Source organism: Talpa europaea, assembly GCF_964194135.1.
Source record: "Talpa europaea genome assembly, chromosome: 4".
Classification (NCBI taxonomy): Eukaryota; Metazoa; Chordata; class Mammalia; order Eulipotyphla; family Talpidae; genus Talpa; species Talpa europaea.
In genome coordinates this window covers 75090468-75378825 of record NC_140070.1, presented here as the reverse complement: position 1 = coordinate 75378825, position 288358 = coordinate 75090468, and positions in this window count along the sequence as shown.

The following is a 288358-nucleotide window of genomic DNA, read 5'->3' as shown; positions in this document are numbered from 1 at the left end:
GGCAACCAAATTGATTTTTTGTTTCAAATCTGCTAAGTAAAACATCTGGCACCCAGTGAAGTGCCAGTGTTTTGGGAAATTTCTGCTGCTGTAGAGGTCATTGTACTAGCTAACAAATTAAATCAAACTTACAGAGAATCTTTAAGTAGATTATATATTTTCCTCACATCTTCTTTTTGGCTAAAGCTTTCTTCAGTCTTATTTCACTTAGCCCCCTTCTCTCACAACCCCAAATGTCCTGTGCTTCAATCAAAATGCTCAAGCTCTGGACATGATCATCTTGCTTAGCTAATTATAGGGACATAGCAAGAAATAATGAAAACAAAGGGAAGTGACTAAAATATGGAAGAAGACAACATAATGGCTGCTTTGTGATGTTCCTTGTGCCTAATTATATGAGGCTATTAAAACTGGATAACAGGATTCACACCATCAACATCTGTAGGCACATTATATCCGTGACAATATAGAATGTCATACACCATAATGCCTCCAAGTCATCAGGAAAGCATTGAATGATGTTCCGCTTCCTCTGTTGAAGAAGCAGGATACATGGAGGGCAAGTTTTTTTTTAAGGCTGGCACTTTAATTCTCACTTCTGAGCCATAAGATGTAAATATTTTCTAACTGCGATGGATTGTTAAAGTTATATTAGGTTGTTAAGTCTTTATGCTTAAAAGTACTCGGAAGTCTTTTTGGTAAAATTTAGCAGATAATAGCATGTTGAAGGATATTCACAATTTGTGTACAATTTCTGTAATTGCCAGTGAAATTTCTAACATATCAAAGTTTTTAGAACTATTTATATACCCATAGCTACTATCTTGAAACAGTTCCCCTTGTAGATAATAGCATATGAAACTGGCTTTACACTTGAATTTAGTAAAGCTTTATTGAGCACTTTCTATATACCAGGAACTGAACATAAGTTTAAAGAAAAATAAGTCATAGACTTTATCTTACAGTAATGGTGCTGCAATCCCTGCAGAGGTGGTTGGGAAGGTGCTAGCAAAGAAACACATCGAAAATTACATCTGAAAGTGTTTAGGAAAATCCATTAGCATACATTAAAATGATAAATTATTAAGTTTCCATGCTATTTAAAAATCTTTTGCTCATGAATTAACCCTGAGTGGTAAGAAATTATTTTAGATAACCTTCAGAACAGTAAACATACCTCTATTACCAATTGAATATTCTTTTTTGGTTGTTAAAGATTTATTTATTTATGCATACAAGAGCTGGGGTACTGGCCAGAGATGCGGCAGGGATTCACCAGAGACAGAGACAGAGTGGGAATAGAACAGACAGACTGACTGAAACACACTGCTGAGGGAAGCAGTGGGTGAGACAGGAGAAGTCTGCTTCATCACGTGGGTTGCTCCCTGGTGGGCCAGGGATCAAACTCCTGTTGCAGAAGGTGCGGATTGCTTCATAGTGCAGTGTTTAACCCCTTGCGCCACCAGGGAGGCCCCCAGAACATTCTTTTCCTACATTGTGATTTTGCCTACTGACCTGTTTAGAGTTATCAAAAATAAATTGAAATATATTATATACTTCTTATTAAATACTTGTGAAGTTAAAATATTATATCATCATTAATATTTTATATATAACTGACAATAACATTTAAATATTTGTATGTACATTTTGTGGCTGAAATGGCAAATAGGTTTTCAAGAATATATTTTAATGTATGTTTTTTCATTATTTTGTCAATACCAAATATCATTATGTATTAATCATTATGTCACACCATCTCAGAGATAATTTCCTAGTTATGGAAAAACAAGTATGTGACTCAAAAATCTTTTAATCATTTAAAATTTGGCATCAAGGTAGGCAATGTTTTCATATAATTTTTTTTCTGGTTGTTTATTAAAACTTATTTATAAATAAGAATATTCATAATTGTGCTATATTCCACTATCTAGTTTGAATATATATTTTAGAATATTCTTTACTTAAAGGAGACTCACAAATATTTTCTTGGAAACATTTTTAATTGAAATAACATATCTCAAACTATTTTACATAATATTCTATCAGAGCATAATGAAGCTTAATCATAAGTCAAATAACTTTACTTTTAATTGCTAATTAAAACTTGGAAAGGAAGCTAAAAAGCTTCATTTTGTGCTACTTTCTAATAATTACCATTAATGTGATTATATTCATGTTTAAAGCTTAGCTAAATTAGCTCATTAGCCAGCATGTTTACTTATAAACCTCAAAGAATGAAAAAAATCAATTTTATCTCATTTTTATACTGATCTCAGGGACCATCACCAGTATATTCATTACCATCTGTGTCCTTAGCCCTGTACTGGATGTTGTATGTGTCAAACCAATTACTATGCAAATCCCAAGATCATGCCTGAATTAATTCCCCTGTGACACTGAAATTGTAACTGGCTTAAATAATCATAAGGAAAAATTTTAGCTTGAAATGAATAATAGATTTTGCTGAATTTGATATTGATATTTAATAGAATATAGTTTTAAAGTAGATACATTTTAAGTATGACAGTTAATTTTAACTTTCTCACAATTAAGCAGTGCAGAATTATAGAAATGTTCTCAGTGACTTAGTATATTAAATATACAAAAAGGTTGAAAAATATTAAGCTATAGAGCTAGTTGGAACAGTGAACTAAGAAATGGCATAAAAATAATTCTGTCAATATTTTCTCAAAATAAGCTAGAATATCACTATTAGAATTCAATAGTGACAATGGCATTAGTAAAATAATTTTAAAACAATTTGATATTGTCCTTTTTTTTTAAGATACCCATTTCATTGCCTCTTTTATATTCACATCACTCCTCTTGATTTTTGACTTCATCCATTCAATCAATTTCCCAGTCTGTTCTGCAGCATGTTTCTTGGACTTGTTATTTCTCAATATCTTTTGTCTTTAAAACATAATTATTATTTTTGGGCCTCCCTGGTGGCGCAGGCGGTTGAGTGCAGGGTTGTGAAGCTGTCCGCAGCTTCCAGAGTGTCAGTTCGATTCCCACCAGCCTCGGAGCAACCCACATGGAGAGCAGACCTCTCCTGTCTCACCCGCTGCTCCCCTCAGCAGTGTATTACGTCAGTCTGACCCACTCTTTGTCTCTGGTGAATCCTCTCACCCTCCTGCACATCTGGACTGTACCCCGGCTCTTGTATAAATAAAACAAATCTTAATATATATATATATTATTTTTTGAGTATAAAACATAATTAAAGTTAATTTGTGGCATTTTCTTACTAATTTTTCATTATATTATCTGTAGCAAGTAAATATCTTTGTTTATATAGTTCTGTTTGGAGCTTTTTTATATAAATAAGAAACATAGATGTAGTCAATCCTTCAGACCTGTAATCTTGTATTGCAAATAGACAAATACTCAATATTTGACAGTTTCTATTTATGTGTGACATTCTTCTCATCATCTTTACCAATTGCTTTCAATTGCTGAGATCCTTTACTATAGCCGTTTAACATTTAACATTTAACACCAGTCTAGCCATTTAAAATATAATGCTGGCGAGACAGAATCTCTTCCCTTAAGTTTATATTCAGTGGCAAAACAGATAAAGCTGATCAGCAAAGAAATGACTATACAGATTCCAGAATATCCTTTTGTGGGGTAACAATATGTGTCATTAAGAAAAGTTAAACAGGGCCTCCCCATTGGCGCAGCGGTTCAGCGCTGGGTTGCGAAGCTGCCCGAAGACTCTGAAGCGCCGGTTCGATCCCCGGCCGCAGGGCAAGGGTCCCACATGGCGTGCAGACCTCTCCTGCCGCCCGCTGCTCCCCTCAGCAGTGTACTTCGGTCCTTCTGCCTGCTCTGCTCCCCGCTCTGGCTCTGGTGAATTCTCTCACCCTCCCGCGCTTCTGACTGTACCCAGTCAGAAATAAATAAATGGATAAATAAATAATGAATAAATAAATAAATAAATCTTAAAAAAAAAGAAAGAAAAGTTAAACAGTGTAAGATTTTTTGCATAGTCGCTCTTTTAGAACAAATAATTGGAGAAAAGTCCATTCACCACATGCAAATGTCGGATTACATTAAAGGGTGAAAATATGTTCCCTTTACTTATCTGAATGCAATCATCATTAATAAAAATCAGGATCGGCAGGATCCGCCGCGGAGGTGAGCTCCACACGCCATTAAAGAGAGCCCCGCCCACCAGGAGGAGACCAGCACCAGCACACAGCCCCGGCTGCCCGGTAAGCTTGCGCGAAAGCGGCGCTCGGATTGCAGCTGCCCAGGTCCCCGCGCCTGCGACCTAGGCTTGCGGGGAGACGGCGGAGGCCCTCCCTGAGTGAGCAGGAACAAGGTGCCCAGGCAGGGGAGCGGGATTCAAAAGGCGCCATTCCCGCGCCACTGATCTGGGCTACAGCCCGCGTCCTGGAACTGAGGGCTTTGGAACTGAGACCCGGGCGGAGGCCCTCCCTGAGTGAGCAGGAACAAGGCGCCCAGGCAGGGGAGCGGGATTCAAAAGGCGCCATTCCCGCGCCACTGATCTGGGCTACAGCCCGCGTCCTGGAACTGAGGGCTTTGGAACTGAGACCCGGCGGAGGCCCTCCCTGAGTGAGCAGGAACAAGGCGCCCAGGCAGGGGAGCGGGATTCAAAAGGCGCCATTCCCGCGCCACTGATCTGGGCTACAGCCCGCGTCCTGGAACTGAGGGCTTTGGAACTGAGACCCGGGGCACGAAATTAGGGGCGTGGGTTCCCCACGACGGTGGGGCACAAGGCAGACACAGCACCCCAAAGCCGTTGAGGTGTACCCTACCATCCTCGCTCTGCTCCCTGTCCCACGGGGTGGAAAATCAGCTCCCCAAGGGCTCTAGGAGAGATCTCTGGTGCCACCTAGCGACTTGACCCCAGCACAGGCTACTGAAGGAGCTAGTGGCCAGCTGGGGAGTTAGCCCACACCGGTCCCCTTCTGAACAAGTAGTCTGAGCCCACAGGGAGAGCGAGCACCCACAGCCGGGGCAGACCAGGCGCGCAGAAGAGTGTGCCTGAGACCAGAAGCGCAGGGAGTGTGTCCCACATCACCATTTTAGAACAGGGACATTTCTTCAGTAAAGACTACCTGCAGAAGGCTTCCTCAGGAGCCAGAGGTGAGCGGGGGAAGTTCGCCCACGCCAGACCCCCTCTGGCCTGCAGTCCAAGCCCAGAGGGGAGCAGGAACCCACCGCCGGGGCAGACCAGGCGCACAGGGGAGTGTGTCCCCACATCGGCATTTTAGAACAGGGACCTTTCTCCAGTAAAGGCTGCTTGAAACTGAGAGATGACTCCTGGAAGAACCAGAGGGGAACAGAGAAGCCCACCCAAGATGCCGGCAAGTCCCAACAACACAGTGTCCCAACGCATACGGCAAATTAGAAAACAGACAGTAGGGAGGAGAAGAACCACACGCAACCTAGCAACTCTCCAGAGAAAAAGCACACCAAAAAAAAAAGAAAGCCAGCCCCCAGATTGCAACGACAATAACTTGGAAGAATTTCTGAGCCTTCCAGAAAGAGAATTTAAAATTGCCGTGATTAAAAAACTGACAGAAGTCATAAAGGAAAACAATGATAAGGGAAAAATAATCAATGATCAGAAGAATGCAATTGAGTCCCTAGAGAGGGAAAACAATGGTCAGAAGAAAGAAATTGAGTCCCTAAAGAGGGAAGTAAAAGAAATGCAGGAGATCAAAGAATTAATGGAAGAACTAAAGAATTCTGGGAAAAGCAATGAAAGCAGAATAGATGAAATGGAAGAACGAATAAGTAATCTTGAAGACACAGAAATAAAAAGAACCAAAACAGAAAAGGAAAGAGAAGTACGAAGGAAAAAGAACGAAGAAAGACTTCGGGAACTATCTGACTCCATGAGGAAAGGAAATATAAGAGTTATAGGAATACCAGAAGGAGAGGAGAGAGATGTAGGAACAGAGAAAATATTCAAAGAGATAATTGAAGAGAACTTCCCAAATGTGAAGAAGGAGCTGAAAATTGATATACAAGAAGCAAGAAGAACACCAAACTTCCACGACGAAAGGAAAAATACAGCAAGACACATAATAGTAAAGCTCCCAAGAATCCAGGACAAGGAAAAAATAATGAAGCTGGCAAGAGGGAAGAAACAGATAACATTCAAAGGAAAACCAATCAGGCTGACATCAGACTTCTCCGAAGAAACACTACGGGCAAGGAGAGAGTGGAGGGACATAGTCAACAGACTCCAAGAAAACAGATGCCAACCAAGAATACTCTATCCCGCAAAGCTCTCCTTCCTCTTTGAAGAAAGAATATGGACCTTCCCAGACAAACAGAAACTCCGGAATTTCATTGCAACTAAACCCCCACTCCAAAAAATACTACAAGGAGTCCTAAAGCCAGAACCTCAGAGCGACGAATAACAATGAAAGAAGGCCAAAAAAAAAAAAGTTATTAAAAGAATAAATAAATAAAATCAAAGGAAAGACAAACACAATTGCAAATACAGATGTTAACATATCAATATTAACTCTAAATGTAAATGGACTAAACTCTTCAATAAAAAGACACAGAGTTGCAGCCTGGATTAAGAAACAAAACCCAACCTTTTGCTGTCTCCAGGAAACACATTTAGCTACAAAAGATAAAAATAGGCTCAAAGTTAAAGGATGGAAAACAATCCTACAAGCAAATGGACCAAAAAAGAAAGCAGGAACAGCTATACTTATATCAGATAAAACAGACTTCAAACTCAAAAAGATAAAAAGAGACCCCAATGGTCACTACATTATGATCAAGGGGACAATACTTCAAGAAGAAATAACACTCATTAACATATACTCACCAAACGAAGGAGCACCAAAATATATCAGACAACTGTTGTCCTCTCTGAAAACAGACATCAGAGAAAACACATACGTAGTGGGAGACTTCAACACACCACTATCAACAATGGATAGATCAACAAGACAAAAAATAAGTAAAGAAACCAAAGCTCTAAATAAAGACCTAGAGCAATTGGGCTTAACAGACATCTATAGAACACTAAACCCCAAAAAAACGGAGTACACATTTTTCTCAAGCGCACACGGATCATTCTCCAGGATCGATCACATACTGGGGCACAAGACAAACATCAACAGATACACCAAGATTGAAATCATATCAACCATCTTTTCTGACCATGAAGGCATCAAACTAGAAATAAACCATAAAAAGAAGGCAAGGAACTTTCCTACCTCATGGAGATTAAAAACCACACTACTGGAAGACCATTGGACTAATGAGGAGATCAAAGAAGAAATTAAAAAATTTTTTGAATTGAACGACAAGGAGGACACCAATATCCTAAATGTATGGGATGCAGCAAAAGCAGTAATAAGAGGAAAATATATAGCAATAGAAGCTCACATCAAGAAACAAGAAAGAACGCAAAGAAACAACCTAATCTCGAAGCTCAAAGATCTAGAAAAAGAACAACAAAAAAACCCCAAAACCAGTAGAAGAAAAGAAATAATAAAAACCAAAGCAGAAATAAATGAAATTGAAACTAAAAAAACAATCCAAAAGATCAATGAAACCAAGAGCTGGTTCTTTGAAAAAATCAATAAAATAGACAAACCCCTAGCCAGGCTCACAAAGGAAAAAAGGGAGAAAGCACAAATAAACAGGATCATCAATGAAAGAGGAGAAATCACAACGGACACAGCAGAAATCAAAAGAATAATCAGTAACTACTATGAACAGTTATATGGAAACAAGTTTAACAATCTAGAGGAGATGGACAAATTCCTACAACTCTACAATCACCCAAAGCTAGATAAAGAAGAAATAGAACACCTAAACAGACCAATTACAATTAGCGAAATTGAAATGGTAATCAAAAACCTCCCCAAAAACAAAAGCCCAGGACCTGATGGATTTACAAATGAATTCTACCAAACATTCAGAGAAGAATTAGTGCCTATCCTTCACAAACTCTTCCAAAAAATTGAGAAGGAAGGGACAATACCAAACACGTTCTATGAAGCCAACATTACACTAATACCAAAACCGAACAAGGACAACACAAAAAAGGAAAACTACAGGCCAATCTCCCTAATGAACACTGATGCAAAAATCCTCAATAAAATTTTAGCTATCAGAATCCAACAATGTATCCATAAGATAATTCACCACGACCAAGTTGGATTCATTCCAGGGGCACAAGGATGGTTTAACATCCGAAAATCAATCAACGTTATCCAACACATCAACAAAAAGAAATATAAAAACCATATGATAATATCAATAGATGCTGAGAAAGCTTTCGACAAAGTGCAACACCCATTCATGATAAAAGCCCTTGAAATTCTTGGGATACAAGGAACATACCTCAACATCATAAAGGCCATCTATGACAAGCCAACAGCCAGTATCATTCTCAATGGTGAAAAGCTGGAAGCAATTCCATTAAGATCTGGAACAAGACAAGGATGTCCACTCTCACCATTGCTTTTCAATATAATACTGGAAGTCCTAGCCAGGGCAATAAGACAAGAGAAAGACATCCAAGGAATCCAAATAGGAAAAGAAGAAGTCAAACTATCACTATTTGCAGACGATATGATATTATACATAGAGAACCCCAAAAACTCCACAGAAAAGCTAATTCAACTCATCAATCAGTTCAGTAAAGTGGCAGGATACAAAATCAACACGCAAAAGTCAGTAGCCTTCCTATACACAAACAATAAATCTGAAGAAGAAGAAATCAAAAAGACCATCCCTTTTGTTATTGAAACAAAAAAAATCAAATATTTGGGAATAAATCTAACAAAAGAGGTAAAGGACCTATACAAAGAAAACTATAAAACACTGTTAAAAGAAATAGAAGAAGACACAAAGAAATGGAGAGACATCCCCTGCTCATGGATTGGAAGAATAAACATTATTAAAATGGCCATCCTTCCAAAAGCAATATACAGATTCAATGCTATTCCAATCAAAATTTCAATGTCATTCTTCAAAGAAATAGAACAATTATTGATGAAATTCATATGGAATCACAAAAAACCCCGAATAGCCAAAGCTCTCCTGAAAAAAAAAGAAGGGAATGGAGGCATCAGACTCCCAGACTTCAAACTATACTACAAAGCCATAATCATCAAAACTGCATGGTATTGGAACAAGAACAGACATACAGACCAATGGAATCGAATAGAAAATCCAGAAATAAACCCACAGATTTATGGTCAACTAATCTTTGACAAAGGAGCAAAGACTATGCATTGGAGCAAAGAAAGTTTGTTCAATAAATGGTGCTGGGAAAACTGGGTCGCTACATGCAAAAGAATGAAGCTTGACCACCACCTCACACCATACACAAAAATCAACTCAAAATGGATTAAAGAACTAGACATAAGACCTGAAACCATAAAATATATAGAAGGAAATATAGGCGAAACACTACGTGATTTGCACATCAAAGACATCTTTACAGACACATCACCCAAAGCAGTGATAGTGAAGGCAAAGATAAACAGATGGGACTATATCAAATTAAAGAGCTTTTGCACAGCAAAAGAGACAATAACAAAAACAAAGAGAAACCCCACCAACTGGGAGAACATTTTTGCACCCAACACTAATGATAAAGGACTGATCACAAAAATCTGCAAAGAGCTGATGAGACTCAACAACAACAAAGAAAATAATCCAGTCAAAAAATGGGCAGAAGAGCTTAAAAGAAACTTCTCTGAAGAGGAAATGCAAATGGCCAACAGGCATATGAAAAAATGTTCAACATCACTTGTCATCAGGGAAATGCAAATCAAAACTACCATGAGATACCATCTTACTCCAGTGAGAATGGCACATATTAAAAAAACTAGCAACAACAAATGTTGGCGAGGGTGTGGAGAAAAAGGAACTCTTCTGCACTGTTGGTGGGAGTGCAAACTGGTCCAACCACTGTGGAAAGCTGTGTGGAGATTTCTGGACCTACTAAACATAGAGCTTCCATATGACCCAGCAATTCCACTCCTAGGTATTTACCCAAAGGACACAGAAACATCAATTCCAAAGAACACCTGCACCCCTATGTTTATAGCAGCACTGTTTACAATAGCTAAGCTTTGGAAACAACCCAAATGCCCAAAAATAGATGACTGGATCAAGAAGATGTGGTACATATATACCATGGAATATTACTCAGCATTCAAAAAAGATAAACACATGCAATTTGCTGCAACATGGATGGCGCTGGAAGGGATCATGCTCAGCGAAATAAGCCAAAAAGAAAAAGAAAAATACCGGATGGTCTCACTCATAGCAGGAATCTAGAAAACTTAAATAAGGGACCAGGAAAATGAATAACTATAAGAAAGTGAAAATCAAAATCAACAAAAAACTATGAACCAGAGACACTTTTAGGGGGGCGGGGGCGGGAGGGGAGGGATTGGGGTCAGAATGGGGGCCTGCAATTGTATGGGGAATATAACAATAAAATTTATAAAAAAAAAAAAAAATAAAAAAATAAAAATAAAAATCAGGATCTTTTAATAAACTACACATTCTATGGTTTCTTTGTAAATACTCTAGGGCCACATTTTATTTATTTAATATTTATTTTTAAAGATTTATTTATTTATTTATTTATACAAGCACTGTGTACAGGCAAAAGTGCGGGGGTGAGAGAATTCATGAGAGCCAGTGCAAAGAGAGCAGAACAGGCAGACTGACGAAATACACTGCTGAGGGGAGCAGTGGGCGAGAGAGGAGAGGTCTGCTGCACCATGTGGGACCCTCACCTGTGGTCGGGGATGGAACCGGAGCTTCAGAGGCTGCCGGCAGCTTTGCAGCCCAGCGCTCAACCGCTGGTCCACCAGGGGAGGCCCTCTAGGGCCACATTTTAAAGTGTGTATTCAGTTTTAATTAATAAACCAAAACTTTTAGAATAAATTACAAAGTACATGATCTTCAGGGTCCAACATGAATTTAATTCTTCCCAATTCTTACTTCCTCCATTGCTCTGCTCCACCACATACACATACTAGCTCATGCAGAACAACTCCCTGATGTTTACAGAGATATACTATGAGTGCTACACTCCCATCTTAAGATTTTACACATTTTTTTTTTTTCTGGAATGCTTTTCTTCCAAATATTTGTATGACACTCCTCCAACATCTATCCATCCTCCCTGATTTCTTTCAGGTCTCTCTGATTGTTATGTCATTATATCTAAAATAGCAGTCCTGTGTACTCTATGACCAGACAGTGCCATGTCTATGAAATATAAATGTACAGATATGTACACATCTACATTACATGACCCTGACAATTGCCTGCTATTATGTATCTATCATTACCCTTTCCATTAAATGTGCTCTGCTGCCCCAGGAGCAGTCTTATTTATTGCTGCTTGTTCACTGCCTAGCACATAGTAGGCATATAATGAGTATTTGTGGACTAAAGGAATTAGTGAAAGGAAATTAGGTGACGTTTGCAGCCATACTTAATTATTTCTTCTACATTCTTCTCCGGTCTTAGGTATCCATTTTAAACCTTCTTTTGTAAATGTCAGCTTGGAGTGCCACAGAATTGTGATCCTTACAGTTCAGTCAGTATGCTAGGGTTTGGGTGAGGACTTTCTGTATAGCGTGTGGACAGCCACCATGTCCTCACCCTCATGTAGTAGGAAAAATCAGTCTCTTGGGTCTCTTCAGCTTTAAGGACCCGAATCTTAAAAGAGCCCCACCTTTGTGATTCCTCTTAACCTTAATTATATTCTTATAGGCCCTAACTCCAAAAACTATCACTTGGGGATTAAGGCATCAATCAATATGAATTGGAGCTGGAGGGAAGTATTGGCACACTCAGTCCATAGCACTCCTCAATCTATTTCTTAGGCTGAAAATGAAAGCATCTTATCATCATTAGCAATTTAAAGAACTTCCTCTCAAATGGTAATTAAATAGTATTATATTGAAACACAATTTTTGTGCTTTTTTAAACCAAATAGTGGAAAATTTAATGGAAAATAACATCAGAATTTCCTATGGGGAAATAAGGAAGTTTTTTTTTCTTTTCATACAGTCTAGTTAAAGAACGCATGTTACATTTTGGCACAATAAAACTGTGTTATTAAGGGGAAAGATAAATTCAGGTAACTGTCCTTTTGTAAATAGCAGATTTTATAGGTTGCCAGTCCTGCAATAATGTAACAGTATTATTTAAAAAGGGAGGGTCCATGTTCCCTGCCCCACTAATGAAGGGTGGAGATGTTAGGGGAAGCTGAAAAGGACTTGGGAGAGAAGACTTAAAAGAGTTGAAGGAGGCACATGGAGCAGCAGAGAGACATGGGAAGAAGCAGCTTTGTTTGCTTCTCAGCCTTGGACTTACACCAGGGCTTTGGAGGCAAGGAAGGAGACACCTGGAAGGGATGAGAGTGGGGGGACTGACAATGGCAGCCTTTATGTGACTTGTGCTTTGATTTTGCTCCTTTCCTTCCAGATCGACTGGCCCCTTCTGTCTCTTATCTAAGGTTCCCTGCCAGAGGTGTCTGGCCCAGCTTTGTGCCAGCGCTGCTTGCCTGGGCATGTACCACAAAGGGATGGGTAACTTTTGATGTTTCATTAGGAAACCAGTATCCATTTTTTCTCTTCTCTATACTATTCACACCAATTCTATTAAAGTACTTTTTCATTAAAGATCTTACATACTAAGACAATGCTTTGTCTTCATGCAGCAAATGGCAGGACCCATTTAGAATATAAAAGTTTGGGGAATCCTGGGATATTCTTCAGTCTGCATGCTAACTGTAGTATTTTCTTTAAAATGCTCAATTGCTGGAGAAATGCATTCTTTGTAAGTCCAATTTTTTTATAAATAAATTGCATGATTTTTTTTCTCTAAAAGAAAGTACAGCAGGACAATAGTTTACATATTTTAGTTTCTCTAAAAGAAAGCACAGCAGGACAATAGTTTACATTACATTTTGAAATATATCTAAAGTTTAACAGAATTGATGTCAATAAATATCTAATCAATAGTTAACCAATTATATTGAAATAATGCAAACTATTTGGAAATCCCTGACTCATAATGATCTATTTAGTTTTGTGAAAGAAAAATCAAGTTTTTGGGCAAAGAGAAAGACTTGTAGAAATAAAAAGTCAGCAGATTTCAAAGAACAGTGCTGTGAAGACACCTAGCTATCAACCCTGTCCACTAATACAGATCAACAGAAATTGTTGCCTAAAGCTCTGGATTCTCCAACACTCTACACTCCCTCCTCCCACATGCCTCTTGACCCCAGTCCAAGTGATTCAAAGACAACCAACCAAACAGGCATGTACTTAGAACAAATCTTTTATATCTTAAATTCTTGCCTTGGTCATATGTAAATTACCTCACAGAGATAATGAGTCCAAGATATGCTTGTTGCCCTATCTGTAAATTAATAAACGCTCTTGGGAAAAAAATGTAACCCAAGAAAACAAGTTATTTGTTCCTGACATGCCCTTGTCTTAAATGTAACTCCTTTTTTTCCCGGAAAAAATGCAACCTAATCTATAGACTTTATAAGACAAATCTTTCCAGAGAGCGGTAAGGGGAGGTTAGGAAAGAGCAGGGTGGGAAACCTCACTTTGACTATCTAATACTCCCTTGTCTTTCTATTATTAAGACTTTTATTCCAGTTAACAGTTCTAATCCAGCATAAAATAAAACAACATATTTAGTTTAAGCAAAGTAAATTATAGTATTAAAATGAAAAAAAAAATAAAACACGATGCTATTGGTTAAAATATATTTCCAACACCATATTACTTGCTTGTTTTGGAGGATTTCTTTTTTCTCTCCTAACCTGGTATTTATTTCTCTTCCTATTTAAAAAAATCAAATTCTCTTAAATTATTAATCATGTACAATTATGAATTTCATACATATGTATTCCTTCAGGCTCAGGTAATAGAAACTTGTATTTTTAGTTGTTGCACTTCAACCTTGAATTACCTAAGAAATGTAACTCTCTTGACACATAATCATGTCAAAATAATAGAATGTATGTCACATCTTTCTTGTAGCAAATGTTCCTACAAGAATAACATGATACCATTGTGACATTTTTCTAATTATTGATTGTTTCATGTCTATGTAGTTGAAGGGCATTTGTTAAACATGAGCAATTCATTTTCAAAGGGTTCATTTTTGGTATTCTAGATTGACTATGCTCTAGAAAAAGGTATGCCATATGCTTTTGCATTTATTTACTACCAATCTCTAAATTGTATTATCTATCAAATTATCTGTATTTAGAGTCATTAAAGACTGCATGTATGTGCAAAGAGAACTAAACCAGAAGCTCTGTGAGCCCAGCAATTTTGTTTATATGTGTTCAAATTTCTAGCCCCAGTGCAAGCACACAAATGCTTAGCAAGTATTACTGCATAAATGCATAAGTGTATATAACCCACCTTATTCTGATCTTTAAACTTTTCTGTATAGTTCATATCTTGAGTCTTCTAAAGGAATATGCTTTATACTATTTAATTTCAATAAAATTTAAATATAAATATGACTTTGGGGAGAGAAATAACTGATTTCCCTGTCAAGATAAATGAGTCACCAAGACTGTGGTTGGAGATTTTAGGGGAGATAATAAGATCTGCAATTATATCTACTATGCTCTTATCTGTACTATGGAGTTAATAAAACATGTTTACTCAACAGAGTCAGGTTGGAGATTTTTACCTTTAAATAAAAGAAACTTCAAACAGATTGCAGAAGATAAAGGAATTTTTTAGCATACATACCCAAATAACTCAAATAAAGGATGATTCTATAGCAGGGTTAACCAAAGTGTCTTTTTTTTGTTTTGTTTTGAAGATACAAAAGCTAGATTTTCCTCATGTAAACAAGATGACTTCCAACAACTTCAAAACATTGCATTCTTTCTTGCTTACTTTCAGGGGAAACTTATGTTGCTTCAGATGTTTTCTGCAAAAGAATGGAACACTTTTCTTACTTAGAAGATTTGTCCAATAGCTCCTTGTCTGGATTTGAGTGTCACTGTCAACTATAAACCATTCACAAGTCCAAGGAGGAAGGTGCTTCTGATCGCACTGGCATCATCTGGAACTGTAAGTAAGGGAATAAACAAGCTCCAAGCCAGGGCAGATATCTGCATTAAATTTAGGGTGCTGTATGGTAAAGAAGAAAAATGAAAGTGGTAGGGCCAAAAGCATATCATGTTCACCAATGCAATTTACATGACACTCATGTCACAGCATAATAAAAGTACAAATTTGGGAATCAAACATAAAATTGCTGATTTCTAAGTTTGTAAACAATGACAATTCATCTAACATCTTTTGCCTCATTTTTTACACCTGAGAATGAAGATAATAATGGTCATACAGCAAAGTTTCATTTTGACTTGTAACTGAGATAATAAATGCATGCTGTTTGGTAAATAGACTGACAGAGCAAATAATAAATGTTCACCATAATGCTGTAATAATAATAACAACAACTATAATACATATATTTTTACATTGAGTAAAAATTACCATTATAGTTAGCAAAATAAGTATAAAATATGTCTCGATAGTATTATTTTCAGAATTGACACAGCAATATGAGCTTATCGTCCATTACAGCAGTTGTTTTATGGGTCTGAAATTATTTGCTTGTTTGGCAGTAGACTGTTAATTATAGTTCATTAAAGACAATGTTTCTGTTATAGTCATTGGTATAACCCCAGTGGCAACTGAAGAGTTTTGTATATAGTAGCTACTAAATTGTTACTGAAAACAAGAAGAGAAGGAAGAAGAAGAAAAGAAGGGATATAGGGAGAGGCAAGGAATGAAAGAAAAAGTATTCCAAGACAAGGAGATGAAGATTGTTCTAGGAGAGCAGACTCCAAAGTCTGCCCTGTCTGTGTAAGCTTCCTGTGCTGTCACATCTTCCAAGTGTGGTAGAAAGACCAGATGACTGGGCAGAAATTGAAGGTAGGTTTCATGTCATAACAAGGAAAACAAAGAACAGCCGCCTCCACCGAAAGCAAATTACCAACGTAAGGGCTTTTTAACTGTATATTGCAGCTTGTAGCTAAACACTTAGAGATATGGGGATAGCTCGGATACATTTTTCCAATAGTGTTTGATTCATTAGAAAACCCTATTCTTTTTGGCCTCCCCTGGTGACGCACCGATTGAACGCTGGGCTGCGAAGCTGCCCCCAGTCTCTGCAGAGCCGGTTCAATCCCCGGCCACCTGCGAGGGTCCCACATGGCATGCAGACCTCTCCTGTCTTGCCCACTGCTCCCCTCAGAAGTGTATTTCGTCAGTCTGCCTGTTCTGTTCCCTGCTCTGGCTCGGGTAAATTCTCTCACCTTCCCATGCTTCTGACTGTACCCAGTGCTTGTATAAATAGATAGATAGATAGATAGATAGATAGATAGATAGATAGATAGATAGATAGATAGATAGATAGATAAAACTCTTCTTTTGATGAGATTTAAGGTGCTCTCAATTCTAAGATTATGTAAGATTATGTAAGACCTATAACTTGTCACCCTTGGAAATTAAATATTGAACTCTACTTTTCTTTAAGTGCTATACACTACAACTGATAGCTCTAGTGCTAGTTTTCTAGTATTTATACACAGCTTATCCACCACCCAGCATGCCCATTAGAGCTTAAGTGGAATTTAAAGTAGTTTTATGAATGTCAACACTGCATATTTGAATTTAATACAATTGCACCTTTGATATGTATTTAATCAAAAATACTTTTTGATTTAGAAAAGTATTTAACATAATAGTTAAAAATCAATGCCAAATTCATTTTCTTAAGACCAAATGTAGCTATTAGAATTTTTTTTTAATGCTAGAAGGGACTTATTTCAAAATAAAATGCCCAAATGTTGAACGGTTGCTTCCTCATTTTTTTTTTTTTCTAATAAAGGATTGCTGATGCAAGATATCTGCACACTCTTTCTACATTTGAGGAACAAAGACTACATTTCACATTTGCTCTACATGAGGCAATGAATAAAAGATTATAGATAAAAGAAAACCAGTAAATCATCATTTGCATTGTATTGATGTTTACTGAGGTATAAAATCCCCTGGAATTTAGATGTGCTATCACATTGTTATGTAGTAGGTGCTCTCTTCAAATAATTTGGGATTCAAAACACACAATTGTGTGTGAGGATTGTTCTGAGATGAGTGCTATGACAAATTCCTGGGAAAGGAGAAAAAGAAAAACATTACCGTCTTCCAACATAACATGAAAAACATAGAATTTTGTATATTTTCAATATTTATTTTCATATTTATTTTCATGTTTTTAGAAAACACACATTCCAACACATAATGACTGATTCCTAAGAACATTTTCTAAATAATAAAGTATGAACTAAAATAGAAAAAGTTTATTGATTATTAAGAAATCAATACATGGATTAGCATCAATAATTATTAATGCCATTTAAAAGCATACCTAGAAACACATTGTCATTTTTAAGAGTAATATCTTTTAATGCTTTCTTCCAGTCCAATGTAGAAAAACTGCTAGCAATTGATACAATACATTGCTATCTTGGTCTTTCTAACACATAATTATAAGCTATGTTGGAAGAAAAATAGAGCTAGGTCAAATGAAGTTGAGTGGTATAGTGGAAATTTAGAAGCCACAATTGTGAGTGAATTATTAATTTGAGTTTTAGGAAATTACTGGACATGAGAATAATTTCTATTAATTGAGAAGCAAATGAAGCAAGGGACAGTATATAGATAGACAAGGAAAATAATAAAAATTATAAAATTGTTTAGATTTCAAGAATCATAGAAATTTAGATTTTGGAAAGGTCATAGAAAAAGTTGCATTAATAATGTTGCTAATATTATGATATTTATTGACCTATTTATTGAAGTACAGTTTATTAAAAGTCACATATCTTAAGGGAAAGCTTAATATTTATAAGTATATTCAACTAGTAATGTCATTTGGATCAAAATAGAGATCATAAGCATTGATTATCCTTCCTGTACTCCCATCAGCCACTAATTTCCCCCTATTCTAATGAATTCTTTCACCTAAATTATTTTACCATTTTAAATATTTATAATTTTATTTTCCTCAATAATATCTTTGTGATTCAATTGTGTCATTTTACATTGCACAATTTAATCATTTTCATTGCTATATAATAACCCATATTGAAACAATAATGTCATTTATACATTCTTTGCTTTAAAATGGACATTTTAGCTGTTTAAAAATTTTAACTATTATATCTTGAACTGATACAAACATTTGTGCATCTTTTTTTGGTCATAAACACTCATATATCTTTGATATATAGTTAAGATTCAAGTTGTTGAGTCATAGCTTAGGTACATAATTAACTTTAATAGAGTTACTAGAAGCTTTTGTTAGTGTTTGTGTCAATTTTAATTCCCACAAACAAGCCCTCCCCTGGTGGTGTAGGCAGTTGAGCACAGCGCTGTGAATCTGTCTGCAGCCTCTTCAGCATCAGTTGGATCCTGGTCGGCCGTGAGGGTCCCGTATGGCAGCAGGAGAGGTCTCGCCATGTGGGACCCTCGCCAGTGGCCAGGGATCGAACCAGCACTGCAGAGGTTGCGGGCAGCTTTGCAGCCCAGCGCTCAACCGCTGCGCCACCAGGGGAGGCCCTTTCCCTTGCTGTTTGAATTGATTTTTAGAAATTATATGTTTTTTAACTGTTAACAAAGACTGACTATGATAAGTGACATTCATGCAATTATTGTTTAGTGTTAAAAATAAATAGGTTATTTTATACATACTACAAAATGTATAAATATTGAAGACGCTATGCTAGATGAAATTAGTAACAAAAAATAACTATTACATGATCCATTAATAAGAGATTTCTCAGTAATCCAGTTCAACTAGGCTAAAGGGAAAATGGAGATGCGGGAGGTGGGGAAGAAATGGAGATGTTTTGCAGGTACAGAATTTTAATTTAGGAAAGATAAAAATAATTTGGACACAGATCATAGTGATGGTTCATTATGAATGTCAGTGTGTCTAATGCCATAGAAATGTTCATAAAAATGGTTAATATTGTAAATTTTGTGTTATATATAATCAAAAAAATTAAAAGGGAAAAAATTGAACTTATGCCATAGGAAATTAAATTATCTACTTTTAATTTAATTATAACTAAACACTAAATAATTTATTATTTTAAAGATCTTTTAACTAAGAGTTGCCCATTATTCATATTAAGTGGAAGTTATTAAGTGTGAAAACCTATGCAAGAGTCACTCAAGTCTGAAAAATTAACATAAAGTATGTACTAAAAAAAATCTGGTTGTAGTAGTAGTATAATAGAAAGTATTTAGCAGTATTTCAGTTGAATAGTTAGGTATTACTTTTTTTCATTTCTCAAGATAGTTAATACAAACACATTTTCCTTTCTTTATCAATGAGAAAGATAGCCATCTAAAACTTCTACTAAGAACATGTCCATGAACATATCAAGCAGATGCCATGTCAACCTCTAATGAAATTATCTTGTCTTTCTTGTCTGCACAAATCAGGTATCTTTACAACATGTTTTCATGTGTATTGTGTTCTTGTTTAGGTAGTTGTTTAGTTTGGAGTTGTTTAGTTTGTTGGTTTTTGAGATTTGAATTAATTGATTGATTGAGAAATGAATAATTGAAAGAATAAACGTACCGAGAGAATTGTAATGATGGAAAATATTGCCTTGTAATTAAAATACAGAGAGGACTGGTGGAAACTCTAAGAAAATCTCTCGCTTGTTTAGTGACAGATTTTTAAATATCCATACCTATTATAGTCTCCTAAATATAGGTAAGGTTTCTGGAGTAGAGATCAGGATTAACTCTTATACTTATGGCAGTTGTAACATTGGTACTCCACATCCCAACCCCCTTTATTAGGTGATGTTATGAGAGACAGATCAACCCTGCATGTGCACAGATGGGGATTCATGCATCACAGGAAAGGAACCAAAAAAGAAAAAGAAAAGAATTTGGGAGCTTATATACATGCTGCCTCACTCTAAAGGATAGGGAAAGACACTGTCCTTAAAATAATATTCTTTTTTAGAAGAGGAAGAGAAGTCCTTTAGGTTCTATCTCTTTGCAATATAAGCACAGAGTGGGGAGGATTTCCAGATTTACAACCCCTTACCAGGGCTCGAGGTTTCATTCTATTTTAATATGAAAAACACACGTTTTATAAGTTCAGTCTTTCCAAAATTCTCAGTCTGTATTTAGTTATCAGTCACATTCCAAGCCAGTCCCTTAACACAAATTATATTGAAATTCGCTTGGAGAGCTCTAACCAGATGAAAATATTTTTTTCTCTAAAGTCTCAGAGCCCAGAAAGTATTTGTTTTGCTTTTATTTAATGACTTAATCTTTCTCTCCTACTTTTTTCACCGATACTTCCGTATTTTATTGTCCTACCCAAATACATGTGCACACTTTTGCCAACTACTAACTCTAATATTGAAGATTGAGGAAAGAAAATGCTTGCAAGAATTTATAAACTAATAACCTTCTCAATTTTATTAAACTTTACAAGGTTTGAGTACATGTAATTCTCCTTTCCTTATTAAAACTCTTCTCAGGCAAATGTGAATCCTTACTATTGCTGGGTATTTCTCTTTATTTTTTTTAAATTTATTTATTTATTTATGCATGTGAGAGCTGGGGTGCAGGCCAGAGATGTGGGGGTTGAGAGAATTCTCCAGATACAGAGTGAGGAGCAGAACAGACAGATCTACTGAAATACACTGCTGAGAGGAGCAGCAGGAGAGACAGGCAAGGTCTGCTACACTATATGGGTCACCTCCCTTCCATGTGGGTCACCTCCCTGTCCTGGGATTGAAATGGTGCTGCAGTGGCTATGAATATCTTTAGAATGCTGAGACTTAACCCCTTAGGCACTAGGGAGCCCCTGGATGTTTCTCTTTAAAAAACCATTCTATCATAAGCCATACATGACCTTTTTGGTTGAATTGTACATTGTTGCAGAAAGTGTAATTCTTCATCACTTTCAACAGGTATAAAGGGGAGAATATTTTTTATATTTACTTATAGATTTATTTTATTTTTAATTTTATATATATTTTTACATTATTTTTTCATTTTTGTAAAAGTTATGCACTTTCATCTTTGTTATAGTCCCCGCAAAATTCCCACCACCCTTGTATTTTATCCTACTCCCTTCTAAGGGGAAAATATATTTTAAAGATATTTTGTGGGAAGTAATTCTTCTATCAGAATACATAGTTTATAGATTTCTTTTTTTAAAATTTAAGCAATGCAAATTAAAATCTATTCATGCATTGAATATTTTTAGATTCCAAGTATGTATGGCACTGTGGTTGCCCATGAGATAATGTGAGAACACTCAGCTACCTGTAGTCATATATAATTAGGAATTACACAATTTGAGGATCTGGAGCCACTTGAGGGATTATCTTATCAAATACTCCTAGTTTGCTGATGTGAAACTGGATTTTCAGAGGATATAAATAATACAGTTTAAGAAATGAACTTATGATGATATTCTGAATATTACTTTCAAAATAAGGATTTTTTTCTGAGAATTGCTCAGGGATTTATGCTCCATTAAAGTTTTTCCATAATCTATAACATTTTTGCATGTGGTAGGTATATAAATTTAGAAAGCTTATATTCTATTAAATAGGATATCCTATAAAAAATCATTAAAAATGGGCCTCCTTGGTGGTGCAGGCAGTTGAGCACTGCACTGTGAAGCTGTCTGCAGCCTCTTCAGCGTAGGTTCGATCCCAGCCGGCCGGCAAGAATCCCACATGGCGAAGCAGACCTCTCCTGTCTCACCTGCTGCTCCCCTCAGCAGTGTATTTCGTCACTCTGCCTGTTTCTGTTCCCCACTCTGTCTCCAGTGAATCCTCTCACCCTCCCGCACATCTGGCCTGTACCCCAGTTCTTGTATAAAAATAAATCTTAAAAAAAAATAAAATTAAAAATGGCCCAAAATGGAGTCATTCATGGCAGGTCCCTACCCAGACTCAATGTCATTAAAGTTTCACCTTCTCTCAAAAATATAATCCCAAACCAATGAATCTAGAACTTTTTAAATCAGCACCAGTGAGGTAATCAGCATGTCAAGACCTTACCTAAATTCCTGTTAGGGAAGGTGACTTTGCCTAAAATACATTGTCCTGCTGTTAGTGGGCAAACTGAAGGGCATCCCAAGACTCGTGATCTTGCACACTCTAAATGATTTTTACCATCTGCTGCATAAAGACAAAGCATTCTCTTAGTGTGGAAGACATTCAATAGGAAAGATATTTAATAGAATTAGTGTGGGAGGAGAGGAGAGGCCAGGAGAGGAGAGAAGAGGGAAGGGGAGGGGAGGGGAGGGGAGGGGAGAAAGGATATATTTTCCCAATGAAACACCCAAAGCTACTCATCCCCTAAATGCCCAGCCAAACAGGGCTGCCAAAAGCAGGGTTTCTAAAGATTGCCACAAGTCCAAGGCACCTTCTGGCAGGCAACCACAGGGGCAGATGGGGCCAGGTAAGTCTGGAAGGAAAGGAGCAAAATCAAAGTATAAGCCAGGATAAAGATCACCATTGTCAGCCTCTCCATGGGTCTCTCACTCACACCACTTCAATAGGTCCCATTCCACATCCCCCAAGTTCCTGGTGCAAGTCCAAGGACAAGAAGCAAGCACCTTTCTTTTTAACATGTCTCTCTGTTCCACGTGCCTTCTCCAATTCTTCTCTCCCAAGTCCTTTTTAGCTTCTCCCACAGCTCAGCTCTACCCTTCATTATGTGAGGCAGGGAACCTGAGAACACCACCCTCACACACACATTTTAGATTACAGTTATACCACTAATTTTTCTGTCTGCAAATACCCCCATTTTGTGTGATCCTTTGGAGTATCTAGATGGGATGCTGCCCAATTCATGGATCATTTAATAAAACCAATTAGATCTTGAAATTGATGAATTTTCACTTTTTAACAATAGAAAAGACCCTGTTTGTTTTTTACCTTCCAGTATCTCTGTAGAAATATTTCCCATTGGTTCAGTTTTTGACTGCTATCAATAGGTCATGTTCATGTGTAGATCACATTGCTATTTGTGCCATCTTCAAGAATTTACCTTTTATGGATCACACTCTCAGGGTTAGATCTAATCACATCTTAGACCTCAGAAGTGCCCCTCTCTACCAGATAATTTTTCAGTTCTTTGTCAATAGTCCTTAGAGTAGGTAAAACCTCACCTTTCTCTTTCCCAAACCATGGGGTGAAATTCTTTCCAATATTGTCTTGGTTGTGCATATATACCTGTGTGCAGTGTATGCATGTGTCGGTATCTCCTCCCACCTTCCTGAAGCCCTCATCTCTTAATTAACTTCATTGCACTATTTGGCTCAGAATTTTTATGATCACCAGTATATATTGTCTTTATGTTAATCATAAAATCATAATGCTATGGATGTGCTGGATTATGAGAACCGCTAATGTCTTTCCTGTATCTCATTGATGGCCAAGTAATGCTATGTTGAGCAAGGAAATCTTACCTTACTATTCAGCCTGAACTTAAAACTTTGTGCTGCCAGAATATATTTGGAAAGCCAATTTATAAATGCCCTCAGAATATATAAAACTGCTCTCATTATCATACAATGCTCATTATCCTTCCTGAAACCTCTACCTCATGGCTTGCTTTGAAATTAACCAACCTGTCATTTGTTGCCCTTCAGTGGCTGGCACAAAGAATTATCTTCTATAATATGCCTTTCTCACCATCTTATCTTTGCCCCTCTTAATGTTTTTCTTGAATTCATAACTCTGCTGATTGCATAGTTAAAGGTTATTTAATGTATTTGCCCACATAGTTTTAAACCATTTCAAATCTGCTCTCACATGCAGCACTTCCACAGCTCTCTACCTGTATTCTATTCACTGACTCACTTATCCATTCATTCTCAATCATTTGCCAGTAAAAAAAGTAAATAAAGTGGCAATAGTTCAATAAAAGTAACAATACTCACAAAAAATAAATGAAAAAAATAAGTAGAGACAAAAATAAATTTAAACATAAGCTAATTTGGGGGACAAGATACCAAGAAAGCCTTTGATAATATTCAACAAACATTTATAACAAAAAGCCTCAAGAAACTGGGGATAGAGGGACATTCCTCAATGTAATTAAGGCCATATATGACAGACCCACAGCCAATATCTCAATAAATGATTAAATGCTGAAAGCCTTTGCTCTCAGTGCCCACTTTCACCACTGCTATTTAACATAGTATTGTTGTTCTTAGAGCAATTAGGCAAGAAAAAGATATAAAAGGAATGCATAATGGGAAAGAAGAATTAAAACTAACATTATTTGCAGATGATGTGATAATATACATGGAAAGCCTAAGACTCCACTAAAAAAAGTAATTGAAATAATAAATCAATTCAGTAAAGTGGCAGAACACAAAATCAATCTGCAAAACTCAGTTGCATTTCGATATACAAGCAAGTAAGAAAAGAAAAAAAAAAATCCAGAAAACAATCCCAAAACCAATCCCAACAAAACCAACTAAACACCTTGGAGAAAACTTAACAAAGGAGATGAAGGACCTATGCAATGAAAACTCAGGCTTTGATTAAAAAAAAAAAAAAAAAAAAAGACAGAAGAAAAAAAAAAAAAAAAAACAAGCAACTAGATCTCCCCTGCTCATGCATTAGAAAAACAAACATTATTAAAAATACCCACCCTACCCAAAGCTGTGTAAAGATTCAATGCAATTCCTATCAAGACCCCAATGGTATTCTTCAAAGAGAAGGTTCAAACTATGCTAAAATTCACATGGAATCACAAGTTACCCCAAAAAGCCAAAAGCAGTCCTGCTCCAAAAGTGACTTCATAATTATGTGATCCAAATTTTTGTGTAAGCTAATGCTTCATACAATATTTTATGAGGACAAAATTCATTTTCAGAGGACAAAAATTCTTTTTCTTCTCCAAACATCTCTTTTCTTAGATTAGACTATATTGCAAATTACTAAAATCATTTGGAGACTAGGATTAATTCTGTCATATTCTCTTACTATAACCTATTTCCTGGCACATCATGAATGGTAAATCAACATTTATTTAATTAGCATTTTATCTATTGACAAATCCTATAATTTTAATAATTTTATTTTTCTAATAATTTCAAATCAAATCAATTTCGTTTGGTGCATTTTGTGCATTTAATATAGACTATAGGGCCTCCCCAGTGGCGCAGCGGTTGAGCGCTGGGCTGCAAGGCTGCCCGCAGCCTCTGCAGTGCTGGTTCGATCCCTGGCCACCAGCGAGGGTCCCACAAGGTGCGCAGGCCTCTCCTGCCGCCCACTGCTCCCCTCATCAGTGTATTTTGTCAGTCTTTCTGTTCTGTTCTCCCTTGGATCTGGTGAATTCTCTCACCCTCCCGCGCTTCTCTCTGTTCCAGTGCTTGTATAAATAAATAAATAAACAAACAAACAAACTAATTAATTAATTAATTAATTAAAAATAAGTAAATAAATATTAAAAAAAAGAAGCACAGTATTTAAAAAAAATAATAACATAGACTATAGTGAAAGGACTGGTGAATATTTATGGTTAAACTGCCCATGTTAGAAACATACGATTTTTGTTTGCTTTTATTTCAGAAAGAAATGGGCTAAACTGTATTTATATATTTGTATTTATGCATTATTTAATTACTTCAACTTAATTAATCACACTGAGATGATATTTTTCCATGTTTTATTAACTTTTTATTGAAATGCCATTACATTATAACAGTATAGAAGTGGATATATGAATGCTCCTAGGCATACCTCATATGTGTATGACTCTTGATGCAGGTAAGTTTAAAGTGAAAAAGTGTTCTGAACAATGGCACCAATAACTAAAATCCTACTGCAACAAAATGATACACAATAACTAAAATCCTACTGTAACAAAATGATACACAAACATCCATGTCTAAAACTGTTTTTGGGGCCTCCCCAGTGGCGCAGTGGTTGAGAACTGGGTTGCGAAGCTGCCCGCGGCCTCTGCGGCACCGGTTCGATCCCCGGCTGCTCCCCGGCTGCTCCCCGGCTGCTCCCCGGCTGCTCCCCGGCTGCTCCCCGGCCACCGGCAGAGGGTCCCACATGGCGCGCAGACCTCTCCTGCCGCCCGCTGCTCCCCTCAGCAGTGTACTTCGGTCCTTCTGCCTGCTCTGCTCCCCGCTCTGGCTCTGGTGAATTCTCTCACCCTCCCGCGCTTCTGACTGTACCCAGTGCATGTATAAACAAAAAAACAAACAAACAAATAAATAAATAAAACATGCCTCTATTTAAAAAAATAAAAATTAAAAAAATAAATAAATAAAACTGTTTTTTACTTTAGTAGCTAATGTTTCTCATTGGCCAGATTGCCTAAAGCACTAAGTAGAGACAGAAAGAAGGGTTTGCAGCTCATGTGATCAGTCAATGCTGAGAGAGGTGTTCTTATCCTTTCATTTCAATGGTTAGTTCTATTTGACTTGAATTCTCTCCAGGATTTGCCAGCAATCTAGCCTTTTCTTGTTCCCTCTGAGAATAGACTGAAAGGCTCTTTCCTTCTCAATATGTTAGCCATAGTTGTGGAAAAGCTGCAAAGCCATGTCATTCTTAATACAGATGAGACACATCTCTTTTACAATTTTCTGCCTGATAAATTCTTAACATTTCCTATGGGTGAAAACCATAAGAAAGTATGTGAAGGGAAAAATGATTTCATATAGATGAAAATTCTTCTCCACCAGCCCATTTATAGTCAGATAATTTCAGGCCAGAATTCTCTGGGCTAATTATTTTGTTCCTGAGTGAACAATAGATATCGAAAGTTTTTAGTATGCAGTAAATAAAATGTCCCGCGGTTACAGAATATACACTTGACCCATGCTAATTGTTTAAATATGTGCTCCACTGCTTCCAAGAGATTGTGTGAAAAAGAATATGGAGCTACCCTTAGGGGAACATGACAATTCTGGCTTAATACATAGGTATCCAGTTTAGCCAATGGTCCAGGGACAAGACAGAAAAATGAATATTTTGGAGAGGAAAATTTATAATAAAATGATGGTGGCTGCCAGGTAGGTAATCATGTACCAACTGGTAGGATGAAGGAATGGTGATTATATGAACCTCAGGGTTTTTGTTATTATTTTGTTAACATGGGCTGACAGGAAACACAGCCTTCTCAATGAAACAGAGTAAGCCACAGGAGCATATGTGCTAGAGGCAACTCTGTTAAGAGTATGATATCATCTGCACAAATCCATCATTCCAGAAAACACAACTCCATGTGCCCCCTCTTTATGTTGGGTCACAAGTGACATCCTTTATGTATACAGCATTGTTTTTAGTTATAGAGTTCACAATAGTGAAGGAAATAAAACAATTTACCTGAAAAGGTTAATGGTTTTCTTAGACTTCTAATTTAAAACGTTCATCTTTCTGGTTGAAACCATGTCTGCTTAGAGTTCGAATAAAAGCTAAAGTTATAGCTGAAAAGTTCAATAGCTTCTAAGAGCACTTAACGCTCACACAGACTAAAAGTGTTTTTATGGAGATCAATGTGCAATTCATTCCTCAGTTGCATTTTATTTTTCCTATAAAGTGAAATGTGGTTTAGGTCCCCATAATATTTAAGATACATCAAAATTGAGTAAAACAAATTTTAACTCATTACTGAAAATTTTCAGAAACATCAAAGAGAGAAGGGAAGGGTGACTTTTCTGAAGCAGTCTTCACTTGACAGGAATTCCATTTCTAGGGCATGATATTCAGCTTTTAAGGCTCAGAAATGTGATTACTTGTGCACCCTGAATCAGTCAGTCTGCAGGGGATTAAGTCAGACTATCCAAGCCCACTAGAATCTAATTTATAAGACAACTAAGTAAGACCTAATTATTATTAAATAAAACATATAGCTATCGAGAGGACTGCATGCTTATATTTACTGATCAGCATATCCTTTCCCTACAGGCAAGTTAAATTATAATTATATGATTTCACAGTCAACATGGGAATAAAGCAAGAACAGTTAATTGGACGTTTTATTGCCTAACGTCATTAAGCCTTGAAAGCATGAAGTATTCATCTCCTTAGAGACATAGTAACAATGGTCAGTTCCTCTTCTGTGGAAGTTATCTTGATGGAAAATTCATAACTGTCTTCTAAAAGTAAAGAGACACATATGAATAAGTTGTTGTGTTTAGCACAAGATGCCTGAATTAAAGCTTTTAGAAATGTGTTAGATCTGAATATGTATCTGTTAAATTTAAGTGTGCAGCTATATATTTCTTTTGTAGAACTCCCCTACACCTAGCACGCTTCCTTGAGCAGATCTGTAGAAATATCTATTAGAACAGATCACCCTAGAAGTTTTTTGAGTCTCAGATATCCTTGATATCTGTCACTGCAAGGAATAGCGATCTCAACATTTTTTGGCATCAATATCTCTATATATGTCTAAAACTTATTTAAAATCCCGTTCTTGTTTATTTGGATAAAATCAAAGTCCATGGATTAAAATTTTTAAATGAAACATTTGAACTTACTTTTTCTAAGAATAGTAATAAATCCCTTTGCCAATATGCATATCACATTTTAAATAGCTCGAATTAAAAAATCAGTAAGCAGTATTTATTATTTATATTTTCATGATCATGGATAATGTTGGAAATCATAAATGACAGATGGATTCATCTTTCTACTTCTGCTTTCAAATTATTGACATCACAAATCATGTAACCTTTGGGGGAAAAAAAGCATTAGTAAAGTAGTGAGAGGAAAAAAGTAAAAAGATCAATGACCTTATGGAAGAATTATTTAAATAGTTTTGATCTTGGAGATACAATGAAGGGGTCTTTGAGGATCCCCTCAAAGATTCAGAGACCACACATTTTTTTTCACCCTTCATCTGAATTTCCAGTAATATTTCTTATGCCTGGCAGTACAGTAGAATCATGTAAAACTTTAAAAATGCCGAACTCTGATAATATGCAGATTCCTAATTGGGAACTGATACCAAGGAGGATTAAGGCTTCCCTAGTTGCTATAATTAGTGACAAGATTCTTTAGGCTGCCTTTTTCCTCATCTCCAAGTCATTTCTTTAAAGCTAAGTAAGTAATTACCCACAAGTGGGGAGCCCCATCACTTGCTGACATTAAGTGAACCAGTCACATGCACAATTATAATTTAGTTTCAATTACTGGTTGGTAAAGCAAAAAAGGTCAGTAATCCAAAGGAAAAACAAAGAAGAACTATCTGGGCATATGTCAAAAGGATTTAAAGTGTGGAGAAATCATATGAGAACAAGATGGGAGGGAATTCAATGGAGAAGGGCACCATGGACTCTGGTGGACAATTATGGGTGCGTTGGAGGAGGGCGTGGTGTGGGAATAGGCACCGTATGCCTTTGAATCACAAACCATGTAGTAAACCAATGTAAACTAAATTAAAAATAAATAAAATTCTAGGAGACAGATTAAAAGATGAGGAGAAATTCCTTCAATTATGGAGATTTAGGAGAGAAGAAAATCCATTCAACTTGTCACAGTTTTCGAATTTTATAATAGGATCGAGCATCAATCCCACAGTCTATGGTCCAGCACTGTTATATTCATGCTATTTGACACTGGTTTAGCTTAGTCCCGGTTTCTCAATTCCAGTTTAGAAAAATAAACCATCTGTTTTTTTCCCCCAACTCCAGTTTTCTCTATATCAAGTCATACACAGATTTCCTATCTGTGCCCACAGACTTTTTTTTTTTTTATTTTTTTCCTGTTTCCTTTTCATGGCTTTACATTTATTTTAATTTTCTTTTCAAAGTAGTAAGGCTAAAATCTTACCCTGAGCTAAGTAAATGATGGAGTTGTGGTGCCAACTAGTTGACCACCTGGTCCACCTGACATGCTGTCGCTTTCAGCATAAGTTGTTAACTTTTCAGGCATCTCCTTACCAGGTCTCAGCACAGTGCTACCCCCAGGTTTGGTGTTGACTACTGACAACTGATTAAAACGTGAAATTGAACTTTCTCAAAAGTATCCAAATTCACTGCTATTTCTTTTCAAGTCCAGCTCCTTCTGCTCCACTCTACGTAAGGAAAGCCTATTCAGCAGAGTCCCAAGATGAGCTCCAGATGGGTGACTGTGACACTTAGCATACTAATTCATGGAGAAAACATTAATTTCAGTATGACTGGATATACAGCCATTTGAAACATTCCATCTAGAAAAACTTGGCTTTAAATTTTCTGTTATATTACCGTGGGGTCCATCAGTGCCCTAACATAATATAATAGTGAAGTAATGATGGGAACTATATTTCTTTCCCTGGTCCTGATATTTCAGAAGAGGTTGTACTTCAATATTTGTGCTTCTACCATTTAAAGTCCCTATAGTAATATTGTGCTGTGAGCAAAGGCCTCTAATTTCCTATCAACCAATGTCACTACACTGAGTGTCACCCCAAAATGATTTGTATCAACTTATTCATTAAACTTGATTAACACTAGTACATCATAAGGAAAGGTTCCTGATTGATACAGCATACAGAAAAATTGTAAGAGTCTTTTTCACTTATAAATTACTGTAAAATTTCATGATGTTCAAAATGATACATCATTGGGGTCTAAACCATAAGTTCCCCAACAAATCTATACATTTTGGATTGTTTACTTTTAAGTGTAGGCATTTCTACTAAATTTTAAATTAAATTACCATTTTCATATTGAAGTCAAACTTGGCAGTAGAATCATAGTGTATGCTTTCTATTATAGATTTTTTCTTCTAAGTTACTTTTGATGTAAAAACATTTAATAGAGAGATTTTTCATCTATATTACTTGTGAGTAAAGTTAGTATAAATTGATTAGGTAGAATAATATCTAACAAAACGTACCATTTAACAGCATTTTTCTAGTGATGATTTCATTGGAATAATTGAAGAGATCAATATTTTCCCGTTTTAAGTTGGTGAAGAAAAAGGTCTCTGTGTGTTGCTGACTTTGGTTTCTAGCCTCCTTCCATGACCCATGCAAATCAGTACCTGATTTCATCCTGGGACATCATCTCTTCTACATCATGTAGCGGGTAGCGAAAGCAAGGTCACTTTCCACTATCAAGTCAAAGAAATGCCTGGAAGCTCTTGACATCAAATGCTTTCCATAAATCTCAATCTTTAGTTGAATTTGAAGCATTCTAGTGGTGACTTCTAGGTGAGTGACTTTCTGTATGATTTTTTTTCTTATCTATTCCAAATCTGATTTTTAATTTATTATTTTTATTTTAAGTTGTTATTGTTAACTTTACATGCAATCTTATCCTTCAAAAAATTTTCTGAGGACCTCCCTGGTGGTGCAACAGCACTGTGAAGCTATCCACAGCCATTGCAGCACGAGTTCAATCCCCACCGAGGGTGGTGGCTCACATGGCTCAGTAGACCTCTCTTTACTCACCTGCTGCTCCCCTCAGCAGTGTATTTCAGTCAATCTGCCAGTTCTGTTCCCCATTCTGTCTCTGGTGAATCTTTTAACTCCCCACCTCTCTGGCCTATACCCCAGTTCTTGTATGCATAAATAAATAAATCTTAAAAAAAAAAATCTCATAGTCAGGTAGGGTCACAGTTACTTGAAACCAAAGAATCTTAAATGGCAGTGAGGAAGCACAAATGAAGTTTTTAAATCCTAAGTATTACATTTTAGGAATTTTGAGACTTTCTCGGAGATAAAGGACATAATTAGATGCCGATGAGTCTGAGCTCCCTGCCAAAGTATTTTATTTTTTCATTCCCTTCCTAGTGTTTCAACAGAAGCTCAAAGTTGAAAATAATCCAGTAATACTCATTTTCATCTACATAGAGCAAGATGCTAAATCATGTAAGCAGTCAGAGCCAAACTACTATGGAGGTGATTCTCTCTTCTGCACTACCCACTACCCAATTTCATGCTGATTTTCACAGAGGGCACACCAAATTACATTCCAGTCAACAATGTGTTAAGGTCTCTTGGTCTTCTTGTCCTGCCCAACACTTTTTTTTTCTAGCCTTTGTGAATCCATTTTCCCAGTGGTGAGATGATATCTCACTATAGTTTTGATTTGAATTTCCTTTATAATAAGTGATGTTGAACATTTTTTTTTATAGAGGCATGCTTATTTATTTATTTATTTGTTTGTTTGTTTGTTTGTTTTTTGTTTGTTTGTTTGTTTATACATGCACTGTGTACAGTCAACGGGAGGGTGAGAGGATTCACCAGAGCCAGAGCGGGGAGCAGAACAGGCAGAAGGACCAAAGTACACTGCTGAGGGGAGCAGCGGGCGGCAGGAGAGGTCTGCGAGCCATGTGGAACCCTCCTCCGGTGGCCGGGGAGCAGCCGGGGATCGAACCGTCGCCGCAGACGCTGCGGGCAGCTTCGCAACCCAGCGCTCAACCGCTGCGCCACCGGGGAGGCCCGATGTTGAACATTTTTGATGTGCTTGTAGGCCATCTGAATTTCTTCTTTAGAGAAGTGGCTATTTTGCCCATTTTTTTAATTGAATTGTTTGTTTTGTTGTTTTTGAGTTGTATTAATTCTTTGTATATTTTTGAAATGAGCCCCTTGTCAGATGTGTGATGTGCAAAATCTTTTCCCAGTCCATAGCTGTCTTTTTGTTTTTGGCTTCATGTCTTCTAAGGATGTTTAAACACTTAAGTTAGGGAAGATGTGTCTCTGGATTGGGAAGACATTTTGAGTGTTTTAAAAGCTTATTTTGTCAGGAGACATCTGAAAGGAATATGGGAAGCGATAACCTAGGCTTTCACTTAAATGTTTAGAATTTTATTATTTACAAAGTATATTTCTGCTTTATTATTTATGACTACTAGTGCTAGAATTAGCATGATTCAGATATTGAGTGGTTTTAAAATATATTTGTAGTTAGCAAGGTAATGTTGAATTGAACAAGCTAACTTGTAATGAGGACCTGAGAAACCTAAGAGGGAAGATAAAAGGATGGAAATAGTTCATACAGAATCAATGTCTAGAAATGCCTTACATGAGTTAAATGATAAACCCAAGTAATCAGGTTATTTATTTCATTACAATGTTTGTTAAATACTTTTAAAGAAATGGTCCATTTTAATTTGTTAGTTGCTTAATACAACCTGCTTTTGAAAAGAAATGATTCAGCTAAAATTAAATAGACATGTTTTTGTGCCTCTCAACTTTCTCAACTTGAATATTTGTTTTTATGTCTTAATATTTATAGCTTACTAGGAAAAAAATATTATAAGTTACTCTTAATGAAAAATCCTAAAATTGTAAACTGAACCAAAAATTATATTTGGTTTAAATGTCTTAAATATATTGATATATTTTGCATTTCCTTAGAGATAAAAATCATCTTGGTAATGTTTTCTTTTCTTTTTTTTTTTAAGATTTTATTTATTTATTTATACAAGCACTGGGTACAGTCAGAAGCGCGGGAGGGTGAGAGAATCCACCAGAGCCAGAGTGGGGAGCAGAGCAGGCAGAAGGAGCGAAGCACACCGCTGAGGGGAGCAGCAGCGGGCGGCAGGAGAGGTCTGCGTGCCAAGTGGGACCCTCCTCTGGTGACCCGGGAGCAGGCGGGGATCGAACCGGCACTGTAGAAGCTGCGGGCGGCTTCGCAACCCAGCGTTCAACCGTCGCCCCACCGGGGAGGCCCTTGCTAATATTTTCTTTTTATTCTTGAGGATTAGTTGACATGCATTTAGTTTGTAGGTTTTCCCTAAATGAACGCACAAAGAGACTCCACTGGATTGGGTCTCTATCTCATTCAAAATTAAACTGAAATACTGTAACCACAGCCCCAAGTTAGCAGTTTTTAGCAGAAGATAGAAGTAATGTCATAGCTGTCTAACTAACTAAATAAGAAACAATTAGTGGATCAAGAAATACTTATATATGCCAGTCCCAGGCATATGATGAAAATAGTTCATGTCACCTTGCTATTCCTAAAGAATAAGACAGCAAGCTACTAACAGGAAACTAATGGTTTCCTTCAGAATGAATAGGCTGATTTTACAGGCCAGCATTGAAAAATCAGTGTCAGGCATTCTACGTATAAACGTTTCAAAAGTCATTATGTTCTTCATCTGCAAAGTAAAAATTTGAATATATATTTACCATTTTTTCCTAAGATTTTGGTCTTTTTTTCAGCCATTATATTATTGGATTCTAAACCTATTCTAATTGTATACAGAGATTTTAAATTCTACAGTTATCAAATATTAAAAGCATAGAATTATATAGAAAATGATATGATGGGCAGACACATGTTTACTTTCATATTTTATTAGAATTGTTCCATATATTCTTTAAATAAGCAAACAAAAATAATGACATAACAAGAGTTCAATACCAGTTTATTAGTTATATTTTCATGTATTATGCTTTTGGTGTTTTATCTAAAAAGACATCATCACAATAAAGATTGTCTAGATTTTCCCGTTACCTTCAAAAATTTTTATATTTTTTTACATTTGCACTTAGACCTATTAACTATTTCAAATTAATTTTTATAAAGGGTGTAAGATCTATGTTTAGGTTCATATTTTTACATGTGGATATCTATATTTATTAATGCTATTCTTGAAGATTAACTTTTCTACAGTGTATTGAATTTGCACCTTTGTCAAAGGCACAACTATATTTGTGTGGGCCTACTTCAGTTCCATTGATCTGTTTGTCTATTCTTTTGCCAATACCACCGTCTTGATTACTATAGCTTCACAGTAAATCTTGAAGTTGTGTAAGCATTTTTTAAAAAGTGAACGGTCAGTTAAATCTCCCTTGTGAGGTGACATTTGAACTAAAGAAAGGAGCAAACCATGCAAACCTTTGGGGACATTTATTTCAGAAAGGAAACTACAAGTGCAAATATTCTCAAGCAAAGCGTGCTTGACTTCTAAAAAAAGCAACATGACCTTGGCAACTGGAAAGTGATCCTCAGGAAAAGTGTAAAGGAATGAGGTAGGAGTGTTAGGGAGCCAAGTAAGGCAGTATCTGCCCTTTGAAGGGCCTTGGGTTATACCTTAATGGTACCAGAACTCATTTAAAAAAAAAAACAACAGACAATAATACTGTCTGATTTATATTCATACAGAACCATCTGGCTGCTTATGGAGGATCTACATTTTGTCTTGTGTGGGACCAGAATGGTAGAGACACCATCTAGGCTGCTCTTACAGTAACTGATTTTCACTCTGGATACATTTGGAAAATAATGTGGAAAAGATGGACTGGATATCAGAGATGCCACATGAAATAGGAAGCAAGAATGACATTGAGGTGCAGGGAAGGTGGGGGGAGATATGTGTGAGAGAATTCACCAGAGACAGAGTGGGGAAACAGAACAGGCAGATTGTTTGAAATACACTGCTGAGGGGAACAGGGGGTGAGTCAGAAAGGGTCTGCTGTGCCATGTGGGTTACCTCTACAACTCGTGCTGCAGGGCCTGCAAATAGCTTCATAGTGCTGCGCCTTAACCCCTTGAGCCATCAGGGAGGCCTGGCACTGAACATTTTGATGACTATAGATGTTATTGAATTAAATGGGAAATATTTCGATTAGAGCAGGTTTGGTGGAAAAAATATGAAAAAAATACCATTTTGCCTATACTATTTTTCATAGCTTATTAGAAATCCAAGTGGAAATTTCAAGTGAGCATTTGGATATTGAAATCAACATACAGGCAGATATTGCAGAGTCATCAGCATAGAGATTATATTTAATGCTAGTGTCTGGCTCTACCAATCTACAGTTTGAAAACAATGAACAGTGATCCTACTAATACGACTCTAAAATTGATAAATAGCACCACAATAGACCAATAACTTATTATCAACCTATAACTATACCATAGGGTACTTACATATGCTATGTAGATTTCAGATTTCTCATTAAAGGTGTCCTATGCCCATAGTCTAATCATTCCATTTTAGCCTCCTATCCTATCCTTATCTGTGATGTTTTTCTTACCTGTGTTTAATCATTTCTATGACCCTTAAGAAAGATCAGAAGAAGAAATATCATCTGGAAAGACAACAGGAATGGCAAATTAAATGCAATACTAGAAGTGGAAATGAGAATATAAATTCAAGAAATATTATAAATCCAAAATTGTAGAATTGCTTTGTATTAGTTTCCTGTGCCTGTTAGCACTAGGTATCTTAAACTGGGTAGCATTAAAACAGAAACTTATTCTCCTACATTTCTGGAGGCAAAAAGTCTGACATCAAGGAGTCTGTACAACCATGATATCTCTAAAACCTCTAGAAAGTATATTCCCTTTCCTCTTCCTAGTTTCTGTTGGATGCTGGAAATCCATGATGCTCCTTGTATCATAGTTCATCATTCCAATGTATGTTTCCCTGTTCACATGGCCTTCGTCTCCCTGTGTGTGTCTTCTGCATGTCTGTATTGTTTTCACTATTAAGTCATCAGCCATTGGATTTAAGGCCTGCTCTATCCCAGTATGATTTCGGTATAAATTGATGCATCTACAAAGATTCTATTTTCAAATAAGGTCACTTATAATTAATAGAAGTTTGGATTTCAACATACCTTTTAAGGGGCCATATCGTTTGAACCAGAGTGCAGTTGAATCTGAGATGTGGAGCTGAAAAGAACCAAGGGTAGATGTCTGGAAGAAGGAAGGAGTCATTTATTTTGTTCCCAGGATTATATTTAAGTGACAGGATAGTTCAAGGATGAGAGATAATATCAAGTTGGAATTCAAAGGTGAGAGATAATGTCAAGTTTGAGCATCTATTGGAAGGTCTGTCTTAGATATCTATAAAAATTTAGTTATGTATCTGAAGCCTGGTAGACTTCTGAAGAATCAATATAGTCATTAGCATAAAGGTAGTAACAGAAATCATGAAAGTAAATAAATAGAGGAGATAATCATAACTAACCTATATTTTAGTAGCTTGTAAATCAGTTATTTAGACAATTTAAAATAGTTTAAAAATATTTTTTACAGTAACAATGCAATATAACATATGTTTCAGATGTACATCATTATAAAACAACATCTCTATACCAACATTAAGCTCATTAAAAAAATCCCTTTTTTTTTTTTCCGGGCCTCCCCGCTGGCGCAGTGCTTGAGTGCTGGGTTGCGAAGCTGCCTACAGCCTCTGCAGCGCCAGTTCGATCCCCGGCTGCTCCCCGGCCACGGGAGGCGGGTCCCACATGGTGTGCAGACCTCTCCTGCAGCCTGCTGCTCCCCTCAGCAGTGTACTTCGTCAGTCTGCCTGCTCTGCTCCCCACTCTGGCTCTGATAAATCTCTCACCCTACTGCACTTTTGACTGTACCCAGTGCTTGTATAAATAAAATAAATAAACATCTTAAAAAAAAATTGCCTTTACCAATTAACACTCTTTACCCATTTTACCCACCCCTCTTCCCCCTTTCCTTTAGGTAACTATTGATTTGGTCTTATAGTATAAAATGCATTTTTGTTTTATTTAGTTAATATATTTGTTTTGTTTCTCTATGTAAGACATGAGTGAATTCATACAATGTTTTTTGTTTTCTGTGTGACTTATTTTGTTAAGCATAATATCCTCCAGTTCCATCCATATTGTTACATACATAACACAATTTTAGCTTTTTTAAATGGCTGAGTAGTATTCCATTGTGTATTTATTCCACATCTTCTTTATCCACTCATCTGCCAATGGGTACTAAGAATATTTCCAGCTCATAGCTGTGGTATATAATGCTGCAGTAAACATGGGGGTGGATATCTCTCTTCAAATTAGTGTTTTTTATTAGTGTTTTGTTCAATATATTACAAAACTTAATCATAGCTAATTTGTATTGAACAACTATTTCATGCCAGCACTACATCACTTACTATTTAATACTAATGTAATTCTTAAAACAACCTTACCACTTTGGCATAGTTACTATTTTCATTTACATATTTTGGAACTGAGTCACAAAAAGATTAAGTGGTATGCTTAAATTAGTAAGTTGTTCAGAGAGGATTCAATTCCAGGCTGTTTAAGTAGAAAGCTTATACCTTTTTAAAAAGATTTATTTTATTTATTTATGCACACAAGAGCTGGGGTATAGGCAAGAGGTGTAGGGCTGAGAGGATTCACCAGAGACACGAGGGGAGCAGAACAGGCAGATCTACTGAAATTCACTGCTGAGGGAAGAGGCAGGTGAGACAGGAGAGGTCTGCTGCACCATGTGGTTGAGCTCACTGGCCAGGGATCGAACTCATGCTGCAGTGGCTGCCAATAGCTTCATAGTGCTGAGACGCAACCCCTTTGCCACCAGGGAGACCTCTGAGGAACAACTTCTTGGGCATCCCCCGTGGCACAGCAGGTTGAGCACCTCACTGTGAAGCTGTCCGCAGACTCTGCAGTGCAGGTTCCATCCTGGCTGGCCTGAGGAGAATCCCACATGGTGCCGCAGACCTCTCCTGTCTTGCCCACTGCTCCCCTCATCAGTGTATTTCGGTCAGTCTAACTGTTTTGCTCCCCACCCTGTCTCTGGTGAATCCTCTCACCCTCCCACGTCTCTGGCCTGTACCCCAGCTCTTATATATATATATATATATATATATATATATATATATATATATATTTTTTTTTTTTTTTTTTTTTTAAAGAACAACTTCTTTAGAAGTGTCTTGATGTGTGCTGAAAGGGAGCAGCCAGATGCTGAGACACATGGCCATACATGGACGCATTGAATAAATGGTAGCCCTTTGCCTCAAGTTTTCTACTCTGAGGAAATTTTCCTGTTTTCCATAATTTTAATTTTAAAGGAAAGGATGATGACTGATTGGTGACAACGAAGTAAGTCTAACATAAAATTATAGCTATCTAAAATGGAATGTTAGGTATTAAGTCAATATGATCTCCTTAAGAAAGAGATGTGATACTCTGATGAATTTTAAGTGACGTCATGGTATTGAAGTAATGATAAGAAGACTTTTGAAGAATGCAGTAAAGGCATATACTCAATTTTTTTAAACATATGTTTATTCATACAAAAACGCCACAGTTATATGAAAATCCCAACAAGTTATTTTGCAATTGTGAAATAACATGATTGAAAATATTGTTTTTATTTCTTTTATTTAGGCTAATAGCTACATTTTGAAAAATTGATTTTAAGCATTCATACTTAAGAAGAATTTATTGCTAAGAATACAAGATCAAACAATTGTTGTAACATGAGAATAAAAGAAATTTGTATTTACATGATTGCATTTACAAAGCATTTTCATGGAGTCTGTTTATAGAGGATATTGAGAGCATGGTGTTTTTAGGCCTGGATCACAAGTACAACTACAGTTCTGCAGCTGATGAATGTGTTAGAAATATTTATCAGGGATATTATTTTTGAGGAAGAAGCAGAGACTTGCCCTTTTAAAAAATGCATTTTTGTAGTGGAAATTGCTTATTCAAATTTACATATTTCATTGAAGAACTGATGTTAAATCCCAGATTTCCAGACTGTAGCATATCATTAAGAAATGAAAAAGACTAGAAAATCTTTCAGAAACTATAATGCAGGTGCACAAAAATATCTTGAACTGTGGAATTGAATATAATCAGGTTTTATTAGTATGGATAAGATCTAACATTTGTAATAAGAGATCTTATCTGGGCATGGAGGTTTACTTTATGAAGAGAGCCTTTAATAACATTAATTTTATTTGATTGTCAGTTCTGAGGACTCTAAATTAGATGATGCTTGGTGGTTATCATATTAGTTATTGGAAACAAATAGTTCTAAATCATAGATGAAAGTACTTCTATCTGTAAAAAAAAAAAAAGTCAGGTATTTTTTCCTAAAAACAGTTTTCTAAAAAAAAAAAAAGAACAGTGGAATTGTGTATGTGTGTGTGGGTAATGAAATTATGAGGCAGATTGGGGACCTGTACTTTGTCCAGGATGAGAAGTTTTATCTTGTCTTTCAAAGCTACCTCATATTAAATTGCACTAGATCAGGCTTGTTTAGGCCCTCTGACCAGTGATCTCCTATAAGAAAGCATTTTAAATTAGGTGCATATTTTATATTTCTACAATTCAAATGCAGTAATCAGTAAAAAACCAGATCTGACAATATATGGTATATAGAATCATCATCCAGTAATGGTGTCTCAACTACATTTGCATACTATGAAGTACTATTATCTGTACTTACATGTTTCCTTCCCTTTAATATGAGGATCTGTATTTAAATATATTCAATTGAAATTATGAGACATAAAATTAGATGACAAATATGTTTCATTAAATTGCACAATAGCAATGGAAAAGTGGTCTTATGAAGTAAATAGCATTATCATTAAAAGTATATCTTTGATTTAAAAAGTTATATTTAAAGTAGATAACCAAGCTATGTACATTTTTTTCCTTAAAGTTTTCAATGGGTTGCATTTTGGCTAAGTTTATTTTAATTCTTATTTTGCATTATTATTCCATGGCAGTAAGTCCAGATAATTAAATTAACTGTGACTTTGCAACTAATTTTCAGATTTTAGAGAACATATGGTACTTTTCATCCTCTTAATTTATTCAAACTTTGGCCTGGCAAGTTTTTTCCCCATCCAAATTAACCTAAGGATCAGTTTCACAGAATAATAATATTTTAATAAAACTGAATAAAACAGTACGAATTATCATAAATGAAGTCCCACATTCTTTTGATTATGAATTTTCCTGAACACCTGGAGAGGCAGATTTGAAATAGCAAGACAGCAGCCAAACATTCCCTTCTCTTTAGTAAGTGAATTCACCATTAGGTTATGTCAGTCATCTGAGGAGTCAGGTGTCTGCTCCTAAAGGCATACATTTTCTCCAGCAACACCATGACAACTGTATCTTTTTCCAATTAGTGATCATGCTTGGCTGTCTGTTACAGAAATTTATCTATTGGGGCTTAATCACATAGGAGTTAATTTTGTCACACACTGAGAACATCCAGGGCTGGTGATAGTGATTTCTCTAAGCCATGAGATCCCAGATTCCTTTTAGACCTCTTCTGAGAATCTTTATCCCAAGGGCTCCATTTTGATGTTGAAAAGTTGCCTTCTATGCATCTAAGTAGTTTTGCCAGATAGTTATGTGTCAAAGAGAGGAAAAAAAAAAAAAAAAGATAAAGGAAAGACAATTTGCCCCTCCCCTCTTAAAAACATAAAAGAACAAGAAAATAAGCAGAAACATCAAAAATGTTTCCAAGAATTCTCAGCTGGCTATTTCCCCTTCTTTTCCAGTGAGAAGAAAAATATCCGATGGTAACTTCTAGCTGCAAAGCTGGCTTGGCTTGGCTGTGCATATGTATAACTGGGGTCATTGTCACACATACAAAAATCACAGTTATATTATGAAGGAAAAATCTGAAAGTGAGTATTATATGGTTACAGTGATACAAATACAGTAGGAAATACTTTATGAAATCTCAGCAATGCACAGGCTGTATTGCTCCAGACCACAATAGGAGAATCTGTTATAGAACCCAGGTCAGTTTTATTCAAGAGTTCTTCAACTTAAATTCTCCCTATGACAGGCATGACATTTTCTGCATTTAACCTACTTTAACAAAATTTCAGTTACTCACTGCTAAAAAAAAAAAAAAAAAAAAAAAAAAAGGTGTTTTGAAAAGTAGTTCCAGGATTTTTACATCCCTTTATTCATTTGACCTCTAAGTGTTGTGTTTCAGTGATCCAGCACTTGCCATGTTTGACTTCTCATTAGCATGGATTAGCATCTGTTACCAGGTAAAACTGGTTCACATCTAAGACATTGTGCTACAAGCACTTAACAAATCACCAGTTCCAGTCTCCTTATTTTTCTATCTTGTTATTGTCACTGAATCTGTGCTCTGTTTTCTTTATGATTTATAGGCTTTCAAACAGCTTTCAAGTCTTCCCAACAATCAGGTTCCTTCTAAATTCACTTACCAACCTTCCTCTCCTGTCTTTCATACCCATATCATTGACCTGGCAATTGACAATTTTATCATGACACTCAATTATCTCAATTATATTAAAATCTCTTCCCCTATGGGCTTTCTACAAGATGTTTATCACATGGCCTATATGAAATAAGATCATTATGTTTTTGTTTTTGTTTTTGTTTTTGTTTTTCTGTCCCAATGTATGACTTTTCTAGATGGTGCTGTACAACCACTGTTAACTATATCTCTCAAGTGACCAGGAATGTAAGGGAAGACATAATTTCAAGTCCCCACATTTCCTTTGATACTTTAAGGTATGAAGAGACACACATATTTGGTATATGGTGTGTGTTTGAGGTAGGATAGGGCTTATGGGATTCCAGCATGTGTGGTTCAAGCATGGTTTAGGACAACTTAATGGGGCAAGAGAAAAGAAAGTTTCTGCCTTGTGTTTTTCAAATATTTTCTCTAAATTGTTTATTCCTTACATTTTCTAAGAAACAAGAGAGAGTAAGACTCTGATTTTCACATCACCACAGCAATAACTTAATGATTCCCCGAAAGCTATGTGAATGGATAAAAATCAAATTGGTACAGGGAGGAAGTAAATTCTCTGAGAGGCAGTAATTAATACCTCAAAATAATATCCTTGGATCCTATATTAAGAAGTCATTTTATCATTAGGCTCTTATCCCACACGGTTAATGTTTATCGTTTGTTTTGATCCCAGAAGAAAATAATATTGGACACTACAGGTTCAACCTGTTTATTATATGGTTACAGTGATACAAATACAGTAGGAAATACTTTATGAAATCTCAGCAATGCCCAGGCTGTATTGCTCCAGACCACAAATTCTATATATTCCCCAAACCTGAACCTTCTAGTGCTATACAATATGAAACATTACAAGAACAATTCTTTAAATTCTGAGAATTGAGTAGTTCCCTTATACTTCTCAAAGGAAGAAAATTGATGAACTTCTCAACAAAACCACAAGAAGCAAAGAATTTACAATAAAAAATAAACTCTTTGCCAATTACAAATTACTATGACTTTGGAAGACAAAAACTTCTTGATATAGCTACTAGTTAGGGGATTCATTCTCCCTAAATTTACAGGACTGTTAACATAGGCAACCAGCCAGCACCTATATGGACATTTTGTTATGGTGAACTTTTTATTTCAATGGTGCATGTAGGAGGAATTTGACCTGTATATGCCCCAAGAATTCTTTTCCAGAATATAACTCACTTTGACAAGGCATTTAGAAAACACAGGTATAGTTTATTTTTTATAAGTTAAAATATACATCCTTTACTCACTATATATCAATTAGAGAATATATCTACTAACAATATTTAGAAAAACTATAAAATCTGAAGTAAAAATTTTTAACAAAAAGTTATAAAATATAAATGAAGAAAACATATTTCTAGATGGAAATACTCATTGCTAAGCTTTTTATTTTTTCTGAACTTATGACATATAAGGTATATTTTAAGTGAGCATTTTTCTAAGACTTCAGCATCATAGGCACTTTAAAATTACAACCACTCAAAGGAATAATTGACTTCAAAACAAAATAGCTTTAAGGATAGGTTTCTTGGGCCTCCCTGGTGGCGCAGCGGGTTGAGTGCAGTGCTGTGAAGCTGTTTGCAACCTCTGCAGCACGGGTTCGATTCTCGGCTAGCCAGGGAGATTCCTACATGGCATAGCAGACCTCTCCTGTCTCACCCACTGCTCCCCTCAGCAGTGCTTTCAGTCTGTCTGCCTGTTCTGCTCCCCACTCTGTCTCTGGTGAATCCTTTCACCCTCCTACGCCTCTGGCCTGTACCCCAGCTATTGCATAAATTAAAAAAAAAAATCTTTAAAAGGATAGGTTTCCTAATTTTATTAATAAAGTTAATAATTGATTTAATTAACATAGTGACAATTGGATATACCAACAAAACAACTAAATTTGAGACCTCCCTCTTGATACATTTATTGGGAAAATATTTATTTTTGTACCTTTTCTGTATATTTCCTTTTCAGATGCTTTGAAGTAAAATGGAGGGACTATTTAATTATATGATTTTATAGTCTTAAAGGTGGACATAACATGAACATATTGTCAAATAAAACTTAGTATTGTGTTTAGGATTCTAGTAAAATTTGGCAGCAATATGTGAAATTTGAATATATATTAGTTGTTAAGAGTGAGTGAAAACTTATTGATTACCACTAATTATGTACAAGATGCTATTCTAGATGATTCTATTTTCTTGGGCTTAAGGTGGCATGTTATATGTATGTATGTGTATAGGTACATGCATGAATATGTGTTTATTCCATTATAATTCAAAATATGCAAAGCATTACAAAACAATACAACTTGCTATATTTGTCATTTCTTAGGTTAGTCCTTATCTTATTATAGAACATATTGTACCTGTTATAAAATTGCCATTGGACTTTTTTGTGTAGGTTAAATCTCTTCCAACATTAAAGTTATTATCAGCATTCCTCACAAAAACATGTAACTCCCTTGCCTTCTCCCGCTGTATCCCCCTACACACATTCTTTTGACAATGTAAGAAACGGTGAAAGATCATTGTATTCTGTCTGAGTGCACTTTACAGGAGTACTAATTCAAGGGAATAGATGCACTCCTCTGCTCACTGAGGCACTATTGACAGTAGCCAAATTATCGAAACAACCTCTTGCCCAACAAAAGAGCAGTGGATTAGGAAGATGTGCTATATATTCATGAAGGAATACTAATCATCTATTAAAAATACATTGCATTTTGCAACAATAAGGATGGAATTAGAAACAATAGTGCTAGGTGAAATAACTCAGGTAGAGAAAGACAAGCATTAATGATTTCACTCGTGTGAAATATAGAGAAACAAAATAAAGGAACAGAAAAAAGTAAATCAGAGAAATTCTAGAAATATGACTACATAATTGAGGTATTAGAGGGGGAGAGAAGGTTGGAATGGGGCAAAGGGGAGTGGGGACACAATTGTATATGGTAGAGGACTAGGGGTGTTTTGGGGGGATTGTGGTGTAGTGTAGAGAATGTGAACCTATTCCCCTAAAGCAGACACAGTGTTGCAACGAGTTATGACAATAAAATTATTAAGAGAAAATCCAGACTAGATACTCAAAAATTTATCGATTCAGAAATAAATGTCTCTTGCAAATAAAACCTAGAAGGAAAAAATGCAGGAGAAAACTGTCCTTGGTTTTGTTTTATGAGAAGACACAGTTATTACTTCTACTTTTATAAAAGTGTAATTAGGAGGCCTCCCTGGTGGCACAAGGGGTTAAGCACCACATTATGAAAGAATCCACACCTCTGCAGTACGAGTTCAATCCCGGCTGGCCGTGGAGCAACACACGTGGTGTGGCAGACCTCTCCTGTCTCACCCGCTGTTCCCTTCAGCAGTGTGTTTCAGTCAGTCTGCCTGTTCTGTTCCCTGCTCTGTGTCTGGTGAATCCTCTCACCCCCCACATCTCTGGCCTGTACTCCAGCTCTTGTATGCATAAATAAATAAATGTTCCAAAAAAAAGTATAAATAGGGCCTCCCTAGTGACACAAGGGTTTAAGCCTCAGCATGATGAAGCTATCTGCAGCCACTGCAGTACGAGTTCAATCCCTGGCCAAGAAGCTAACCCACCTGGCCCAGCAGACCTCTCCTGTGTCACCCGCTGCCCCCCTCAGCAGTGTATTTCAGTAGATCCACCTGTTCTGCTCCCCACTCTGTCTCTGGTGAATCCTCTCAAACCCCACATCTCTGGCCTGTACCCCAGTTCTTGTATAGATAAGTAAATCTTTAAAAAGAGGTATAAATGAAGATCATGCGCATAAGAGCAGATGGGTTTTTAATTTAATAGAGGATATAAATCATCTGATGGTGTTTACTTCTAAGACAGTTCATCAGTTAAGGAAGAAGGAATGAAAATAAGTGTAGAAGAATGGAATGACTGTGTGCTGGTAAGTGCTAGTCAATATGCAAGTGACTAACCATCTTTTCTTAAAAAGAGTATCTTTTACAAATTGATATTCAAACTTGTGGAGTAGGTTTTATTCTCATATGGTAAGAAGTCTGGGTCAATATGTATTGTTTTCATATGGAAGCCTAAGTACCCTGCAACACATATTTAATTTATTACCCTTTCCACTAAACTGCAGAGTCACCTTGGCTTGCCAATTTTCATTTAATTTTATAGATGGGGGCCTTGTCCTGGACCCTGAATTCTATTGGTCATTGCATTCTATTGGTCTATGTAAGGAAGAACAAGTAAAACCTGTTGGTATATTCTAAAAACTACCAGTGATTCTGTTGAAATTCTGTATCAATATGTATATATGAAATAGATATACCCACCCACTTTCTCCAACAGGACATAAAGTGGGTAATCAAACTAATGTGGTATGATCCAATTAGTTTATATGGTATGACCCATATAAACCATTTAGGCTGAAAAGCAGTATGTGGAAATCTTCAATCGCAGAAATAACATTTGAACATGCACAAAAAGAAACACTAGATATAAGGGCTTTTAAACAAATATATCAACTAAGTAAATAATCCTTGAATTACCAAATTTCTGTGTTGTGGTCATCACAAATATAATTAAACTCTATTTAATGAATTAGTTAAATAACACATTTTTTTTTTTTTTTTTTTTTTTGGTGGGACACTCGCCTGTGGCCGGGGATCGAACTGGCGCTGCAGAGGCTGCGGGCAACCCAGCTCTCAACCGCTGTGCCACCAGGGGAGGCCCGACACAATTTTTTTTTACTGATGTTGTAAAAGTGATACCTCACCAGCTCCTTCTTTGTTTTTGACCCAAACCATAAAAATAACATTCCCTTTATTATAAACTTCTGTCTCAAACTATGTTAAATATTACTTGGATAATTCAAACTATGCTGCAGATGTACCAGCTTAATTAAATTAACATAGTGTCCAAAGGCCTGATGATTCCCAATATGATTTAATCATGGAAATGTTGACTATTTCCCTTCATACTCAAAAGTCTCACTTTGAGTCATATCTTCTTTTTTCACTCTGCAGAGTAATTTTGCATTAAAGAGTTGACCTGAAAAACCAAGAGGTAAAGTCCCATAAAATCATTTGAGACTACTGTCAGCAGTTTTGTTTTTCTTTATTTTAAATGTGCTTGGATAGGGCATCTTAACAGTTTCAACAAACTTTTAGTTCAAAAACACGATTGTATTAAATGGAACATTTATTTGTGAAAGAGATCAAATCTTTGACAAGATGAAGTATTGCTGTTTTCTATTTAGTCTGCCTTGCTAAAGAGTGGATTTAAAGGGCAATAGGACTTTACGAGAATTCATCTCCTCTTCAAAGATTCTGGCCCCAAAGCAAATGGAGTTCTCGTATATTCTCCAGTTCTATTACTATAAGCTCCATTTCAGTGCAATACTAGAAAATAGCCCTTCATATCATTGGTTTTGAAATATTACCTTCAATTTTTAGCATGTTCTTAATTTCACTTTAGGGAATTTTTTTTTCTTTTAGAGAGTATGAAATAAATACATAAATATATAAATATAAATAAATGAAACCTAAGTCTGTGAGTAAATCTGATAGTAAATTTATTTTTTTTTATTTTTTATCTCTGCTTTCTCTAAATACTAAATATATTCTAGCATCAGATATTTTAAAGCACAATCTAGTTTTGAATCTGTCTAACATGTAAATATTTTAGTAGTAAATTTGAAGTGTTTGTGGTCCATATGAAAGGCTGAAGAAAAGGACATAAGGATTTCTTTCTGTATTTCTTGTGAACACAGGACTTTATCTCCAATGCCTGCCTTGTAATGAGCAATCAAATCACTTCACCCAGAAGTGAAGTGAGGGTGTTATTAACAGTTTCCTTAACTTTCACAGGTGACCTGACTTCTGTTCTCATTAGTGGAGATCTGGCAGGAAGGATTGTCCTTGCCCAGACCACTTGCCCCTTTATTTTGAACAATACAATCAAACTCATTTGTTCACAAAAACTGTTTTTCTGGCTGCCTCGCTAATTTTTTGCGACACCCCCCCCCCCCCCGTGGCGCAGCGGTTGAGCCCTCAGCCCTCAGCCTCTGCAGCACTGGTTCAATCCCAGGCCTCCGGCGAGGGTCCCACATGGCCCGCAGACCTCTCCTGCCGCCCGCTGTTCCCCTCAGCAGTGTACTTTGGTCCTTCTGCCTGTTCTGCTCTCCACTCTGGCTCTGGTGAATTCTCTCACCTCCCGCGCTTCTGACTGTACCCAGTGCTTGTATAAATGAATAAACAAAATCTTTAAAAAAAAAAAAAAGGTAATTTAAAAAAGAAAAATTAAAAAATTAAAAAAATGAAAAGCTTATTTTTACTGGAATGGGAGTACAGCAAAACCCTAGATTCCTCCTTTGTTTCATAAGCAGGAAATACATTTAAATTTGGTCATCCAGATAAAACAACACAGTGATAGTTAATTTTATCTGTCAACTTGTATGCTCTATGGTGTCCAGATGTTACTTGAGAACATTTTTTTAAAATATACAGTTAAATTTAAACCAATAGCTCTTGAATGAAGCAGCTAAACTTCCAAAAGCAAAAAGTGAGGCTTCTAGAAGAAGAAGGAATTCTCCTCAAAACTGCAACATATAAAATCTTGCAGTTTCATGTAGTCCTGAAGAATTCTGACTGGAGTGCACCATCTTATAACTTCTTATAACTTCTTAAAACTCTTATAACTTCTAGCCTGCTGAGTTGCCCTACAAACTTCATACAACTTATTACTGATAAACTACTTATGTGATATAAATATTTCCTCTCTCTTGCTCTCTCAAATACACAGATAAAGGTCACATTAAATGCAATTATATTTTTGAACTGAAAGTTTATGATAACTTTTCTGAGATTTTCTATGTTTTCTATTCATCCCCAAACCCAAATAGAAGAGAGGGAAAGAGGTTAGAAAATATTAGATTTGGGAAATATATTTGTATATAGCATCAGGTTTTGGAGTTATGGGAGAGATTTTGAAACCATTAGAATCAGAGATGGTCCTTAGCATTGTTTTCTACAACTGGCCACAAACACCTCCTATGTATAAACCTCCATTTAGCTACAAAAATACAAATTCAAATTATTTTAGAAATATATATATATATACACATATGAAATATTTCTAAAATGGAGTTCTTAGATATATAAGCAACAGCAAAATAACCATGTTACAATTAAATGCATTTTTAGTGGCTTAGTTATTTTTTTAATAGTCATGCACTACTTGAATTTAAGGAGAAAAACAAACATACAATAGATTAGTTACAGCTGCTTCTTTCAAAGCACATGTTATCTTTGATCTCAAAAAATACCATAAGGAGCAAAATCATATTGGATAATAAGTAAGTTCACTCCCTTCTCTCAGAAATTACATATAAAACATGCCATTAATGGGCCTCCCCTGGTGGCGCAGCGGTTGAGCACTGGGCTGTGAAGCTGCCTGCAGCCCCTGCAGCGCCAGTCAGATCCCAGTGAGGGTCCCACATGGCACGCAGACCTCTCCTGCTGTGCCCACTGCTCCCCTCAGTAGTGTATTTCGTCAGTCTGTCTGCTCTGCTCCCCGCTCTGGCTCTGGTGAATTCTCTCACCCTCCCACGCTTCTGACTATATCCAGTGCTTGTATAAATAAATAAATAATTAAAGCTTAAAAAAAAAAAAAAAGCATGCCATTAAATTATTTCACTAAAATTCATTGAGTAATAACTATCTTTTATGTATTCTCTTATGTAATAGGTATAAAATCATGAATATAATATACATTGTTCAGGTTATTTTGCCACAGGTATAGTTCTCAAGGAAGAAAGCACCAAGAGAGAGTTGTGAGTGCAAAAGTTTTATAATGATGTAATGTTACAGGGCAGGGAGAGGGGGCACACCAGAATCCCCAAACCTACCTGCTCTAAATAGGCTCTGCCATTCCCTGCATCAAGACAAACATGTAAGACCATTAATGGAAAGGAACTTTAATACAATTAGTGTGCTACAAAGAAAAGAAAAGTTACCCAACCTGTTGTGGGCAAAAGTCCCAAACAAGATTGGCCCAAAGCAAGTCCCGAAAGCCTGTCACAAGTCTAAAGCACCTTCCAGCAGGGACCCATAGAAAAGGAACAGAAACAGTCAGACAAGTCTAGGAGGAAAAGAGCAAAATCAAAATCAAGATAAAAGCTGCTGTTGTTAACGTCCACGGGTCTCTCACCCACATCTCTTTCAACCAGTCCAGGACCAAGAAGCAAGTGCAACTTCTTCACATGTCTCTCTGCTCCATGTGCCTCCTCCAGGTCTCCTTCCTGCTCTCTATCCTGCTTCCTCCCTTCTTCAGTCTCCTCTCCAGCTTCTTCTCCTCTCTGCTCAGCTCCTACCTTCCTTGGGTGGGGCGGGGAACCTGGAACCTCCCCTTTTTCTGGGGACTACCCTGTTAGAGTAATCTCTGTGAGGAATGGGATGGAAGCAAAATTAGGCAAGGGAAGCCTAAGACCACAGCAAAGTCTCTGCCAGCCAATCAGAGAATTTCAGAGAAAAGTTGGCCCCTTAGAGGATTCCTTCAGTGTCAGAAATGGTGAGGCCACAGTCCCAACATCTTGCTCTGTCATCATCTAGGGCTTTCTGCAAGAAGAACCTGCTTTCAACTAATACTACTTTACTCAATCTTTCACTGGTGAGAACCAACAGAGCATGATCTCTGCTCATAGTCAGAGTGGAGCATGAAGAAGTTAACATCTGGAAGCTCTCAGTTATACATGCTACTCACACCCTTCCTTTCTTAAGGGGGATATGAAGTGCAACTCTCTACACCTGTCACCATCTACCCATTGTGAGGCACCAGCACACTTTTCTGTTGAGGTTTAGGGAGATGCTCCTTCATGGTTCCTGTGGGACGGAATCTCTTTCTGAGGGGAATATCAAAATAGGAAAAAGAAAGAAGACCCATATATACAATTGCTCCAGTAGTCTCAGGGTCAAATCAATACTCATTTCTTCCTCATTTACTATCCATTTTAAATGTTCTCCATCTTAAATTATCCCTCTTGCAGCTCACAGTGGTTTATCTGATGGGATGAACCAGTCATTCCTGAAATGTCTGAAGCTCTAGTAGCCACACCCTTCTTGGGTTAGAAATGCTGTACTTGCCTGTTTATAGTTACAGTTAGTCAAGAGAGTATTGTGAATCACCCAAATGTGTTGCCCAAATGAGGCAGCCAAGCTCCATACATATTCTTGCCTGTCCTCACTGTGAAACAGTAGTCGTACTTTCTCCTGATGATCTTGTTCAATTATCCCTAAAAAGATAGAGCCTTATGTTCTTTCTTGGTGATCCCTAAATGGTCCATGTATCATCTCTGACAACATTGAGACTATTGCTATATTCCAGATACAAATGCACTCTATCAGGGAGCAGAACCAGGACCTTTATTTTGGCATCATCCAAAAGATTTTTTTTAATTGTTGTTGTTCTTATCTTTATCTTTCTAGATTTTATTGAATTAACGTTGCATTATCTCATTACATGAGTTTCAACTGTGCATCATTATAATTCAATATATGTATATATTGCATTAAATGTTCAATTCCATCCTACACCATACATATGACTACTTTTAATCTTATTTGGCCACTCACATAACATTCCAGTAATACCAAATTTGGTCTTAGAGTCTGAAAAGTAAGTGTTACCTTATTGATTTTTTTTTCTTTCTCTACATATCATAATGAATGGAACTATATGGTGTTTATCTTTCTCCACCTGACTTATTAGACTAAGCAGAATATCCTCTAGTTTCATCCACGTTGCTGCAGATGGTAGAATTTCATCTTTTTATAGTTTCTAGTATTCCAATCTCTCTATATACCGCATCTTCTTTATTCAGTCATCTGTCACTGAACACTTGGGTTGTTTCCAGTTCTTGGGTATCAGGTATAATGTGCAGCATCCGAAGAGGAAGGTCTGGGAAGTGGAGTCTTCCATGGGACATGGGCCCATAATGGAAGTAAGACAGTCCTTTATGAGAATCAAAGCAAAACTACTGCATTATCAAATGTTTTGGAGAAGACTGGAAATTTCAAAACTTTGAGAAGATCTACTGAGATACCCTTTCCCACAGATCAAGAATCCAGGTCAATAAAATAGGATCATACCTTATTGAATAATTCTTAATCTAAATGTAATAGTTTTGGGGGGACCTCCATAGTGGTGCAGATAAAGTCTCAGCACTATCAAACTCTTGCCAGCCACTGTGGCCCAAGTTCGATCCCTGTCCAAGGACCTAACCCACATGGTTCAGCAGACCTCTCCTGTCTCACCTGCTGCTCCCCTCAGCAGTGTATTTCAGTAGATCTGCCTGTTCTGCTCCCCACTCTGTCTCTGGTGACTCTCTCACTGCCCCCACCCCCGCACCTCTGGCCTGGACCCCAGTTCTTGTATGCATAAATAAATATATCTTTAAAAATAAATAAATGTTACAATTTTTTAAAACAATTAGGACTTGAGGTGGAATATCAATAATAATATGTAAATGCTTATATTTACTTGCTTTGAAAGAAAACATTTTCTGAACTTTCAATTAAATAATATGTAGATTACCTTGATAATAACAGTAATTTATTTTTTCAAAATGACTCATGTATGAGTCATTTTGAAAAAATATCATATTTATATTGATACTCAATTCACATTACAAATGACTTATTGGCAGGCCTCCCCTGGTGGTGCAGTGGTTGAGCGCTGGCCTGCGAGGCTGCCCGCTGCATGCCCGCAACCTCGGCAGTGCTGATTCGTTGCCCGGCCGCTGGCAAGGGTCCCGCAAAAACAAACAAACAAACAAATGACTTATTTTCTTAGTAGTCTAGAAATTGAAAGGAAACTAAGTTTTATTTTGAATACATTTTAAGAAATAAACCAAGGGATAGATGAACAGTTAACCTCTGTCACTCAGAACTAAAACTCAAGATATGCATGGCTTTGAATTTTTAAAACTATGAGAATATAGTGAACTAACTCAATTAAATATAGAACAAAATAAAGGCATATTAATGAAATAGTTTCTAATATTTATCAAACGAAATAAAATTGGGATTGACAATGGAAGAAAAGAGTCATTGTATTAACCTAATCCACAAATAGACTAAGAGATTCAAATATATAAATTAAATATTATGGTAGGGGATATTGTGAAATTATTAGAAATGGAAAAGATTTTGTAATGTGTTACTATGAACAATCATTTAGAAAGTACATGTTGATTACAGGAATGCAGCATTACTAATGGATTATCATTTGCCTATATTGTCATCTGTTTTATAAACATTTATTCACTAACATTTGCTTATTGAGATAAGGAGCAGTCATAACAAAAGTTTTTCAAATACTTAGAAATACATACCTATTAGTCCTCAGTGTAGTAGTTTGAATATCAAAATGTGTATTGTAAGTAAAGAGAATCATAAAGAAGAATGTCCTGTATCATTTACTCAGAAATCCAAAAAATAATAATAGAACATTATTTAGAGGACAAAGAAAAAAATAACCAAAATATTAATTCATTTATTATATTTCAATGAAATTTATTTACGTTCTGAATAGGTTGTACTGATTTCTACTCAATTTATTTATTTTCTTTGAGCATACCTGAGCTTTGTAAGAATATATTTGGGATAGTGATGTTTAATTCTTAAGATATTTTATTTCTCCAGAATTCCAGATAAAACTATGTCATTCTTTTATATTTTATTACAATAGGTTTATAATACTATTAGTATGTTGCCAAGGTCATTAAAACCTTGACTTTCCTAGGGAAAAAAAAAGAGCTATTGCATAATTTAAAGTTGCCTGAGGGTAACTCATTTATGTATTATGTCTGCACTTACCTAATGTTCAGAATTAATAATTTGCCTGTTGGTTATTTTCTTTTCACAAAACTTTGTTTCTTCTTTTTTTAAAAGTTAATAGTTGAAGTTAGATGATAGAGTATATAAATTAGTTTTACAATAAATAATCCAGGGGCCTCCCTGGTGGCACAGGGGTTAAAGTCATAGCATATCAAGATTTCCCAGCCACTACAGCAGGTGTTTGATCCCTGGCTGGCCAGGGAGCTAACCCACATGGTGCTGCATACCTCTCCTGTCTCATCTACTGCTCCCCTTAACAGTGAATATCAGTAGATCTGCCTCTTCTGCTCCCCACTCCGTCCCTGGTGAATCCTCTCACCCCGCCCCTGCACCTCTGTCCAACACCCCAATTCTTGTATGCATAAATAAGTAAATCTTTAAAAAGTAATAAATGAATAAATAATCTAAGAAAATGTGTATTACATATCAATATAGTAGACATATAATACTAAATATAACATTTATATTTAGATTTAAACAGAGAATGCTTATCTTCTATTGTCAAAAGGCTCATCATTTAAAATTAGTGGTCCCTGAAAGTTTAACAAATTCCTCATTAAATTGACCTTCAGCATGCTATATATTATATAACAAGTTGAAATTTGTGATTCCATCTTAAACCTCATTTTATAGGAAAAATTTCATGCCCTAGCAATTTTAATATATTATTTTAATAATCTTTGAGGAAAATATCATGAACTATTTAAACATAATAGAAACCACTAAATGTCGTATGTCTCATTCTATAATCACATTTAAAAAACAGGAAAATTTTAATTGTTTCTTAGAGTTTTCTCCCAAGCCTTTAAATTTTTTATGGAAAAAATACAGTTGTTGCAAGTTCTGCTCTGTTGTTACATAGTTATTCAAGGCCTATAACTTGAACCACAAATTGAATAAGTAAATCATATTGCCTGAAGTTTATGTGATTAGTTCTATACATGTGAAAATTATCATAAGATTTTCTATTTTACCTCATAAATCTATTATTTAAAAGTCTTAGGTGAGATCTCACATTGAAATAACAATGCCTTCATGTATGCAATACTGAGAAATCACACACTTAGAAATAACATTCCTTCTTTTCAAATATGTGTATATAAGTCTATCTATCTATCTATCTATCTATCTATCTATCTATCTATCTATCTATCTATCAATTCCTTTTGAACACAGGCATAGTAATCACATCCTAGGAAACATTTTCTCTAATGGTACTTAACTAATCCATGGCTGAAGCCAAAGACTGTCATAAGTGGAGACCCCTAGAAGGAGGTGCTGGGAGGATAAATAGCCCCAGGTGAAATTGGAACAAAGTATCAGTGGGGGTGGAGACTCTGATAGGAAATACAAGGGACTGCAGAAACAGTCCCCAGGATTAAGCATCCCGGATTTTAGTGTTTCTGAATCTTCAGCAATTCCAGGGTCTGCCATCTCTGCCCTCACCCTGCCCATCTTCCAGAGGGCTGTTGTGGCCTCTAAAGGACACAGAGAGGCTTTGTAAGGTCAGGAATGGTCACGGAGCAGGTTTTCTATGATCCCATGCAGACAGGGTAAAGGAGGAGAGAGTCCTGGAGACCTTGGCGGCGGTTTTCAGCCTTTTATTGGGATTTACTGGGTACATGGCAGGTAGGGGTGCTGGGGGGCCCAGAGGCTGGCAGGCCTCCCAGCCCCCAGCAAGTCTTCACTCTTTCTGAGCTCTCCGGCTTTCTCTCTGCTTCTGCTGGTGTCCTGGTGTCACCGCCCTTAAAAGCCCAGTCTTGGCCCAGGTGAATCCCATCTACATATGCCCACACCCTATTCCAGGTGCCCGCCATCAGGCGTGTATTCAGGACCGCAGGATTCCATCATCTATCCTAATGGCGAGAGGGCAGAAAAACCTGAAACTTTTTAAAGATTTATTTATTTATTTATACAAGCGCTGGGTACAGTCAGAAGTGCGGGAGGGTGAGAGAATTCACCAGATCCAGAGCGGGGAGTAGAGCAGGCAGAAGGACCGTAGTACACTGCTGAGGGGAGCAGCGGGAATCTGTGCACCATGTGGGACCCTCCGGCCAGGGATCGAACCAGTGCTGCAGAGGCTGCGGGCAGCTTCGCAACGCAGCCCTCAACCGCTGTGCCACTGGGGAGGCCCAAACCTGATACTTTTTACCTTACCTTACAGGCTTCTAGCGGCCAACCTCAGAGAAGAAAGTTCAGATGCATTGCTCCTAGCCAAGCAACTGAAACTGTTCCCAGCTTTGCCGCTGTTACCTATGGCCTGGAAGGAAAAGGAAAAGACCAGGAGATGGGCGCCTCCCTGAGCTGCATGAGTGTGGGCCGCCTGTTGGCTGGTTAGGCCGCTGCAGCAGTTGTTTTGAGTATCAGTCTTCTGGTGCTGGGCTAGCACATTTCAGTAGCTCTGGGTGAGCATCTCCTCTTGTGTTATCTGCTATCTTAGTGAGTTGGGTCTAGGCCTCTAGACTGGCTGCAATTTGCTACAGGCCCTCAGTGTCAGGAAGACACCATTTTGGGAGCCTTTGTGTTTAGGAGTTTAAAACAATGGGTGAGGTAAATGGCCATTTGTGGCCTCAGTAATTTTTGTTTCCTTGGTTTGTTAAATAAATCCATTATTTTTGTTCTCTGAACCTGAGTAGTTTTGCAATTGTGCATGTGGGTGAAGAACTGAGAACCAATGAACTACTTGGACACTGTCCTTGGCGTTTTAGTGCCCCTTGCTGCCTTGTATCACTTATATATTAAATCTTGGGTAAAAATGTGTTTCAGATTCTCCATGTTATTTTCCCTGAACTATCTTTAATGTTCTGAGGCAGAATTTAACCAAAACCTGTATAAATTCAGAGCATAATTCAGGTTATACTCATTTGAGGAAAAAAAAGAACCCTTTTTTATCTGCTAATGTACTGTCATCTCAGTAGTATTTTGAATTAGTGAATGGAAGGAAATTATGAAGATAATTATGTGCTTCATTTCTATCCTCAAGGCAAGATCTCATCCAGAGAAAAACAAGAGAATTGCTTTCTCTAAAATTGAATCGGAAAACATACAAACCCCCTCCAAAACATCAGTGCTTATATTCAAGGGCATCCTCTATTATCTTGTATAAGTTTCCTACTCTATTTCTATACATATTTTGCTGGGCTTTGTGAAAAGCAAAACCATTTTGGATTTCATGAAAGAACTCCAAATGGTTTCTGAAATACTTCCCAAACTAAGTCACTTCCAGCTGCTACCTGTTATACATGAAAAGTATAATTGGGCTTTGCCTTCTTTCATAGCTAATGTTCTATCTCTAGTCTTGTCATCATCAAACATTTAAACTTCTCTAGCAAGCTGTTTTAGGTCAAACTCTTTTTTTCCCTATTTCTAGGAGCTTCTCATCTAATCTATGTTTTGTTCTTACCACTCCAGTATGATCGCTCTTGTTGAAGTCAAAAATGGTTTATGTATCTTATTTGACTTTTTTGTAGCATTTAATACTTTTAGCATGGCCTTTCTTTTGTCTTGTTTTCTATGACTTCGACTTTCCTGATGTTTTTCCTGCATCCCTGGCTATTGTTATTGGTTTGCTCCCTTTAACCTTCTCAAACTAGCAAATGTATATTCAAGTTCTTTTAGATTTGATCTGGAGCATGTGTCTTTGTTGCTATTTTTGCTCTCTGGACAATTTCAACCACATTCGGAGATTCAATGGGAATCTATTGCTCCACACTTATATATAACGTAGGCCTCTTTCTGAGCTTCAACTCATATTTATCTACTCTATATCCAACATGTCCATTGGATATTATATATGAACCTTAAGTGGAATATATTCAAAACAGAATGCATGATCTTAACTGTTTTGTAACTCTTCCAGTATTTTCTTTTTTTTTAAATAATATATATATATATATTTTTAAGATTTATTTATTTATACAAGCACTGGGTACAGTCAGAAGCCCGGGCAGGTGAGAGAATTCACCGAGCCCGCAGGGAGCAGAGCAGGCAGAAGGACCGAAGTACACTGTTGAGGGGAGCAGCGGGCGGCAGGAGAGGTTTGCGCACCATGTGGGACCCTCCTCTGGTGGCCGGGGAGAAGCCAGGGATCGAACCGGCACTGCAGATGCTACGAGCAGCTTCGCAACCCAGTGCTCAACCGCTGCACCACGGGGGAGGCCCTCTTCCAGTATTTTCAATATCAAAGAAATTTCATGGCCAGAAAAACAAGTGCCAAAGTAGAAATATGGAAGGGAAGGCATCTTTGACTTTACCTTTTTTATCTACATTCTCCCCAGAATATTTTATCAATAACATTTGCAGATTTTATTCATTAAATTATTTTCAATGTTTGTGGTTCTTCCATAATCTTTTTGACAACTCTTAATTATTTAATGATATCTAAACTGTATTCCAGAAAAGTCCATCAACTGGTCTTTTTCCTCTTTCAACTGAAATTCTTCCTTTCACAACAATTTCACTGTGATCTTTTGCAACTAAAATGCTAACCATGCCATTTGCTATTCAACCATACACTCATGCATGTAAAGTCTAAAATCCTTTATTGACTTTGCAGGATCCTTAAATACCAAAACCTTAACATGGTCTATAAGTTATCTCATGAGTTAAGTCCTTCAATTCATCTTTAGTTCCATATCTCCTTAATATTTCTTTATTTGCTGACTTCAACTGTATAAGGTCAGTTTCTCAAATGCTCACTGCTCCCTTGAGCTGTTTCGTTGTTACATGTTACATGTATTGTCAACTTTGCCTGGAATGTTCACTTTCTTTTCACTGAGTCAAATAAAATTCTTATTCACTCCAAAATCAGTACATATTTCCTCACAAAATATCTTCCTTTATCCCTCATAACACATAGATCATTATATGTTCCCAGATTTTTCTGAACATCATTTTTATACTTTGTGTCAAGTTGTTGTGAAATTGTTATATCCCTTCCACTAGGATGTGAACTCCATGGTGAAAAGGGGAAAGCTGTATTTTCTCTGCCTAGAACCATGTCCTGATCATAATGGATAGCCATCAAATTGAGAATTGATATTTTTACTCTGGAAAAAAACTTATGAACCTCTGAATAAGGGAATACCTAGAGCACAGCTGTAAAGTCACAAAACAAACCCTCAGATTGACTTGCAGCTGATGTTGTACAAGCACTCTAGAAATTATCAAATTGTTGGGATAGTTTCAAGTATACCCAGGATACTGATAATAAAATCCTTGGCATCTGGTTTATTAAAGATCAGCCTGGTCCTTCTAATCCAGTGAGAAAACTGCTGGAGAGAAAGATCCTCCAAGTGTAAACTACAGACAAATTGTCAAGCTCTGTGGATTTCACAATGAAACGTTACACTTATGCTAACCAGATGATGGTATATAAGGAGATTTATTCAGTTATTCCAGAGGTCATGGCGTACTTTCAAAAGACAATAGTCAGGCTTGGAATGCCATATCCAGAGTACTTAAGAGTTTGTCATCAGCTCCTAGTCCTAAGGAATTTTGAAAATGTACAGGTTAAGCAAGTGATTAAGAATAGGAAATGAGGTGATCCTTCTTATTCTATGCTAATTTTTCATTAAACATAAAACAATAGCAATTAAAAATTCTATATATGAAATATTGAAACATCTAAAGAAATAGTACTGTTGTTGAAAGACTTATATATTGTAGAATTCTTAGATATTCAGATTGACCAAGATCACTCTCCGCAGATCCAAGATACATAAACTTAGCTACATATATAGATGAAGGGGTTTCAAATTCTAATAATTTTATTGATATTTATTTGTTTAATTTTAGGTGTATAATTGTTTTCCTTTAAATTTCTAAGGCAATTTATTATTCTTTAAGGAATGTTTATTAAAAAAAATTCTCAGGAAATATCTGAAAGATATCTATTACAAAGAAATTGGTAGGACAGTCTGATGAAGGAGTATACTTTTTCAATGGAAAACATATCAGATATAAGTCGTTTCATTTTTTTTTTCCAGAGAGAGAGAGAATGTAATGAGGGCAGGTACCCTCTAGTATTTTTTTTTTAAAAGATTTATTTATTTATACAAGCACTGGGTTACAGGCCAGAGGCATGGGAGGCTGGGAGAATTCACCAGAGACAGAGCAGGGAGCAGAACAGGCAGAAGGACCGAAGACACTACTGAGGGGAGCAGCGGGCGAGGCAGGAGAGGTCTGCTGTGCCATGTGGGTATCTCCCTGGCTAGTCAGGAATTGAACAGGCACTGCAGAGGCTGTGGAAAGCTTCACATCACTGCGCTCAACCCACTGCACCACTGGGGAGACCCATCTCCAGTATTATTAGGTGATTAGTAAATGATAGAGAAACCAACACACCCATAACTGCATAACAATAGAATATGCTTATGTTTCTGCTGAATGTCTTGATGGAACTGTCTATCTATATATCAATCTGTTTATCTACCTATCTTTTTCTCTGTCATCTATCATTTACACCTGAATATTTATGGCAGAATGACAAGGCCAATTTATGGCTTGGCTCTGTATTTTTCTTTTTTGTTGTTTGTTTGTTATGGCCCTATTGTACTTTTTTGCTGTTTTTTATTATATTTTTCTATTTTCATAACAATGGCCTGTGAAAACTGTTTAATTCTAGGATAGTGGAGTTTTGTCAATTTTGAAGCTAGAAGCCACGGAAGATAAAGAGTAACCCTTAGCAGTAGGCAAATGAAGGATTTGATTTTCTCCTTTGGATAAATGGGGAAATAATGACCCAACTAGGTTTGAAAGTAAACTAAAATATTGGGACAGGATGCTTACAAGATAGTTGTAATTATAGATTCCATATTATCATGGTGTTACTGTATGTAGGATAACAACTTTATCTATTTATCCAAAGCACATAGCCAAACATACCGTGAAACTGAGATGTGTCTATTTGGATAAATAAAGTTTGTATTTATAAACCACCTGGGATTAAGAGTATTCACATTTTCAAATTTCCCAAAAGACACTAAAAAATAGAGAAATAGGGCCTCCCCGGTGGCGCAGCGGTTGAGCGCTGGGTTGCGAAGCTGCCCGCGGCCTCGGCGGCGCCGGTTCGATCCCCGGCTGCTCCCCGGCCACCGGAGGAGAGTCCCACATGGTGCGCAGACCTCTCCTGCCGCCCGCTGCTCCCCTCAGCAGTGTACTTCGGTCCTTCTGCCTGTTCTGCTCCCCGCTCTGGCTCTGGTGAATTCTCTCACCCTCCCGCGCTTCTGACTGTACCCAGTGCATGTATAAACAAAACAAGCAAGCAAATAAATAAATAAATAAATAAAAACATGCCTCTATAAAAAAAAAAAAAAAAAAAACGAAAAAAATAGAGAAATAGTCAATCACATAGAGTCAGAAAGTATGATTATTCATTACCCCATATTTGCTCACATCACATTGGTCCCCAAACCAGGGGTACTGACATGTAGGAGGTTACAGTCTGAAAAACTTAGGAGAGTCTAAAAATCACTATCAATCAAAAGGTAGTTGGGAAGATAAGCAGAGTGAAATACATTCTCAAAAACTGATTTGATAAACTTAACATGAATTGTTTTTAAGACAATATTTCGGAATAACAAAATATTCTATACCAGAAGTTTCAATCTGTCAAATTTATCATTAACACTTGTATTCCCTCTTCAAATGTCCAGAGAAATTATGTTCTTTTTCATATTATATGCTTCCTATTTACACTCATAGCTTCATTGTTGACTGTGACAAAACATTGGTTCATTGTTTCAGAAGAATTGTACTTTTAAACTCTTTCTTACTCAGAATACCAAGTACATAATTTGTGCTTAATAAATGCAATCTGATTGACAGGTTTAGATGTCTCTATCAGCATGGCCCTATAGAATAATGACAGATGACACAGACATTTGGCAATGCGTCCATGGCAAGCTGAAAAAATCAATAGAAAACCAGCACTTCCATTAGGAAATAAACAAAATAAATCACTGGTAAGATCTTTTAGATTTGAGGTCCTGAGCTCTAGGATCCTGGGAAATAAATTTTCAGTTGTATACCAAAGAGATTATGTTATTGAGGATGCTATCAAGATGTGTTTTGCTAGCTTTTGTTTTATTTGTCTCTCCTCTAAAGCCTGTTGATAAGACAAATATCTCAGAATTACTGAGGGAAAAAAGAGAGAACCAGGCCAAATTTCCTAATATCTGTCTCAATTAAGAAGAAACTTTGAAATGACTTTGCAATTAAGACCTCGAGTCTGATTTTTCTAAGCACAGTTGGATGTAGGAAGGAACACAAAGGGCAAAAATCTTCTATTCTTACTGAGTTGGCCTTAGCAACCACTGCTCATTTGTGCTGGTTTTTGCTCTCTTTGAACATTCAAAAATATTTTAAGATCTAGAGGCTGGGAGATTGATGTTAACTATAGGTTTCCACATTATTTTCCAGGTCTCTTTTAATGTCAGTAAGCACCTGGTGCTCTTGGCACGGCTCTCAGAACCAGCCTACTTTGCACCCTGTATTGTGACTTCCTGCACTATTTTCATTTGCCATATTTGTTAGCCCACAAGCTTTGATCACTAGTTGGGCACCCAACCTTCTCTTGAGTGATGACATAGCCCGTACAGAGCATGTGGTCTATTGACTGCCACTAAAGAATCTCTCAGAAAATAGCAGACTCTGTACAAGATTCTTGGGAAGGAAATCTTTTAGCCAGGTAATTAAAAAACCTGTTTGTTTGATGGCACATTACTCTTCTCCAAAAACAGGGAGTAATAACTTATTTAGACCTCTAGGCAAACATAAACACAGGTCCACTTCCAGATCAGACCCCACGTGCCATCTCTCCATGTGATACAGGTGTCTGGGGTTTGTATTATATCTGAACCATCATGTTTTCTCCTGAAATGTTGAAATCAGTTGTTTTACTTTTCTCCAAATCAAACAAGGCTTTAAAGTGATTATTTTAAACATTTTATTCATGTGTTTTTATTAGAATTACCTAGTTGCCTAAATATTTAAATCCAAAGAATTTAAGAAGCAATCGTGTCCTCATGTAGAACTTACTGATAATAATTTTCAAAGATATGCAGAATTTTAAATGTAACACTATCCTTATACCTAATTCTAATCCCAATCCTATTATAGACTAGTAGAGAGATGGAAAATCTTTTTTACTTGGATAAGTAAAATTATATTTTAAAACAACTAAAGCTATAAGTCTTTTTGTGTTATAAGCTGGAGATACAGGGTCAGTAACAAAGAAAGCTGTTTCTTCATAGAGCATGATGATTTATAAACGTGGTGTTATAAAATTATTTAACCTTATATTTTAATTTTAACCATATTTTGAACACTGTTTTCTAATTCCTAAGCATGACCAGAATTCTCTTCATCCCTATTTTGATGGTTTCTTACCTTGTACTTATAATAAAATGTTTATAGGAAAGTGAAAAATAACTTCATATTTCTAACTCAAATATGAACCTTTTTTTCTTCTTTTTCTTTCTTTCTTTTCTTTTCTTTTTCTTTCTTTTTTTTTTTTTTTTAAGTACCATTGATTTGTATCCTTGTAGTGTTTTGGAAGTATAGGATTCCCCCTCAGGTGTAGTCACCTTAGCTTTCCCATTACTGAAGCAGCAAAGCACCATAGACATCAAACAATCCATTGTGCTCTCTCCACACCCAGTTCTCACCCCTTTCTCTCCCACTCCTCCTTGGATGCCTCAGTTCTATGTATAAACACATTTTATAGTTTAAAACAACTAAGATTAAAAACAAATGAAAGCCAATTTTTTATTACAAAAATTTTTTTACAAAAATTTTTACGAATTTTTCAACAATAGGTACTGCCAGACAATAATGGAATACTAATGTATAAAATGTTTGTTACCATGTTTGCTCTTATTTTGCACACCACTTAGCTACAACTGTTGTAATCTAGAGAAAAATACGTGATAGATTAATGAATAGTAAAATAGCTAAATAACTAAAATAGTACAGCAAGTAGGAAGAGTAATAGATCTAATTTGCAAGTTGGATATGCAATTGGATATTAGAGAGCAGACTGTAATTATTAAGGGGAATTTAGATACATGGTAGATCCATTGAATAATTATATTAGAAATCATAATTTCCAAATGACATTGTCAGTTCAAGTTCATGGTCTATTTATTAGAACAACCCTAATTTTAAGTGCTAATTCAATAAATAAGTATGAAAAAGTTGAAAATTCTACTGCTCAAAATATGGTTAAATATAAAGCTGTAGTTGAAATAATGTAGTTGAAAATAATTATCAGTTATTTTGTTTAATTATGATGACAGAGTCTGAATGAATTACACATGTTCAGAGATGAGTTCACTTTCAAATTATGAATTCATAAGATGCAGCCACTCATATTCTCCTTCACTTTGCCTCATTCAAATAAAAGTTTACTTGATGATAATAAAAAGTTTGTAGGAACGTGAACTATCAGTACAAGTTTCTAACTCAAATATTCTCTTCTCATTTTTTTTGTTTGTTTTTTGTTTTTTTGTTTTTTAAGTAACATTAGTTTACATCCTTGGTAATGTTAGGAAGTGAGGCATTCCCTACTCAAGTGTAGTCAGCCTTAGTCCTTAAACATCATTTGCTAGTGGATGATTAGGAAAAACACACATTGAAACATACTTAAAAGCTATAATAATAGTTCAATGGTAGAATGTCCTGTTACCTAAAGAAAAAATGGTGGAAAATTGAAGTTAGATTTAGCTAAAAGCAAATAAATATACTTAATTCAGAATATATTATTTTTTAATATTTTTTTATTTATACAAGCACTGGGGACAGTCAGAAGTGCAGGAGGGTAGAGAATTCACCAGAGCCAGAGCAAGTAACAGAATAAGGAGACTGATGAAACACACTGCTGAGGAGAGCAGCGGGCAAGGCAGGAGAGGTCTGTGTGCCATGTGGGACCCTCACTGGAAGCTGGGGATCAAACCAGTGCTGCAGAGGCTGCGGGGCAGCTTTGCAGCCCAGGGCTCAACCGCTGCGCCACCGTGGAGGCCCAGATTATATTCTTAAATGATTTCCAAAATCTAGTAGATTCTAAATCCTTCCTTGTCATATTTTCCTTAACTCAATGTGCTAGAGATATAGTGAGTTATGAATATGTACATACATACATACAGATTATTATTTTAATATATAATTATATAACCTATAAATACATTGATATATTTCCTTTTATAATATATCTATGTTTTTGTCATGTGAACTTGCTCTTGTGTTTGTGTATGTGTATGCATTTGTAATATGAAAAGTATAAGATGATTTATTCTTATGAGCTCCTGGTCAATACTTCTGCTCAGGGCCTCCTCGGTGGCGCAGAGGTTCAGCACTGGGTTGCGAAGCTGCCCACGGCCTCTGCGGCGCCGGTTCGATCCCCGGCTGCTCTCCGGCCACCAGAGGAGGGTCCCACATGGCGCGCAGACCTCTCCTGCCGCCCGCTGCTCCCCTCAGCAGTGTACTTCGGGCCTTCTGCCTGCTCTTCTCCCCGCTCTGGCTCTGGTGAATTCTCTCACCCTCCCGCGCTTCTGACTGTACCCAGTGCATGTAAAAACAAACAAACAAACAAATAAAATAAATAAATAAAACACGCCTCTATAAAAAAAAAAAAAAAAAAAAAAACTTCTGCTCAGAACACTGCTTCTTGTCCAAGTCCTTAAATTCCACCAAAAACTTATGGAAGATTATCTATTGCCTTGCTTTTGCCATCTCGATCTTCTCTTTTCATTTGCCTCTTAGTTTTACATATATTCAGGGTCTTCTAGGGCCCTAACATATTCATAGATTCTCTAGGTTAATCATCCTCCTCTTCACATATCATGAAGAATCTTAAATTGAGGGCCTCCCCAGTGGCGCAGCGGTTGAGCGCTGGGTTGCGAAGCTGCCCGCAGTCTCTGCAGCGCAGGTTCGATCCCCGGCTGCTCCCCGGCCACCGCAGGAGGGTCCCACACGGCGCGCAGACCTCTCCTGCCGCCCGCTGCTCCCCTCAGCAGTGTACTTCGGTCCTTCTGCCTGCTCTGCTCCCCGCTCTGGCTCTGGTGAATTCTCTCACCCTCCCGTGCTTCTGACTGTACCCAGTGCTTGTATAAATAAATAAATAAATCTTAAAAAAAAAAAAAAAAAGAATCTTAGATTGCCTCAGGGTTGTGTAGTATAATGTAGGCTTACACATTAAAGTGTAAATTAAAGGTCCCTACCCATAGCACTTGTATTAATACATTAAATAAAATTGCCTGAAGCAATCATTTTTTTAAAGGTAACATCATTTTACAACACTGTGTATGCTTTTAGGGCTATAAGTTCACACCTCTTCAAATGCATGTTACCATAATACATCCACAACCAAAATCCCAACAATTCTTCACCATGTCAATTACACCCCCTCTACCCGTTGCTCTGCACCCCATTCTCCTAGGTAGCCTCTGTTCTGCAGTCAGAGTCTAAGAAATTGATTTGGTTTGGTTTGGTTTTGTCTGCTGAAGGCCACATTCCTAACTTAAATGTGTTTATTTAGAAATCCATGAGATTTCAATTTAACTTTGAAAAATAAGAAAAGAAGTCGCATTTACTAGGAAAGTAAAATTAATTTGAAGATTTTTAAATCTGATTACAGACTAATTGCAGTTTATTTTTCTTTGCATATTTTCTATTTTATCCAGCCATGAATTGAGTTAGTACCAACATGCTATTGTGGCCCCCCAAATTTCTTTTATCTAGATCCTATCCATCATTTTAAACACACTATGACCTTTATGTTGGCTGATTTCCTGGCCTCATGTATTCCTTATATATTGTTGCAGTTAATTACTTATTATTTTATTTGATGATTATCTCTGCTAACCCCATTACATATTGCTACTACTGACAAGCTGTGATTAAAAAAGCACACGTCTTTCTTCAAGATCAATACTAGAATGGGATCCATTTGGTCAAATATTTAGTCTGGTTATATCAGTGTTGTTGCAAACTGACAATACCTCATGTTATTGAGATTTAAATTTGAATGAATTCTGCCATTTGTTTTATACTGGCTCATTTGAGTAGGTCATAATTTCCTATAACAGTTCTGTTAAGATTTTTCTTTTAAGATTTATTTATTTATTTTTTTATACAAGCACTGGGTACAGTCAGAAGCATAGGAGGTTGAGAGAATTCACCAGAGCCAGAGCGGGGAACAGAACAGGCAGAGTGACGAAATACACTGCTGAGGGGAGCAGCGCACGGGGCAGGAGGTCTGTGTGCCATGTGGGACCATCACCCGTGGCCAGGGATCGAACCGGCACTGTAGAGGCTGTGGGCAGCTTCACAGCCCAGCGCTTAACCTGCACCACTGGGGAGGCCTGGTTCTGTTAAGATTTTCAATGCTTCTAAAACATAACAAATAAGACACAAGATAAAATGTTTTCCTTAAGAATCACAGCAGTGCTTTTTCCTAATATTTTTGTTACTTACAATTAGTGTGCATTTCATATATACTCTCATTTTTATTAATTTAAATGAAGCACTAATTATATTTCTTTTCTATGATTACAATATTATTTTTTCTATTTTTTTCCAACTTTCTGTTGTAGTCATTTAAAGATCTTACTAACTGATTATGATATTTCCCCTGGGTCAAGTTAATTATGTATTTAATTTATGTGTATGTATATATGTGTGCGTATATATAATTTATGTGTATGTATATATGTGTGCGTATATATATATATATATATATACTAAAATAATTTTAGTTAGTGTTATGTTTCATTATTTGTCGGAGGTATATTTGATCCACAGTCAAGATTTAATGTCTTAGGCTTGGAAGAGTCTTCATGTCTACCCAATCTCTTTCTACATTCTTCTAATGTCAATTTGTGTCTCTGTTTGCAATGTAGAAATACATGTAGGTTGATTTGTATGCAGGTAGCTAGGTATGCTTTGTTTATGTAAATACCTGAAGGTCAAAAATGGGTTTAAATTTTATAGGGAAAGAAATGAAAGAGATGAGGACAATCAAAGAAAAACATCATCTTAATTCTACTGTACTCAATGGCAAAAAGCTGTTTTCATGAGATTTTGTGAGATTGAAAGTAAGATCAATATTGCTATTATTTATTATCAGTTATTTCAGGTAACTGATGTCCTATACAAATTAAAATTTTGATGCCTTCACTTCCCCCACGTTTTTGGAGATAAGTTCTTTATGGTATAGTTATGGTTAGTGAAGTCCTAAAGATGGGACCCTGAAATTATAAGATTATTGCCCTTATAAGAAGATACATCAAAATGTTTCTCTCTCTCTCCTTTCTGTCCTCCCTCCCCTTTCCCTCCTTCCCTCCATCATGCAAGGGCACAGAAGGAAAATGTCTTTATGTCTACAAGTTGAGAAGGCTCTCTCCAAGAACAGGTAAACCAGCACTTTGATCTTTTTTTTTTTTTAAAGATTTATTTATTTATTTATTATTTATACAAGCACTGGGTATGGTCAGAAGTGTGGGAGGGTGAGAGAATTCACCAGAGCCAGAGCGGGGAACAGAGCAGGCAGAAAGACCGAAATACACTGCTGAGGGGAGCAGCGGGTGGCAGGAGAGGTCTGCGCGCCATGTGGGACCCTCCTCCGGTGGCCGGGGTGTAGCCGGGGATCGAACCGGTGCTGCAGAGGCTGCCGGCAGCTTTGCAACCCAGCGCTCAACTGCTGCGCCACTGAACTGCTGCGCCACCGGGGAGGCCCCAGCACCTTAATCTTAACCAACCTCCAGTAATGTGAGAAATAGTGTTCTGTTGTTTAATCCACCTGTCTATGGGATTTTTTATTTATTTGTTTGTTTGTTTGTTTGTTTGTTTTGTTTATACATGCACTGGGTACAGTCAGAAGCGCGGGAGGGTGAGAGAATTCACCAGAGCCAGAGCGGGGAGCAGAGCAGGCAGAAGGACCGAAGTACACTGCTGAGGGGAGCAGCGGGCGGCAGGAGAGGTCTGCGCGCCATGTGGGACCCTCCTGCGGTGGCCGGGGAGCAGCCGGGGATCGAACTGGCACCGCAGAGGCCGCGGGCAGCTTCGCAACCCAGCGCTCAACCGCTGCGCCACCGGGGAGGCCCTCTATGGGATTTTTTGTTAAAGCAGTTTAAGCTGACTAAGACAGTGACAAATTAAGAATGTCTTTTTTTTTTAAAGATTTATTTATTTATGCATACAGGATCTGGGGTACAGGCCAGATGCGAGGGAGGGTGAGATGATTCACCAGAGACAGAGTGGAAAGCAGAACAGGCAGACTGACTGAAGTACACTACTGAGGGGAGCAGCAGGCAAGTCAGGATATGTCTGCTGCACCATGTGGGTAGCTCCCTGGCTGGGGATCGAACTCATGCTGCAGTGCCTGCAGGTAGCTTCCTAGGTTGTGTCTTAACCCCTTGCGCTACCAGGTATGCTGAAATTAAGAATGGCTTTGAAAGAAGATACCCTGCATTTATTTCTGGAAACAATCATAGCTTGACTCTGAAGTACAGAGGACTGAAAGAGTGCAGTGACGTTTGAGCCAGGGTGTTAACATATTGGGGTCAGAGAAGCAAGTGGCATAGACAGAGAGGAAATTTTCTTTTCATCTAGCATTCTTTCAGCAGAGGTTCTGGCTTCTTGAGGGTCAAAGACTTCTCCTTGGTCTATGCAAGTTGGACACTAAAGTGTTGATTTTCATGGCAAATGAGAGGCTGTTCTTCCAGGTGTGTCTTAAGGGTTACATGTTATCCTTGATACAGGCAGAGTTTTCTCCTTTACCTGCAACATTTCTGGCAACACCAAGCACAGTAGAGCTTGGGGAAACAGGGACACATCACTCAGATTCCACTCAGAGTTATTAGGCAGCATATCAGAAGACGTATGCATATGATTCTTTAGAACAGGTGGGTCCTAGCTCTTGCTATATTAGAGTGTCCACAGCATCTTCACACACAAAACTTCGCCCAATTCACACACTTGAAACACAGGAAAATGTAGCATATATGCTGGAGGTGAGAGCATGATTCATTTATCAAAGGTTTTCAAGGGGACACCAAGTTGCCTTTCCTTACTGATATCTATTATCTATAATATCTTGTAAGGTGTTAAAATCAGATGTATCATCCCCTTTTCTAAGCATGATGTAAGTATAGAAATGTGAAAATGGCCTTAAGAACTCACACTATTCTTTAAAAAAAAAAAGGCTTGGAAATTGCTTATTAAATCATCGTACCTACTTTTTCTTTCCACTTTTTTTCCCCATTAATATGGAGCAAATAAAAGATTTATTATTGGTATTTAATATTGTCTCCTTGCCATTGGTTTACAATTTGTCTTTATTCTTCAGGAAGTTGATTCAAATCCAAATAAGCCATAAAAATGACTCCATTACAACCCAGATATTAGAACCATTAAAATCTCATTAATCAGTCAATTTGTTACAGTCTCATTCCACTTAGGTATTAAGAATGTTAATGCTCATAATAAAATCATTCAGACATTTATTTGTACCTGAAAGTTATTATCTTTAGATGGCATTATTTTTTCTTCTTTGCTATAGAGAAGAAATAGGAACATTAAACTAGCAGTTACTTTATTTTATATTTTCAGTTTTTAATATACATATAACCTCGTTTTTCATTTTTGTATAATGTTTGATTTCTCCTCTCAGGGGTAGTCCCTGTAAAATTCCCACCACCAAGTCACTTGTGAACCATCACCATAGTCTCTTATACCTTTCCTGCCCATTTTAATCCCTCTTCCCACTCCTCCCCTGCTGAATGTCTCTGATTTATAGTTGCCTGCTAGTTTTGTCTTTTTTTTCCCTCTGATCCCTTACTTAGTTTCCCTATATTCATCCTATAAGTAAAACAATCCAATATTTTTCTTTTTCCTTCTGACTTATTTCACTGAGCATAATCCCTTCCAGCTCCATCCATGTTGCTGCAAATGGCATGAGTTTATCTTTTTTAATTGCTGAATAGTTTTCTATTGTGTGCATATATCACATCTTCTTAGCACATATTGTGTGTATATATCACATATACTGTGTGTATATATCACATCCTCTTAGCATATATCACATCTTTTTTGGCATATAGGTTGCAGGATACAAAATCAACACACACAAAAAATTCAGTAGCCTTCCTCTATGCAAACCATCACATGAGGAAGAACTTTAAAAGCAAAAAAAAAAAAAATCCCATTTATAACTGTACCAAAATAAAAAAAAAAAACAGGGAATAAACCTAACAAAGGAGGGGAAAGACTTCTACAAAGAAAATTATAAGACATTGATAAAAGAAATAGAAGAAGACACAAAGAAATGGAAAGACATTCCCTGTTCATGGATTGGAAGAAATAACATTATCATAATGATCATCCTACCAAAAATAATTTACAGATTCAATGCAATTCCAATAAAAATCTCAATGATATTTTTCAAATACATAGAACAAATATCAGTGAAATTCATATGGTATCACACACACACACACACACACACACAGACGCACAAAAAAACAACAAAACAAAACAAAACAGGGCCTCCCCGGTGGCGCAGCGGTTGAGCGCTGGGTTGCGAAGCTGCCCGCGGCCTCTGCGGCGCCGGTTCGATCCCCGGCTGCTCCCCGGCCACCGGAGGAGGGTCCCACATGGCGCGCAGACCTCTTCTGCCGCCCGCTGCTCCCCTCAGCAGTGTACTTCGGTCCTTCTGCCTGCTCTGCTCCCCGCTCTGGCTCTGGTGAATTCTCTCACCCTCCCGCGCTTCTGACTGTACCCAGTGCATGTATAAACAAAACAAACAAATATAATAAATAAATAAATAACAACATGCCTCTATAAAAAAAAAAAAAAAAAACTACAAAACAAAACAAAAAAAACCCTAAAATTGCCAAGCTTTCCTGACTAAAAAGAAGGAGCATGGAAGGATAACACTTCAAGTCTTCAAACTATACTACAAAATCATAATAATTAAGTCATCATAGTACTAGAACAAAATAGACACACAAACCAATGGAATCTAATTGAAAATAAAGCCACACATATATGGACAACTAATCTTTGACAAAGGAGCAAAGAATATGAAATGGAGCAAAGAAAGTTTGTTTAACAAATGGTGCTGGGAAAACTGGGCCACTACGTACAAAAGAATGAAACTAGACTACTGTCTCATACCATGCACAAAAAACAAATCAAAATGGATAAAATACTTGAGCATAAGACCTGAAACCATAAATTATATAAGAAACTATAGGCAAAACACTCCATGGCATACATCTCGAGAGCTTCTTTAAAGACTCACCACCTGAAGTAAAGAAGTGAATGAAAAGATAAACAGCTGGGATTATACCAAACTGAAAAGCTTCTGTACAGCAAAAGAGACAATTACTAAAACAAAGACATCCAAATGATCTGGGGAAAATATTTGCACTCCATACAACTGATAAGGGACTGATTTCAAAGACCTGCCAAGAGTTCACACACTCAAGAAAAACAAATCAAACAAGTCCAGTCAAAAAAAATAGAAGAGCTAAAAAGACACTTCTCCAAAGAGGGAATGCAAATGACCAACAGGTATATGAAAAAATGTTCAACATCCCTTATAATCAGGGAAATGCAAATCAAAACCATACTGAGCTACCACTTCACACCAGTGAGAATGACACATATTAAAAAATCTGCCAACAACAACTGCTGGGGAGGATGTAGAGAAAAACAAACTCTCCTACACTGCTGGTGGGAATGTAAACTAATCCAGTCACCATGAAAAGCTGTGTGGAGGTTCCTCAAATTACTAAAATTAGAATTACCATATGACCCAGCAATTCCACTCCTAAGAATCAACTCAAGGGACACAAAAACATTATTTCAAAAGGAAACTGCACTCCTATGTTTATTGCAGCACTATGTACATTAGCTAAGAAGCTAGTAATTATTTTAAAGAGCAGTCCCATCCTAGAAACTCAGAGTGGTATAAAAAAACAGTTAAATTTAAAATAATTCTAAATATTGTCATCATTGTCACTCCTCTTTATCTCAAACAACTAGTATTTATATTTCTCCCATATTAACATTTTTTATTTAAATGGTAGACTTCTCATTTTTATTAAATTTCTATGAGACACTAGTGAACATATATTTATAAAGATGAATAATCAGCATATCAAAAATAAATGTACTGTGTGAAACTTTTATAGTTATCATATAAATTGGGCATTGTCTGAGACAGATTAACCAAGAAATACTTAAAAACATATTGTAGACCAAATAATTATTCTATTGCAATTTTAAAACAATTATCACATATCATCATGGTCCTAACTCATATGGGTTTAATTAGTTTCTTGAAAATAAGACTTATATCCGTTTTTGGGTTACAATTGTCTGATTTGTGTTTTGAGCTATACTTTCTCCATACACTGAACAAACACAGTAGGCAACAAACAAAACTTCTCAATTGCTTGGGTAAATTCTACCACAGAAGTTTTTTTGTTTTGTTTTGTTTTTTGTTTTTTTTTTGTTTTGTTTTTTTTACCTGCAGAGACTTGAAGCTCATGTTTCCATTGATTCTGGACACATTTAACTTACCATGGAATAATTTATGAAGATAGAATAGTTTTGTCTCAAACTGTGTCCTGGGAATATTGGCATCCTGAAAAGAAAGTTAATGGGTATTATCTGACCACAAAAATATTAAAGTCATTTAGGTATTAACATTAAAAACCTCTGAGGCTTGCATTAAAAAAAAATACCCTATGTAATTGCAGTTTTTATATTTTTTTTCAAGAAGTCAATTGACATACATGGTACAGAGAAGTCTATGCTATTTACTATTGTGAATATTCTGCAACTACAATGCAATACTGCAACTGCAACCCGGGGTCTTAGTCTGGGCTGCTGATTTACTGGCGGCATGACTTTGAGCCAAATATGAAACTGTTGGGCCAATGTGATAACCACTACACTAAGGGATCAGAGAATAATGGTCTGTGGTGTAGGACCATCAGAGCTTTGATGGTGGGAGAGACATAGTTATAGAGACCACACCGGAGAAGAAAAATCCTATGTTGTTAAAAATATTAACAAGGATGTAAAACAATGGTTCTTCATTAAAACAAATAAATATTAAAAAATTGTTAAGTCTGCATGGATGCTTTGTTCATACATAATAGTGAACCAATAGTAACCAATGTGTCCTGACAATGTATTTGGCATTCCAGAGCCCAGAGTCCCAAGTCCAAACCCCAATACTACCATTTATTTACTACCTATGACCTGCCTGCCTGATTGCTCTGTACCTCAGTTTTCTTATCTTTAAGAAGAGGGAAGGAATATTAACAATATCTCCTTGAAATGAGAATGAATTTCACACACTTAAAACTTTACATGATACGTAAAAGATGTTCCATATTTTTCAACGTTATTCGTTAGCTATAAAAAACTGAAATTACCCCCCAAATAGCTGTAGATATTGATAGTCCAATGACAAAATTCTCTTGAAACTTAAGCTATAAACTAAGGTTACCTCAAAACAATTTTATTTAAAAAAAATATGAATGTGCTTGAAAACTCACTTCTCTTTTTCTGAAAAATGGGTCAATAGCATTTCCTATAAAAAGTAAAAAAATGTCAGAATTGAATATAATAATTTGTTAACAATCAATAGTATATCTGCTAAGATTGTAAAATCTGTTATCCTTATTACAAAAGTATATATATATATTTTCAAATATTGAGCATTATTATGGAATAGTTGAGTCTATTTCAGTTGGTAACTGACAACTGCTCTGGAGAAATGTTGTTGCTACCTACAGTGTGCTTTTCTTTAAGGGCAGATTTGGAAAAAACAAAAACAAGAAAATGGCTACAAAAAGTTGATAACCAGGGGATGGTCATTATCAGAGTCAACCAGGAGACATGATACATGGCTGATAAGGTGACTGGGAGACAGGCATGTATGGCAATTAGTGTGCCATAAATCTAACAAAACCCGCTGATTTATTCCTTTTGACTATAGTCTCCAAACCATCTGCTCTTCAGGCTTTTGTGAAATGAATGTGATCAAGCAGTGAATGAGTAAGGCTGGGTTTCAAGTTTAGAAAGATGGGTTAGCTGGTAAATTCTCTCACCCTCCTGTGCTACTGACTGTACCTTGTGCTTGTATAAATAAAACAAATAAATCTAAAAAAAAAAATAGAAAGATGAGTTAGAATACCACTTCCTCCATCTACTATATGGCCCTTTACATCTGTGATCTTTTTTATTTTGATTCACTTGTTGTGAGTGGAAAATTATAGTATGTACTTAATAAATATTTTAGCAGTATCAAATTGACTTGTGTGAATGATTAAGTGTACCAAACTCTAGATAGACATCTACTAAATGCTAATTATCATTTTCTGGCTTATTTACATTGCTCTTTAAACCTTTTAATTTTTATCAAAGTGGATTTTTCACACACAGGGAAAGATTATAAGGAAAAGCATTATAATGTGGCATGCATTATACATATGACTTGTATGTATACACAACACATATTTATATAACTGTGACAATTTATATAAAAATGCATGTGCACATATATACATATATACTTCATTGTTAGTACTTTTCTCATATTTATAAACTATTTTGCAAACTGCTTGGCAAAAAATTCAGTGTATTTCAATAAATATACATTGAAAGAATAGCCTGCAAAAACCTTGGCATAAAATAAATAAAACAAAATCCTTTACAGTTCAAAGAGAAGCTTTCAAGCAATCAATCATAGTTGGGTGTGGTGTGGATGATAAAAAGATATCAATCTGGTGGCTCAAGGGTCAGATTTAGCTAACAGCCATCTTGTTATTGCCGTCTTACATTACTCTTCAGACTGTTTTGTTTAATTTTAAATCTGTTTAGTTGCCAGTATTTTAATATTTAGGGTAAGATATCATGGAAAGTGATAAATATTATATGGGAAATAATAAATTTCCTTAATACTTCATTGTTCAAACCAAATCTAACTTATGTAATTTGACTTGGAGGTAAAGTCACTGTCTAATTTCAAGTGGATAGGAAATGACAATCTCCACTTATGCTCAAGCAAACAGGGGTCCCATTATCCTCTATAAGAATGCAAAATAATTTATTAAATAGACTAGGCCTAAAATAATTGTATATTTTGTCACAATTGTATATTGTGTCACAATTGTATATTGTGTCACAGAAGGGAACAAAACTAAGACAACTAAAAACAATTTACCAAAAGTGTTATAAAGTCAATTTTGAATCATGAAAAATAAAGTATAGGGCCTCCCCTGGTGGAACAGCGGTTGAGCACTGGGCTGCGAAGCTGCCTGCAGCCTCCACAGCGCCGGTTCAATCCCCGAACACTGGTGAGGGTCCCTCATGGCGCAGCAGACCTCTCTTGCCGTGCCTGCTGCTTCCCTCAGCAGTGTATTTTGTCAGTCTGCCTGTTCTGTTCCCCGCTCTGGCTCTGGTGAATTCTCTCACCCTCCCTCACTTCTGACTGTACCCAGTGCTTGTATACATAAATAAATAAATCTTAAAAAAAAAGTTGATGTTTCTCCTTAAAAAAAAAAAAAAAGAAGAAAAAAAAGTATAATGATGAAAATGAAGTTGATATGTGATAGTTCTGGTCCAAATAATTGCTGTTAAAAAAAAAGGGAAAATATGTGCTCAAAAAACTAGAAAAATAATTGAGAAACAAAAATATTTATTGAATAAAAAGAACAGAAATAATTCATCAATGAGAAAAGAGGAAAGAAAATAGGTAGAATTATAAATATATAATAATGATAAATACATATGAAAGACAGGTGAATTGAACAGTAGATTAGTTTGACTTCGGACCATGGTATTAAGAATAAAGAGAAAGAAAAATGCAGATAGCAATAACATGCATGGTGTTACTCTCAGATTGACCAATTTGTAATTGGTAAAGCTAAATTATACGAAGAATACATTCAATGAATAAACAATACATTTAAATGATTAAAATATATATTAAATATATAAATACAATGGTAATATTTTTTTTTTTTTTTTTTTTTATAAATTTTATTGTTATATTCCCCATACAATTGCAGCCCCCCATTCTGACCCCAATCCCTCCCCTCCCGCCCCCGCCCCCCTAAAAGTGTCTCTGGTTCATAGTTTTTTGTTGATTTTGATTTTCACTTTCTTATAGTTATTCATTTTCCTGGTCCCTTATTTAAGTTTTCTAGATTCCTGCTATGAGTGAGACCATCCGGTATTTTTCTTTTTCTTTTTGGCTTATTTCGCTGAGCATGATCCCTTCCAGCGCCATCCATGTTGCAGCAAATTGCATGTGTTTATCTTTTTTGAATGCTGAGTAATATTCCATGGTATATATGTACCACATCTTCTTGATCCAGTCATCTATTTTTGGGCATTTGGGTTGTTTCAAAAATATGGAACGCTTCACGAATTTGCGTGTCATCCTTGCGCAGGGGCCATGCTAATCTTCTCTGTATCGTTCCAATTTTAGTATATGTGCTGCCGAAGCGAGCACTACAATGGTAATATTTTTAAAAGCAGGCTCTTCCTTCATACTATATACCAAAATACATTCAGATAAGTAAATGTTTAAACATGTATTAAGCAACAGTATTATGACTAGAAAATTTATAAATTAATATTTACATAATATTTTGATGAGGTGGTATCTGGAATATTAAAACTACAGCAAAAAATCCTAAAGAAGATTTTATAAATTTGAATACATAGACTTTTTGTAAGTTATTGCCTATGGAGTATGGTTCCACAAAAAAGATCCCCAAATATTGACCCTGAATAATAAAATAATGCAAATTGATCCAATAATGAAACCCCAAATTTGACAGTTCAAATAAATCAGCAAATTATATCCCTACTCCTGGGACAGGATGGTTTTCCTTTCCCACTGATGTTAGGTTTTGCCAAATGACTAATAATTTATAAACAAATTGATTCTTTTAAATATCCATACATTTAAATTTATGTTATTATTTTTTGTGAGCACTTTTTTGAAAAGAGGCATTCACATACTACTGCTAAGTACAGTGAAGGGTTCGATAAATGTTTATTTTAAATAGAAAGTTTACCAAAAAGAATTTGTATCAAGAACATTTAATCAAATTTAGCATGCGAATATGTATGCTTTAAAGCTATGCTTAAAAATGATTTTTGAATCTTCCCAATTTATGCAAGTTGCACCTAGGTAAGATTTGAGTTTAATGTGTTTAGACATGGTTTACAATTCAATTCAACCTCAGAATAAAACTTCATTAAACAATGCCATTCATACAAGACAGCTTCTATTTTCATCGTCTGACTTTGCATTAAACACTGTTAAATAATGAATGCAATATAAATAAATTTGTGAAATAGAGAACCACTGCATGATAATGCTCAATATTATTCAATAGTAAATAGGACAGTCACGTGATAACTTAAGACTCCACTCACTTTATTGTTAAAATCATTATTCCAAAGTCAAATAATCACATTTCTGTCTCTATCTTAGGAAATTACTCTGAAGAACTATGCTTCATTTCTTCATCTTCTGAGATATTGAAACTACATCTCCCAGATGTCTTCCTATAGCTCTCGAAACAATCTGTGTTACTGTTTCCTGAGTCCTCTTTTTCCCTGATCCATAAAAATGGGCAAAACTTAACTTATCACACAAATCAATGATCTAAAATGTTGTAGACATTTGCTAGATTTCATGTTTCCTTTATACTTGTTATAGGAGGCAGTCATTTCCACACAGAACACAGTAATCATAAAGGAATTAATGAAATAGAATGCAGCAGTGAATTAAAAATGTCTGATCATTAAAACACCTTCCTATGGGATAGGAAAAAGGCAAATTGCGGAGGAAGAGAACATATATGCGATATTATATCCAACAGATGACTCATAGTAGGATAAGGTTACAAAGTCATATCAGGTCTGTCTCTGGCATATTTCCAGAAACAAATAGTAAAGAGAAAGAGAGAAAGAAACACACACACAGAGATGATTTATATATCAATACATATAAATAATCAAGTAAATATTTTATGATGTTATAACTGAGAATTATTGATTTGAAACAGTAGGAAAGTTTTCTGAAACTACATTTCATGGACCCGTCTTAAGATCAAAATTTCTGGTGATTCCCTGGCATCTGTATGTTGAAATGGGTTACCTGGTTATAGCTGTGGTAAACTCCTAGATAAAAATTGCTAGAAGAAAAGGCAGTCTTGAGCATTTTTTTCTTACCAATTATTTTTAAGTGAATGTATAGAAAAAGAACATACTTAAATGCATATCTAGGTTTTTTAATTAAGATTAATTAGTAAATTCTGCATTATGTTATGCTTAAGGCTGACATTATTTAGATCCCTTCAAATCTAACCTTTCCCAATTATGTACCACATTAAAACAGTTATTGAACATGCATAAAATTATGCATATTTGTTTATAAATTATGAACAGGTACTATTGTATTAATGCATTATTTATATTATAAAACATAAACATTAAAGTTTTAAAGGATAAGATTAAAACATTATAAGAAACATTTTAAAAATATGTTACTTGTCCTTAAGGCTTTATATCATTATCGGGTATGAGAATGGATATTAGTGTTTAGGCAGCATTCATAATTTGCTATGACATGTAATTTCCTATAGGAAAGCATCATTTTGAAAATTTCCCATTTTCCAAATATGTGTTACTATGATTTAAGCAAAATTTTAGTTTTATTTTTATCTGTGTTAAATGGCTGACAGCTGATACACTAGCAGTTAGATTTTCCAGTTTCCCTTTGCTTTTGTAAACTTTCCTTGTAAATTTTGTCCTCTCCCAAGCAGACTGGCTTTTTCCAGATGAACTGACACACGTTTGAACTCCTGGGTTCAAACTCCTATTCTCAGCTTTCTCTCCAGAGAGAAGTGGACCCTGTGCTCTGGATCTAAATATTTATTAGAACAGCTTAATTCAAACAATGTCCCCTGGCCTATTCAGTGTAGTCTACCATGTGAGTATCTACAGGAGAGTGTAATGCCTAATGAATATATTTAGATCCTGAGTGAGAAGATAAAGTTTTTACTGAGTGAAGTAACACATTATCCCTATGAAAAGGAAAAAAAAAATGTTGAGGAAAAAAATGTCCAATGTAGATGCCACATGGCATGTGGGATGTGTTTCTGAAATGTCAGCACATCCTTACAGGTGACTTAAGTCCATTAGCAGATACCATGTCTCAATACCACATTCAGTGGAAGCTTGTGGAAGGAATCATATAGATCATCTTGCATTAAGGAGTGTTGGGAGTGAATTAGTCATCCCAAAATTTACATGTTGAAGCCCTAGTCTTGAATGTGACTATTTGAAGATAGGCTCTTTAAAGAGGAAAATAAGTTAAAATAAGGTTATTCACTGTATGACTTGTGTTCTTTTAAGAGGAGGTTATTAGTACACAGACAAATACAGTGAAGGCCCCATGACTATGGAGGGAAAAGATGGCCATTTGCCAGCACAAAAGATCACAAAAGAAATCAACTTGCTGTCACCTTGATCTTATAGTGTATGAGAAAGAAATTCAGGTTTGTTTAAGTTACTTGGTCTTTGCTGCTTTGCTATGGAATCTCTAGCAAACTAATACAATACTTCACTCATATCTCTTTCCTTAATGTCTTTATTAATATTAGAGAAATATAAGGGTTCATTTAAATCCTGGTATATTTTTTGGCTGATTCTTATTCAGTATTTCTTTTCTGTCTGAAATTGTTATTTTTTAATTTGGTCAAAATTTAAAAGATAATTTTCCTTTTCTTATATTTCCATTTCTTTGAAATCAATAACTTTGTTATTCATTTCTTTAAATAAGCTTATGTTGGCAATAAAATCAAGACATTAAAATCTACATTGTCAAGTAATGCCCTTAGGAATATCTAAATCAGTTGTGAAACAAATTTCTTTCCTTGAAATACTCAGTATAAGATTTATATTCATTATAGTGGAGTCACAAGTAATGTATGAAAAAACAATTCTATACTATATTAGGTTTCTTTTCTTTAAAGCAGAATTCTTATTTCTTTAAGACAATTCATTTAATCAGTAAAGGAATAGTACTATATCACAGAGTTTCCAACATTACATTAAACAGATAATCAATAGTTTGAGACAATAAAATAAAATGTTTTCAGCTTTATTAAACTTCGGGGACATGTGGAGAGCTACTGGGAAGTAAAATAGCATTAAAAGTCAGTTAACATAGCTATTATTGCAAAGTGTATGAGTCATTGCTTAGTATGGGGCTTCTGTGGTTACTCAGGAAAAATGAGATTGAAAAACAATCACAAAAAGGGATATAGTAGAAGTTGAAATATTTAATCCATCAATGTCCAGAGATAAAGCAATAATTTACTTTTGTATCACTGAAATATGTTTCTTATTTTAAGACTTTATGTAGCATTTTTCATTTTATGGAAAAAATTGCCTATCTTACAATTAAAAATTGAAATATAGACTACTAAATTTGGATGTCAGGCCTGAAACCTTAAGAAATATAGATGAAAACTTCAGCTAGACACTACAGGACACTGTGCTCAGTGATACCATTGTAAATTTGTCTCCAACAGCAAGAAAAATAAAAGAAAATGTAAACAACTGGGGCTACATCAAACTTAAAAGCTCCTGAACAGAAAAAAAAACTATCACTAAAACAAAAACAAACCCTACTGAATGGGAGAAAAATTTGTGCACCATGTGTCAGAGAAGGGCTGATATTCAAGATCTGCAAAGAACTCATACAATTCAATAAGAAAACATACAACCCATTCCAAAAATGGGCAGAACTATATAGGTGCTTCTCCAGACATAGATATACAGATGGCTAACAGGCATGTGAAAAAATGGCTCATCATAATTTTTGTTATGGAAATGCACACCAGGAGTACCCCTGTGAGAATGGCCCACATAAAAATACCAGAAACATGTTGGTGAGAATGAAGAAAAAACAAGACCTCATATACCATTGCTGGGAATGTAGTCTGGGTCAACCCCTATGGAAAATATTATGGAGATTTTGCAAAATATTAAAAATACTATATGATCTGCCAATTCTACTCTTAGTTATTCTACTCTTAGTTATTCTACTCTACCTGCCCCAGAATGCAAAAATACTCACTAATATGAAGAAATACATGCAATCCTATGTTTGTTGTTATTTACATAACCCAAGCTTTAGAAACAAGCTAAGTGCCTGAAGACAGTTGAGTGGATTGGGAAGATATGGTATATACATAATGCAATACTACTCAGCTATAAAGAAAGATAGCTCTTACCAATTTTAACAACATGGAGGAACTGGAGGGGATTATACTAAATAAAATAAGTTAGAAGGAAACATGAAAATACCAGATGGTGTCACTTACATGTGGGGTATAGGAAAAATAAAACAAAGGGTCAGATAAAACCAAACCAATAAACACAGAAAATATGAATGGATAATTAGGGCTACTGGAGGAGGAGGGAGGAGAGGAAATTTGGGAGTGGTGAATGAACAATGATGGAGGTGGGTATGGTGTGGCAACATACTCTGAAGGGGATGATCCTAGTCCTCTAAATCATATACAGTCATATACAATTTTGTAAGCCAATGTTACCTTAACAAAAATGAATAAAAGACATTCAGTTGTGTTTGCATTTTAATATCAAAACATATCTTGGTAGGGTCTAATAAATATTTTTAAGCAATTGGAATTTATGTTTAAAAAGGGCTATTTATTTTTTTCTTCATTAGATAGTATGTTTAATACTTTTTACACAATGAATAATTGATTCTCATAGAAATCCTGCTAGGCTTATTTGACAGATGAGGAAAAGGGAGCCCGGATGGGTTGCCCAATGCAAGCTCAGTAGATGAATGAGAGGCCAGTTGAAACTGGTGTCTATTTGTCACTAGTATTCCAAAAAAACCCAGACAACCAGAAGTTCTTTCGGCTTTGAGTCAGGGGAGTTTCATAATCAAACCCCAATTATGGAACCCACTAAATATAAAAGACACTTTTTTTTCAGATCATTTCCTAAAGGATACTTAATCAATTACCATTACATGTCATCAATATATTTTCTCTGCTTATAACATTATAAAAATGCATGTTAATATTATGATATTTTGCCTTGTCAGCTATTTTTAAAGATCTGAAATGATTCCGAAAAGACAATGAAAAGCCACCTGCATATGCAGAGGTAACACACTCTTATTTCATTCAGTTACTCAACCAATACTTGTTGTGCTCCATTCTGTTTCATGAACACTGCTAACTTAATATCTTCCCTTTACACAAATAAACCAGTCTGGGATGAACTATTATTTCTGGAAATGGAAATAATAGAGATCTTTACTTTTACTATTACTTCAATGAAAATGAAATTTCCTTGAGATTTGAAAGTTTTACAGAGATGGAATAACATGAACTCTGAATACAAATATGCCTGAGTCTGAACCACACTTCTCTCATTTTGTAGCTGATTGATTATGACTAAGTTTTTGAGGTATCTAGAGATTTTTTCCACATCTGATAAAAAGGAATTTCAACATTTGCCTCAAAATATCCTGTACATGAAGGAATTTGTAATTCAAGTACTTATCACAATGTCTAGATGATGGGAGGTAATGGGAAGAGAAGAAACTTGAGTTACTGTTGCATCTGATGCTGTCGTGAAACTTGTTTCTTTGCTGTGAAGATTAAACAGATTATTTTCTATTATCTCTCTGAACCACAATTTTCCTTAAAATCTACCATTTTGGATATATACTTTCTGTTGATATTGAGAATAACCTTGGAGAAGTTGCTAATAAAGAGCGATACTGTTAATTTAACTGATGTTAATGTGCTAATGTTTGTTGGTACTAGTTACCAAGAGCAAAAATCTTGATGTGTGAGGCGTGTCTACATTGCCCAAATGACAATAGCTCAAGGCATAGAAGCCTATTGATCTTCTGCCACAACTTCATCCAGCACTCCAATGTTTTCTATATTTTCTCCTTTCAAACTTGTATTATCTTCACATCAGCCTGATGCCACCTAAAAGAAAAACAAACACGGACAAAAATGAGAAGAAAAACTGCATCATGCTATATTTATTGGGTCCAAAATTTGCGTAAGGCTGAAGAAAACTTTTTTTTTTTTGGGGGGGGGGGTCCTGCCAGCACAAATAAGACATCTAATCAGGCAGATGATACTAGAATCTCTTTGTTTTCAATTGGTCAGAAGATCAAATCAATAAGTATTTTTGGTAGCTAGCCAGAAACCCATTCAAAGCAATACCTTTACAACAAAGTTAAATTTAGTCTTATTTCTCTGAGTACTGCTGGAAAATTCAGGATGACTAAGATCTCTAAAAGCTCTGCCTGAAAAATGTATCATATGACTTCTTTCAATAGGACACTATTGATGAGAAAATTTCCATGATGTAGTTTATCTAATTAGGCAGCAAATAATATCTCCTGAAAATTTGCTACTGGACATAAGAAAATTTCATTTTATTGATCATAATGAAGACATTGGTGATGTCACGATCCATTATCCACACCCCAATACCATGTCTCTTGGTGAATTGCTTATCAGAAACTGTTCCATGGGGAGAGGGCACGTCATTGAAAAATGTGCCATATAATTTAAATTTATTTTCCTCACCCTCCTACTAAGAAATTTGTCTTACACCAAAGAAATTGCAAATACTGCTGGATTCCGAAGAAAGTAAATTTCTCTTATTCATATATTTCCTGATGAATAATACTGGACCTGATATATAGTAGATGCTTATAACTTATTTTAATTAATTCATATTAAGTATTTCCAACCAGTGACAACAATTCTAGAAATAAAAAGAAACTAAGAGATGCAAAATCCCAGAAGGAAATTGTAGATCATTTGAATTCCCTGAACCTGTCATTAGGTCACATTTATTAACTTTCTTAAAATTATAGATTGTTTTAGAGATGGATTAAATCTTGGAATCATGCAGGTAAATCAAAATGAAAATATAATTTTCTAGACTTTCTATCTGCCGTGACGTGATGTCTAAAAAACACGCACACGGAGTGTGTAACTGAAGTTGGAGGAAATATTAAACCTGGTCTAGGTAACAGCAGAGTGAATATCTAGGAGAAAATGCTCGATCTGTTACACTTTAAACTTACTCCAACCTCTCTTCCCATTGTGATTTTAAGAGCTAGTCCCAGTCTTGAAGGCCAGAGAATAGAGAAGGAAGGCTAAAGTTTTTGGCAGGGAAGCACATGGGACAGTATCATAGAATGATGCATCTTATGTTATTCAAGAAATCGAATCTTTTTCTACTAGGAGATTTGGATTTATAATCTAAAATTTAAATTTCAGGGATGTCACAAAATGACTCTAGTAATTGGTATGGCTTGAGATTGAACAGTCCCAAGGGTAAATAAATCCTTGTATATTTTCTCTATCTGCATTTCTACATTTTTCAGTCACTAAAACACTTACTTAGGTAGCTATACATATCTGGGAAATATCAAAACTGAAAATATTTCTTTTTTCTTAAAGATTTATTTATTTACACAAGCACTGAATACAGTCAGAAGTGTGAGAAGGTGAGAGAATTCACCAGAGCCAGAGCGGGGAACAGAACAGGCAGACTGATGAAGTACACTGCTGAAGGGAGCAGCGGGCGTGGCAGGAGAGGTCTGCACACTATGTGGGACCCTCGCCGGCGGCCAGGAATCAAACCGGCGCTGCAGAGGCTACGGGCAGCTTCGCAGACCAGTGCTCAAACTCTGCGCCACCGGGGAGCCCTGAAAATATTTCTTAAAGTCAAAATTCATCCTCATAGGATGAGGTATATAATAGAATAGTAGGTAATTCACAAGACTTTGCAATTATTCTCATGCTGGAATTTTAACTGAGACACTTACTAGCTACAAGGATTTCAGTTTATCAATCTAAAACAAAGATTTATAAATAGTCATAACATCTGAAAAGTTAAATTAGATATTTCCAAAGTGTTATGTGCTAAATACATTATGGCTATTTGCTTATATTTGACCTAATCCCAAAATTATTTGAGGTGTGATAAACATTATTCTCTTTATTACTGTTATCATTATCATGGTCTTAAACAGGCATGAATATTATAAAGATGATACCACTGGAGGTATCTTTCATGAATCAAACCATGCATAGATTCTAACTGTATTCATCTCTACCTGGACTGCTCAAAGGAAATATTATTTTTTCATAGAAGTAACATTGCATTATAACATTGTGTAAGTTCAGGATTGTGCCACTGGCAATCAATGTGTATATACCATATTAAGTGGACCACTAAACATGCAATTCTAAGCATCACCATACCACTGCCCTCTTTGCCCCCACCTCCCCTCTCCACCTTCCCCTTACAGTCTGGTAACTACTTTTATTTCAAAAATTTATTTTTGTTTTATTCAGTTTGTATATATTTTTTTGTTTTCTCAATATGCTTGTTATATCATAATTCCATGTAATAATGCTCTTGGCCCACTCTTAATTGAATACAAACTTTTAAGGGTTTAATTTCTGTCAGTGTTGCCCATCATGAATTTTATGAAGGCTTTCACTTAAATTGTCTTTGTCATTCTGTGAAAATTCCTAACTGGCAAGTGCTCCAAGGTCATAGAACAGAACACATAATCCCATAACCCTGTCTTATTAGTATTATGGTGAGTTTAAGTAAATTAACTGTCCAGAGTCATTTTATTTATATATAATATTAATCTAAAACTAGAATTCTTTAGGCTAACTTCTTTCTGACTAGTAATCCATCTTGCTTAAAATAAATTGACAGGGCCTCCTCGGTGGCGCAGCGGTTGAGCGCTGGGTTGCGAAGCTGCCCGCAGCCTCTGCAGCGCCGGTTCGATCCCCGGCTGCTCCCCGGCCACCAGAGGGTCCCACATGGCGCGCAGACCTCTCCTGCCGCCCGCTGCTCCCCTCAGCAGTGTACTTCGGTCCTTCTGCCTGCTCTGCTCCCTGCTCTGACTCTGGTGAATTCTCTCACCCTTCCGGGCTTCTGACTGTGCCCAGTGCTTGTATAAATAAATAAATAAATAAATCTTAAAAAAAAATAAAAATAAATTGACATCTGATTTTACCTCTACCAATATTGTCTCCTTCACTATAATTTTCACTCTTATTTTCTATACCTGATATCAGGTATTGAACATTAGTGTTAAATGAATTTTTCCAAACTTTACTTTTCCAAGATAAAAATTTAGGTGCCAACTCTTCTGGAGACATTGGAGAACCTTCTCTGGTGTAGAGGTGTATAATGATGCATGTCTTTATATCTACTATGGCATCATATAGAGTATTTTGCAATAATTTATCCCTGACTGTTTAATATCCCTACCAGCATTTGTACAGAAATTATTATATTTTTTTATTTTTTAAAGATTGATTGATTGATTGATTTGATTTGATTTATTTATTTTTTTAATAGAGGCATGTTTTTATTTATTTGTTTGTTTGTTTGTTTTGTTTATACATGTACTGGGTACAGTCAGAAGCGCGGGAGGGTGAGAGAATTCACCAGAGCCAGAGCAGGGAGCAGAGCAGGCAGAAGGACCGAAGTACACTGCTGAGGGGAGCGGTGGGCGGCAGGAGAGGTCTGCGCGCCATGTGGGACCCTCCTCTGGTGGCCAGGGAGCAGCAGGGGATTGAACTGGCTCCGCAGAGGCCATGGGCAGCTTCGCAACCCAGCGCTGTACCGCTGCGCCACCTGGGAGGCCCTATTTTATTTATTTATACAAGCACTGGGTACAGTCAGAAGCCCTGGAGGGTGAGAGAATTCACCAGAGCAAGAGCAGGGAGCAGAGCAGGCAGAAGGACCGAAGTACACTGCTGAGGGGAGCAGCGGGCGGCAGGAGAGGTCTGCCTGCCATGTGGGACCGTCCTCCGGTGGCCGGGGAGCAGCCGGAGATCGCACCAGCGCTGCAGAGGCCATAGGCAGCTTTGCAACCCAGCGCTCAACTGCTGCGCCACCGGGGAGGCCCTGTACAGATATTATTATAGATAACTTGTATAGATATCCTAATAATGATATCTTCCACCTCTTAAAGTATAAAATCCATAAAATTCTTCTCAATTTAGACTCATTTCTGCCCCATATTTTTACCACAGCATCTTGTAAACAATTCAAGTTTGCCTGGGCTTCACAGGATAGTTAATACTATGCCAATTCAAACACTTGGGACTTAAATCAAGTGGCATAGATTACATGAAACTTTTCATATTTTATCATGCACTGCTAACTCTTCTCTAATTTTTTTTTTTTTATATAGAGGCATGTTTTCTTTCTTTCTTTCTTTATTTGTTTGTTTTTTGTTTATACATGCACTGGGTACAGTCAGAAGCGCGGGAGGGTGAGAGAATTCACCAGAGCCAGAGCGGGGAGCAGAGCAGGCAGAAGGACCGAAGTACACTGCTGAGGGGAGCAGCGGGCGGCAGGAGAGGACTGTGAGCCATGTGGGACCCTCCTCAGGTGTCCGGGGAGCAGCCGGGGATCGAACCGGTGCCGCAGAGGCCGCGGGCAGCTTCGCCACCCAGCGCTAAACCGCTGCACCACCGGGGAGGCCCTCTTCTCTAAATTTTTATGGCAGTATATTTCAATGCATAGATGCTTGGAGATCATAGTCACTGTGCCTTAAGTTCAAGGCTCTGTAATAAGAGCAAACTTATTTTTATGTCTGATTCAGTTTCCTTAGGTGTAATTAGCTATGAGAAGAGAACCTACATCATAGGGTAATTGTGTTTCTTAAAGAATTAAAGGGCACAATAAAAAATAACTGCTGTCCTTACGTAGAATATCTGAATTTGACATGTAATGATCCAATGTTGTCCAACTAATGTGTTTTTTTTTTCTAGTAAGATTATAAGCCATTCAAGGACAAGAATTTATGCTTTCTTTGTGTACCTCATAGTGAAAATAAACTCATTCTACTCATCATATTTTCCTTGTCAGTGAGTTAAGTTAAAATGTTTTATAAGGAAACTGTTTAATGATTTTAATACTATGGAGGCTATTTTCAAAGTCACTACTTTATTCATGCACCATATGTTTACCGTTAGCTTACGACTTTGCTCAACCGACTCCACAAATCTTTTAATTTGGATTCTTTCCTAAGACAGTTTGTTGTACCCTTTGCAGATCTAGGTAATTTGCTCCTCAGGGATGCATATCTTTTTCTTCTTTTTTTTTTTTTAAGATTTTATTTATTTATGTGTAGGCCAGATGTGCAGGGGTGGGGGGGGGGTGAGAGGATTCACCAGACAGAGTGGGAAGCAGAACAGGCAGACTGACTGAAACACACTGCTGAGGGTAGCAGTGGAAAAAACAGGAGAGGTCTGCTGCGCTATGTGGATCAGCTCCCTGAACAGTCTCATTGAACCTTACCCCTAGGCTATCCGGGAGGCCCATTTCTTCTAATCATTTTCATCATTTCAACTCAAGAGGTAAATATTCTGATAGAGTCCCAACTGATGTTCATTTCACTTAACTTTTTCAGAAATAATCAGAGAATTCTGATGAAATATTGTTTAGTTTCTACATAGCATTTGTGGTAAGCTGCAAGGGATCAATATGGAAAAGATAAGTGCTTTGTGAGATGTTTTGCAATATCTATACAAAGTCAGGACAATAAAATGAGAAATAAGATTTTATTGATAACCTCTTCTGTCATTATCAACTGAGATGACTTCTATGTTATTACAGCATTATTAGCATTAGGTGAAAAAAAGTCACTCAATCCAGTTTCTCTTAAATGTTGATGTCATTTAAGGGGGATTTTTATTGACTATTATAAGGAATCAAATTAAATATATAGGTATATGTAACCCCACTTTTATGATTGTGTCCTACCAGTTTTTAAATTTTATTATTTATCTACTTATTCTCAAATATGTCATTGCAGAGGTGCATTTTGCCACTCTTAGTTACATGTCATTTCACAGTAGAAATTCCACAAAAGCTTCAAACTGGAATTCACATCCAAGCGAAGAGGTTTCAAATTGAAATTCTAAGCACAATTGAGGTCATTCAACATATTGTTTTGGCAGAAATACAGAAAAGCATGTGTCTTTAAATTTCCTGGAAAATATAAACTGTTACTGAAAAGGTAAAGGCCATAGCTTTAGAATTATAAATAACTTTAGTTTGATTTACGTATCTGGATCATTAGGAGACTTTCAGACATAAGTGGTTGGGCCTCCCTGGTGGCCTAGGGGTTAAGTCTCAGCCTTATCACTGCTGCTGCCTGAGTTTGATCCCTGGCCAGAGAGCTAACCCACATATGGAGCAGCAGACCTCTCCTGGCTTGTTCTGCTGTTCTGTTCCCCACAATATCTCTGGTGAATCTTCTCACCCCCTACACCTATGGCCTATACCCAAGTCCTTCTATGTTAAAAAAAAAAAAAAAAAAGAATTAGGTACACATACATGTTTGACAGATAAGATAAATGTCATAATAATGCTTTATTATCTTAGTAATTATTGCTTAAAATAAGTTACGCTTTATCTAAAAATGAATTATTGGGGATTTTTATAAGTCTATTTTGAAAGTAATCAATATGTAATGTCATTTTCCTTGATATACATTGTGAAATTTTGTGAAAATTTTATCAGATACTTCTAAGCTATTATTTTCTCTTACAACTTACTTTCTTAATTAAGCATAACAATAAAAAACAGTAATTCAGCTTATATGATTCAGAGTAAGAAATACTAATGCTCCTTAATTATAAGTAATTTTAATCATAATTTCTGACTGTGGAATACATAAGAACATAGGTAATTTAATTTACACATATATGTAATATATGTGTAAATTAATAATAGTCATGATTATAGTCATTGATAATAGTCATGATGTGTGGATTATGGAAATAGCCCCCTAAACCAGAATAGTATAGCAGCAAGTCAGGAGGTCAAACAAGAAAACTGAGAATAAGGACAAAATAGAACATGAACAACTATTAGGGAATTTGGAATCATATACTGATAGAAGCTTATTATATGTTATCTAAAAAGAAAAATCAGAATTATGAAGTAAGAAGATTTTTTTTAATGTTTTAAAATTTATTTTTAATGGAGGTAATATGCAGGTACCCCCATCAGGAATTACCACCATAGTGGCATAGTGGACCCACCAGCAAACTCACCCATACTCCACCACCTTAGGCAGGAGGATTTGATGAGCTCTTCTCTCAAGCATCATGTTTTTCTCACATGAACAATGAACTCTGCTTTTGATATCTAGAACATTTATATTCCAAAATTACTTAAACAAATACTATCTTCCAAGAGCTAAAGTAATTTGCATCAAACTGCTATCAGAAGTCAGTGACAGTTAATTTTCTCTTGTTCGATTTAACTGTGAGTCCTAAAGTCATCCACTGAATAAATTGTGGCACAAATTTTAATCACCCACAGGGATAAACCACAGTGTGAACATACAGTACAGACCTAATGAATTAGTTGTAAGTTAAAAGTTTGCCTGTGGCTTAGAAATCTCAGAATTTGAATAGAAATATAATACTCTCATCCTGTCTCCTGTGTTCTCCCAGAAAAATAACCTGAGGCTTTTTGACAAACAGTCCAAAGGTCTTATGCCCTTTGGAAATTAAGATGACATTATTTAGGTGAAAAGTTTAATGGGACCCTTTTGAGAGTTTTATTCGAGTTTGTAATTTTTGCATGGAAAAAATTGCTCTTTCCATTCACCTATTTTCTTTCATTACTTTGCACTTATTTCATTTCTTTAAAAAATCATTTTATGAAAATAAAACAGAGATACTAACAAGAAAAGGCAAGTTTAAAGGTGTTTTGAACCCTAAAAATGAAGGTTAGTAACTTTTATCCCAGGTAACTCTACAGAGTCTCCTTAAGGTTCTTGAACTTTATTTCTCATCCTGGCACCAGTTAATCTTCTTGGCTCTAAAGTCCACTTCTAGGACAGAGTGACAGCCTCACATCTATAATCACAGTTTCTGGTAACTCAAGAGAGCCACAGGCCAAAATTTTCTCCCACGAGAGCAATGGGCCCAGACCCAAAGACAGCTCAGGAGATCGATTGTAATAAAGCTACTATTTCTTTTCCAGAACTATTCATTCTTAAATGAAGAAATGTTTGAAGTAAAACCCATGGTCTACAACATATATAACTTCCTAACTTTTTCCAATCTTTCTGAACAGTCTATATCATAGGAAGAGAAGAAATTAAGTAGGAAAACTATAAGGCATGGCTTATAAGTTGTTGAATAAATGGATGAATGGATTAGTGAATGTCATGCTTACTTAAAGATGATCACATAATGCAATTATTCAATTTGAATTTAGGGGGAAAATCAAAAATACCTTAAAGAACCTATATAAATATATTAGAAGGAAATTCAATAGAAAAAAATTTAAATATAAATGTATTACTGTCATTTTGCCTGCTTACTAACTTAATGAGAAAACATATTTATCTTCTGCTAATGATTTCATGGATTTGAAGTTTGCTCATTTCTTTCTTTTAATTTTAATTTAATCATTAACTTTAATCAAATATTCTCTTCTGTATCAGGATAGGATCATCTGAAATAAGTCTTAGCACATTGTGGGATTTAGTATTGTATTGTTTCTTTTTAATATAATGACTTCAGTTGCCAAGATTATTTAGAAACTTGAAAAAGACACCATGCACATCCTCATCATTAGAGATCCTATTCTATCTTTTAGAGACAACTTGAAAGACATTTTCTCTCTCTGGAGACTGGGAATAGAGGATACAGGAACTAGGACATGGGCAAAGGAAAAGTAGTAGGTTAAGAATGATTTTATTTTCAGTTTTTACCACTTGAATTATAGTCATTTTTCCTACGAGTATCTTTATCAAAAAATGACTAGTTTAATATCATACCCAACTCCAAGAGGGTGACACTTATCAAAGGATTGTGTAGTTTTTTCTTATATGCAGGTTGAATCATTTTTCTGAAGTTTTGCAATGACTTATTTCCTTTTTAATACTGGGATTGATGTTATATATGCCATTAGAATATCCGGGACACTAGTGGTCATGTCCCTCAAAGAATGCAAGCTTGGTTGTTAATGGTCTGACACACGTATACATACTCCAGAGGTGAAGAGACCATCACAATGAAACCTCCTTACTCAACATTATCCATTCAGCTAGAGAAAAGTTCATGTTCATTGTGGGGCATCTTACTAAATTCCACGAGTGAAAGTTCTCCACCTGCATATTCACTATGATACATTTTTGGATAAATCTGGTCCATTTCACAACATGTCATAGATTTCTATTAGTAATACTATGCATACTACCATAATTTGTTACATCAGTTGAAAGGATAGTATGCATCAGTCAAATTAGGTCTTGCAGATGCCAACAAAATATATAATTTTCATCCTGGCTCTTATAGAGATTTTGCATTTCCATGAGCTGATCACCCACACAACTTCTTAATGAGTAACCTGTCTTAATAGTTATAGCTTTCACAAGTTCTCCCCCCTTCTCCCAGGGCTTCTTTCTACACAGGTTGTTAATTCTCACAATCAGTTCAATACCCTAATACATTAAAATATAATCTCATGAAATAGACTTCTAGATACACTAAGAAATCCCCAAGTCTAGCATATTAAGATTACTACTTTTCTTATCTCCACTTCATTTATTCATTTCCATTCTTCAAGTGTTTTTTTTTTAATTACCTTCAAAGGTGGGGGTGTGTAAGAAATATATCTAAAAATAATAAATTCAGCAACCCCCCCCAAAATAAACTAATTAGAAAATGGGCAGTACAGCTAAATAGAGATTTCTCCAAATAAAATATACAGATGGGTAACAGGTACATGATAACAATGTACATCATCACCTACCACCAGGAAAATGCAAATCAAAAACATAATGAGATACCACCTGACACCCATAAAAATGGGTGTTGATGAAACAATAAGTGTTGATGAAAATGTGGAGAAAAAGTTACACTGATGCACTGTTACTGGTAATGTAGGCTATTAAGCCTCTATGGAAAATAGTATGAAAGATTCTCAAAACATTAAAAATAGATCTACTATATGATCCAGCAATTCTGGTGCTAGGTGTTTACCTGATGAATACAAAAACACTTAATTTGGAAGGATATAGCTACTTCTATGTTCATTGCAGCACTATTTATAATAGAAAAGTAATGGAAACAACCTAAATTCTTAAGAACATATAAAAGAGGGTCTCCCTGGTAGTGTAGGGGTTAAAGACAGCACTATCAAACTGTCACCAGCCACAGAAGCACCAGTTAGATCCTCAGCAGGCCAGGGAGCAACCACATGGTGCAGCAGACCTCTCCTGCCTCGCACACTATTCTCAGCAGTGTATTTCAGTAGATCTGCCTGTTCTGTTCCCCACTTTCTTTGGTGAATCCTCTCAACCCCCACAACTCTGGCCTACATCCCAGTTCTTGTATGCATAAATAAATCTTTTTTTAAAGAACATATTAAAGATAAGGTATACATACAAAATAGAATATTATTCAGCTATTTAAAAAAATCATCTCTTGCCATTTGCAACAACATGGAAGGAATTAGAGTGGAAAATGCTATGAAAGATAAGTTAGAAGGGAAAAGACAAATATTATGGTTTCACTTATATGTGGAATATAATTAAACAAAACTAAGGATCAGACGAAACCACACCAAAACAAGCCCTAGAAATCTGACTCTAAAACAGGCTACCAGTAGGGAAGGGGGCGTCGGTTGAAGAGCAGATGCAGAAAGGGGTTCATTGGAATGGTGGGGGCTATGGGTGACTTGGTGGTGGGTGTGATGTGGTTACATACATTTGAAGAGTTATACTATAACACTGCAGTGTTATAAGCCAATATAACCTAAATCAATTACCATTTCTGTCTGCATGTATGAAACATACTGAGTTTTGCATATTTTGAACATTATATAAATGAAATTCATGTCGGCATGACATGAATGCATGTTTTTGATTTATGATTGTTCTCACATTCAAATTACTTTTTTTTTTCAGAAATCACCTATGTTAATCTGACAACCTCTGATTCTCTTTTTATACCTTTATCAAATGTATAAAAATTTCCATTATATACACAGAAACAAAATTCATTTATTCATTTATCTGTTATCTAAATGCTTATTGGGGCAATTTGCAACTTTTTTTAAAGAAAATTAAATACTGTTACATCTTTGTGTATCTCTCTTGATTCACATGTACAAATATATCTTTAGAGTTTATAATTAGAACCATTGAGTAAGTAGGCTTTGTTTATCATGGAATTCTCTACAAAATTCAGATTTGTTTTTCGAAGTGTTCTTATCAATCTTAACTCGGCCAAAAAGAGTCTAAGTCTTCCCATTGCTTCTCACTCCTGATAGCATTTGGTTTTGTCTGATTATTAAATTTTTGTCAATCTGGATGTGAAATGGTATCTCATTATATTTTTAATTTACATTTAATTTGCATTTCTCTGAGGGGCTGTCAAGCAGAAGCTGCAGATTTGAAGGAAGCAGGAAACACAGCTGCTGTGAAAAGTCTCCAAAAGTAGAAAAAGGGATGAGAGGTATGCTTCTCTTCTCACTCCCTCCAGTATTTTATCTGTTGTCTTCACTGGAAACACCTATCTGTAAGGCTAAGATTAAGGAGGCCTGGGGGTGTAATTACCTGATATATAGAAAAAGGCAGAAAAGAACAGAAAATGAATCTGACCTCAACTACAACAAAAACCATCACAGATATACAACATTTAACTTTTTATTGAATGTCCTTCCCACTAGAATATAAGCTTGATTGAGAAATACATTTTTATTTATTGTTTAGAAGAGTTCCTGGCACATGAGAATTGCTTAATGAATATCAAAGGAATAAATAGTCAACACCCATGCAAGTCATAGCCTTTAACGTATTTAAATCTTATTTGAGAATTTAATTATAAAATAAAATGTTAAATTTCAGTACTTTTCTTTATTCAGATAGCATTTATTTACAACACTTTATATTATCTAGGGGAATAGGTTCAGGAGGTGTGAACCTCCTGAGATATATGTTAGCATCTCACCCCCACTATCCAAGCTAACATTATTTTTAGCTTAGTTCTAGGTTAACAGCAAAATAGAGAGGAAGACACAAAAATCTCCCCTGTACCCCATGGTCCCCTCACATGCATAGTCTCCTGCATACTAGTCATAATAATATTCACTATTGTGAATATGATCAGTTGTATGTGCTGCAATAGATGAACCTACATCACCACAGTCAAGGTCCATAGTTCATTCTTGGTGTTGTGGGCTCTATAGGTCTGCACACATACGTAATGCCATGTAGCCACTATTGTAGAATCATACAGAATTATTACACTGCCTCGAAAATTCCTTGTGCTCCAGCTCTTCAACCTTTCCTCCCCTGACCATGGAAATTATTGCTCTTTTTACTGTTTCCATAGTTTTGCCTTTTACAGAATGTCATATAACTGGATTATATAGTCTATAGCTTATCAGGTTGGCTTCTTTCACAAACTAATAAGCATTTAAGTTTCCTTTATGTCTGAAAATGGCTTAATAGCTCTTTTTTTCCAGCTTGAGCAATATTCATTGTCTGCATGTACAGTAGTTTATGCATTCACCTACTAAAGAACATCTTGGTTGCTTCTAAGTTTGGGCAATTATGAGTAAAGCTTTTGTAGACCTCTATATGTAGGCTTTTGGTGTACATAATTTTTCAACACCGTTGTGTTAATGGCAGTGAGCACAATTGATGGATTGTATAAAAGTATGGTTTGTTTTTTTAAGAAACTATCCATCTGTCATCCAAAGTGGTTCTACCATTCTGCATTCACATAATTCAATATTGTAGAGATATATTTGGAGCCAAAGGATGATTTATCCAGCCATTTTTCTTTACCTAAAAGCTTCCTTTACCAATCAAATTAGCTATTACCAGGAATTCAACAACTTGTCTTTACATGGCCAAGGTTTATATCTTCAGTGTTTCAGGGCATCGACAGATACCTAACAAAAGAGTGAGGCTGGGTCTTCAGTCTTATTCTATATCTCAGTGACTATGAGAAGTAGGAGGAAATGATCCCTAAAAGTTGAAATAATTTTCCAAAATGTAACAATATTCTTAAATCCATGCTTCTTCTACCTGTAGCATAGATATTAGGAAACAGTCACATATTTTACCTCCTGCCATGTTTATTTCTGCCACTGTTAAAATAACAGATACCTATATATCCACTGTCACCTTGGTTCTCACCCATTTTGCACAGATCCTTCCACCTAACCCCATCTCCAACTTGATCACTGCAATTTTCACAATGTTTACCCTCTTTAAGCCACTATTTATTTTACCCCCTTTCATCCTAGTCCTGAGTTGCTTTTCTTCTATTTTTTTGCATGATAATTTATTTTTATTTGTAATATACTCACTTCAATATCACTGCTTTAGAGAATTTTTCTTTGCCCACTCTAGGTACTATATACCCTTTTTCTTTAAGTCATCCATCTGTACTTTTTATATCAATTTGCATGACCTGTAGTTACCCGGCATTTTATATATTTTCTTATTTGTCTGTATCACTCCACTAGAGTATAAGCCTTTGACAGGAGGCTTATAAGAAAATTTGTAGGTTTGTTTCTTGCTTTCCCTATAGAGACAACTCAGTAGTTGGCAGCTCCAGAATTTTTTAATATTAAAAAAAATACCAGTTTCTTTTCTCAGAAAGGAATTAATTTAAAAATAAAAACATGACTATCAGACTGGATTTGCATTTAGTGGATAATGTTGCAAAAGGGTGTATCCTTGCCGCGGTCAGGACAGCAGATGACGTTCTCTGCCATTAATGAAGACTCAGAGTCTAAACGAATTTGCAGCGGGAGGCTGGGGAGAGTGCCTTGGAGAGCAGCTCTGCCTTTCACTCTCCCAGCCCAAACTTTTATTAAAGATATGAACAAAGGAACAAGAAAATAGCACACAATTGTGTTTTTTGCTTATAGAGATTAATAAATCACTGCTGAAGACAAGTTTTTTCTAGTTAGTAGGGAACGTGTGCACAAGCCAGAACATCCTCAGAGAACAGGAGTCAATTCTGGAAGAAGTTCTGTTTGCAGAACTTCTAATGTCCTGGAACTCCATATGCAGAGTAAACAGGTATTCTCCAAAAACTCCAGCTCCCTTTAGGGCAGCAGGCTCCCATCATATCCTTGTGCTAGATACACAGAATGAATCTGAACTTGCTTTATCATGTAACTCTTTGCATTGGTCCATTATTTTCTCCACAATACTAATCATAGTAAAGACAAATTAGCTATCAAAAAATTATCTGCATTGATTTTTTGCAATATAAACATACTCAGTTTCCTTAATATTGTAAGCATTTATGTTATTTTGGCTTTCCTTAACCTTCAAGTCATTCTTCTCTGGAAATACCCCAGGTTATTGAAGACCTCTTACCATGCTAAGTCTGTTAATTGACAGTTGTCTAAGTAATGCAGAGGAGAGCAAAAAATATGAACTCTACCACTCTGCTGCCTTTAAAAACTATAAATCCTCAAGCTTGATGGGGAATTGACATCAATTCCCTCATGTTTTTAATAATTCATAGGAAAATATAGATATTGATGTCACTCATTTTAAAAACTGAAAATTTGAACACATTTTTAAAATAAAAATAATAGAAATAGATTTGCAGAAATCTTCTAATACTCATTATGAACTGCAATATACTTAACTATTACACAATGCCTATCATCCAATGAGTTAATTTATTCCAAAAATGAGGGATTCTTTTTTCAAATTTATTGGATAACTTTTCAGAAATAAAGTGTCAGTACGAAATGGCAAGGATAAAATCATATACATAAGTTTTAAAAGATGGTCTCACCTTATTTGAAAAGTATGCCATTGTAGTTTTAAATCAGATCATAGAGTTGAATGGTATTCTTATACTTTAAACATCTGTGATAGCTGAGGTAATTAAGGCTCATGAGATTAAAGCTCCACTTCTCCACGATATGTGAGTTAGCTGCAGAACTAATAGCATATTCCAGACTTTTGGTCTCTAATCTATTTCTCTTCAGTTGTACCATGCTGTTTCATATCCAGGAAGGATGATCCTTCAAATTAAAATAAAGTTATAGTTCAAGAAAATGTCTATAGTCTGTCTTACTATGAGAGATCTAAGAATGTAGTATAAAGAGCAGCGTTTAAAGCCTGAAAACATGATATTAGTAACTTATTCTACTATCATTTGAGTTCATTTGAACTGGAGTTCCTCAGAGGAAGTGATTATATAAGAGATTATATAGATACTTGCAACATCTTAAAGCAGGTTCAGATTCATTCTATCTTCCTAGCACAAGGATACATCCTTTTGCAACATTATTCACTAAATACAAATTCAGTCAGATAATATCTTAAGCATAAATATTATATATATTTTCAGTAGTTCAATCCTATTTTCTTTCATATATAATATCAGTTAAATCATTTGACATTTCTGGATAAAGTCCCTCATGACAAAACAATATATTATTTAGATAAGCATTTCTTATTTATCAACACAGATCAACACATCTGGAAACAATGCAATTTTAGTTGATCAAATTACATAGCTTATGATAAATGCATTGATCTTCCATTTTCAAATAAGACTGATTACACAAGAATGAACCAGGGGGTCTCTCTGGTGCCTAGGGGTTAAGTCTTAATGCTGTCACCACTACAGCCTGAGTTCAATCTCTGGGGCAGAGAGCTAGCCCACATATGGCACAGCGGACCTCTCCTGTCTTATCTGCTGCTATCCTCAGCAGTGTATTTCATTCAGTCTGCCTCTTCTGCTCCCCACTCTGTCTCAGGTGAACACCCACACCTCTGTCCTACACCCTAGTTCTATGCTAAATAAATAAATATTATTAAAAAAAACACAAAATATGTAATGTTGCTAATGAAGTGATTCTGAAGATATTTTACATGTTTCACAATCATTTTTATGACTATTAGTTCCATGGAATAATGTGTAAAGAAAATTATATGCTAAACTTTTTCAATTGTTTAAATTCTAGATAAATTACATCTTTATTTTGAATGACAGATATCTTCAAAATATGATCAAATCTAGGGAATGGAATTAATTATTCTTTACTAAATTTTATATTGGTCAATAGATCAAAGAAATAAGTCATAATGATTTTCTTATTATATAATAATGTTTATTTGAAAACAATAAATTTTAATATATCTCTTGCTCAAATACTCAAATACTAATATAGTACATGACATGGAAGCAAGAAAGTAATGCAATTACGAAAGTTATTTAAGTGATGCTTTGAAGAAGACCATTTGCAGGGTTCCTGTTCAGTGTTTTATCAGATTTTTCTAAAAAAAAATAAAATACGAAAACTAGAAAACAAAGAATTATATGCATTAGAGACATTTTGGGCTGGCAGGATAGGAAAGGCTAGATCATAATGTCCATAATTTTGTGAATATAGAATTGTTTCCTATACAATTTCCCACTTCTTTGTCTGGTCTATATAAATGGCAGAAACCAGGAAGCTTTTTACTATGTCCCTTAAGAAACAATTCCCCAGTCTAATAGACGTAACAAGATTGCCTTTTCTATGATAGTCACTCAAAAATTCCCTATACTCAATTCCATCCCATTACTTCTGGTTATTTTCTCTTGACTAACCTAAAATTTGCTCCTTCTCCCCTCTTTTTTATCCTACAAATGCTTTCAAGTGATTGAATTTCCCATTAGTCTTTTCACCAAATTAAATGGATACTGTCTTTTAATCTCTGTCCATTAATCATTTCATTTAGACCTTTAATCATTTTCATTGTTCCTTCCTGAAGTTTCATTTGTTCACATTTTTCTCACATTGAAAAATCTATATTTCTTCTTTGTTGTGGGGAACTTTGTAACAAATACAACTGGTCTTATTTCTGCCTAGACTAATTTCACCACCCAGAGATGATTCTTTTCTTTGTCCTCAATAGCTTTTAAATCTGGGGTGCACTCTTCCAACTATAAAATTAATTATGCACTCTGCAGTCTGGGTAATTATGGGGGAGAATACATGATTATGCAGTTTTTATAAGATTCTTAATAGATCTATTTTCCACTTTATTGTGACCCATAGTATTTTCTTAACTGTTACATGAGATGTAATAAATTTTGAAAAGCAAATTGGTTCATCAACTTTAGTGGAAACTGTGCTTACATAAGATTCCAAATGATTACCTTACCCCAATTTTACTATTACAGAACTAATAGAGTACATTTTAATCTATCAAAATTCTTCCTATAGCAATAAACTGTCTCCTACCTACCAAATCTGCTAAGATTTTCCAACAAAGCAATTTCAAAGGAGTGTAAAACTACTTAAAGTAACTAGTAATTCACATTCAATCAAGAATCATTGCTTAAAATTAGAGTCCCTTTGCATCAGAAAATTTCCTGATAAATTCCTCTAAGTAGGCAGAAAACAAGAAATGCTCATCAAATGAAATCTTTTAATCCTCAATGGAGCAGTCACAGCTCCATACTGAGAATAAGATATGCAGTAGAATATTTGTTAAGATAGGGTAAGAGGAAGCAAGTGTCCAGAAAGTTCCTTTTCAATCTAGAGAAAGATAGTGGCCAAGACTGGATTATTCCTTGGAAGGATGTTATCTAGTCCAGGACAAAGTATAGGTGAGTCTATGAAAATGGTAAGTATTTCCTTTGAGAATATGACTTTGCCTCAACTTTCTAAATGTATTTTTTTTTTTGTCAGAAGATCAGAGATGCTAAGAATCACAGGCAAGAATAGATACCAAACATAAAAACCTGGAATGAAATATTATAAGGTCCAATTCTTTGTCACTGACGCACCTTTCTGTACTCTTATCATACAGTTAATAGTAGCATTGTGAATATGATCTATAGTAATGTTGTGTATATTGGAAACTCAGCCTGAAATAGAATGTGGTGTAAAATCATTCTTCCTGCATATATTATAAGATGGGACTGAGGGTCTTCTTACTGTGTTTTAGTAACTGTAAAGTAGAATTGCCTCTAAGAAAAACCACAGAATATTAGTCATAGTGGAATACCAGAACAGTAATTTGTTTTCAGGGGTCAAGGATTCATTTCCAAATGTTATATAATGTGAGAGATGGTTTTACTTAATACATTGAATTTAAATATCATAGTAGAATTTTTGATAAAAGCTTAATATTATTTTCTTTTACCATGCAATTTGCCAATTTTAAACTGATGTTCCTGTAGATGATGGCAAGATCATAGATTTGATTTTCATTCATGTACCTCTCTCTAACAGCTATTAAAATGAATAAACCTACTCAAAGAGCAGGTTATTTAAAATTAACAAATTTAAGCAATGTGCTGTCTTTGTTCTATGAAGGTCCATACATCATTAACAAATATCTTCATTGAGCTAGTTTATTATGATCTTTACAGTAGCTATATTTCTGTTAGACATGGGTTCACATGATATTCTATAATGTTTGTTTTATTTATAATCAATTATTGAACATGTGCTGCACAGTAATATTTTCCTATACTTTCAGATATGAGTTATTTATTTGGGTCACATTTACTAAACATTATGCTTTAAATTTTGGAATACAAGCAAAATAATTAGTGGTCATATTTTGGCAAGATATATTATTCATGAGTTGCATCTATTCCTAGTACATCATTCTATTATCTTCCAGATGTTTTATGATTTGTTTTTAATCCCTCTATAGACTACCTCTATATACGATCTCTGTAATTTTCCTTTGTTTCAAGCAGGTTGGTTTTAGTGATATTAGTGGACAATAATCAATCTATAAGCCTACAAATTGATGAATTTGATGTTCATATAAATTGTCAATTTAACAGGAAGTTAATTTTATTTTTAGCATCAATATCTCCACTGTTTTTGTTCAATTCTTTGATACATTTTAGGTAGTTACTCAATGTAGTCAATACAATTATTTGTGGAAATTTCTTCGTTTAGCCATGATGGTTCTCAGGTTAACAGAGTTTTATAATCAATTGAATGTTTATATTCCCTCTGCCTTCTACATTCTGTGTACAGGAAAAGTAATTGTATTAAAAATCCAAACCTAAATGAGCTCACACTTTGCAGCGCAGTCACTGTGGTCACTAAGTTAGTATATCTATCGTACATGTCCTTTAAATAAAGATTCTAGAAAGAAATTTCAAATACCTAAAATTTTGAAATCACTTATAAAAAAAGAGGGCTATTCATGTGCTGGAGCTATTGTCTTTACAGCTATGCAGATGTACCCCTAGAGACAATGCAAGTCAATTCCTTTCAACAGTGGTTATTGAAAATCGACTCATTTCTAGTTACTGTGTGACTGTAAGCAAAAAGCAATTAATAGAATCTAGTTCCCTCAATTCCATACTGTGTTAGTTAGAATTTCTTAGATTGTTCTTCAGTAGTTAATTTTGCCCAACTCTCCCATGGGCAAAGATAGTATGATAATATAATCTCATATTATCTTGCATATAAGATAATAAAATCTTATTTTTCACTCACAAAGTATGTGCATTGTGAGTTATCTGTGGCTTTATTCCTAATTCAGATGGGTAATCCAACATCCTAAGAAACACAACCTGTGATCTTACAATGAGGGAAAAAACAAACACTATATGGTACATGCTGCTTCTTTTAAAAATCTGTCAAATTGTAATTGACCATAGCTATGCACATAGAGGATATGAAAACAGAGGCATGGTAAGAAGGGATTCTTGATGAATTGTATGGGGAATATAAAAATAAAATTTATTATTTAAAAAAAATAAAGCTGGCATTGCACAAAAAAAAAATCAAAGCTGATGTGCTCATCACATCTGAAAAAAAAAATAAAAATAAATAAATAAATAAATAAATAAATATTGATACATTCTATTATATACAGAAAAATATCTTCCATATTCTTATATATCTGGGTTATTCAAATTTCTCTTCCATGCAAGAGGTTAAGTAGATGTTCAAACATACAAAGGAGTTAATTTAGGGGAACTGCATTCTAAAGCACATATGTGTGCATGTGTGCATGGTGATATTTGTGTTACATATTGTTCCAAAAATTTGGTTATAAATTAAAATTTTCAAATATCGTTTAATCCAAAGTTGTTATTTTTTTTTCTTTTACTTGTTAGCCAGCTTGTTGAATTTTTCTTCTACATGTGTTTGATAAACAATTATATGAGCAAAGGTATTTATCCCATCTTAGTTCACTTAGATGATTTAGTTTATTTTTCTGGATGAATATATAATTCTTTCACACATCAATGATTTTTTATCATTGGTGTAGTCATTTTAAAAGTGTGATTATATAAATGTTTTCCTTTATTAAATGTAGCATACTTGTAACATTTTAGCAAGTGTTTTATATTATTTTTCCTTGAATTTGTCCTGGCATTTTTATTCATTATTTGAATTTATTCTGGCTTTTTATATAGCTAAGTTATAGATTCTATTGGTTTTCACTGAGGATTTCTAACATTTAGTTCACTGAAAATTATGGCAAACACTGTATTGGACATATTAATGTCATAAAATACCATGTGTCACATAAACGTTACCTTTTAAAGTTTTTCCATCTATTCATAATGTTGATTCTGTTTCTACAGTTCTGGAATGTACTAATTAAATAAAATTGTCATGCAAGAATTTTCTTCCCATTATTCAAAAAGAACTGCATGTAAAAATGCACATCAACTTTTTTTAATTAAAAATACTCTGGTTAGAAAGTAATAAATTATTAGTTTAATTCGGCAAAGTATGCTTAAATCATCTCATTAAAACACTCTATCTTCATTTTCAGAAATAAATCTTCTAAGAATTATTATTTTATGCCAAGAATTTAGAGTTTTACCATAAGTCTTGCCATCATTAGCTTCTAGTCAAATGATAGGTTTAGGTTATTTTGCATGTTTTTGTAGAATGATATAGTTTGCAGCGTAAGTTATGCATAGCTCCTTATACTTCCTGTCCTCCTCATTTACTCCTTTCTGGGTATTTTTTGCATATATATATATATATATATATATATAAGTGGGTGTGGGTTTGTGTCTGCGTATATATATGTGTGTGTGTGTGTGTGTGTATATATATATATATATATATACACACACATTGGGAATTGTGTTCTCATAGAAAGATAATGGCCACTCATCATCTTTTGTCCAAATACACATTGATTTTGTAAACTTTCCTGGGATCTGAAGAGTATTTAGTTTCAAAGTTCATGTTATATTCATTCTATAACTGTCCACAGCCAATATATTTTCTTTTCCAAAGATAAAAGTCATAAAATTTTAGAGTCAAATAGTACTAGAGTAACATTTTGTGTGTATCTTACATCTCTTTTTTATGATAACTCAACAAGTAATAGAAAACAACTATCATCTTTTCCTTAAAAATGTTTTCCCTGGGGCCTCCCTGGTGGTGCAGGTGGTTGAGTGCCGTGCTGTAAGCTATCCACAGCCTCTGCAGTGCCAGTTTGATCCTGGCCGGCAGGGGGCAAGTGTCCCACATGGCACTGCAGACCTCTCCTGTCTCACCCGCTGCTCCCCTCAGCAGTGTATTTCGTCAGTCTGCCTGTTCTGTTCCCCTCTCTGTCTCTGGTGAATCCTCTCACCCTCCCACGCATCTGGTCTGTACCCCGGTTCTTGTATAAAAATAAATAAATCTTTTTAAAAAAGTGTTTTCCCTGGGTGAAATATCATTATTTTTCTAATTCTTATTTATATGCTTGTGTCAAATTCATCTGTCTTGGTTTATATCCTGTTCTCCAGTTCCTGTCTTTCCTTCCCTTCCTCCCTCACTCCTTCCTTCTCTCTCTCCTCCTTTTACATTTCCCCTCTCTCTTCCCTCTTCTCCCCTTCTTACTTTTTTTGATACAGGACCTAGAATTTGATATGCTCTGAAATCCAAAGATCTCTTATCACACTGTTAGTTTGTATTGAACTTATGGTTGGCTTAATCCCCAAAACAGTTTCTCCCTGATCTCTGAATTTAATCAGGAAGATGTGATATATATATATATATATATATATATATATATATATATATATATACACACACACAATGGAATATTATTCAGCAATCAAAAAAGATAAACTCATGCCATTTGCAGCGATGTGGATGGAGCTAGAAGGAATTATGCCCAGTGAAATAAGCCAGAAGGAAAAAAGAAAAATATCAGATGGTTAGGGGAACTAAATAAGACATCACTGTAAAAAAAATAATAATAGTGCAAAACACAACAAAGTAAAAACAGACCATTATAAATCAGAGACATCCTGCAGGGAAGGAGGAGGGAGAGGGACCAGAGGGAGGGAGGGAAAGTTTTCAGTGTCCATTTTCATATTCAGATTTTTAAGAGGTTGTCTTTCTCTCTTAGCTATACCTCAGCTCTGTAATTGATGAAGATTCCTTCAGTGATACTGTTAAACCCCACAGGTTCAAGTAAACAGGCTCATGGCAGGGTATTTCAGGTCCTTCTCAGAGTGACATTGACCAATCCACATAAATGTGCTGTATCATCCAGCTTTTTCTGTATGTTAGGTATATGAAAATCTGTGTCAAATGTTTACCTGGAATCAAGATAACTTACTTCTAAAATATTCTTATAACCTCTCTCTAACTTAGTAAAAATAGAAAATATATTTTGCTCTATATATATCCAAACACTTTTTCTGTTCCCTAAAATGTCCTAATTGTTTACAGAATATTTTAAGCAGCCTATTGAAATCTCCATGACATTGCATTATTCTAACTTACTGTTATACCCTCCAATGTTCTCCTTTAGTAAACAGCATTTTTGTATCTCCTTGTAAAATTTTTAAAGATTTATTAGAAAAAGTTTGATGATCATATTTGCAACTTACAAAAATAATTTCAATTTTTTTCTGGCATTAAAAAATTACAAAAGGTAGATTTCTTTAACCTAATTCTCTACTGGTATCTATCTACCTATCATCTATCTGTCAATTGATTATTTATCTACCTAATCTTGCACAACTATTATATAACAAGTCATGTATAACAAGTCATGTATCTGAAGAATAAGATGTGCTCACTATATGAAGAAATAGTTAATAGTAAGAAAACTGACTTGGTGGTCCTAAGTATTGACATTTAGATTGAATACCATTAAAATTTGACTTTCTGTTCCTAAAAACATAGAGTACAATGACTACTTTCATTAAATGCTGCTGACAAAAAGGTTCTCCTTCTGGGAGATATAGCAAAGCAAGGTATTTGAAAAAGTAGTGAAGTACAGACCAGCCCTATTTCAATGTAAGCTTTCTATTATTTTCTATTGTTAACCTCCCAGCATACAGTGCACAAACTGCATTTACTGCTATTTAACATTAAAATTTGTAATCAGCAACCCCTTCTTTCTTAGAGGATAATGTTATTAGATTCATTTCTCATTGCTTTATTTTTAATAGTATTTTTTTAAAGATTTATTTGTTTGTTTATTTATTTATTTGTACAAGCACTGGGTACAGTCAGAAGCGAAGGGAGGGTGAGAGAATTCACCAGAGCCAGAGTGGGGAACAGAACAGGCAGAAGGGGGCGCAGCGGTTGAGCGCTGGGTTGGGAAGCTGGCGCAGCCTCTGCAGGGACGGTTCGATCCCCGGCCACCAGCCACTGGCGAGGGTCCCACATGGTTTGCAGACCTCACCTGCCGCACCCGCTGCTCCCCTCAGCAGTGTACTTCGGTCCTTCTGCCTGTTCTGCTCTCCGCTCTGGCTCTGGTGAATTCTCTCACCCTCCCGACTTCTGACTGTACCCAGTGCTTGTGTAAATAAATAAATAAAATTAAAAAAAAAAAAAAAGAACAGGCAGAAGGATCAAAGCACACTGCTGAGGGGAGCAACGGGCGACAGGAGGGGTCTGCACGCCATGTGGGACCCTCACCTGGTGGCCGGGCATGGAACCAGCGCTGCAGAGGCTGCGGGCAGCTTCGCAACCCAGCGCTCAACTGCTGCGCCACCAGGGAGGCCCCATTTCTCATTGCTTTAAATAAAAATATTTATTCATAATTTCCATTGTAGTTGTATCTATTTTTTGTGTGTTTAAAATAGAACCGTATGAAAAGTAGATTGAATACTCACTATAGGAGCAGGGAGCTTGTAACTTTAACAGTAGCTTTAAACAAGCAGAGGTTGGACTCCTACAGAAACAAATAACATTACAGTTTGATTAACTACCTAAGAACTATGGATTATGGATTTAAAACATAGTTTAAAATAATTCCTGTTTCATGGTGCTGTATAAACAAGTCCTAAAAACCCTTAAATAGATTGAGTGTTCTTAAATAAATATGTTAGAATTTGGTTAGAATAGACTTCCTTCTAAATAGCTAAATAGCATAACCAGTTTTTTTTTTTTTTTGAAGGCAAACCACAAGACCTGACTATAGCCTTGATATAACAAACATATAGAAAATTGTTTATCAATTAAGCCCCAATTAAGTGGAAGTTGTGTGGAGGACATGGTTCATAGTATTTTACATATCTATAGTGATAATATTTTGTTTGTTTGCTGTAACTGAAACGTTATTTTGTAAGCATTTTTAGTTAGGTTTACATTTTTTCTCTTTTTAACACACACAAAAAATATTTAGAGAGTATATTCACAGTTTACCTAAGATAATAGGTAACAATAGTCTTAAGATGTTAGTATTTGAATTTAAGTTTATTAACACTTTCTCTAATCTCAAGGTACTGTAACAGATGCCTACCAGATTCCCTATTGTTTTGTTGTTTGTTCTTTCATCTTTTGCAAATATTTTGCTCCTGTTTTTGTCAACTTTCATCTTGCTTGTTTTACAATGCTGTTTGATATGATGTAAAATATCTTCCCCCTGCCGCCTTTCCTTGCCATTTTTTATTAGAATCTTACGCAGTATGAGCATTCCATTCATGGTGATCATCTTACCAAAAGCATCGTACCATGAAGTTCTCATCTCTCCTACTTAGTGTCAAATTTAGTTCATTTTTTTTCAAGTTTCATATTCCTCTTCAAACTTACTATCTTATATTGATTCAACTTTCAAGATCTACTTTCTTTACTTGGTTAAGTAACACATTCAAATTAGTTTATAAGCTGTGATTTTAAAATGTATAACCTTTTTGCTACTTTGTACAATATTTAGAATGTATTTCAGTGCATTATTTAATAAATCATAGCATCCTGATTAGAAACTATCAATAGTTTTCATTCTACAAATTGCTATTTACTACTCATTTACATCAAAGTAAAGGCCCATTTGACCACATCCTTATTTTAATATTTAAGTATAATTTACATGTCTTCTAATTTTCCATTTAAATGGGTTAAATGGGCTAACGTCTATGGCTTTGGAATTTTTAACCTGTGCACATTTCAAAATTATTAAAGGCACTGACTTTTCAAATAGCTTGGGTATAGTTGAATGCCATTAAGAGTTTATTAAATTTTGTCAAATGGCATGCCATTGCATGTACACTAATTTAATTTTAGAAAGTAAGCTGACTACAGTAGTGGCATACAGTGATATGCAAGGTATGTTTTGGTTTTCAACTTTTATAGATGTTTACATTAGTCACAACAAGACATTGTCATCATGATCCAAGGGCATAATGGTAATCAGTTTCTGACAAGCATATATTATCCTTGAAACCAAAATGTGTAGTCCAACAATAGTTCAAATAGTACAGAATACATCCATACTAGGATATCCCTACAGACATAGGAATAATGAAAACTATTGTGACTTCCATATTGTTGTTTAAAATATTTTTGTCCCAGTATCTAAAAAGTAAGGTCAAATGTTTACAATACTTGCCAATATGTATGTATATATAAAATGCAATATATAATATATAGTTCATACTATATGAGGATAATTTGGATAAACACGAGCATCTCATTGGAGGTGTAAAAATATTTTTCCTGAAAATATTAATAACTTGAAATTATAATTCTTATAAGCTTGCTGCAATTTGCCTTGGTCTGTTACTCAGAAAGTAAGGACTGATCAAACAATTGTGTGCTTAAAGTGTAAATAGGTTGGTTTTGATTTATTTATTTTCTTTTGTTTGGTATATTTGTCTACTATTTATCTTCTCTAGTAAAATATACTCATAGATTAAAAATTGCATTAATTCTGTATAAATCCTGTCTGAATAAAACATACCTCAATTCTAAAATGATATTCATAAGGTGAAGAATTTTCAGCTTCTATTTATGCCACAAATGGCTATTTTTTCCCGAGATCACCTGTAGCAAGATGTAGCAAGACCTGTAATACACTTGTCTGAAAAAGAAATGAATATCAGCCATCTCTTCCAGGAATCATTTTCATTCAACTTGTCATGGAAATTATGTTTTCTTACTATTCCAAATAATAGACTTTTTTTCTTTCATAGATAATGAGTCCCTTTACTCTTATACTGAATATGGTTATACTGTGATAGTTTTAATTCTATGGTAAATTGAAAAAAATGGGAACCAGCACTAAAGTGAATGTAATAACCCTGAGTAGAAGTCATTCCAAAAAAGCTGTTCCAGAGGCATAATAGCAAAGGAGAAGTGCAACAAATTGACTCTTATCTAACACCATTTGATCTTGCCTTTTCATTCTGCATTACTGGTCAGGGATGTTTCAAAAAAAATCTATGCTTGCTGAATACTTTGAAAATATATAGAAGAGTGCTGGATTTTCAATCCCCTGGAAGAAATGCTCTTCCATCTCAGTGGCGTAAGAGTTAATTCTGTTTCTTACAAGGATGTAATCTGTAAGTTAGGTTTGGAAGGCAGCATAGGCAACCTGGACTTGAAGTAACACTTCTGTTGTCAAGGGTTACTGATGGGGGGAGGGAAAGGGCTGTAAGGGGAAGGAGTTATGGAAATGAAGAAGGATTGTAGCACACACTACATAAATTCAAATGCTACAGTGTATTTGGAATAAGATCTCTATTCTGTTGTATTTTTGCATTTTGCTTTTTCATTTATTTAGTTTTCACATGGCTGGTGAATTTATGAGTTGGTTGTTGCTGACCTTATTCAGTGTATCACTTTCTAACAGCATTCAGCTGTAAATTATAGACACAATTATTTTGCAATTAAATTTACATTTCAATTTACATCTAAAACACAATAAAATCATTTTTTTAAATTGTAATATCAGCAGTCATCACAGATGGAACTTGGTGGAGAAATCTGTATCATTGCAGTTTACATGAGGATTTCTCTTTTCTGCTACAAAATTAAAGGTCAAGAAAAAAGCATGACTGGGATTTAAAGACATATATATATATATAAAGCTATTGATATTCTAATTTTAGCATAGCTTCCTTTAATCATAATGTACTGAAGTGTTTTGTACAGTGTTAGGATATTTCAAATTGCTATTCACCACAGACCTACCTCACTTTAAATCTTGTGCCAATTTGTATCACTGATGGGTTTTCTGAGAGACAAACTGTCAAAAGAAAATGTGGCAATTAATAGAAAATGCTTGACATAGTGTAACATTATTAATATCTCTATGTGGATTTATATCTTCATTTCAATATAAAGAAAATATTTCTGATTTTTTTTTTTTGGTAAAACAAATATGATGTCTTGGCTTTGTCACTGATGGCAAATTTTTATTAACATTTAAAATATATATCCCATGTTTTATAAATGCCCCATTCATATTGTTGCGTCTACCATTTTAACCTATTGAGTTTAGCTGGGATAGCTATGCATCATTGTGAATAAAAAATTAGGCACTATTTTACTTATGTGTAGAATTATCTGATTATAAACATATTTCCTGGATTTGAATAATACATAATTTAGAGGGAAAAGAGGGCTTTCCTGTCAAAAGCAATTGTGAATTTTCCCCAAGAAATGTTCTTGTAAAATCCTTTGTATTTTCAAAACCACTCCATAGAGACAATTAATAGCAATACGAAATGATAGATCACATGACAGGAGTTTAAATGTGAGGGTTTTTTCCTCGCTTAAACATCACAGCAGGCTTTACAATACCAGAGGTAACGAATCAATTAAGTCCATTTTCCCCTCCGCGCCTCCAAAGCTGCGTGCATGGTGTTGCTGTGTAGTTTAGAGACCGAGCAGTAGGACCCAGGGGCCTCCGCAGCCACCAATAGAAGCGCACACTTGGACCTATTTGCATGCAATGCCGTCTGCTCTGCGCATTAATAGTAATACAGATAACGGGTTTGAAAGAATTCTCTACCGAAGAAGGATTGGATTTTTCCAGGGTGCTGATACTGAGAAGAAACCCGACCACTCTGTTTCCCCACTCTCAACGTTTGAAAGTCTCAGACACCTTTTCCTTGGTTTCAACTCGGGAAGGTCTCCTAGCACAGCAAAGTTGGAGGACTGCGCCTGCATCACCGATCCGTTGGATTTCTAAAAACGGTCTTATCTAAGGGTAAGTCTCCCAAAAGATTGCAAAGGAAGTGACAGCCGGCTTTAGAAATGTCAGGAAAAAAAAAAACACGCTCGGTTTTACATTGCTGGCTGTTTTACACGGTTGTTGGAGTGCAGAACGGGTGCGGAAAGGACTCTGCAGTTTGTTCAGAATTGTGACTGGTGCACCGGGGTATTTCGGGGTAGAAGCAAAAACCTTCAGGCTAAATCGGAAATTGCAGCCCTCCGCCCGGGCGTGATTCAACAAGTTTCCCTGCAGGGATGCGATGTTTGCTTATTTTCTTGCAACTTGTGCTGAGTGTCCGCTACGGGTGGGCTGTACCTGCTTCACAAAGAAGTTTCGGTGTGGCTGGGTTAGCCCTTCTTGGAGGAGGTTATGTGGCACATTTGAGCTTCCTGTGGACTCGCAGGGGAACTGTTTCTTAAGAGCATTAGCGGCCTGCTGGGTCGGTGCTGGGCAACTTCACTACGGAATCTTGGCGTCTCTGACCGCATGGTAATCCATGTGGACTGAGGCTCACAAACCTGCAGCCCCAAGGCCAAGTGAGCTTTGAAACTTTGAAAGCATTCTCCAAGAAGGAGCATTTCGGCTGCAAGTATTGCTAGATTAATTTTAGTGAAGTCTACCTGATAGGCAGTGAGGTCTTGTCAACACCTGCGTATTCAACCTGCATCTTTTGCCTGGGAATGTAGTGCTATGTGGAGAAGGTGGGTTTTAAAGCTATTACAGGGGCGGGGAAGATTTTGTCTGAAGTAAGAGGGAGAGAGAAAGAGAGCAAGAGATAAATGAATGAACTAGGTGCGTCCCATCTTTCACACACAGAAACCGCACGCGTGCGGCGTGCAAGGAAGCGCTCCAGTGGGTGACATTTGGCTGGAAAATGTATTGCAGGGAGGTCCAGGAGCCTCTGCATTATTGATGAAGCTCCGTTCCTTCCCGAGGAGCCCTTTTCACTCCATCTCCATGCTCTCTATTCCCTCCCGCGCTCCTCGGGGCTGGCGAAAATTGGCGCGGGCGCCGCGGCTGGTGGCACAGTCCCGCAACGCTGCGGACACAATGGAGAAGCAGGGAGCCCTGCGGGCTGCGGGGCTGTACCGGGAGCTCGGCTTAGCAATCCCTCTGCCGCAGCTCGGGCTGTGGCTCCACGGGGGGCTGCAGCTCTGCGCAGGCCGATTGCATCCAGCGGCATCGAGACCAGAGATCGCCAGGGGCCCCAGGGGACGCGCGCACTTGGTCACAGAGGTTCCGGGTTATCTTTTTAGGGGGCACTTGCTGCAGGCAGACAGGTGGGGTGGGGAGGAAGGCGGAGACGTCCGATGCTAGTATTGGGTCAGAAATGCTACAGCTATCTGAAAATCGTGTGTACCGTAAGCGTCCCAGACATTCTGCACCCCAAAGGAGAAAGGGAAAGGAAGGAAGAACGGAAAGGTTGATGAGGCTTCCAGAGGAGAAAGGTGGCAAGTGATTTGGAACAATTCTGATCATTGGCCAGGCATTTATTGGTTCTCTTAAGTGGGCTGCTTTAATGTGGCTTTGAAATGCGCTTCCTCGCCTCTCTGCGGCACGGAAGGGGCAGGCTTCCAGACGCAGGAGCTCACTGGAGACTCCTTATATAGATGAAGAAGGAGAAGACAGGATCAGGGGGCTTCATTTGGCACTGTCATTTACCCCTGACCTCTGGCACCTCCTACCCTTTCATGACCCCACCAGGGAGTGTCCTGACCTGCAAACTCCTCTGGGTCATCTGTTGTGTTTTTGTGATATTTATCAGGCTGTGTATTACAAAGGTTGTTAAAAGAGAGTCTGTGTGTTTCCAAGTAGTGGTGGGAGATTAATTAGGAGATGGATTCCCAACGCCTGCTGAGCCTTTGAAGGAAGGAGCATGGATGCAGGACCCCATGGAATGGCCCATATGGGATGTTGGTTGCTTGAAGGTAAACTTGCAAAGGGAATACACTCCTTTAAGCACGGGGAGGAAGATGATACATTTCCATTCTTTCCCTGCTTTCCATTTATCTCCTTCATTATGATTGCTTGGGAATTACTAATCAGAAGATATTTTGATACCCTGTTGATTTCTTAGGAAGCCAGGACTTATTTTGAGGTACTCAGTTTGCTGCTCCAAGACCTGCATCTTTTCCATATATTGAGGAAGTACAGGTAGCTTTATGGACAACATATTGATTTTATTAAAGGAATTTAAAGAGTGAGTTAGTGTTCCATCATTCCTTCCCTGTCCTCCCCTCACCCCCAAATACTGAGAAACCATCAACAGCAACCCCCCAAAACAGATATCTATCAATAGTTGGTGAGAGGTAAATTGTTCCTTAGTACTCTTCCTCTCATGGGAAGAGAGGGTAAAACTGAGGAATGAGGTGAGGGCATTCACCTTACATGGTTGCCATGGATTTTGGACTTCCTTTAACCTTCTCCACATCTTCCTGCTCCATGCTTCTTTCAATTTATTCCTGTACAATCTGCAGAATTAAAGCACAATGAATGACACAGCTGCAGATGCTGATGGAGGCTTGCTCCAGAAAACAGCTGTTAATCACATGTTTGCTGTATTTTTCCCATTTACTTTCTGTTCCTTCCCTTCCTTTCCCCTGTCCTTGAACCAGAGTTACCATCTTCTAGGCCTTACCTGGGAAGATTAGTGATTGGCAGTGATACAGCACTGCGTTAAGTATCAGAGGGCAGAGATTCAACAGCTATCTAGGGACTCCCATTGGATTAAAGCTGACTTTTCTTATCCTATACCACACAAAATAAAGAAAAAATATCCTATCACCCCAACAAGAATTACATCAGTCTGTATAATTGTCCCTTATTTTACAATATAGTAGAATCAACTAAAATACAAAACAATATTGACCAGAGGTGGAAGGGAGGCTCTACTCTTGTGTGCAATATTTGGAAACTAGTGTTGTACTCATCTGTCAAATCTCACCTTTTGACATCCATCTATAGTTAATAAATTAGTAGCTTTTTTAATGTAAGCAAGATTTAATATGTTCCTTTCATTATCAGGCAGAGTAATGCAAGATCCTGCAAAGATGTGAACCTTAAGAGAAAAAAGTATGGCAGAAAGCAGGTCCCAAGCAGCTTGATGAATGAGCAGGTGCAATGCACCATTTGAAATGTAACTTAAGGTAAACTTCCATATAATACACCAGAGAATAAGCTCCTCCTTATTGCCTACAAAATAACTGATTTTCTCCACCCCTTCCTTCCCCCCATGGTAGCATATACAAGGCTCCATTTATGACCTGGTCATGTCATCATTCATCTCTCAAGAATTGCTGTGGAAGTGAATGAGCAATATCATTGTTGATACATTTACATTTATATCTAAAAAAAGTACTGCTACATAGACCCATCAATTCTCTTAATTCCATAGGGAATAGAGACCCTACAAGAGTAACTGACTTATCCAAGGTCATATAACAGAAAATTTGAGACACAGTATTAGGCACCTTGCCTGCAATAAATATTGTTTGTAATCCTCACATAAACTTGTTGAAGTAGGTTTTATTATATTTAACATGGAAGTAACTGGAGCTCAGAGAGATCAAGATATATATATATATATATATATATATATATATAGCAAATAAAAGGCAGATTCATGATTAAAACAAGTTTTTTTTCCTCATGATAAAATACATGTTTTTACATAATATCATTTACCTGTTTTCCAATCATATGTAAATCAGACATTTAATTATACTTTGAATTTTGTTAAAGTACTTGCAATTTTTGAATCTCCTAAATATTCTTTTCAAGTCCAAATGATTCTTTGTATTTCCTCCATCTCCTACAAATTGACTTTCCAATGATGTCATAGTGAATTAGCAATTTCCTTAGAAAGAAAGCCCCACCAATACCTTCCTCCCCAATCTATTATCTTCTTTGGAGATGAGAGAAAATAGGTAGACACTGAAGAACATTTGCTTTGATAGTTGCACAAATATGGCAAGGTGTCCGGAAAGAATCCACAATGTCATTTTCAACCAGAAATTATACACCACCACCATCATATTTCTGCAATCATGACTCTGATTTGAAAAAAAAAAATTGCCTTCATTTGGTTAAACCATATTCATTTGTACCAGTGGTTCATATTCCTTCTCCACAGTGAAATTTCTCGGATTCTTCCAACCCTCATAGTTTTTACATACCTCCTCAATTCTCAATCAATTAAAACTTCTGTCACCTAAATTAGTCTTTATTTGGAAGTTAAGAAGCATCGCTAACACTTCCTGTGCATTAAAACTATATTATAATTACTATAAGTAATTAGTATTAATATGATTAAGTATTATAATTGTATTAAAATATGTAACATAGTATAATGATTTATAATATTAACTCTAATTACATAAATGACCTATCGACTATCATTTTCTTTTTTATTAAAGATTTATTTATTTGTTTATTTATTTATGTATATAAGACCTGGGTGTAGGTCAGATGTACAGGATTCACCAGAGAGAGAATGGGGAGTAGAACTACCTAATGCTGAGGGGAGCAGTGGGTAAGACAAGAGAGGTCTGCAGCACCATGTGAGCTAGCTCCCGGGCTGGGGATCAAACTGAGGCTCAATCCCTATGCCACCGGGGTGGCCCTCAGCTATCATTTTCTTTTATAAATTTATTTTTATTTTTATTTATTTGTGCATACAAGAACTGGGGTGTAGGCCAGAGGTGTCGGGGGTGAGAGGATTCACCAGAGACAGAATGGGGAACAGAACAGGCAGATCTAATGAAATGCACTGCTGAAAGAGCAGCTGGCAAGACAGGAGAGGTCCACTTTGCCATCTTGGCCAGGGATCAAACTCATGCCCCAGTGGTAGGTGCTAGTTTGATAGTGCTGAGACTTTAACACCTGCACCACCAGGGAGGCCTAAGTATCATTTTCTATCTGTCCATTATAGCTCTGCATTTAGCCCTTATGGTCTTCTCATTGTCATCAGTCATCCTGGATGGTGTGATAAGTAGCTGGAATTTCAATAATGAACTCCAAATTTTAGTTCTCTAATCCTTATTTCCACACTTAAATTTCCTAGCGTCAGCTTGATTTCTTCACCTAGAGATGTATTATAAATATTTAAAATAAAACAGTGTAAAAGATTATTGTACAGAGCACAGGCATCATTCTTCTTCCAAACTTGCTTTTCTACTTGGATTCTCAAGTCATAAATGGCTCATCATACATCCAAATAAATACACCTGTGACATGTCTCTTTATCTCATCTACTATATTCAAGAAATGGCAAAAATATTTACTGTTGATTTTATTTTTTCTTGAACTTAGTCTCTATAACCTACAGACAGACCTGGCTCCAATCCCTACTGTTGCTTATTGGAATCAGCCTTTTAACTATCACTTCACCTCCATTCATTCATGTTAAGATTTTAGTATTAGTTTGGCTTCACCTTTGTCATGTTTTTTGTCATGTTTTTCTGTCTTCCACATAAAAGTGATACCATCCTTTATTTGTTTTCTTCCCTCTGACTTATTTTGCTTATCATTACCCTTACCAGTTCTATCAATGTTGATGCAAATGGCAGTTTATCCATTTTTATAGTTGAGTAGTATTCTATTGTATATGTGTGTGAGATTTGTTTTGTAGTTTTGTTTGTTTGTTTTTTTTTTTTTTTTTCCCTGATCCATTCCTCTATTCTTGGGCACTTAGGCTACTCCCATAACTTAGGCTAATTATATATTTCCTCTTTGCTTTTCTTTATGTTAGACTTGTACCCAGTGTAATTCTTTCTTCCTTAATTATTTGTTGGTCTCTGAAACTATAAGACTGGTCACGTATCTTCTGTGAGGATTTTCAGTTAAGCGGATGTATTTATTTATTTATTCATTCATTCATTCATTCATTCATTTTTGAATATTTTATTTATTTATTTATTTATATAAGAACTGGGCTACAGGCCAGATGCCCGGGATGGTGAGAGGATTCACCAGAGACAGAGCGGGGAATAGAACAGGCAGACTAATGAAATACACTCCTGAGTGGAGCAGTGGGCAGGGACAGGAGAGATCTGCAGCACTATGTGGGACTCTTGCTGGCTGCCTGGGATCCAACCGGCACTGCAGGCTGCGGACAGCTGGACAGCTTCACAGCGTGGCTCTGAACAGCCTGCACCACCAGGGGAGGCCCTAAGCAGATGTATTTAAATATGGCTTTTTTGATTACTTTTTTTCTGATCCTTTCTTAATTGTATCTTTAAAAATTCCACCCCATTTATTTATTCATACTATAAGACAGTGGATTTTCTGAAGAAGTATTTCTCAAACTTTGACCATTGAACCAAGATAATCTTTTAATCATCAGAAGGAACACTTAAAATACTAGCTCCTAGAATCATTTAATACATTTAATACATTAGATATATTTAATACATTAATACATTAGATGCATTTAATATATTAATACATTATCATGTAACATTAGGTATGTTACAGGTTGTGGTAAAGGGAATCCCAGAACCCCCACACCTGCTCACACTAAATTGGTTCTGACATCTACCACATCAAGACAAAATATATACTAGTGCATAAGACCTTTAATGGAAAGGAACTTTAATACAATTAATGTGCAACAAAGACTAGACAGGGAATTTGGTTTCCAAATCAAACACCATAAATTACCCATCCCTTTGTGGGGAAATGTCCAGCCAGTGTTGCCCAAAACAGGGTCCCTGCGGCCTGAAAGCCTGCCACGAGTCGAAAGCACCTTCTGGTAGGGACCCATAGAAAAAGGGAAGAAAGGGCCCAGCATGTCTGGGACAAAAGAAGCAAAACCAAGATAAAAGCTGCCATTGTTAACTTCCCCACAGTCTCTCACCCTCATTTCTTTCAACCAGTCCAGGACCAAGAAACAAGTGTAATTTCTTCACATGTCTCTCTGCTCCATGTGCCTCCTCCAGCTCTTCTTCTGGGTCTCCAGTCTCCTCTCCAGATTCTTCTGTAGCTTCCTTCCTCAGCTTGGGTGGGGCAGGGGACTTGGCACCTCCCATTTTCCTGGGGATGACCCTGTTGCAGGTGGAGTTCTGGAATCCATATCTTAACAAGCATTCAAGTGTGTCTTGGCACACAGACATTATCATAAAAACCTTTCACTAAATAAACCAGGTCAATAAGGAGCTTAATTTGATAGCTTGGGGAGGAGCTGTTAGCATAGCTTCTTAGATATCATAAAGAGCTGTGATTATGACCACCTGGATTATGTTCTTCAAACAAAGATTTGATAATAAAGTATATTTAGTGAAATCATAGGATTCATTTTTACAGAATCAAGTGAACCCTGAATCATAAAGTTTCACTTGGCAAGAGCAGAATTTGAATAAGCCCATAAGAAGAGAGTCCTCAGAGTTGAGGTACTGCTGTTCAGAGTAGTGGGAGCTCTTAACCACTCTGATTATTTATTATTTTGATATGTTTATTTGGCAGAGATAGAGAACATAATAAAACAGATACTTGTGTATTACCACCCATTCAAGTCATGACATATTAAACATCAAATCTGTGCACAGCCCCAGATTACATCTCTCTATAGTATGTGATCAGTATTATAAATTTGATATTATGATTCCCATAAATTTCTTCTTGATTTTACAATGTACTATTATCACCAATCGAATAATAGTGTTACATTAAATAAACTAAATGTTTAAATTTTAATATGCTTTATGCATCTGTGGGAATATTGTTTTTATGACTTACTCAATTTGATTTAGGAAGATCTACTTCATTAATTTTCGTTGCTGTATACTATTTCATTTTGTAAACCTACTATTCCAATTTACTTTTCCACTAAATAAAAGGCTTCTCAAATTCCACATGCTAACAAATATTGTATCTATTATATTATTTTTTTAAAGATTTATTTATTCATGCATACAAGAACCGGGGCACAGGCCAGATGTGCGGGAGGGTGAGAGGATACACCAGAGACAGTAGAGAACAGAACAAGCGGACTGACTGAAATACACTGCTGCAGGGAAAGTGGGCGAGTCAGAAGAGGTCTGCTATGCCATGTGGGTGTCCCCCTGGCTGGGCTGGAACCTGTGCTGCAGAGGCTGCACTCAACAACCTGCACCACCAGGGGAGGTCCAATTATATTATTTTTTTACGTATGCATCACTTTGAACATCTCAGGTACTTCTTTCTATAAATGTCTAGTAACAAAAGTATATATGTGATATATACTCCATTCCTTTTTTTTTTTTTCAGATATTGCCCATACCTTAAACACTACTTAAAACATTTATAGTATGCAAGCGCATTCATGAGAGCTATCATTCTAGTGTCATTGTCAATATTTAATATTGTCATATTTATTTCTTTTACTGATTGAATGTATTTGGTTTATCTTTTCTAAGTGCATCAAGCATCTTTTCATTTAGCATACCAGGTTTCATCTACTCTGAATTGCATTGCCATGTATTTTACCCATTTTTCTACAATATTTGTTAGAGTGTGAAATTTGAGATGCCTTTTAATGAGTGGAAAAAATAAATTGGAGGGCCTCCCCTGGTGGCACAGTGGTTGAGCGCTGGGCTGTGAAGCTGCCCTCAGCCTCTGCAGCACCAGTTCGCTCCCCGGCCACCAGACGAGGGTCCCACATGGCGCGCAGACCTCTCCTGCTGCCCGCCACTACCCTCAGCAGTGTATTTCATCAGTCTGTCTGTTCTGTTCCCCACTCTGGCTCTGGTGAATTCTCTCACCGTCCCGTGATTCTTACTGTACCCAGTGCTTGTATAAATAAATCTTTGGGGAAAAAAGTATATTGAAGTACTGGATTTATAAAATGAAATTGTATACAACAAAGAAAATTAATGAAATAGATCTTCCTGAATCAAATTGAATAAATCACAAAAACAATATCCCCACAGATGCATAAAGCATATTAGAATTTATACAAATATTTGTTTACTTAAGGTAAAACTCATTTTTCTACTGAGACTTTTAGCTTTTTCTTATAGATAGATAGAAGTCCTTTCCATATTCTTTATTTTTGGTAAAAGCATTGCAAGTATTTTCCCTAAGGCTATACATTATTTTTTTTTTCCTTTTTTAAAGTAGTGTCTTTCACTAAAAAAAAAAAAATCAACTGTGTTTCATTAACATTTTTCATTATGGCATCTCCTTTTAAAGTCTTGTTTTGGAAATTATCCCTTATTGTAAAGTTATAAAAGATTCCTATAGGTTTTCCCTTAACTTTTTAAAAATTGTCCTTTTTACTTTCAGGTCTTTGGATTTGATTTTAGCTTCCGCATGTTGAAAAATGTGGCTATTACATATAAGTGTTGCCTGTGTAGGTGGATTACTTTTTTTATTGCCTATATGGTATTGGCATCTGTCCTCATATAAGACACATTTTCCTCGTCTTACTCTGCCAGGTTATTCTGCGGACCGTCATCTCCCTGAATCATCCCCAGTGTTAATGAAGCTGGGTAAAAAGCATTAACTAAGATTTCAACCAAAATTGGTTTATGTTCAGTCAGGATTAAAGACCAATGCTTTTGATGACAAGCTGTATAATCTCTTTAAATGGTATATGAATTGTTCATGTGTAAGGATATATTTATCCTTAGCTATGCCTAGCATCATTTACTTCAGTTTTAGTTTCACTGATGTTAATGAATGTCTCGAAGACACACTTTCCATGCTTCCAGGACTCTAGCAAGGGTAAACCTTAGAGATAAACTTCATTAGATGAAAGAAAGAATCATGACTCACTGTAGGAGTGAGCATGATTGACCATTTTCCAGGTGAATTGTAACCTGGAAACAGAGCAACATTTCAGTACAACAATCAACAGCTTCTGATGCATGTCTAACTCTTGAACAAGCACTCTAAAATATTAACCCAATCAGAAAAATTTTATAAAGAAAATGGTTTCAGTGCACTGTATATACAATATTAATTTTTTCCCTGAAGTGAGGAACTAGGGGGATTGTCAAACTTTACCTGCTTATATACAGTCATATACAGTTTCTGCAAGAATTTGCTATAATGAACAACAAAATACCTAATAAATATGGCTTTTGTTAAGCAAGTTCGGATTATTTAAATATTGGACTTTGACTTGCTTGGTTTATTCAATAAGAGTATCTTATATTTGACCTCCCCGGTGGCACAACGGGATGAGCACCACGCTGTGAATCTGTCCACAGCCTTTGCAGTGCAGGTTTGATTCCCAGCTGGTCAGGGAGAATCTCACATGGCATGGCAGACCTCTCCTGTCTCGCCCGCTGCTCCCCTCAGCGGTGTCTTGTGTCTGTCTGTCCGTTCTGCTCCCCGCTCTGTCTCTGGTGATTTCTCTCACCCTCCTGTGCCTCTGACTGTACCCCAGTTCTTGTATAAATAAATAAATCTTAAAAAAGAGTATCTTATATTTATAAATTTCCCTGAGAAAAATATTCAAAAACCCTTTATACCAAATAAAAATCAATGCCAAGTTATTAGTTTATATTCCTTTAAATTAATGCTTTATGTCCTAATTCTCATCAAGGAAAATAGTAATTTTAAGAAGTTAAGTTTAAGAAGGAAAAAAAAATAATGTATGTTTTTAGTGGTTTACCTTTAATTGTGTTTTTTTGTTTTTTTGTTTGTTTTTGGTCATCTCTATCACTTCAGCCCTTTATGCTTGAATTATGAACAAATTTCTAACATCTTTCTTTCTATATCTTTCACTTCTGCTCTAGGCATAGCATCTCTTTTAATACACCAAACATTCATATTCCTTGGTTTCCAACTCATTGCCTTTGACTTTCTAGCTTCTAAAAATAGCCTTCTCCTTCTTTTGAGAAAGGTCACATTTATTCTTTGAGAGCTAACTTAATTGTGACCTTGTTGGGAAAACATTTCCTGATTTTCCCCTAGGAAGCTCACATCTTTTTTCCTTTGTGTTTCAGTAGGACTTAGCCCTTACCTATTCTACCTTTTAGCAATAGCCATGTGTAGGTTTTTATGACCATACTTTCAGTAAGACAAAGAGGATGAACAATTTCTCAGTGTATTGGCCCGTAACTGTGCTGCCCAATGCTCTAACCAACTCTGTGTTCTCTCTGAGCACTTAAAACTGACTAAACCACAGAGGAACTGAACATTTAATTCTATTTGTTTAATTATTTTAACTCTCAATTTAAATAATCACATTTTACATAGTATACAAATGTGAGTAGTGTCTAACATACTGCAAAGAGCAAAAAATAGAATATTTTCAAAAACTTCTATTAGGCAATATTGGGAAGAATAAACATGTCAAATTAGGAATGAATGAATGAATGAATGAATAGTACAGAAAATGCTAATGACATTTGATTTTCAATGTCACCGAGTTGGATTTTACTCATCATCATGTTGGTGAGGATAATTTTGTACTTTTACAACTTTTAGTATTTCCTGGGAAAAAGTCTCAGCCTGATCAAAAATATAATGAAATTATAAAGCACTAAAGAAACCATGGAGATTTAAGGTTTATTTTTGGTTACTGCCTTATATGTACACCCAAAGAATATATGCCTGAAATGACAGCACAGCAAACATCATCTTTTAAGATACAAGCATGAAAGAAATAGAGTTGGGCCTGTGGTAACAATTCCATCCCATTTGGATTCCTGGACATATAATTTTATGTGAATATCTATTAGGATGGCTATACCAAAAAAAATAATAGATCAAGTATTGTCAAGGATTGTGCATTGGGGGTACTTGAAGCAGCCATTGGGCAAAACAGAATGTTAGTTTCTCAAAATACTAAATGGAATAACATATGACTTTGCAATCCCACTGCTAGGTTTATATCAAAAGAATTGAAAATAGACTCAACAGAAATATTTTTTATGTCCATCTTCAAAGTAGTTTTATTGAACATTTATTTCTAAGTGATAGTAATAAACCAAATGGCCATGGTTAAATGTATAGACAAATATGATGTATACCTACAGTGGAATATTATCAAGCCAGAAAAGGAATGAAATTTGATGCATGCTGCCACATGGGTAAACTTTGTAAACATTATCTTAAGCAAAATGAGTCGGACATAAAAAGAAATAATAAATGAGCTACCTAGAATAGTAAAATTCAAAGAGACAGAAAAAAAATGGTGGTTGTCAGGAACCTGGGGCAGGATAAGGGATGGGTGCTATTTTTAGTGAATAAAGACTTTTACTTTAGGATGATGAGAAAGTTTGGAAATGGATAGAAGTGATGGTCATGCCACTATATGAATATGCTTAATGTCACTGGATTGTAAATTCACAAAGATTAAAATGGTAATTTTTGCTATTCATATTTTCCACATTAAAATTTATTTTGATGAATATCTATTCAATCCATCTTTGTTCAGGTAACCTCACCAGTTTAAAAAAAAATCCTTCCAATGTGGCCTCTCCATATGTTTTAAAGTTAATATTAAATACAGCGACAGAGAATATTCACTGCCTATTAATATTAAGGGGAAGACAATGAACCAAAAGAGAATTTTTGGAAAATGATCATACATAAAATGAATCTGCTAGATGGTATCTACCATACCAAACAAGTACATTACTAGAGGTAAATATATTTTTGAAAAAGCCTTAATGATGAGTGTTGTGCTTTTGGACATGACAGCTGGTGAGGTGTGATGGAGGTTTGGGAATGAAACAAGACTGAAAATAGTAAAGTAGATGTGAAACCCCAGGAGAACTTAGTGTTGGGGCTGATACAAAATGGCCAATAAGGAAATGCCTTAGCCACCTGCACATGCAAACTGCCAGATCAAAGACTAATATGATCAAATGGGATTACTACGGTGACACAAATGTATGCGGATATGGTGAATTACAGATTATGGAGCATCTGCTCTTTTGCTGACTCCTTGGGGGTCAGGATGTGAACAAGGAAGGGTCTTGTGTAGTGATAGTGAGAACAACGATTGCTCTTGGTGCTGGAAATACACAAACGATGGTTCTATCCTCCCCTTTATGATCCTCCCCCCTTAGAGTAATGATTCATATTCTGATTATATTGCTTTAACCCATCCTCCTGTTTTATTACTATTAGATTTTCTAGTTAGATGCAATTTGGTATCCGATGGATAACTCTTCTTTATGGATGATTATCTATATCATACTTAAACAGCATCCTGATATTTACCATTCTTTGTATATTCCTCAAAGATGAGACTGTGCAAGGTCATTAACTATGGAAATACATTGGACTGATTCTTTGGCCAAATGCTGTTAATTTTAGGTGTTATTCCATCAATTTAAATCCAGTTCTTCTTGCTTGATTCATTCACATTAAATATGTAAACTAAAAGAATCAATTTAGTAAATTCAAGATTATGGAAAGAAGATACTTATTGTATTAGTTGATTAGAATAATTTCCCAACTACACAAAATAATCACTTTAATTCTGAGTATTGCAAGATAATTCGGGAGTATGAAAATTATTGTTAACATCCTATCAAAGAATGAGTGCTTGGAAAGAGACAGGGGAACATATCAAGAAAGAATGTGCTTGTTTGTTCTTTTTTCTAGAGGTATGTACTAGAGAATATATTCATTATTTTGTCTGAGTTGACTGGCTATGGATTGAATTTATGCTGCAGAGACTGTGGATTGCTTCATAGTGTGGTGCTTAACCCCTTGCGCCACCAGAGAGGCCCCACCCCAGGTACTTTTGATTGATTTTTTTTTATTTAGATGTGATATGACATCACATCAAGTGATATTGAGATGTGATATGACATCACATCAAGTTTAAGATGTGCAACATATTGATTTGATAGACATATATGGCAAAATAATTACCATCATAGCACTAGTTGACACCTTCATCATGTCACATAATTACCATTTCTTTTTTGTACTGAGTACATTTAGTGTCTATTTTCTTAACCATATTAAAATCTTAGCACAGTATTATTAACTAGAAACTCTATGCCTAGTATTATGTCCCCAAGGAGGTATTTTATTTCACCTGTTTTTCTCCCATTCATTCTTTCTCCATTAGGTTTTACACTCCTCCTGAAGTAAGAATGTAAAAGAGAAAACATAAAGAAGACATGGAGCCAGGTGTCATGGAGAGGTCCCTGCCTTCACAGGATCTTCCTGTGGGCTCCTATAAGTTTTCCTTGATTTATGATCAGAACCTTGTTTTTAATTGCTTACGCTCCCTGAATGAGCATGGCCTCTGATTTGAACAAGTCATAGTTCACTTCAACAGACATGTATTAAATGTCAGTTTCTCTAAGGCAGTATAGTAGATACCCAAGTAAACATAAGTGATCTCCATCCACCCTCAATAAATCCAGGCTACAGCAAAGAATAGCTCATCCACACAGCATCTATGGGGATTCTCTGTGCTTCCCTCTCCACTGCTACAATTATGTATAAACACCTGCTTACAAAATCCTGTTTCAGGGCCTCCCCAGTGGCGGGTTGAGTGAAGAGCTGTGAAGCTGTCCACAGCCTCTGCAGTGCAGGTTTGATTCCTGTCTAGGGAGATTCCCACATGGCGCGACAGACTTCTCCTGTCTGGCCCCCTGCTCCCCTCAGCAATGTATTTCGGTCCTTCTGCCTGTTCTGCTCCCTGCTCTGTCTCTAGTGAATTCTCTCACCCTCCTGCGCCTCTGGCCTATACCCCAGTGCTTGTATAAATAAACAAAATAAAATAAAATAAAAGCTAAAAAACAAAAACAAAATCCTGTCTCAGAAAAAGCCATTTCTTCTCATCTGAGACAATCATTCTCATTTTAACTATGACTCATCAATTTTCCGCTTGCATATATTTCAACCATTTTACTAACTGTCTTCTTTACCAATTTTGTAATTGTTTCCACTCCAGAGAAAAAAAGAAAACCTTCAATGTTTTCATAATCTTTCCTCCTCAAGTTATCTTCTTTTCAAAATAGTTCTCTTTTGAGTTAATAGAAGCGTGCACCCCCCTCCACTTTCAGGCATTGTTGCCATAATGTGCCCACCTCCAAAGAACCCATAGTGCCCGCCACAGACCCTTGTTCTTCCTCATTCCTTTGTTCTCATCTCTCCCTTTCCCTTTGCTACCTTTTCCCCCTGTGGCTACTCCCATTCCACCTTCAGCTTTCAAGAGTTAGTTTTTTTGGTTTGGCTTTATCTATTTAGTTTTGTTTTTCTATATTTCACATATTAGGTTATCTTTGGTATCGTCTTTTCCTGTCTTAAAATTTAGACTTGAAATAGTACCCTCATTTTCCTTTCCTTAACTGTCTCCTACAATTTACCATTCAACCAGTGGTAAATTTGTATAGACCTAATCTGACCATAATTATACTGCATAGATTTCAAATTTGCCAAGTCTATGGCCAACTTTCAGAATTCAACCTACATCAGATTTTTGTGATGTCCGAAATGTATCTTGCTAAGATAACCCCTCCTTTACATTAACTTCACACTTGGCAATTTCAATTCTGTTTGTGTGGCCTCTTTTTTCTTTATCAATTTCCTCTTTATGACCAGTTACTTAAATGTTACATATCCCCCACATTCTGCTCAGAGCACTTTTATTTTCATATCCTTTATTTTCTTCCTCTATGATCTTTTTCACTGCCAGAAATTTAGCCTTTTCCTCCTGAGAAATATGATGATGTTATTTTAGTAGGAATAGTAATGATAATGTTTATAGATGCACATTCAGTATAATAAGAAGCATCTGTAGATAGATAGATAGATAGATAGATAGATAGATAGATAGATAGATAGATAGATAGATCAATAGATCCATCAATCGGCTGATCAATGAATAGATTTAAAGATTTATTTAATTATTCCTAGAAGAACAGGGGTGTAGGCCAGAGGTGTGGTAGGTGAGAGGATTCACCAGAGACAGAGTGGGGAGCAGAACAGGTGGATTTACTGAAAAACACTGCTGTGGGGACCAGCGATCAAGACAAAAGAGGTTTGCTGGACCATATGTGGGTCAGCTCCCTGGCTGGGGATCAAACTCAGGCCACAGAGGTGATAATGGTGAGACTTAACCCCTATGCCACCAGTGAACCCCCTCTCCATCTATATAGTTTGCACATAATCCTACAAATTAGTGAGAAGACAAAACGTTCACAATTTTGCAGATGCATCATGGCTTTCACATGCAAGTCTTCATGTCTAAATGGGAGAGCTTCAATTCAAACACTGTATTGTTTGATATCAAAGTCCAGGCTCTTAAGATTAAAAGACCTACTGCAAATATATCCTTTCATGGCAGAAGTTCTCAACTTGGTTGCATGTTAGGATTATCTGGGGAGTTATTTTCATTTTTCAAAAATGCCACTGTCTAGTCTGTACCCTAAATCAGGATCTCTAGAGAAGTGAAACAGGCATCAATTTTTCACAACTGACTTAGGTGATTCAAGTTGGAGTGAAGATGAAAACCACTACTCTATACTCTTTTGATGATCCACAGGTATTTTTCCTCAGCACAGGTTTCTTTCCCCAAGTTTAAACTTACATTGTGCAGAACTTAGTGCATATCTTCATTTGTCGGTCCTCACTTCCACCCATCTAACTACTTTTCATGCTCCAAAATGAATCCACCATCATGTGATCCCCCTACTGTTCAAGTTATTATAAATGAATACAGGTTGAATGTGGAATAGGCCCTCCGAATAGGACTTTCCTCACTCCTCACATTTGAGAATCTCTAATGTTTTATTGTATTTCAGAAATATACTTCTAATTTCCCCTCTCCTCTTCATCACTTCTTTAAGTAAAGTTGCTAAAGTGATCCTCATCTCCTATGTGGACTTTTGTAGTGAACTCCCTGTTTTCCGTAATTTTTAGATTCTTTTGATTTATGTTTCCTCGTGTAATGCAGTCAGTGTGGCTTGTCTGATGGATGAATCAGTTGTGCCGCTCTTTGATGGAATTCTTCTCTCTGTTGCCTGCAAAATACAGTCCAAACAACTTAACATAATTTATGTGACCTCTCACTATCTGGAAACACTTCTTACCCTTAACTAATGGACTTTTCCTTGTCTGCACACTCAACATTCTTGTAACTTTTTTATGCTCAAAGACACCTCTGTTCCCCCTTTTAAAAAAAAAGACATCAAATTGCTTAATGTCTGCCTTCCCTAATAGATTGTTAGCACTGGGAAGGAAAGATGGATATCTGTATTTCAGAGATTTCCCCATTGCTAGCAGAGTGCTTTGCAAACAGGAGTTTTTCAAAAGGTAAGTGCTGAATTTTATACGTGAAGAGAGATATATAGTAACTTCTTATAATTCTGTCAATTTGCATACTTTTTTCCAAGTAGAATCACCAATTACTCTTCTCTCTTCTTTACCTAGTGAAATCATATTTTTAATGTGTCATCATATACGAAATATTTCTGGAGTTTACCAGATAGTAAAGGAATTTTTTCCTTTTTGGTTCGACAATGCATTAGTCCTAGAACTGTGATAGGAATTAAATCAAATGAAGTGTGTTCACTTCATTCTCTTCTAAACTAAAAATACTGATGATTAGACGCGTGCATTATTTCTATTTGTTATCTCTGCACATATGATAGTTTCTGGCACATAGCTGATACATAAAATTATTTTTGTTGAATGGATGGCTGCTTTTAGTTATTATTAAGTATATTTAAGGACTCTTGCCCATGGTATTCCAGCTTTATTTTTTTTTTTAAGATTCATTTTATTTATATAAGAGCCAGAGTACAGGCCAGAGGCACATGAAGGTAAGAGGATCACCAGAGACAGAGTAGGGAACAGAGTAGGCTGACTGATTGAAATACACTGCTGAGGGGAGGTGCGGGAAAGACAGGAGAGGTCTGCTCACCATGTGGGTTGCTCTAAGGCCGGTGGGGATTGAACTGGTGCTGCAGAGGCTGCGCACAGCTTTACAGCGTTGCACTCAACCGCCTGCACTATCAGGGAGGCCCCCCCAGCTCCTAAGTTTAATGGTAAGATTGTACACCTACCATCTGGGGAAATGTAATGGAAAAACATTGCAGTATCTAATAATCTGTGAACATTCATTAACGATCCTATGTGTAAAGCAAATTGTTGAACTTGTTATCAGAATAACCTGATTTTAAATGCTTTCTAAGTCCTTGCCCATATTATTGTAGAGAAAAATTACAAGATAATTGATGTATGACCACTGTCTTTAAAAAATTTTTAAAATTCTGGTTTCTCTAGTGAGAGAGACATTCTCTTTATTCTTCATTTGTACATTTAATATTGTGTAATAGTCTGCAAACAGATTTCAGGTTGAATGTTATTTAATGGTCCTTAATTTCTATCACTGAATTTCTTTAGTTTTGCTATCCTACTATAGATCATACAGTCTTGATAAAAGTTGTAGTTTATCCACATAATAATTAGCTAAATTATCAAACACCCATAGAAGATTTGAATGTTAAATTTTACTAATAAAGAGATTCTGTTAGTATAGAACTGAATTTTTGTATGTCTAGAAGTTACTACATTAATATTGAAGTTCCATAGAATTATACGTTTTATTGTGTAGAAAAGGCATCTTTGCTTTTAATGGTTAATTATAATGTAATAAATTAATGCATATTTACTTGAGAATTAAAGACAACATCAATAATGAACAGTCTATAATTTCTATTTAATTACAGAGAAGTAATGACCAACTCAGTTTCCTCATGTATTTTGAGGTACAGCAGAGTACAGAATGAAAATACTAAGCATTAAGATTTAACACCAAAAGAAAATGTGAGGAAAGTTTTCCCAATGATATTGCAATAATTTTGTATGCTCTTCTACTACTGACAATTCAAATTATTTATATTTTCTTATTATTTGCCTTTTTTTTTTAGCGGTGTTATTTGATCATTTATTCTGTCTTCAGTTTCTGCCTCATTATTTTACATTGTGTGTTTCCTCTACCTGGGAAATATATATTTTTTTTTATCATGAAACATACTTACTCTATATATTTGCCCTACACATTTGTCAAACATTAGTCCCATCTGACATTTAGTCATTTTTATCACTCTTAGTTTTGCTTGGTTGTCTTTTGGGTTGTGAGATGACTATAAATAAATAGAATGTTCCATCTGTGACAATGCAGAACATCATTAGCAGAGGAACGATGATTTCTGATTCTATGATTCTTATTACTAAGCAGAATAAACTTGGCCCCTTCCTTCTGTCATAATATATGTAGAATAACTTTGTACTTTCTTTTCAGTTTAGCTCCCTGAGATTTTTACCTCCTCAGTTTCTTCATCCTGTTACATATTTTTACTTTTGCCTAGAAGTGTGTGTTTTCACACAGACAAATAATATAGTTATCACCTAAAATATGTACTAATTTCTCTGGGTTCATTAATGTACAACCTTTTAAAACTTCATGTTCACACACACACACACGCACACACAGACAAATAGACACTGCCTTTCTATTACTAAATTCCTTGTACAAGTTCTGGTATTCTTTTTAAATCCATATAAAAAAATCCAAAATATGTGAAAATGAAGAACTGAATATGCTGAGTTCCTGAACACATTGTATTCCCTCTTCACATTTGCCAAATTAAACACTGATATGTAGAACTACATCGCAAGAGAAACATTTTTTTTATTTTAATAAATTCACTTCAAAATGTATGACATAATAATAAAATAAAGCACCAATAATCTCATAAATCTGCCTTGAACAAAAACTAGCTAATTTATCATCCCCCCCCACCGCCCAACTCTCTCCCAAAGTCCCATCCATAGATAGATGTCTTTTACACTTACTTGGTCTAGCTCCTCATTAAAAGCTGTTGTTTTCCATTAATTCAAAAGGGTGCCTGCACCACTATGTTTATAGCAGCACTGTTTAATATAGCTAAGCTATGGAAACAACCCAAATGCCCAAAAATAGATGACTGGATCAAGAAGATGTGGTTCATATACACAATGGAATATTACCCAGCATTCAAAAAAGATAAACACATGCAATTTGCAACAATATGGATGGAACTGGAAGGGATCATGCTTAGCGAAATAAACCAGAAAGAAAAAGAAAAATACCAGATGGTCTCACTCATAGCAGGGAATTAGAAAACCTAAATAAGGGACCAGAAAAAAGACTAATTATAATAAAGTAAAAATCAATATCAACAAACAACTATAAACCAGAGACACACTACAGAGCGGACAGGAGGGAGTAGGATCAAAACAGGAGGGGGTGGGAATTGTATGGGGACTATAACCAAGATGAAAATCAATATATTGTGCAAAAATGAAAAATGATGTAAAAAATATATATGATAATTAAAAAGCTTTTGTTTCCTTATTGTTTGCCTTGTTCTGAGCATTGTTGTAAGTGAGGTATTAATGTCCCCTAGTATTGTTGTGTTGTTATGAATATCTCTCTTTTGTTCTATTGTCTTATGTATCTTGATGCTACATCATTTGAGCTCAAGCATTTCTTATTTTCTCTTCCTCTTGTGCATGCAGAGTCAAACCATTTTGAATTTATAAGTTTTATTTCTCCTTGTTGCATTAGATCCTTAATCATATATACGTATATATATATGTATTCCCTCTTCACATTTGCCACGTTTTTTATCTTCTTCATCTCTTTTTACCTTTCTTAAAAGTCTATTTCATATAAGTATAGCTATAGCTTTTCCTGACTTTTTTTTTGGCTTGGTTGCCACTTGCTTGCATAGCTGTCACCTAACCTTTAAGTTTAAGTCTATGCTTGTTTTGTTCGTAAGTTTCTTTTAAATGGCACATAGTTGGGTTTTGAAATACACTCAGCAATTGTGTATCTTTTGATTGATGGGTTCAAGCCATTCACATTTAAGGTGATTGTAGAATTATAAGTATTTATATTTATTGCCTTTATTTTTTAATTTTATTTTTGTCTTGTCTTATTTTTTGTTTGAAGGTTCTTCTGAGGTTATGGTGGACTTTTTTTGTCATCCATTGTATGAGTTTTACATGATTACATTGTTTAATCTCTTCCCAAGATTGTAGAATTGACATTGTTTCACTCATTTTGAAAGATAAAGAAACAAAGACTTAAAGACACAGCCTATAAGAAACTTCTTGTCTTTACCTCTGACTTCAATTTCTTTATGTCTTACTACCTTTTCACTGCTTCCACTGAATGGGACTTTCTCATATATTGGTAGTCAGCAACGATTATTGTAAGAATTGTTGATGAAGAATTACACTTATTTGGACTGGTAAAAGGAAAAAAAAAAATAAGAACCAGATTTGACTTTTCTCCAGAATTGTGACTGATAACAATATATGTGAACAATATTATATCCCATTAAAAACAAAAAAGCTTATAAGTAGTGATCTTTTTTTAGGTATGGTATCTTATAGATACCAGTGCTGTGAATGAAGAATATTGTTCCATCTAAAATATTCCAGAACAAAGGAGGGGAAACCAAGGACAATGTGGCAATAAGATATTTTCTGTAATTGTGTAGGATAGTGGATGGAAGGCATTTAAGGCAAAAGTACTCTGAATGGAAGCTTGCATTCCTCTTTACCCTGATGAGCCAGAAGGGCACTTAACTAATGCCCTTCAGACTGAAATAGAAGGTTTGAATAGGTATAATCATTGGATACAATTTATATCCTGGATTACAGAAATTCCAGCATTTTTAAGGCATGCACCCTGGGGGCAGGGGATATATGTAATATATCCTTAAGAATATGATTTGGTTCTTATCCATACTTTCAAATCCTGGGAGTTTTAAAATGTAATAATTGCATATTTTTTTTAGTATTTTTAATAAAGGGTTCCTTGCCAATATTTTTCCTATTTTTTTTTGTGGATATAAAGAGTTTAAGTTCTCCATAAAGACAGGATTTATGTCTGTCTTTGAATACCCAGCTATTCACAAACACACATGCTCCTAAATGAATATCTGTGTATTATTTTGTGAAACAGATATATGGTGGATGGATGTTATCAAGAAAGAAAATGCTACTTCAGAAAGAGAAAATTATTTTTTGGCAAAACATTTCTTTGAAAGCTTGAAATAATAATGGACACAAGAGATCTTTAGAACTGAGTGTGGTCTTTTCTATTCTGCTTGACCCTAAAAATATAATTGCCTGGTTAAGATATTTATTCCCTTAAGCATTCACCCCAAACCCCAGTAATCAATACCTAGGACAGAAAGTATTTCATCAAGCACATTTGCTTTTAAAGGAAGATTCTGTAAGAACAAAAGCTAATGTTGCAATAATAATTAGAGAGGACTCTACCCAGCCGCGGGCAAGGGTCCCACATGGCGTGCAGACCTCTCCTGTGGTGCCCACTGCTCCACTCAGCAGTGTACTTCCATCCTTCTGCCTGTTCTGCTTCCCGCTCTGGCTCTGGTGAATTCTCTCACCCTCCTGTGCTTCTGACTGTACCCAGTGCTTGTATAAATAAATAAATCTTTAAAAATAATTAATTAATTAATTAATTAGAGAGGAATCTAGCAAGGGAATCATAGAAATAGATGCTGAATTCTGAAGCAAGTTTAATTTTTTTTGTTTATAAGCTGTTATATATATACTGTTTTTTTTGTTTATAAGCTGTTATATATATACTGTTATACATATTATATAAGCTGTATATATATATATATATATATATATATATATATATATATATAGTATTAGCTGGGGGTCAAAATCACTTTGCTAACAAGAAGGAATCAGATCAGTCTGGGACAGATGTTAAAAAAAAAAAAATACCAAGGGTTCAGTGCACTAAACAGAATTGAACTAAGTAAAAGAATTGGATAGAACTGGGCCAGGAAAACACATCTCCATAGTCAATCCTTTTGAAGAGTTTGACTAGGACAATGAAGTAGGTCAGGTAATTAACATCGGCACTACAATATGGCTAATGGTTGATTTGGATAGAGTCAGCTGAAAAGTGTAGCCCATGTGCCCCAGAGCGCTCATTCTCCAGTAGGTAACTGAGCTTTCGCATGGTGATCTCAGGATTCCATAGTGCAGGGAGACAATACTAACTGTTCCAAGTTTGCTTGTATCAAGTTTAGCAATGTTTTCTTGGCCAAATTAAGTTGCATGCAACCTTATTTTCAAAACTGGGGGCACAGATATCATTTCTTTTTGTTAATAACATTTTATTGGTTTGCATTTTGTTTGCTATATTATTTGGGGAGTCCAGCTTCACATCTCAACATGGACAAATGTTTCACTCACCCTCCAATATAGCTCCAGTCCCCATGCAATGTCATGTTACTCCAGGAACCCCCAAACCCTCCTTTCAGGTAACAGGTATAATTGTAAAAGACAGACCACACTCTTTGACTGGGAAATTGCACTATCTCATTGCAAGGATATGAATTTAGGCAGGGGAATACTTACAACCATTTTTAGTGAGAATCAACCCTATATTCTTTTCATATCTATCAGAAATTATTTCTGTATTTTTGTAAATATTAATAAGGTCAACTCTGCTGTGATATAAAAAATGTTGATTGGTAGAGTAAACATAATTTAACTTTTATGCATAAAATCAGTGTTCTCAATACAAAATAAACACTACTAGGTTTTCCATTAAAAATCAAAAAGAAAATTAAAAGATGAACTAAAATTTATTTAATAGAACCCTATATTCAATAACAAATTATATGCCTATTTATATGCATATACAAAGCTTGAAAAGTTATCAGGACCAGTAATTCAATATATAATTGAAGGAGTTTTATAAAAGAGTGTATGATAAAGTGTAGAGGTTACCATGTGTAAAGGAATGACTTCAACTGATGTAGTAGGCCCTCCTGAAGTGCATTTAATTTCAAAATTTGTACAATTTACTGCTTTAATCTCGGTAATTATTAGAACTTGTATATATTTCAGAAATACTTTTTTATTTAAAGATTTATTTATTTATGCATATAAGAGCTGGGGTACAGGCTAGAGGTGTGGGGGTGGTGAGAGGATTCACCAGAGACAGAGTGGGGAACAGAACAATCCGACTGACCAAAGTACACTGCTGAGGGGAGCAGCAGGCGAGACAGAAGAGGTCTGTTGTGCATGTGGGTTGCTCCCTGGCTGGCCGAGGATCGAACTCATACTGCAAAAGCTGCAAATTGCTTTATAGTGAGGTGCTTAGCCCCTTGCGCCACCAGGGAGGCCCCTAGTTTAGAAATACTTTTGAGGGGTTAGACCTTAATAGAAAGGTAGGGATGGGGCTCCAGGAGACATAACAGGAGGGTAAAATCAATTATGAGACAAAAAGCTCAATACATGCTCACTGGTTAATCTATGTTAGAATATTGACCAGTTAAGAAGCTGCACGAGGGCCTCCCCTGGTGTCGCGGCAGTTGAGCACTGGGCTGCAAAGCTGCCTGCAGCCTCTGCAGCCAGATCAATCCCTGCTGCCAGCGAGGGTCCCACATGGCGCACATACCTCTCCTGTCATGCCCGCTGCTCCCCTCAGCAGTGTATTTTGTCAGTCTGCCTGTTCTGTTTCCCACTCTGGCTCTGGTGAATTCTTTCACTCTCCCGCACTTCTGACTGTACCCAGTGCTTGTATAAATAAATAAATAAATCTTTGGGAAAAAAGAAAAAAATAAAGAAGCTGCAGGACCACCACAGTGATTCCCTAGACCCAAAACATAAGCATAACTACAAAAACCCTGATAGTGTTTTCATCTAACTTGACTCACTGTTGTGAGTCCAGTGTTTGAATTCTTTGTCCCTCTGCCTTCAGTTCCAGGTATGTTGTGTAAATTAGGTGTCACTTTGTAAGAAAACACCAAAATGTTTTTTTTTGAGATTTTCAGCATAAAAAAAAATTTAGAGTTGTTGATATTTTCATTTTGAGTTGGATCATTTTTTTCCCAAAAAATGAATATGATTTACATATCAAAGTATAATCTAGAAGACTGAGATCATTAAAATTGAGTAACTGTGACAGCATTCCAATTTTATTATTGCTACTTTTCTTTAGAAGTGGATCCTACGAAAATTATTCACACATGCTAACCTGTGGGTCTCTGACTGGTGAAAACAGTGGATCAGAACCTTAAAAAATGACTGACCGTGGTCCTCCCTAGTGGCGCAGGCAGTTGAGCACCCGTACTGTGAAGCTGTCCGCAGCATCTGCAGCACAGGTTCAATCCCGGCCAGCAGGTGAGAAGCCCACATGGCATGGTAGACCTCTCCTGCCTCACCTGCTGCTCCCTCAGCAGTGTATTTTGTTAGTGTGCCTGTTTTGTTTACCTCTCTGTCTCCGGTGAATCCTCCCACCTTCCCATGTGTCTGGCCTGTACCCAGGTTCTTACATAAAATAAATAATTCTTAAAAAAAAAAAAAAGACTGACCTTTCCTACACACTCCAGAAAGGTTTCTTGAACACCTTCCAAAATATTACATATTTCTCAGTTATGATTTATTTCATTACTTCTTTTTGCTTTTAATCTTTATTTTTTTCATGTTTTTGAAAAATTTGGAATAGCTTCAGCTTACAATTTGAAATTCCTCATTTTGAGTTTTGCAGCAAATTAGTATATTAATATCATTTTTCATATTTGTCTATTGACTTGATTATAATCTGAGTTCCCAAACTTGCATTCCCTTTTCCTAGATCAATATAGCAAACATTCATATGTGGGAGTATTTGCGGAATTAGCTCCAGGAATAGCAAGTGTAAATATTGTACTTTATTCAATCATTCAGTCTCCACCATCAAGCTTTAAAACATTTCCAAATATCCTCTGATTAACTGCTCTAACTTTGGGTGTACTTATAACTGACAATGCTTGCTTTCTTGATTTTATTTTATGATTACTGAGGTAATATTGATTTACAACAATGTATGTTTTAAGGGTATAAGTTCACACCTCTACAAATATAAGTTATCTCATCACATGCACACCAAAACACATGTAATCTTCCAGAATATTCCATTGAGTTTGCTGCCAACACCCCCACCTTACGCTTCTGGTAGCCTTCATTCTACAGTCAGATTTCTAGCATTTGTTTTGATTTGGTTTTGTCACTCCTTGCTTTGTATTTTACGTACTATACATGACTGAACTCAGCTGGTACTTGTCTTTCTTCTTCTGTTGTATTTTATTTACCGTAATTGCCTGCAGTTCTATCCATGCTGTCACAAATGGCAAGAGTTGATATTTTTTATTTATATTTTATTTTTAGCTGAACAGTATACAATTATGTGTGAGATATATATATATATATATATCACATCTTATTTATCCACTCATCTGTTTTTGCATACTTAGATTGTTTCCAAAATTTGGCTATTGTTAATAGTGCTGCAATGAACATAAGGGTGCATATATCTCTTCAAAATAGTGCTTTTGATTTCTTGTAGTAGATGCCTAGATGACAGATTGCTGAATCATGTGGTAGATCTATTTTTAATGCTTGGTAAACATCCATGCTGTTTTCCATAGAGGCTGGGCCAGTCTAAATTCCAGCCAACAGAGTATGAGTGTTCCTTTTCTCCACTGTATTGTTTCTGGTCTTTTTGATATGGCCATTCTAATATGTAGGAAGTGGTGTTGCACTCTGGTTTTGACTTCCACTCCCCTAATTGTGAAATTAATATTTTTTCATGCTTCTGTTGGTTATCTGCATGCCTTCTTTGTAGAGGTGTTTATTTAGCTCTTCATCCATTTTTTGGTTGGTTTATTTGTTTTCTTTCTATTGAGTTCTGTTAGTTCTTTGGAGATTTTGGGTATTAGCCTCCTTTTGAATATATCAAAGCAAAATTTTTTGTGTATTTGGTAGTGTGCCTTTTGGTTTAAATTAATGATAGTTTTGTTGTGCAGAAGCTGTTTAATTTATGTAATCCCCTTTCTTTATTCTTGCTCTGGTTTCCCTTCCCCAAAGACATCCCAGAAGCTTATGGCATAGAGTATTTTGCTTTTGTTTTATCCTATCAATTTTATAGTTTCTAGCCTGATATCCAACTTTTTGATCCATTTTGTGATAATTTTTGTGTATGATAAAATGTCTTTTCTGTGTCTATTGAGATGATCATTTGATTGTCATCTATCCTTTTGTTGATCATGTGAATGACATTAATTTATTTGCTTATGTTCAACTATCCCTACATCCCACTTGGTCATGGTGTGTGAAACCTTTTTTTTTTTTAATATTTATTTATTTATGCATACAAAAACTGGGATAGAGACCAGAGATGTGTGTGTGTGGGGGGGGGGGGTTTGAGAGAATTCACCAGAGAGAGTGGGGAGCAGAATAGGCAGATCTGCTGAAATACACTGCTGAGGGGAGCAGTGGGTGAGACAGGAGAGATCTGCTGTGCCATATGGGTTACTCCCTGGCTGTCGAACTTGTGCTGCAGTGACTGCCAGTAGCTTGATAGTGCTGTCTTTAACCCCTGCACATCAGGGAGGCCCAGTGTGTGAAACTTTTAATGTGTTGTTGAATTTTATTTGCTAAGTTTTTTTTTTTTTTTTAAGATTTATTTATATAAGCACTGGGTACAGTCAGAGGTGCGGGAGGGTGAGAGAATTCACCAGAGCCAGAGTGGGGAACAGAACAGGCAGATTGATGAAGTACACTGCTGAGGGGAGCAGCAGGCAGCAGGAGAGGTCTGTCACGCCATGTGGGACACTCGCCTGTGGCCAGGGATCAAACTGGCGCTGTAGAGGCTGTGGGCAGCTTCACAGCCCAGTGCTCAACCACTGCGCCACCAGCGGAGGCTCTTATTTACTAAGATTTGTTGAATGTTTTTACTTTTCATCAGGGTTATTTGTCTTTTCTTTTTTCTTTTTGTAATATTGGTGTACTTTTTGCATCAGTCATCAGAGTAATGTTTGCCTCAAAAACTGTGTTTAAAAGTATTCCTTTTGTAAGCGTTTCAGGGGAAAAATGTATTAATTAATCTTTGAATACTTAGAGAAACTGATTGGTACTGGGAGACTTTTGATTAATATCTCAATTTCTTTGCTCGTGATTGATCTACTAAAATTTCCTCTAACTTCCTGCTTCAGTTTAAAACATTGTAGGATTTTAAGAATTTTTCATTTCTTCTAAATTTCCTATTTATTCACATCAATATGTTGATCATAATTTCTTAAGATTCTCTGTGTTTCTGTGACATGTGTTAGAACTTTTTCATTTCTGATTGTATTTATTATAATTTTCTTTCATTTTTGAGACTCTAGCTCAAAGTTTTTCATTTTATTTCTTCAAAGCATTAGTTTTTGGACTCATTGACTTTAAATTCATTTGATCACCACTTATGATTGCCATAGATAGAGAATAACTTAAAAGTTCAGGAGATGGCTAATAGATATTTTCCTTGGTGTAAACCCTTATACTTTCTTCCTCAATTCTATAAAACTTCAGATAACAGTACATCCTGCTAACTACCATAACTATCTGCCTGCATTTCTTTTCCCAAATTTTGGGTACCTGTGAGAAAATCAGAAATTGTGTACCTCCATTAAACCACAAATGTATATGTTTTCCTATGCACCTACACAGACAACTTTGGAAAACTTGGATAGAATTTTTTTTTTCCTCTACTGTGTTACAGTAGCAACTGGCCCATGTCATTTTATAACATGTATTTCTTTGCACTGGTCTTATCTATTTTGGGGGTCTATCCTCTTCCATTAGACTTAGTAACATATAGACAGTAAACTAATTCCTAAGTATACATTCTGTCAGAGATTGTCAATAAGTGAATAAATAATATGAATGAAAATTCCAAGTGATATTGAAAATACAATTCAATACCTTTAGTATGTTATTACAAAGCTCTGTGGCAAAATATCAAGTCATATTTCCTTTGACTATCTCCCCCCATTTTTACTCAAGTCAGAATAATATAATTAGCCAACTAGTTCTAAATAGATATCCTGCTGGTTCCAAGCTGTTATTATAACACTGAAGAAAATGATTGTGGTTCTTACACCTATACCTTTTCCTTCTGAGTGTTAAATACACCTGTCGACCTTTTATTATATTTTAACTGGAGGGCTGGCGAATAAGCCCAGCATGGTTGAGGAGAAAATGTTGGAGAATAATTGGATCTGCAGGCTAACGTGATGGGAATGCTATAGATTCTATGTGCAAGTTTTAACTGTGTTAAGTGTACATTGAGAAATTGCTGAATTTATTTTTGCATGTCTGTTCTTCATTTTCAAAACTAGTTAATTTTTAATGCCTTTCTGGATAGTATTTTACCTTGCATTGTCTTTACATCTCTGTAAAATGTTTCTCGGTGGGAAAATAACTTAAAGATTTCATAGAGTACACTGTTGAACTGAAAGCAGAAATCATCCCATACCCAATTATGTTAGAGTCTGTTAAAAAATAAAATTGAGTCCATGATGAGTATTTCCCTGGATGAACAGTACCCTTTGGCTTATTTGAAGAAATAAATTGTCAGTGTCCAAAGGTTCTATGGACAATCTTTGAGTAGATAGCAAAGAGACTGGTTTCCAGTGAGTGTAAGGAAGTTGGAGGGAATAAGATGTGGAGACAGGTGGCAAAAAGAAGAACTGATTCAGGGCCTCCCCGGTGGCGCAGCGGTTGAGCGCTGGGTTGCGAAACTGCGCGCGGCCTCTGCGGCGCCGGTTCGATCCCCGGCTGCTCCCCGGCCACCGGAGGAGGGTCCCACATGGCGTGCAGACCTCTCCTGCCGCCCGCTGCTCCCCTCAGCAGTGTACTTCGGTCCTTCTGCCTGCTCTGCTCCCCGCTCTGGCTCTGGTGAATTCTCTCACCCTCCCGCGCTTCTGACTGTACCCAGTGCATGTATAAACAAAACAAACAAACAAACCAGCAAACAAATAAATAAAGCATGCCTCTATAAAAAAAAAAAAAATATATAAAAAAAAAAAAAAAAAAAGAAGAACTGATTCATATCAAACAAGGGGAAAAAAGAAGATGCTAAAGATTGTTGCTGTCTCCAGGGAGAAAACAATTAAAGATTAAAGCAGGTTTGTTTCTTATGACATTCATCATTATGTGAACTGAAAAGTCCTGACAGCCTTGTGATATGTGTTCCATGTGCTTAACTGTCAGGTGATTTTATGAATCACTTATTTTCTGACAGACCTGTTCAATAAACTGTAGGGTGGCCCACAGGTGGGATTTGCTGATAGAGCAAAGAACATCTGTTATATTTTACATGTCTGGTTTTAAACAATGAATGTGGAAGTGGGTGGGAGTGACTTTTTTGGCTTTTGACTGCCTCCCAGATGCCATTCCCTAAAGAAGTTAAGTTCTAAGGAGTTTTTTTTTTTTTCTCTTGCTCACTTCAATGTTTCCAGTTAGCAGTGTCTAGTATGTGGTTAGTGTTCAATGATATTTGTTGAAGCAATTAACATGTGCATTGATTAATCTTTGTCTCTCTGCCTGCTTTAACACAGGTAACCTTAAATTATTCATCATCCATTGGGCCAATTGAAGTTCTTATATACATATTTAGAAAACATTGCTGACGGCATAATCTCTTAATCTCAATGCTTGCACTCTCTTGCCTGCATCCCCTTTTTCCTACTTATTGTTTAGTTCACAATTAGGACTTTTCTATGAGAAACGTTCTTTGAATTTTATGTCATGTGCGTTCTCTAGCACCTTTATGCCCCTTTTTGATCTCTGATGGAATTGTTTGTATTTTGGGTATATCTTCTAGTAAATGAAAAATGACCACACGTGGCATCTTGGTCACAGCATTTTCCCTAGGATTTAGTTCAGCTCACGGATACACTAGCAATTAATAAATGGTTTTGAATGATTGAACAGTATTCACACTATTTTTAAAACTGAAATTTCTTTTGAGACTGGAAGCAGAGAACACCATTGAAATATGTTCAACCAAAAATTGCACTGGATATATGTTGCTTATACATCTCCAAATTACTTGTGAGTGAAATTAGTATTTCAGGACCATCACCATTAACTTAATACCTGTTAAGAGAATGAACTATGTATTTAGGGAAATCTTTGGAACCCAGCTATAAATCAGCTGGCAATTACTAGCATATGAATGCATTTGAGTCTTTTTTTAATATTTATTTATTTATACAAGAACCAGGGTACAGGCCAGATGTACGGTAGGGAGAAAGGATTCATCAGAGACAGAGCAGGGAACAGAACAGGCAGACTGATGAAGTACACTGCTGAGGGGAGCAGCGGGTGATACAGGAGAGGTCTGCTGTGCCATGTGGGTTGCTCCCTGGCCGTCCAGGATCGAACCTGCACTGCAGAGGCTGTGGACAGCTTCACAGTGCTGTGCTCAACCACCTGTGCCACGAGGGAGGCCCCATTTGAGTATTTTTTAATGTAATTTCTGATAACTGGATAGTGTGATGAAAACTTGGATAACTGTTAGAGTTTTCTGATATGAAACATCATTTACACTGCTCACGACCTATTGGCGATTGAGGCAGTTGAGCAACCATCCCATTCAGGATAAATTCATTATTGATTTAGGAGACCAAAGGAGAATTCTGGAGTGTTTGGTATGTCTAATATGCCTTTAATGCTGAATCATGGGACCAGAGAGCAGACAGAGAGACATCAACTGAGCCTAATTCCCTAGCCTTGGTTAATCTCCCCTTTTGTCCCTCACTTCTCAGCCCAGGTGTCAGTATCCACACATGTGCATGCCCATGCTCACTGGCTTTTCAGCCAGGGTGTCTGTAATCACATATGAGTGAAGTGCCAGCAGGCATGGGGCACGTTCACTGTGGATTCAGGAAGATGGATTAAGGAGAGACCCAGAGACTTCAGTGGATTTGCTGGCTTTAATGCTCTCTCAGAGAACCAGGTACACAGGCATGCCAGGCTGGGAGGCTGCCATACAAGGAGGCGGGCAAGCAAGTAAGCCCTCTAGCTCCCAGCAAATCTTTTATGCTTTTTTCCTCTGGGCTTGCTCTGGTGTTCTCTCGATGTCTCACCTCCTCTGCAGTCACATGTCCTCCTGTAGCCATCCTTGAGTGACACTGCCCATATACCTTAGACTCAGGTGTGTACACTTAGGCATGCCTACATCCATACTCTAGGTACCCATATTAGGCATGGGTGCCCTGTTCCCAGATTCCCAAGCGCCTTTTACATCAACATGATCAAGCCCACAGGTGATAGCCACAGAGGCTAGTGGTGCAACAAGCCTGTTTAATTCACTTACCCTATAGTGTGCGTGCTCCATGCTCCATGCTCATGCTTCCAAGTGCTTTTTGCATTAATATGATATTATGTGCAGGTAATGCAACCTGGGAGGAAAGCAAGCCTGCGCGTGGCAGGCTGGTGGCGGGAGGCGAAAAAGAGCCTGCACACCCCATGTTCCTTAGAGGGGTATTGTGACACTTTATGGAGGGAACAGAGTGAACAACATGGATGAAAGTTAGGATGTTTTATTTGTCTCAGTCATCATCATCTTTCACTTGTATTGCTACAAGTAATAACCCTATAGCTAAGCCTTCTGCTTCCATTGTAGCCCCCCTCCCCCAATCTATTTTCTTCAAAGCAGTTAGACAATTTGATATTAGTGAAAACAAGATCATATCTTAATCGGAAATTCCCATATCTTGCATTTTCAATTAGGATAAAACACAAATCCTTGTTATTTTCTCTGAGACCTCAAATGACATAGGTCTTTCTTAACCCTTTAACCTCGTTCCTACCACTTGATCCCCTTGTTTTCTTATATGAAACTCAATTGCCTAATCTCTGTGTGTGAGACATACCAACTGTCTCTTGTTTCAGGGCTTTTGCATTTGCTTTGACCACTACCTGGAATAATTCTCCCCACATTGTCACCAGAGTTTTTTCCATTTCACTCAGCTCTTAAGAGAATTAATTTATTGAATGCCCTTTGCAAAGTGGCTTCTAACACCCTGAACATTTTCTATCCCATTTACTTTTATTCTACACACACACACACACACACACACACACACACAAATGGGAGCTCCATAACAACAAAACCTCATTTTCTTTTTAAATTCTCTACTTCCTTAATTATAACTTAGTAATAAATATTGTTGGATAAATAAATCTAAGGACCTTTCATTTAGAGACGTGGCAAGCATTTTTACGAGAATTCTCATTTAAATTTACAGCATTGATATTCCCAAGATATCTATTTACTTTAAGGTTGTGGAAAATAATGTTCAGGAGTCAGTGGACTGTCAGACAGAGCAGAGCAATAATTTGAAGCCAGGTCTGTCTGACTCGAACACTGACGCTCTTTCCTTTCTACATGCAGCCTCCTGACGGTCTGCTTAATGGAATCCGTGCGCACCATAACAAGGAAGAGTTCATCTGCATAGATACATTGAGCACACTCTATATAAAGACAAGAAAAGAATTCTTCATCAGGCTACTGAAGTTATTGTGTTCTAGCATAGTAGTTTTTGATAAATGTCTATTTGAAGTAATAAAGTGCATTAGAAACTCAGGGCCTTTCAAATTAATGTGCATATAAACCACCTGAGAATCTTTTTAAAAATACCTCTCTCCTTCCAGATAAGATGAAGATGGTTTGTGTAGGGTAAAAGGAAGTGATCAGGTTTTTTCCACCCTCCGCCATTAGTACCCATAATCAACACCGAGCTCTTATGCGCATGCCTCATGGCGGCCCCTGGAGCGTGGTGTTGTGGGCATAAGTGGGCTCACCTGAGCAGAGAGCCTGCGCATATAAGGACAGCATCACAGTGGAAGTGCAGTGGAGAGCAGTGGGGAGCGTCAGAGAACAGCTAAGAGAAGAAAGATCATATAGGAATTTGCAGGGGTGCCCAAGTCGCTGTCTCCCTGCTGGTTCGTTTCCCCTAACATGTGGGGATGATGCCAAGGGCTCCAGGGTTCTCTTTCAAGTTGCCTGAACCCATAATGAACTTACCAGGCTTGGGATGGTTGCAAAAGAGTGTAGCTGGATCCATGGACTTCCGCTTTTTTGAGAAGGGCTAATGGACAGTAGTTCACGCATGTAATTCGCATATTCTACTCTGCATGGTTAGGAGGAGGATGTTAATGGAGGAAGGGTTTGTTATGACTTAGAAGAGTAACTCTATGGCTTTGCTACTTATTAGAATCACCTGGGAGCAGTGAAAACTTTCAGAAGCCCGGGGGTAAACAGGACCAATTAAATCAGTCTCCAAGGTGCCCAGAAATTGCTCTTTTTAAGACTTTAGTTATTCAGTGTGATGGCAGATACTTGCTAACTCTAAGAGTGGTTTACCGACCAGCAGCACTGGCCTGGGAGTTTATTAGGAAAGGGAAGGCTCAGGCACCAACCCAGATCCATGAAGGAGTGGCTGCATTTCTGCAAGACCCAGGTAATGTGTGTACCCTTTAATATTTGCTACTGATTTAAAACTAATTTAAACTATGAGTGTTTTTTTTGTTTTTTTTTTCCTTTGTGGCACTATCATTATATTTCATCTATTTATCAAAATATTGCTGCAATGCTTAAAGTTTAATAGGACAATTTACAACATAATGAATATGAATATTGTAATTATAACCTGACTTATTTTCTTTTAAATCCTTTTATCTTTTTTTTTTTTTTTTTGTGGGACCCTTGATGGCAGCTGGGGAAACAAATCTGCGCTGCAGATCCTGCGGGCAGCCTTGCAGCCCAGAGCTCAACTGCTGCACCACCAGGGGAGGCCCGACTGCATTATTTTTTTAATTGAAGTAATATTTGATATTTTGTTGCTAAATTCTATGCTCAAGTATGCATAGGAATGAAGGAATCCTGTGGAACTTGTCTGTATTGTTGAAGAAGGAGCCACAGTGGACTATAGCTAATAAACTGAATCTAAATGCTCACTGCATTTGGAGTGGGTAATTTTTTTTTTTTTTTGTAAAACTGAGTTGGTGTTGCAGTGGAGCTAAAAGCGAAATTACAGTTGGAGAAATATTAAATATAAGACAAAAAATAGAGAACAAAAAAATAGAGACAGAATTTTCCATTAAGCTTAACAGGCTGGTGATAAAGCTGCACTGGTTTCATGTTTTTTGTTTATATTTTATTATTTTTTTAAGATTTATTTATTTATGCATCTAAGAGCTGGGGTGCACGTCAGAGATGTGGGGGGGCATGAGAGTATTCACCAGAGTGGGGAACAGAATAGGCAAACTGACTGAAGTATACTGCTTAGGGAAACAGCGGGTGAGACAGGAGAGGTCTGCTGCATCATGTGGGTTGCTCCCTGGCCTGCTGGGGATCGAACTCATGCTGCAGAGGCTGAGGCTATACAGTGCGGTGCTTAACACCTTGCGCCACCAGGGAGGCCCTGCTTATATTTTAAATGAGGGCACTACATATATTTATAAACTAAGAGGAGGGATTCAAAAGAAAGTTAAAATAGAGTGGAAGGATTACATGTCGGTGATGATAGTGGGTCTTATCATAAGGATAGTAAGGCAGAACAATACTATGAAACGGGGAGGGGAGCTTAAGAGTTAGACACAGGTAGGAACAATATAGCCATTCTTCTTTCAAAGGCAATAGAAAATAATGGAAGACAAAGGAAAATAATCAGGTGGTCACAAAGAAGTGTGATAAATAGTAAAATATGATAAGTACAGAAAGTACCAGAGTAGGTAAAAATACCATGATGTGAATTGGTCAAGTAGAATGTCTGGAAGAATCTTTTTTTTTTAAGATTTAATTTTTTATTCATACAAGAACTAAGGTACAGGCCAGAGGTGTGGGGGGTAAGAGGACTCACTAGAGACAGAGTGGGGAGCAGAAAGGCAGCTTGACTGAAATACACTGCTGAGGGGAGCAGTGGGTGAGACAGAAGAGGTCTGCTGTGCCATGTGGGTCACCTCCATGGCCAGGGATCGAACTTGTGCTGCAGTTTTCAGGTAGCTTGCTAGTGCTGCATCTTAACCCCTTGTGCCACCAGAGAGGCCCCATGTCTGGAAGAATTAACCATGAACCCTCACCTGAACTTAGGAGAATGATGGGGAGGGGGTTTTCAGTCAGATGTGTGCAAAATGATGGTCTGGAGTTGAAGAAGAAAAAGGTACACTTAAAGATTTGAATTAAGTTCAACTTTCTTGTGGCAACCAGGCACAGGGTGGCTCATGGTTGATTCGGCAAACAGATAAAGCATCTTGGAGCCCTTGGTAGATTTGACAGTTCTTTCATGCTGAAACAGAGGACAGAGTACAGGCAAGCCAGCAAGCAGGGAGAAAAGCAGGCTGGGAGGCAGGCAGCAACAGAGTCACTTGACCCCAAAGATCTTGTGCTCTCTCTAGCTTCTCTCTGGCTTTCCTGTGGGGTCTCCCTCTCCCTCCCTCTCCCTCCCTCTCCCTCCCTCTCCCTCCCTCTCCCTCCCTCTCCCTCCCTCTCTCTCTTCCCTCTCTCTCTTCCCTCTCTCTCTTCTCTCTCTGCTCCCCACCCCACTCCATTCCCTCGGCCCAGGTGTCCATAATCACAGATGCATGTGCTTCATCTCATTATTACAACCTGTGAGCAGCAAAACCTCTGAGGAAAGCAAGGCTTCAGCTGGCCGCCATAGAGACTAGCGGCGCGAAGGCGGAAAAAAAAAGCCAGAGCCTCTCTATTTTCTTTACCCCTCTATGAACTTTCCCTGTTAATATGGGTAGGTGGCAGAAGGGATGGGCACACAATGATGAGGAGGCAGAGTGATGAAATATCAAATTGTAAAGAAGACACATATTCATGTTTGTTCATTTAGTTTTTTGGGGGAGTTGGTGGGTGGTATAGATGATGATTTGGTTTTCAGAAATACTGCTGTCTAGTGGAGAGTAACTTGCATAGGTCTGAAGCTCACCCTGAGAAACAAATTAGGGTCTTCAATATATATATGTGTGTCACTTTCGATCATGAAAATGGAAGTGCTATCCCAGGAGGATCTGGGAAACTAGACAAGTAGAAAAAAGAAAAGACCCAGAATAAAATCTCTGAGGATATTGACTCTCAAGGGATGATTGGAACTTTAAATTGCATTGAGAAAAAGTATGAAGAAAACTTACGTCAGAATGTTACATAATCAAAAGAGACTGTGGACTTGTTTGGAAATGTGAAATGACAAAAATGAGTGATCAAAAGTGACTTGAATTTTGAATAAAGGACTTGTTGCCCATTGATAGAAATTTTCATTGAGTGGCAAAAGAACATTGGAGATGAAGATGGATTCAAATTTGCAACTTGCAGACCACAGAAATAGAAACCTTTTTTAACCTGTTTAGCCAAGATGGGAAGAGAATGAGCTAAGATTTGAAAAGCTATACAGTCTTGCGAAAATGTCCATAAACCTCTCTGCTTCAGAAATTGCTTTGGTTTGTTCTATGTCCTTATCACAAATAACCATTTCTTTAGAAATACTAATTTTAAATAAGGAATGTTAACATCTTTCTTTATGTCAATGTAATTTTACATATATGTGTGGTATTTGTATTTGAAAAGCGGATATAGGCTCAGATTTTAACCATTTGTTTGGTATCTCTTCCCTTCTCCTCAAGGAATTTCCTAAGATTAGAAATATTTTACCACATATTTACTTTCAAAACAGCTGAATTGATGTTTTATACATTCTCAAGAGTGAATTATATTAACAACATACACAGTAGGAACACTGTAGCCAGCGGTCATAATTTTTATGCCACTTGGGTCTGCTAGGTGCTATAGTGTAAACATACTGTATTTTCATGTACAAATTTTCCAAATTATTTCATCTTGCCTATAGTATAAAGCTGGCAAATAGGGATATTTACAAGATCTGTCATGCTATTTACTGATTTTTAGGGGGTTGCAGTCTCTGCAGTGACCAGGATGCTTCAGAGGAGAAAGTGTCAGGTGATTTTATTTACTTCATTTTCCCTCACTTAAATGCAATAATTTGAAGCAGTGCTCAGTATTCAGATCATATAGCCAGACTTCAAAAAATTTAAATAGGTCCTTCCCTGGTGGCTCAGCAGTTGAGCACTGGGCTGTGAAGCTGCCAGCAGCTTCTGCAGCCTGGTTCAATCCCTGGCTGCCGTCGAGGGTCCTACATGGCACGTAGACCTCTCCTGCCACGCCCGCTGCTCCCCTCAGCAGTGTATTTTGTGGGTCTGCCTGTTCTGTCCCCTGCTCTGGCTCTGGTGAATTCTCTCACCCTCCCGTGCTTCTGACTGAACCCAGTGCTTGTATAAATAAATAAATAAATCTTTAAAAAAAAATTAAATACTCAGAACCTGATCCAGACTCTGAGGAATTGAGTTAGTAGATCTAAGTAGCCCCGAGAACTTGTACACACTTTATGTATGATTCTGATGGATAAATCTTGTCATAAAACTGGATGATATCCTTCAAAAACCATGTATATAATTGCCTGGTGTCTTTCTAATTGTAGAATAGCAGAAATCATAGCTATTTAAGCATTACTCACTGTCCATCCCATACTTTTTAAAATATTACAATCTTTCCTTAATATCTGGTGTCACAATTTCATCTCAAAAGCAAGAAAGATATAAAGAAGGAAAATTTTATGAAAGGGAAATCACTCTTGCTTTAAAACTTACTAGGCTAGCATGTTTTCTCATACTAAAATAAAGAAGAGGAAATGATCTAACTTTGAATATAGAAAGCAGACTCTTTCATAGCGATTACAGATCATAGTTTATCTGACAGTCCTTGGAAGGATGGGATTTTTGATACATGTTTCTGCCAGAAGTTAGAGATTTGAAAATTTATGGTCACCCTAAGGAAATGTAATGTGATTCGAAGAAAGAATTCTCCAGTCAAATATATCTCCTTTGGTCTTTTTGTGTACCAATTTATTTATTCCAAGTAAAATTCCCTTTTGACCACTGTGGAGGGAAAGTAAAACTTGGTTTGTGGAGATAAAATAATATCAAATTCACATAAAAATGGTTTATGAATAATCACTATTTATGATTACATATATTATTGATTTACATTACAATGAATGATAAGGGGTTGACTAGAATTATATAGGAAGGGACTATGAATTTAGCAATGAAGGTGTCCTTTATAGTTGAATTTTTTTCTTTTCAGATTTATTTATTTATTTATACAAGCACTGGGTACAGTCAGAAGCGCGGGAGGGCGAGAAAAATCGCCAGAGCAAGAGCGGGGAACAGAACAGGCAGACTAATGAAACACTGCTGAGAGGAGCAGCAGGCACGGCAGGAGATGTCTGTGCGCCATGCGGGACCCTTGCCTGTGGCCGGGGATGGAACAAACTCTACAGAGGCTGCGGGCAGCTTCACAGCTCAGTGCTCAACTGCTGCACCACCAGGGGAGGGCCTATAGTTGAATCTTGATTGTCACATTGTAAGGGCCTGGAATGGGCACTCTATGATTCCAGCAGACGGGGTAAAGGAGGAGAGAGTCCTGGAGTCCTCGGTGGCTTTTCAAGCTTTCATTGGGATTTACCAGGTACACCGCAGGCAGGGGTGCTGGAGGGCTGGCAGGATTCCCAGCCCCCAAAAAGTCTTCACTCTGTCTGGGTTCTCCAGCCTTCTCTTGCGTTCTCTCTCCTCTGCTTATTCTGCTGGTGTCCCACTGACGCTGCCCCTATAAGTGCAGTCTCTCAGCCCAGGTGTACCCACTAACGCATTCCCACACCCTACTCCAGGTGCCCGCCATCAGGCATTGCGTTCAGGACCACAAGGATCCATTATCAACCCTAATGGCGGGAGGGCAGAAAAGCCTAACACCTTTTCACTTACCCTACACACATCTAATAAAAATTTAGATGCAATAAAAACACTGGAGAAGTTTAAACTCCCTAAATGTTATCTCCCCTACCCTCGTTTAGGTAATGTGATTGTAAGAAAATATTTTGGTTTATTTACACCCTGGAGGAAGAAGTATAAAATTTACCCATTACAGTGTATTTACTAATATATCTTGTAGATATTATCTCTTAGGAAGACTTTTCATAACCATGATAGTTAGGAAAGGATCCCTGGCACCAGCTGGGTAAAGAAACAAAATGCTAACTTTAGACCAGCCAGGAAATTATCAGGCTGGATAATACACAGGTGAATGCTTGTTAACTTTGCTATCGAATTATCTCTAATGAATTTAGCAAAGTATAACATTATGTAAAGGGCAGTGGTTAGAAAGTTATTTCATAGAGAAACCATGGGTCATAAAATACTTTTCTGGGAGGTATTGCCACTTTATTAATCTCAATCACTCTATAATTAAATCTACATATGCAGCAGTAAAATCTACCAAATCATCAACCGATGCATATTTAGCCTCTGGACTCAGTGACATTTAATTAGTTAGCAGACAGCCAAATGCCAGCCCTTCTTTTCCAGTGGCAGACAGTCTATGTGTTTTTTTTTTTTTTTTTTGCATCTCATGAATTCATATAATCAAATTTGACAAGATTTCAGCAATGATGCAATATAAGATAAAAAGTAAATTATAAGTAAAATCTTTGAGCAGTAGGAAATGAGAGAAATACAGAAATTGTATTTGGATGTAAGCATAAATTAGTCTTCTAAATTTGTTTTAATTATACTGAAACATTGTTCTTTCTAGGGTTGGAGGCAGTCAATATCAAACTAACAAGGCATTTTTCCTAAGCAAGATTGTTTTCTTTTTTCCTCAAAAAGGCATGGACTAACAAGTCTTAATGGTGATGTTTTAACTCATATGGTAGTATTCATTAACTTTAAAGTAATTTCCATACACTCTTATTTATAAAGGACCCATTTCAGCCAGAAAATTGCATGTGAGTATGGCTTTGGTGCAGGTCTTTGCTTATAACCTCTGACTTGTACTCAACCACCACTTAACTTAATCCCCTAGATCAATTCTAACAAGCAAGGATGGATGTATCCATTGGATGGAAAGGAAAATCTGACCCTCTATTAAAAGTTGTAACAGGGAAGCAAAATAAATTTAAACATTGCTATTCCTTGAATAGTTATTGGAAAAATATTAATGCAACTGTCCAACTTAAGAAAAATACATGATTATTCATTAAGAATTAATTTTTAACAGTTCCCAAATAAAATATATTGTTCAAAAAATGTAATAAAATTAGAAATGTATCCGATATATAAAATATTCTATCATTTGGCCATCATTTGGTGATAAAGCATTTTATCCAATTTTGTAAAATTTACTAAAAACAATAAATGACACTATTTTGTAGTATTCTTTTTATAATCTATGAAGTTTTTAGTCAGAAGTGAAAAAAATCATGCCAAATTATAGTGCCTTATTGGATGAGAACTTGCTATATATTTTTCATGAAGTTGTTTACTATAAATTAAAAAAAATAAATCATTTTTAACCACAACTTAATGTGGTGAAATTGTTTTTCTTAAGGCATATGATACTGAAATTTGATAAGAGAAATGATTTTATAAAACTATGGAATGTCTAGGTATACATTTTTACTCCAAGAGAAGAAAAGCAGTAATAGTTTAGAGCATTATAATAGGATATGTTTGCAAATATAGATATCGATGTTAAAATAAGACCTATTTTTAATTATCATTTTGTCATGGTTGACATAAAATTTTCACCTACTTAATTGCAATTTTTCAACTTTTTTTTTTAAGATTTATTTATTTATTTATACAAGCACTGGGTACGGTCAGAAGCACGAGAGGGTGAGAGAATTCACCAGAGACAGAGTGGGGAGCAGAACAGACAGACTGATGAAGTACACTGCTGAGGGGAGCAGTGGAGGCGGCAGGAGAGGTCTGCGTGCCATTTGGGACCCTTGCCGGTGTCCGGGGATTGAACCGGCGCTGCAGAGGCTGTGGGCAGCTTCGCAGCCCAGCGCTCAACTGCTGCGCCACTGGGGAGGCCCTAATTTTTCAACTTTTAACCAACTGTAGTTAACAATAAAGTTTACTACTAAAACCACTGATGACATAAGGAAACAACACCCTAAGACTATGAGATGGAGCTTACACTGTGTCACAAAGTGCACTTTGAATTTGCATTTGAAACATAAATATAAATATAAACATAACATACAAAAATAATTTAGAGTGTACTAAGCTGTAACATTTGTTGTATGTATTTTTTATCAACTGCCAAGCCAGGATTGACATATTGTCTGCTTTCAGACATGGCTGAAAACTTGTGTGGTGTGTGTGATAAGCACTTGTGGTATGGTTATTTTAATTTTGAATCCACTGAAAAGTGTTGAACACTAGCTAAGAAATGACTCATTGATATTGAAATGTGTTTAAGAGGAAAGCAGATTTAATATTGGACCCTCACTTTATAGAAAAATAACTATTAAATATTCGTGGGTAGTATGTGTTGTCTCTAAAATCTATATTAAAAATGTGTTTATACACTTTGTAATAGAATATGCATATTGTATATATTATTCATATTGCATAGTAATCATATTACTGGAAATAACCATGGCAAATACTTTATATCTCTAATGAAATATGCAAAGAAGAGGGGAGTTTATGGCTTCCTTAACTTCCAGTACAAAAGAGGCTTGCACGTTTACAGTTTAAACATGTAAATTATATTTTTTTTATGAAAACAATCTTAAATCTTGGTACTAAATTAGATTGTAGAATCATTTTTTTTCCCTTCTCTGTGCAATTAATTGATGTTTCTTTAAAAATAGCAAAATGGCTGAAAACAGCACATCTTTTCACAAAGTGGCTGAAAACATGGTTTCATTTTTAAAAGTAGGTACTTAATAAAAAAGTGAGCTTTGACAAGTAATATTTATATCCTGGTTGAATTTTCATTTTAATTAACTAATTGATTCTTTGTTAAATATGAGACATTTGGAAAAACCCTATTTAAAATCTGTTTCTGAATTGCCTTTTCAATATTATGAAAATAATATTTTCTATGAAAATTATGTAAATATTGATTATATTATCTATATTAACATGATTTTAAAAACTCAACTACTATTCCACATATTTTAGATAAATACATATCTGACTGTGAATATTGATGTAGCTGCAATTCCTAGCTTTTCTACCTGGTTTATTGATTGGCCTCAATTAATGTTTGCCAGCAAGTAAATTAACATAGCACCTGAGGCATAATTCTCTAGTGGATCTTGGACAGTGAGTTCTTCCATCCTCTGGGCCTTAACACCTCCTGAGCACATTACTAGTAGGTACATTTTAATTCAGTGCAGACACCATCATTACCCATGACTTTAATGACAGGTCATTTACAGCAAACTCATGTTTCACTGCAGAGATGTCTCTTTAAGTGACATCTTATCAATAGCAATTCAATTAGCCCACCCTAAGACAATGAGATGGAGCTTATACTGTGTCACAAAGTGCTCTTTGAATTTGCATTTGAAATGTCCTTATTAGTCTTATCCCCAGTCCCCCAATATAAACATTAGTACTGAAGTTTTAATTTTGGATATTCCCCTGTATTGATTTTACTCCCTTTATATACCTATTCTCATAGGCTTAGATATCAATTGGAAAAATATTTTTTTTTCCTTTTCAAGAAATACAATATAAGCACAAATAGTTGGCTTAATTAAAAACACCATCAAAGCCGTTTTCAGTGTTGACAAACAGAACAGAATATTTGGAGCACTATTTTTTCAGACATATCAACAAAATTACAAAAAGTAAAATACATGAGAAATTAATATTTAAAATCAATTTTACAATCCTTAATTTGCAGAAATTTTAAATTTGGGCTGTGCCATAATCATAATGGTTTAATGTACAAGTTTCAATTTTTCATCTTTTAACATTCATTAAAATCTTTATATAGGTCATTCATTGTAATAGAGATAAAAAATCATTTGTGATATCATTCCAAACATTTGCTATTGAGTAAAACATTTTGTAGAGCGAGAACATTTTGTAGTCTGATCCTGAGAACAGAGGGATCAAGAATGTTCCACTATCATGGATTGGTTGGAGAAAAATAGTTGGAGTATAGAGTTTGGGGAATGAGTGTAGCTGAAGAAGTGTGGAATTAACAGCCAGAACATCCTTTCACAACTGGGGACCCAGGAGACTTTTAGGTCTGAATGCCTGAAGGCACCCCACCTCTATAATGAATTAACTTATCCCCTAGGATAGCAATAGTGCAATATGTATGGGCCATCCTCCAGAGCACTGAGAAAATAGCCATTCCCATCGTAAACTGTGTTCTGAAACTCAGGAAAGGAGTCCAATTGAGAAAAACTGTTAGATTCTTGTTAGTCCATTTCTGTTTGGAATGAGATTCTCTTAAGTTTGCAGAGTTGGGAGTTGTAGCTGGGATTAGATAAATACTAGATATGATATTTTGTTTTGTTTTGGATAACATTAAAATAAAATTATTTGTATATGAGCTTGATTGTATTGAGTGCTTAGTGCTGCAAAGGAGACTTACCCTATCCCAGCACATGAACAGAAACTCTATGTGAAAATATATATTCAGGGCCTCCCTGGTGGCACAGGGGGTTGGGACACAGCCTGTGAAGCTCTCCGCAGCCACTGCAAGCACAAATTCAATCCCAGCTGGCCAGGGAGCAACCCACATGGCGCAGCAGACCTCTCCTGACTCACCTTCTGCTCCCTCTCTGCAGTGTACTTCGGTCAATCTGCTTGTTCTTCTCCCCACTCTGTCTTTGGTGAATCCTCTCACCCCCTGTATCTCTGGCCTATACCCTAGCTCTTATATGCATAAAAAAAATCTTAAAAAAAAGAACTGTTACAGCAAATGATCATCTTTATTAAAAAAAAAGAAAATATATATTCAGTATCAGTTCAAAATCATACATTTTACCCAATGTATCAGCAAGGATGTTCTTAACTACGGATCACAGAAAGTTCATCTAAATTATCTTAATTATAACAATTTTATCACACTGCATAAAAGAAAAGGCCAGAGGCAGGAAGATTCCACAATGATTCATTTAATGGGATTACAAAGTTGGAAGTATCACATTCATCTTTGTCTGCCATTCTTAAATTGACAGTAGCTCTTTTGAAGTTGCAAGATGGCTGCAACATCTGCAAATTTGAGTAAGAAGAGTTATTTCTTCCTACACATATTTTTCACTTTACTGGAAAACCATTCTTATAAAGCCTTTAGTAGAATTGCATGTTCAGATTTCATTGACAAGGATTGGGTCACATACCAAGGACTTGCCACTAGTGAGAAAAATTTCACAATGCTTATTTTAGGTTAATAGAGATGCACCCCAGAATGGTGGGAAAGGAGTTCAATTACTAGAGTTTGTGAGGTACTGGTTAAATGAAAAATAGTTGAGATTGGGTGGCTAAGGAAGAAGGGTGAGGGCTGATATTGGAAAGGTCTAGCACGACGACAGCCTGGACTTCAGGGATATTCCAGAGTGTTGAAAAGTGGGAAGAAATGCCAAAGCAAATAAAGTCTAAGGAAATGCTTCTTTTATCTATTGAGGTGTAACAGATTATCCCCACAATCAGTACCTTAAAACATTTATTTCATACTCTCTGTGGGTCGGGATATCAAATATGGCGGGTTGTGTTTTTTGGTCTCCCATGTGGCTGCAATCAAGATGTCTGCTGAGACTGGGGTCTCATCTAAAGCCTCAGATTCTCAGCTAACTCACATAGTTTGGGCAGATTTAGACTTTTCTGGGTCTTTTATTGTTTCAAATATATGTGATAAGTTTTGGTTCTATTTCTGTGAAGAATGAATGCTGGAGATACCAGAGGTTTTGCATTGGAACTGTATATTGCATCATTTCAATGATGTTCATCTTTTTTTTTTTTTTTTTTATCCATGAGCATGAAATACCTTTTCATCTCTTTGTGTCTTTTTCTATTACTCCCAATAATGTCTTACGGTTTTTATTATATAGGTCTTTTACATCTTTGGTTAGATTTATTCCAAGGTATTTTTTAACTGAACTCATGCACTATTTATCATTTTAAAAAACTGTTTTATTGTTATTGAAGTATTGTTGTTCCACATACTTGACAGAGTTTTGATAGCATAAGATTCTCCTATACTTCACTGTAGCACTTGCACCACAAAGCACCCTTAGTCCTCCAACATCGTCGATTATGAACTCCCCCAACAATACCCCGTTCTCGCCACTCCTCGTCCTTCCCCTATGAAAGCTATAGACCTATGGTAAACTTTCAAGGGTTAGTTTTAAACTTTGTCTTTGTCTCACTCTTTGCTTAGTTTTTTTTTTTTTTCTATATCCTACCTTTAAGTGATACTACTTAGTATATAAAAGCTTTCTACTGGAGAATTTGGTATTTTCTTTGTATATTATCATGCCATCTTCAGATTATGATAATTTTACTTCTTCCTTGCCAATTTGGGTATTGTTTCATATACTTTTCTAATTGTTCTTGCTAGAACTTCCAACACTACTGAATAGTTATTGAGAGTGGATATCCTTATCTTGCTCCTGATCTTAGAGGAAAAGCTTTCAGTCTTTCAACAGTGAATATGTTGGCCATGGTTTGCCACAGGTAACCTTTATTATGTTGAGGTATGTCCCAGCTATGTTCATGTTGAAGCTTTTTAATCATAAAAGAATATTGAATCTTGTCAGATGCTTTTTTCTATGCCTATTAAGAGGACCATATGATTCTTTGTCATTCCTTTCATTGATATTGTGTATCATATTAATTGATTTGAATAATTTGATCCATCCTTGTATCCTGGAACAAATCCCACTTGATCACAGTGTATTCTTTTAATGCATTGCTGCACTTGATTTTCTAGGATTTTGATGAAAATTTTTGCATATATATTCATCAGAGATCTTGGTCTGTAAGTTTCTTTTTTTTGTGATGCCCTTGTCTGGTTTCAACATTAAGGTAAGGTTGACTCTATAGAATATTTTTGGACATCCATATTTTTCAATTTAATGGAAGAGCTTGAATAGGAAAAGTATTAATTTTACTCTGAAAGCTTGGAATAATTCACTAGTAAAGTCATCTAGTATTGGGTTTTTTGGTTTTGGAGAGACTTGATTATTATTTTAATTATTTTACTTGTTGTGGATCTGTTCAGTCTTTATTTCTTTCTGATTCAGTCATGGAACGGTGTGAGTTTCTAAGAATTTTTCAGTTCTTTTAGGTTGTCCAATTTTTCCATGTAGTTGCTCATCACACTCTCATAAACATTTTATATTTCTATAGTATCAGTTGTAACTTCTCTTTCATTTCTGGTTTTATTTACTTTTGTTTTCTTTCTCTTTTTGTGAGTATGACTGCAAGTTTGTCTATTCTGTTACTCTTCTCAAAGAACCAGGAAACAGAAAATTTAAATAATGATACAATAAGCACAGAGATCTGGAATTAAGCCATAGCAAGAGTACCAATTGTTACTACATTTGAAAAAAATGGGAGAAATGTAGAATTATAAAAGGTGAATATAGAATTAGAGTAATTTTATTTTAAACCAAGTGTTTTATTAGTACAATTCATTATATCTCTTGAAAACAATTTTTAATTTCTAATTTACAGGAGCTATTTAAATGCCTCACTTAGGCACTTCTGTTAGTGTTGAAGTAACTTACATATTTTGCATATAAAAGTTTAACTCTTAACTATGAGTTATTATGTGAAAGAATAAACTTACTATACTTATCATTGAAATAATTCATATAGCAATCTTAATTTTTTTAATTTAATATTTAATTAACTATGAATAAGAATAGTTTGTGTCTTTTGTGATTAAAATGAAATATTTTTATGTTATTATATTGCCTTAACATAGAATCAAAATCAAAAACAATGACTCTCTATATAACTAGCATATTAACTAATCTGAAATCCATAATGGATTAAAACATGAATACAAAATGTTCAATACTTTCATGCAAGTTGGAAAGATCTGTCTCAGGGGATATATGGCCAGTTATATTCACCTATAAAATTTATCTTATCAAATGTAACTGGTTATCTCTCATATTTCCTATAAAGTATTATCAGTTTGTTTTGTTGTTCCAGAATTCTGTTTTTATATTGAAATGAAATGAATCTGATTAAAATATAATCTCAAGAGAACACCATCACACATTTCAAAACCATCATATAATTCAACATAAATTGACAGAGCTGATAGACTCTGCCTCAGGACAAGGAGTTAGTATGGAAAATAACTTCACATTTGGTCCCACAGGAAAGAAAATGCCTTTAGGTCATAAATAAGGACATTCCTATAACACAATTCATCTGTTTAATCCCTGTGCTTCCTAACATTGCCAGTGGGGTAGTAGAGGTGGTAATATATATAATATACTTGTTTGTGAATGGAAAAATATTAATTTTAATTTACAAATATATCTGTGGCTAGTGGTGAAAAGTTTCAAATGTTGCCCATTAATTTTACTTAACATATTGTTCTTTTCAAAATATATTAAATGTATATCAAATTTAGTATTGTGAGCAGTACCTGTGATGGTTATAAACAGTGCTGCTGGTGCTTATTTTCTCAATTCAAGACACATGTGACCTGTTACATATCATTGATGGCAATCCAGATCATTGAGTATGCTCCATGTTGTTACATCTGGATATTATTTTTTTCAAGCACTGCACTAACTGTGCTTGAAAACACTGTGGCAAACAGTGGGAATAAAAAGATAACATGATGGGTAGAAAGAAAAGAAAACAGAAATTTAATAACTAAAAGAATTTAGCAAAAAAATAATGTTCATTAAAAATATAGCTACTGTGGAAATGATTTCAAGTTATGTCTTAATAATGCTTCTAAAATTTCAGGGAGATTATCTCTGATCAAGTAAAGAATCAGGGTTTTCACTGCATGACATGAGATTTTTCTGATGATGGTGATGATTAACTTGAATCACTAGCTAATAAGAGATATCAAAAATTAGGCAAACAACAGTGGTTATAGAACTCTGAAATTTACATTAATGCTGGTGAAACTCAAGAGGAAATCTTTTGTAAAATGTATTTAGTACATCTGGGCATATGGCATAGTTTCCTTTAGTTCTATGCTGTAGTCAAGTGAAAATGAAATACTTAATAAAATGATAGTTCATAAGCATGGAAATTGGGTAAAGATAGGGTGGGTTGAATTGAAATTAAATTAGATTTTGAAAAGGCACTCAAGGGCAATTTATCTTGCAGTTTTCCTTAGATACTTGAGCTTCCTCTATATACCAATAGATGAACTAAATTTTTCAACTGTAACTTTTAAAATTTTAAATTAGTATTTCAAAGATATCATGCATTCTTGGATGCTTGAAATACTGTGTAATATTACTTTCTAAAATATTTCATATAATCTACCTCCCTAATGAATAAATAAAAATAATAAATTTCCTGTCTTTCCTGGTGATTTAACCACATCTAGAAAAATTTATTTTTCTGTAGAGATTATTAATTTGTAGGATGTTTTGATTAAAAGGCTGTAGAAAGACTGAGAATTTTTCCTTCTCTAAATTCTAAGGACTTGGAATTTTTTTTTTTAGATTTATTTATTTATTTATTTATACAAGCACTGGGTACAGTCAGAAGCATGGGAGAGTGAGAGAATTCACCAGAACCAGAGTGGGGAACAGAACAGGTAGAATGACAAAATACACTGCTGAGGGGAGCAGCAGGCACAGCAGGAGAGGTCTGCACACCATGTGGGACCCTTGCCAGTGGCTGGAGATCCAACTGGCGCTGCAGAGCCTGCAGGCAGCTTCATAGCCCAGCGCTCAACCGCTGCGCCACCAGGGGAGGTCCAGGACTTGGAATTTTTAAGGCAGTAGTAAACTAGACTTATACTTTTTTGTGAGGGAGAATTTTGAGTTTATATTTTTAAACAATGAGAATTCTACGATAGGGTCTACCTTTCCCTTCCAATACACATGAATAATATTGGTGATTCACCATATTATTATTCCTTGGACACTTGGTCTATCCTTAAAATCCTTAATATAGTTTCCCAGATTGACACTGCTAATGAAATTTAAACACTTAAGATAAACCATTCTTGTAATATTTTATCTACATTATGTGGGGTCATGAGTGGTTCAAGATGTAGGGTGTGTGTATGTGTGCGTGCATGTGCGCATGCATACACACAATGGAATATTATTCAGCAATCAAGAAAGATGAACTCATAGCATGTGCAGCAACATGGACAGAGCTGGAAGGGATAATGCTCAATGAAATAAATCAGAAAGAGAAAGATAAACACCAGAAGGTGTCAGTTATATGTGGAATATAGGAAGACCAAAGAGTCAGACAAAGACAAACTTTAAAAACAACCTTTGAAAGTTGACCACAGATCTGTGGCTTTCAGATGGGGAGAGGGAAGAAATGGGAGGGGGTGGATAATGAATGTTTTGTTGATCAGAGTTCTACCAGTGACTATACTTGTGTGGGGGGAAATCTTATACTGTGAAAGCACTAGCAAGGATGTAAAATGATATATCAATAAAAATATATAAATATATAAATAAATAAATAATGTAGGGTTTAAAAGTTTAAATACCTGGGGCATAATGATAAAGATATTTTGTTTAATATTCTCAGTAATATAATTCAGTAAAATTTAAAAGTCGGCTTGGAAAACAATAGTACCAGTATATGTTAATTATGTAGATTTTTTTTTGTTAGCTGTTGACAAAAATATATTGAGTTGAAAGCTTTAATATTTACCTTTTTCTAAAATCAGTATTTGAATTGTTGATTAAATAAAATATTCATAATCTTTTGGGTTTTTTTTTTTTTAAAGATTTATTTATTTATTTATACAAGCACTGGGTACAATCAGAAGTGCAGGAGGGTGAGAGAATTCATCAGAGCCAGAGCGGGGAGCAGAACAGGCAGAAGGACTGAAGTACACTGCTGAGGGGAGCAGCGGGAGGCAGGAGAGGTCTGCGCGCCATGTGGGACCCTCCTGCGGTGGCCGGGGAGCAGCTGGGTATCGAACCAGCGCTGCAGAGGCTGCAGGCAGCTTCGCAACCCAGCGCTCAACAGCTGCGCCACCGGGGAGGCCCTGGGGGGTATTCTTAATGAGAGATTATTTTAGTACATTATCTGCTTTTAATGTCATAAATAGTAATATCATAATCTTCTAAGTTTGTATAGATACCCTAATACAGGGCCTCCCTGATGGCAAAAGGGGTTAACACACAACCTATGAAGCTATCTGCAGCCACTGCAGCATGAGTTTGATCCCCAGCCAGGGAGCAACCCACATGGTGCCGCAGACCTCTCCTGACTCACCCAAGCTCCCTCAGCAGTGTATTTCAGTCGGTCTGCCTGTTCTGTTCCCCGCTCTGTTTCTGGTGAATCCTCTCACCTCCCACATCTCTGGCCTGTACCCCAGTTCTTGCATGCATAAATAAATAAATCTTAAAAAAGAATACCCTAATACAATTGTTTCCCTATTTAAAGAGTAATGTCTATGTAATAAATAAGAGTAATCTTCTTCACAGTTATCACATCATCACAGAACAATGGTTAGTAAAGGGCTCCTAAACTTGGTGTTCACGATTATATTAAGAATTCTTTAGATTTTATGAATTTGATTAAGGGACTAAGGATTTATTTTTATTTCCACTAAGTTGAAATTATCTCTTAAAAGTATTTTTGAAGAAATAATTGGTTTGCATTGAGGTAATATTGGTTTACATTGTTCATAGTATATTAGAAATGTAGGACTCCCCCTCAGGGGTTTTACCACACTTTATGCATCACTGAGACACCTTAGTCTACCACCGCAGTACTTTGTACCTCCTTCCCACCTTGCTTTCACCACTCCCTCTTCCCCTCTAAGTTGTATCTAAATTTAACATTTCCTAATTATTTGTGTAAGCAATAAGCCAGAGTATTGTAGGGTAGTTTCTTTGACTTTAGCCTAAAATCATATCTCAGATATGTCCAAGGAGCACTGTAGATGTTAACAGAAAATTTTAGTATACTTAATGTTTATTACTTGTTTAAAATCACTGCCATCATTAGATATTATATGACCTTACTTAATACATAGAAAATCACTTCTTTTATGGCTTTATATTAAATCACTCAAGAACTTTGTAGCTAAAAACAACAATCTATTATCTTTCACTGTTTAGTACTCTGATTGGACTTAGTGGTTCTGAGTGGGGCATGTGATCTTTCTCACCTGGACTGGATATTCAAGATGGCTCCCTGTCATGACTGACTACTGATGATGACAGTGGCTGGTATGTTTGCTGGGAATGACAACAAGAAGAAAGGGTTTCTTTTGGCCCTGTGGTGACTGAGTTCTGACAGAGTGTGTTTCAAGGTGTACCTTGATCCAAAGATGAAGCAGAGGTTTCAAAACATCTATCACCTACCTTCATTATTTTGGCATGACCGATTCAACATGGGTGGTACTGGGAAGAGTGATTCATTGAGGGACATCTTTGAAGAATAACTATGACAGGCTATAGTTTTTATAGAAAGTAAACTTTTTATTCAAGTAGACTTAAATTAATGTTATTGAAATAGGAGACTGCTTGGGTCTAATTGTTTATGTGGCTACATTCTCTTTAGAAGGAATTGAAATTTTTCTGTTTAATCACATCACCCCAACTAATTCATTTTCGACAAGTTCCTTAGAACTCTACTTAAATTCTTAAAGAAGCCTATAAATCATCTCTTTTTGACTTTTCTTGCCAAAAGCCATTCTGGACCTGCCATTGAGTATAAATAATGTCTTTATTTTCTGCACACATTCAGCAAGACACTCTTATTTATGTTTGCTACAGCGACTATCAATATTCTTTCTTTTACAGATACCTTCTGCTTCAGCATTTCCTTTAATTCAACTCATGACCAATACAAAATTAATGGATACCAGGTTTACAGAATCTTTCAGCTGAAATTAATTTTATAGAAATGTTAACAGTTGCTTGGAGTTTTAACCATAAATATAAAATTTAATTAGTTTCCTTCCTGAAGTATAGCATTATTATTTATTTAAGAGAAATAGCATTCTGTTCCTTGTACTCTTTCATGACAATATCTCTTAACTTTTCTTTTAACCTCTTTCAATAAGTAAAAGTATGCTCTTGCCGTACCCATCTTATATTGGTGGGTAAATGTCATTTATCTCCTTAAGCATCTGTATCTTAATTTTTCTTATATTCTTTCAAAAGAGAATGGAGGAGGTAAACAATTACATGATGTCATAGCTCTGTGATCAATAGATGATTACTACAGTGGTATAATTGATAGAGTGAAAAAAATCAAAAAAAGGGGAACATATCCTATTTAAGCACATATTTTATGGTTATTTTGCCCCTGGAACAATCAGCACCCCAATATGAAAACTAAATGCAGGAAATTAATTTTCATGCTTCCATGAAAATTTTCTGCTGATAAATTAAGCTGTTTCAGGTCAGAGAAGGAAAGAAAAACATCTTTTATTGATGATTCTCTTATGTAATAGTTTAAAATATCATATTTTATAAGACACACATAATATTAGAAATTATTCTATTTCAATTTTTACATAATGTGTTGACAGAGATTTGTAACATATCTATATTTTATAGTAATTATATTAGTGCACTGAAATAAATTATCTTATGTATAATTAAAATAGATGTATATAAGGTAAAGACAATTTTCTTTAAACAATTACAATTTCCTTTAAACAATATATTAAACTTAGTAATAACAGTGATCCTCCTTAATGTATTCACTTTGTTTCTTAATTTATTATCATCTTTGCTCTTGCCTTTATCTGTCTAATTTATTCTTTCAAGGATAGTGCTCCTTTAAAGATCATGGGGTAGAAGCTGGACTTTTGGTGACAATCATAATGTAGTACATACAGATGTCATATCATAATGTGATAAGACTGAAATATATATAATGGCATACACCAATGTTAATTATATAAAAATTCTTTAAAAAAAAAGGAATTGGTAGAACCACCCCTAAGTCAAAAGTCATTGAAATGCATTTCTGTTCTCTTTTCATTTCCCTTCCACTTAACACATGTGACATAGAGCAACACAGACACTCATGAATAGATTCTCATAAAATCTACACTGTGGTGTAATTATTTCTGGCTATTCTTTTTCTGAACTTTTCCAATAAAGTGCCACTATAAAGTAAAAAAAAAATGAATATACACTTGAATATATGTACATCACATACCATGCACAACATAGCAATTGATAGGGACATTTCTAGTGTAGATAACGTCATTGCAACTGATGCTTTTTGACTTGAGTATAAATGTTTAAATGATAGGGAAAGTAAATTATATTTTCTCAAATTATTTTATAATTATCTTTGAAAATGTACTTTTTCATTTCAAGCAATGGTAGTTTGAAATGAAGTCAAACATGCATGCTTGGGTAATGTTTATTTTCTATAATATGTCTTTCTAGTTCATCAAGATTGCTCAGGGTTTTACAAACTATTTTAACTTGAACATAAATTTGTCTGGCATTTGATCATTCTACCAGGAACAGATTGTGTATTTTCTCAGCGCTTTTCATAAGATTCATTACTAACATAAGTAGATTCAGAGTTGCTTTCTATAAAATTGTGTTATCTTCTGAGAGAGCAAATGTGAAAAAGGTAAATTATTTCAGCTGCCGTTGGTTTTAAACTCTTCAGATAATAGCTTTATCCAGGTTTTCAACAAAATAAGTAATATTAAAAAATATGCTTTCTAGAGGAAATTTTTTAGGCAAATTCTAACATTATTTCTTGAAGATAAGGGATCCAAAATTATAAAACTTGCTTTTTGATGATATCAGCTGTCACCCTTATTGTAAATCATTCTCTGAATGATGAATTGATAAATTGTAAGCAGATCCAGCTCAAATTTCTCTGATTAGTTATCCATACATCATCCCAAATTCTGAGTTTATGTTTTGCTTGTAGTGTTTAAATTTTTTATTACTCACAATTAAAATTGCTGTCCCATTCCTCATTCTTATACCCAAACCAGCAATATATCATTCTCTCTTCTTTAGCTTTCATTAAGAGTTCAGACATCTCCTAATAACCTAGTCAGTTTTAGGCCTTTAATGCTTTATATTGGCATACTATGTTATTAAATTATTTGTGGTTTATCAGTTTCACCTACCTTCTGGTTCTGGTGCAACTGGTATTGGCTAAGAAGCAATATAGTTGGTGTCAGGTCAACTGAATTCGTATTTGCCACATTTCTCTGCTTGCCATAAACAGGGAAACTCTAATTTTTCATGCCACAATTAAAATATTGTCCCAAACTAGCAGCATCAGGGAATTTGGAAAAGTGTTATGGAATTGTTTTGTTTATACAATAAAGTGTTGGAAATATATTTATTTATAAATGTACCACTAATACAAATGAAAACATATGAATACTTCACTTTGCTAAAAACAAGCCTAAAAAAATTGTATTTGGGAGTTGTAGAATTTGTAGTTTATCATGCCCATATTACATACATAACTTATTGCTGAATATATTTTATGATTCATAGATGTCTATATTTCATATATTTATCTAAACTCTCTTGATATTTATAGATAATCTGCAGTACTTAAAATTCTACATGCTTAATTCTTCTAATGTAGTACAATAAGGCCATATTTATCTTTTGCATTAATAACTTATGTAATTATAATTTAATCCAGATACTATATAAGCTACTTAAGAAAATAGATTATTTTTTAAAAGATTTATTTATTTATACAAGCACTGGGTACAGTCAGAAGCACGGGAGGGTGAGAGAATTCACCAGAGCCAGAGGGGAGAGCAGAACAGGCAGACTGACGAAATACACTGCTGTGGGGAGCAGCGGGTGGCAGGAGAGGCCTGCCTGCCATGTGGGACCCTCGCCTGGTGGCCGGGGATCAAACTGGCAGTACAGAGGCTATGGGCAGCTTCGCAACCCAGCGCTCAACCACTGAGTCACCGGGGAGGCCCGAAAATAAATTATTTTTATTGCACTTTTTTTTTTTTTTTTTAAAGATTTATTTATTTATTTATTTATACAAGCACTGGGTACAGTCAGAAGCGCGGGAGGGTGAGAGGATTCACCAGAGCCAGAGCGGGGAGCAGAACAGGCAGAAGGACCAAAGTACACTGCTGAGGGGAGCAGCGGGCGGCAGGAGAGGTCTGCGCGCCATGTGGGACCCTCCTCCGGTGGCCAGGGAGCAGCCGGGGATCGAACCGGCGCTGCAGAGGCTGCGGGCAGCTTCGCAACCCAGCGCTCAACCGCTGCGCCACCGGGGAGGCCCTTTATTGCACTTTTAATAGTGTGCCACCATAATAAATTTTCTGGAGGGATATTTGGCTAAATGCTTTTTGAGCTTTATGTTTATACCATTGGATAAAATAATTTGTTTTGCTTTAAAGGAAAAAATAAAGATTTCCATCAAGATTCTATAAATGTCAATTTTTGTGTTATTTTCATTATATTGTCTGTAAGAGTGTTTTTAGCTCTCCTTGGCATGTGTTTTTATTAGTAGCTCTAGTTTCAGATGTTTTGGGATTTTTTTTCCTTCTTGCTTTTATCATCTGCATTATTGAAGAACTGTCTTAATTTTATGAAATAGCAAACCAACAAAGTGTTTTCTGTGGTATCTACTTCAGAGTGAGTCCACGTGTCCAAAATACATAGCAATTCAAAATATATTTTAGTCCTTGATTAAAAAATCGATTGGAGGGCCTCCCCGGTTGCGCAGCGGTTGAGCACTGGGTTGCGAAGCTGCCCGCGGCCTCTGCGGTGCCGATTCGATCCTCGGCTGCTCCCTGGCCACAGGAGGAGGATCCCACATGGCGCGCAGACCTCTCCTGCCGCCCGCTGCTCCCCTCATCAGTGTACTTCGGTCCTTCTGCCTGCTCTGCTCCTGGCTCTGGCTCTGGTGAATTCTGTCACCCTCCCGCGCTTCTGACTGTACCCAGTGCATGTACAAACAAACAAACAAACAAACAAATAAATAAAATACATGGCTCTTAAAAAAAAATCAATTGGATACTGGAAAGTATTTAATAATTGGCTGCTGTGCTGGAGACGATAGACCATAAATATACAAAGTTTCTAATGTTAATGCCTCTGTACCTGTGTTGAACTCTGAGTGCTGCTTATTAGCTATATGAATTTGGCTGAACTTTTTGGTTTTTCTGTACTTTGTTTTTTTTTTTTTTATAGAGGCATGTTTTTCATTTATTTATTTGTTTGTTTGTTTGTTTTGTTTATACATGCACTGGGTACAGTCAGAAACGCGGGAGAGCGGGGAGCATGTACTTTGTTTTCTACATATTTAAAATGTAGAGGGTGGTGATGATGAAGATGCATTTCTCTTAGGTTTGTGTGAAGTCACTGAATAGTCAATACCAAGGATTGAATGGTAAAGGGAAGAGTAGTGTTATTGGATCCCAGGAAAGTAAATAGGTTTGTAGCAGTGGCCATTACTAGGTCAGAAAATATTGAACATAAGCTAACATTTGAAAAAATAAGCAATGAAAATCAATACATACAATGGAATATTCCTAAAGGAGAAGGAAACTTCATGATATGCAATAACATGGGTGAACATTGAGAATATTATTGTAAATAATGTTGAAATAATTCAGTCAGAGAAAGGTAGATACTGCATAATTCCATTTATATGAGGTACTAAAATAGCCAAATTCATATATAGAGTACGGTATTGGTTATCACAGACTGGGGGGAAAGAAAGTAGGAGATACTAACCAACACACATAAATATGTTAAGAAAAATTAATTAACTCTAGAGAGTTTCTGTGTATTCTACCTAGAGTCAACAGTATTATTTCTGCACTGAACTATTGCTCAAGAGGGTAGATCTCATGCTTTGTTCTCACTACAATAAAGTGAAATTTTAAAAAGAAAATAAGAGATGACCTATAATCAGTGTATCTCCAGTGACGCTTGGTATATACAGGCTTGCTTTCTATCTCTGAATAATAAACATTATGTTTGGCAGTAAGTTGCGTAGATCAAAAATAACAACTGACGAAAGTCTGAAATGTATTTTCCTCTTTTGTAAATTCTTTAAAACATGAGGATAAGCCTTAGTGTATTGACTCTACTCAACAGATTCCTCAAGAACATAAGTCCCCTTTAGCTCAACATTCTTCAATTGCTATGGTGCATTTCTTGACATCATTTTCTAAAGTGACCACATCTAATTTCCAGGCAATAGGACATAGAAGAAGAACATAAGAATGGGTCAAAAGTGAATTGCTAGTATCCTTAAATGAATATTCATAAAAGCTGCTCTGTATCACTTTAGTATAATACATTGACCAACACAGTTTCAGAAAACTGGCCTGCTGTACTCAACTAGCTGTCAGCTAAAACCTGTGATTCTATAATTATGTAAGTAAACAGGACATACTTGAATAAATAGCAGCCTCTATCTTAACTTTCTCTAAGAAAGCCGCACATACTTAGGGGTTGATGCAAGATGTGTACCCTTGGTAGATGTTAAATGATACTATGAGAGGAGACAAGATGTCTCAACAATTTTGTGTGTTGTTTTGTCTAAAAAATCCACATTTAAATAGGGATCAATACTTCTCTTTGATTTAGAATGTATTCATGGCAATTCAAGTTTGAGATATCAGAGAAATCGGGACTATACACAAACGATGTTTTATTGCTAAGTAGGAGACACTAGGTTTGTACTGTGTTGCTTAGTAATACATAATAAACATATTTAGTAGTTTCCATTCTATAATTGAGACTGTTTTTAGGCTTCAGGGGAAAATGTCATAAATTCTATGCATTTTCAAATTTTGAAACTTTCCAAATATGTGTAACCGCTATCCTTTAAAATATTCTTTCATTTACTCTTTATTTTAGATTCTCTTACATCTTATGCCCTACTAATAAATTTCCCTCCAATATATATTTTACCAATCTTCATAATAATAGTAATTAGTCCTATTAATAAATGCCATTCAAAGTTTTTGACTTTGAAAACTTATAATTAGGTCTTGCTTCATTTTGTACTTGATGATGTGAACAGGAAGATGTGCTCTAAATATACAGACCTTTCTTAAATTTTCTTTTTGTGATCAAATATGTCAACTGTTTAGTGAGGTCAAGTATTCCTATTATCTTGAAGCTTATCAGCACTCTAAATATCTTCTCAAGCAGAGTTCTTGATTTATTCTTTAGTGGTACAATCAAATGCATTATATACTGACTTTTTGAATTATGAATATTTTAGCTTCCCGACTAAATTCTTCAAAATTCCTCAAAAAAATTGATCATTCTACAATACTTTGTTTCTCTCAGTAGTGTTTCTCCTTAGAAATACTCTCAGATTGAATTCAGTATCCTTTAAATGACAGTTTAGCTACATGTCCAACTAATTGGGAAATAAATTAGGAGGGAAATTTAGACAAAAAGTGACAAGTGACCCTCTGGATTTTCTCTTTAGATGTATATTCTTGAAGAATTAAACCATATTTAAAGAAATCTAGAATTCATTTCTAATTAAACATTTGTTTGTCATATTTACCTATACATGCTATCAAGAGGAAAACCAAATTAAAGGAGGTAAATTAATCTTCCTTACTTATCTGTTATCTTTTCCTGCTTGTGGTTGTCTGTTGCCCCAATAACAAAGGCAACATGCACCCATAAAACTGTATGAAAGAAAAATTAATTTTGGCTTCATTAACTAATCACACCTGTCATTTTGACTTATGTTCTCTATTATTCACTACTGTTAATACTTTTAAATAGTTATAAGAATCTATATACTTTGGAATACTGTTATCTATTTAAGTTTGTGTCAAAGTATATTTTGTTCCACATCAGTTTTCTAAGATCTCATATTCTCAAAGTCCCCATATCGAATTCCTTGTACAATAATCCATTGTAAGTGCTATAAGTGTTTCCTTATTGATGGAAGTTCACTTGTTTCCTCATTTTTGAATCTTAAAATATGGCTGTAATCACTTTTTAAATATTTTGGATTATTTTGTTAAGACAGAAGTATTTCCACTAAATGGAATGAGTATATATTTAATTCATTTTGCATTATCTGATTTTTTTTCCCAAAATGTTGACAATATTTACAATGAGGCCAACTTCTGAGAAGTAGGCACAGTTTTTGCCAAGCTTTAGGAATTACATATTAAAAACAAAACTCCATTTATGTCTAACTTTAAATATTTTTGTGTTTCAGATAAAATTTTCTGTTGCTTTTTCATATTTCCTTTTATGAATGTTGAATTTCTTCGTGTTACTCAATTTTATTATTATTTTGTTAATGATTAGGGTATAAAATTATAGAAATATTTATCATACAATACTTTGTCATTTTAATGGTCTTTTATATTTGTTTTTTTCATATTTCATAAAGTCCTTTACTTTCAAGCAATTATATATTTCCTTTTTGTTTGGTATTCTCCCTTTTCAAATGCTTCTTTTGAATAATTTTATTCTTCCTAAAATTAACTATTTCAAAACAATATAGTTTGATAAATATTGTTTTCTGTCACATGGTTCGGAGAAGTGAGTATCTACATCTGTTTGGGCTAATAGTGGAATTGTTGAATTGGTATTCCTAAAATGCCCATCCATCCATCCACTCATTTATTTACACTTTTAATAGGTTTTTGAATGACAATACTAAACTTTTTCTTATCAAGCAATGAGAATTATATATCATTTGAGTCATTCTTAATCATCTTGCTGAAATTACCCTAGTTCACCTACATGCTCAACACCAATTAAAACTACCTGGATAGTTGGAATCAAGGAAACCCAGCTGGAACATGCTGAGAAGTTCCAGCTTTGATTTTCTGGACATATAGACTCCTACTCCCATCCCCAACCCTATTAAAGTAGTTCTTTAGCTGTTTCCAGGGTGCTCAAATTTTCTGCATTCTGCATTCATAAGCTATTTCTTAGACAGCTCCAAGCTCTAAGATTATTTCTTTGTTGTCAGTACAATAAAAAGAGACAGAAAGCCACCACTGCTTAATTGTGTTAAGCTGATATTCAATCGTCCATAAGATTGATATAAATAATTTGAAATTCAAGGTAAAGTTCTTACAATATTGAATAAAATAGAACAAGATAAAGTTGGTATATTGAATGTCCCACAAAATCAATGGATTTATGTAATGCTGCATTGATTTGTTATGTACTATAAATAGCCTAACTATTTATTTTAAAGATTTATTTATTTTTTTTAATGTGTGCATAGAACTGAGTTGTAGGCCTGGGATGTGGGTGGTGAGAGGATTCACCAGAGTCAAAGTAAGGAACAGAATAGGTGGATCCACTGAAATACACTGCTGAGGGGAGCTGCCATGTGGGTTAGATCCCTGGCAGATGCTCAAACTCATGTGGCAGTGACTGTTAATAGCTTGATAGTGCTGACTCTTTTTTCTTTTTTTTTGAGTTTTAAAAACAAATGCCAATATTTATTCTGTTTTCTGAACCTACAAAATATGATAAGATAAATAAATTACTAGTTTCATTTTTTATAATAAATTTTATTTTCATATTCCCCATACAATTTCAACCCCCCATTTTGACCCCAATCCCTCCCCTCCCTCCACCCACCCCCCCAAAAGTGTCTCTGGTTCATAGATTTTTGTTGATTTTGATTTTAACTTTCTTATAGTTATTCATTTTCCTGGTCCCTTATTTAAGTTTTCCAGATTCCTGCTATGAGTGAGACCATCCGGTATTTTTCTTTTTCTTTCTGGCTTATTTCACTGAGCATGATCCCTTCCAGCGCTATCCATGTTGCTGCAAATTGCATGTGTTTATCTTTTTTGAATGCTGAGTAATATTCCATGGTATATATGTACCACATCTTCTTGATCCAGTCATCTATTTTTGGGCATTTGGGCTGTTTCCAAAGCTTAGCTATGGTAAATAGTGCTGCTATAAACATAGGGGTGCAGGTGTTCTTTGGAATGGATGTTTCTGTGTCCTTTGGGTAAATACCTAGGAGTGGAATTGCTGGATCATATGGAAGCGCTATGTTTAGTAGGTCCAGAAATCTCCACACTGCTCTCCATAGTGGTTGGACCAGTTTGCAGATAGTGCTGACTCTTAACACCTGCACCACCAGGGAGGCTCCAGCCTAAGTGTTTTATTGATCTTATTATGAAATCTTTAATTAAAAAAAATAGACAGCGTATACTGTCTATCAGATATCCATTGTTTACTTAGTTTGCCTTGGATCGCTGAACAAGACATATAAATAGCACGTCTCAGATCCCTCCTTCCTTCTTCTCCCCCTGGGATTAGCAGTATACTGAATAGTTTGAATAGTTTTTAAAAAGTGTATTTTTCTTCCTTTGTTTTGTTTTTATTTTTCTAAAGATTTTTAAAAATTTATTTATGCATACAAGAGCTGGGGTATAGGCCAGAGGTGGGGTGGGGGTGAGAGGATTCACCAGAGACAGTGGGAGCAAAATAGGCAGATCTACTGAAATACACTGCTGAGGGGAGCAGCGGGCAAGAGAGGAGAGGTCTGCTGCGCCATGTGGGTAGCTCCCTGGCCAGGATTGAACTCATTCTCCAGTGGCTGCCAATAGCTTCATAGTGTGAGACTTAGTCCCTTGCTCCACCAGGGAGGCCCTCTTCCTTTGCTTTTAGAGTAATTGATTTTCTTCCAGGAAGTGAGGAAAATAGAGGAGTACATTATTGTTTATAATTATTTCCTAAAAATTGACTGCTAGAAGCAATATAACATGATCAAAGTTTGGAAAATTATTTTAGCTCTTAATATTTATTACCAGGGCTTCCCCTGGCGGCGCAGCGGTTTGAACGCTGGACTGTGAAGCTGCCCACAGCCTCTGCAGTGCTGGTGGGATCCCAGGCCACTGGCGAGGGTCCCACATGGCACAACAGACCTCTCTTGCTGCGTCCACTGCTCCCCTCAGCAGTGTATTTTGTCAGTCTGCCTGTTTTGATCCCCTCTCTGGCTCTGGTGAATCTTCTCACCCTCCCACACTTCTGACTATACCCAGTGCTTGTATAAATAAATAAATAAATCTTAAAAAAGAAAAAAATATTTATTACCAAATTGATTTTCAGAGAAAATGAAGTTATACTTCTAATAAGGGATTATCTATTTTCTATACTCTAAAATGAATTTCCCTGCTTATGTTGCTAAATATTAATGTGAAGAAATGTTTTATAGATTCTAAAATATCACTGCTCATAGCACATTAAGGTAAATGAATAAAATTTCAAAAAGCCAAATTCCATATCTTCTACATATCCTATGTATATATGAGTATAGAATACTTATTACTACATTTTTCAAATGCTATTTTAAATAATGTTTGACCATCAGTATTTTTCTTTATCTTTCTGGCTTATTTCGCTGAGCATGATCCCTTCCAGCGCCATCCATGTTGCTGCAAATTGCATGTGTTTATCTTTTTTGAATGCTGAGTAATATTCCATGGTATATATGTACCACATCTTCTTGATCCAGTCATCTATTTTTGGGCATTTGGGTTGTTTCCAAAGCTTAGCTATTGTAAACAGTGCTGCTATAAACATAGGGGTGCAGGTGCTCTTTGGAATTGATGTTTCTGGATGGTCTCACTCATAGCAGGAATCTAGAAAACTTAAATAAGGGACCAGGAAAAAGAATAACTGTAAGAAAGTAAAAATCAAAATCAACAAACAACTATGAACCAGAGACACTCTATGGGGGGTGGGGGGCAGGGAGGGGAGGGATTGGGGTCAAAATAAGGGGGTTGCAATTGTATGGGGAATATAAAAATAAAATTTATAAAAAAAAAGAACAAAAAGTAACAAAAAAAAAATAGGGCTGGAGTTCCTCTATGGTCCCCAACTTCCTTTGGATTTTAAAGAAAAATACTTTTGTGTTTCAAAATAAAAATCTTTCAATTAGATTTTGAAGAAATGATGATGCTAGAATTTGTACCTGGAATCTAAATTACCCATGAATGCCTTTTATAAATGAAAACTGCAAGCAAACACACACACACACACAAAAAAAATAATGTTTGAATGTAGTATTCACTTTTCCTTTAATTTTAACTTGGTGGGGAAAATATGATCCATTAATTTTTTTAGTTTGAAGCACTTTGTTTTTGACAGAAATAGAATACAAAAGCAGTACAATAAGGATGATCTTGCCATTTTTGACCCAACATGAAACTGTGACACAAATCACTCTGTCATCACTGTGACACAAATCTAGCTTAAAATCGCTTAAAATTTTTTCAAGATATTATAAGATGTAGACATAGCAAAGAGAAAAAAAGTGAATAGACCATTTTGTACTTGGTGTCTAATACACTATTTGTAAGACAATAGATGGATATTAAATATGTGTCTTGCCATCAAAATTATTATATCTACTAAGTAAACTAGAATGCATTTGTGCATCCTCCTGTGATTCTGGAGTTTTTTTTTTTTTTTTCCTGATGACTTTATGAATTTTAAAGAAAATACTATTTTAATATTTGAGTGATTTCATTATAGTTGTTTAAAATATTGAATCCAGTTCCAACCTGTATTAGTGAGAAGTTATTTTCATTGATGATACTCAAATTCTAAATTTAATAATGTCCCCAAATTTTAGGAACAGGAGATTGTTCTGAGTTTTGACAAAGTAAGATAAGAACTTATGTATGCACTACTCATGACACTTAAATCCTGGAAATCATAATCTACAAATGGCTTTTTAGAAAGCTAATCAGCAAATGCTACAGCTTAAAGAATGTTATTTGTTGCCTTGAGAGCATTGAAAAAATGGATGTGTAAATTAAAATATGAACTGTTTAAAAATTTCATGTCTGTACATTTATATAAAAAGATGTCCTACATGCGTACTTCAGCTGGAAGGTCAACTTTCCTATGTCTTTTGAAATTTAGCTTCTCCAATAGATACACAGGGTCCTTGTACCGATTGTTCCTTCAAGGCTGTTCTGCTGTCCTACTACGTGTACCCATTTCAAAATACCAATCCACTAGTCACACTATGAGCCACTTGGCTACCCACCTCAGCATACTAACCACTTATATCAAAACCATTCTCTAACCCAAACCATAAAAGAGAAACAAAGCTGATTACTTCATAGCTTTTATTTTTTCCCTTCACCATGGTGTCCTCATTCTCTGAGGGTAGGCAAACATTACTTTATAGATTCTGCCATATTCTAATTTTTATCTAACTGTCCAGCCTTATCTTTGGAGGCTTCCTTCTTTGCATTCTATCCTTATGAAATCATATTTTTATTTCTCTTAAGCATGCAGAATTGTGTCCATAACTTGTCTCCATGAATGTTCACCTTCTGTGAGCCATTTCTTGGTGAATTAGCTGGCCTCATTAAAATTAGTTTGAGCAGAAATGGGAAAAAGCTTGTGCTTTCATCAGACATCACATACTGTTATTTCATGTTAGGTAGTGCTGTCATTTTCCAAAGACTGCTTTTTAACTTTTTAAAAATACAATAGGTGTATGAGTTTTGCCAGTTTTTGAGTTTAAAAGTTAATGTGAGCATGTGAGAATTGGTACAGTGGATTTTTCCCTGTATAGGAAATGTTTCTGAAGTCATGCTATTTATTCTAGATGCCTTTTAGGAATTTGCCTGTTTAATTGAAGATATAGAATTAGTTTATTGTGTTGGATAGAAAGTCTGCTTCAATGCCTGAAGCAGAATTTACTTTAAAAGAAGCAAATTACATTTTCTTTGATTGAGTCATGTTTTACTAAATGCTTAGAATAGAAAAGCCCCTAAGTTTGAATTTTAAAATACAATTAGGATAAAAGTGATTTATGTGCCGTAACCATATAGTAGAAGGGTAAACTATTCATGTTTTACTTCCAGTAGGCATGCAGATATAATAAAATTAAAAGTACTAAATAATATAACATACTGTTCTAATTTTAAGATTTCTATTCATGATTTTGAATTCTATTCTTTGTCTCTTTCATTGTCTGTCAATAACCCTATCCCTTTCAAAAAACTAGGTTATGTATCTCAATCAGTTAAGTGTAGCTCGGTGCCCACTAAATAAACCTACCAAATTTCTAGGCCCTCATATCTCTGTGGAGGAGTTTGAACTCTAAACTTGCACTTTTCTTTACTCTCCAAACTTGCCACCGTTTTCTGCCGCATGACTACTAGACCTAATCTGATTGTCCCCTTTTATCCTTCTGAAATCCATTTAATACCCATATTCCATGTTTTCATTTTTAAATGCCATATGACTTCACATCTTGCTTTTATACTGCACTTATTTCCCTCTCATTCCAACTTTTGGATTCTTATTGTATATACTTGCAGTACTTATTTCACATTTTCAACAATGATTTCTATATAACCAACTGTTTGAAAGGTCATTTTGCTTTCTAGTTGCAATTGAAATCTGGATATTCCCAGTTAATAGACTGGCTATTTTCAATCTAACATTTCTATAACACTGAACATGGAGGCGGTGGTGTATAGGTCCTCCTTGCTACTCTTTGGTACTTTTAAAGCCATTGATAATGCATATCTTTGAATTGCATTTATTCTACCAGCTGTCATTCCTGTATCAGATAGTTATCAGCCCTGCTCATTTAAGATTTTAGCACATTCTTAATGTCAGTCTCTTTTCTAATGCCCATCTCTAACTTCAGTGGTTTTGTTCTCTACCTAAGGAACTCTTTAAATAACCTGTCCTCTCAATTTCTTGAAATTATTTCCTCCAAAGATCTTGCTTGTGCTTCTCTGAACTATGATTTTCTAGTCTTTAGTAAAAATTCATTCAGTAATGTCAGCTGTAGGCATCTCAGTCTCTGACCACCGTTTCTACTACCTCCATTCCTGGTAACTCTATTCTATAAATTCCTTAACCACTAGAGACATTGTCTTTTTAACATTTTTACATGTCTCATTCTCCTTCATTTCCCACCCCCTTTGTCTACATTATTTTCTGTGGTCTATCATAATAAGGCATTCTCTCTCTATCCCTTTGCCTCTTTCTCTGATGTTACATTCTCTCCGAAAAACCTCAGCCTTTGTGAAATACAATTGTTCCTCTTTTAGCACCAGTTGAATGTAACTGAAAAAAAAAAAAAACATATAATCCAGTTAATTGTGCCCCATTTAATTTATGGTTATTAATATCAAATAGGCACTTTATGCTGGCAAAAATCATTATTATTTCTCTAGTTCATTTCTCCCATTTTTCTGTTCTATTTCATGCCTTCTCTCATCCAATGCTTTCTACACCTTATTTACCCTTAGTTGGTCATCTTGGTACTTAGGAAGTAATGAAGGGGAAATTTTCATTAACACTCACCATCTATGTCTACATATATACTATGGTTTCTTTCTTTGTTCTTTGACATTCTCCTGTTAAATAGATGGCCTCTCATGTATGGTATTACTAATACTGCTTTTTGAGAATAAAGGCTTTTTTTAGGCACATGGTGATAGTGCATGCTCCTTTAGGGGAGGTGGACCCATGAGTTAGTTGTGGCCATTGAACTGGGAATAAAAATGGTATGAGACAATTCTAGACCAGACCACTCAATGGCAATAAAAATCCTCAGAAATATATTTTCTGAACTTTATAGAGAAATACTTTTTAGTTCCCCTCTTGTGAAGCAATTCCTATATAATTGGCAAACTGTGGCAGATACTGGACTTGGTCTAACTTCCTTTATAGCTATACAATGACATTGGAAATCAAAAATCAAATTTGCATATTTCAGAAAAAACTTCCAATGCAAAAGTCATGTCCACTATTTCCTTGAGTTTGTGGGTCTTACATTCCTCTTGCCTTTGGACTCCATTTTATGTAACCTTCTATTTGTCTTTTGACCTTATTTTTTACTTATTGTGATTTTATAACTTTTTTTATAATTTTCAATGTTCATGGGTAATACTTTTTAATACTATATCGAATTATACCAAAAAACCAACATATATATTCATATATTCCTGTCAATTAGTACATGTATCTATGTAAAATATATCTTGGATCCATTTCTGCCCTTTTTTTTAGATTTTTTTACTAAGATAATATTAATTTTTGCCTGTCATTTCTATTTTAATACCTTGTGTTTATGTCACTTTTTATTTTACATTTTATTTCAATTGAGGTGATACTGATTTACAACACTGTATAAATATCTGCATATATCTGTTGCACTATGCCTACAACCAAAGGTCAAATTTCTATCCATTCACTTCCATTTGAACACTTTTGCACGTTCCATACAACACCCTACTAACCACCATTCTGTTGTCAGAATCTAAAGGCTTGTTTGGTTTGGTTTTATTATTCAGTTCCTTTGATTCTTTATCTTCCACATGAATGAAATCATGTATTTCTTTATCCCTCTGACTTATTTCACTCAGTACAATCCTTTCAAGGTTATCCATGTTGTTGCAAGTTTTCATTTGATTTTAATACTTAAATAGTATTCCATTGTGTATGTATGTGTGTCTCATATTTAATGGGAATTTATGTGTTTTCCATATCTTGGCTGTTATAAATAGTGCTACAGTGAACATGGGAGTGCTGATATCTTTTTGAATTACTATTTGAATATTATTTGTGTAAGTATCCAGAAGTTTATTTTTTGATTATATATTTTTTTTATTTTTTACATCATTGTTCATTTTTGAACAATATTTGCTTCCCCCACCCCCTCAGGTGTAGTCCCCCATAGAGTTTCCTTCACCAATGCACCCCTGCACCATCACCTCAGTCCCCTGTGCTCCTCCCTTCCTCTGATCCCTCTCCCTCCTCCTCCCCTGCAGATATCTCTGATTTATAATTGCCTGTTTTTGCTTTGTTGTGTTTTGTACTATTATTATTTTTTACACTGATGTCTTATTTGGTTCCCCTATATTCCTGCTATAAGTGAAACCATCCAATATTTTTCTTTTTCCTTCTGGCTTATTTCATTGAGCATAATTCCTTCTAGCTCCATCCACATTGCTGTGAATGGCATGAATTTATCTTTTTTGATTGCTTAATAATATTCCATTCTGTATATATACCATATCTTCCCAATCCAGTCATCTATTTTTGGGCATTTGGATTGTTTCCAGGTTTTGCCTGTTGTAAATAGTGCTGCAATAAACACAGGGGTACAGGTGGTCTTTTGGATCAATGTTTTTGTGTCCTTTTGGTAGATCCCTAGGGGTGGAATTTTCTGGATCATGTGGTAGCTCCATTTTTAGTAGACTGAGGAACCTCCAGACAGCTTTCCATAGTGGTTGGACCAATTTGCAGTATGCCAAGTGGTTGACAAAAATCATAAGAATGGGGCCTCCCTGGTGGTGCAAGGGGTTAAGATGCAACCTATGAAGCTAACTGCAGCCACTGCAGCATGAGTTTGATCCCTGGCCAGGGAGCAACCCACATGGCACAGCAGACCTCTCCTGACTTGCCCACTGCTTTCTCAGCAGTCTATTTCAGTCATTCTGCCAGTTCTGTTCCCCACTCTGTCTCTGGTGAATCCTCTCACCCCCATCCCCACCCCCAATCCTCTGGCCTGTACCTACATTCTTGTATGCATAAATAAATAAATATTTTTTAAAAAATCATAAGAAGGAACATGTTATAGAAAATCTATAGTAAGTTTAGTGCTTGAGAAAATGATCAATGTGTTCATTTTTAATTGGTGTCTGTCCTCTACCACTGATATTGGAGGTGTGCAGTGCTCACTGCTTCTATTGAATGGTGAAGGCAGTTGTTTTGGTTAATGGTGAAGTGTTTGGCGTCCTCACAATTGTCCATGTTTTCCCACCATTCCTGCAGTTTTATTTGTAAAACTGTCATAAATGTTTACAGTCAGTGAAAATTAGCATGTTTCCAGACAAACCACAGTGGAGTTGTACCAAGCTTTGTTTGTAGTGTATGTGTGTGTGTTGGTGGGGGCAGAAGGAGGTAGAGAAGGGTGGGATGGACCGGTTTGTGCACAGCAGTCTTCCCTCCAGATCAACATAACTCATATCTTCTATATGTGAAATATATTCACCCCCTCCAAGACTCCCAAAAGTCTCCTCCAATTAAAGCATTTGCTCAAAATCCAACAATCTAACACCCAGGTCAAATCAGGGTCTGAATCACTTCCTTTAGGTATGATTCTTCTTGATGTGTGATGAGAAAAGCTAGGTCGACCTCACACCCCGACCCCCCCATTATGCCTGTCTCCTGATATTCATGCCTTGTGGAATTGCCCCCACTTAAGTTATAGGCAGGACCCGTAAATTTCTTCTAAATAATAAATATGGCAATGATGATGAGATGTTATTTCCTAGATCATAATATATGACAATCTGGCAGGCAGATTTGCTCTAGTGATTTTCTTTCCCTAGCTCTATTTTAGCAAGAGATCATGTTGAGAGATCTATGTGACAAGATGCTGAGGGCAGCAAAACAATAGCCACCTGAGGGCTTACTTGTAATAATAATGAGCATGAAACCTGGGCCCTCAAGTAATGAACTTTGACAACAACCCAAGTGAACTTGGAAGCAGTTGAGCCCTGGGATTAGAATACAGCCTTGATTGCAGACTGCTAGGAGACAGACACGTTGACTGCAGCTTGGTGAGGCCCTAGACAGAGGATCCAACTAAGCCAGGCCTTTACATCTGACTCAGAGGAATGCTGAGGTAAAAACATTGTTGGTTTCAAGGTGCTAATTTGTAGTAGTGTTGCAGGGCAGGAAGAGGGGCACTCCAGAGCCCCCAAACCTGCCCATTCTAAATAGGTTCTGCCTTCCACTGCATCAAGACAAAGTATATAAGCCCTTTAATGGAAAGGAACTTTAATACAATTAGTAAACAAACAGAAAACACAAAGACTATAGTTACTGAATAAAGCACCCAAAGTCACCCATCCCATCATGGGTAAAAGTCCACCCAAATGGGACTGGCCCAAAGCAAGGCCTGAAAGACTGGCACGAGTCCAGTGGGGACCCATGGAAAATGGTCAGAAACAGCCAGACAAGTCTGGAAGGAAAAGAACAAAATCAAAATCAAGATAAAAGCTGCCATTGTTAACCTCCCCATAGGTCTCTCACCCACATCTGTTTCACCCAGTTCAGGACAAAAGGCAAGTGCAGCTTCTTCACATGTCTCTCTGCTCCATGTGCCTCCTCCAGGTCTCTTTCTGGCTCTCCAGCCTGCTTCCTTCCTTCTCCAGTCTCCTCTCCAGCTTCTTCTCCTCCCTGCTCAGCTCCACCCTCCTTTGACTGGGACAGGGAACCTGGAACCTCTTCCTTTCCTAGGCACCACCTGTTACAGTAGCTTCTTACACAGTATGGTTGAGCTTATTTCAACTTCATTAATTTTCACAACCCTATGAGTTAAAAGTTATTTTATCTGTTTTAGTTGCAGTAACACTCATAAAAGCATACAACTACTCTCCTAAAATGACCTAAGAAATGGAGCCAAAAATGGAGATTTAAACCTGCCAGAGTTTGCTATAACATTACACAAGCATTTTATTTTGAAATTTCATAAATATCACAAGAAGATTTCATTTACATTTTCTAACTGATTGCTATTGATCACCTCTGACAACAGTTTTGTAAGATCAGATATATTTTTAGCCCAATTTCCTCAGTAGTCAAGAGGATGAGTTCAAAATACAAGTTACAAGTTCTCCCTGCATTTTTTCCTTCATATCCCACTCTATTCAGAAATGCTGATTATTCACATATAGATTATTCAGATCACCTTGGTATTTCTTTTTTACCCTCCAGCTACCTGCCATTTTGTCATTTGTCTTCTCCCTTGGAAGCTGTCCAAGTTCATGGTGAGGAGGGGGAACTCAAGCCGATTTTAATAGCAGCTCTTGTAAATGCAGCTGTGAGGAAAGAGTGAACAACTATTGTCTGACATCTTTATCATCTGTGAATTTCAATTATCCATATGATGCCCATTTCCCTTTAAACTAAATAATTGAGAAGTGGATTAAATATTTCTTAGAGATATTTGTGCAATCTTTAATTTTAACACTAAGCTAACATAGTCTCATGCATATAAAATTTCAAACTAAAAACAAGTGAATAAATCAAAGAAAATACCCCTTTCCTATTGTTTCATCCCAATTCCTATGAGACATACAAACTCGTATATACACGCTGTAGTATTCTAATGACCAAATGTACTTTTAATGTTTTTCTTTTTTTTTTTTTCATAGCCACTTGGAATTTTGGCTCAAACTTGAGATCATTAAAAAGCTGTAATGATCGCAACAAAAGGATCATGCTCAATTAAATGCAAATATAATTAGAATTTAAATGCCATCTTCATGTGTTGTTATCTGATTTTCAACAGGAATCAATTTAAGAATATTATCACATGAAAATCATAAATACTGTATCCACGTGGATTTCTAGTTTTTTCAACTGAAAGCATTCCTTTGATTGATTATTTTTTCTTTTCTGTAGATACAGATAAAGGCACACATAGCTATAGGCAGATATTCAGAAGAGTTTTTTTTTTATAATTTTAGAAGATAATCCAAAAGAATCTTGTACAAAATTATTATATTTCTTAAATCATTGGGAGAAGTATGTAGAGAAAAAAAATGAATTTAAATTTCATTTTGCTCTGTGAAAAATTGTTTTGTAATTATAAGAGAACATATTCATATTGTTCCTTTCTGAAAGGGTATAGCGAAGAGCAGCAAGAGATTATGCAGCCCGTGCAAAAGTATTGCTATTTTTTCATTATAGAGTAGTATCACTATGCCTTTTTTTTATTTTTGAATTTCTTTTTTCATGTAATTTGGTATAATTTCTATACCCAAAATAACAAAATGCTATTTTAAAAAGAATATGATGGTCAACATGGATTGTTTGCTAGTAATAATTGCTTCCTTGTATTGAGAGTAGTCAAGTGTTAAACTTAGTGTTAAGCAGTTTGTAAACATTACCCCACTCTCCTCCCTTTTGCAACCCTACATTGCAGTTTACTTTTTTCAAGTGAGAAAACTGAGACTTTAAATTTCTTTGATTAAACTGTCTCAGTCCCCAGAGCTATCTGACTCAGATGAATTTTTTTTTACCTAATATAATTTACAGAAATGAAGGCCATGCATAGCTTTCTTTGAATACTCAACTACTTTCTCTTCCAAACAATAACTCAAGATTTTTTTCATGTATAGTGCCTTGGGTTGGCTCTTTATCTTAAACCTATTGAATTTATATCACCACCACCACATTCATATTCCTCAACTTGAAAGTCTTTATTTTTTATTTATCCATGATACTTGACCTATGTAAATCAATTCTAGAACATCAAATTTCTCACATGTCCTCATGTATTAATTACAACCTAAAAATTTTACATCCACTCACATACTCACATGTATACACCCTCATGCATAAGATATTTATGCTTTATCCTAAGAGATTTCATGATGAACTTATGTAAATTATTACTGCATAATTAAAATAACATTCCCACTAATTGTTAAATTTGCCATTCAGCAAAAATATTAACTAAGAAACTTAAATTGTGACATGACACAAAAATAAAAATGTCTTTGTTTTTGAAAATAATCCCATCGCTTTTTTCCCCTTATGTAAAGTGACTGGCTTTCAGGCAGATTGGAGACAGGAATAGGGAAATATTCTTTGATGTTATGAATGCCCACGAGCATCAGCAGCTGTGAATACTAGTAATGAAGCATTTGGCCCTCATTTGGCATTGCTCACTATTGAGAGGATTTTCTTTCAAAAGATCAGCTATTTGATGAGTTCCACAGGCTATCACTTTGACTTATACATATTGGCATCTACATGCTGTTGAAATTGATGTTCTACCTTCTGAGTGGCACAATGCCCTCTCACAGATGGGCTCAGGTGTTGGCATGACACAAAAGGTGTCATTACATTCAAATGTTACATACTGGCTTTTCTTGAGTATCAAATTGCAATTTTTACTGTGACTTAATTCTTGTGAAATAGGCCTTTTTTAAAATTAATACTGAAGAGTGCAGATAACAACTATGGAAAATAATGTGCTATTTTCTCATATCCCTAAAATTTAATCTATAATAGGATAATGGAATTATTACAAGGTCAGTCCTCCAGTTTAAAAAAATAAAATAAAAAGGGTTTAACTGATGTGAAATTGATCCTCTGTGCTTTAGTTTCAAGATTTATAGAATGCACATCATTTTTGAGTCCAGTGAAATCTAAGAAATGAGCTTATTGCATGAGATTTTAAGCATTGGGAAAATCAATGTTAAAATTCTGTCTAAAGGCAGGGGGAGATACTTAAAGTTGTTTTCCAAATGAAGACTGTAACTTCAGCAGAAGTAGTCTGCAGAGATTGACAGGGAGAACATTATCCTGAGTCATTTTTCATTATGAGTGAAGAGTGCCCAGCTGTGTCACTGCTAAAGGTAAAAGGTGTTAGTGTGTGTGCCTCTTAAATGAGCATAGTAAGTGAAAGTGAACAATTCAGTTAGAAACTTGGCTAACTATCTGTGCACGCTGTGCTGTATTGTGGTGTTGCCAGCTTCTTTGAATGGAAATACAAGAGCAAATTAAACAGCTTTATGAACTCACAGGGGGAACAGTTGTTCTAGTGGCTTTCATACAAATGTCTAATTAATTCATGAAGTAACCCAAATTGTTCTTTTGTGATCTATGAATGAGTATGCAAGAGAAAACCTGTGCAGAAGGAATGTTCTGAAAGGGGCATGGGGATGTCATGATTAGCTTGCAGTTCACAAGTTTTGGGACCAGCACAATTTAGTTATTTTCCTCATTAATATTACATTAGTGGGCTAATGAAACATTTGGGTGAATACATTATGAGTAATAAAGGCATTAATTTTATTTTTCTGAACACTCAATTATGCTAATTGGCATCTGTTATTATTTACTGTATATATTTATGTATGAAAATTAAGAACAAATATAGAACACACAGGTGATTTTAAATACTGCCAATGCAATAAATTTCAGTACTTTGTTTACCCTTTTTGTACTTTTAAAATCGTGACCAATTTAAGGAATTTAATCACATTTAAATTATATTTCTCTTTATTTTCTAGATATATTTTGGTTGTTTTAATATTAACCAAACATTTCTGTTATAAACAAATATGTTTAATATATTTACATATTTATTTTACATAGGAATACTTTATGTACTTAATATAATATGAAGAACAGATATGTAAACTATTTCTAAGAAAAAAAGTGAATTTGTTAAACTGAGTATGTTGAAGCATTTATAAATTATCCTCTTTCTAGATGCTCAGTGGGGAATTTTAGGAAAAAGAAATCTCCTTTGTGAATCTTATCAGAGATACTTATATGGTAGGTCTTTGTTGCCACAAAGTCTGGGTTGGTTTATTTTCTGTCATAGTTAGAGTACCGCTCTTCCATGTAGAAGATTTGTATTTGAAAGAGAAATCATTCTACAATATTTCCTTTTGAAATGTTCTGTCCCAGTTATAACAAACTCAGAGACATTATATTTAAACTTTCTTCTTAAATAATTTTTGCAATTAATAGCTTGTAGCCAAGTGAGTATGAATTATAGGTGGTAAGTCTTAGACACTACATAAATGTATTTTATTTATATACCTGCCCATATGTTGACTCTTTAATTCCATACACCTGCTTCATTGTTAATTAGAAGTCAGTTATTTTCTCCCCCTTTCACAGCATATGTACACATGATATAAAATGAAGCATAGAAGGCTTATTAAAGAATTTGGTTGAGTGAGTTGATTATTAAAACTAAGCCAGTTAATCAAAACAGGATATTTTCCCCATGTTTTCCTCATTGTGAAATACAGAATCAATATAGCTGAAAATAGTAAATTGTTGCTCAAGTTCACTCCAGGTATTTGTGTTCTAAATAATTTTCAAATATTTTTATAACCTTTTATCTATGCTTTATGTGACTCTCTGAATTTTTCTGTTTGATTCTATCCAAATCTTTTGCTTGAAGGATGATCTCTGTATATGCCTGTGACCTGTACTTCTTAAGTCTTAATCAAGCAATGTCCATGTTCACAGACAGTTAGCTTATCAAGTATACTATACATTATTTTTGCTTTTGTTTTTAAATAGAGAACAGCTGATTATTTTTGTACTTTAGCTAAGTTTGAGAGCTTCTATCATGAATTTAATCCATTACTGGTATGTTAGAGTTAAACATTAGGGTATGAATCCATAGAACATTTTGGATATTACAATTAATCATCTGTTATATTATACAACTTGAGGTATTTTTGTTGGATGGATATAATTTTTTGCTTAAGGTGGTACTGCCCAATCTCATATGAAGAACAATTAGTCACATTTTTTTTTAATTTCAGGCAAGTTTAAATCTATTTTATCTACTGATGGGAAGTGTAAAAGGCATGCATCTGTGGAAATTTCCTAAATCATCTCTGTATGAGTTATGATATTTTAGATTACCTGGAAATTAGTATCATCCCTATATCTTACTTGCAGCATCCCTACTGATAACAGTGCACATTTACTTTCTTCCAAATAATGTTTATATATTTAAAAAATTATTTATGCATAGAGGAACTGGGGTGTAGACCAGAGGTATGGGGAGTGAGAGGATTCACCAGAGACAGAGTGGGGAGCAGAACAGGCAGATCTACTGAAGGGAAGCAGATCTGCTGGGGGGAGCAGTGGGCCAGAGAGTAGATGTCTGCTACACCATGTGGGTTAGCTCTCTGGTTAGGGATCAAACTCAGGTTGTAGTGATGATAGTGTTGAGATTAAACCCCTAGACCACCAGGGAGGCCCCACAAGTAATGTTTATTGTAGTAAAGTAGGTTTACACCTTTGTATCTGCTTCAGGTGTTATAGGTTCAGACTTCTATAAATATATATACTCTCACACCCTGCCTACCGCCAGTGCCTCCTGATTCCATTACCATATATATTCCTTTATCATTGAACCCCTTTACTCCCCCTTCCCCACCCTGCCACCCTCCTCCTCTGGTTGTCAAGTTTTGCAGTCAAATGTTTACAGTTTATTATCGGTTTGGTTCTGACTGACCCTTTGTTGTTTCTCTACAACCACATAGAAATGATGCCTTCCTGCATTTGTCTTTTTCCCAATAGGGTAGATTTTTATTCTGTTTGATGAACATTTCAAAAACTTATTGTTCTATGTACTACTCATATTGATTTATAATTCAAATGGCAGTTTTAATTTCTCTGTATTTGTTTTTGGTGTGTAGGGTGGGGAGGTGAGTGGTGCTTTTTTTTTTTTTTCTGGGAAAAATGAATGCTGTATGATGTAAGGAATGTGTTTGACTTATTGAATTAAAATAAAATAATAAAATTCTTTTTTTAAAAAGATTTATTTATTTATACAAGAACTAGGTACAGTCAGAAGCGTGGGAGGGTGAGAGAATTCACCAGAGTCAGAACGGAGAGCAGAGCAGTCAGACTGACAAAGTACACTGCTGAGGGGAGCAGCGGGCAGCAGGAGAGGTCTGTGCACCATGTGGGACCCTCACCCAGTGCCCAGGGATCGAACTGACGCTGCAGAGGCAGCGGGCAGCTTCACAACCCAGTGCTCAACTGCTGCGCTACCCGGGAGAACCAAAATAATAAAATTCTTAATATTTTTAATTTATTAGACTTTTAAAATTATATTTTTGTTGAGTCCATGTTGGACTATAGCACTGTATAAAATTTACAGATACAGGTTCACACTTCTTCAGATGGCATTATCACACAACACCCACAACCTAAACACTCACATCTTCCCTTTTGATTTCAACACCTTGCCCAGCCTTCTCCCATCTGGGAGACTTAATTCCATAATTTGATTTCTAGATTATTTTTTTTAGTTTATTTTTATCAGTTCTTTGCCTTGTCCCTTTATATTCCATATGTGAATGAAGTCATCTGGCATTTGCCATTCTCCTTCAGACTTTTTCACTTAGCATAACGCCCTTCAGTTCTATCCATATTGTCCCAAATGACAAGAGCTGTCATGGGGCACTTGGGTTGTTTCATAGCTTGGCTATTGTAAGTAGTGTTGCAGTGAACACAAGAGTACGTAAGTCTCTTAAAATTAGTGTCTCTGCTTTCTCTGAGAAGATATCAAGGAATAGAATTGCTGTGTCATATGGTAGATATATTCAGAATATTCTGAGAAACCTCCATACTGTTTTCCATTGGGCCTGGGCCAGTGTACATTCCCATCAGCAATGTATGAGGTTTCCTTTATCTCCATACCCTCAACAGCTCTTGTGGCTTGTGAACTTTTTAATATGAGTCATTCTCACAGGTTTAAGGTGATACTCATTGTGATTTTTATTTGAATATCTGTGATGATTTTTTTTTCCATGTACCTATTAGCCATCTCTATATCTTGTATGGAGAATTGTCTATGTAGTTTTTCTCCCCATTTTGTTTGGGTTATTTTTTTAAAGATTTATTTATTTATGTAAGAACCAGTGTATAGCCAGATGTGCGGGAGGGTAAGAGGATTCACCAGAGACAGAGTGGGGAACAGAACAGGCAGACTGACTGAAAACACTGCTTAGGGGAGCAGCAGGCGAGACAGGAGAGGTCTGCTGTACCATGTGGATATTTCCCTAGCAGGCTAGGATCAAACTCTCACTGCAGAGGCTGCAGACAGCTTCACGGTGCTGTGCTTAACCGCCTGTGCCACCAGGGAGGCCCATTGTTTTCTTTTTGTTGAGTTGTATGAGATCCTTGTAGATTTTGGATATTAGTTCCATTTTGGATGTATATATGATGTGCAAATATTTCTTCTCTGCAGTAGGGTGTCTTTTACTTTAGTAACAGATTATTGTTTTACTATGTAGTAATTGTATAGCTTGGAGTAGTCCTATTTGTTTAGCCTTACTTTTGTTTCCTTTGATGTTGGAGCAGTTATCCACAGACATCTGTGAAGGCAATGTCATCTAGTGTTCTGCCTATCTTTTTTTCTATATATTTTATGGTTCAGGCCTTACAGTCGAGTCTTTGATGTATTTTGAATATATTTTTGCATGATGTAAGATAGTGGCCTAGAAGGATTCTTGTGCATAATATTTTTCAGAGGTTTCCTGAAATCTTTGGTCAGGGCCTCCAATTTAAATAATATTTAAACAATTTTTAAAAAATTCCAACAATTTTCCCCAATACATCTGAATTTCTGTTGTTCAGCGATACAAGAACATATTGTTATTAAACTGATATAAATTAATATCATCATAAAGTAGGATAACTATTACAAGTGAAAAATGAAAGAAACTGGTGCTAAATGAGTTATTTTAAGGAAAATGCCATCGCAAAAGCTTGTAGTCTATGACAATATATAAATCGTATGTATATATACCATAGGAAATCCTTGATTTTATATATGCACATGTTTTTCTTCTATACATATGAATTATTTCAAAGCACCATAAAACATCCACTGTATAAATAGCTCAGAGATATATTTTATTGTACTTATACTTTGATCTATATCCAGAATATTTTCTACAAATATTTTGAGATCTATCTGCAATGACAGAAAAATAATTGAACACTAATATATATAAACTCATATCTCATTATATAAGTTAGTTTAATAAGTTATTTTACTAAAAATTCAAACTAATTTTATGCATATGCATAAATGTGATATTTATTAAATATTTTTGTTTTACATAACATAGGATGTATTTAATTGTCTCCATTATCAATGGATATCCAATCTATTGATCAGGCATGCTTGCCATTGTGCACATGTAATTTTCAGAAAAACTGTCAACAATAATTTAAGGCATTGCATGTTTATTGTTAGTTTTTGTTCCGGTGGACAATGTATAGTGGAGAATCAAAGCTATCAGGAACAAAAGGGACATAAAAACACAGAGTGAGCATGTCATGCACACAACCCGAGATAACTAAGCTAATACCTTCTCCCATTTCCGTCAGGTTTGTACAGGTGGTGTAATGCGCTCCAATAGAAGTAAAAGAAGGTAGCTTCAAATAGTGAAGAAATGGTTCCTTATTAAGGAAACTAGAAGGAAATTTGAAACCAATCCTGGAAAGTAATGTTAGGTGGACTGTGTTGCTAATGTATGTGCTTGTCACTAAATGAGGGTGAAAGAAAGAGGACAAAGAGGACTCTATAGAAAAGGTGGAATATGGCTCCTCAAAAGAAGTGGGCATAGATGACTAATCTCTCTTGGTCAGGGACTCAGTTCGGGAATAGCAGTCATCTGTGCTGTATGAAAGGCTTCTAAAGTTTGGCTTCCCTCCGAATTCTTTAGCTCTCAGCATAAAACACTTCCTGACCACAGGCTAAATTTAATCTCTGTGAGAGTAGAGATTGTATCTGTATTTTCACATCATTAATTCCTAGTATCTAGAAATGTGACTGGCTCATGTGAGACATGCAATTGTCTATTAAATGCATGAAGGAATGACAAGAGTTCTTGTCAAAGAAATTCACCTGATACACTTAGAGACCTGGGAAATCATTTGGGTTATCAGTGTAAAATGGTGGTAGGGATAGAGGATGAACTCACATATATGTGAGTTAGTCCAGCTCAATAAATACTGATCTACTCACTGCAAGACATTATGTTTATTGATTTAAAGATAAAACAATATCTCTGACTTCAGTTGCTTACACTCTAATTTAGAGAATTCAGGGCATTAGAATTTAAAACAAAACAAAATAATATGTTATCATTAGCCCCTAGGAATTTCTAGACTAGTAAAGGAAAAAGATATATAAAATAATTGTAATTTGCTATGATACTAGAGGCACCTGTAGCAAATATACAAGATATTAACATTCAGAAAGATTTGTTTAAATGTGTCAATAAAAACCATCCAGGGCCTCCCCTGGTGGCACAGGCGGTTGAGCGCTGTGCTGTGTAGCTGTCCGCAACCTCTGCAATGCCGGTTCATTCCCAGCTGGCTGACTGGCGAGGGTCCCACATGGTGCGGCAGACCTCTCCTGTCATGCCCACTGCTCCCCTCAGCAGTGTATTTTGTCAGTGAGCCTGTTCTGTTCCCTGCTCTATCTCTGATGAATCTTCTCACCCTCCTGCTAATCTGGCCTTTACCCTGGTTCTTCTATAAATAAATAAATAAATCTTTAAAAATAAATAAATAAATAAACTTCCATGAAAAGTAAAATCTTTACGCAAAATGTTTAGCTTGAGTGGTAGCTATAGCAAAATCAAGTAGTGAATTTTAAGAAAGACAGATTCTGGCAATATATCAGAATATTTGAAGCTATTGATATGAGATAAATTTGACATAAATTGAGATGAGTAGAATACAAGACAGGGTTTTGGAATGCAGATGTCAATTTATAATCCTGCATTCTTGAAACTTGCGTAATGTTAAAATGCAGTGCTATTTCAATAAAATATTTTTTAAAAACAGCAAAAAGGAATGAAATATATCAGCTATCATGAATTTAATGTAAGGGACAAGATTTGGGTTTATGAATTTACCCCTAACATGGAGTAGTTGTTCAAATTATTTTGCTAAGTGAATGAACTAATATACCAAAAAAAAAAAAATTGAAGGGACCAAATCAGAAGTAGAACCATTGATAGATGATTTCTAAAACTCAACTGTCAACAGTATCATGGCATAATGAGGCAGATGATAGCAAGTGTTCTAGAAACATAGGTTATATGCTATGGAAGCATAAAAAGGGCAAGCATTAAGGGCTAAGAAAATAAGTGAGCATGTAGTGGAACTGGAAATGGACAGATGGCAGATATAAAAGAAAGATTAGTAAGGAGATGACAGGAATTGCCAGTTGTAGATTTATTTTAAATAGATGAGAAGCCTGAGGCAGCCTGGTATATGTCCTTATCAAGAAAGACTTGCAAGCATTACATTCTGACAAGAGAATAATCCAAAGAATAACACAATTATCTCCCATATCGTTGCATTTTTCATGGAATATTTCTCATATTAATGATAGGGTCACATAGCTTTTGCAAATAATTGTTATAACAATTATCAGAATATTCTGTGGTTTAATGAAAGTTGTGGAAAACCTGGAATTTATATCAGTAATTTATATCTATAGTATAATTCAGTAATTTATATCTATAGTATAAAACAGAATAATGTTCATATTAGCCCAAATTATTTTCATAAAAATTCTGTGTTCCCTTGTGTCAGAATAATAGTTTCTGATATCTAACATCAGATATGTATTTGTTTTTTCCCTTGTTTGTTTCTTGTAATTCATGATAAATACCACCTTCTATGGCATGATGATTGTGTAGGTGTCTCTTGCAGTTCTGCCAAAATAGCAAACTGTTTTCTTGGACTCAAGACTTATTTTCAGATTCCCCCACAGATCTCAAAGTGATGATCTTTCAGAGACTCCCATTCCTTCCACAGCCGTGGGACAGCTTGAAGGCACAGTGGGGCAGCCCAAGGGTCTGATTTCACACCTCTCTTCCTATTCCTTTCCATCGCTCCACCTTACTAGCTGAGCAAATGATGAGGGTGGTGAGGCCCCCTGAGAATCCAAGACATTAAGGGGAAAAAACAGGAAAGATGAGGCATAGAATGATGGTATTTCTGAACACTTTTTCAAAAGGCATTTTTGATCTTGTAATTCTTATTATACCTGGATGAAGCCTCCTGAGTAGTGACAGACCAGGCTTTCTTTACAAAGTAAAAATGCCATTCAGGAAAATTTCCAGTAAAGTACTAATTAAAATATGACTGAAGCATCTTATCCCCTTTCCTTTTGAGATATGGCTTATTTTTAAAAAGGGTTTTGATAATCAAAGAATGATGGTTTAATGATATGAAAGAAAAAAAAAACTTTGTTAAAAGGGTTTTGATTCAGACAGCCAAATTACCTATAATGTAGAAAATTTACAAGAGACTGAAACATTTAGGAGGTTGCAGTTTGAATGAAGTGTTGGAGATCTAAATCCTGAAGAATAATCTGAAGTTCATTTTGCCCTGTGTTTTGATCATTTTTCAATGTGAAGTTAAATCTTTCAAAGCTGCTAATTCTCATTCAAAGTGCAAAGGAGTTCCAGAGAATTTAAATCACATCTGTAAGTGTGTGTAATAGCATCCATGGTTATTTCACAGTAATTTAGAAGGCCACTTTCAGGATGAGTGACTCATTCAAAGTATTATCATAGAAAACCTGCAAAAAAGGACTGCTCTTTGCATTTTAAACTTTAGAGACTCTGCTCAAAATTTAACAGTTTTGTGGAGAGGAGATCATTGCAGCTAGGCATTGAAAAAGACTAGAATAAAAAAGATAAACAAAGTACAAAGAAAAATGCAGAAAAAAATCATTCTGTATTGTCTCCTTACTGGAGTATTGCTACATTCCCTGCTGTCAATCAGAGGATGTCTAAGTTATTTTCAAAGACATGAAATTTCATTATGTAAAATATGATATAGAAAACATATTGCTTTGGAACAAGAATTTTCTTGCAGGCAAAATAGGTGTCTGGGCAATTTTATGGTAGAAAATTTTACTACACTGTAAAAATCTCTAAGTGTACACCTGTTTCTGTAAAAATGTAACATAAAGGAGGACAAAAGAAGGGTGGGAAGGGAGGGAGGAATAAAGAACCAAGGATTATTGGTTGGTGGATGGAAGAAAAGAAAAGGATTAGGAAGAATAGAAAGTTAGGAAATAAAAGAAGTGGGATAAAGGGAAAAGACAGTTAATAAATAAGCTGGTGTGTGCCTGGTGGTGGATGTGGTATGGTAACCTACATATGAAGAGATATGAACTTATAATTCTAAATCATAATATTCCAAACCATTGTCCCCTTAGTAACATTTAAAAAACAAAAACTGGAGGGCCTCCCCGGTGGTGCAGTGGGTTGAGCGCAGCGCTGTGAAGCTGTCCGCAGCCTCTGCAGCTACAGTTAGATTCCCAGCTGGCCAGGGAGATACCCATTGGGCTCAGTGGGCCTCTCCTGTCATGCCCGCTGCTCCCCTCAGCGGTGTTTTTTGGTCCTTCTGCCTGTTCTGCTCCAAGCTCTGTCTCTAGTGAAATCTCTCACCCTCCCGCGTCTCTGGCCAGTACCCCAGTTCTTGTGTAAATAAATAAATCTTTTAAAAAATAAAAAAAAAAACTAGGCAAAATGAAAAAAAAAGACTAAAATTGATTTGATTAAATTAATTTAATTTAGAATAAAATAGACACAAAAAAAGAGAGATAATGATAACTGAACAAAGTGACCCTTATGCTGAATGGGCAGAACTTAGATTATAGCTCTGAGAAAACACTCTATCAAGTTTGAAATAACCTGTCATGTAGTGTATGCGATTTTTCAGGCTGTTTTCTCTGGTAACTGGACTTGGAATTCTAAAATGGTATGCAGGATGTTTATCAAGATGTACTTTTCAGGGCCTCCCCTGGTGGTGCAGGCAGTTGAGCACCGCACTGTGAAGCTGTCTGCAACCTCTGCAGTGCCGGTTCGATCCTGGCCTGCCGGCGAGGGTCCCACATGGTGCTGCAGATCTCTCCTGTCATGCCTGCTGCTCCCCTCAGTAGTGTATTTCAGTCACTCTGCCTATTCTGTTCCCCCCTCTCTCTCCGGTAAATCCTCTCACCCTTCTGCACATCTGGCCTGTACCTTGGTTCTTGTATAAATAAATAAATAAATCTTTAAAAAAAGATGTTCTTCTCAGATAAATGCTAGTGGAAGCAAGGCAAAGAGGAAAAAAAATAACCAGAATCTTATGTGTATCCATCAGTCACTTGTTTGAACCACCCCTGGAGAGAATGTGATTTCGGATGGAGATCTCTAGAGCCAAGTAAGTCCTGATGGGTTGACTGCTGAGAGCCACCTGCTGATTGCATTCCAAGGAGGAAGAACAAAAAGTTCTTAAAGAGGCCCATATGGACAGTTAACATATAATGTTCACCAAAATTTGTCCCTGTTCTGCTCTACATTCTAGCATAAATTGTTGGAGCATATCCTTTAAGTGTGAGCACTGTGGTGTCTTCACTGAGGAAAATTGGAAGAGAAAGGGTAGGGTGATGGACTACAGTCCCCTACAATTCTGAAGCTCATTTTGGGTTCACAGCTTCTAGTATTGTCTTCCTGTTTCATTATGCTCATTCTAGATTTCCTTCATGCATAGCCAGCACCTCAAATGGCCTTGGTGATTACCTGGTGGCATGAAAAATTCCCTCTTCCCTGAGAAGTCTGTATCTAATCATTGTGCTCTTCTCAGGATGAAGTTGCCACACTTACCTATTTGGGATTGGAGCACCAAATAGGCACTCGGGTGGATCTCCTAGATTAAACATATTTCTACCTGCCTCTGTGTGTGTATTCTGATGGGCATAACCCATGATCCCTACCAGATATTTTGTTTGTTAGGCCATTTAGTCCTTTAGCAAAGGGAATTCCCAGGTGACAATCACAGCTTATAATTGAATAAGACATTTGCTTCGTCCCTTGGTGAAACTGTTCCTTCCATAAGGATTAGGACATCTTCAAGTCAGAGCGCTGATTTGACAAAAGAGGGAGGCCAGCTTCTCAAGTGGGTCATGGTTGTGAATGTTGTGCCATCACTTCTTGGTTCTTCGACTTGATTCTCTGATTCATGTGTTTCACCTTTTGGAGACAGTATCATATCCATGTTTTCCATTCCAAATATGTCTGCTTCTGGCAATATAGTATATCATTCCTTCACATTTTTATTGTGTGATTTGCAGGCTGTTTCAAATCTCTCTCTGGCCTAAGATTTCTGGATAGTGCAGATGTGTCCCATGTTTGGGGGCTACTCTCACATTTCTTAACTATAAAGTAGGACCCCTGGTCTGATGCTATATCATGTTGGATTCCATACTGGTGAATAAAACACTTGGTAAGCCCTAGGATAGTGGTGCCAATAAAGGCAACTGCAAAAATGATTGCGTATGATTGCATATCTACATATGATTGCGTATCTCATCCTGCCAAGATATATTCTTGCTCCATATAATCAAGTTCCTTTTAAGTGGCCATGTGGTCTCTTTGTGGGATGACACCATACTGGGAACTGATATTGGTCTCATTTTCTGGTAGGTTGGGCTTTTGGCAGCAGCAGTGCTAGATCAACTTTGATAAATGTGTTCACATTGCTGGACTTATGCATGGCCCCCAGCCCTGCTACCATGGTCACTTTGCTCACACATGCGTTGTGCCAGCACTGGGATGACTGGTGATGGAAGCTAGATATCAAATGGCTAAGTCACACTATTGAATTGTTTAGTTCCTCATGCATGGTGGATGCTTTTGATAAACATTAACCTGAAAAAAAAGGTCATTGCACTTTATGCTAACTTCCCTATGTCCATTAATGATTGTAAGGTTAATTTGAATTTACCTGTCATGTAAGTAGCACAAAACCCACTCTTCCTCATTCTATTTTCCAAATAGTAGTGCCAACTACTTTCTGTCAGGTCGATGAAACCAAAATACATTGTTCCTTTTTGAACCCTGGGTTCATTATACATTGTAGTTGTTTGAGGAATGCTCTTTGAAGCAGTTCAGATTTAACTATAGATGTATAATGGACCTAATGGACCTTATCCAATTTATGGAAATGCTCTTGGCCACTGGAAATCATCAGACCATTATTTGGTTGAATGGTTCCAAAACAAACTTACACAAGTAAACTTGAACCTGTCTGTGTTTAATTTAAACCTCTGAAGTTATTAAATCTAAATTGTAAGAATCTGTATTTTTATAGCATCACATTTTAATTATTAAAACTTTTAATTTAGATAACTTGTATAGTTAAATCAGTGTATCTCAGAGAACATTTTGAGGATGCTTGTGTTATAAGATATTATTTGATACCCTTCAAATCTCAGTAACAGTTTTAAATCCTGTTGTAACAATAAGTTAGTCTTTTAAAGCAATGTTTGAGTTTTCTAGATGAAATAATACAAACAAGTTCTGTAAAATTAAAATCCTTAAATTTGCTGATTACATTATGATATGCATATATGGAAGTGAATAATTATTGTTACTTTGACTGTGTTAAAAAATAGGGTACTTAAAAGCTTAATGAATGTGTTAAGCATAACAGTGCTATGCAAAGCCTAAGTTATATATAGCATGCTGTGTTGGAAAGCATAACCATGCAGGTAGAAATTCATAATATTTCTTATTATAGATAATAAAGTAATTTGAAGTTATTAGAAGCTTAGAAAAATAGACAAATGTTTACTTTTTAAAACAACTTCATCTAGAAATATTCTCACTATTTTTATCAAGGAATAATTAACCCTTCCTTTAGAACATCAGGGAAATTATAGTCTAGAGAATTTTTTTCCGAAGTATGGTCATTCTATCATTGACATATGGGTATTCCATCAAGTCATCTAGAACTATTAGATGATGTGTTCATTATTCAAACTGTCAAATTTGATCCAAACATTATCTTTAAGACATAAGATTTTCTCTTTTCAATCAAAAAAGTAAATTAAGATGGCAAAATGTGTATATTTTTTACGTTGACTATCATTTTAAGTAATTCTTTCTTACTTGAAATTGTCTGCCTATAATGCCATTACCATATATCTTTTTCCTATATTCAGCCACTTGACATTACATACAATTTTTCCTTCATTGCCTGTCATCATTGATAGATGCTTTTTATGGTTCCCTCAAGTCACAAAGGATAGATTGACTTACTAATTCCATCATTGGCGTATAGCTGCCTGGAGCAATGTTTCAACATATAAGCTTCAAACCAGGTTCCAAGCAGCAAAAGACTAAATTAATTCTACTAGCATTTGGGCCCATTCAAAAACTGGATATGATCCCCTTTATCTTTAAGAATATAAATTAGATAGAAAAATAGCAGAAAATGGTGTGCCCATAAGTTTTCAACTTAATTTTTAACTCAGCAATCTTTTCATGTAGAAATCTTACACAAGAATTCTTAAACACTCATAGATCAAACCATTCTCAGTACTTTTTTGTGTTCAACTTCTACCTTTTCTAGTCATCAACATCAACTAGTTTACTTCTTGAAAATAAATTATAAATGAGCTATCAATTTGTTTTCTAATGTCTTTGTATTTATATAAATTAGAAAAAGTGTTAACTCCCCTAAACATTATTTTTTAGCTTTCCTTAAAAATTAAGTATCTTAATATTATTTACTTATTTTAAGTAACTTTTTATTGCAGTATTGTTGATTTACAACATGGTATATGATTTAGAGGTACAGGATCATCACACCCTTCGGGTCTATATTACCACACCACACCAACCACTATGGCATCCATATCCTCCACCGTAGTCCCTTTTCCCCTATCCGATTTTTAAAGTGTTTCCAAATCCCCTAAACCTTCTACAGTTTCTTTCAAATGCTGTATATCTTCGTTGGTAGGGAAATCATTATACTTGTTCATGAGCAAATCTTTCACTAGACTTAACATTTGTGTGTATCTATGAACATAAATACAAAAAAGGATTACTTTCCTGATACAATACTTACTTATATATGGTGAAAAGTAACTTAAAATCATTGTAGAAGATGATGGAAATATAATACTTTGTATACTTATTATTAAGTGTTATCATGTTGACTTGCTCCTTGCTTTCTTTACGAGAAATAATAAAAATTCGTATTTGACTCATTAGTGAATATACAAGACAATGTATGAATATAAAAGTCATCTGGCATCTTCCCCTTTTTTCCACATTTCCACTCTTAAGTGTATTTCAGTTTTATTATTTGTCAGATAATAACCCTGACAATTTAAAAAGGCAATGGCTTGAAAAGGCAGGATCAGGTTTTGGAAATACTCTAGTGGATCTCTGCTAAACGTAATTCCATCAGTACCTTACCTGTTTGTGGCACCTCCTTAACTCACTTTCCTGTTTTGCAAAATGTAGGTCTTAATAATTTTTAGGTTTCCAACCAGTTTTGCCATACTCTTATTTCTTAATTATTAGAATTAAAATTTTAAATTTTCCAAAAAAGAAATACATAGAATCTTTCTATTGCAGCAAGTTATATATTTTGTGGTGATCCTGTTTAGGTTCTTAGTGTAATTTGCTACAATGGTGTGCAACTCCAGAGTATTCTCATTCAACTAAATAACAATTTGAAAGAAGAGAAGATGGTGTTGGTAAGGGAGCTGTGGAAGAAAAGGCAAACTCTTGATGGCTTAACAAAGGTCAATTTCTAGTCATAGGTTCAATCTTTCTGCCTTTTTTCTCTTCCTAATTTCAAGAAGCATAAAACATTTTAAATTGGGGTCAATAGCATAATGAGATAGGACATATAGATTCATTCTGTCATGTGGAATTCATCAAAAATAATTGTAGATTGCTTGGATCCTTAACTTGTAGAATGAAATGTTGTAGCTCAAATACTACCTAGTGCAAAGTCATCCATGCATCCATTAATCAATGGAAGGGCAGTTTTGTTAACTGCCACACACAGTTTCTATCCATCCCACAGTTGCTGGATAGAAAGTTTGTTTTCTCTGATCTTAATATTTGTTGTTGACTGACTCCTATAGATACATCCTCAAACTTAATGTAGTGCATTCCCATTGTATTATTTAAAAATTGGAGGCACTACATGTTCCAGAGAAGGAAGTAAAGGAAACCTACTTAAATTTATTTATACATGCTGTAAAGAAATAGTTTATCTATTTTTTAAAAAAATAAGTGGCCAGTGGTTGTAACATGGTTCTTTGTGTTTATTTGATAAACTTTTAAATTTTGTATTATTTAGCAGTTCTTTATTAGAAAATGGAAAACATGATTGTACTTGAAGTATTTTTATCTCATTATTATGAGAGAAAATTCCTAGTTGTTTCTTTTAATATGAATAGTATTATAATTTGTCCCATCTTCTAAAATCCACTATGTTGCACATGTAATTTTTAGTCTCCCTTATTTTAATATATAAACTAGATACAGAGCTTGTCTTTGTATTCATTGAAGTTCATTTCACTACCAATATTTACTGACCAAACCGTTTATACCATGTGATAGAAAGCAACCATAAACAGAATATTATTCCCTTTCCCAATATACTAGTAGTTGTAATGTAATTTCAGTGTTTTTAATATTGCAGAAATTCCAGAATCCTCAAATCAACGAATCTTTCCCATTTTGATATTGGTCAAAATATGTAATAAATCCTAGATCTCATGTGCTATGGATGCATTGCTAGCAATCATTTTGTGTTCTGAATTTCATTAGTTTTAAAATGAAAACAGAAGAAAATGACATGGTTTAACATAACATTTGAAGAGACAATGGGAGTACATAACATTTAGCCTGCTACACATGTGATGGATATTTTTGCTAACTAATTGTATTTTTCCTTTTGATCTTGTAATTATAGCTAAATGTAATAATTAACTCCACTGTATAATTTGGAATACTGAGGTTCAAAAACTTAAGTCAGTTTCCTTCGTTCACATTGTTTGAAAGAGAAAATAGGCAGAACGAGGCTTTTATAGTGGTCTCTCTAGAGCCAGTGTATTGTTTCTTCCTACAATATCTTTCTGCCTTTTCCCACTGGTACACAGACCTGAGAAATAACCAGGAAGTTAGATGTTTTGGAAAAGTCATCACAAATATTCTAGTTCATCCAATTTTTTGTAATATGTGAGCAGAGATATAAAAAGACAAAAAAAAATCTGCATAGCAAAAAAAAAACAACAATAGCAATAATGACAACAATAACAACAATAATAACAATAATAACAACAGCAACAACAACAAAAAAAAACCTGATGAGACAGCCTATGGAATGGGTGAAACTATTTTCAAATTGTATATCTGACAGGTTAATTTCCAAAGTGTATACAGTATACTTAGACAATTCAATGGCAAAATAAAATAAAAATAACAAAATTAAAAAAAAGATCTGATTAAAAATAAACAGAGAATCTGAATAGATATTTTTCCGGACTCCTAAATGATCAACAGTTACATGAGAAGATGCTCAACATCACTAATCATCAGAAAAATACAAATAAAACTATAATGAGATATCACTACAAGTTTAGATAAGTGCTGGCAAGGATATGGAGAAAAGGGAACCTTTGTGTACTATTGATATGGCCATTATGGAAACCAATATGGATATTCCTTAAAAAATTGTTTTGCACTATTTTAGATTCAGCCACATCACTCTGAGTATACATCCAAAGGAAAAGAAATCACAATCTTGAAGTGGTATCCGCATTCTCATAGTAGCTACAGCACTACTCACAATACCCAAGACATAAATGAAACAACCTAAATTTTTATCAACAGATGATTGAATAAAAGGTATAGTATATGAAGTGTATCTATCTTGAACATTTTGAGCTGTTATAACAAAATATTATAGAACCTTAGAATATACATTTTAAATAACAAATAGTTATTTACTGCAGCCTTTTATGCTAGAAAATCCAAAATCCAAGTGTCCGGTGAGGCCCACTTCCTGGTTTGCTGAGTGCTGTTTTCTTAACAGCCTCACATTGCCTTTCTTTGGCACATGCGTGAACTAGGGGAATGTTCTGTCTGTACCTCTTTTTAAGATGTTAATCCCATCATAAGAGCTCTACCTTTATAACCCTAACTACCTCAAAAAATTTTCACTTCCACGTACCATCTCGTTGAAGGCTAGGGAACACCAGCATTCATTTCCTAACAGGATGTCTAAGAAACTCCAAGATCTAATGTTTAAAGTGTGACTAAAATTAGATCATATTAGGACAGGCGAGAAAGAGAATTAATGTTACAGGTTAAATTTGAAAGAGCAACTCAGGTGATTCAGGTATTTCCTTTACTCACCACTTACTTTTCATTTCCCTTTGCCCACCCTCTTTTAATTATGACTCTCCATGGGTAGTCTTGATATATTTTTTTTAGATTAGAAGACATATTAGCTAATTTATTCTAATTAGAATTGGTAAACGTAAAAAAAAAAACTGTAATAGCTAGTAGCAGTTTTATGATACACTTAAGAAGTTGAAAGTTAAACTTGACTCTAATGGAATGTAAATATTTCACATGGGGAGTATAGCAGAGATGAACCTTAATGTTGGGTAGAATTAGAGCTCCTGTATAGAAAAGACAAATATTTTACTGTAATGCAGTTATAACTTTTATTCTGAGTTTTTTATTTTTCTATGCTTGAAGGCATTTTTTCCTCTTTCATTATAATTGGTTAAGTATAGGTTAAATGCTAGGTACATTTAGGTAAGTTAAGGTTTTAGAGTCAAAAAACAGATTTGAATATTAACTATAGTGTTTATTGTTAGGTTCATGGGCAAGTTATTTAATTACTGTGATTTTTGAGAAGTTGAAATTTAGTATATGTTTAAAGCTATAGTTAAGCACTAAATATTGTATATTTTCTTCTTTGTCTCAACCATATTTTGTATAGTTGATGTTGCCAGGTAAATGATCTTAAGATAAATGATGTGTTAAGGTATGTTTCTGTCTTTCATGCTGTCCAGAACTCAGCCGAACATTTCATCAGAGCACTGAAAATTGATTGATTGATTTATATACCCCAATATGCATTTCACAGACTAAAAACTTTGTTAATCTTCCATGTCCAAGAAGTAAATACTTTGCGACTTCCTTTTTGAAGCTAGATTGCTGTTTTCTATCATCCCTTGTGTCAGAAAAATGTTCAGTTAAAACATGTTTCTGCTTAACCACGGTTTACCATGTATAAAAGAAAAGTCTCTATTGAATCTATTAAAGGAAGATGAGGGCAAGGTTGAACAACTTACAGTATGTAATATTTGTGTGTGAAATGGTGTGATAGCAAACAAGATAAACTTATGTCAATTATGTATTTGATCTTGAATATTCAGTTATGCCCTGGGGTTCACCTCATATGGTCTGGTGATAAAATGTCTAACCATACTTATTTTTATTTTTAAGTAATTGTTTTGTTATTAAAGGAGAGGGAAGAACTAATTATGTAGAGGGACAATTGTCCTCAAATTTTCCTGTAGCGGTTGACATATTATTAAGCAGGATTTTATTAATGTGGCTTCTATGGGTTTCCTAACTAACAAAATAATAATCTCACTTCTTACATTAGGATTGAACCATAAAGGGAAAAAATGAAGGCACTACATACCTCATTACACAGAACTAAGAGGCAGTGATAGAGCAAAGGCTACAAAATTACTATGGATCATCAGAGCCAAACAGGGTCAGATGAAATAGGAATAGTTTATCAGAACTAGTCAATCCAAGAAAGCAAAGGATTTAAATCAAAATGATAATAGAGGCTATGTAGCTTGCATGAGCAGTGGAAGACAAAATATTGCCATAAATGAAAAAAACTAGATGAATATAATTCATGTTAATGGTTTTATGAAATTAAAGATAGTATCCAAGTTTGTAAATATGAGATTTTCATGCTCATTTACACCCTTTTAGAAGGAACTTGGATAGACCAATTAAAGTAATTTTCTAATACCGATTTTCACATTTATCCTCAAACATAGTAAAAGTGACTTCTGCTTTAATCACAGTTGTTTAATGGGTTAAAACAAAAAAAAAATCATTTTATTTTATACCGAAGGAGCAAGTCACATACTTTTTCTGACAATTTTCTTTATACAAAAAGACAGCATTGGAATAGATGTCCAACTTATTTTTTTTCTGGATTCAAATGCATGTTTCTACAAAACACAGTTTTCAGTGGAATGATACACATTACCATCCTGACACGTAGATTTATTTTAAGTGTTTAATTTTGTAATTTGTGAAAATTTTGTCTGTGAGGATGTATTTGATTTTCCATTATTTTCTGGTGATGAATTACATATGAATTGTCTTTAAATCTTAAGTTATATCCCTAACCTCAATACATCTGCTCATGAATACATGGAATAATATAACTGTGCTTATAATAAATATTTTATCTGTATGCTTATCACTTATTTGTATTCACCTGTCTGTACTTAGTGTTAGGCATGTAAGGCAGAATTCAAATTCAATCATTGGTATTTTGAGATTTTTTAAACTCACAAATAGATAGCTTCAATTTTCAACAGAGAAGCTTTGTGGTTTCTAGAAATTTTATTTTTATATTCCCCATACAATTGCAATCCCCCCATTCTGACCCCAACCCCTCCCCTCCCACACCCCACCCCCCAAAAGTGTCTCTGTTTCATAGTTTTTTGTTGATTTTGATTTTCACTTTCTTATAGTTATTCATTTTCCTGGTCCCTTATTTAAGTTTTGTCTAGAAAGCACAATATACTTTTGTAAGCTTTCACTTTAAATTTAGAAAAATGTACCCCCAACCCCATTTAACAATTTGCAAACTTATATTGATAAAGTTATCAGCTGTCTCCTTGGATAATACTGCACAAATGAATAGAAACAGAAGATTCATTTCATTTGTATCAACATTAGCAGAAAATAATATGACAGAGTGCAAGACTCAAGGGATTCATCTGACATATTGAACAACCTCTTAGCCTAGGAACTGCCTTTTACTGGGCTTTCTCCAGACACATTATACAAAAGAAGATCTGATGGCCTTTTCACAATCAGAGACACTGATCTATGCATTTTAGAAAAGATGCCCTAGTGGGAATGCAAATAATTTCATCTTGAAATCTTAGTGTAAAGCCTGAAAAACATTTCTTTTGTATAGTTCTTTGAGGGAATTTTTTACAATGACCATACACATCTATGGCAAATGCCATATGGTAAATAAAAGAAATAAAGTAAATCTTGAGAAATAATCATAAAATAAAATATAAATTAACAATTTATTATTCAATTTAAAAGGCAGTGAAATACAAGATCTGTTTTAATTTTCTGGGAAATGAACAGAAGCAAATTGTAATCAGTAAATAGATGTGGTATTTTCTCTTATAAAGAGCTCAGTTTCTTTGTCGTGAGCTCTATTTGTCAGGAAAATTTCTGTTTTAAAATTTTTCTTATTAGGGGCCTGCCTGGTGGCACAGTGGTTAAAGCCTCAGCACTATCAAGCTGTCACCAGCCACTGCAGAAAGAGTTCATCCCCAGCAGGGAGCTAACCAATATATGACAGCAGACCTTTCCTGTTTTGGCTGCTGCTCCCCTCAGCAGTATATTTCTGTAGATCCACCTGTTCTGCTCCCCAGTCTGTCTCTGGTTAGTCCTCTTTCCTCCTCTACCTCTCGCCTATACCCCAGCTCTTGTATGCACAAATAAAAATATTTAAAAATTTTAAAATATAAAGGTTTCTTATTAAAAAATTTGTTTTTACTTATTTTATAAGAATGATTAAATAATAGGTATTTTGTAAGATGTAAACATGTGCATACTAGTTTCATATAATAAGCCTCTAGGAAGTTTTGTATGATGTAGAATTGATTTTTTTCAGTAGTTAAATAGTAATAATTCTTGGTTAGCTAAGAACACAGTGCTTTCCATGCTTAGGTGTTGGGCAAACCCAGTTAGAGATTGTTGGAGGGTTGTGCAAGTCTGCTTATGGCAGCACAAATAAAATGTTCTGGTGGCAGAGCTAATCTTTATTATTTTCTTTAATAGGATTTCCTCTTCTTGATTTATAGCTTACCATTTTGAAATAGAATAGTTGATGTAGAACTCAATAGCTTCAAATTTGAAAAGTAAAATGACAACCAAAATATTTGTTTCCTGTGGGGTAGTTTGTTGCACCATTTCCCATATTGCTATTGATAGCACATGACTATTAAAACAATAACAAATACTCATCCCACAGTCATTACTACTATAAATACCACTGTGACTACTATTGTGGCTACTTTTTTCTTTTATTTCAGTGTACTTTTATTTCCAGATTCAAACAATACAGAGTAAAAAGCATTGTAAGACACAGTTCATTCTAAAAGTAGCATGTATTGCATGGCAAAAAAAAAAAATCTATTAAACCCTGCACTAAATAACCTACATAGTTTATTTTATTAAGGCTTCATATAAGCCCTATGTAGTAGACTCTGCTACTAAATCTCTACAATAAAACAATCATGATTATATAAGACCAAAAGAAAGGCAATGCAAAATTCCTGGTATCCAAGTTCATTGAGTAATCTTAAGCACCATAATCTAATTTTGCACACAGGTTACATGCTGAAGATCACACTAGCATTTACTGCCACTAGCAAAAAGTAGAATGCTAACAAATGTGAAAACAAGGTATGAGAACAGAATGAGCTTTTAGAGAAAGAGGATGAGAGATGAAAATAATATGCCCCTAATCATTAATTTGAGCCTGTAGGAGTTCAGTTGGCTAAAAGAAGACTTTAATAATCTTGCTAAGAATTTCCCCTGAAGAATCCCACCAATTTAACTGTGATAAAAACAATATCACCCATTCTACTCTAAGGAACTTACTGGAACATTTAAAAAATAGAAGGAAAAATTGTCTTGAGAATAAAATAATACAATAATAAATTATTAATTTGCTGAATGTGACACTTGAGGGTTTTGTTTTCACTTGCATGTGTAACTTTGCATGTGAAATGAATCCATGGAGAGAAAGTTGAGCGTTTTGCTTTCTATAAAATTTGGCATTGCAAAGTGTAAGTTGAACTATACTGACCTAGACTTCAATCACAATGCAGTAGGAGAGAAATGCCCATGAATTATGGCAAAATATATTTTATTTTGAGCAATATTAGTTTCTTTTCAGTGATCTTTTTTGACATTTAATAGATTTTTCAGTCATGCACAAATAGAAGAAGAATGTAAGTGGAATGAAAGTATAATACTTTTTGGCACCAAATGAAACATTAAACCATGCCAAGGAGAGCCTCTGGATGTGTCCATTTCACCCATGAACGCTTCAGGCACCCCAGATATAATGTGAAGAGAAGCCGTGCAGAGGCTGGTCTTCTGCCACGCTCACTTGCAGACTAGGGCTAAGAGATGCCTGACTACAAGATGCACTGCTGAGTTCTGCAAATAAATCAGTTGATTTCAGTTTTAGGAAGAGGGCTTCCAATGTGCCAGTCTGTGAAATGAATTTGAGCAGCCATATTTATATAGCTGTTGCTGTGCCAAAATTAACTGAATTACACATAATTTTAGTGATAGGTGCTTTCTTTTAATAGCAATATTTCTTTTCTTGTGAGCCTCTAAAAATGCACAAAAAATAAGACTGTCCATAAATTATTAACCAGTTGTGTCAAAATTAGTATTTTGCCATACATTATAATTTTTTAAATATTTGAGAAGAAATAAATCAATAGGGATATGCATTTGAAGCCTCCACAAACCTTCCTTACAATCTCCTACTCCTCTTAACCTCTGAGGAATAATCTCTATCTCAAATTTGGAAGTAATATGCTATAGCATATATTTTCACATGTGTATAATTAATAATATATTCTTATATAATGCATTTATACATATTTGTTTTTATAAATGCTTTCTAAATGAGGTCGTTTTATGTATCTTCATACTACTTATTTTATCAATTATTGCACTGAGATCTCTCTATACTTGCAACTTTAATTTGCTATGGCTATTCTATACTAGTCTATTAATATGTAGCAGAAGGTTTTAAATCTCCTATTATATATTAATACAGTGTTTCAGTGAACTTTATCAGATTTATCCAGCGTGCATAAGTAATAATTTATAGATGTAAAATATACAAATTCCATATAAAATTAATTACCAAGTTGAAGATTATACCCATATTCTAATGTATTAAATATTGTCAAAATCCTTTCCAAATCTGTTTAGAAAATTATACTCACATCAGTAGTGTATGGAAGTTTCCTTTCCTCAGTAAGAACAACATGAGGAATGCAAAAGCAAAGATGCCAAAATCTGATCATATATTGTCTGATATCACAGTTGAGGATATATCCATGTATGAAATTTTCTTGACATTCAATGTGGGGTAAAAATGATGTAAGTCATGTGGGATTCTACAATCAAGTTTATCATAGTAATTTCAATATGATTACAGTTCAGCAGAGAACTGTGATATTTACAGACATGACCACAAAACAAAATAGCTTATGGTTAGTGATAGAACCATGCAATAAAGCAGCATGAAAACTGAATAAAGACAGAATTCTAAAACTGCATTGCTTGAAGTTGAAGTATATGTGTTAGATCCTAAAGAAAGAGTAGCATTTGAAATGACTGGCCATTAATATCTAGACCAAATTGGGTTATAAATAAAAGCAGAAGAAAACAAAATGTCATGGTTTGGAAAAGGAATATAATAAGAGTCAAAAGTATCATTACATACTATCTCTTAAAAAATATCTTATGTGATAAGGTCCAGTCTAAATGATTCAGCATCCTGGGAAATTGAATCCAAAGCATTTATTCACTTCTGTATGATGAGCAATTTTCCTCAGGAGAAAAAGATTCTAAATGCTAATGTCTGAACCCACGTAATACTTTGTACTGATTATCTTTTGTTGAGAAGTTCCAAGTACTTTGGTGATCTTGTCTGACAAACCTTCAGCAGGGTTAGTACAATTTGGAGGAAGTTGCTACTGCCACAACAGGAAAAAAAATGGTAGAATATTTTCTATATAAATCATATGCCTTGTGCATTTCTTCATATTCCAACTAAAAGGCAATGGGACAAATAAAATTGGATAGTAAATGAAGAAAAAAATAACAAAAGGAAACCACAAAGAATCCAAGAATAATAGAGATCATTTCTTTCTTTCTTTTAAACATTTCCCATCTTAGTCTTACCTGCTCTTGATTTTATATTCTTACCACTACAAAAAACATTATCTGTCTGTGCAGGATTTTTCAAACTGGCTGGAGATTAACATTTGAACAATAAATGGCAGGAGAAAAAGAGTTTTTGCTGTTAATCTTATATTTTTTAAAGTACAATTATACTTCTTTACCTTTATATTGAGTGAATATGCCTTATATAAAGCCGATCACTTATAATAACTCTAAGGAAAACAGTCTTAAGAATAACACAAATAGGGCCTCCCCGGTGGCGCAGCGGTTGAGCGCTGGGTTATGAAGCTGCCCGCGGCCTCTGTGGCGCCGGTTCGATCCCCGGCTGCTCCCCAGCCACAGGAGGAGGGTCCCACATGGCGCGCAGACCTCTCCTGCCGCCCGCTGCTCCCCTCAGCAGTGTACTTCGGTCCTTCTGCCTGCTCTGCTCCCCGCTCTGGCTCTGGTGAATTCTCTCACCCTCCCGCGCTTCTGACTGTACCCAGTGCATGTGTAAACAAAACAAACAAACAAATAAATAAATAAAAACATGCCTCTATTTAAAAAAAAAAAAAAAAAGAATAACACAAATAAAAATAAATATTTAATCATTTTAAACTAATGTCATGATTATATTTTATGTTATATTCAAAAGCAAATACATACTTCTCTGATGCATATGAAATATGTATTCTCCAAATTATCATTTTTTTCTTCATAGAATTCTCAGCCAAACTCCTAATTTCTATATAACTTGAAAAGAATTGAGGTAGAGAAAATTAGAAGGGAGAGAGGATTTGGGAGTGGGGAAGGAAAAGGTAAAGTTAGCATACATTTTCATTTTATTAATGCATACTATTATTTAAATTGCCATGCTATTAAAACTACTGACTCAATACTCATTTTTTTTTCACTTCTTATTTCTCTCTCTTTGGGTGATGGAGCAAAGAGAACTTTAATATGCACATACTTAAAGGAATAAAATTCATTTTAACTCTTAAAACTACTCATGTAGATGCTCACTAACTTGATGAATAAAATCATTGAAATCTCTGGAAGCATGGATTATAAGCTTTTAAAAATGTATTCTCAATAACTTAGGAGAAATTGGAAACATTCTCAAATAACCATACCATTATAGGGAGAGGAACTCTGGCTAACAGTCCCATTTTAACACCCAAGCTAGCTTTACTTCCCTAAAAACATAGTTTTGCTTCATTGATAAAGTGATACTTGAGTCTGCAGAAAAGACAGCAGCAAATTTAGTGGATTCACTTTTCTATAGTTAATAAAATGATTTCCATATGATAAAACTGGAGTAAATCACTAGGTAACAGGTTTTGTGATCTTTAGTAGCATATCTAGGCATATACTAGGTGTTTCCCTGGTAATATAAATTAAAAACAATTTTTGCTATTTGTTTGATTTTTCCCTAACCCAGTTTTATTTAATATGAAATGACTCTGAATTATGCCTTCCTGAAAAAAACATTTTTTTCAAAACAGATCTAAAAAAAAGTTAGTTGTTCAAAAAAGAGTTCTTCAAAAAAGAAAGTTATTTTTTTTTCCACTTTAAGGAAAAATCAGAAGTGAATGCTTCAAGATATATTTAGTAAATGTATTCCTTGCATGGAAATCCAATGGCACTGTCTGGCTATAATGTTTTAATTTAGCTATGCTATCTCTAAACTGTCATCAAGAATATCATTTCATTGGGTATTACATGTTACCAGAATCACTCATAAGTGTTACCTATAAAATTACTAAAGCAATGTGAAACTGAGGTCAAAATTTTAGATAAAATTAAAATTCAGATAGAAACTGCTGGACCTCAGTGACTTGATACCAGTGAACATTACTTATGTATTTTCCTGTTCACTCTCTTTTTGCATTTTACATTATCAGCTTTAAAACAAAAAACAAAGATGAATTTATAAGTTAGGCTAACATAATAGTGCTTTGTAACCTCATGTAATTTTCCTCTTGAATCTCTACTTGTCTTAGGCACATGGTTCTTTCCATGGTGCCAAACTACTGACTCAATACCCATTAAAACTACTGACTCATTTTTGGGCATTTGGGTTGTTTCCATAGCTTAGCTATTGTAAATAATGCTGCTATAAACTTAGGGGTGCAGGTGCCCTTTTGAATTAATGTTTCTGTGTCCTTTTATTTATTTATTTTTAATAGAGGCATGTATTTATTATGTTTGTTTGTTTGTTTGTTTTTTGTTTATACATGCACTGGGTACAGTCAGAAGCGCGGGAGGGTGAGAGAATACACCAGAGCCAGAGTGGGGAGCAGAGCAGGCAGAAGGACTGAAGTACACTGCTGAGGGGAGCAGCGGGTGGCAGGAGAGGTCTGCGCACCATGTGGGATCCTCCTCTGGTGGCCGGGGAGCAGCCGGGGATCGAACCGGCACCGCAGAGGCCGCGGGCAGCTTCGCAACCCAGCGCTCAACCACTGCGCCACCGGGGAGGCCCTCTGTGTCCTTTTAAATACCTAGGCGTGAAGTTGCTGGATCATATGGAATCTCTGTCTTTAGTAGGTCAAGAAATCTCCACACAGCTTTCCATAGTGGTTAGACCATTTTGCACTCCCACCAGCAGTGCAGGAGAGTTCCTTTATCTCTATATCCTCACCAACATTTGTTGTTGCTAGATTTTTTAATATGTGCCATTCTCACTGGTATAAGATGGTATCTCATGGTAGTTTTGATTTGCATTTCCCTGATTACAAGTGATGTTGAACATTTTTTCATATGCCTGTTGGCCATTTGTATTTCCTTTTTGGAGAAGTTCCTTTTTTGCTCTTCTGCCCATTTTTTTTTTTTAATAGAGGCATGTTTTATTTTATTTATTTATTTATTTGTTTGTTTTGTTTATACATGCACTGGGTACAGTCAGAAGCGCGGGAGGGTGAGAGAATTCACCAGAGCCAGAGGGGAGAGCATAGCAGGCAGAAGGACCGAAGTACACTGCTGAGGGGAGCAGCGGGCGGCAGGAGAGGTCTGCCGCCATGTGGGACCCTCCTCTGGAGGCCGGGGAGCAGCCGGGGATCGAACCGGCGCTGCAGAGGCTGCGGGCAGCTTCGCAACCCAGCACTCAACCGCTGCGCCACTGGGGAGGCCCCTCTGCCCATTTTTTAACTGGAATATTTTCTTTGTTTGTTTGTTTTTTTTTTTTTTTTGAGTCTCATCAGCTCTTTGTAGATTTTTGTGATCAGTCCTTTATCATTAGTGTTGTGTGCAAAAATTTTCTCCTAGTCGGTGGGGTTTATCTTGGTTATTGTCTCTTTTGCTGTGCAGAAGCTCTTTAATTTGATGTAATCCCAAAAATAGATGACTGGATCAAGAAGATTTTGTATTGTATTTCACAATGGAATATTACTCAACAATCAAAAAAGATAAACTCATGAAATTTGCAGCAAAATGGATGGAGCTGGAAGGGATCATGCTCAGCGAAATAAGCGAGAAAGAAAAAGAAAAATACTGGATGGTCTCACTCATAGCAGGAATTTAGAAAATCTAAATAAGGGACCAATGAAAAGACTAATTAATACAAAGTAAAAATCACAGTCAACAAGCAACTATAAACCAGAGACACACTACGGGAGTGGGAAGAGGAGAGGAAGGACTAGGGTCAAAATAAGGAGGGTGCAATTGTATGGGGCATATAACCAAAATGAAAATGCATACATCATGCAAAAATGAAAAATGATATAAGAATTATATAAAATAAAATAATTCATAAAAAAAAGAAACTACTGACTCATTACACATACCCAAGTTGGGTTATGTGGTACCAGATTCAGAGGAAGATTGCAAAGGAACCAAGAAACACCTTTTTCTTCCATATATAGTTGAGTGGCTGTTCCTCTCTAGTGAGGAGGGTGAGAGCATGTCATCAGCATCAGTGAAACTCTAAAATTGAAAGTAGCTTTTCTTTCTGTCACAGTTCTTAATTCTGTTATTTCACACTTTCTTGAAAAAATGAGACTCACATCCTTATGCACAAATGAGTCGTCGTCTTGCCAGATTCCTCAAAAATCAAACCATGATATAATTAAGAAACTATGTATGGTTGTATTTTGGCAAGTTAGAAACTGAGATTCACGCTAAATAAATTAGAATTACTAAAGGGAAAAATCAGGCTACTTTTTCCTGCCTTTGAAATATAATTTGGCAGATGAGAATTGTCAGATATTGGAAGTTCTGCACTACTAAATGTGACTGTTTTTCTTCCAAGTAGTGTTAAATATCACTAACTCTGCTATATAGCTTATGCTGATTGTAGTGGCTGCCCTTCCAGTTTTTTGGCCTGAGTTTATTAAGCTTTCTGAAACTTTAGGTCAAAATTAGAAAATACATTTATCTGCTTGTATCCAATTCTGTTTAACTAATGACTATTTTCCTACTTTTCATTTATCTTATCATAATAAAATAATTTGAAGAAAATTCCACATTTTACTCATCCTGTCCATATGAATCAAGAAAAAAAGGTAAAATCTGTGTGCAAGTCAAAACCTTTTTTAAAAAGAATGCCCGAAGACTACCTTACTATTTATGGAACAAACGGTGCTTGATAGTGCTTTTTATTGCCTCATTTAGAATTGCTAGAATAAGTCAAAGACAGCCCTAACACCTTTGAGAAATGGAGTCATTTTAAAGTCATGCTATAATAATAAAGCATTGTAATATGTGTTAAACCATCCACATGATCACAGTTCAGTCCCCTTTATATAGATCTTATATGGTATAAAACAGCAAGCATAACCAAAAGTATCAGAAAATGAGATTGTACAGTAGTTATAAAATTGCAAATGGAAATTAAATTAAATCACCATACTGTATTGCTGGGGCTGTATTCAACATACTGCATTTTAAAACTTTTTATAATGTTGCATATTAAAAGTGGGATGTGCCCTCAGAACATATTTTATATATAAAACATTGAAAAATCATTTCTTTTTTAAAATAAATGCTCAGGGACAGGTTTGTGAAAGAAGGTCATATTATTTTAAGGGCTATTTTTGCTATTCATAAAACAAAGAAATATATTTGGGAGCAGTGGGAACACACTGTGCAAGTTTGAAACATAGATATTTGAAAATTATATGTATTTCCTTCACCAAATCTTACTAACATTTATAATATGTATTATTTTAAGAAGTATTTTTCAATCTGTAGGAATCAGTTACTAAACATCACTAGTCCTACCTGTAATCTTTCTACCTGTGATCTTTTAAATCACATCATAAATAAGTGCAAGCATTTGCAAGATTACTGAACAAAAATTGGAAAATTTCCATTTCTTACTAGTTACGTGTTCTATATCAGAGATACCCAGTAGAATTTTCCATGATGTTAGAAATAATCACTTCGTGGTCTGATACTACAAACTCTAGCTACATGTGACTACTGAGCTCTTAAATTAGTGGGATTTCATTAATTAATCTTATTTAATTATTGGGTACAGACTCATGGCCCTTCAAGGCTTAGCCTTTTCTGTGTGTGTCAGGGATTACCCTTTATTGTGATCAACATATCTCATCCTGTTTTTCTCAGCTATCAAAATTTTACATATATTTCAGATAAGAAGGTTTTATTCTAAAGAGAGTGTGATGTATAATTAAAATAAAATATTCTTTCTTCATAGTTTGGATTTTTCTTACAGAGCTAGTAAGTTCCTGTTACTTGGCAATGCCAAAGTGATTTCAGTATTGTGCTCAAATCCTCCTTTGAAGTCAGAGATATGGGGCTTGCAATACTCATGTCAGAAGCAAACCATTTGTTGTTGCCTGTGTTATCCCATGAGCTTTCAATTCTTCTTGAAATAGACTTTTATAGGGTAGGAATAAAAAGTGTGTGTGAAGGTAGCCTTGTTCTGTCAATGTCTTACAGCAGGAACACCTCACCAATAATGAAGTGAGAAAAAAGTTAGGAACTCATATAGGGAGCTTCAGAAGAAATGCTTTCTGACAGAATATTGTGATGGGTATTCTGACTGCCTTGGGGATTATACTATAAGGATAGGGAAGAAGAAAATCTTAGCAAGTCAATTTATTCAGGAACTTTTAGAAGAGTGCTTAACAAATGCCTTGTTGAAATTCATATAAATATGTTTTTTTCTAGATTCCACATACATTCAAGAGATGTATGCCCCAGTTTTTGTTTTTGTTTTTTCCTCTAGTGTATATATGTGTAGGTGTACAGTGGGTGTGTGTGTGTACGAGAATATTTTCAAGAGTGAGACTTTTGATTGCAATGAAAGGATGATATAAACAACCCCTAACCACACTTTCAATATTGGCATCAAGATCTTTGGGTTTAAAAGGAAACCACAGTACAATGTGTAGAAGATATTCTGTAGTGAAAGTCTACTTTAATTCTTCCAACATCTAACTGTATTATATTTTTTGTAATATAAAATCTATTCTAAAAGATCTTAAATGAGTTAAGATTTCAACCATATAACCAATTTAATGATGAAAACTGGGACTACTTGCATAATGAACATAACACAAGTGGTAAAAGTAAGTGAAAGAAAAATGTGTAGGAACACAAGAATCAAATAAGACATATACTACTATCCCAGTTCATTTTCATGGATTGCTCATTTCCCTTGGTTACAGGAAACCACACTTAGAAGCCACTGGAATCTAAGTACAGTAATGAAGAATCTGAGATAACCCAACTCCATCTTACTCTCTCACTCCTTCATTTCTGCACACCCCTGTCATATGGCTTAACATTTAGTTCGTGTGACTGTGTGCACATTTTCATTTAACACATTTTATTAACAATTAAAAACTTTATTAAAATATAATTCGTAACCCTGTTAATTAGGAAGAAATATAATTCCCACTAACTGAAACTAAAACTTCAAAGATTATTTTCCACTTTTCAGAATGAATACAAACTATGAATATAAAAATGAGGTTCATCAGTCCTTATTCTGTACATAATTTGAAAAATAACTTATTTTCTGCTTTCAACTATATTATTATTTTTTAAAGATTTATTTATTTTTATACAAGAACTGGGGTACAGGTCAGATGTGTGGGAGGGTGAGAAGATTCACCAGAGACAGAGTGGGGAACAGAACAGACAGACTGAAGAAATACACTGCTGAGGGGAGCAGCGGGTGAGACAGGAGAGGTCTGCTGCACCATGTGGGACTCTAACTGGCCGGCCGGGATCGAACCCGCGCTGCAAAGGCTGCAGACAGCTTTACAGTGCGGCGCTCAACTGCCTGCACCACAAAGGAGGCCCCAATCAACTATATTATTAACAAAAATGGGATATCTGTTGTCTGCTGAATATGGGGAGATAGTAGATCTATTTGTACTTTTTCATATGACACACTGGAAATAAAAACATTTATTTTTTTTTTCAAATTTGCGGAATAGGTATATTGTTTAAATTTTCTATTTGGACATATAATTTGATAGTCATGCTTACACAACAGTGTAACTATGAGATACTCATGAAGCCTCAGGGACTAATTTAAAGGCCAATACACAGTTATGAATGAAGAACAACCTGTAAAATAGAAGTCAGTTAAATGTAGCAATATGAAAATATGATCAGTTTGTTTTAGCCACACTCCAGCATCTGAATCAAAAAGTTGAGAACATTGAAATAGTTTTTTCAGAAAGCCTAGCACTTTGATTCATTTTAAACACTCCTATGAATTGTTATGAAGATTAAGAGTGGACTTACGTGAAGTAGTTAGAAGACTGCTTGATACTTATTAAGTGCCATCCAGCATCAGCTGTTGTCATTTTCTCTTGGAATTTGCTGGCTAGTCAAATGTTTGTATGTTCCCATTATCCTTTCATATGGCAAAACTATCAAATTATAGCTAGCTTACAACCATAAAAGACACAAAATACCAATTTTTCAGTCAAATATATAATATAATATACAGGAAATTAAATGATTTCTGTACCTTGCCAACCTGTTTATAATTTTATATTAATTTGTGATGATGAATTTCAATGGGTTAGATACAAACCATACTCAGTTCTTTGTTTTAAATAATAGGCCAACATGAAAATGTATGTAAATGAAATTGAGACTTTATAAAGATAAATCAGATATCAACAATAAAACAATTATCAAAAGAAGTTAATCCTTTCCAAATCATTTTTTTCTCCAGATTATAAAAGAAATTACTTGATTCTCAAAGACAGAATCTTAGATAGTGAGATATGGTATTTTGATGAGTGAATCAGGAGTATTGATTGTTGACAGTGTTAACCAAAACTAACAATTCAGTGGGTAACTATTTCCTGGTCCCAACTCAGTGAGGGGCACAGCCAAAACTCAGGATGTGGCTTGTCTGGTTGAGTGAAGAAACTGCCCAGGAAGAATGCCTCAAGAAGAGGGAAGGGGGTGGAGGGGAGGTAAGAACAGGACCCCAGTGGGTTTCTCATCTACCTACCGATGCATCCTGGCAGCTCCCTTGCCCTGGTCCTGTTCTCCCACTTTGTTCTCAGGCTACTGGAGAGATTCTTGACCATTAGAAACTGAACTCTTTTTCCAGGCACTGTTGCCACTTTTCATGACACTTCTTGTGTGCATGCCCTGAACCTGTGCATGGTAGGGCTATGCATTGTTTTTTTGGCAAAGAGGTATAGATATTTCAGAAAACAATCTGGTGCAGTAAATCATGGAATGATCATACCTATTAGCAACAACTTCTATCTCCCCAACCCTAAATTCTGGTTCTGATTTGGAATTCAGTAATATTCCAAACCTTTATTCAGACTCACTTCTTCTTAGCAATGACTAGACATATTATTAAAATGGAGCAGCAGATGAGACAGGGATCAAACTCAGGCGGTAGTGGTGATAGCACTGCCCCTAGGGCACCAGGGAGGCCCTGCTTTGAGCTATGGGTAAAAGGAATTGCACAAATAATATCCCAGAGGCAGAAGCTGTGCCTGTTTCCAGAGTTGAATGGGGTAGAGTAAGGTTCCCTTTCAGTGTTCTGGCTAAAGAAATAGATAGGAAAATTGGTAAATATGAAAATAGTGCTTCTGCATTAGATTTAAGCTGCCTTACCTACCCCAATAGCTCTCTATCCTTTTTTATAGGAAATAGTAAGTTACATTTTTGGGGCGGGATGGTGGGAGCCTTTTTTTTAAATGGTAAAAATTATGCAGGGCAACATTGACACATTGGGGAACATTTAGATTCTTTAAGTACATAAATATTTGAAATTATAAAAAAAAAATGCTCCTTTTTTTTCTTTATAGTCATTTATGGGACTGTGACTCTATTTACTTGATGCCAAAACAGTGGGTAAATTTGTTTTACTTAGCGGAAAATCTGGTTAATTAAACAACAACAACAAATCCAAAGTTTTTTTTTTTTTTTTTTTTTTAGGTAAATATCATTAAGATATCATACCTTTTCAGGGGTCTCCCTGGTGGTGTAGGGGTTAAGCACTGCACTATGAAGCAATTTGCAGCCTCTGCAGCACAAGTTTGATCCCCAGTTGGCCAGGGAGCAACCCACATGGTGAAGCAGACCTCTCCTGTCTCACCTGCTGCTCCCCTCAGCAGTATATTTCAGTCAGTTTGCCTATTCTGTTCCCCGCTCTGTCTCTAGTGAATCCTCTCACCCCCTGCATCTCTGGCCTGTACCCCAGCTCTTGTATGCATAAATAAATAAAACTTTAAAAATAAAAGATTACCTTTTCTATATAATCTGTCATCTGTAATGACAGTCTCTGCCAATCCATTCTGACACAGCACTGCCTTCCCTTGCCTAGGCCACTACCTGCTTGAATATGAGTGTTTTTTTGTACCCATGGCAACACTTTCACACCTCACATCAGGCTCATTGTTAGTATAGTAGGAGGTTGTACAGAACTCAAAATGATCATGTCTCACAAGACATAAGACTAAAAATTAAAGTGGTTCAAGTCACTGTCTTGAACAATGTAGGAATCTGAATTATTCTCAACACATTTTGTGTTGAAGAGGTATCTGCAGACCATGTAGCATGGCTAATCAAGAAAATACAGCCCAGGTTTCCAAACTATCAAATTGTGAGCATGTTTATGTAACAGTTTAATTGTCTATTGAGGTTTGTCTATACTTGATGTATATATTTATTTTCAAATTTTGTAAAGAATACATTATTAGGCTAACTGATCAATATTGTGCCACGTAAATTCAGCATAAATGTGATTTAGCTTCATGATTCTGTTTAGTTTTATATCCTCTGGGACTTCTATTACACAGCCACTTCTATAATGACAGTAAATATTCAACATCCTGGGGATGACAGACATGTCTGAGGGCTGTAAAATATCATGTTCAATGAGAAGGTCCCTCTCTTGGGAGCGCAGAACATGTGAGTATGCATTTGAACAGATAGCCTGAGTGGAGGTGAATTTATTTTAGAAATTAAAAGCTATTTAAATTCATTTTTAGTTTTCCAGCTTCTTAAAGTGTCATGTTTATCCAAATTCAGTTTCATCAATAAACAATTAATTGAGGATAAATTAGGGACAACTGAAAAATAGATGCAGCTTAACTTCATTGCCCAGCAGAAAAATAAAGAATCTTAACAAACACAGGTATCAAGTTTTCAATTAAAGATGATTTTATAATATAATGAGTCAAAAATAAATACCATGTAATTTTTTCTGTTACTGAGCAGGCAATCCTTAATGTCAAGTATGTTTACAAGATCCTAATTATATTCTTGAATTTATGTTATTCTTCCTCTGAATTTTGAGCTTATAAATCCATCAGCTGAAGTAAGCACTGGTATTCAATGGGTCACATAAAGCCCAAGAGAGGAAAAGTTCATAAAAGTTTAAATTTTTCAGGTCACTTGTAATACTTATTATTCTTAACATTATGAATATATACTTGATCTAACAATACATAGAAGGATATTTGTTTTAAGAAATATAAAATATAATAACTGTAACAATGGGCAAAGGAAATCTTTGTTTTCCATGTAGTAAAATCATGCCAGTTTTCAATGTCCACAGTAGAAAAGTCACCTTTAGGTTCCACTGTGTATTTTTTTTTTGTAATGGCACTTGTTAAAAAGAAAGGTAATGATAAAATTAATTGCAATATTCTGAATTATATGTTAAGGAAATTGCTATCTGGATCACAACGAGGACAACCAGTGTGATGGAATTTTGAGCACTGATGGGGATTAATAGTAGTGATGCTTCATATAAAAAGTTTGATTTATCTTTTTGATGTGCTGCCAAATAAAATGCAGTTAATAAAGCACTATCTTATTTCAGAAGTCAGTATTTTTCAGGACTATTTCTTGATTTTATCCTTCATCAATAATATGTTTTTCTTTTAGTGGTGTGTTTTCAGTCTTGAAACATGTATTAATACTGATATGAATAAAAACAGTAGTGTTAAGTGATCCACAAGAAAGCAACCAGACAGACAACAGATCAAACGTGCCCACTGCCCTAGAAATGTGTCCCCAGTGGACAGGAAGTGAGGTAGTTTGTCAAGGAGTCATCAGACTGAGGTGGTCAACAGCAGTACAATAGGGTCATCGGTTAAGAAGTCCATTAATGCAGGCCAGGTGTGTTTCACAGATGGTGGGAAGACTGACATAGGAGATAATATTCATGATATGGTTATGGAAAAGCAACTGAGACTCATAGGTGACTGTTCATGAATGAAAATACCTGAGACTGTTTCATGAATGGAAACACTTGAGGGAACCACTAGAAAAATCTGTGGCTGACAGCAGGGGGCATTGATATCTGTGGAGGACAGAGGAGACCCAAGACTAGTTTTGTTTAGAATTTTAGAAAATAATCTAATGACAGTTATCCATGTTTATTATTTCAGTAATAATATACAAAAGTATATATTATAGAAGTATGCCTCTTTTTCAATAAGCATGTGATTTTTAGCAACCTATGACTGTAGAGCACTTAACATATATTACTCTGATCTGTATGATATATAGAAACCTATATTTTATTCACAAATGAATCCATGAAATAGTTGTTGAGTGTGATATAGTAAGGTTCCTGAGAAGGTACTGGTTGCTGTCAAATATAAATTCTGGTGAAGAGCCCAAATATGCCTTGTTCTCACAATTCTACTGAGAGAAAAATTGAGTACAGTAACAGATTGCTTCTGAATGCACTTGGTTAGTCAGACTCCAAGTTACAGCATCCTCACTGTGACCACACTGCTCAGTGAGCTTGAGCTCTTTCTCTGAGATGACTTCCCCTTTCTCCCACTTAACAGTTTTTGTTTAGTATTTACTACATACCCATGATGCAGATAGGTAAAATGTTCATGAACCATGCATTAAAGACAATTCAGATAGTACTATTTGTTCCAACATGCACTGAGTCAATTAGGATGTTACTCAAAGTATTTTTTTTTTAATGATTTATACAAGAACCAAGGTACAGGCTAGATGTGTGGGGGGTGAGAGGATTCACCAGAGCCAGAGCGGGGAACAGAACAGACAGAGTGACTGAAATACACTGCTGAGGGGAGCAGCGGGCGTGACAGGAGAGGTCTGCCGCACCATGTGGGACCCTCGCCGGTGGCCGGGGATCGAACCGGTGCTGTAGAGGCTGTGAACAGCTTCCCAGCATGATGCTCAACCGCCTGCACCACCTGGGGAAGCCCTCAAAATACTTTTTATTTAATGGTTTCAATGAACTTATGTGTAGAGATAGAAATATGTACACAAAATGTACAAAATGCTGTGCACAAAATTACTCCTGTTCATTTCGCTTCCTATGCTTTTTTTGCACTGTTTTTCTTTTGCTTTTATACTTGTGGAATTAGCTGCTGATGTCCTGCCAAAGTCTTAATGATCCCATCATGAAAAACATAATTATGCTTCCTTCTGATATTTTCAATGTTTTATCATTTTATTCTCTGTACCTCTTTTTCAATAAGCATGTGATTTTGGCCAACATATGACTGGAGATCACTTAACATATATTAATTAGGGCCTCCCCAGTGGCGCAGCGATTGAGCGCTGGGTTGCGAAGCTGCCCGCAGCCTCTGCAGCGCCGGTTCGATCCCCGGCTGCTTCCCGGCCAACGGAGGAGGGACCCATATGGCACACAGACCTCTCCTGCTGCCCGCTGCTCTCCTCAGCAGTGTGCTTCGGTCCTTCTGCCTGCTCTGCTCCCCGCTCTGGCTCTGGTGAATTCTCTCACCCTCCCGCGCTTCTAACTGTACCCAGTGCTTGTATAAATATCTAAAAATAAATAAATCTTAAAAAAAAAAGAAAAAAGAATATACTCCAGAAAAATGAAGTGTTCAGGTTAAAATTTTAAAATATATATATATATATATAAATTAGTAATTAGGTGATCTGTATATACGGGTTCGCCTGCAAATTGTCTTTGTAAGTTTACTGCTCTGTCCATATGTCCTTTTTTTTTTTTCTCAGAAGTAAGGGCCATTGTGGTTTTTTATCTCAGCCCCTCATTGTAAGATCTAGAACTGACACGACAAGGTGTTTTTTATGCCTGCCTTAAAAGACAAAGCAAATATAATAATGAAGACTATATGCTGACTCACAAAATTATCCCAATTACTTGACGTAGGTTTCAATATTATTAGAAACTACACTGACATGTAATCTCAAATTTAAGATGTTTGTCAAAGTATCATAAATGACTAACTTGGATGGGAGAGTTTCTTAACATTAAAAAATACTTGAATTAGGGCCTCCCCGGTGGCGCAGCAGTTGAGCTCTGGGTTGCGAAGCTGCCCGCAGCCTCTGCTGCTCCCCAGCCACTGGAGGAGGGTCCCACATGGCGCGCAGACCTCTCCTGCCGCCCGCTGCTCCCCTCAGCAGTGTACTTCGGTCCTTCTGCCTGCTCTGCTCCCCGCTCTGGCTCTGGTGAATTCTCTCACCCTCCCGCGCTTCTGACTGTACCCAGTGCTTGTATAAATAAATAAATAAATCTAAAAAAAATACTTGAATTATATGTTGTTGTTATTATTACTATTATTATTATCTAACTTTGCTAGTTAAATATTAAATTTGTAAACAGTAAAAGCAGACTGTCAAATGCTAGAGTATGAATTTTTTTCAGAGTCAGAGATAATTTCTCAAAGTTAATGCAATTTGAGTAAGATGTTAAAGACAGTTAATAGGCAGCTTAACTTAAATAAGCAAAGAGGATATGAACTGGTTATCTTTGAGAAAAGACGTATTAGTAGGAAATAACCAGGGACTTAAAAAGAGGACACTGAAAGGGATAAAGTATGTTTGATGGGTGAAGTGTTCATGTGGAAAAGTAACAGCAAATAAATGTAGATACATGCAACAGAGTCTGATTATTGAGATCTTTGAACAGTCACATTTAGAACACAGGGTGAGTATTTAAATTCTACTATAAAGGGTTTTAAAGAAAAAAATTACATTCTGAAGTCATGTTTTTCTGAAGATTATCCTTATGGAACTGATATATTTTTATAGAGATAGAGTATAAAAAGTTCATTTAAAATCATATATAAGAATGTCCACATGAACTTCATTCATAAAAATCAATAACTTGAAAAAAATCATGAATGCCCCTCTATAGGAAAAATGTATATCCTTGTGATGGTCTATTTTGTAATGATTAAAGTATAACAACGTATCATTATGTCAAATGAATTACATAGATGTACCATTATGAGGCACAAATTACGCATGCTTTAGTTTACTGAAGTTCATGAAAAGTCAAATTTGTTTCAATGTGAGAAATCAAAAAAATGATTTTCTCAGATACATTTGGTGACTGGAAAGCAATTGGAGGAAAATTTCTGAATGTAGGAACTAGTTTATACCTTGATCAAGGTGATGGTTTAAAAGGATATACACATGTAAAACTTAATGAGCTGTATAATCAAGATCAGTGTACATTGAGTATGTTTTACTCAAAGACATAAAATAATCCATCCTTATTATAGTTCCGGAATAGATAAATGGTAGCAACCATAGGAAAAGAGGAATCCATTGGGAGGTAATTTAAATTCCTCTAAATTTAAACTGTGAATAGATTTATGGTGAAAATAACTAGAAACTTGAAAAATAATTTGGGGATAGATAGGAGTCAGTGGTGTTTAGAAATGAAGAATACATAGGGGGCGTGATGAAAACCAAGTTAAATCAGTAGAAAATAGTGGCAGTTGGATTTTATGAAAGGTCTGGCAAAGGTGAGATAGTCCTCAGGATTGAGTCTGGGACCCTGGATAAGAGGTTTGGGAAGACAGGAGAAGCAATGTATTTAGGAGAGAAATGAGGAAGGGGTCTGATTAATCAAGATTCCAATTTTAAACAAGTTAAATTTTAGGAGTCTTTGAGACAGGCATGGAAAGATGTCAACTAATCATTTAGGTCCTTGGATCTGGACTTTGTGATAGCAGACTCAACACAGAAATTGTATTTATGGAGGAAGTTTTCTAAAAATTTCCCTGAAAAGGGAAAGGACCCATGATTTTCTTTTCTAGATACTTTCATTGTTAAGAGTAAGTTAGAGAAAGATGAGAAGTCTACAAAGGACTACCTAAAATATAGAGGTGAGAGAATAGGAGGAAAGTCAAGAATAGATAGCAAAACAGAGACCCCCAGGACCTGGACTTTCCAAAATAACAGGCACTAAACTGTGCTTAATATTTCTGACAGTTGTTCCTTAGCATGAAGGAGATTAGTAGGAAAAATATCAGCACTCTGATAGAAGTCAGGTTGGAACAGTAAGAAAAGTGAAAAGAAATGAAGGCAGTAGAGATAGTGATTGCATTTAATTCCTGTCTTATATTTGGTTGCTCTGTAATATTTCACTACTTTAGAAAATGAGAGTCTTTCAAGTCCTTTAATTCCATGTGTAGATATGGACACATACAATAATCTGCTTTGTAGTTCAAGTAGTTACCATATTCCACTTTGAATAAGAAAGGCTATAAGGGATTATTTTCCTTCTACTTAAATAGCTGTTTTTTTTTTCTCCACCCCCCTCGCCCCATCCTCTAGACTAATCTAAAATAGAGGCATCTTAAGGACAAAAAGAAATGGGATGGCAAACTGAGACAGTGTGTGGAGCAATGTGAAAGCAATGAAAAGGAGACAAAATTGCCTCTGCCAAAGAGTCATCGTCTTATCTTTTAGAAGAAAATGGTTATTTAAAGAACAAGCCCTATGTGAGGAACCCTGTTGTCTATTACTTGCAGATATGTAGTGACCTCTATTCAGTGGACGAAGCACTGTTCTGATTATTCCTTGGTAATGGAGTGCATTGTTGTTATTATGTGTTGATATGTTCCTCTTGACTTTATCTGCTATCCTTTTATACAAGTTGCAGCTGGACCAAGAAGAATCATCTGGGGGAATTGGGGAAAGTGTTAGATACCTTACCATGTATGTTATTCTCTGGATGTTTTGTTTACACGGACCATTTCCTCCCATATTTGATTCCCTTCAGATCTCCACAATTAGGCATTCAATGGGAAGCATGCCAATCAGATGCCTTTTTAAAGATGGGGAGTTCTGTGCTTTAGGTCAATCTGATTTGTCTTGTGATGTTTTAATCACTAATGGTTAACTTCCTTGGTGATGAGGGGATTCTTACCATTGGATAGCGAGGGTTGCTAAACAATTGCCATTCAACACCAAGCAGAGGAGATCAACAGTGGTTTATTACTCACATATACTACTTGTAGCCTTGGGGAAGAGGACCTCATGCAGCACACAAAGACATGTGGGGGTTGTATATTTTTTTTTTTTTTTATGGAATGAATGACCATAGACTATAGGATATTGGCTTGGTACTATCAAGGCACTAGGTTTCCTCCTGGCTCCCCCAGTAATTTTTCAGTGGTTTGTTTGAGTAGTTGCATGGATTGACTGGGTAATCAAACCCATTCTCAGGCATGAACAGGAATTGTGCCTGGTGCCTTGGGTAAGGAAGATTGTTTGGATAAAGGGCTTTTTGCACAGGAGAAGTGTGGCAAGGAACACTTGTGGTTAGATCATCTGAGGCCATCCTGATTATACCCCTTGTCAAGGTAGCATATGTTATTGAGCCTTAATTTTAGGCTTCATACTACATATGGCGACATGGAATAGCAAGTAAAAGGCAGGGATATGGCAGGGAAATACATTCAGAAGTAATCAAACATCTAGTTGTGTGTGCACACACCTATATTTGAAGAGGAAAAGTCATGCATTTATGAATACTATCTTTATTAAGATAGTTGAACCAAATTCTAGCATCCCCAAAGATTAAAAGTTTGTTTTTTCCAGCATAATGGGTATCAACAATATAATTGCACAAGTCATGCCTAAAGAAATCAACCCTCCAAAAATTCTAAATATATATATATATATATATATATATATTATTTTCAGCAGACTATTTTAGAAGGGTTGTGGTGAGAAGTTGTTTGTGTGGCTATAATTGATTTTATGTTGAAATTTCAGCTCCTTTGTTAAAATAATAAATTATTTCTGTAGGATAGTTGGTAAGATTCCATTAGCCAAATTAATTAAATTAATTTATAATTCACTGCTTTTCCCTCCTGATACATTGACTGGTCAGGTCTTTCTGGGTGGCCTTCATACCAACTCAGCTGGTGTATGGCTAGTAATTAGGTGTTTATCAGAGTCTTGCTGAAAAGGCATGAGACAGTTATCTGACACAATTATCTTTGAAAATTGAATCCTCCATTTCTGGTCCTGCTGAGGACATTCAAAGGAGCACTGAGTGGTTTAAAGCTAAATGCCTTTCAAAAACCCTTCCTTTCTTGAATGGATGCAATACAATTGCCTGTCACAAATTTCCCCCCCATTTCTCATGCACAGCCTTTTGTGTGTGAATCTTTTTGTTGTAAGTCTTTGTGCATGTTGACATATTAAAATTACTTTTGACCTGCTCTTCTGTTACTTCATTAATGTCTTTCTTACTATAGCCTAAAATTTAATGCTTGCCTCTTTGTCCCCTCTCTGTAGCTATATCTTCATAAACTAACTCAACAAAAGTGAAGGCAGTTGCTCAGATTGACTAGGCTGTGGATAATGATATTTCTAGAGCAGTTTACTCTTAAGCAATCTAAAAATTTGCAGCTCATTTAAGTATTAATGTGAAATCTACTTGCAGCTTGGAAATTAATTTTGAGCTTTAATATGAATAGCTATAAAAAGCATTGTTATTTAGGCACTACGAAAGTCAAACCCCAAGTAATAGATTTTAATTTAAATGTCACATCCACTTAGAAATGATGTTGTGACTCATCTCCCAATAGAGTTGAACCAATTTTAGGTTTCCACACACATTCAAAGCAGTGTGTTTAAAATAAATTTGTTTGGAAAATAAAAGCAAATAGCATGAAGACTAGTACATTTGTCTGGTTAATATTGGTAAGTAATAATGTACCAGTAAGCTTTCTGTCTTTTCAGTACCATGATTTCTTGCCCAATATAATGGTAATCTTCATAGATATATAAACGTCTTGCATATTATAGTTTTTGTGTTTGTGTTTTCATCTTCTTGTAAATCCATTAGTTCAGATACATATAGCTGTGATCATATCACTGTGTTCATTTATCCATCCACACATTCAACCAATATTTATTGTTTGCTACATGGCAGGTATGGTGCTAGAATTGTGGGCAATTGCAGTGGTGACCTCTATAGACTCATGGTCCCCAAGCTTTCCCACTTCCTGTCCTTGATTAACAGATTTTTGTCTTAGATACAGCATTTGTTCAATTCATTCTTTTGCTTGCACATCTTATTTGTACAAGAAGCCCTTGACATTTGGTCCTCATTATATTTTGTCAGCCACCTCTCTAGGCACAGTCTCACACTTATATATCATTTGAAATCCCATCCAAACAAAATTATCTATTGTTCTTCAAGTCAGCACACTTATCATTGTTGACTTTGTGTTTTTGTTTGGAATCCCTTTACTTTCCAATCCCAAACACTTCTGCCTTGATCAAAAACTACCCTAAATTTTAGATCTGTGTGAAATGTTTAATTCTGTAATGAACATTTTCCAATGTGCCTGATGGCTGGTTGCTTTGTTCTCTCTTTGATCTTATAGAACACCACCTTTTTTTTTTTTAACTTATCTGGGTCTGCTTCCCTGCCATATGATAAACTTTTCTTAGATAGTGACATTGTCCTGGTGCCCTATTTGTTTATGAATCTTAGAGTGAAACATAATAGATTCCCAAAGAAATTATATTAAGTGAAGTATTGACACAAGTATAGTCATTTTAATATAATTTTGGTATATTCTTATTTTTTGAGACAGTAATGTAATACTGACATCACTCCATGATCTATGTGTGTGTGTGTGCATAGCATGCCATCTGATATATCTAGTATTTGTATTTCTTGAGGCTTAAAATTAACACAGCTTGCATTTGTCACCATTAACTTTGGAGTCGCTGGCTCTTACTAAAGTCTTGGTCCCTAAGTGAAAAATAAGTCACCTGATATTCCTTTTCAATTAGATTAAGCAGAGAGAGAAGGGAATGGTCATGGCAGCTTTCTTGAGATGTGTTCAGAGATAACTAACCTCACTGGCTATACAATTGGCTTATTGTTAATTCCAGGGATTGCTGGCAGAACACGCTTGCTAAATCAACAGAGCAGTTTCTCTCATTTTCTCTCATCCTGTGTGTTTTCTCTCTCTCTCCACTCTCTATTGCACTACAATTTTTTCCACTCTACCTAAGTGTCAAACTAGACCAGCTTCACATGTAACCTTTCTTTGACCGAGCCAATGCCCAGACAACTTTATTATTCTGTTCTCAGTGCTAAGATAAATCTAACTTATTCGAGGCAACGTTTTCTTTAGAACAATGAGGCTATTGATGTTTATTCCATGTTACCTTACTTGAAAGAAGTTATTGTGCAGAAAAATATGTCTGCAATAGCCTTCATTTTCAGCTAGGATGACCAAACATCATGTGTCCCACTAATTTTCATCAGAATGATGAAATGAAAAATATGATTGAAGGTCAAGTGGGCATTGAATTCATCTGACTGAGCTAGTGTGAGCACAGCATTTTGAAAATTGCTTTTGTTTGAAAATTGCTTTCTTTTTGTCATTGTGTACATGAGTATACTTTTAAGGAACTATCTTTGTGAATTTGAGCATTCATTTTGAAAAGAGTGCCTGATGGAGTTTTCATTTTATCTACAAAATAAGAATAAGAAATAAAAAAAAACTTGTGATAGAATTTTATTAAATTTTTACATCCTATATGTTCACATGTATTTTTACATTAAATTAACTTATAATCTCTTTATTCCCAATTCAATCCCACTACTATATAAAGAATATGATTTTTAACAAGTCTGAAAACGACATTGCCTGAGGCAGCCCTATAATTAAGGTGAAAAGAAGATAGAATCTTCATTTTGTTGTCTTTACTTTTGTCTTTATGTTAGTAATACTAATGAACTTCACTATGTTTAGGGTAAAAAAGTGATTTGAGTCTTTCCACATTTGCTGCTGTGCTTTCTCTCCCCCACCCCCTTAGGATTTGTGAGTTTAATTTCCCATTGATTCTTTAATGGTTGTGGTAGCTCAGTAGAGAAAATGGTGTTTATCTTCATCATGCCCCGTGGATAGCACATTATGTTTATTTTTACACATAACTGCTTTCCCATCATATTGATAACACAGTCTAGTCAGTGGTTGAAAACCATCTTACTGTCTTATTGATTTTATATTTTAATCTTAACATGCATGTATGAATTCTTGGAATGCATTACATTAAAATATTTAATCCAGAAAACATGCTAGCTTTGCTTTCAGCCACTGAAGTGCCACTTCAACATGCTGAAAAGAGATCAAACATTAAGCAGAACTTTTAATTTAACTGTTTTCAGGAGTCTTGTGGTGCTTTATTTGAACATGCCAACCATGTTTTGAATATTCCATGTGCAGTGTTTTAAGAGCCATCCTATGCTTCTGCTTCTCATTTAGTAGCAACAAAATAATTATTTGCCCATTCTTTGTGATGGTTCTCCTAAAACTCTAACACAATAAAATATGTAGTATAAAAACCAGGTGATGTTCAGTCTTACTGCTAGTGGGTAATATTTCTCTTTCACAAATATTAACCAGTCACACTGTGTTGCCTTTAAACACTCCAGTCAGTATAATGTAAAAAACAGCTATAAATTCAAACTTTTGGAAGTCCTGAGAAATAGAGCAGATCCATTGCATTAATATTAGTTTTGTATGTGGCAAAATGTTTATTCTTACCTTAGCTCATTTGGGAAGTTATAGCTAAATATCTAGGTATCTAATAAACAGCATAATTTTATTTCTTATGGTTCTGGAGGCTAGCAGTTTCAAGATCAAGTTTCTGGCAGAGTCAGTGAATGATGAGAGTCCGTTTCCCTGGTTCTCCTTGTAGAGAATGTTGTCATGGACGAAATGACTAGGTCACTCTTTGCAGGTCATCTCATAAGGACACAAATCACATTCATGAAGCAGCATCCATATGACCTAATCACTTCCCAAACATCTCTGCTCCAATACAGTCTCAGTGGGGACTGGTTTCAGCACTTAAATTTTGAGGGAATAGTTCGATCTTTGGCACTTACCTTTTCTGAATTTGGTATATGTTGAATTCTGAAGGAGTGCATATCTCAGATTACTTTTCTTTTATCTGATTATTAATTAATGGCAACATATCTGTCTAAATGTGACTAATAAATGGACTACATTAAGTGAACTGACAAATTAAGTTAAAAAATTAGTTTCTTCAGTTCTTTAATCTGATTTAATAAGTCTGCTCAGTACATTTTGGACACAGAATAAGTGTCTCAAATGATCTCATTCTTTATATACAGTTAGAGGTTTACCACTATGCCCCAGGTTTTCTCACAGTCATTTAAAATGTTGTATTTCCTGGAAATACGATGAGAATTAATTAGTCTTTTGTGAAATGAGTGGAGACATAATTGGACATAGGGCCCGTGATCCATCCAAATGAAACTGATATGTGAATAATAATGTAGCTGTGACTTCATATACACAATTTTCAAGAAATTGGATGACAAACCACTGAGAATCTTGCTAATTTCCTCATTTCTGCTACCCTTGATTAACTACATATACATTTTTACAGGTTTGTCTTTGTCTTGTCTTTGTTCATGTATTTTTTTTCAGTATTGATTTCAAATCTATTTTTTTAAAGTCTTTGTTCTTAGTTTCTTTTCTTTCCTTTATTTTTTCCTTTTAAAAATCCAAATAAAAAAATAAAAATAAATTGGAGTCATCAATTTGATAATGTCACATTATCAAGGACTTTAAATAAGTTGGGGTTTAAAATAATTTCATAATATTTAACTAAATGTGTAGTCCTTGCCTATTACTTAGAAAAGGATTTGCTAAGTATATGCAAAGTTAAATGTATTATAAATTATATGGCAAGTGTTTAAAACATTTATATATAATACATATTTTTATAAGTAATGTTTTAATCAATGTATCCCTAAATATGTACTTTAAGTAATATGTTTCTGTAAGTAGTATGTAATTTTCAAATAATACAAACTTCATAGTTGATGTGACAGTATTCTAACTTAACAAGATCTTAAATGGTAATTTGCTTTGTTTGCTTTTTTTAATTGAAAACATTAAGCCTGCATTTCTTAGAAAGTATTATACAAATCTGACTCATTATTTCAAATACGTTTACATTATTTTAAATAAGGTTACATTAAATGTAACCTCCAACTAAACAGAAGCAATAATGTTTCTTAATATAGTTAACTGTACAGTAATAGCATATTATTATTGTAGAGAACTCTAAAGTAGATTAGCCTGTCATCAAAAAGGAAAAAATCACATACACAAGCTTGTGTGTACTTCTTATTGAATTTTCTGTACCCAAATTTTCTGTATTGATATATTTGGCCAATATTGATATATTTGGAATCCAATCCAATTTTATCTATTGATATATTTGGAAACAACAACATTTTTAGTTTTATTTAGTTTTGTTGCTATTGATTATTAGTGCTACTGTGCTTCACCAAATATATTAATTTTAAAAGCATTTAAAATTTTTAATTATGGCTCTTACATAAACTAATTTCTGCATTCTTAATTTTTAAAACATCCATAAATTTGCACATACATAACTGAATAGAGATTTTCAATTTTTGGTGATTGATTTCCCTTCTATGAGTGCTAGGAGACTCCTTCTATTTTAGTAGATGAAACTTTAGACCATTTCATTTATGAAAAGGAAAATATCACCTTATTAAATAATTGCTGACTGGCTCACCTGTTATATGTAAAGTCCAAAATAAGGTTGGCCTTTTCTGACCATTCATTTCAGTTTTTAGGAATATTACTCCACTAGTAAGTGGAGCTCTTTTTTTTTTTTAATCTAGAGTAAGACAGAGATAAATCACAGTTATTGATTTTGTTGTAATGTTGAACATTTATAACCTTCCCAGTGTTAGACTCACTAGATGATACTCAGTTAAAAATGAAACTAAATAAGATGAAAGACTGTAACATCTTGGCTCATCAGAGTCCTTTACTTTCCCAACAGAAAGGAAAGGAGGGAAGAAGGGAAAGAGGGAAAGAGAGAGAGAGAATAAGGTTTGATAATAAAAATTATTTGATGAATATTAACACTAAACTTTTATGGGATATGAGTTATATGAGTTTTGTAGATATTAGATATTAGCCTGTTCTCAGATTTATGAAATGTAAATATTTTCTCCCATTCAGTAAGATGAATTTTTGTTTTGTGATAGTTTCTTTCTCTATGCAGAAGCTTTTGAGTTTGATCATCAGGGAAAGGCAAATCAAAACTCAAATGAGATACCACCTCAGGTCTATGAGAATGGCCTATATCAGCAAGACCAGGAACAAATATTGAAGAACAATGCAGGGAAAAAAGGAACCATTGGGAGGGAAAAGGGGAGGGAGGAGAGCAAATTGGGGAGGGAGCACAGTGCACTATGGTGGAGGACTGTGGATATCTTGAGGGTGAGTATGATGTGGTGACAATACATGACAGGGTGATTTTGTACCTTTAAATCACATGCAATGCCTTAAAACTGTGTTATGTCAGTAAAAATTAAAAAAAAAGGAACTCTCATACACTGTTGTGAATGGAGACTGATCCAGCCCCTGTGGAAAATAGTGTGGAGGTTTTGCACAATATTAAAAATTGTCCCATGTGATGCAGAAATACCTTTCCTATGTATCTACTTGAAAAATGCACAAATACTAATTTGAACTGATATGTGCACTGCTATGTTCATTGTAATATTATTTACAAGAGTGATATTATGAAAACAACTTAAGTATCCAGCACAGATGAGTGAACTAACATGTTATTTGTATACTCAATGTGATACTACTCAGGAGTTAAAAAATAAATGAAATCTTATTATCTGTAGCAACATGGATGGAATTTCAGAAGATTATGTTTCTCAAAATAAGTCTAGAGAAAGACAAATGTCAGATAATTTCACTCATATTGGAATATATATATAAATATATATATATATATATATATATATATAAATCACAAAGGAACAAACCAATCTAAACTAAAACAAACTCTTGCGATCTGAGTACAGAACTAAGGCTACTAGCAGGGCAGTGTGGAGATGTATAAATAATTACCTCACTAAACACTAAATTAAAAGGAAACAGGAATGTATTTGTTTGGTAAAGACTTACATTTTTATAAATATCTACTAGATATTATTAACCCATAAATACTATAATGAAGTATGATTTAAACATATTAAAATCTAAATTTCAATAAATATATTGTAAAGTATCATTTAATTAATATAATCATTCTAAAATTTCAAATGATAAATTAGATCAGTACATGTTTGTATTTCTATCAAGAGCTGAGGCAAAATTATTTATGTACACTTAAGGAGCCAGGGGTCTAGGGTTTATTTTAAAAAAGGAACTCTCAGGCCTAGTGAACACAATAATCAATTTTTAGAGAGAGTAGGAATATGAGAAAATCTCTAGGCAAGAAAAAACCAAGATGATGGGGCTACTATTATATCACAACCCTGTCAAGCAGTAATTACTAAGATGAAGTATATTTATACATTTTATCTGAGAGAACTAATCATTACATCACTGAGAAATGTGACTGTAAGCCAAAACATTCCTCGGATAACTGAAAAGGAGCCTCTGGACAAACTAAAAACTTCATAGTATAGATTGAAGGATATAGCTCTTTATCTAGGTTTTTGTTTATCTGAAATTTAATTTTTGTTGTCATTTGACATTTAAAACAGATGATACTTAAAAGATAATGCTAGTATGAAATGTCATTTATGAGAGATATATCAGGAGAGAGAGAGTTACAAAAACATTAGCCCCAAGACAAAGATGATAAACAATAACTCTGAACTTACAGTAACTATTAATATTTCTTTGGAGGCAAGATAAGATATACTTGCAGAAATCTTAAGAAATAATCCTCAACTATTTTTTTAAGTGAGGCCAGGTGATTTTAGTTGTCTGGCAGGGGGATTGGGTGACTCTACTTGACAATTAACTCTCCAGTGATAACTAATAAAGACAGCTCAGCTTAAATGGGCATATTGACATTAGCTTTGTGCAGATGAGCCTTCAGAATGAAGTTGGTGATTCTTTTTTCATTATGAGTCTCACAAAAATGAACAGTGGAACTTTATTTTGGAGGCTACAGATTGCATTTTATTTTGTGCTGAATTTATTTTTTTGACTAAATGAACTGAATATAAATATATTTCCACTTCCCAGAATTGCCTAGACCAAGTTGAATGTCCACATACAAAGTATACTTGGATAATATCACCTATCCTGTACCCTCCAATTCAGCCAGTTGTCTTCTGTCCTCTGCCAGTGTCCTTTGTAAGCAATCATTATAGTTTCTGCATAATTATCTTGGCTTCTGTGTTAGCTTTTCTCATAATGACTTAATCCTTCAAATTCCTATCAGCTTTATCTTCTAATAATTTGGATCATATTAACAAAAATTAACTCTGTAATAAATCCTGACTACCTGTCTTTATCTTTTCAAATGTCTATCTTTTATAAGCTTAGTAAAACCCTATCTTCAGTCCTAACAATTCCCTGAAAATACCATTGTACCATATTATGTATAGTTGGTTAAGTTTTTAACTTCTATAATGATCTAATATTATTTGTATCTTGAATGCTGCTTATTCTGTATAAGTTTGCTCAGTTCTTCCAGGGTAAAGTGCTCAATCTTACACTTGAATTCTTGTAGTTTTATTCGTGCACCTGGTAGAATCATCATCTTGTCAAGATTCCACTGACTGCATTGCTCTGTTGCCTACCAGCCATTATCATGTTTCTTGATGGCTTTCATGTATATTCCAAGTGCCCTATTTAGAACAGACCATAAATAGAAGGTTTTTTTTTCACTTTATTTATAGATCTTTGTAATTAAAGTCATCTCCTGTTGTTCTAGATCTAAGTGAACAAGGAATATTTAGTTTTGTCTTCTGTTGTGTCCCTAAAGTAACACAGTGACTGGCTCATTATAAACAGTTTGTAAAAACTTGTTTCATGAATGAATGATCGTAGCTTTCTGTACCTGATGCGAATGTTCCAGTGAAAGTGGTGGGAAACCAGAAACTTTTATATGGCATTCTTTAAAAGGTAGAGAAACTGAGGAAATCATTTGATATTATTTTCTGACCTAAAATGAATGTTCAAAATTAATAAATACTACTTTTATTCAAGTGTAAATTTAAAATTAATTCCTTCACACAAAGTATCTCAAGATGGGTTAAAGACTTGAATATAAGACCCCAAGCCATAAAATATATAGAAGAAAGCATAGATAATAAATTTCTGGATATTGACCACATTGACATGGAAGTCTGTGGAGACTCAAACAGAAAAGGAAAAAAAGGTGAAAATAAAGCAATAAACTATATCCAAGTAAAAATAAAATGTACAGCAAAAGAAACCTTCATAGAAACAAAAGGTAAACCTACTAACAGGAGAAGATTTGCTCATAATAAATCAAAAATTGCTTAATATCCAAATTATAAAAAAGAACTCATACAATTCAACAACAAAAAATATTCAATGAAAAAAATGGGCAAATGATTAGAATAGACACTTCTCCAAAAAAGATATACAAATGGATAATAGGCACATAAATGTTCAAGTTATCATAATAGGGATGCAAATTAAAAATTCAATGAGCTACACTGCACACCCATGAGAATGGCCGTATCCAAAAGATGGAAACAGGGCCTCCCTGGTGGTGCAGCAGTTGAGCTCTAGGCTGCGAAGCTGCCTGCAGCCTCTGCAGCGCCGATTCGATCCCCGGCAGGCCAGCGAGAGTTCCACATGGCGCACAGACCTCTCCTGCCATGCCAGCTGCTCCCCTCAGCAGTGTATTTCATCAGTCTATGTGTTTTGCTCCCTGCTTTGGTGAATTCTCTCTCCCTTCCGCACTTCTGACTGTACCCAGTGCTTACACAAAAGATGGAAACATTATGTGTTGGGGAATGTATAGTAAAAAAGAAACTCTTAATTCATGATTTTTGGGAATGTAAACTGGTGCAGCCTCTACAGAAAATGGTAATGATATTGCTTAAAAATCTAAAGATGGAAGTAACATACGACCCACAAATATTTCTGGTAGATATTCATCCAAAGAATATGGAAACACTAATTTGAAAATATATCTGCACCCCTATGTTCACAACAACATATTCACATTTAGATCAGAGAATGATCTAAATGTGCACTTACCTATGACTATAAAAAGAAGTTGTGGTGTACATATTCAACAGAATGCCACTCAGCTATTTGAAAAAAAAAAATGTGTCATAATCTCACAAATGGAACTTGAGGTGATTGTGCTAATCAAAATAAGTCAGAAAATGCCAGACAGTTACTGGACAATTTCTCTCAAATGTGGAAATAACCAAAGCAAAATAACTAAAAAATCACAACAGAAATAAATGTCAGACTGAAAAATATAGTGGATACCAGAGTAGGATGGAAAAGGGAGTCCGGGTAAGGAGCTTAAAAGCATCAACAGGTAGTTGAAATGGCAGAAGAACTTTGCTGTTGGATGAAGTGAGATTTGAGTTGATGCCTGTAACTCCAATATATAGAGTTGAAGATGTACCTCTAGATTTATGTAATAATGTCACTTAATGGTACATTAATGCAATTTTGTTCTATAAAAAAGAAAATTGTATTTATTGAGATTATTTCTGCATTTATCAGTTTGAAAAATAAAATTTCAAATGAATTTGAACTTATTTTTCATAAGTATTTTAAATATGTTCTTTATTAAACATAGCTATCTATTTAAAAATAATTTTCTTGCCTTTTTTGTTTAATTTCTCCTCCTAGATAAAACATACCTGTATCACTGGCTGGGTGTAATGCAAGGAAGGGTCAAAGATGAAATGGAAACATATTCCTTTTTTGGTCATAATATCACTCCTCAGCTTGTCGAAAAACCATCTGTTCCTGGCACAGCTTATTCCAGGTAAGTGCCATGCATTTATTTTGGCAAACCTTAATCAGTATCACTTCTTTATTTTAAAATCAATTTTATTGTGCATGTTATAAATCAAACATGTTCATTATCTTGTATGTCTGTGTGAATGGATTCCTAAATATGTGTGATGATAAATTTCAGAGATTCAAAAGTTATTCTTGAATATAGAATACTTTATTAATTTTCAAGAGAAGATGAAAAATTCACTGTTACTGAATTATTATAGTAACTAAGTATGATAGTAACTAAGTTATTATAGTAACTAAGTTATTATTGAGTTTGAGTGGTAGAAGAACAATGACAGTAGGGAACAAATGTTTAACATAAGGAAAATAGAAAAGTCACAGTTCATGTCAGTACCATAGAAAAAGAACTTCAAAAAAGTGAAATATTTAAGCCTGAAATTGCTTTAGAGTACTGACATATTAATTAATGGGCTGAATGATGTCAGAATAAAAAATTCAGCATGCTGCTGTGCTGCTAGTTTCCTAGCATAGCTACTATTGTTTTCAGTGAAGTTAGAAACCTCTTTCCTTGAAGTCATAATTTCCTTAATGGTGCTAAAATAACATTGCTATAAAAAGCTTTTTTAAAGTTACTTTATTAACTAAACTCAATGTTAAAGTAGAGGAAAATGGAAAGATATATACACTGATCAAAATAAAACTTTTCTCTGAGTTAGAACAATAAGTAAATCATAATTTGAATATATTTTGTGTATCACCATAATTTAGCCAAGTTGTCCATAAAAGAAATATGTATAGTATTTTGTTGGAACAAACAATGAAACTTAGTTTTTATTTGCTTATTTTATTGTTATATTTTATATTTAATACTAGTTACTATTTGCAATTTATAATGTGTATTCACACATATCAGGATTCACAAACAATGAATTTGTTTCCCTTGCTAATTTAAGATTGTCATTATGGTTGAGAAATTAAGGGAGTTGTGAACAAATTGGTTTATATTAGTTAAAAATATTTCTGTAGGATGGAAATACAATTGCTCCTGGTCAATATATGTGATGTAGTCCTCTAGTTATCAAATTGCAAAATTGTCAAATTTTGTTCATTGTCTCATACGTCTGTGTGAATGGTCCGAATCATCTTTCTTTATGTTGATATCTGGAAGAAGGAATACATGTATGAGTATATATGGTGAGAATTATAAGTAAGTTTTATCTAGGGTCACATATAATGTGAGCTTTTCTTCAAAAATACACTGTATAATTTCAAAAAGACAAATCAACTTGAATATTTAATCCACAATTTGTCAAATCTACAAATTTTGTTAACTCCATAATTATTACCTTACTTGCCAATATTTTTATAACTAAAGTGCCTAAACTGCATGTATTTATTGCTTAATATTATTGGCTGCAAAAGCAATCAAGGAGTTACCAGTTAGTTAAACATATACCGTAGAGATGGGTAAGTCAGGCCCACTTTGAGCCAAGACAAAAAATTTGAAATAAGGGCACCTAAAAATGAAATGCATAATATTAAATGCCTTTCTTGTTCAGCACCGCAGAGTTCAAAAATTATTTCAAAGTAATTTACCTGTCAAAAGAAATATGTTGTTAGTTTTTGAAAAGGAGCACCTGCAGGGTGGAATTCCTTTCCTAACTGCCTCCTTCTAGGAGCATTGATTTGAGGCTAGCAGGATTGGAAAATGGAAAACCTAATGCAGGGTGTCATCAGCCTCAGAGTCCCCCCTCCTCATATTACTCACAGAATGAGATCCTGTTTCTGTTTGTTGTTCCCGTTTAGTATGTTCCATGGAGGTACTGGAACTGGTTTGAGTTTAGTGTAGCTCAGAGGGAGTCAAGTATCACTGACTTTTTATAAAATACAATTTCTCATTCATCTGACTTACTTCCGCTCCCATGGAGCGGGGATTTTTAACAGAAATATCTTCAAACATCAGATAAATTAAAAAGTGCAATGTGTTTCTTAAAAAGGAGGAGAAATATTCTTTAGAACTTAACCTGGTGAATTACATTACAGAGGTGTATACTGGAACAAGATGTGTCAGGGTACAAAATAAAAGGACAACAAAAATAATCCATAACACAGATTATTTTAGTATCACAATAATAAGGAGTTTTTCAGTCACACTTTGGTTAGGTTACTTATGGTATAATTAAATAGTAAAACTTTACTTGAATATAATGTTGAAATGGTTGGATTACCCAATTTAGGATTTTTCTTTTTTTTCCTTTGTTTCTCTCTATATTTTAAAATCTGTAATGTTTTATTGTATTCTGTGTGAAGTGGTGGTTGTGTCAGGAAGGCAGCTAGAAATGACTTGTATGTTTTAGACTCAAGAAATGGTCTCGTTGATGATAAGTAAATCAGTTTTAAGAGAAAAAGAATAATTAAGAAATTGATTTGAAGAATGATTAGGCTCTCCCACCATTTGAATAGCTTAATTTATATAAAGCTCATTAAAACCTGCCTCCTCTGTATTAAGTAGACGTTCATCTTGTTAATGTACCTCGTTGCTTATTCTCACACAAAGTACTCTTAAACCAACTGTGGTTATCTCATGAAGCATAATGTATTTGAGCTATGCCACATCTTTATTTAATCACTGTCACAAAGGAATCTGACAGCAGTCCATCTTCCTATTTTAAATATCTACTTCTGATTCCAACAGATGTCACAAAGACAATGAAAGGCAAATATTAGAGGATTTGTTTAAAAGCATATATTGTGCATATGGTGGACTGAATTAGAACTTGAAAAACATCTATGGTAAAAAGAATGTTAAATTCTAGGTGTATATTAAGATTTTACTGCAGATCTACGGGGAGGGAGAAGCCCATTAGGTTATATTTCTATTTGAATAAATCTGACAGCCCACTTGAAATTTAAACCTGATTTATTTTTTTCCTCTCTGTTCTCTAAATGTGCAGTGGTGTTGTCCTTCATTAAAGATGCAGGTGCTGACAGGGTTATTTCCTTTGCCCTGCCTCATGTCAACAAGCCTTGAGTGTGAAATTGTCTGAAATGATTTAGTACTTACCCTTCCCACATATTTATCCACCACTTCAGTACCTTGGTGTTTTACCCAAAGGAAAGTAATTGGAAGGAGCTAAGTGTTATCTGGGTTTAAAGAATGTGCATATAAATTATATACTTTAAAGATTTTTTTTTAATTCTAGAAGTAATAGGACATATATTCATACAATCTCTATATCTTCCTAAGTTTTGGCTTTTCATTTTTGTGTGCTACACAAACTGAGTAGATCTGAGGAATTATTTAAGAAGTATTGTCTCCTTTATAATGTAAAATAAAAGGAAATTTCTGAGGTTGAGACAAATAGAATCTTTAGTTTCTTTAGGAATAAATTACTTGACTAATAATGTCACATATATCCATCCTACAAAGGTTTTTATACATAGGAATGATTTTTCCAATTGTTTTGATTAGTTTCTTCAGCACAGAACCATGGGCAGTGAGAAAGAAATGTACATTATTTAGAATCTGTAGAGATTTCTTGTTTATACTCAGTTTTATTTTTTAACTGCACTGGCTATTCAGAAATTAATTTTAAAAACATACAAAGATATGTCTTCTGCCTTTCAATATTTAGGCTTAAGAGTACATTTAACCTTGTATTTAACTCTACCAAGTATGCACTGATAAGAGATTGCCAACAGGTCGTGGATGAATCAGTGAAGCATAGAGGATGGATATGACTCTCAAGAATCTATGGTTTTACAAATACCTCAAATCAATCTAACATACAGAAAGTGAGAATCACTGATTTTGACAAAGTTAAAGTTAACGGAGATGTTCAATGCATTAAAAAACTTTTTAATCTCAGAAATATTTCCATGAGAAAGGAATAAAATTATTTGAAGGAATATTTTAAAATATATATTGCAGTGATTTGGGGTATTAGATTTGCTGTTCCCACTGGTTTATTTTGCTTTAGTTTACTTATGGTTCTTCCTGTTTTATCTTATAATAATATTATAGACTCAAATATAGTGTTCACACTGGATGAAAGAAAAGATGTCACTGAACTAATAAATATATCCATGAAAATTATCATATATAATTAAATGCAGCTTACTTTTATAAGCCTAATAGAAAAAATAGAATACCATAAAATATAAGGAACCAGATATTCTCTGAATGTTACTTTTTATAGTTTAATTTTAACAAAATAATAAAGAACCCACCCATAGGAAATAAGGAAGAGAGGGGAGGAGAGAGGGAGGAAGAATATTCAGTAAACAGAATTTCAAAATGTCATAGTGGGTAAAAGATGAATTTAGCTTCAAATTGCCAACAATATCTTTGCTATACTGTATATTGCACTACTTGGCCAGTAATTTCATTTCTATGTTGTCAGTTTACCCCTCAAAAACTGTTAAATAATTGTTTTTGGATCATAGAGAAAATAATCAAAGACCTTTGGGACACAAAGAACTGTATGTTGAAGTAGCTCTTACTAACATTGATAATAATATCATTATCTGAATGTGTCACCAGCATAGTCTTCACTATTTGGTTGTATTGTGGCAGTAACTAACCACAAGTGCCATTGAGGAAAAAAGTAGGCATGTAGAGGAGTTTATACATACAGGTGCAATATTTGATATAGTTCCTGTTTAGATATAACACTAATTGAATTTTACTGGACAATTAACCATAGGCTTAGTAATTCAGTGAAACTATGGAGTAAATGGCTGTTAAAATATCTGGTACATGTCCCTTATTCTCTCAGTGTAATTGTGTTTCAGAAGCTTTTCCCTTATATCCCCTTACTGGCACAAATATGTTTTTAACATTTTTTGATTATTTTACTTGGTGATAAGGCTTTGTTTTTTTTTATATATTGTATATTTCTGGATCTTCAATAAGATTGAAGACTTCTTGGATGTAGTGTCAAGTCTTGAAAGAGAATAATTATATAAAGAAAAAAATAAGTACATTTGTTACACTCTAGAGATTGTCCTGCAGTTGAAGATGAGCTCTAAATAATAAGAGAAATTGCTAGCTTTACTCAATTCCATGACATTATCCTTGGTCTACTCATATGAGGCTTCATCTAATTGTTTAAATAGATGGAAGCAAACTAACAGACATAGTCAGCTACAAGACACTTATTGAAGAAACTTGTATTTGTAATCTAGCTGTATATGCTAGGATCATTCTGCTTTGATGATATGGCCTTTGTGATGAACCTGACTTGAAATAAAAACCCCATGTGCCTCACAGTCCACCTAATTAAGCCATCAGAATGCATGACAGCAAACAGAGTGCCTCATATGGGCGGATCTGAGTAATTTTTGCTCCTCTGTTGCTTGGTTAATATAAAGAGGCGTCACTCTATATTATGAATGATAGAGGCTCTCTGGTACAGCTGTTGAAATTGTGCCGGAGGGTAGAGAAAACCTTTTGTAAAATAATAATTCACTATTTGTGTGACACGGTCATTACTTAGTTCAACTATTTCCCCCTATTTTTCCTAGTGAGCATTTATTTATTTCACTTTCCTTATAGCTTTCTTCTGTCCTGTTTCTGCTGTGTTTTCACATGGAAGAATTGCTTTGAAGTGACTTTTCTTATTGATTCAATAATTAATAAGTAAAATGGTATTTTAGATTATTAAAACCCAAAGACTATATCAATAATTCTACACAGAGAGTAGCATGTGTATGGGCCTTGTAAGTATAAAAACTGAACTTTCCATAAAGCAAGTTTTGAACAAATACATAACATTGCAGACATATAGGAAATGAATATTAACAATATCCGATTATGTGCATTTTATTTCTCAGGACGTAGACACCTTCTTCTAAGTGTGTCTTCTTGAGTCATTTAAGTTTTGCTTCAGAAAAAAGATCTGCCGGCATTTCTACAAAAATTTAAAAAATCATATATATGTATATATATCAAATATAGTTAAATATAAGTGTATGTATAAAATAGCATTTGTATTTATTATAATTAATTATTTATGCATACCTGGTTTATACAAGCTGATATAAAATTTAGAAATGTTTTTATCCTCTTAAAAGATAGGAATCATCAAGTCATGACATATTTTCCATTGATGTTAATAGTCATTGTATAAATTGCTAAGGTATACAATTTAATGTATTCCGTGTGTGTGTGTGTGTATGTGTGTTAAAAACTTCATTAGAGACATATAATAGAGTTTCTAATTTTTCTATGTAAATGGTCTTTAAACTATGTTTAAGCTATTCCATGCCATAGCTTGACTGACATGAAATTCAAACAGAGACATAATTATTACAAGAAGCTAGCACAAGGAACCCAGCATCTTTTGTTGATTTTCTTGTTTATGATATGTTATTGTTCACTTGGTCATTGATTTTCCATATAACCTATGACTCTAATAACTTCTTACCTGTTTCATTGCATGTGTTTTTTTCTTGGATTATTATTTTATAAGAGATGAGAAAATTGTGATTTTTGGATAATTATAGAATAGTAAATATTACTTTCCATAAGTAGCTTATTGGTGATTTTGTTACAGGGCAGGGAGAGGGGCACTCCAGAACCCCTAAACCTGCCTGTTCTAAAAAGAGTCTGCCTTCCACCACATTAAGACAAAACATATTCTAGTGCAAAAGACCTTTGATGGGAAAGGGACTTAAATACAATTTTATTGCAACAACATATATGCAACAACAACAAAAGAAAAGAAATATAGTTTCCAAATGAAGCACCCGAAGTTACCCATCCCTTTGTGGGTAAATGCCCGCCCCCCATAAAGGGTTGGCCCAAAAACCTGCCACAAGTCCAAAGAACCCTCTGGCAGGGACCCACAGAAAAGGGTCAGAAATAGCCAGATGAGTCTGGAAGGAAAAGAGCAAAATCAAAATAAAGATAAATGCTACCACTGTTAACCTTCCCGGGGTCTCTCACCCACATCTATTTTACCCAGTCCAGGAACAAAAAGCAAGTACAGTTTCTTCACATGTCTCTCTGCTCCATGTGCCTCCTTCAGGTCTCCCTCTGGTTCTCCTACTTCCTTCCCTCCTTCTCCAGTCTCCTCTCCAGCTTCTTCTCCCTGCTCAGCTCCACCCTTTCTTCTTCAGTATGGCAGGAAACCTGAAACCTCCCCCTTTCCTGGGGACCACCTTGTTAAAATTTCATGTTCTTTAAAGAAATTGAATTTCATCAAATATAAGGTGACAATAATTAGAAGATGTTCTGATGTTTCAGCTTATAAGACATACAAATAACAAAAAAATTATGTAAAAATCAATTGAGCCGCGCTTCTGTGTGATGCCTTAATCAGACCAACCTCTTAATGCTTTGTTTCTTTCAGCCCTCCCTGAAGGAGCAGACAATTTATCTTATATCTAGTTTGGTGGATAATAAGTAGTCATTTTGAGATTTCTCTGGAAGTAGTTACCTTCTATCTCTGCCTAAGTGTGTCTGTGTCTTCTTTTTTTTTTTTCCTTTAGTAGTTTAGTTTAGCTTTTGCTTCAAAAAAAAAAAAAAAAAAAACCTATGGTCTCCCCCTCCCCTTCAAAAAATATTTCCTTCAACAATGTCAAATTTGCTTCAAAGCATCAACTAATAATAACATATACTGACCATGCTCGACCATAGTGTAAATGTGGAAGGTATTTTAAAGGATAATTACACTCAACTGTGTATCTTCCATACACAAGTGAAATTACAGTAGTGTGAACTCTTATGACCAAGTAATTACATCACAGTTAGTGATAATCACATCAAAACTGTGTTTTTTTTTATTTTCTGTTTTGTCTTCAAGTGACTATAAGGTGCTATCCACTGGAACAATTCAGAGTCAAAATATGGGAACAACAATATCTTTGAATTGATGTAATTATAAAATATGGAGGGAAATTGTGCCTGACACATTCTTCTGATTCCTCAGAGCTGTTTTGTGTAAAAGCACACATATCACCTGCAGTTAGCACTCTGAAAAAAATATTTTAAAGTCACATGATGGTGTATGTAAAGAAAAATACTATATTAAGAATATAAACATGAATAAGGTTTATTCATTTAAAGACATTTTCTTCTTCTATATGGAAATGTCTTTCCCACATCTAGAAATCTGTTAATCAGAAATCTTAGTCTATTTATTTAGTATCTTACTGCCATTTAAAAAGTAGAAATTCCAAGCAATATACATGGTGCTGAAATTGCATGTTATTTCTTTATTTAGTTATATAAATAAATTCACAGATGTCCTTAGGTAGGGAAAAGTAGATTCAGTGGGTATTGTATTCTTTTTCCACAAGCTTCCTAGTTCTAAATAATTTTAATTCAGTAACAAAAACTAACTTTATAATACTTTACATTAAAAAGTATGCTTTACATTAAAAGTATGCTAAAAGTATGTATAGAGGAGTTGTTATGTATTCACCAATTAAATTGTAATTATAAAGTTGGCTAATATGCATTAGAAGTAATATTAATCTTTAATCAAACTATAAATGATTTATTGACCATATATATTCATTAAGTCAATTTGCCAATGAGGTGACTCCTGTTTTAGGCATTTTTCTCATTAATATATTTTATTGTATTATTTCCACCAAATAGCTTTTATGATAAAACTAAGTTTTGCTTTTAAGAACCTGCCAAACTTTTTAGGCTCCTTTTTGCCTTCCCAACAGCAATGAATGAAAGTTCCAGTTGCTTCACATGCTTGTTACCATTGGGTGCTGTCATTTGGGTTTTACCCATTCTAATATATGCCTAGCACTATCTTATTGTTTAAGTTTGTAATTGCTTAATAGGCAACATTTTACCAATGATATTGAACTTCTTTTCATATAGATATTTTCCATTCTTATTTTTATATTTTTGATGAAATATTTTACAACAAGGAAACTATAGGCATACACAATTTATTTATTTTCTTTTTTTTAAATACTACACAGACAGAAGGGACTTAGAGAGTGCAAAAACTATTTAAAAATCATTTCTCTAAATAAACTGTAGGAACATATGAAATGTCAAAATGTTTATAAGAACAGACCAAAGAAAAAGATTGGACAATTGCTCTCTGGTAGGAAGTAAGTTTTCAATTATATCTTGTCTGTTTATCAATGCATACCTTTTTTATGTTTGTGTTTCATCTATTCTGACTTTTAGATAAGTTCAATTATTGAAATAAAATTCAGTTCATGCTTGTATATCAGGAATATTGAAATTAACAGATGGAAATAAATCTTGTTATTGAGAATACTTTTTTTAATTTTCATTTTATTACATGAGCTATCTGGTGGATTCAAGAGAACTAACGATATAATAGTCACAGAGCCACCAAAAAAATCAACCAAAAATTTATCATTAGAAAAGTACAAAACATACCACTAAAGGATTTTTGTGATATTTACAGTCTTGTTAAACTAGATAATGAAGAGTAAAAGTAAAGATAACTACAATAATTGTCTGACATGGCAGAATCACAACTAAATTGAATTTTATGATGTTATTAGTTATAAAAATTAAATAATTAAAAGTATGTTTTAAATGATCACTAAAAGGAAGAAAAGTATACTGTAAGGTAAAGGTAGGCTTATTAATTAGAACAGTTAAATTTAAAGAGTTGTAATGTTTTAATAAAAGCTGAAAACAGTTTTATGGTAAGATACAAAATACAGGTAGTAGCATGATAGAATATATTTAAATGCATGACTTAATTGAAAATTAGTAACAATGGAACCAATATGATACAGTTAAAGTTTAGAAAATGCTACAGTGATATCATTAAATTGACCACAGAAATGCCTGGCACTAACTGAAATATGTTGTTATTGATGTGAATAGATAATAGTACATCAGAAGCCACATCATATGACAGTAAAATTTATAAGAATTAGTTCAATGAAAGACCCCAAAATAAAAGAAAAAATAAAAGTTCACCTTTCTACTACTGTTAGTACAGGATGCTTGTGAATTCTGTGGAAAAATTTGACCCTTTATCTCTGGTTTCCCTCAATATTCCCATTTTATATTTTGTGTTCTTGCATAATATAGATGGATGTACATACCTATACTTACATGGGTATGCATGTATGTTTATATATACATATTTCAAGTGCATTATATGCTAATATATATAGATATAGATATATATACACACACGCATACATTAAAAGTTAGCCAAGCAAAGTCAAATACCATTAACATAGTTGGACAATGTGTCCTTCATTTAATATTTTATCAGTAGATTATCTGTTAAGACCTGAGTAAATTTTATATTTTGGAGTTTTGATTGATCTAAAGAACTTTTTTGAGAATAACTTACTGTGCATTTAAGGTAATTATTTACTGTGTCTATAATTTCTGAATAACATTATATATTTATCTTTAATAGATATCATTTATTCAGCACTTATTCTTTGTTGTTATATACACTGATTTAATTTAATCCTTGAAATATCTCTATGAAAAAAAAATTACATTTGAACCCACCTTAGATTGCCTGAAGTCAAATCTTGTGATGGTATTGCACAGGCACCATGTCAGTTCCTTCTGCCCCCTTACTGTGTGTACAAAAGATCTTTCCAAACTTGCTTGATATATCTAATTGCTATAGAGTAGCACATGGTTTACATAGTATATTAGAAAGCTGAAAGATAAAAAACCTCCTGAATTAAATCCATCCCTTTCCTGCCAGAAAAAATACATTGCTTCCATTTAAAACTGAATTTTTTAATCTGTGTTATTTTATTCTGTGCTATATAACCTACTTTTCTGTTTCTAACCTTTACCCTTATTTTACTACTTTTCCCCTAGAATGACAATGGGTATTGTAATATATATCATTATTACATATGTTAATGAAACACTTGATGATTTATGAATATGTTTTATAATTTAAGAATGTCTTTGCAATTCATTTTCTCTTTTCACCAAATATTACTTGAAAATGAGAATAGTATATTTCATTTTATATTATTTACATATTAAAATATATCTTAATTTCAACCTAAATTTCTCCCTTTGAGCTCTAACCATATTGAACTATTTGATATATGATAACAATGTAAAAGGTTTAGGAAGGTGTGTTAAATTTGGAAAGACTAAAAACATAATTTTCCAGAATATTCAGTCAATATATCTGATACCTGTGGACTTGCCTTCTCTTGAGTGTCATTAATCATATAGCTTATAGACATGTATTAATTATAATTTTAAAAATGATGTAATGAGTCAATTTAAACTTAACAGTGAATCAACACAGGTAGGAAGCAATTATATCACTTTATTTTCTGAATGCTACATACCAATCTTTTCATTTTTGCAAAAGAAAAAGATGTAATACATACATTTTTAATTCAAAGTTTTCCTTTGTCCTAATTTTCAGAAAGCTGTTTTCCCTTTATAAATTACTAGCTAAATCTGAATCACACTCTATAGTGTATTTAAAATTTGAGTTTGCTTCATTTTCCCTTCAAGTTCAAAAAAGGTGTTTTATCTTCTGAAAATCCGGTCAGTTTAGTTTCTTTCAGTGCTATCAAAAACGGGCAATATTCAATATGATATTGTAATGACCCCCCCACAATGACATATTACATGATTTGATCTCAGAACTATATTTCACTTCAGTATCTGACTTTTAGTAACCTAGTTTTCATCTGGAGCTCTAGATATGTGAGGATTTTGCCCTGGAATTACTTTTGGCCTTTGAAAGGTCATTCGTTTACAAGTTATTGCCTCTCATAAATTGATTTAATCTTCTGAATAATGACTGGACATGCTGATGATCAATATTTTATTGCTTCTACACCTTAAAATACAACATGAATTACAGTCAAAATCGTTATTGCCCAGCGCCCCAGACATAGCAATAATATTCATGTGATATTACTCCTCAGCTTGTGGTACTGTTTATGAAACAAGACTCTGCTTGAATGATTTTATTTCATCACTATTATAATCCTCTTTAATTTATGGATAGAAATGTCGCTGACAGTTATCACTCAGTCTCTCTCAAGGCCAGAAAGGAACTCATTGTGGTTTTCCACCATAATAGTCAAATCTAAATTTTCATTTGATTCAAATTATTCTAAAAATGAATCTCCTTATTCTGTTTTCAAAAAGTATTAATGTGAATTCAAGATAATTGCTAGTGTAATTTTAGAATAAAATAAACCAGCTACTAATGATTTGGATTAAGGAATGTCATAAACTAATATAAAGATAACTGTGGATTCTGACTATAATTATTTTATTGTTATCATGTAATCATATTTCCTTAATCAATAATAATGTACTATGTACTTTCCTGGCATTCTTTCTTTCTATAACCATACTCATTAACTTTTGCTATCTTCATTTACTTTTGTGAGATTTTTTTCTCTTATGTTTCTTTTAATCATATACAAGTGTTTTCAGATCTCTCTTAGTCACAGTCTCCTGTTCATACTTCACTTGTCAGTAAGTTTCAACATTTGCTTTGTTGATGCACATTATAATGATCAGTATTTTACAATGTGAATGCTTCTAGTAATCCATATTTGTTGTTGATTCTGATAGAAAAATGGAAACTTTCTTGGGAGACTAAACATGGATATAAAAATAACTAATTCAGAAAATAGCTTTGTTTATTTCTAATCCTTTTATCTGCAAATTTCAATCAGGTTCATTCCTCCCCACACACAAATATATGTATGTATGTATATGCATATACCTACAATGCAGCAGTGTGTGTGTGTGTGTGTGTGTGTGTCTGTGTGTGTGTGTGTGTCTGTGTGCCTGTGTATATGGGAGGCCCAGGGGATGACATGCATGGTTTATAAGAATGAGTTTGAATCATTAAACACAAACTGAAATTTTTAAGGTAGTACTACATGCTTTTAAAGAGGTAATAGGTAGGGCCTCCCTGGTGGCGCAGTGGTTGAGCGCTGGGTTGCGAGGCTGCCCGCGGCCTCTGCGGCGCCGGTTCAATCCCCGGCTGCTCCCCGGCCACCGGAGGAGGGTCCCGCATGGTGCGCAGACCTCTCCTGCCGCCCGCTGCTCCCCTCAGCAGTGTACTTCGGTCCTTCTGCCTGCTCTGCTCCCCGCTCTGGCTCTGGTGAATTCTCTCACCTTCCCGCGCTTCTGACTGTACCCAGTGCATGTATAAACAAAAAACAAAAAAACAAACAAAACCAGCAAACAAATAAATAAAGCATGCCTCCATAAAAATAAATAAATAAATAAATAAATAAATAAATTTAAAAAAAAAAAAAAAAAAAAAAGAGGTAATAGGTAGATATAGGCCCACCTGTTCCCTTTATTATTTTAAAAAGTATATTATAAAAAAGTATAGCGAAATTAAGACAATTTTAAACTCCTTTTCTGAGATTGTAGCTGGATTATTTTCTTTTTAAAATTCAGTATAAAATAATATTAATGTAACATTCTATTTCCATAACTATTTTATTTCAAAAGTAGTTCCCTGTTTGGGCTTATTTTGGACTTTACTTCTGCAGTGTGACATGACAGTAAGTTTAACCACATAGGATTTAATCTTTTGGGCCAGTAGGTGGTTCTACTTCAATTCTGGAAACAGTATTTTTACTGCCAGAATACAGGCCACAAACAGGCATGAATACACACTATTGTGCATATAATTTCAGGAGGATCAAAATTTGCCATTAGGTTGATACATGGACCCCATATTTAGTCAACAAGATAGAGAAAAAGCAAGAGTCAAGATCAGAAAAAAAAATTCAATCATTCTTCTTTTTTCATGTAGAAAATAGGGGGAAACTTTATGGGTTAGTCAAGGCTGAAATTGAACTTCAGGCATCAGCAATCATCAAATCCAACTTTCTCACTTTCTAATTGTTTGAAGACTTGAACATGGAGAAAGATGATTTAGTCATGGTTCATTAAGACTTTCAAATCAATTTTCCTTTTGTCCCTACATAAGTATACTATTTAGTTACCCTCTACTTTGCTGATTGACAAGCAGTTTTCCCTAGATAGTGATTTATTTTTGCAATATTTAATGCATGAAATATTTATAGATATTATATTTTTCTGCTTAACTACAGATATGCTGGTTTCCTCCTAGAAGTAGAACAATAACAATAACAACTTAGTTTATCTACTTTTCAAAGTACATCTATAAAGAGAGGTAGGATCGCTGGTTCATTTTAATATTATTAATGAGCTTTATACTCATTGCACCACAATTTACACTTCCCAAAGAATATTACATTTTCATTAGCTATAAAATAATTGATGGGTTAGTTATTTTTAAGTGTTTTTAAGTATGTGGTATGTGATCATATTCTTAATTTTAAAATGACTGAGTAATGTAGGTGCCTTGGTGGTGTGGGTGGTGTGGCAACCTAGATCTGAAGAGGTGTGAACCTGCATCTCTGAATCATATACAGTGTTATAAACCAATCTAAATTCAATATTTTTAATTGGGAAGTTCTGAATAAAGCATCTATAAACATTCACATTAAAACAATAAAAATTAAAATTCTGACAGAAACTTTGGAGTGCAAGGCAAAAAATGCCTTTATCCCAGTTGCTCAAGAAGTTACAGCAATTTGTGAATTTAATGAAAATAATTTAAACCAAAGAAAACAAAAATAATCACTTTGGTTTTTCTATATATATATATATATATATATATTTAAAGATTTATTTATTTATTTATTTATTTATTTATTTATACAAGCCCTGGCTACAGTCAGAAGTGCAGGAGGGTGAGCTAATTCACCAAAGCCAGAGCAGGGAGAAGAGCAGGCGGAAGGACCGAAGTACACTGCTGAGGGGAGCAGCAGGCTGCAGGAGAGGTCTGCATGCCATGTGGGACCCTCGCCCGGTGGCCGGGGATTGAACCGGTGCTGCAGAGGCTGCAGGCAGCTTCGCAACCCAGCGCTCAAACGCTGCGCCACTGGGGAGACCCCTCAATATATATTTTAAAGTGGCAAGGATATCAGCTATCATATCAATCAGGGACATTGTTTGCCAAAAATATTGTATGGGTACAATTTTTTTCTTTTCATTTATTTTCTTTTTACTTATTTTCTTACATCATTGATCTCCCATCAGGTGGACCCCCATAGTTCTCCCAGCACCGGAGCACCCATTATCTATCACATAGTCCCTTGTGATCTTCTGCTCCCTCTTTTGACCCCTTTCTCTGCCCCTCCCTTGCTGTTTACTTCAAATCTTGTCAGCTTGCAAGTTTGTCTTTTTTCCTGACCCTTTTGTTCAATTTTCCTATGCTCTGCCTATATGTGAAACCATTCGATATTTCTTTTTTTCCTTCTGACTTATTTTACTTAGCATAATCCCTCCAGCTCCATCCATGTTACTGCAAATGGCATGAGTTTATCTTTTTTGATCCCATTATTTCTTTTCAATGTCTAGTTCTTTCAAATCAGTGATAAGAAAAAAAAATGGTAAATGGGGAATGTGCAGCTAGAATATTTTGGATAATGGACAAAATTAATAATTAATACTAGAAAGGAAAAGGACATGTGGATATTGGAATATAAATAAAACTAGTGTTTCAGCTTCTACTGAGCAAATTGAATACCTTCTGCATTTTGGGCAGCTATAATCAAATGCATATTTTACTGTTTTATTTGAGATATTCCTGGATGAATGGGTTTCTATCCCCATTTTTTAAATAGATTTATATTGAGGTGACATCATTTCCAGTGAAGTATATGATTTAGGAGAATAGGTTCACACCTCCTCATACAAGGATTACCACAACACACCCATCACCAGAGTATCCATAGTCTCCCACAGTATTGCCAGGGACCCCTCCCTGCCTTCTTCCCACTCCCAACTTCCTCCTCTGTAGCCTCAATTCTGCAGTTGTATCCCTAGTGTTAGATATATCTGTCCCTGTGTTTTGTTTCTATATATTCCATGTATGAGTGAAATTATCTGCTACTTGTCATTCTCTTTCTGATTTATTTCACATGGCATAATCCCTTTAAAAATAATATCAATAGATGCTGAGAAAGCTTTCGACAAAGTGCAACACCCATTCATGATAAAAGCCCTTGAAATTCTTGGGGTACAAGGAACATACCTCAACATCATAAAGGCCATCTATGACAAGCCAACAACCAGTATCATCCTCAATGGTGAAAAGCTGAGAGCAATTCCATTAAGATCTGGAACAAGACAAGGATGTCCACTCTCACCACTGCTTTTCAATATAATACTGGAAGTCCTAGCCAGAGCAATAAGACAAGAGAAAGACATCCAAGGAATCCAAATAGGAAAAGAAGAAGTCAAACTATCACTATTTGCAGATGATATGATAATATACATAGAGAACCCCAAAAACTCCACAGAAAAACTAATTCAACTCATCAATAAGTTCAGTAAAGTGGCAGGATACAAAATCAACACGCAAAAGTCAGTAGCCTTCCTATACACAAACAATAAATCTGAAGAAGAAGAAATCAAAAAAACCATCCCTTTTTTTATTGAAACAAAAAAAATCAAATATTTGGGAATAAATCTAACAAAAGAGGTAAAGGACCTATACAAAGAAAACTATAAAACACTGTTAAAAAATTTAGAAGAAGACACAAAGAAATGGAAAGACATTCCCTGCTCATGGATTGGAAGAATAAACATTATTAAAATGGCCATCCTACCAAAAGCAATATACAGATTCAGTGCTATTCCAATCAAAATCTCAATGGCATTCTTCAAAGAAATAGAACAATTATTGATGAAATTCATATGGAATCACAAAAAACCCCGAATTGCCAAAGCTCTCCTGAAAAAAAAAAAAGAAGGGAATGGAGGCATCACACTCTCAGACTTCAAACTATACTACAAAGCCATAATCATCAAAACTGCATGGTATTGGAACAAGAACAGACATACAGACCAATGGAATCGAATAGAAAATCCAGAAATAAACCCACAGATTTATGGTCAACTAATCTTTGACAAAGGAGCAAAGACTATGCATTGGAGCAAAGAAAGTTTGTTCAATAAATGGTGCTGGGAAAACTGGGTCGCTACATGCAAAAGAATGAAGCTTGACCACTACCTCACACCATACACAAAAATCAACTCAAAATGGATTAAAGAACTAGACATAAGACCTGAAACCATAAAATATATTGAAGGAAATATAGGCGAAACACTACGTGATTTGCACATCAAAGACATCTTTACAGACATATCACCCAAAGCAGTGATAGTGAAGGCAAAGATAAACAGCTGGGACTACATCAAATTAAAGAGCTTCTGCACAGCAAAAGAGACAATAACAAAAACAAAGAGAAACCCCACCAACTGGGAGAACAATTTTGCACCCAACACTAATGATAAAGGACTGATCACAAAAATCTGCAAAGAGCTGATGAGACTCAACAACAAAGAAAATAATCCAGTCAAAAAATGGGCAGAAGAGCTAAAAAGAAACTTCTCTGAAGAGGAAATGCAAATGGCCAACAGGCATATGAAAAAATGTTCAACATCACTTGCAGTCAGGGAAATGCAAATCAAAGCTACCATGAGATACCATCTTACACCAGTGAGAATGGCACATATTAAAAAAACTAGCAACAACAAATGTTGGCGAGGGTGTGGAGAAAAAGGAACTCTTCTGCACTGTTGGTGGGAGTGCAAACTTGTCCAACCACTGTGGAGAGCTGTGTGGAGATTTCTGGACCTACTAAACATAGAGCTTCCATATGATCCAGCAATTCCACTCCTAGGTATTTACCCAAAGGACACAGAAACATCAATTCCAAAGAACACCTGCACCCCTATGTTTATAGCAGCACTGTTTACAATAGCTAAGCTTTGGAAACAACCCAAATGCCCAAAAATAGATGACTGGATCAAGAAGATGTGGTACATATATACCATGGAATATTACTCAGCATTCAAAAAAGATAAACACATGCAATTTGCAGCAACATGGATGGCGCTGGAAGGGATCATGCTCAGCGAAATAAGCCAAAAAGAAAAAGAAAAATACCAGATAGTCTCACTCATAGCAGGAATCTAGAAAACTTAAATAAGGGACCAGGAAAATGAATAACTATAAGAAAGTGAAAATCAAAATCAACAAAAAACTATGAACCAGAGACACTTTTAGGGGGGCGGGGGTGGGAGGGGAGGGATTGGGGTCAGAATGGGGGGGCTGCAATTGTATGGGGAATATAAAAATAAAATTTATTATTAAAAAAATAATAATAATGAAATCCTTAATGATGAAATGATTATGTCTCAAATACTACTACACCATTCTTTCCCAAGTTTTGCCCCTTCTAATTTAAAGTAAGACTTAAAAGTCTCTGATTTTATTTCTGAGCTATATATAGTATTTTAAAACCATGTTACCAGAATTTTCAAAATATTATCAAAAACTCCCCCCTTTTGATGAGGCTATAAAATTTGTTGTTCATTGTCAGTATGTTTAAATCAAGTAAGATTTGATTTATTGCATTCAGTTCAATCCTTATATGGCTGATATATTTAGTAGGTTGTTTTTATTAGTAAGATAGATAAAACTGGCTGAACTAAAATCTAATATACTTTAGAAATTCTTCTTTCCTCTTTTTCTGCTATTTTTCCCCAAATGTATACTTGTAAGGTGTGCTTTGAGATATGTGCTGTGTAGCATTGGAAAAATTAGAGTGGACAGCATTATGTTATAATTTCAATGAAAACATTTTACTACGTTTCATAATTAATGCCTTCTAAAATTGCAGATGGCATTCCATTAATTTATGAATTTATTGCTTTTTAAATTGATATCTACTACAAGGTTTATGTTCACAGTTATCTATAGTATTTAAGTTTGTCTTCCATTCAATTAAAAGTAAATACCATGGAGCTTAAATTAATATTCGCCTAACTCAATTTGAAATCTATGGGATTGCGTTTTTTGTAACTACTCCTTTACCATTACTAAAATTTTACTGAAAAATTTGTAGTAAACTTAACACTGGGTAATCATGAATTCAATTCCATAGGCTTTGCTTATACTTGGAAACAAGACATTCCTTTTCTATATGCAAAACTAATAACATGAGAAATTATGAAATTTCAAAACATGAAATGCTCAGGTAGTTTACTAATTTATCAATGTTAAATTATTAAACTTATGATGATTTATTTTTAGTGAATTTTCTCTCTTATACAAAGCAGCCTATGCTTTCTTCCCAAGAAAATGATAACAAAGTTTCAAGAAAAAGAATCTTAATATATGTTCTTTGAAAGCACACATTATAAATTCATGGAATTATAACAAATAATTTTGACATAACCTGTGCAGATTCACACTGAAGTAAATCTGCATTCAATATTCAAAAGATCACCTTGGTGATAAATTCGTGTTTGACTTCAGCCTTCCATACTCCATTACATACCTTCTTTTGACTAAAAAATTCTGACAAACAGTAATTTATGGTGGAAATAACCTCTCAACTTTATTTATTAAAAGAGCATCAGAAGGTAGCAGTATATCACAGAATGACATGGCTACTATTTCCTGAATTAGGTGCAGCATGGTGCAGTGCAGTGAACCATGTTGGTGCTCAAAGTCTAACTGTCACAAACACAGTGAATGGAAATTTGGCAGAACTAGTTCACAAAATCTTTAGAGATCCACTAGATGTATACTTTTCTCATGAAAAAATGCAAAAGATACAGAATTTTTCACTTTTGCTTTGTTTCGTATTTTCTGATTATACAATATGTAAATAGTTTTCTACTTAAAATAATTGTGTTTACTGAGAACTGGTGTCTGCAAATTCATTTACTTTTCAGTTTTTCCTACTTTACCATGTCATAGATATTTGATTTCAAAATTATTATGTTTACTAAAATTTATATTACTGAATAAATCAATAAAATAAATCGTAATCTTAAAATGTTGACATATGAAAATCAACATGATACCATCTAGTATACATTTTAAAAATAAAAGTTGAGTATTTCAATAAATGTTTATGGCAAAAGAGAACAAGTACTACCAAAGCAATTTATGTTGATTTTTTTTGCAAAAAACACAAATAGATGTAAGCTGAACTCATGTTTTGCTCTGAGATATTTTTATGTGAAATTTTGCATACTAGCTCCCTTTTATATTATGCAATACATGAAATTTAAGGTGTTTTGTAATATGAAAAAAGTTACTTAATTTTCTACAGCTGATCTTTCTGGTTTTATAATCAAATGCCAAACTACAAATAATTCATTTCTTATCAAATATTTTAATAGTTTATGACTGATAATTGTTCCTAATTTTCATACTATGCATTAATTTGTATCGTATTTATGGACTCTGTTCAAAGCACAGCTGCATTTTTTAAATAACAGGTATAGTAAAAATGTCATGTGGCATAGACACCCATCACCAAAAAATGAGCTTTCAATGCTAGTAACAAAGATAAAAGCAATAATAACTGTAGAGAAATCAAGGTAATAGACATAAATGTATGAAATTTTCTTTAGTTTTTTTTTCTGACTACATCACACCATTTAAAGTTGAAGTTGGCCTTTTTTTAAGAATCTTAATCTAATTATATTTGTTATTGCTATGAATCTTCATTCCTTGTGACAATTTAACTTATATCAAGGTCAGGTCTGTGCGCTGTAAGTAGCAGGCGGATACTGTAGAACAAAATAAGCAAGGCAGAAAGGAAAAGGATATGAAGTATCCAGACACAATGTTTTTGTTCAAAGATGATCACACTCTGACACTAAGTATAGTAATTCACTCCATCCATGTATGTATTCCCAGAGGACACTGTCTGAGACACAAGCACCACATACTGATGAAATAAATTGGATACTGGGAATGCAATCTCAAACACTTTTATAACTTTGTTATTTTTAAACTGAATTTCTTCAAATATGTCAAAGTCTCTTTATTTCACTATCACCCATCTGCTTCAGATATTTGTATAAAAATAAACTATTTGAGGTACATCAGGAGAGCAAACCCCCTGCAGGTTTTGTTTATTGTTTGGTCCTCTTTGTGAAAGAAAGATCACCTGTGTTAGTGTGAAAATGCCATCGAAAATGTCAAGACACTTAATTACTGCATTATAGTGAAGAACAGAAAATAATTTTGACAAGTTAAAAAAAATCCTACTTATTCATGTTGAAACATTGTGCTGTATTGACTGCATGGCTTTATTTTGATCACGTCTCATTGCTGTTACTTAAACAGAATATTCACTGCGTGTATTCTTCCCTCCACTCATAGAGGCATTTATCGACTCTTAACTTGGTTTACTTCAACATATTTTAACTTAAGTTTCACATGGAACCAGAAAGAGCAGGACATAATGCCTTTTGGAAAATGATCTTTGAACGGTAGATGCAAATAAATAAGTCAATATTCAAAACTTTGTGCTTTCTGCTCTGCTACTTTTTTTATGCTTTGTGGGTGCACTTATGGGTGTATGTGGAATATTTGCATCATTAAAGGTGGGAATGATTTTAGGAAAAATAAGGTTTTGATATGGTTAAATGATAGTTTATGATAAGTGCCTGACATAAGTTCATAGAATATCTTCTAGAACATTCTGGCCTCTGACCTTTGGCACTGAACTTCTTGACCAGAAGTAGTCATTTGTCAAAGGATAAAGATTAATTGCTAAGTTTATATGTGGAGGCCACATATACAAAGCTTTAGATTGGGAAGTTAAGAAAAGCCCGTTGTCACCTACGGGTTATTAATTCTAATCATCTAGAGATGACTTTTGTCCTCAGGAGATCAACAAATAACCCTGAGAAGATAGGAATGATGATGCACTGCCTTTGTCATCTCCCTTTTTTTCTCACCTCAGGCACTTTATGTTTTGTAGACAAGTAGGATTCTTCTAAGTTCAATGATTTGTATTCATGCTAGCCTGCTGCGGCCTCCATCAAGCTGTTGTTGAGCACAGTGCTTATCTGTCCAATTCATGTTATCTAAAGTGCTATTAATTCGATTTAGTCTTTCATCATTTCTTATTTGGAAGATGTAGCATTCTGCCACCCATCTTGTTTAATTTTAATTCCTTCTCCAAACAACATAATGGGTAGTCTTTTAAAACTATAAATCAGATGAAGTTTCTTACCTGTGTAAATATATTTAATGGCTTCTTAGAGCCTTGGAAATAAAATTCACTATCCACCTCATGACTCACCGTGTTCTTTTTGCTCTGATATTTGTTTAACTCTACCTCCTCACCTTTCATGCTTGCCCTTCAATAAACCCCAGTGACAGGTAAAACCCTCAAACCTAACTTTGTTTCTCACTTCTATGATTTCACATATGCTTACACTCTGCCAAAAACCATACCCACACCCTCAGTGTGAGTGGATTTATCTCAGACATCTCTTACCGTGGGAAAAATTACTTCTTGCCCTTTTCAGGAGATTCATGTGTTGAATAAATCCCTTAAATACTTTGAGATATGTTTATCTGTTCAAAATATGCTTTCCACTTTTTAAGTTGATAATGGAGTTATGATATTGTATAAGTTCAAGGTGCTGAAAAATTAATTTAATACATTTATATATTGCAATAAATAACTATAACATTAACATTTGTACCTTGTCACATAATATTGTATCATGTAGTGTTTGTAGTGAGAACACTTAGGAGCTAGTCTCTTAGTAACTTTGAAGAGTATAATTGAGTATTGGTAACTATAATCACTGTCTAAACATCTTAACAGCAAAGGTCATGTTGTACTTCTCAATAAAATAGTACTTTTGTAGAAAGGCTCAGAAGAAATTAAAACACAAGTCAAGAAATGGATAGGGAGAACTTTGTCCCCTTACCTGGTAGAGAAATCTTATGAATTCTAGAGAGAGGACTTTAGTTTCAATGGAAATAAGTTTGACTGGTTGAATCCTGATGTATCAGAAAAGGCCTGCCTCCTATTGGTCAGACATCAGTGGGGAATAAGGACAGACAGAAAGTCATTGATCCACAATATTGAAAGAATTTGGGAGCATAAGGTAGAGGCAGTAAATGATAGCTACAGATCATAGAAATTGTTAAAATGTTTTATTGCATCCAACTTAGATGACATTTTAGTATTTGTTTGCAAAAGTCCACATGATAATAAACAATTTGCCTATTATTCATGTTTATTTGCTTTATAAAAGACACATTGACATGACAGCATTTGTTGTTGCTAGTTTTTTAAATATGCGCCATTCTCACTGGTGTAAGATGGTATCTCATTGTTGTTTTGATTTGCATTTCCCTGATTGAAAGTGATGCTGAACATTTTTTTCATATGTCTGTAGGCCATTTGCACCATGACATACTTTAATGCACTTTGCTTGGACAGTAAAAGACTAAGTGTGAATTTGCAATTCCAAATCTGAGGGATCATGAAATGAATATGATGTAAGCCAGTAGCCTCAAATGATTGACATCAGCCAGTGCTTCTATCTGTGGCAGATGTCTCTGAGTTCTGGCATTCCTCCCCACTGCTCTGGAAAGTCTCTATTAATTCCTTATGTGAGCTGAAAAAAAAAAATAGATTCACTAGCTCTTCCTGAACAGACCAGTAACATTCTATTTTAATATAGGCAAAAAAGTATATTATTATGTATCTTAGAGAGCATTCATATTAGTGTGCATTTTTGACCTATCAAATTATTTATGTGAGATTTCACATTAATTCTGTCAGCAGTTATTTTTTAAAGTTTGCAGAGGGTTAGTTGCTCTACCGAAAATTGTGTGTCTATAGAAGGCATATCTTTTGCACTTTTATTTTCCTAAGAAATCTAGAATAAAAAAAAAACAAATACCTCCACCTCCAAATTAGGGGACTGGGTTGCCCAGCAAGATTAACCTGGGACTTCTGGTCCAAAGTAACTCACTTTATATTCTTCTTGACAATGAATTATCATAGATATATTAGAATTCTTTGGGATGCTATTATTTATAATATGTCCAAAAGTTATACTAATTATCTATAATTGGCTATTATATTATGGTGATGTTTGATAAACAAATGTCTCACTCAAAGGGAAAAATATTTGCAAGTCATTTATTTACTTGTACTAAGACATTGCTGTGGTGTTTCTTCTGCATATATTCTGCTATTCAATTTTATATTAAAATTGTATTAAAGTAACTACTATATAATTTTAGTTAAGTCCAAGACAGTATTTGTAAGAAAAAACATTATATAATTTTGAAACAATAGAATTTTAATATAATTTATGTAGTTCAGTTCTTAAAATCCAGCCTTATTCCCAAGTATTAGTTTACTTACAGCTAATACTAGAATAGATTAGCTACATATCCACTAAATATTTCATGAATTTGACAGTTTCTTCTATTCAAGAACATTATTATACAGTAACTAACAATAAATCAAACATTGATTGGATGTTTGAATGAAACACTCAAGGTCGGTTAAACTTTACAGATTAAAAGCATGAGCCCCGCAACTGCTTATCAAAGATGAGATTTAACAGACCTGTGTATCTTTTCCTCATTTGTCATGTTGTCACTGGCTTGAGGGCTCTGGAAAGCAACTTTTCACAGAAAACAAATACTTCCAAGTCTACCAGGAAATGTAGACAAAGTTGCAATAAAAATTACTCATTTTAATCATGTGAGTGATATTTGTTTTAGTGATTTTATAGTCACTAACTCACATCTGAATAAAAAAAGTCAAAATTGAAATGAAGATGAAAATGGAAATGCATTGTGAAAAAATAAACAAGGACGTTTGAAAGTGGAAATTACATCATGCTATGTATTTCAGGAAACTCAAGTTTGAGTCTGAATGGCCAGTAACTAAAAAACCAATGAATTCTCTATGCTGGTTATTTTTAATTGTCTCCAAAAGGTAAATATTAATCTAGAGTGTTGAGTTAGTTATTCAACAATTCTAGATACATATTTTCCCATGATAACATTTCTGAAATTAGATGACTTTCGTAGTCACATATGGCAGTGCTGCTTTCAAGGAGGAATGTCTTAGAAATGATAAGAGATTTAATAAAATATGGTATTTTAAAATCTATTTAAGAACTGAAGTTCTAGGGGGACATTGGGTATTGGGGAACAAGTGAGAGGAGGGTTCCCAATAGACAGTGTTGGAGGATTAAGGCTGGTTTGGTGGTGGTTGTGATGTAATAATTTAAACACTACTGTAAGTGTGAACCTGTACCCCTACATCATGTACAGCATTATAAACCAATGTTATCTAGTACAAATTAATTTGTTAAAAAGAACAGATTTTATACAGGCTAAGAAAAAAAGATTAAGGTTTACAGGTATGAATTACAATACTGAAAGAGAATTTAAGTATTTTTTTTAAGATTTATTTATTTATTTATACAAGCACTGGGTACAGTCAGAAGTGTGGGAGGGTGAGAGAATTCACCAGAGCCAGAGGGGAGAGCAGAGCAGGCAGACTGATGAAGTACACTGCTGAGGGAAGCAGCGGGAGGCAGGAGACGTCTTCGCTCCATGTGGGACCCTCGCCTGGTGGCCGAGGATCGAACTGGCACTGCAGAGGCTGCGGGCAGCTTCGCAACCCAGTGTTCAACCGCTGTGCCACTGGGGAGGCCCAAGTAATTTTTTTAAAGTAAATGTAGAATATGTCATCTTGCATGAATCCAGTGAACAACCAGATTAATTCTTAGAGAATTAGATAACAAAGAAGCAACACATTTCTGAAGCTCTTCAATATGCTTGTCAAATTGCATTAGTGTCTACAGTACACTCCCCTGAATCAACCCATTGATTGGATAAATTACAGGTTATACAAAATTTCTGGTATGTGAGCTGACATCACCTCTTTGTCACTCAAAATAGCGCAGTAGAATGGATTGTGCTGAGAGAGTTATAATTTTGCTGTTGGTTAGACATCTTTGCTGAGGATATTCTACAGGGTATGTGAATATCTATGATTTTACTGAAATACAACCAATGAATATTAAAGAGTGAAAGCTTAACCATGTAAACAAGCCTCACAGGAAACACTCCATATTAAGACAAGAATCTCCATCCCAGTGGTCAAAGGCCTACTGAAAATGCATTTTAGAAATTGGAAGATCTATTGGGGTTCAGTCCAACTTTGATAGTTTACTTCACTGTCAGAATTTCCTTCCCCTCTATTCTGCTTCTCTGTTCATCAAAACCATCAACTTTCTGTTCTGTTATTCTCTGTTTCTTTCTGCTTCTTTTCCCCCTACCAACTAACTGACTCTATATTTCACATTGGGCAAAGATAGACATAGCCTAGCTTGTTAAATTAATCATTATCTTTCCTGTGGTTCCATTACCCCAACATCACTTCTCTTCCTGGTTCGAATCCATCTGCCTGAGTCATCAAGATTTTGACAAGCCTGGGGATCTCACCCACCTTGACTCTGAGCTCAGCAAGTATTCTGCGTGTAGATCAAATAATATGAGGGATAATTTCAAACAAGCCTAATCTATATATTAAAAATATACAAAACATTATAAGTGACAATATATTAACCACAATAACAAATTCTCTCTCTTAAAATTGAGCATGAAATTGTAGTGACTAAATTTATGTATATACTCACAATAGTTGTATATTTTTCTTTTTCCATTATCATTCCTCAGCACTTTTCTAAACCAAATTCAGTTACTCCACGCAGTAGGTAAACTTGCATTTCTAAGGTTAAATTGATACTTTTTGAACAAATGTGTATCTTGTAGATGCCATGCTCATTGTTAAGAATCTCTAACCATTATTCTCTCAATACTTCTCATAGCTTGTCCTAAGTTAGATATCAGGTTCTCTCCATATAAGAACTGTGAGATTCAAAAGTTAAAGGAACTGTTCAACTCTCTGAGGCATACATGCTCTGGCTCCAAGTACAATGTACTTTCTAGTCTTTAGAATAAGTTAAATCTTCTTCTTGCGTATTTCATTTTTCTAGAATTTTTCTCATCATCTTATATTTTGGACACACCAGTTATGCATCTATACATTGTCTTTCTTTCTCCATGATTTCCCAATGTCTCTTCCACTAACAAGGATAAGATTTTGTACATTTCTTTTTTTCTGTCATGTAACCCATTGGCTTACACAACAGTATATGATTTAGGGATATAGGTTCATACCTATTTAGATGCATGTTACCATACCACACTCAGCACCAAAATGCCCATAATCCTCTGCCATTGATCACTGGGGCACTCCCACTTTTTTTCCAACTCCTTCCCCTCCCCCTGTAGCCTCAATTCTGCAGTCATTTTTAGGGTTTTATTTGGTTTAGTTTTACCTGTTTTTTGTTTTGTTACTTTATATCCCACATATGAGTAAAATCATTCAGTATGTGTCTTTCTCCTTCTCAATTAATTTACTTGCCATAATCCCTTCCAGTTCAATCCATGTTGGCAAAATTTCATTTTTTGTGGCTGAGTAGTATTCCATTTGACATATGTATCACTTTTTCTTTATTTACTCTTCTGTCATTGGGCATTTTGGCTGTTTTTATACATTTTAACCCACTTCAATATATGACTGAATTATTTAATTCTTTAATACATGGCCAAATTATTTTTTCTCTCTAATCCCACTTGCTGTATTCATAACCAGGTAGTTTTTTTTTTCTTTTTCTTGAGTTCCAACACATATTATGTGTATAATGCTTATGATGCTTATATTATAAAATTATAATATTTTCTAAGTAATGCAGTATTATCACCTATTAAAAATACTTTAAGTACCAGTATTCTCCTACTTAGTTTGCATGGTATTCAGTGCCATCCAATTATACAAAATAGTGAGCACAGACAGGATAGAAAATATGTTTTCTGAAATTAAATTTATGTATCAAAACATTTTGAATTAATGATATCCCAGATTATTTAATTTCTAAAAGAGATTAAAGAAAAAGCTAATCTTAAACTCTATTAGTAGAATATAACTAATAACAGTATTTTTCTATGCTACTCAGAATGCTAAGAAACAACTTGGTTTATTGATTTCTCATTCAGTTCACTATTATCAGTTGAATATAAAACTGTATAAAGAGTGATAGGAAATCAATCTTTTTTTTGCTTTGAATTACATCAGTAAGAACTAATTTTTATTAAAATAGCCACAATTATACAATCTTCCCCTATCCTTACTATGGAGAAAAGTTGTAATCAGTATGCCTGTGTCACTGACACATTAATATTGTTTGAGATCCTCATTGAAATTAATGTACCTCCCTGGTGGCGCAGGTTGTTGAGCGCCACACTGTGAAGCTGTCCCCAGCCTCTGCAGCATGGGTTCCTTTCCAGCCGGCCAGCAAGAATCCCACATGGCAAAGCAGACCTCTCCTGTCTTACCCGCTGCTCCCCTCAGCAGTGTATTTCATCAGTCTGCCTGTTCTGTTCCCCGCTCTGTCCTCTCACCCTCCTATGTATCAGGCCCGTACCACACTTCTTGTATAAAAATAAATAAATCTTTAAAAAAAGGAAATTAATGTAAATATACAATTAGGCTAGCTATATATCTTTAGGGGGTTGTAGTTGTTTAATTTTTTGACATTCAAAAGAAAATACTTTTAAACTTTAGGACACATAGTTTTGCTATAGGGTTTAATAAAATTTTGAATAGTTTTTACATTCTTATTGAAAGCATACATCATCAATTGTATTTAAAAAAAAGACCCATGGTGCATTTCTGCTATACAGCACTTTGTGACTACAGAATGAAAAAGCCTTTATGTGGCATTCTGTTTTCCTTGAAATTGATACTATTTCATTTGTGAATGAAAATGCACAGTCTAATGGAAAGGCTCATATCATTACCTTCTCATAGTGAAGAGAGAAAATCACAAGAAATGATGAATCCGTATCCTATGTATTTCTGTAGCATGATATAAGTTCAATGTTAGAATACTGCACTGGCAATCTTATCAGAGTAGATGTGTTGAAAGATAGTGTTTTAGATGTGGAAATTTTGTTATGACAAGTTAAGATAATACTGAAATCACCCTAGCTTGCTGTAGAATAAGCACAATTAGAGTTTGTTCAAATTTAAAACCAACTCCCTGATGACAAATAAATGGAGGTTTCGAATCTCATTTCCATCACATTCAGTAATGACCTTGAATGCATGCAAATGTGAGATTTACTCAATGGGGCTCTGTGACAACACCAGGATTCAACTGTGAAATTAGAGTAGCTTGTACCTAAAGTGGAATTTCACACTTACTGAACTAGCAGTCTGTTTCTTTAGTTATGGTGGTTAGAAAAATAATACAGAGTTTGTGTTTCCATTTGTTTATGTGAGCCATAGTAGCCTGGGCAATATCAAATGTTCACTATATGTACTTAGTATTCCAGCTCAGTAAATATATCCTAATAACTAAGTACAGATTGCAGCAAAAATAAATACCTTTACCCCTAGGGAACTACAGTGTGAAAGTTTTCAAAATGCATATATTGAGCACTGCTTCCTTTTCTAGCGATTTAACACATCCAGGCAGGAATTGAAGCCTAACAAACAGAAATGATCTGCTTCTTATTCCTTATATAAACTGCCAACTACCTGCCAATGCCAAGTAAATGATTGGGTAACTTGAGCTATTAAATTGGAAAATAATTTTCATTGGTTCAGAGGATTCAGTTGGGAATGAATATTAGAAGGTTTCACATGGTTATCCTCTACATATTTGAAATGCATGATTTTTTTTCCTATCTATTAAATTTGTGAATTTACCATCTGTAAGAGAATAGAGGTTGCTACTATTAAACTCTGTATCTCAACAACCTTTTCTTTATGTTTGCCTTCAATTTAAAAAGAAAAAAATACATTAAGCTGATCTGAAAGTAAGAAAATGAGTGTTTTTATTACACAAGCCATAGACAGGAAATCTCACTACCTTAATTTACATGAATGGAGCATTGAATCTCAGACTTGAAACTGAAATATCATGAAACACATTAGGAACTATGTGGTCTAATTTGCATCGTTAGTATGTTAATATTCACAAAGATTATTTGTGAAACATAGCATGCATTGTTGTCCAAAAATATTTGACCAGAAGTCTACTGAGTGTGTGATTATTGTTATGCAGAACACACTTTGTGTAACACCATCTAATAAGTTCCCTTTTGTAGTGGGTGACTTAAATTCAGAGTAGACTTTTAAGATGGAAGAAGGCTACCCTTTCATACTTTTAAAGAATGCTGCCTCAAAATAGTCTTAAGCCCTTACCATCCAGGTCTGTAGAGATTATAGGAAATGAATTGGAGAGGCTTCTCATCCATAGCTGTCAGTTATAGAGGGCCATATATAGCCAAAAAGAAGGAAAGCATATTAAGACCTGAGTGTTTTTTCTTTACTCGTCCATCAAATGGGGTAAGGCAGTTTTACCATATACCTATAGAGAAAAGATTGAGAATATATTTTGAACAATCTTCTCCTAGTTCACAAACATTTCCAAATATATTTTGTCCCATAAATGATGAGATGTTGAAATTACATCCAAGGAATAGCACAGTCACCAGAAACTTGCGGTTCTGCCATAGCTGAATGCCACATTAATAAGGACATAAATCTTAACTAGTTAAGTGATTCATTGTTGCAAGATTAATATTTTCTTGCTACCCTCCCACTAAAAAAAATCCATATTTCTATGGGCAAAATGGTTTGCACAATTTCCATTCTTGACTGGAGCTAGAGAATAAAGAAAACTTGGCAACATGTTTTTATTTTGCAAAACTTACAATAGTGTAAATTCAGTATAAATTCATTCTTTAACTGTAGATAAATGTGTCTTACTCAGTGGATCTAGCACTTGTCACTGCTATATCCAATTCCATTTCCAGTGTAGAAATTATTTGTGTACCGTTAATCCTTTTGGAAGAATTTTATTATATGTGGCACTAATTCTTACACTAAGAGTCATGGTTTAAAGTGAATGGATTATTTGCTGTGCTCTTGACCAATACTGGAAGTTATTTCTCCCCAACCATTCACCATTGTACAATAAACTATTCATATTTTCTAAGTATAAGATCAAACAGAAGTCACAATCTTAGAAGAAGGTGTTTATATGTGATCACTAAAACAATTAAGTCTGTTCATATTTCAGATTCATTGTTGGCTGTTGAATAAAAGGTAAGTCTTCTCATGTTTCAAATTGCATCATGTCTTAGTAAAGTGCTTCTCATTCTCTTTATACTGTGGAAGAGCTCTGTAAAAGCCTTGCTTCCTATGTGCTTTGACACATCAACCCTGCTGATTCAGATTGAAAGAGATTTTCAGTGAAGTAAGGTTGCCACTAGAAAGATGTTAGTGTTAACAGAGCAGTAATGCCTCATATATGAGCTTAGGAGGAAAACAGTTAACATATCCATGACTTTGAGATTCTGTATTTTAAAAGATAATGAATAAAAGTAATACTTTATTTTTAACAACTCATATCTCCATAGTATGGGTTCAATATATTTTCTAAGTGTTCTCATCATATACTGTGTTATCATGTATATGCTTTATTGTGTGTGCAACATACATATCAATTATCAAAAAAAATTATAAATATGTAGCATAGGCTCCTATATAGCAATATATTTTACTCTTTCCTCACCTTCATTCTTCTCATATATTATCTTAAATAAAATGTGCTCAGTAAATGTGCATTGAATTAATTAATTTAATACACATAAAAATTGAACTACTCAGAATTGCTTTGTTTGAAATTTTGATTCCCCCCCCTCAAACTTTTATTTTGATAGAATCTGTTTTGTAGAATTTTTTAGTCAATGAGAGATTAGGATGATGTCTAAAGTTAACCTTCCTTTGAAGGAGCATTACAGATATTAATCCTAAACACAAAAATCCTATGTCTTTATACCGGAAATGATCCCAAACTCTTTACCAAGCAGAGAAGGAGAAAATGACAGAAACCCCTTCTCAAGTATCTTCTCTTAATTGTGCTCTGAGTACTGATAGCACATTGGGAAGGTAGCCAATATTTCAAAATTCTGCTGTTGTTAAAAAGACTGTTGGCATCTAGGTGTAGCCGCTGCACTCAGAAAGTAACGCAAAATCTTATTCAGGAATGGCCACATTGCAATTAGAGAATGCAATTCTAGTCACGGGATTTAGTGGTGATGGATCAGCTCTATTCAATGTAGTCCTGTTCAAGTCAAATGAACCTTGGAATTCCCATTGTAAAAGTTGTCTTAACATATATGTTTTTTTTATGTACTGAAGCTTATCAATGAAAAAACACACCTATGTCAATGTGCTGTTTGTTGCTAGAAGAATATGCCTGTGACCCTATAGTAAGCAAGTGTTTGTTCTAATCAGTTCATCCCTAAACCCATTTAACCATGTTATTCTACTTTCATGATACTTTAATATAAAACATGTTAGTAGATTCCTTATACCCCACAAGACTTTTTAACACACTCTAGGTTTCAGGTTTTGCAAAGGGATGCTATGAAAGATCTATAAAGAAATGATACAGTTCAACAAAAACAAAACTATTAAAAAATAGGAAGAAGAGCTAAATAGGCACTTCTACAAAAAAGACATACAGGAGAACAGCAGGCACATGGAAAAATGTTCATCCTCACTTATTTTCAGGGAATTACCAATCTAAACCAGAAAACCAGATAGTACCTCATACCTCCGAGAATGGTGCATGTCAAAAGGACTGAAAACAACAAGAGCTGGTGAGGATGTGGAGAAAAAATGAACCCCTTTACACTATTGGTGGGAAGGGAACCATGCACTTCCATGTTAATGCAGCACTATTAAAATAGCCAAATTATGGAAATGACCTAAGTCCCCAAATACAGATGAGTGGATCAGGAAGGTGTGGTATATATTCACAAAGGAATACTGCTCAGTTACCAAAAAAGATAAACTTTTGCCATTTGTGACAATAGGGATGGAACTGGAAAGAATTATGCTAAATAAAATAAGTTACAGGGGAAAAAGACAAATATTTGATAGTATCATTTATATATGGAATATAAAGAAACAGACATAGGGCCTGTTTCTGGATGGGACGTGATGTTCATTAAAAAGTATTAGTACAGGCAAAAGACCAATTTTCATCTCCTAGGATGGATTTTTTATTTATTTGTTTATTTATTTATTTAAAGATTTATTTTTATTTATTTATACAAGAACCGGGGTACAGGCCAGATGTTCGGGAGGGTGAGAGGATTCATCAGACACAGACTGGGGAACAGAACAGGCAGACTGATGAAATACACTGTTGAGGGGAGCAGCAGGAGTAGCAGGAGAGATCTGCTGCACCATGTGGGACTCTCGCTGGCCAGCTGGGATCAAACCGGTGCTGCAGTGGCTGCAGACAACTTCACAGTGCTGTGCTCAACCACCTGCGCCACCAGGGGAGGCCCTGGATTTTTTTTTTTCCCTATAAATCTTAACAAGTTTAAGGGATACTCCCAGAATCCTCCCTAATCATTAAGGATTACACTTTATTATCCCCAGTATATATTATCATCATCTCTATACTCATGTCTGCACAAATATCACATACATTTCCCACATGTAAACATCAACTCATACTATTTTACTTTTTAAAAAATACTATAGTATAGAACAAGCTCTTTCTGTGAAGCTATATTATATATACTTGGAAAAATCCTAAAACTTTATAATCTCACTTTCATCATTTGCAAAATAGAATTAAAAGAAATTAAATGGGAGAACCTATGGAAGGGCATAGATAAGTGCTCAATAAATGTACTTCTCTCATTTTCTTCCATATGTTTATAAAAACTCTGCAGACTCCTCCAAAGCCAGTGCAGGTACCACCGTCACAAATTGCTCACTCACTGCTCTTTAAATCTACATTAGTATCTGCAATAATTCACTTTTTGTGTTTCTTAAGTTCTGAAGTAAACAGCTCTGGTTTTAATCACAATCAATTTAGTATTTTCCACACTGCATTTAAAAAAAAAAAAAAACCTTGGCTAAGACTACAGTTAGTTTAGTTATTCACTTCAAGAATCAGCACTTTTCTTTTTTTTTATTTAAAGATTTATTTTATTTTATTTATTGATTTATTCATACAAGCACTGGTTACAGTCAGAAGCATGGGAGGATGAGTGAATTCATCAGAGCCAGAGCGGGGAGCAGAGCAGGCAGAAGGACGGAAGCACACTGCTGAGGGGAGCAGTGGGTGGCAGGAGAGGTCTGCAAGCCATGTGGGAACCCCCTCTGGTGGCCGGGGAGCAGCTGGGGATCGAACTGGTGCTGCAAAGGCTGCGGGCAGCTTCGCCACTCTGCGCTCAACTGCTGCGCCACTGGGGAGGCCCCAAGAATCAGCACTTTTCTATTTTAATTGCCTTTGATAAGTATTTCTAAATGCAACTGTTTAAATAGAGCAAACAGTATATCCAATTCATGATATCTGGAGGCCATTATTAAATAACTGGTTAAGGTGATGAGCTGTCAATAGAGGGGGACAGAATGCTGAGTGAACATGGCTTGCAACGACTGTCCTGGAACATGTGTTTTAGAGAATTTTCCTAATGTCAGCAAGATTTTCAATCATCTTTCCCTTTCTGATAAAAGTGGAATATGCCCTGTACAGCACAACACTCAGAGTCAGAAGCTGATGGACAGTTTCTAAACATTCAGCCAATTTTGACTTTTTCCAATCATGTGCAACTACTAATTTTGAGTACAAATGAAAATGACTGTTTTTCTTTCTATGCAACTCTTGTTCTTTACTTCCCATAGAAGGACTGAATTCTCACTGTGTATAATCCTAGGATGGGTCTATCATATTCTCAGCTCTTAACTTTGCTGGGGACCCTTCGAAAACTGTTATTCAGACCTTATTGCCAGATGGTATTCAGTTACTGTATTGGATACTTTATGAAAGTAGAGAAATAAATTCATAAGCAACCTCATTTTAATATCTGTATCAGCTGTACGATTGCTAGAAAAGCTTAGTCTCAAGTTCTATAACCTTGTAGAGGATGACTCTTCCATATCCTTTACTCATGAATTGACTAAATATTGTCTATAATCACAATTGATCACTGCAAATTATTAGACTTAAAATTTAAGTCCCCCTGCAAAGAACCCTCCATTTGACAGCTGAAGACATTAGTCCAGGGAGGTTGTGGACACTCAATCATTAAGTGACTGGGTTGAGAGTGAAGCCTGAGCTCTTTGACTGCAAAGCTCATCATCTCTCCTCGTGTGTAGTGTCTTCTGCTAAATGTATTAAGAGTAGTTATGTTGAGGTGCAGGAACTAAACCCTCTGCCACCTACCTCACAAGTTAAGGGCTTAGTTTTCTCCTTGTTATTCACACTTTTCTTCTTCACCTTAGGAACATGTAGGACCTAAAAATCCATTCTAAGCTCTGCAGCACTGAGATTTATTGTTACCCTTCCATGTGCTACATCTTTTAATTTACATTTTGTCAAATGCATTCCTCTCCTTGTTTTCCATTTTCACAAGAAAATTCTTGTGATGATGAGAGGTTACTAGTAAGAAAAGGGAAGTTACTTTTATGTTTGGGGCCTATTTAAAATTCTAAAGTTCACAATATGTTGTGTTTGTTTTTAAGCACTTAAGTCAATTCGTTTGTTAACACATTCAGTAAATATTTATTGAGTGATTATCTGTGAAAGAAACTGGGTTAAAGCAGAGGACCGGCAGAGGGGTAGATTGCTTTCTGGAACTTATACTCTGTGAGATAAGTGGACAAGAAATATCAGTGAGCTAAATGTATGAGCTAGGTAAATATTGGCAAGAGCTATACTGAAATTAAAACAGGACATTTTGAGAGACTGAAGAAGATTGGAGGCCAGCACCACATGCAAAGTGGCTACTTCAGGAGAATACTATTATAAATAACAAGAGGCCAGGCATGATGGAAGCAGGTGAAGGATTCCGGGGAAAGGAAAAACACATACAATGGTCCCAAATTAGAAAAGAGCAACCTGAATTGCAAAGGGAAAAAAAAAAAAAGCCACAGGGCCTGGAATTCATTCAGCAAAAAGGGGGGTTGTCATGATGAGAGAGGGAATTGAGGTCCAAATCTTGTAAGGTTTCTGTGGACTGAATTATGCCACTTCAAATTCATATGTTGGTGCTCTAACACCATGGAGGATATTGACAATAAAGGATTTTGAAGATAATTAAGTTTTGCTGAGGACATACAGGTGCAGTTCTCATGATGGGGTTAATAACCTTCTAAGAAGGGAAACAGATACCAGAACCCATGTTGTGCAGGTGAGGACACACTGAGAAAACAGCCTAGCATCTGTTCTTGGAATTCCCCAAAACTGTAACAAATACATTTTATTTTTAAGCGATCCAGCCCATAGAATTTTGTTAGAGCAGCAAAAGAGATTATGATAAATCTCTTAACAGCTCTATTAATGTTGTCAACCAAGAAATAAATGAACAGATTGCAACATAATTGTGAAAGACTTTATTGGAGAATGGGATCATGAACTGGTCCATATCCAGGGGCCATCCCAGGTGCTTTCCAGAAGGACAGGGAACAGGATGGGGTAAGGGTGGCCTTAAAGGATCACACAGTAGCAAGCAGCAAGCATAGGTCAATTGATTGAATTTTGAGGTTGGTTGACAGTGGTCTTCGGACAGTTGTTGCAGTGTAGGATCTTTTTGTAACTATCAACAAGGATGGTTTTCCCGTATTTTCTTAATTGTCAATTGGAGAGATGTTCTTTTGTAATTGTTGATAAGGAGAAATCAGTGAGTGGTTGTTCCTTTGCAATCTCTGATATGGATATGAATGAGGCTGCTTATGTTTTACCTAGAAGTCCCCTTCATAGCAGTTAAAGAAGAGAAGAGGGAATATGTTGAACTCAAAATAGCTTCCACAAAATTATTTGTATTTTATTATAAGTAGCATAGAAGGCAGTGAATAGAGATTCTTCATGATAAGCATCTGATTTAATAAGCTTAATACCCTTAACAATTCTAAGCAAATGAGGAAAGACTGAGACAGTCAAATCTGTGATTGAATCTCAACATGCTATAAAAGTTCAACACTTCTTATTGTTGTTATTATTATCATTGTTATTATTACTACTACTTCTATTTCTAATAAAAAAAAAGTGCTGGTGGTAGTAGTAATGTGTCTAGATCCTTTCTGGAAAAAGTATGTCAGTCTTTTTTCACTAAAAGTCTTTCATTCCAATATTTGTTACATTAAAATAAGCATTACTTAGTTCTTGATTTACATTGTAAATTGATAAGCTTTCCAAATGATGAAAATTGCAGAATGTATAAATTAAGACTTTTATAAATTTAGCATTACTTACCTAGATGTCCTATATCAAAAATGGCACTCACAATTTCAATTGAATTACTCTTTTCCTCAGTAATCAATCTCTTGAAAATGTGAGAAAGCAGAATCATTGTTCTTTTAAAAGAACAATATAAAAATAAAAAAGTAAAGGGCCTCCCCGGTGGCGCAGCGGTTGAGCGCTGGGTTGCGAAGCTGCCCGTGGCCTCTGCGGCGCCGGTTCGATCCCCGGCTGCTCCCCGGCCACCGGAGGAGGGTCCCACATGGCGCGCAGACCTCTCCTGCTGCCCGCTGCTCCCCTTAGCAGTGTACTTCGGTCCTTCTGCCTGCTCTGCTCCCCGCTCTGGCTCTGGTGAATTCTCTCACCCTCCCGCACTTCTGACTGTACCCAGTGCATGTGTAAACAGAACAACCAAACAAACAAATAAATAAATAAAACATGCCTCTAAAAAAAAAAAAAAATAAAAAAAAAAAAAAAATAAAAAAAAAAAAAAATAAAGTAAATATCCTAGTAGCTATATTTTTGTTGTTTTGATTACAAACAAGAATTACTATTGAGTATGTTGTTAGGCGTTTCTCTCATATTTGCAATATATATGTGGGAGGAAATGAAAAATATGAAAATGTAATTTTTTTTGACAATCATGCACACTATGAGAAAATGATCACATAATATAATTTCCATTGTTAGGGAGGACTGTTTATTAGATAATAAATTAAGTCTCATCAGTTTTCTCACTTCATGTTCTTATTATTTTCTATCAACTGGACATGTTCAGATGATTTCCCCATCATTGCCACATTATCAGTATCTCTAATTCAGAATTCCCCTTTATACCACTCCCCAAAACTACAGCATCAATAGGCTATTCAAGAACCAGAGAAATGGTTCATTTATTCCTATCCTAAATATTGCATATTCATAAAATCACATTGATTTCATAATATAACAGCTTAGAAGAAAATAGGGAAAGAGGAGCTGATACTTAGTACATACTCTATAGAGGTGGTGTATTTATGAGGAAATGGTAAATGGCATTCTGATGCAGATCACTTTAGTGATTGAGAAGGTCATTACAGATCAGGAGCATATAAGCAGATGATGTTCAGGACTTGATGACTTTTATTTAATGCATACTTCTCCCCATCCATCATTTTTTTTGCCCAGTTAGCACTCATCATCTGAAGTAACAATAAGTTCATGAAGTGTCTGTAAACATTTTCTCTGGAACTTAGCAGTTTATTTCTGATCACATGTTACTCATAGACTAACACTTGCTTTTATAATCTATCCATTTTTGCAGAGATGCTAATTAGTTATCTATGGAAGAAAAATTAATATCAATTTCTAGATATCAGTATGAAATAGCATTTTACAAATTAGAAAATTAATTACTTTATATTATCTCATTTCCTTTGAGTTTCTTTGTGTTTCAGAAAAAAAGCATATTAAATAATTTGAATAGACATGAAATCATTTTAGATGAAAAGACACTTGAAGGCCAAGCTAATTGACAATACAAACTCCAAGATTAAGTAATTAGTTTAGGGCTTTCCCAGTGGTGCAGCAGTTGAGCGCTGGCTTGTGAAGCTGCCCGCAGCCTCTGCAGCGTCAGTTCGATCCCCAGCTGCTGGGCGAAGGTCCCATATGGCGTGCAGACCTCTCCTGCTGCACACTGCTCCCCTCAGCTGTGTACTTCGTTGGCCTGCCTGTTCTGCTCCCCGCTCTGGCTCTGGTGAATTCTCTCACCCTTCCATGCTTCTGACTGTACCCAGCACTTGTATAAATAAATAAATAAAACTTAAAAAAAAAATTAGTTCACAGTTTTTACCTTATTCTCTGTGCTAATATGCATGTTCTTTTTGACCAATAAAAATGCAATTTGCAATATACATGTTATGTGTTTTAGGTTAATATTTCAACAAAGTTTGAAGTAAATTTTTTTCAGGACAGGTATATACAAAATAATTTAGAAAACAAATAGTTTTAATTTCTTCCCAACATAAGCAATGTATAGTATTTCAAAAACTTTCCAAGACTAATGATGAAGTTTTGTGAATATGCCCATTTATGTAATTTTATTCATATCTGCAATGTCTGTCAAAAATAGAACTTGTTGTTTAAAAGAATTTTAATTAATTAGTTTCAAATAAATTTTGAAAAATTTATACAGGTTGGTTAAAATTGTGGAAGCTTCAGTAATTATAACTTATAAGTTGAGTATTCAAAATTATGGAAAATATTCAAATTTTATGGAAGCTAAAATCTAAATGACAGGAAATCATACAAGGGAAATAGTGATTGCATATTAAATCCACAAAGTAAGACATAAAATATTCTCCCACAAAAATTATTGGCCTAGTTAAACGAACTCTGAAAGAGAATATGTTGAAAATATTTCTTTATATTTCTTCACTTAATAATAGCTTTTAGAGGCCTCCCTGGTGGTGCAGGTGGTTGAGCGCAGTGCTGTGAAGCTGTCCACAGCCTCTGCAGTGCTGGTTCCATCCCCGCCAGCCTCGGAGCAACCCACATGGCATGGCAGACCTCTCCTGTTGTGCCCGCTGCTCCCCTCAGTAGTGTGATTCAGTCAGTCTGCCTGTTCTGTTCCCTGCTCTGTCTCTGGTGAATCCTCTCACCCTCCTGCGCCTCTGACTATACCCTGGTTTAAAATATATCAAAAAAATAGCTTTTAAATAGTCTACATACTATGTTTTTTTATCATGTTATATTTTTATTTTATTTTTTTTAATATTTTATATAATTCTTACATCATTTTTTCATTTCGCACAATAGAATACATACTACTTGTGAATAATCTTTGTTATATTCATTTGAATGTCTAAGATTGCTTATTTTTTAATCTGCAATTGGATCAGCCTAAGAAAAATACACTTGAATTCTGTACTGTACTGTATTAAATATTCTTTGATACAATCTGTACTTTAGGGTTTCACTTTGTAGGATATGATTCCCATGCTTTCTAGAATCATTTCTCACTTTTTTTTAATTATTCTATATGTTTTTGCATATCCCTGCTTTCATGAAGACTAAAAGACAAAAATAAAGGGGTTATGTGATGAAACACTAAAATAGGCCAGTATATTAGTGTGCACATGACTACCTTTTTCCACAGATATATTTAGAAAATCACAAGAGGTATCCAAAGACATCAAATAAGAACTAGATGAGTTCTGTTTTTCAACTGTGAGTTGTTTATAGAGTGAAGGATTTCAAATGTCTGATCTCAACATAGCTAATAGAAAGTGCTTGCTTCTGTTGGGGGAAAAAATATATATGTATGCATTTGCATGGATTAAGTCCAGATTTATTATTCTGAACTATTCACCTAGCATTAATCATAAATCAATTTAGTGACAACTTAAAAATATGAGATAATTTAATATGCAATTTGAATAATCCATTTAACAGTCAAACCAAGGGTTTTGCTATGTGCTTTCTTTCAATTGGGCTCTGCAGCCATGCACTATCTTTTTACAAATTTTATTCTCCCAGGCAATCAAGGACAAGGGAGGGGAACCCACAATAATTTGATGCCCCCATGTCAGGGAACACAAATCAACTTGAAGGAAAGAGTATGTCTGGCGTAAAGCCATATTTTATGCTGAAGAAAGAATGAACAATTCCTGAGACTAAACATCAAGCTTTGAAAGAAGTAAGTCTGGAGAATTTCACCCTTTAAGATAGTTTAGTTAATATGCTTTATCTCTCTCCTTCCCCCCAAAAAAATATTCCAGAGTGATTCCAAGCATGTTGCACTGTTTATAATTACTTGGAAAAAAATGACAGCTAATAAATAGTTTCTCTGCCTCTTGCTTGTCTAATGAACATGCTTTACAAGAAAGTTAGACATATTATCCATGAAATAAGTACACATAGAGGTAGGTATTTTAATCAAATAAATATCAAAAACTGTAAAATTCCATTGCATAGCATTGATTTGTAATTATGAATTATTATACTATATGTTTTATATTCCTGTGAAATCCCATTGTGATTAATAGAATTTAAAATGTAAAGGGAAAATATAGACTGAAGATTTAGCAGATAGACATATCTGAAGTTTAGCCTTGCACCTCCCTGATTACTGAAAAATAAAACAGTGAGGAGGTAGCCAGCTATGTATTAAAGCAATGTCTGAATCTTGGCTCATCAGTTTACTAGCTGAGTGATTAGGAAGTCAATCATTTTAAATCTCAGTCACTTCATCCATTAAATGCAAATAAAATAGAGTTTTTTGAGGATTTAATGAGCCCTTCCATTTAATTGAAAAGCAGTTATTTTAATTTTAATCAAAATCATGCATTATTGCTATTAATATTATATTCTTCTAAAATGTGAATTCATTAGAAAACCCTGAACATATATACGTATTGAAGATGCAGGTGAACCTTGAAAGAATTTCTGTAAATGATAATCAGCTAAAGTTAGCTTAAAAATAAAATGTCAGTGTTTTGCTATTAGCATTTCACATGAGTAACTTCATCCAGAAAGTTATAGTGAGACTTTTTCTTGCTACAATTTTTTAACTGGGGACATTAGAAATATGTAACAATACTATTACTACAAATCATCATTACTACTATAAATCCAACTACTACAAATTATCATTATTTTGGTTAAATTATTTTTAACTAGAAAATGTATGTGTGTGTGTGTATATATAAATATATATAGAGAGAGGGGCAATATTTAAATTGATGTATCCTCTACATATCTTATGGAAATCACTTATAGAAATATGCACATTAGAAATATGTAACAGTACTTTGCCATAGTAGAAAATAAATGCTTGAAGTTTGGGAATATTTTAAACTTCTAAATTATGTAAATTTGTGAGCAAATATAATGGTACAGACTCATACACTGAAGCAGAAAATTAGAATCTGTGATTTTTAGACACTTTAATAATAAATCCCGTTAATTGCTACTGACAGTCCTTTAAAGATGAAAGATCATTGTATTTTCAGGTTTGTCCCAATGACAGCAGAAAAATATTATTCCTTGCCAGTGGATGATCTAATTTAACTGAAGAGCAAACCCTATAAAAATCAGAGTTGATGACCTGGTTGATTAATGTACTTAGTAACTCTATTAGAGTAAAATGCAATTTAGAAATCCAACTACTACAAATCATCATTATTTTGTTTAAATTATTTTAACTATAAAATGTATATATATATATTATATGTAGTGAGGAAATATTTAAATTTATATGTCCTCTAAATATCTTATAGAAATCACTTATAGAAAGATTAATTTTCTCTAGACATTGTACAGGTAAATTGGGGAGGGGACAAAAGAAGGTGTAAATATTTTAGCAAAATATTTTGGTGGATTTTGAAAATCAACTTTCAAAATTGGTAAGTTATATTAACAAGGGAAGCCTGTTTTGATATACATATATACTACTGCTGCTACTTTAATTAATACTGTATCTTTCTTGAAACTGTGAAATAATTATTATGATCTTATCCTCTTTTCCATCCCTTAAAAAAAAAAAAACTCTCTGAATTGCTACCCTTTTCTGTAACAGAGATGCCACAGAGTAAGAGGTGGGTGGGGACTTGTGGTAACACAGTGTTGAAACATTGGTTATTGTGAGTAATTTCAATCAAAATCAAGTAGCAAAGAGAAGATCACATCAGTTGCTTGAATTGACCTGTGACTTCACTTCAGCTGCAAGGAGCAGTTAGATGACCCTGTGAAACAGAAAGTTAAATGAGAGTTAATGTGCATGTATTAACATCAAAGGAATTTGTAACTGGTATTGCCAATATAATTTTTCTAGACTTGTATAGTTCCTAACATAAACTTTGATTTAAAGTGAGGCAAATGTGCATATGATTACCTATGTATTTTTATAAGAAATATACATGGAGATTGGTTCAGAACTTAACTTTAGAAAGAATATGGAGAAGAAAACTATAAATTTACTCAAGTAGGAATATATTCCAGCCATTAAATATGAAGGAAAGATGCAATAGAAAATTCCATAAGTGTTCTTATGCGAATTGTACATATTCTATTAGTAAAAATTTATGATTATATTCATTCAGACACTTTTGAACCCCAATAATTATATGCAGAATATGAAAACATTAAAAAGATAACCTTTAGGGTCTTAAGTAAGGATCACCTAATAAAGTACAGGTGAAGTATAATTTAAAAGATGATGGAATTATTTCAAAATGCAAGAAGATTATAGAAGGGTGTTGGTATTGAAGCCATGCTTCTCAAAGGAGGTAAAAACAAAACTAGACAGTAAATATGTCTGCTTAAATAGAAATAAAGCACGGGGTTAATTAAACCACTTCAGAAAGAGAGATTAGTGTAAGGAATGATTGAAATGCATGTGTTTATGACTGGAGCATGTCATAAAACATTTGGTATCACATAAGTATCTCTTGTTGGGTAGAGGAACAGTGGCTTGGATTATGAGTTGATTATCGCTAATGTTGGATGATGGATGCATGAGGCTTATTATATAATCCTTTGAAATTTTGAAATTTTAATATCACTCACACACTTATGTACACACTTGCACACACACACACACATGGACCAGAGAACATTTGAGTGTTGTCCATGTTTAGCTGGTACATAATTACAACAGTGACATATGCCAAGAGTATACTTAGACAGAGATAAATCAGCCATGACAACATAAGACTCGAAGCTACATTTTCAGAGATAAAAAAGATACAAGTGTGTGTTCAAATAATAGTCATATCAGCAAATAGTTGCGGGTGATATTTGGAATGAGTCATACCAGACCTCCCAGCTAAACTGCCCCTCAGACCCAAGCTATGATTTATGTAGGCAGATCCAGATGTTTACTGGAACCCACACAATCTAAATTACATGCAACTCATGAATATTGGAGGAACCTGAAATGCAAAGGAAATACAGAATTCAGTAGAATAAAGTCAATCAGGATGTAGTCTTTATTCTTTTCCCTCAGACTTCAGAGATCAACCTGGTCCAAGCAAAGTGAATTGGGTCTAGGAACCTACCTTATCTTATTGTTGAAGAACTAGATGAAATAGAGCAATGATATTACATGGACTGTCTAACAGTCATGCTCACAGTGCTTACACTGTCTTTGGAGGCTGTAGTCTAAATTGAAGTACATAATTAGATATAATTATATATAATCAAAGAGATTAGAATAGACCAAAAACCCTAGAAAACCTTCACTTTTAGGCAGGCTTTAATGTAGCCTGTAAAAATAAAAGAGAAATTCAATCAGTGTGTATTTTATCAACTGAACTGGTATGGTATTATTTGGACAACCTTTTGAATTTAGTGGCTAAGTTCTAACTTCTGAGCTATAAGCTAAATCTTATTTTATAAAAAAATATTGCAAAGTACTATTGAACTCTTGGTTCCATGATCTTTTAGGATACAAATATATGATAGCAATTTTTTGAACTGCTGGGTTATAACTTTATCAATTGTTTTAATAGTATAATTTCAGCCATTGGTAAAATATGCCAAATTTCAATCCCCTGAAGTGTTCCATTTCTGCAATTGATCAAGCAAAGTTGACTCATATTCTAGAATTACAGTAACCTCCAAGGGATTATGAAAAATAATCATATTAGTAAAAGAATTATTATAAGTTTCAAAGTCTGGGTTCAGGTCCAACCTGGTGCCACATGTAAAATTAATCTATGGATCTTTACAGAATTCCTCTGGGCAATAGTCCACGTCGTAAAATCCAACATAATGATAAATAGACACTTTTTACTCTGAAGAGGTCTAGGAAATAAAATTTCACTGCACGATTGGGCATATGTGTTATGGAGGATTTTATCTTCTTCTTAAGCATGAAAAAATTGTTCACTGTGTGACACTGGGCTAAAAAGATTAGTAGTCTGATCCACTATGCAAATCCTAATACAAAGTTGAAAAGAGACTGCATTTTTATTTTTGTCCAAACTGCAAATGGCGTTAATAGTTAGACAATCCTCACTTTTTCAAATGTGGTATTATTTAAGCAATAGTTTGATATTACTATTATAGTAACATTAAAATGCAGAATTTGTTTTTATCTTTTCAAGTGCTTCTTTCAATATATACTTTAACATGAACAGAATATTGTAGTATGGTTCTAAATTAAAAGATCTAAGTGATATTACATCATCCCATAATTATTCTGGACACAGCCTAATCATCATGAATCTTAAAATATACCACATATTTTTCCTAAAACAACAGATATATATCTTTATTAAATTATGATTATTAAGGTAATATTGGCACCTTAAGGTAATGGTAGTTTGCAAATTTGTATATATTTTAATGGTTTATTTCCACACTTATATATCAGTTATATCACGAACATATCAACAAAATTATTTTCATTTTTTAATTTTTTGTATTTATTACAAAATTCAAGAGGTATTGAAGAGTTTTTCCTTAATAAAATAGCTAATTCTGTTTGTGCAATAGACAAAATGTGCAGCATTCCTTTTAAAAGGCTTACATGCTAAATTATGGGAACAATGTAAGTGGCCAAGAACAGATGAGCGAATTAGGCAAATGTGGTGCATAGACAAAAATAAATACTCAGCTATTCAAAAAATAAATAAATAAAACTTGCCATTTGTGACAACATGGTTGGAGCTAGAGGGGAATAGGCTAAGTGAAATAAGTCAGAAAGAGAGGAAGAGATACTAGATGATTTCACTCATATGTGGACTCTAAAGGAAAAAGAAGGAACAGGCAAACTAAACCAAAATAAACCCTAGAAAAGTTACTATAAACTTAAGACTATCAGAAGGGCAGGGGTGAAATGTGGGGAACAAACAGAAGCAGGACTCACTGCACTAGAGTAAAGAATTGCGGGTGTCTTGGTGGTGGGTTTGGTGTGGTGTCATATATCCAGGTCATAGAGAGAATTGTAAACTAATGTTACTGCAATAAAAAATATTGAAAAAGAAAAAAACTACATTGGTAGTCAGTGGTGAAAATATGTTTCATTTGATAAATAATTTGATGACTATGATTTATTTAGTATATTAAACGATTTGCCAAAAACTATGGGAAAATATATATATATATATATATTTTTTTTTTTTTTAGGTAAGCTATTACATAGACAGAATATTGGACCTACCCCCTCCATGCCACGATTGTCATCTGGTAGAAGTTTTTTTTATTTTAATTAGTATGGTCTAGCTTGTGTACAAACACTAGTCTCTGCTATTTGGTATGCACAGAAATTTCTGTCAGATGTTTAATTACATCTTTATATGAGTTCCAAACAGCTGGCTAATTCCCTTGTTTCTGATTAAAGAGATTACAAAAAATAAAATTTAACATGACACTTACATACAACTCTAAATGGAAACATTATTAATAAGTTTTAGGCCTGTAAGTGATGCTACACATTTTATTTTAACCTGGGTACAACAGTTTCTAAAACAAAGAAACATGTCACCCAGTGTCAGGGAAGGGGACATAATCATCTAAAATGTTAGCAGTAGGAAAGGGGAGAATGTAGAAAACTGCAAGATGAACATATGCTAGTGCAGAGACAGCTTTCTGTCATTGACATACCAGGTTCAGTTATGTACATTTCGGATTAAAATTGACCAACAATGAATATTCTAGAAGCATGGTGGCACCAGCCTAAATTAAGCACAATTGACAAAAATTGATAACTTGAGGCATTTTGTGATACTATTATAATATAACCTTTTTTCATAGTAAATCTTTCAAAGCACTATCAGATATAATATTAATTTAAAATCTAATTTTTTTAGTGAAATATATTTGCAATGCCTTCAACTTTCACATATTTGAAATAACGCAGTTCTTTGGAAAGTCACCCAAACCCTCCTGGTCATTGAGCTGCTTCTGTCTTATAAACTATTCAGGTACATTAAATCTTTATTAACTCAGACATAAAATTGTTAGCTATCCAAAGTTCAAAGACTGTCAAATATGGATGCAAGAATGTTGCTCAAAGTTATATAACAGGTATACTCTGACTTCAATTCACGATTTTATTGATAGTATCATGAAACTTGTTTCATCTGAAACATTCTGTAAGGCTATACTGCTTGTTACAGACATAAGGCTAGATGAATAGACAGTTAGGACTTGAACAGACTAGGGCACCATACACGTGTGTGTGTGTGTGTGTGTGTGTGTATGTACACACATAATAATTTGGAAAATTCTCTGCAACATTTTTTGAAATGCAGAGAATATTTAAGAACTGTCCTGATGGAAAGAGAAGTCCCCTAGACAAGAAAAATATACGATGGTGTATATAGGCATTTGCACAAAGTTATTTTGAAATATTATGTAGCAGTTGAAAAAGTGTAAAGAGTATGTGTGTTGATGGATAATCTCCAGAATGTATTTTTAATGGGAAAAGTATATCAGAAAACCAGGGAATAACAAAAAATGTTGATGTCAGTATATTACAGGGTATTTGTATATATAAAATAAATGCATACAAATGTAGACCAAAAAAAAAATTATAGGGAAGAGCATTTGGACTGTTGTGATAGAAATTCATAATCTGAGTGGCATATAAACAACAGAAATATATTTTCCACAGCTCTGGAGACTGGACATCCAGTTTTGGCAGATTTGATGTCTGATAAGAGCTTACTTCCTGGTTCCTTGATAGTCATTTTTTTTCTGAGACTCCAGTCTGGAGTCTCTTTTCTAAGAACTTTAATTCAATTCATGAGATTTCCACTCTCATAACATACTCAACTTTCAAGGCCCCATATCCTAATATAGAGTAGATAGGATGTCAGGATATACATTTAGGCAGAACACAAACACTCTGGCTATAGCACCCTAAATTGGTAAAATGAGCTAGTTCAGAGAGAACGAATCAAGGGTTTTAGGATCTGCTGCTCTGGTCTCATGTTTAGAGATGACTGCTGCATCTTCAGCCATCCTGCCCTTATATGTGACATACTTTACAGGATGGCAGGCAGTATATCTTGTGATTCTTTATTATATAAATTATATATTACACTATGTTTTATATACATATTTGAGAGTATTAGTTCATTTTTTTAGAACTCCATTATTTAGGATATGTATTATGCTTCTAACTTTGCTACTGAAAAGAGAGCAGGAAAGAAATTAGGAACTTAAATCTCTGTCATCACACAAACTCTGGGACCAAGAAAGAAGTGAAGAATGCTATCACAAAGGTCACCGTAAGTGACTAATATTTTTTCATACGCATAATGAGGAAGCATACCCATTCCATCCCCTCGCTACTTTATATGAACGCAGTAGTTCATACGAAGTGTTTGTCCTAAATGACATGGTACATGTGCATTTAGAAGAGAGACATCTGCAGCTTATTTTAAGAAATTTGACACCAAGCTCTACAATAGTATTTCTTATTGAAAGTCTCATAAAAATATGCTCAGACCTATTTGCTTAAGATTCCAGTGTTTTTAAAATGGCTATCAGTTAGATTCCAGTTGTAGCCCTAAGAATTTGTTGAAAGTGAATACACACCTAAATATTCTGAATGAGAATTGAACAACTCTGAATAATTCTTCACTAACACTTTTG